The sequence below is a fragment of the Gymnogyps californianus genome, chromosome 11 (genome assembly GCF_018139145.2).
Source record: "Gymnogyps californianus isolate 813 chromosome 11, ASM1813914v2, whole genome shotgun sequence".
Classification (NCBI taxonomy): domain Eukaryota; kingdom Metazoa; phylum Chordata; class Aves; order Accipitriformes; family Cathartidae; genus Gymnogyps; species Gymnogyps californianus.
In genome coordinates this window covers 3,243,964-3,487,756 of record NC_059481.1, presented here as the reverse complement: position 1 = coordinate 3,487,756, position 243,793 = coordinate 3,243,964, and the positions used below count along the sequence as shown (strand labels likewise).

Genomic DNA, 243,793 nt, shown 5'->3' with positions numbered 1-243,793 from the left:
GGGGTTGAGTTTGGTTGTGTTGTTTTTTTTTTAAAGAGTATTTGTGAGCAGTGTGATTGTCATGCAGGAGCACAGCATTGCTCCGATGTATACAGTGTCATCTGTTCTATGCTAATAAATTAGCATCTGCAGCCACCATTGCTGCCTATCAAATCTGGGTACAAAATTGAGCTGTTTGATCTCGCTGCCACTGAAGTGTGTCTGCATGATCATGGAAGATGCATATTATCCCATCTGTTTTTCACAGACCCTCCATCAGGCTGTATGCTTCAAGGTAACGGATCAGACATAAAATGAATTCCACTGCAGACGACTGCCTTAGAGGCATCCTGCTTTGTCACAGCGTATAAAAATTTGACTTAAGACTCATTTTACTCCTTCACAGCAGGTCATTTAAGCCCTGTCCACAGTAGGAAAATTGCTAACTTTGGCTCAGCTCCTTTAGTGATAATGGTTACCCCAGTGCGGACATGCGTCTGTCTCTGTTTTCATTAATGTGTCAAGTCACTTCTCTCCAAGAAGGCCTTACAAGACACTGGTTCAATCAACAGCAGCTGCTGGTGGCCAGTTTATTTTTGGGCTGCCGCTGCCACTTGTCCAGATGGAGCCGAAGTAGTGCCAGCCATGGTGAGACTTCTGGGGAAAACACCAGAGGTGGGAGGTGGCACAATGTTCCAAGCACTGGCCATTCCTGCAGCTGGGATGCCCAGCCACTGTGGTGGCACGGCTGGAGGTGCTGAACATCAGTCTTGTCAACCGAAGTTTGCATCTGCCATGCTTGCACACTAGCTGCTGCTGCAAACCAGCCAGCTATTCTGGTATTAAAATCTTTTGCTGGACTCACCACATGCATTTTCCTCAGAAATACACATTTTCATCTAATTGCCTAGGAAGAGAGAAAAATGAGACAACTGCAAGTTTGATTTCGAGTGTAATAAAACTAGTTTATTTACACAGTAACATGAATGCCACAGAGTACACAGCAAAGTACCACAGCAAACCAGAGTGTAACTGCCCCTGATCACAAAGGCAGGCTTGAAGTTTATATACTTATTTATATAAAAATGTGTAAATATCAATTTGAAGCACCAGATAAAGCAATGCAACCAGGAATTCCAAATACAAATTACCCACAAGAATGGAGTTGAAAAAAAAAAAAAAAAAAAAAAAATCCCTTATTCAAGGGATTTAAAGAAATCCCATTTATAAAAGTCCATTGATTTTGGAATCCCTAATTTAAAAATAAAATTCCCCCTTTTATTAAAAACAAGAACATATTCTTAAATGCTCAGCATAATTAAGTTTTAAAAGAAAAAAACCCAAGGATTTCAACTGCAAAACCTTCTAATACCAACAAGCCAAAGGACAAAGAAACAGAAGTTTCGAGTCATTTTGAAGAGATGTTATTTATGAAATGACTATATTCAAATTTATACACTCTTAAATATATATTATATATACAATATATAATATATATATTTTCAAGCAAAAAGGGGCAAAGAATACTTTTGGGATACAAAAATTCATATACATACATATATATTAAAACATGCCCCCACGCACTCATATATATATATGTATGTATATGAATGAACAAATATTTCCTCCATATAAAAAAAGTTCCAACCTCTTCTAAATCCCTGAAATCTTCCCCTTGAATTTATGGGAAAAAAAAAAATCTTTATAGTCTGAAGTACAAACCAAATTCTCAAATTCTGTAGAGTGGTAAAATGCTTATGTACAGGTAGGTTGAGTATTTCATTTCTCACTGGCAACTCTGCTTGATCTGAAAGCATTCTGTGGTTTCCAACTAAATGCTGAGTGGAGCACCAATGCAAGGAGACTTACAGGAAATTATTTAAATTACATTCTACACCTATTCAAAATCACCATCCTTCTAATACTGCATCCAGGTGAATAATAAAATCCATACAAACGTCTACTAGAAATTCTCTGCAACACAGCAGTGGGAAAGACTTGCTCCTCCTTTTGGAGTTGAGGGTGACCTAAAGAAATTTCTCCTCAGTATTTCTTTTGAAAAGTATTTTTTGTGTATTCCTCCCTTGAAGTGTTTGGAATCCAGATGATTGTTTACAGAATATTTCCACAGGTGTATTTTTATAGAGGTATTTAGAATTCTGTTCTGCACTTCTTTGATGTTATCTTACTGCATAACTAAATCATCATCATATCTCTCTCTACACGGACTGAAGGGCTCTGATTGTGCTCTAGGTTTTACAGGAGTTTTAGCAGAACCAACACTACCTCTGCAAAATCAGAGTAAAACAGATGGCCTAGTCATGCAGGGAATAATGGTCATGTACTGTTTCTACAGAGAAACAGCTTAATTCCTATTTCGGGAACGGGGGAAAGGAAAGTGCATTAAAAGGTCTGATTCAGTTTCCATTGTATCCCTCAGAAAAGCTACAATTGATTTAAATAAACAGGACTATTTAATTTATATTTACATATGAATTTAATTACTATTACAAACAAAAAAAAATTAATTTAAGTGGGACATCTCAGCCAAGAATTGAGAAACAGATACATTTTATTTCAGCAGCAAATACTATTTTTATATGCTAAAGTTAAGGACCTACAGTGTGAAGCTGCTGAATAAATTCTCCACGTAGCTGAACCCTAACACACGTGACTTATATAAATAATATATCTTTCTGTCTAATATGTGGGAATTCCCCTGTGTTAAAATGTCAAGATGATCCATTCATACCTTGTGGGTGCTGCTGGGACATGTGGAGCATAAAAGATTTAAGGTGGAACATTTCTGTAAATGCTACATGCATTCTTGTCTGTGGGCCAGCAACATGATATCCTAGCTTGAGTTACTGATTTCATCATGTCTGAATATTGAAGTGAGACCAGGCTTCTATATTTGGACATTCCAGAGGCTCCAGAATAAAATTCTGGATTCCCTCATTCCTGAAAATTTGTAGGCAAGTTTTTACTAATAGATTCTCTTTATATTCACCTGGTTATGCATATTGACTGGATCAGATCTGAGGTTTGAAAGATAATTAGTGAATAAGTAATTCCCATTTAAGAAATACAAAACAAAACCATTTTCCATAACATCTCAGGAGTAGTTTTTTTAGAACTCCTGTTTTAACAGAGGTTTGCATTTCACACCACAGAGTATGGTGTGCAGCACATCCACTACCTACAGCAGGAGCAGCGCATCTTACCTTCACCGCTTCTTCCAGACTAATTAGATTCCCCATCTCCTAGAAGCTGAGTGTCTGCAGTAGATTGTCAAAGCAATAGGCTTCTTTTGATGCTGTGGTCAGTCTAGACCAATTGACTTGTTATCCACTATTATTCTCCCTGTGCAGATCCCAAATTTGAAAGCCCACAATTTTGTTACTTCAGGTTTATGCTGTCCTACAAGCAACTTAAAGGAACTCGTTCACGTAAACTCCAAAACCAAATCTCATTGAATAGATCAACTCAGTATCAAACAAAGTACAGCATTTAATTTTGTAAAGTCTTTTGTATCTTAATGTGGGCAGTATTATTTCTAGGGCTATTATGAAAAGAATAAGATTTCCACCAACTGGCCAGCTACATTTTAGTTTTCTGACAAGGCACTAAACATTGTGAATCCAATCACTGCGCGCTCTCTGTAACATTAGAGAGGTTTTTAATGGCTCTAATAGGATCAGAAACCACTCATCATAATTCTTCAAACAAGCATTTGATTTTTCCAGAAATTAGTTTCCACTGGAAAAATCTTTAGAGTTCATGTTAAAAATATTTGAATGACAGCTTTTATTAATAGAAAAATATATATTTACAGTCAATACTGTTATCTTAGATTTGCAGCTCTTCCTATTTCTTGAGCTCAACTGAAAGTGCGACATTGCTAAAAAAAAAAATTCAAGATCTGTGCACATATTCAAGTAAGTTATAACATGCACAGCCAGGGGTTTTGTTCCTGTCATACACAGGATCCCAGTTACAAACAGAGCGGGTTTTTTTCCTTTTGCTTAGCAATTATGCTGTAGCATTCTTAGGATTTGTTTACAATCAGTTTAATGCATACATTCTCGTGTATTTATGTGGCACAATCTGTTGCCAGGATGGAGAACCACCACAAACACAGTTACAATCATCAGTTATGGGCATATCTGCAAAGTCAGCCTCAAGTTCCCCAAGGAATAGCTCCGGCCAGATTGTGTTCAACTACTTTGACCATTCTTTCTTTTTTAAAGAAAAAAACCACACAACATTACAAATTGCTAAAGTTTACCCAGTGCTGCACAAGAAAGAGATTGGTAGTGAACATCTATCCATGCTTGATTATACTGCAGAGCTAAAATGAGTATTGGTTCATCACAAAAGATACAAACTGAAATTAGATAGCTAGAGATACAAAGGCTTCGGACCAGCTGCATTAAATACGTATGGTTGTAAAACATTCAAAATTCAACTTTGCATGTGCATATTGACATGAAAGTGACACTGAGAACATGTGTCCTTAAACACGGAAACACCTACCGGCTTCAAGGAATGAGCCCACTGCAATGGCAAGTGGTCCAAGAATTGCTCATACGGCCTGTATGAGTTAGGTGAGAAGTTATGTGCGCACACGCACTACGAAACAAACACAAAACCAGATCACAGGGAACAAGAAGCCCTACTTGTAGCTCATTGTGACTAATAGCTAGTAGATAGTATGCAAGTGACTTATGCTCGGTGTATTTAAGCTATGAGAGCATTGCCCTCCTGTGTCCAGATAAAGCAGGGCTGCATTGAACGTGTGTGTGATTCTTTGTAAAGGTTCTTCTACAAGCTGCTCAGCAGTAGCGTAGAAACTTTCTTTCCTGATGTAGTGGAAGTACCTCAACTACATACATTGCACTTGGGCTTTTAATGTACTGTCCTCTTTTTCTGCATCAATGCCGCCATCCTAACCTTTTTGCCAAAAAGAGAAAGAAAAAATATATATCACATTAAAATATATTATCCTTATCCTTGCCTGATCCTTCACTGATACAGGTGAATCAAACAAAAGAATAATAATCAGAAGTTTCAAAAAAAATCTTTAGAAAGGTCACGAAGACAGTCTATACTACGGCACAATTGATGTAGGCTTCCACACACTATTCAGCTTAGCTCTGATAGATGCCAGAGAAGAATAATATAGACATTTCAACCCCTCCAAATGTATGGTGTGGATCCAGAGCTAGTTTTGCTGACTTTAAGCCTGCAGGACTGTTTATTCAGTTTCCATGCATCTGGTCCAAGCATGCATATGCTGTATAAAGTGGCTGTTTGTTTCAAGGCTGAAGTGAATTGATTCCTCACAGTTTTAACAATTAAAATGAAACATCAATCCATAAAAAGAACACATGGATATCTGTGCATTTATGTGCCAGGAAAGTAAAGGAAAGGGCTGCAGATCTAGCATCAGGTAAAGGCTGGTGTGTAAAGTGAACACTGTAACGTACAGCTTTAAAAAATACATACAAGAATTGCACATAGATCCATAGGAGAGAAGCACAGGCTCATAACTAGGGCTGTCTGCTTTCCATCACCCGGGTCAGAATAGTCGGTATCACTTTTTCCCCTGCATCCAGATCAATTCTTCAGAGCGATTCAGGAAACAATTCAGAGCCTAGCAATGCTGAGCAAAGATACCGTCTGTACAACTGCAGAGGTTCCATAGGAAACAGCTGTTAGGTCAGGGAAGGAAGTCAGCAGTGGCCTCTAAAAGTGAAAAGCTCCTTCAGGTTGAGTTTTGAAAAATTCTGTCTCTTTAATCCTTACTAATTCCTGCTCTAGTCCAAAACTCTGTCTGCAGTGCTCTTTGAGCTATTCTGACAACATTCCATTTTTAGGGTGTTGTCCATAGCAACATTAGAAAACACTAGTTACAACAGACGAGATATGCAGCCAAACACCGCTGTGGAAAAATGGATCACAATACTGTTAGTTGTGGCTGCCAAACTTAACAGCTCCCTCAATAATTAAACAACAGTGTTTTTGCCCCCTTGTTTTTACCCTTCAGAGAACTGTGTCTGCAGTAAAAGTGTCTCCATGTGGCCTGTTAGCTACACACCGACAAGCTCTAAACATTTCTATCTCCTGCCAATGTACCAGCAGAGCCAATTTCAGTCCCACTTTGCAATATGGCACAAGTGACAAGAGCAGACCAAAATAAAACAGAAGAGGTGGCTGTTATTTTCATCCCCGATTCATAGCAGTGATTGTCAGAGAAGGTTATGTATGTCCTATCCATTTCAAGTCAGGCTTTAGTGCCTTTTGCGATGGAAGGGGAATTTCAATTGCCCACCATATGTTGTATTGTTCTTGTATAAACGTGGTTACAGCTACAATACATCAACAGTCCAGACTGGTGAATGTCATGTAGGAAATGGGATAGACAAAGTGTGCATATTCTGCTTTTTAATGCAGAGGTCTTAAGCTAAGGGTAATGGTCTGATTAAGGCAGCATTGTTGAAATCACGGATCCGTGGTTAGAAAGGATATGGGTAGGCAGTGAGTCAGAGGCAGAGAAGGAGGGAAGAGGACCGAACACAGATTCTTACTGCCTACTAACACCGCAGTCAGCAGGATAACCACATCTGGGGAAGAAAAAAAGAAGGCGTAAAGTGTAAGAGAAAGATCAGAATCTGTTTGGTTGAGACCAAAGGAAAGAGGAGTCCAGCCTGCTTGTGGGGGACTAAGCTGAGACAAAATTTTGCGCGGTATGTGGAATGGAAGCAAATGAGTGTTCTGTGGCATTGTGGATCATTCATCTCACATTTACAACTAATCCATCTCTGCTTATGGTCACTGCTATTTACTAACCAATGCTACATACAGAAATGACAGAAAGTACCCAGAAGAGGAGGGCAATTTGTTTACTGCAGTGGTAGAAATAGTGGTATCAAAGTTTGCTCTCCTTTTCAGCCAGATATTAATCAAGTTACATACTGTCTGATTCAAATGCAGTCATGTCTATATAATCAATCCCTAACAGGCCTGACAAAAAAAGTAAAGTTTCTGTTGTATTGGGTACAGGATGCAATTTCTCCAATTAGAACCTATTTGCTCAGAGTTGCTGGCTTTGATATCTAGGCTATTTTTTAACACTTGTACAAAGTGTGAGCCCTAGGGCAGGCTGGAGTGAGGGCTGGGGTGGAGGTGGGGGGTGCTTCATGAAAAGCAACAGGCTCTACAAACTAGTGCTGCTGCATGATTCTCACAATGCGATGAAGTGAGTCTATAGTGGCAAAAGCCAGATATTGACAACAAAGCCAGTCTTCCAGAATAACTCCACAGTCCCTGTCCAAGGACTTCTCTGCAAACTTGATCATCAGCAGCGTCCTTTTTATATCCAGCCAGTTCTGAAGTACAGCATCTCTTCGCGAGGGGTTGGAAGATGTACTTAGAGCATGGAACAAGTCCTCACGTGGACCCCATAGCAAACACTGAAGGATTCCCTTGGCTTCTGATATCAGGATCCTCTCTGAAGGGTTGGGATTCAGCAGGCAGCTGGCAAGTTGTTGCAGCCCTTGAGAGTAGAGGGAACGGCAAGGAATCTTGGGGAGATCAGCACGAGTATACTCCTTCTCCTTCAGCTCTGGATTCTCATCAAAGGGATTGGGTAAGTGCAGCATTTCGTAGATGAGGATGCCAGTCTGGAACTCATCACACTTTTTGTACTGTGTTGCAGTGATGATTTCTGGAGCCAGGCGGGACTGATCCCGTAGGACCTCAGGATCCACCATATGACTCTTCTGCTTGGCCTGGGAGAAATTGCTCACTATTAATCTGGCTGGGCAAGCAGTGTTGGGACTGGGTTCCATGGACTCAGGGCTCAGAGGGCTGCCTCCTGGTCTGGAATGAACCAGCAGCAGGTTCTCTAACCGCAGATCACAGTGTGTGATATGATAGGGTTTCAGGTGCTCCAGGCCCAAACACAGCTGTAAAAGGAGTAGACAGACCTGCCTCTCATATAAATCTGGGCTTTTTGCATGGCGGGGCGCAGATTCTCGCACAAAGTCGGCCACTGTTAAGTATGGGACCTCCCGCGTGATGACCACAACACGGCTGCGTGGCTTGCTGATGGTCCCCTGGTTGCTTGAGCTGTCTTTCTGTGAAGCCTCTGTATTGGAAGGAGTGTCTCTGTTCTTTTGCTCAGGCTCTTTCTCCTCCTCTTCCCGCTCTTCTTCTTCCACCTCCGGTGCATCGGCATCCTCCCATGGAAGGAGACGAACTGGCACTTCAGCAAGGAAATGGCCACAGTCCTGCTGGATGTTAAAGTTGATAGCCAGACTCTGCCGGATAGATAGGCTGTGATAATACTGCTGGGATTCCTTAGCTTTGCTCTTACAAATCTGGGGGAAGAAAATAAACAGAACAGACACAACATAACTCTTAAATTTGTAAATTCTATATCCTTTTTTTTTTTTTAAATATGTACTTTGTTGATAGGTATCCACAGTCTAGCCCTAAACACAAGCACTGAAAAATTTTTTACCGAACTGACCTTGGCAGACTATCTTAAGGCACATGAACAGTTTCCATTGGATAGTAAGCAACTGCAGACCAATATGTGCAGGCAGCATTCCCTGTGCATATATTATTCAATGGAAAATACAGTTCAGGCAGGTTGCACTTCTAGTCAGAATAGCAGCTGATATATGGTAAATGCACAGTGAAGCTTACTTTACAATTACTTCTTTATCCATATCATTTTATTTCGTGTTGTTCTCAGCTTTGTGTGAAGCTTGAATAAGATAAAAATAATCAATAGCAATAGGAGATACAAAGAAACTTGCATAGAGTATTTGAGGATATGATCAAACGATTGCACATGACTGCGTTAGCATGGCATAGCAAGTTACCACCTGTCAGCTGAGTTAAGGGACTGGATGCATGCTCCTTGCCTGCTGTAATTGGAAACTGAAATCTACTAGCTGCAGCTGTGTCAAGCTAACATCATGTCTGCAGTGAGGGGTGTATGTGTGCATGGCAGGGGCTGTTGGCAAGCATACTTGCTGTGGCTCAGGTGATGAATGGAAACTCATGAGAACATGGTACCTTAATTGCTTTCAATCATTTGTTAAGATCCTAAGTATATGTTTTTATTTTGCCATATATAGCTGTATTTAATTTCTGTCCAGAAATATCTTGTTGATACGTACATTATCACCATAATAATTACCCTTATTAATGGTTTGCACTGCCACAACAACTGGCAGCTCCAACCCCCTTACAACAGTCACTGGACAACCTCTATTAGGACCTCTGTTCTAAGGCATTTACTGATTAGAATTACAGCCCAACAAAGACTCAGGCATGTTGACCTTTGCATATTAACCTTAGTTCTACGGACTTCAGTGAGATCGTTCAAAGCGTGTAAGGTTAAGTGTATGTTTTAATCTTTACAAGGTTAGAGCCTAAGTATTCAGTTGGTATAATGCACCAACAGGTCTTAACTGCAAAGCTCAGAGGAAGAGAAAATAGGAAGACATCTCTCTTCAGATGAAGTTACAGCTTCCATTAGCTCATCTCTGAAAGCCAAGGAAAGCCAGATAACTAAGGTTAGTAAAAGTCAGCACTAGTTCTACACAGTCACAACAACCAAGGAGCCCAGATCTCATACTAGCCCTAAATATAAGCATAAGGTGACTTTTCTCCCCGTTTCTCATTTTTCCCCTTCTCAGGAACTTATGTAGGGTAAGTTACAAACGTACATTTCACTAAAAAAAAAAAAAGTTTTTCATCTTTTATGTGCTTATGTGGTTAAGAAACATATAGTTTAATGGGAGATTTAGTCTTTTATGCTTGTTGATCAGAAAAGTGCATTGTCAGATAATCATGAAAGTAGACAAGTAGTAACACTATTTTGATTATCCTCCTGTCATTGATACTGTGCATATTTCCATACTTCAAAAGCATTTAAATTTCCCTGTGTATTATATACACTATAGCTTAAACTGCCTGTTTATACCTGCCATGCAGAAACAAAGCAAATTTGAAAAATGCATTTTCTAGTCAATTTTATTTAAGAGAGGAAAGTCATTTTCTGGAAATGTTGATAGTTACCCTCTTTGTACAGTGGCTCTTGCCAATTTAAATTTTCAAATGTATTTTATACTGTTGAGGTGAAGTGAGTTATCAATGGAAGTCCCCCCTCCCTTCTCTCAAAGGTTACAAAAGTTTAAACAAATAGTAAAAACACAGCAGTAACCTTTGAATTACAGATGAAAAGAAAGTGTCAGCTGATTGTCTTGGAGACTGAAGTGCCCAGATTTATTAAATACTTAATACTGCACAGAAGAGAGAAGTAGAAAAGTGTTAGATAGACCCTACCAGCGTGTATCAAATCTGATTGGGAGAACAGCTATTAAGGAAAATGAGAATAGTTTTGTCTTCTATGCCCTTCAAATCCATGGCCTTTTTCTTGTACAGCCAGCCATGGGGATAATCAATTCCAACTGCAGAAAAGGTTTTGTGTGTTGTAATCCAGCCTTTAGTTTTTAAAAATACTTAACGGACTTAATCCAAAATATAAACTCATTCTGAAAGAGTTTAATTTTAAGGTCAAGCTTACTTGCTGATAAGAAAAGTGCAAAAAAGCACTTGTCCTTAGCTATTGTACTATATTTCATGTTACCCACATAGGATTTCTAAGGCCACCTGCCAGCTAAAAATGATATTCTATTTGGAATATGTAATCCACAGAGTATTTGCTCTGAAAACAATTAATACTTCTCAATTTGGTGAATACAAGGCCTTTTTAAAAGTTTATGAAACGGATTTCTCCTTGCTTATAGAAAAAGAAAAGCAAAGGACTCGAGACTTATTCCTAGTTTCTAATTTTAGTCCTAGGCAGGCTGTTTTTCCTACTTACTTCAGAAAAGGGCTCTCAAATTTATTACTGGAATTTCAGTTAAAATAATAGGAGAGAGGCTTTGCACCTCAAAATCAGCCTTGGTTCACTCATTTTAGAAAATATTGCCAATCCTAGAATTGTGATAGTACAAAAGCACACTTTCATAAGCCTCTGTGGATGTGGTAGTGCTTCCTTCTAATTTAGAAATGACTGGCCACGCACATCTGCACCAAAAGGCATTCAGCTATTAGGGCAGAGTACGCTGCCTTTGCACCCATTCCCTTTTCCTCTGAGCCAGCCGAATTGGCCTGCAAGGTGAATCTGATCTGTATGTTGCCAGCGGGATCATTCCTACGAAATGCCTTTCCGACCTACTAAAAACACCCCAAAAGCGAGTTGTCCTTCTCATCTTCTCCTTTCTCTTTCTTCCTGCTATTCAATCCGAAGTCTATTTTACTTCAAATTAAACTGATAGCCCTTCTCCTAGCTGATATTAAAAAATACTGATTCCCATCCTTTAACATTACACCTTTACATATGGGAAAACGTAACTTTTCCCCTCTTCATTGTTTTCTTTTCAAAAATAACCAGCCCTCGTTCCTCCTATCTTTATTCCTAACCCTCTGATTCTTGTTGCTCTTTTCTGGATTCTCCCCATTTATTACATCTTTCTGAAGAGTGGTACCCTGTAATGAATACAGTATTCCAGTTAAGACCTCTCCAGCATCAAGCAGAACAGAGCTTTATATATAATGATCCTTCCCAGGGTGAACAAGTCACATTATTAACACTGTTGTTACTGTGGTTCATGAAAACCTTCAGAGCAGTGTCGACTCTAAAGTCTGAATCCACAGCAGAGCCAAACTTCCCCCATGTCAGTTCTTAAATACGAGTTTGTTTCAGACTCCTCTCTTTATATCAAGAAAACAGAAATTAAAGACTAAATAGTATTACAATTAAAATCACTACTAAAATGACTGCATTCATGAAAACAGTTTTCCCCTCCTTATTCTGCTGTTAAAGAAGATAACCAATAAAGAAGAAAAAAATCTCTAATCCCACAAATGCCCAATAGTGATGGCTTTTGGGCACTTTTACTTCTCTTGTTTAATACAGGGAAGTATATGGGTACATGAACACGCATGCAGTATCTACAAAGACAAGAGAGCTGAGATCTGATTAGAGATGTATTTTCTACTTCTTGCTTTTTGTTTACAAACAACATGAAGTGAGAAGTGGAAGAGGCAGCTGGGTTAAGGCTGATTAAATTGCTGACTATACAAACACTAAAATTTGTACACTAGATACTTTGTAATTGACAAGGGGAATGGAAAGCTAGGCTGTCTAGAAGCAGCACCCCAAAACTGGAGTGTGATGACAAATCGGACACCTGTCTGAATTCATAAAACAGTTTCTAAAAGACAGACCTGCAGTAATCTGATGTTCCTGTAAGTGTCTGGCTACTCTTCAGACTTTTGCTGTGAAATACAGCTGCATGAGTCCAGATAAGTCCTGGGGTTTTAGATTGCAGAGTTCAGATTCTATTTAGCAATATCTTATTAGAATGGGGAAATGTACTGAAAGCAGTGGAGACAAACTAGGTTTTCTTATTGTTCTGTTCAAAGACAGTTTATAGAATGTAAATGTTATTTACTGACAAACTTCTTGTACTATTTTATCATTTTCTGAGTTGCAGCTTCTACTCAGAACTCTATTTTATATTACCATTTTGCAATAGAGTAGTGAATGCTAGTGTTTAATACCATTAATGGGTAATAATGCTCAGCCTAGCATTTTGTATTGGAATAACTCCACTATCACCTAAAACTATCATCTGAATGACCAAGATTTAAAATTTTCAAAATGGTTTGAGTTACAGTAAGTTATGCAACAAAAGATGCATACATTTGAAAATGCATACATTCCCTACATTTGAAAAGATTTAGGGAACAAATTGTGAAATTTGATGGCCTCATTAGCAAGTGTTTTAGACTGCTTGTGATGAATTGCTGAAGGAGTGGATACAGAGCTTCTTTTCTGTTTGTGACAGTTAATGCTATGTCAAAACTGTGAGTAAATATACAACCCAGTTTTCTTTGCATGATTTTTAAAGCTTTTGTCTGTTCCAGTCATCTACTCAAAAAAAAAAAAAAGGAAATCCTGTTGCCTTTTACATGTAGAGTATGTTGAATTCCTATTTTTGGGCACAGGAAAAGAAAAAGGTGAAAATACTTTGACTAAAACACCAACAGAAAGTAGGATCAATCAGTCATTTACCATTTGCTCTAATGAAATACAATCAGCTGAGCTATGAAGATACAGTATGTGATAATAGCTGAAAGAAAGGTGTTGATAAGGGCTTGGCACGCCTTATTTCTAAAGCTGATAAAGAGCTGGTTGTTCAACAGATGAAGCAATGTTGGTAAAAAGCCCTTCCATATGATGCAAGAAAGCAATGAGAAAAAAGGAGAGATATGAGCAGGAAGGAACAGAAATTTTCCATCTTCCTTTGCACTGGAATGTACTGTCATCATGTATCTTTTCTTCAGTGCATCCATATGAACTAAACTTCTGTCACGTTTATAGGGACAGGACAGGTTTCTTTATATTGTGCCATTCAGTTCCTCCCCCGCCCCAAGAAGCAAGATTTTAATGTTTCAGAGCTTCTAAAAACTGTTCTGCACTAGCTTTTATTTTTCCTTTATGAGTCCAGTAGCCTACTGTGCCATCAGCTGACTTCCACTTTACCAGCAGGGAATCTCATTTCCACTCTGTCCTATGCATTTTACAGGGCATCAGTGAACTTAAAGTACGATGAATATTGTGGGAAATGAATTTACAAGTGCTGAAAATGAGAAACACAGAAGATCACAAAGACTGCACCATCTGTGCCACTTTGTTGTATTGCACAGAGGGACAACTGCAAATGAAATTCTGTGTAGAATGAAAGCTTGCTAATCCCAAATTGATAGCTTGTTCCTGGCACAACCTTGTTTTCCAAGGAGGCCAGTTTGATCTCTGATTGACCTCATTTTCTTGATCTGGCCTTGGAATAGAGCTTTGACTTTTTAACTATGTGCCAAAATACAGAATTCTACACTGCTGTGACTGAACTCGGAATGGGCTAAAAGTTTAACGTACATAGCTTTATTTTGATCTGAAGCATGACATTCCGGGATGACCTTTAATAACACTTCTGCCAAGAAGCTCCACTAGGAAACTGAATTACCAAAAAACTACCTTAGCACACTGTGACAAACTAAACATAACTAGAAAATATTTATCAGCTGCAACTAGGAAACTGTCAGCCAAATTCAGCCCAATATTATTTACTTCTGCTTTATTTTATACTTGGGACAGGAACCTTAGCAGAAATCCTGAGATTTTACTGCTAGAAGTACTTCTGCTGCCCTGTAGCAATCAAAGCAATAAATTTTAACTGTTCCTTTTGAGCTGTTTGCGCCTCTGCAGTTCCTGTTATCCTACCTGAACTGCATTGCAACACGTGCCCATGGCCAGAACACACATTCTGCAGGCCATAACCCTGCTGGTTTTTTATGTCTGTGTTGTTCCATGTGGACTCTGAATCATGGTTTCTATCTGTCTATCATATTGTACAGTAATTTCCTTGAGAGTTTAATACTGAAAGTGGAAGTAGTTTACGTCACTGACACAGTAATTATCTTGTCTAACTATTATTCATTCTGAGTAATCTTTTTTTTTTTTAATAAAAAAGATCCCTGTCATATCATTGCCTTATTCAGTCTGTGTAGGGATACTAAGGTTTGAACTCGTCCAATCCACTTTGTACAAAAAGCTGGTGCTCTCTGCTGCTTTTACTTTAGTGTAACCTTTCCACTACATATTTGGAATTACTGATAAGACTGTGGTTTCAGAGGAATGTTTATCCATACTGTCCCAGATCTACCAACTACTTATAAGGTGGTACTGCACTTAGTGAAGGAAAAATACCTCAGGGACTGGAATTTGATGGAAACCTTTCTTGTAAGGGAACTTCTGTTTTTTCCATTTGGAAAAATAGTTTTCTGATCACGACTTATTTACTGTTTTTATTTATGATGTTTCAGTCAAAATAACTTCTACATGGCTTCCTGCAACTTTTTTGCACAGGATGTTTACTAGCAGGTTAGGTGAGAGTGAAGCAAAAAGCATAATACAATGCTTTGGAACAACACACCCCTATAAACAATGTTTCCTCTAATATCCACACAAACAGAACAAGTTGTGCTCGTTCTCCACCAAATTTATCAGAGCATCTTTTGCTGGTGATACCAGCAGAATGTAAAGGTGTACTGGTACATTCATCTGCACAAAAGGTTCATTCTTCTAAATTTAATTCAGCAGTAGTCAAATGGTTAAAGCTTAATTTTTAACAGTGCTTTTGTAATTCTACATTTGGAGATACAATATTAAAACATAATTTTTTTTAACTTATGCATTAAGACTCTTAACACCGTTTGGGGGTGAATCTCTTGTTTTCTACAAAGAGAATAATAATTTAAAAATCCCATTATCACATTTTTTCTCAAATCTAATATTAAAATCATAGAACTTAAGAAGTGTCTGAATTGTTAGCCAGTGTTGCTTGGGTAGTTCTACAAAACTCAAGAGAGCTACATAAATTTACACTGTCTGAAGATGTGGCTCCATATACACTTTCAAAGTGTATTTCTAAGACTTGATCAAAAATAACAGGAAGACTATATTTTGGATTCACTAGGCACACCAGTAATTTTAATCTCACTATTTTTGCCATCCTGTTTTGGGGACAAGGCATTTAAAATGACAGGAATACATAGCTTATTTGTTGGAAGTAGATGATTATGTAATTTGGCTCACACAAAAAATACCCATGATAGTAAAACTGGTATATTTGTTAAAGCTAAATTCCCCAAATCTCTGTGTAATGTAATAGCAATCTGTTGTTATGAGATTTTGTACAAATCTGATCCTGGACTGGTGACTTATAAGTCGAAGATCAACTTGGGGCAAATATTAAGACAAAGTTGAAATGTACTATAACTGATTTTAGGGGAAAAAAAATCCAGTAACCACAGTTTAAACAATGCTATATAATTCAATATATTAGCATAGAGAATGCAGTAATAAAAACATGTACCAAAGAAACACACAACTGAAGAGAACCCAACTTAGCTGAACGCATAATACTTAAGATATGTGAAAGAGAAAATGAAAAGACAGCAGTAGTCCCATAATGCTGGTCCTGTTTGGCTTATAAAGAAACCAGAGAACATTTGTAGTGAGAGTATCTTCCTATATCACATTAAGTGCTAGGGAGGGTATTTTCAAGAGTAACCTTTCCTCTCATTGTAACAGCACAAGAGCTCATGGTGACCTCCAGCTCAAGGATATTTTGTGGATACTTCACTCACTCTCAAGACCATCATACCTATTCTGCTGCAATAAATTTTGTTAGTCCAAGAACTATTTTAAGACATCTGAATTATGAGAGGAAAAAAAATACAGCACATATTTGACCATGCTACATTGCTGTTCTTTCTTCTCATGGGCTTTCTACAAGAGAAACTTATTTAGGAGGACATAGGTCTTGCCTGTCAGGGAACACTTTAAGGGCACATCCATACTGTGCCAAAGAGGAATCACATTAGTGATAACCCAAACCTGCCTATATAGAAAAATACCACTTTGGGTCCTAGAAGCAACCATTTTTGCATCATTGTATTAAAACCAAAAAACCCCAAACTGAGTAATGCCAGACTGTAGATTCTGCAACCAGAGTAGATTGCCAGATATATTCATGGTCTGGTTCTTGGCTGTTTTGTACCACTGGACGTGGCATCCACAAGACATCCATATTTCATTTCACATCTTTTCAAAAAGAGGTCCTCGATAACTAAAGAAATATAAATGGTTATGCCCACAAATCTACCTTAAAAAGATGCCTTTTCAAGCTTCAGAAGAACATATCAGTTGCACAAATCTTACCTTTTTTTTTTTTTAATATCTTTCTTGTAAACCATCATGCAGGAGTGGTAACAACATTTTGTTACTGTAAAGCACCACCCTTCTGAGAATGTCAACATACTCTATAAGGAATAATCGATTAGGCCTCACACACCTGTGTTGGGTAATAAATGTTTTATCTCAGTTTCAACAAGGAGGAGTCAGAAGTTCAATGATTTGCTCAAGGTCACACAGGAAGCCTGACAGAGCTATGAGTCTCAGCTGTCTTTCTCACTATCATCCTACCAAATAAGCATTGAGAACTGTAGAGATACAGTGCTCAGAAAGAATTACCTGTATAAAAGTCCATAAAGTAACAACACCTAGTGAGACAGCTGCCAACTATTCATTAATATACTAGCAGTAAATCTAGTAAATCTTATTTCTTTTATGTGTTAGCTGGAGAATAAATGTGGAGACACGAATCAATTGCTTGTTTAGTAAAAGGCCACAAAACTAACACTGACAAGTTCCACTTTTTTTTTAGTACAGGTTATAAGGCAACACTGATGGCTAGACAGAGCTTTTGAAAGGCTGGTAACGAATGCTGGTGAAAATATAAGACTTTGTAGGGGAACATAAAGATATATTAGCCTAGAATTTTCATTTGAAATTACATGGCTCTGACATGGAAAACTTTGAAATCTTTCCTAACTAAGAGTGAGGATTAGTATCAACTGCATGCAGATGAACCAAAGGATTTTGTTATTGCAAGTTTCCAAAAAACTGCTGACACACGTTAAAATAATACATCTTTTTCTTCAATATTTCATTAAACAATGACCATGGTAAAGATTGAGTTGTGTTGATTTTGTTTTAATAATTTTGGAGCTGCAATAAAACCAGATGAAACTTAAACAGCAGATACCAATGCCACACATGGTTCTCGATGGAAGAGCCTGTATCTTGGGAATCTTACTTTTCACGCAGTGCTGTTGCAAGCAGCACGCACTTATATTTGTAGGACCTATCACTACCATGTGTGTTGCAGATTATGGTTATTGTTGTTACATTTTGTCACTGATGTCTAGGGTTACCGTTTTTCAAACCCCTCTTACCTTGACTGCATAATTGTTGAGAGGATCTTTTGCATAAGAAGCTGGGTAGTAAACTGCGTCACCTGCCTCGCAGCATGGTTTGTCACTGGTTAGCCTGAAATCCGACCAGCTGTCCACTCCAAATCGCAACTGGTCTTTTTGTCCAGCCATGAACAAGTCTTCACATTTAAGTGCCAGCTTCTTCAGTGAATCAGAGTGAAGGCTTCGGATTTTACCTACCACCTCTTCTCGGTTTTCAATTCCTCGATAAAGTGCTTGCCTTTGCGGCTTCTGGACACCTTTGCCCTGCTTAGTCTGCGAGATGCGTCTCCCTGTTAGAGACTCCATGCTATTGGAACACCGGTCCTTAATACTGATAGTGGTTAGGCTGGAAACACTGTTAGTTGCTGAGGTGGTTGCCTTTAGTTTTTCTGTAGGCCTGTCCAAGGAATCTCCTGACTCATTGTCCAGTACCTTGAGCTCCAGGCTGACCGAAGAGCAGGCGCTGCTTGCTTCCCAGTTGGTGTCAATATCGTAGGTGGGATTGGCCACAATGCACAAGTTGTTCTCCAGAGCCTGCTTCTGGAGATCTCTGGGAGTCGGCTCTGTGTTAGCTCTCAAAATTGTTTTCTTTGGCAGTGGAGGTGGTGTCGGCTGTAAGTTGTTCATTGTCTCCTGGTCTACTAGTCCTCCAAAGGCAATGGCATCATCCAAAGCTCCCTTCGGTTGCCTCGGCTGTTTCGGAGGTATCATGGCTGCTCTGGACTGTCCTGTGTAATAAGAAGATAATAGTAATAGAAGATTAAAGTACTTTGCATCTGCTGCTCATATTTGTACTCTGCAAAGAAGTTTAAGGCAAAAAAAAAAAAGCTGACTGGGACCCCCCCAATATTTGAAGAAAACCTAAATACATATCTGAAAAGATGAGCTAATTAGAAAGCAAAATGACCAAATCAGCATCACACATACATCGTCACATACAGCCAGTCTTTATTTGACCTTGCCCTATATATTAAAATCAGTTTCAGTGCTAGCAATGCTGGCATTTTACATCACATGGGATTAATGACAAAAAGTGCCAGCAAAAACCAAATGTCAATTTTGGCACTCTGGCCAAATTCCAGTTTCAGTAATTATACCCAGCCTCCCATAATTCCTTCTGCAGTCAATTGACTATAATATTATGCCTTACTTCCTATTCAAATGTGCTAAAACTATGGGTGGATGCTGCTAAGTGGCTTTGTGTACTATTTCTTTGAGAGGTGCATTTCTCTGGCAGGTGAGATGATCTTTTTTTATACATCCTCATACTAGTCTGTAAAGCACTTGGGATCACTTGGATTTGAAATGTGCTAAAGAGGCTGAAAGCATTATTTCAGAATGGAAACCAGAAAACTTCAGATACAAATAATGTAATTTAGATACCTCAGCAGTCACATCGGAAAGTCAGGATTGCCCTAGCAGATTCATGAGGTGAAAAAAAGGAAGTTAAGCCTACTTTCACTCAAGTTGACAAGTGTCTTGCCACTGCTTTCAAGGAGAGTAAGATCATATTTTGATATTACAAAACCAGAAATCTTTTTGAACCTACAATTTAAAATCACACCCTCTCCCCCCTAACCATAACTTTCTCTAATACATTTCCCTTACTCACTTGCCATGGGTACCTTTGTTGGCAATATTATGTTCACAGATTGGATTCAGACAAGAGATTCCAAACGGCAGGTTACATACACGAAAGCACAGGATATCCACTGACAGATTGGTTTCAAACATTTGTGTGCTTCTAGGGAAGATAAACGTCCTGTCATGTGTTTTGGATGGCTTTTAGAGAGGACAATTATGTTTTATAACTGCCAGAGTCCTTGGAAATGAAGAATAAATAAATAAATGACAATAATATAAGAGAGAATAAAAACCAATAAACAGACTATACAAATGACCAACTCGCTGCTCTGGGACAATTAAACAGTTGTTACTTGTATCAAAATGAGATTTTTCCACTCTTAATAATCAACTGCTATTTTCAGAGAAATTATTTTATAAGTTTTCTACTACTCCTATGAGGTTCATTGACCAGCATGGTAAGGTAGGAAGACAATTTTTACAGTTGCAACACAGCAGACATGAAATGGATGCTCTGTATAATTGCAGCTGAGCATCTTTTCTAATAAGGAAACAGCAAGTAGAAAGACACTATGACTATTTGACTATTTATAATATGTGCTGAATCCTTGTAAAGAGAGGACTGAACTGGAATGCTGAACCAAACTGGGGGTATCTCAGATTCAGATTTGAATTACATCACTTTGGGTCCATAATTAATAATTAATGACTTTGCAGTCTATGAAAAGAAAAAAGATAGCTTCCTTTACACTTTAAGATATGTTGTTTCAGTTTTTATGAATACTACAGAATCTAAGATCTTCTTGGCCAGGATGCACAAAAACCTGTACCGCTGGGTTAGAATGCTGAAAAGGACTTCCTAATTTCAGAAGATCAGAGAGGACTGTATTTTTATGTGTATCCACAAACAGAATAGCCTTGGCTCTTGAATTCTTAACAATCATTCTCTTTTCAATCATTCCAAGGAGACGACATCACAAATGAAAGTTATATCTCTATCTTTTGTTTAAGCTCAAGAAACCCTCAGAAGAGCCTTATGGATTTTGTGATAAGCCTGGATATTCCAATGTTTAAAAAAACTGAATTTTGAGCAGGAAATTCTATTAGAATTAGTACATGCCTGATTGTCAGGGAAGATTGCATAGGACTACTCCCCTGGGTCATCACTTTTTAGCTACCAGAAAATAAAAACGTTCAAAGGCTAGAAATATTGGAGAATCCCTGCATCTCTCTCTCAAATAATTGTCAAGGTTGCTTAAAAAAATTTAACACTCAGGGGACCTTCTGCTGCTCCTTTGGTATTGCAGTGAGCGTGCTCTACAATAGCGGCTCTTCCTCTCACCATTTGATATGCTGCAGCATATAACACTGGTGCCAGTTGAGCAGTACAGGAACTCTGTCACATGCCTTTTGCAGAGACTAAGAGTGGCATGATTTAGTCAAAAGCAGAATTGATGTCTGCATGTGAGACACATCCAGATGCCAGTGTCTTTTGCATGATACTGAGACAAGTTCATTTCTACTTTGTATCCAATTTTCTTAGTCATCCAAACGTGTCATCTTCCACAATTGCTTAATCTTACAAAATCTGTGACCTATGTACTCCTCCCCCTGGCAACATTCTGTGTTAAAGATCAGTTGCCTATTTTCTCATTCTTACCCTCTTCCCCACTATGCTAAAATAACTTAACTGCTGGGGTTTGGAGAAAGGCTACTATTTCAGGAGGCAGTTTCCTAATATGCGTTGCTTGTGTGACTTGCTAATCCAAGGACTGCACAAATGCTACAGGGGAAACAGCAAGAAAACAAATTAGAGCAAGATGCACATCTCAAGCAGTAGCAGCAGAAGCTGTCTCCAAGAAAGGTAAGATTTATAACAGCGGTTCTTCTTGATTCTCTTATTTTCTGTCTGCTTTAATAGCCCTGTCCTCCAAAAGCCATTCATACAGAAGAGTGCTGTGACTGCAACCAGTGACTTTCACTAGTTGTTGCTTTTGCATAGCTATTGGAACTGTGACATCAAAACATAGTTGAAGAAGGTTTTCATAACCAGAAGTTGTCTTTGCAGATGTCTGGTGGGGGTGGGAGGATCCAGAGAACTGCATATACAAGTCATTATATAGTTACTTTTTCCAGTATTCTCAGCTGAGGAAAATGAGTTTGTAAAACACGTCATGTTACAGTATAGTTTCTCCCCACAAGAACAAATTTTCCATATTGAAATCTATCCATCTGTATTAGGTGTTTGAAAAGCTTCATATCTGGACTGTTTTTATGCTGAGTTCTTAACACTGTACATTTCTTTCATGCCCATTGGGCCAGTCTTTCCAGCTCAGCTTTCCCCAAGCATGGCGTGATACTGCATGTCCCACATTTTTTTAAATTCATTGTCTAGCAAGAAAAAAGTTGTCTAAAATTTTGTCCCTGTCAAAGGCACGAGAATGTTCTTTTGCATACAAGTACTGGAAGAGCATTTGCTTCTTTTTCTTGCCTATCATTTCCTTCTCCCCGTGCATGTTTAAACCCCATCATTTCCTTACCTACTGCACAGACTCTCCAACATTACAAGGTTCAGCCTGAGCTACCCTCTTGGGAGGCAAATGAAAAGGAGGAACAGGCACAATATGAGGCTACCACTTACAGAGAGATCTTTGAAGTGGCTTCCAGACTGTTCAAAGACAGAAAAAATTTAACTCTTTATAGACAGCCACTTTCTAGAGAGCTTTAAGTAATTCTACAGTTCAAAACCATCTTCCGTTATAGAATCTCACTACACTATTTAAATATTAATACTGAAGTCTCCAGACACCATGCAGAGGTCTGAAACTCTAAATCAGCCCTAAAAAAAAAAGCATCTAAATTTTATTTTTCCAGGTAAGTGATTTATCATCAGACTTTGCATTGCAACCTGTTTATGTTAGCTCATGAAACTATCAAAGCTGACACACTGAGCCCAGCTTTAATTCAAATCTATATTCCATAAGCATGTTTTTCTTAATGACATGCATAATTATTGTTTAGATTTCTTGATAGTCCATGTATCTTTCTTTTTTGCTTAGACCAGATCAGCAGTATACATTGTCAAGAAATTTCAGAACTGTGAAGGAAAATGCTTCTTTAATTCGGAAAACAACTAATGGTGAATTAGGCAAGCCAAGTGGGTGATGCTGCATGCTTCCATCCTTCCTTGAATAGAACTATTCCTGAGACATATATTGCTCTGCAATACATAACATATGTTAGTCCAATATACTGATGACAGCAGGCTTCTTCTGTACTTTCTCCAAACTCATTTTACTTTTGACATGGTAATCTATCCTACATTCTCCTTTATTCTTGAAAGCGTTTTTCTGATTATATGCCATTACCATCTCTCATCCAAGGATAACGTCCCTTATGGGAAGATGTGAATTAGAAAACAGAGCTGAAAACAATACTCTAGTATTCACAGTAGTAACTAGGCTATTGCCATGATCATTAACTCTGTTCTCAGTTTTAGTGACCATTATAGTACTCCTTAATCTCTAATCCCCTAGTGCAGGGATTTAGATGAATGAACAGGACCCAGAGGGCTAAAATGGCCAAAATGACTCTCACCTCTGCCATTCTCCAACTTATCACATCAGTTTGACAGAAATTCCACGTTTTGCATTGCCAAGAACAGCAAAAATTAATAATCATGCATGTACAACGTGGGTAACCAATCTTCCAAGACCACATCTATCAAAACCCCAACAGAACTAAAATCAGAACTGTGGACTCTTTACAGTGGAGACCAGCAGGAAAGAGGAATTTCGAGTGGCTCTTATGTGTCTGCAGGAAACCCACTGTAAGATAGGGCTGGGCTGATCACACAGCTGGATCTTGGAGCAGTCCAACAGCATTGGCTTTGGCAGCCTCTGCTGACCTGTTTCTCCCCACAGCCAGGAATAGTCTCAGATGTCCCAGTAATTCTCATGTCAGTACACCCCCATTTCATGTTACAAAGTCCAGTTATAAAGGCTGATTAAAGTATTCACTAAGTAAAATCCACAGGTTGGCCACCTCCACTGTACAAATTCCCTTTCTCTACCATTGTCCTAGTACTATTTTGCCCCCTTGTACTTGGATATTGATCATCCTTTGCAATCTGCATTTTTATTATAACCCAGAGCCTGGAAAAGATTTCTCTGTATAAGTAGCAGATCAATTACACTGATCTTGAACACCAGTACAAAATACATCACTCCTTAATAAACTCTTACCCTGACTGATAAAAATAACCAAACCATGAAAAAACCCACAAATGCGTAGAAGTATCTTCCAGCCACTGCAAAAGCAACCAGCATGCTTCACGGCCCCAATTCCAGCAAATGTAGTACATGTACAACACTATTCTCTAAAATTACTCAGTACACAGATTTACATGAATGTGATCGTTAATCCTGTAGTATACTCATTTGTTTACACATTTATCATTAGTTTAATAGATAAAAATCTTACCAGAATGATAATATATAGAAATGAAAGGAAAGCTAACATTTGTTAAGTAACATTCATGATGCACCTCCAGTTTCTCACCAATAGTTTGAGACTGTGCACAGAACTATAGTAAGATGGGCTGCTGGTACTAAATAAATAAAAACTTCAGATGCAACAGCCTGTCTGCCTTGGTGACTTGTCAGGTCTTGCTACCCATCCTCCATTACACCATGTTAAAGATCTTACCTGTACTAATTATATATTATACAAAATGCATGAGACTGATACTATAATTACTGTCTACTGTCAGTTTTAGTCAACAATAATTTCATTTTATTTATAGCCTGGCTAAAGCACACTGCCCTGGTCTAACTTACTGATGGAGGCAGTACTCCGTGGCAGATGCTGTGATTTGGGATTTTTTCCAATGCCAGCAATCATAAAACCTAGAAACTTAGCCTCCTTTTTTCACCTTTTCTTTGGGTGTAAGGAGAAAAATAGCTGATAATAAAATAACCTATTCTTTATTAAATGAGAGAAGTACTTTCCTGAGTATATTGAGACTATCTTAATCTACTTACAGCGATGCAAATTCAATCAAGTCAATTTCCCCAACAAATTCAGACAAAGATAGAAAAATTTAAAGATTTGTAAAGGAAAGGATTTTAATCATATAGTCTGTTGTCTTCCTTATTATAAGCTACAGGGCTTACCTGAATTAACTTCTGATAGAATAAGGGCACACCTTAAAAAAGAAACATCCAGGCCCTACCTTACACATTTGAGCATTTGTTTCTGCATCTAGATTCAACTGGTGGCCACTGGATTTTGTTAAATCTGTTGTTTGTTGATACCAAAGGTACCCCTCATCACAGTTCTGCTCACCACATGAGCATCCACACCATGATCAAGCCAAAGTCTGTTTCTTTGATAAGCTAAACAGATTCAGCTGCTTGAATTAGTCACTATGAAGTGCCTGTCACAATACTAGGCATTTTCAAAGCTTTTCTTTAGAGCCTGTACAATTTGGTTTTAAACATTCTTCTTAAACTGTGGTCACCAGGGCTTAACTATGGCCATGGCACTTGCACGGTGAAAATGAGATATACAAAACCTCTCTACTCCTGTTGAAGTTTCCTCCTGTTTATACACCCAGGACCATACTGGGCTCTTTTGGCCTGTCATCATGGTGCGACCTCAGGTTTCCTAAAAGCCCAGGTCTTTTATGTTGTATCTGATTCCCAGAGGAAAATCCTCTATCTTGTAAGGCTTGCCTGCATTTTTTTTTTTTTTTTCATTCCTAGATGTATGATTTTACATGTTAGATGAACTAACAAATACAGCCCATATTTTACACATGAGCTATTCTCAAATTTTGCATCTGCATTTTGGTTCCTGACAAATACTTGCTGGCACACTTGCAGTTTTTGTGGGCAGGACTGTAAACTGATGATGGGACAACTCCTGTGGGAGCAGGGGAAGGCCAAAACCAAATATATTTGAGGGCAGTACCTGATACAAACTACTACCTGACTGCAGATGAAAATTTACCAAAGCTTGCCATTATTTCTGTTCATAAAATTCCATGTGATGTGTCACAACTGAAGATTAGACATTTATCAAAGTAAGGACATAATATTATCTGCTTTTCAATAAAAAACATAGAATATATATTAGATTAGTATTTAAAAAGTCAATATTGTGCATTATGCTGCAAATGACAATGTTTACATGATATATTTTACAAACTGTCATATGTAGCTATAAAAACGTAACTGTAGATACAATTGCAGTTGAAGCAGGAGTCAAATGTGATGTAACTTAATTATATTACATAGTCTCATATTATCCTTTCTTTCAGTTACACACATCAGTATTTGTTAATTCTACAAAATACATGATTTTGCTGCTTAGGTGATGTAAGACGTGAAAACAAGTAGGAATTATTCTATATCCCTACCTAGTAATCTCTTGATAGTTATCTGAATTAGAAAGTGAGGTTGCTCAAATAAACCAGAAAAAAGTTTGAATGGCAGCCAGAGAACTCAGGGCCATTTAGGGTAGCATTGCCTTTAACAACAAGCAGCAAGCTTGCCAAGCCAGACCAAGTCAAGCCTAAAAGTAATTAAACTCTTTCATACCTAAAATTTACTTTGGTGACAGCTAATCTGAAAGTGACCCAAGGATGAGGGGAAGATTTGGAATAAAATGCTAAGGGGTTCAGTTTTATACAGTTTTACAAAGGAGCATTCACACACAAGAAACACTGACAAAAACGAGGACTGATGGAAGTGATCACAGAATCACCGAAGTGTTTAGGTTGGAAGGGACCTCCTGAGATGGTCAAGTCCAACCTTCCTTGCTCAGGCAGGGTCAGCTGGAGCAGGCTGGTTTTGTGGTCTCCACAACTTCTCTGGGCAACCTGTTCCAGTGCTTAATGGTATTTTATTACATTTCCCATGGGTTTACTACTCCCAGTTTGTGAGATGCTGTGGGAAGGACAGAGATCTATGGACAGAAGCACACCTAACTCTGTACGATGAAGCAGTTGCCATCAGGTTTAACATCTTGCATAAGAAAATTGAGCTAAATTGAGTAAAGATTTAAACAGAAGATTCACAATATCATTACTTTGGCTCTGAAATGCAAGTAACCCCTTGACTGTATGAGCACTCTGGCTAAAAAATAGCAATCTCACCATGAAGAATAAGTGATATTTCATCATTAAATGATATTTTAACTAGATCCCTTTATATGTCAGTCTGGTTAGGAACATGGGCTAACCATGCTATGAATAGTTTTGATGTAGCTAGATCTACTGCCTGGATTCTATCTGTAATGTAGCTATGTCCTAAATACAGAAAATATATAGATACAGATATATATACGTATATCTCAATGAACTGAAAATAATTCATTAGATCTTTGAATAATTCCACCATAAAAATATACATTTTAGTTTTAGTCTTCCTCCTTGAAGTTCAGTTTCTTGGTAGATGTTAGTATCACTCTTGGGCAGGATATTTTTCCTCTTTATGCTTTATAAACAATACCTAATTAATGTTTCATTAGCAGAACACACTAATAAGTTCGCCGCTAATTCACATTTAAGCAAAAAACCACTAAATGTCTAAGGAATGTATGCACCTGAGGGTTTAAAATTTAGTCCTTGATCCCTCAAACCTGTGTGGCCGTGCCAAACCCCTGTAACTTGCGAGCCATCTCAATGCAGTCAGTTTTGTCCAAATGCTTAATAAGTTGGTATGCTTACAGGATTGGAGCATTACTGAAAAGCATGTATTCAGATATTCTTGAACATAAATAAATGAGCAATTTTTGTTCTTTTAGAAAATCTGGCTGTAGGTATTCCTAAATTCACAGTACTTCAAATGAAAATGCTTTAGAAAATTAGGCTGATAATATTGATGCTATATATCAGGAGATGCTTATTTGTCTTGCTCACTTATCTTCCAGAGAAGCTGTGCATAGATATATCTCTTTAGTATGAGTCAGGAATTCAGTGTTAGTTGAATAGACTGAGCAGTATCTTCAGGACATTCATATCAAACTTTTCTGAAGGAGCAAAAGTAAATTCTCAGACTAGGATAAGAAAGGTTTTAGTCAAGAGAAGATGACTACACATATTTTAGCAATTATTGATGCTCTAAAATAAAAAGTCCTATCTTTTGTTGAAGTTTGGAAAAATACTGAAATCTACTTATTGTTTCTAAAAAAATTAGGTAACTTGCTCTGTATTTTAAACGTCTTTGATAAAAATTCCTCCAAACAGATAAAACAATGTGTCTTTTAAAAGCATTTGAGTTGTTTATCATTAAGGGCAATTAAAAGACAGTTTTAAAATCATAGGAAAGAAAACTTTTGAGTTTGTTGAATCTTCACTTTCTGGTTGTGTATCTCAGAAGGAGACAACATAATTTTATTTTCTGTAAGTTCATATTAAAAAGTTTCTCTTTAAAAACTAACCTTATGAAAGTGTATTGAGCTGTTCAGAAGACAAGGTCCTTCACAGCCTGGAAAGGTATCCAAAATCTGATCTAATTTAAATTTTCTTCTACGAGAATACACTTACCTAAATTGCTGTATGTAGCACTGCAAGGATTTAAGTCAGGAGAATTTGAAGCTTCTTCCTTTTCTTCCTCCCCTTGTGGGACACGGACAGATGATACTGGTATGACCGAGGCACTGCCGCCATTGTCCTGCTTCACAAACACGGCTCTAGGAACACGAGGGGACAAATCCTCCAGTGTCGTATCATCAGGCACTTGACTGAAACAAACAAAACAAAATCACCTGGAGACCAAAGCTGGGTACTAGATTCTACTGGCAAAATACCAGATTAGGCATTAAATATCTTCAGGAAAGGGAGTGAACTGGTAAAGAAATAAGCTCCTTTCACCCTCCTTTTTTTAAGAACAATCTTCTACAATATTTATTTTCCTTAATAAGAAGAAACAACTTTTGACTGAAATAGTAACATGTAGTAGTTCATGCCTTTCATACAAAAGGGATAATAAAATGTTTTACAGCTGACTGCAATCAACATATGTATGCATATATATGCAGGCATGATTCTGCATAAAATGAGTAGGACTCATAGGACAGCAGCAGAGTTTAAGGTGCTTTTTACCAATCTCAACAATTTTGCTTTAATCAAAGATACCAAAGTATAGCAAGGGGGCTGTTAAGTCTTAATAAATGCGTAAAACTTTAATGATACATTTTCATATAGTGGTAGGATTTTGGGAACTGACACTTTGGGAAACAGACCAGTAGCTCATCTAAGCCAGTAATCTATTTCCCATATAAAATTATCCAGGATTAAAATCCATCTGCAGTAGGCCAACTGCAAAAGGCCACGAAGACATTCCTCTGTGCTCGCTCTTAGCTATGAAGTTTTAATCAAACTGTGATGACTTATAGCACAAAACTGTGAAACTCACGGATTCAGTCATTTTCCATGGATATATTTATTGCAGTATGATTTTAAAATTATGCACTATATATATAAAAAAAATGTTCAGGTTTATTAACCCCCCCCAATCCTATTGAAAACATAGCAGCAATTATCAATAATATGCCACATAAAACATGTCAGAGCAAAAATATTTCTGTGCCTTTATGCTCTCTCACTCACAGAAACAAATACTCGTTATAGGCCAAATCTCAAGAGCATGTGTCCTATTCACTAGTTCTCATTATTACAGCCTGATCAAATAGAACAGCAAGAATTTTAAGTACTTGTGACTTCCATAAGGGATAGGAGTCATGCACTTCCTTCAAAAGATGATCACCACATCATATAGCTGTACAGCTGTAATTTTTGTTGTAAAGATTTAAAACTTAATATAACTTCTGATGAACAGAAAAATTGTGCACTTTTAAATAGGCGGAGCAGCTGAGTTTCCGTAATACAAATCCTTATAGTGCAAAGAGAGATTATATCCTTAAAGAGTTAACATAAATTATAGGCATATGTCTCTCTATGCCAAAGCCAAAATACTGAAAATCATGATACACAATCTTCTAGCAATCCCAGACTACAAAGATTAAAACATGCCAATACTTTGCATAACACAAGACCCCATATACGGTGCAGCACGCACATGCTGTTTCTACTCAGACTCATGAATTTTAACTGCAGGCTGATACAAACAAAACTCATTAGAACTTGTTAGTAAAAGGGAAAAAATGGCATAAGTTCAAAAAGATGTAATCTTTAATCAGCATAAAATTTTTTGTTCATTTTTAGTACCATGCATAGGAATGGTGTGAAGAACATTCCATGTGCCATAAATATATCCACATTAAAGAGTTAAACTAATATAATTTCAGAGTAAAGCATACATAAAATTAGAGCAGTAACAAGGCTCTCAAGATGATAAGAAATTAAACTAAAGACTTGTAGTTGCTGTAAATCATGTACATACCGGCATTCCTCAATAACAATGTTTTCTTTAAGAAATAGGTTCTAATAGCTTTACAGTTCTGTCATTGCCACAAACCAGGAATTATCATATCTCAAAGTAATTTTTTTAGTATCGATTGGTGAGGTACAGAACAGACTCATTCTCCAAACCAGACACATGCAAGCACATACACTAAACCTAAGCTCAGAAGCATTTTGCCAAAGTAAACCAACAGCTAGAAAGGAAGAAAGAAAAAAATACCAACTCACCCACTGTACTCACTCACACAATTCCCCATTAAAGGAAATTCTTTCAGGGCCTTCTTGAGTCTTTTAATCATGTCTTGAAACTCTGGCGAGCCATTGATTCCACAGTGTTCTGATGTGCTACAAGTTGTGCAAGCTGTAAGCAACAGGGCTGAACTCTGCACAGAGTGATACACCTACTGCACCTTAATGTTTACCTTAGGGGGTTGGTCCCAGGGACTTGCCAAAGCGCCCCAGGAAACCAGTTAGTTACAGCCCTGCCTTCTTAACTCTTCCACTGCCTTCGTGGATGAAAAACAGTTCACAGTCTACTACATCACTGTTTTGGTATGACAACTATGGTCTTAGTCATGTTAATTAGTTAAGGAAAAGCAGGTTCAAATTTCAAGAGGAGTTTTAAGAACTTAGACTAACCTACTGTTAAAAGTAAGTGAATATCTCAAATCTGTATTCCAACCAGTTTTAGTGTCTGAATCTGATACATTTTAAATCACAGCAATTCGATGTCAGGCCATGAAATCTGTGGGGAAATGCTTCCCTGTATCTTAACAGTAGAGGTGGAGAGATCAAGCATACATACGCAGTGCAGTGACTCAACGAGCAAAATGGAGCAAAATGCCAACCCGTAACCAGCGCTGACAGAACACAGAAGGAACAAAAGGGGAAAACATCCTCACTCAGTAAGCTACAAGAACCAAATCCCCAATTGCTTCTGCTTCATGAAATAGTCTAAACAGTTAAAACTACTAGTTTTCGAGAAAAGTAGAGCAGCTGATAAACAAGCCATTCTCTGAGATTAGAACCATTAAAGCCTGATAACTTTGTATCTGCTTGTTGACAGCAAGTGATACTTAAAGCTATCTCCTTATTTGGGATATTTATAGATATTTTGCCAGGATGGATTCTTTGATGCCTTGCATAAGAGCACATATTTAGCTTTTACCATAGTGGGCGCAGCCTCCTCTATCCAAGCTTTTCTCTTTTCCCCTTTTTATTTCAAAAACAAACTTCCTAGGAAATGAATTACCTTAGAGAACTCTGCTCCTTGGGCACATGTGGCTGAAACTAAACAACTATTCAGTTAATGGAGGGAGCAGCCCTCTGCACACAGAGAACACATTTGTTTTCCTAAGAAGCTGAGATTATGCAGCAAAAAAACTTGCCATAAAAATGACTGTCCTTCAGATAACATCCCACTGAATTCACATACTTGTCATTCACATGTGCACAAGCTCAAAATTGTTTTAAAAGTGTTTTTTCTGCAAGGACAAAAGCCCCTAACTCCTTCCCTCAGGCTCTCCTCCTTCACAGTTTTTGGAGGAGAGCCAAAAGATGATGTGGTCTAACTTGCCTCAGTCTTTTGGGAATAGTAAGAATCCAGAAAGCAGCCTGCATAGTGTGTTAATTTCTGTAAGGACAGTGGAATCACAGCTATTGTGTGACCTGTATTTTCCTCTATTCAGAGCACATCTTCTCAATTAGAGTGATTAATAAACAGCAATGAATATGAGGAAGATGAAGTGGAATACTTATAAGAAGTGATTCTGAGAGTGCATTCCAGAATTAGGGTCAGATCTAGAGGTCAAGCTGAGGGAGTACAGTTCTGTGTAAAACAGCACATAAATCCAAGTGGCGGAAATTAGTGACAGAAACAGAGAAAAGCTGATGTGGCCTTAGACCCAGTTGAGACTCTGATCTCCTCCCTGAGTGGACGTCAGCAAAGCAATAATCAATGGTAGTTGTACAGTCTGAGTTCAGAGAGCCCGACAAGGAAGATGATTTAGTTTTACACACACACACAAAAAAATCTGTGTAACTTGTAGATATATTTAGTTTCAAAGAGATCCCTTTGAGATCCCCTCAGGCCCTACACTTTTAAGCAAATAAAGCTAATATAAAGCCTAAATTGACTGAATAATGCTTGAGGAAAAATGCAGAGAGGTTAATGGCTTGAGGGCGGTCAAAGGCCACTTTACACAGGAACTTCCACTCAGAACACAGACCACTTTATTTCTGCAAAACACTGAGCAAAGATGATCAGTGCCCAGGTTTCAATCAGAGTACATTATGGGTACAGAAAACCCATTCCAGTGGCTCATGCAGTTCAGTTCCTCATCACTGCCATTAGCCAGAAATAGTCACTTAAGAAGAAAGTGAAAGAAACTTCTCAAATGACAATCTGAAATAACTAAGCCATAAAGTTTATTCCTAATTCTTATTATTTAGAAGTTGGCTTAGTCCTGAAGCGTGAGAATTTATATTCTTTTTTTTTTTTTTAAATCTTGTCTAATGCGATGTTTGCATGGATAAAGGGAATACATTTAACAATCCAGTCAAGACATCCTGCTAAGCTCTTTAGTGTCAGTGAAACTTAATGGCAATGAGTTCCACAGATTAACTGTGCATTATAAAAAAGACATTTTTCTTTATCCATTTAAAGTTCTCAATCTTTCCATTTTACAGACTGTATTAGAGGAGTTAAGAACAATAATACATGATTTACCATTTCTTAATCTAAATTTATAAAATAATAAATGGTAAAATCCCTTCTACTTGGTTCTTTAACAGCCCTCGGTGTTTACAAATCTTCACATAAAATGTTACCAAACTTCTCGCTTAATGAACATGCATAATTTCCAATTCTGCTGGCATAGAGATGTTCTAGAGAAAAATCTCACAAAAGTTTTTCATTGATGAAACAGGGTAAGATAGATGGTTAATGCTCTTAAAAGCACTTTTGAGCACTGCTGAGTAAGGTAAATAAACCTTGCTGATATCTAGAAAAAAGCAAATCAAGATAGATTTGGGGAGAAGGGGGAGTTGATAGTTCCACCTGAACTTTTCAGGTGAGAGTTTCTCCCATTTCAGTAGACTTGCTCAAGCAAGAATTTTCTTTTCAGCTATAACATCCTTGAATTCTCCTCACCAATTTATACAAGCTACACTTAAAAGGTTTTGGATTCAGGTGAGAACCTTACCTTAAGACTTATACAAGAGGTCCTCTAAACTGGGAAGGACTTTATTTTAAACAGAGCCCTACTGTGATTTAAAAGATTTTGTTCTCTTCTCAAGTAGTTTCTGAAGCAGCTGTGGAATCTGCAGGATTGGATCAATGACAATGAGAAAGTGGAATGTGGCAGTGGTGGTTATTCCTGCCTGTCTCTGGATGGGATCCTGATCTTAATGTATGACTACATTTTTGAAGAACAATCATTCCAGTTGTTTTTACTGAGTAATCTGTTACAACATTCATATTCCTGTAGACACACAGAGCACTCAGAGTAATTTCATGGCTCCTGTCCCACTGAATCAAGAGAGCCTACATGTAAGCTTCATTCCCTACACTGTTCAGGTTCTCAAGGTCCAGGCCACAGATGATGTGCACTGTAGCACACCCCTAGCCCCAGTCACCTATATTTTTTTCCTTAAATAACAGTTAGTGGCGTAACAGAAATTACTAACAACCTCACCGAAGAGATAACCCATTTGGGGCCTTTTAAGTCTTGGTGCTCTAAGTCACCTCACTGGAATTGTCTTTCTCCATTGCCTGTATATGGAAATTTGGTGCCTAACTCAGATTCTTTAAATCACATTTGGCTTACTTGTAATTTAAAGCAAACAGTGTGAACAGTTGTCAGCAACCTCAAGGCAATCAGCACAACAAAAAGCATTTGAGGATCACTTATACTACTGAAATGCTTCCATGGCAGGCAGGAACTGTGCAAGTTTTTCACCAGTTTTCTGAAAGATTCTCAGCTGTCACTGACATTTATGTTAATTTCAGGAGCAGCAATCTGGCTGGAAGTTACTCAAGGTGAACTATTTGTACTCTGAGTGTGGCACTGGGGTAAGATTTGAAGGATAACAAGACATTTCCAAAAGCTTTGATATCTATGTCCTCTGATAAGTATAGAGCCCATGAAAGTGTCCAGTGAAATGCCCAGGGGCTGTTTTAACAAAAAATAGCCATAAAAGAACGCAAATTGCTGATGTAGTGTAACTGCAATGGAGAAGCATGCATTTTAAGAAAAACGTTCAAAACAAATCTTTAAAATATGTATAAGCATTTCACTCCTTTTGGAAGCAAGATACAACAACAGGATAGTGATCTTCTGCAGCTATCAACAACAGAACTCATATCTATTGATTACGAGCCCAAATCCTTTTGACAAAGTTAACATCATTTTAGGTATTAGATTGGTAATCCCAAGTTTAGCTATGAAGAAATGCTTTCTTATCTAAACCAGAATGGAATGAATATACAGACCTCACTACTTGAAGGAAGTATTTCAGTAAACATACAGTTTTATCTTTAGTTCATCCAAGTCTAGCCCAGAGATCCTATAAAGGAAAGTTATGGCTGACTTGTAGCTATGAAAGGAAACTATTCAGTTTAATACATAACTGAAATGGAAACGGCTGTGCACAAATCAGTTGTACCTTGATTTACAAAGGCACTGCCGTCTAAAACAGTGCTGAATGAGGTTTTAGTTCAGCTCTGATGTGGTTTCTGAAGATAGGAAAGGAAGAATCAGAAGGCTGTGCTGCAGGGTTTTTTTAGGAAACATCTCAATCTAAAAAGCTGCTACTGGGTATAAAGCAGTGATCTCTCAATGAAAGAGAAGAGAAGCCTTTATCTTGTGAAACTCCAATAGCAACAGTGATCCACTAGAAAACAAAGCCTTTGAAGAATCTTTTTCTTAAACTTCTGTGTGGATTCCACACTGTGCTGTATCACCTTCATCAATTACAGTGACTTAGGCCAGAAATATCATCGTGTTATCTTTTCAGAGGTCAAGTTTAGGTTTTGCCTGAGAACAACTGCTGCATCATGAACTACAGGTGTTCTAAGAACACCTGATTTTCATTCCAATTAATGATAAAGCTGATGTGACTGCTGATTTTTAGCAAAAATTAAGCTATCTACAAATTTTTGGTAAATTTAATACATTAGTATTTGCTAGCTCCTTTTGAACTACCATATGTGCATCCTGTTATCAAATAGAAAGAAACAATCACATGGATAAAACAAAACCAAGTTCTTTTGTATAACAGAGAGAGAGTTTGCAGCTTTTCAAAGAACTGAGTATTTTGCAAGTGCTCTTCAAAGGGAAAAACTGACCTTTCTAGTGATAACTTTAAATACCTTCAGCCCTGTTTTGTGGTTATGTTATCAATCTTTAGCAGCTTTGTAATCCCTTGCAAAGTAAGGAAATATTGTATCTTCATTTAATTTGCTTTCAAGACCCCCCAGTAATCTGACATTTTTAAAGCTTATCTTATTTTCCAGGTCATCAGTTTGGTTTTTCAGTGAGTTTACTGTTGTTCGCATTCTGACTTAGAAAACGGTCATGTTCATTGATTGCTATCTTCATGTCTTCTGTTTTCCTGTAAGCCTCTGCAGGCTTAACTGAAGATTTTAAACATCTTTTCCATGCACATATTTTAGCCTGAATTAACACTAACCTCTTACTAATACCTGAAGAATTAACACAAAACAAGTATAGCATCTTGTCTGTTATGTCTCCTGCTTGTGCAAAAATGGAAGTTGACAATCCTGATTCTCACCTACTGGGATACTAAAAACAAAAGCCAAAATCCTTAAACAAAAAAAATTAACTTCATTTTTTGGCACTGTAAGGTTTCACTTGGTCTCTTTAACAATATTAAAAATTAAGTAAAAAGCCCAAATAACTTAAGGCATCAAATTGCATCAAGGTAACTGAATATAATAACTGAAGGATAAAGATATCCACTGTCCAGTGTTCCCACAACGTATTTCTCAGCACTTCAGTGTATTTTCTTTGAAATTTGTAGAAATCACAGAACAATATTGTTAGAAAGAAGAAATTCCAATTCTAACATTTGGAAAATTCCAATTTTCACCAGGAAAAATTGTAAGATATGATTTTAGCCAATATCATCATGACTTGCAGAAAAATAAAGAGTAAACATACTTTTTGGAATAAGTGAATGAGACAGGACAGAATGACCAATTGCTTTCAATAGTAAGGGCAGAAGGTATTCCAGTAATAGTGCAAAAATATAAAACATTATAAGAGCACCATCTCTGGGGCAGTCTAAGAACGAGTGCCAACCATGACCGCAGCCATTAACCTGTTACCCTTTTACCACCGAGATAAGCAGCTGCTCCTTCCTGACTGGTCCCCCTGTCAGATGAGCAAATTGATCTGGCTGAAAAATAACTGCAAAGTTATTTTTCACTTGGATCACTTCCCCAGTCTGGTTCACCACAGGTGACCACATGAACTGTCTTGCCAGCACAAGAGCGGGGCACTAAGGACATGGGAGCAAGTGAATCTCCTGACGACAATGTATTCGGTAACACTGCTAAAAAAATGTTGGTACAACCTCATTTTCTCTAGGTTCCCCTGGAGATAACAGAAAAAACAGGTTCCTGTAAAAGGCGGGTTGAGAGCACATACTTCTCTAATTCTTCAACTTGTTCTCTAAAGCTGCCTACTTCTCCCCATTTAATTTAGGGTAAGTCTAGAGAGACTAGACTCCTATCAAGGGTTGTTCTAGCCCTAGGTACGTTCTCTACTGTCTTCAGCCTTAAGCTGCAATATGCACTGTAAATACAGGGAACACCACCTTTTGTCATCGCCCACACCCCTGTATTATGGTGGTACTGTACATCTTGCAGAGATCCTGAATGCTTACAGTTCCTACTGACTTTAATAGTTTGTGAAAGTGCTTAATGTTTCTGAAACTCACACCCACAATTTGTACTGGGATATTTTTTAAACCGTATTTGTTAATTTTCATGTACTTTTTTTTTTTTTTTTAATAAAATTCTTGACCCTGAGATTGCAGTTCATCCAAGTCTGCAGAAACAGACAGTACACTAAGGTTTTGGAGACCATCCTATCTTGTATTTGGGGCAATTACTTCAAATTACTTCAAATGTAAATCTACAGAAACCAGCTTTACATCATACTATGATAAACCCTATCACTGCCTTATATTACAAAACCCAAAGCTGTCCACATCTGACAAAAGGCAAACAGTCTGAAAAGTAGTCCTGATCTTCATGAGAATGCTATATCAGTGTTTCCAAGATGTGATATAAAAGTGATTTAATTACACTTGGTGCAAATGGTCACTCTTGGTTAGTTTAAGACACCGTTATTTTGCTTTAAGACAAGCAGCAATCAGTTTATGGTAAACTCAAACTATGCTCACACAGAGATTTCTATTAGTTTAAGTCAACTTCAAAACCATTTTAACTACAAATCACTGCAACTTTCTCGTATACACAATGGAGAAAGAAAAATGAGGAACACTGCCATGATACATTTTCTGAGGCTCACACATGGCTCAAACTTTACAAAATTTTTGATTTCCTACCACTAGGTTATTGTTATAATGAATTAAATAATGCAATTTTGAAGCTATTTTGGAATTGGTTTGTGTAACATTGGAAGACATTCTAATACATCCACAGCTCTGGTCTGTACTCAGTGAAATGCATACTATGCCCACGTGACTGCAACAAATGTCTCCAGCCCTCTTAGGTTATGCACTGTCATGAGCTGTAGGAACTCAGTGGTATGTTGAAAACAATGCATATCTGGAAATAAACATGGTTCTTCGTGTTCACAGACAACCAAGAAAGCATGTGTACCCTTGATGAGACAAAAAACAGACCTTTAAACCAACAGACAGAGCTAAAACGTTTGACTACCATGAACTTATAGGAGTAAAATAAATATCTACTGGCCAATTACTTTCACAGAAATTGAAACAATGAATCATTTTAGTAAATTTTGATTAAAAAAATTAAAATGAAATCACTGAACAAAATTGTCAGGCAGAAACGGAGCAACGAGCTCTACTGAATCCAATACTGTTAGGGAACAAAGTATATTCATCGCTAAAGGCCTTGCAAAACAGAGATAGATTATTTTATAGATAATCTAATTCTATTATTTTTTTTTTTACATGGTTTATTTTGGGAGTGCTGCAGTGATGTTGCAGTGTAGCATCAAGTTAATTAGCATCTCTTGTATTCTTGGGTATGTGAGATAAAGTTAGCACACCACCTTTTATGAGTCACAGATCTTTTAATTTCTATTATACTTTTCAATAGTTGCCTTCTATTTCTGCAGAGAAATTCTTTAGTTTCCTGTAACATAAGAACACTTTCTTAAACTAGAAATTCTGGAAAATGTATCTGATTCAATGTAACATGGCTATTGTGACATATTAGTGAACCTGTAATACAAACTCCAAATATCAAGTACTGTTTCTAGTATTTTTTTTTTATCTTTTCTGATATCCAATGTAACACAAAGTTTTACAAAATATGCTTTAAGTTACCTAAAATAAATATACTTTGAAAAAATTACACTAAATGTAATAAAACTCCTTAATTTCTCCCCTTTTCAGCAGTATATACAGGACAGTTCACAACTGAATAAGTAACTAAAAAAGACGAGCAGATTACCTGGGGATTTTCTTGGGCATCTGAGGTGGTGATGAATGGCTTGCTATTTTCTGTTCCGAGCTCTCTGGAGACTTTTCCTGCGCTTCTCCTTTGTCTTTTGCTAGTGCATCTGCAATAGCAGACTCCACTCCACTCTTGTTTTGATGATCAGCCTTTGGTTCAGCTTGTGCCGGTTCACATCTATACATGAAAACAATCGACGGCTTCTCACTGGCGTCTGACTTTGCCTCACTGAACCAGTGATGACGTTGAACTGGAGGAGGGGGGAGCATATGTATAACAGTTCCATCAAGACCCACCAATTTTCCTTTCTCTCTTTCTTTGTCTTTGTCTTCCTCATCATCAGTTTTCCTGCGGCGGAAGAAGCTCTTAAACGATATCCAGCGTTTGGGTTTCGCATCAGCAGCTCGACGACCTTCTGAATGAAGGATTGACTCGGCCTCTGTCGATCTGGTGGGACTGTTTGGTTTGGTCCAATTGCTGAAATGTCTTTGCAACAAGTTACTTGCATGATAGGGTGAAGAAGTGGACCGTGGAGGTGGAAATGGCGGTGCTTGCTCTGTTTTGGGACTTGTGGTATTTGGGGTGGCTCTCACTGGCTTTGGAGAGTGAGTGGCAACTGGCTGTGAAAGTGAATCTTTCTGCATTTTAATGGCAGTGTTTTCCACTGTCTTGGATGACTCTATCTCAGACTGTGATGTAAACAGAGATTTGGGTCGTACCAGGGTGTTTTTAGTAGCATCTGCATCAGGGGGTAAGGAATACAGTTCTTCTACGCTACAAGACTTGGGTCCAGACTGAGGCGTTTCTGGAGGAGACTGCGGAGGCTGGATAGAAGCTACAATCTGTGAAAGCACCGTGCTTGCATTCTCTCTACCGCTGCTGCTGCCAACAGAAGCCTCTGGTGTTACGTCTGTTTTTGCTGCAGGCTCTTGTGTTGTCTTTTGAACTCTTGATGGGGAGCTGTGGTCAGAACTATGACTTCTCTGTGGTGATATCTGACTTTTACTGAGACAGCTATTAAACTCTTGGACCTTTTGAGCCACAGAACCCAGCCTGCATTCAGAGCTACTAGTCACCCCCTTCACTTGGGAAAATTCAGTGGGTTTACTTCCTATGGCTTCAGTCATTTTGCTTTCTGTTTCTATTTCTTCATATGTATGGCTTATTACACTAGTAGTTTTATCTTTGATGGATAGCTCTCCGCTGGTCCCTAGAAAACTTTTATAGATAGCCAGGTTATCGTATGCATTTGGATTGATTACAATAGGAACTTTAATAGCATTTTTTGAACTCTTAGCATAAGTGGGCTCATCATGAATGATAATAGGAAAAGGTGGCATGCCAGCATTATTGTAGCTGTTGAATTTTATCTCAGATAAATTGGGAGACTTAACCGGGATAGTTTTTGAAGATATGTTTGTAGCTGTAGGTGAAGTAGGAGCTGACTTGTGGCTTGTCTTCCTGGGAGGAACAGAAGGTCCTGAGCTGTTAGCAATTAACTCCACCTTAGGTATCTTCTGTCTTGGACTAGTACTAGAAGTCCACACTTCTTGATATCTGATTGCACTGGATTTTTTCAGATTAGCATTTACTCGTACAGGTGATGCTGCAGAGGATGTAATAGGTGTGCCTGGAGTTACTGGTGAGCTTGGGTTAGATGATGTATTTTTGGTTTCTGAGGTTTCAGTCTGATTCTCCTTACATTCATTGGTCATGGCAGCTGATACATCTACTATGGTATATGGCTTGCAAACTGGTTGTTCCATATTCACCACCCTGTAAGGTTTAGCTTGCTCTTCCACTGGCACCAAATTTATAGTTACAGCTTGACCAGCAACATCTGAAGAACTTTTATTCTCTTGCTTATCAGTCTGCACAGCAATTTTGCCATCCTTCTCTTCCAGTCGAAGTGCAAGGACTGCCTTGTGAGTTTCTAGACTTTTCGGAACATTTCTGGGAGCTGTTGACACATCTTTCACTTGTTGATTATCACAAAGACTTTCATATTCTGGTTCAATCAATTTGAGGTCCTGAGGAGTACTAGGAGATAACCCTCCATTACAGAGCTTCTGTGAAGAACTGCTGGTTGTTCCAGAACGAGACTCTTCTGTCAAAGAAGAATCAGGAGATGTAGAATCAGAAGATACCATGCTCTGCATACTCTCTTGCCCATAAAGAATCACAGTGTCTTCCCCATAACCATTTAAAATTTCATCATAACTGTCATCATAGTCTACTGCACAGATCCGCTGGAGAGACTTGTTTCTAAGGGGCACAGTATTCCATTTTTTGTCAACACAGAATGGAACAGGAGATAGGGTATTAGCTCTAAAATTAGCAAAACGAGGTTGGCCCCTCATACGAATTTCCATTGCTAGCAACTCTTCATCACTTTCATCCCAGCTCTCATGCTCTTCTTGCATGCTGCCAAAAAACGTGTCATCCTCACTCTCATCTCCGCTAGAGAACTCTGGATAACAGAAACGTCCACCTTCATTACTTATTACTTCAGTGCTTCCACTCAGAATAACGTGCTTACTGTGTGAATCCTTCATTCCACCCATCATGCAGCTTGGAGGGATCTTTCTTTCTAATGATCTTTTATAACAATTATTTATTCTTCCCAAGAAGGTTTCTCTTGAGTTCATTTCATTTCCAGTTAGCTGAGGTGTGGTATCCAAACCCGCAATCTCCTTCAAAACTTCTGTCAGTCCATTATTATTGTTATTTGGTATCTTACCTACACCATCATTGTTGCCATAAGGCCTATGAACGTGGCTATAACCTTCAATTTCATTTTCATTATTATTGTTCAGTGGTTTTTTGTTCAAGACAGCTTTGTTTCGGTTCCAACCTGCAGGCACTGATTTGTTCTCACAATGATCCGGTGTGCTGATTTCGCCACATACACCCTGCCCATCTACTACCATCATGGTGGGTTTCACAGCTATAGTGGGTTTCTTTGCCACAGGTGGTCGGAAATTTCCTGTATTTCTCCCACGATGGCTGTTACTTTGGTTTGCATTGGATTTCAGATTTCCATGTGAGAGGGTTTTTTTTTCAGATACTGGGGGTAACTGATGCAAGCTTTTGGGCTTGAAGCAGTTCTTACATTCACCAGGTTTCCAGACGTGTTCAGTGAAAGTGTTGCAAGCAGACATTTTCCCAGAGCTTTGCGCTTGATGCTGTGCTGTTCAGTGCATGGTAAGAATTTCATCCATATGTTTCCACTCTGTTCACTTTGTATGGCTACTGTTTTGAGCAGTGATCATTCTGAAACACAAAAGAGAATGAGGATAAGAACAGGGAAAAAACAGGTTGATCATTACTTACATTTTCTACACTATGAACAACTTGGAATAAGGAAATAGTCTTTTGCTGATGTCTTAGTTCTTTTTACCAAAATTTACAAAACTATGTAACTGAAATGCAAAAAAGTTGCAAATATCATTCTTCTCATACATAAAGAATTAAAACTTTGGCAGCTAAGCGCTGTATTAATGAAAGCAGAGAAAGAGAGAGAGAAATGGCAATGACTGAGAATTTAGAATAATTCTCTTGACTAGTTCAGGACCATTGACCTTTAATTTTGCCCCATAAAACAAATGCTAGGAAGAGGATATAAAACCAAAGATGAGTTCACATTGCTTTCAACATAACTACTTAAACACGAGACAGGAAAGGAAGAGTATGTTTACTTTCCTAAATGCAACTGAGATAATTTCTTTTAGCTTCGAATGTGAATGAGCTCAGCTTAAGTGACAAAATATGTTCAAGCAATTCCAAACTCTGCCATTTTAGCACTTTTTTCATCAGAGTCAAATTATAACTGGACAGGTCTTTTGGTTGAAGGGACAGGCTGGACTGCTATCCTGGAAAAGTCAGATAAAAATGCTGGGGAAACCTTTCTAGAAAGTCACTGTTTCGTCTCCTTTAGCTTATAATACTGGCAATAAACCATTCTTACATCCTCAAAACAAAGCTATGGATTTTTAGTCCCTGATTTGTTTCACATGTAGCTTTTCTACCTAACCCCTCCAGAAATAACAATTGAAAAAGAATTGAAAATATCTTTCAAAGTGAACCTTTTTATTTCCTGAAATGATCAGCCTTAAGTAAAAAACAAACACGAATTTGCTATGCTTCATAGTCATTGGAGTATCCACGATTTGAGAGTTTCATGAATTAATGCCTGAAGATTTTAAGCCTTCTAAGCCAAATCCACAAGTCTGGTCTCTTTGTCACTGTTGCGTAACTCAAATTATTGGAGACATTTTATTGAGGTGAAAGAATCTGTATGTCCACCACTACTTCTGTAAACACAGGCATTGAAAATCAATAATTTTATGTTCTTACAGGCTTCGGGTGAAAATATACTTGCTGATCACATAGGTACACTGAAAGGGTATTAATAAACCCATTCAGTTAAAGATGCAGCTCTCTATAGAGCCTGTGGTTAGTGAACTCAGCAGCAGGATGGCTATGCTGGAATTCACCACGGGCACAACTGGTTTTCATCAGTGTAGCAAACAATAGAACCATTAGTAAAACTGACACTTGTATGAATTTGTCAGTCTCCTCACATACTGCTCTGTGTTTTGGCAAAGGGCTGTCCTATGCTGGAAAACTCTAATATAGCAATCCTGTTCCGACACCAGATGGGGCTGAAGTCTAACTCTATTAGAGCATCTTCAGACACATTCATGGTACCAGGGCTATCATATTTCATACATTGACTAAATATGTTTCCAGACAAAGCTTTTTGCCAAAAAATCACTGCCAAAAGCTTCCTCTGTATGACCTAAGAGATAGAAAGTCTGCCAGATAGAGATCTGCCCAAACTTTCAGCCTTTGTTTTATATATACGGAGTAAAATGCCTTTGCATTTTTTTGATCTCTGCCAAGATCTGTTCCTTCAACACTTTGCAAGCCCATATATTGTAAGCAGAAAAATTACATTAAGAAATAATTCTCCTAAAATCAGAGAGAGAGAGAGAGCACGCACACGCACATAATAGAATTTTATACTCTGGTTAGCTCCTTCTTTTAATGTATTTAACAAATAAAAGGAGTAAAGTTACACTAATGGGAATCTAAACTAAATGTTTTCTTGAAAAATATATTTCTCCATTACATAAAACCTCTGAACAAACAATTTAAACAAAAGGGTTAGCGCATATGTGTGTGGTTTTTAAGATTTAACTGGGTGATATTATTTCTCCAAAATTGCATAAACTGCACTTGCTCTAGAATCCTATCACAAACCAGACAGCTTTATGGCCTTCCAGGCTAAGCGTTTGCTGCTAATAACGTTGGGGTAGAAATGAGAAAGCACTCTATTGCACACCTTCATATGAATACATTTTTATGTTTTACCGCTAGCTGTACTCACTCTCCTTTGCTCAGATACACTGATACTAATCAGTTTTCCTCTAACCCAAATGAGTGCTACATTCAACGTATGAATGCAAACTACAGGAAACTTAGCAGAACCACAACACAATGCTCCAGTCAGAGTAAAAACTACAGCATGGTCATAGCTGTGCAAACATACATCCCATGTCCCAGGAGTACCACCTGCAGCAATTCAGCTTAAAAATAAAATACATGTTGATGTGTCTGTGTAAATGCAGACATGTAACTTGTACACAGAAAATACATAAGACACGTATAGACATTTTAGATCTTTTGCTCTTCAACACCTAATGGAAATGGTTTAAACACAACCACGCTCTCTAACGTGATTTTTGACACAGTCTGTGAAACAGACACAGACACTGACTTCTCAGGTTTATAAACTACAGCTGGGTTTCCAATTGGCTTCGGCACATGCAGGATGAGCAGTTCCTGTATCATGCTTTGACACTGCCTGCAGCTGTAACAAAGAGGAAATATGCACCTTCAAACAAGAGGAAATGTATCTTAAGAAAACAACCAAAAGAATTCCAACGTTGTGCTACTTTCATACTTTGAAATCAGCAGCACTCCTATGCTATTACAAATTAAATTCATAGTGACCTTTATATGTCTAAACAAGTATTTGCATTCTAAAAAAAATTCAGGCAGTTTCTTCATTGCTATACAACTAAAAGCGATTTTTCCGATGTTTTCCTCTCCCTGTAAAGAAAATACATTTACTGTTTCAACCACAGATTCCCTATTATAAGTGATTATAATTATAGTGAGAGTGATTATGAGTGATAACAGAAATGAACTCTTCTTTCAGTATGAAAAAATGTAAAACATTCTCCACGTGTTCAGGCTATTGCTGCCATTGCTGTTAACAGCAGCTGCAACTTGGTAGGGGGCAGCAGAGTCCATTGAAGGTAATGAAAATGCACACAAATACAACAAGAAAAAAATATCCTGACATTGTTCATTTCTAGATTCTTACCCTACTCTCGAAAACAAAGGAGGTCAACAAGAGATCCAGGCAGTCACACATCAGCTCTCTCAAGCTGCTAGTCATTAGGTATCTTTTCTTCCATAATTTCCCTGCTTCCATGACAGCCCATGTAACTGCGAAGGAGCAGGAGGGAATGTGTAGAGCTCCCGGCTCTTCTGAAATGAGTAGTTCGGATGACAGAACTTACTTGAAGATACTCAATCTCCGCAAAATCAAGGCAATAACAACCTCAGATATTAAATACAAAACAGCATTAGGCTTCTAAAGAAAGCATTAACAGTAAATACGTACTATCAACATTGCGCATTTCATCCCTGTATCTCAAAGCCTTTTACATAAGTTGATAAACATAACTGTTCACAATTTATACACGGAAACACTGCAGTGCAGTGACGTTAAGTAACTAAAATTCACCAAGTGAGTCAGTGACAGGAACAAGTACAGACAGACAAGTTCTGCTCCTCACATGGTGCTGCAGCCAGCAGATCGTGATACTTCATTCACTAAATGGTTGAGTCCGCACAGATAGTTTATCAGCTTTAAAGGCCAAATCACTCTTTGTATAAATGACAATAATGCTCCTCATTTCAGCAGATACACAACTGAATGCAGGAGGGCTCAGTCTGGCCCTGTTAAGTTGATATCAAACAAACACACACAAAAGCGTATTTCACTTTCCAGGTCAGAGGGAGAAGGTGACAGATTCAGAGTTGCAGTGCAAAGACGAAGAAGTAATCAGCTGAGATATCTTCATGTCAGGAAACTGAACCTTGCATAGAAATGCAGAAGTATTTTTGTGGCTCTTATTTGTTGACATCATCTTTGTTGAGTGCACAAAGATAGTAATAAACATGCATTTCAGGCATCTTCCCTTTGTTCCAAGTAATTTCAGGCTGGCGGGTCTCCTTTAGATGCATGCTGGCTGAATCACAATGAAGGCCTTCTCCAGTAATACTTTATACTAACATAATCCAATTAAAAGGAACTTAATTGGTGTGCAACATTCCCTACAATTTCAACATTTTAAAAATGAATAGTCTCAGTAAGTACCAGATGGTGACACGCACTAATTAATCAGGCCTGCTCAATGAATGAGCATATTAAAATGAATGCACCTATTAGACATGTGTTTTCAATGCTGTAAGCTGCAAAAAAACTCCCCTTAAATGAATGCCTGCTATATTACTGAGCAATATGCACAAGTGTGCATTTCATCATTTGTAATTGTAACACTATCACTCTTTGATCTCTTCTTAGATCACTAGATACTTGGTACAGATTTCCTTTTGTTTGTCCTCCTCCAGGGAAAAGGCATTTAGCTTTAGCATTGCTACCCATGAAAATGGGCCTGCAATTTTTATGCTGCAGAATAAATTGCATTGATCAGCCTTCTTATCAGACAACAGTCCAATAAATTGCTACTGAACAACCCACAAACCTCTCACCATTGACAGGCATGTCCTCAGACTGAAAAAATCAGCAATGGGAATCCAACCTAGGTTGCCTATATAGGAGTGCCCAAACACCACAAAACCACTACGGCTTTGTGGTTTTTGTCTGAACCACTTACAGGGATCTGGACAGTCACTGATCATCATAAACAATAGTGTAAGTCTAACATAACAAGAATAAAGTGATGGTTATTCTTTGCCAGTATCTGATTTCTGTTTCTCTTAAACTTTAATATAATTGTAAACATTTTAAGACACCTTTTGGAAAAACTGAAATGCTCCAACTTCACACATACGGTCCTGCTTGGGTGGCAATGGGCTGTAGAAACACACCCATCTCCCAAAGAGTGTCGAGACTTACTGACTCAGGGCCACTGAACCACCTAGCACAGATAGCAGGGACCATAAACAAATGTGATGTGCCAATTAGGTTTTTTTTTTGTCCTTCATGCCATAAAAAGAAATTTCTTCTTAAATTTTGTATCATTCGTCCAACTTCAAAGGAAAGCAAAACCCCAAGTGAAGCTAACTGCAACATCTGTTAGATACATGAAATACAACGCAGAGACAAGAGCTTCACAGCTAGAGGAGTCATGGTCCCAATTGGAAGGCATGTTGAGAAACACACTTGTTTACATTCAGTACCTGGAAGCACTGTGCTTTGAATAATCTTGCAGCACTTATTAACGAAATGTAAATCAAGAAAAAAAAAAAAGAAAAGAAAAAAGAAAAAAAGATGCTATAGGGTACCAGAGCAGAGTTTGGAAATAAAAGCTAAAGTATCAATATTAAAAAATGTGAGTAGCGCACTCACAGATCTCACAGCACTTCACAAAGGTGAACGAGCATTTCATAATATAGATTTTTGTAGAGAGGAACAGTGACTCACAATCTGGTGAAAGATCAAGAAATAGACCTGACTCTTAAGTGTGATGCCCAGTTCAGTCACGGCACTTACTTCATACGAGGTATGCCAGGAAAAAATGTGAAACTAAATAATGGCAAACAGCATTATAGACTGCCACAATTTTATTCCCAAAGTGGACTAATACTCACTAAATATTGGATCATTGTTGTAACAAGCCAGAACTGTGACTATGGCAGATAGCACAGATGGAAATTTCCATAAATGCTAGGCATGATCGTTTCTGTTAAAAAAGAAAAGTCCTATCTGGTTGCAGATAGTTTTTTTTTTTTTTTTCCCCTTCCAGTCAGAACCGAGTGTCCTGGTAACTGTCCAAGGCCATAAAATGACAGTTCTGCAGAAAATGCAATGAATCTGCAGTGGATATAGAGGAGGCAATGACCTAGACTAAAAAGTTGCCAACTTACTTTAGAACCACTCTTTACCACCATGGTACTATGCTGCTGAGATATAAGGGGTATGATGGATGGAGAGGACAACAGAATCACTTCTACCTGAGGTACTGAAAAAAAAAAACCTAGTTGCAAACTTGCCGCAAGACAGTATGAAACAATCAGGAAAACAACTTCAAACTATTGCTGCTCTTAACCTCTCACGCTATATTTTCTCTCCTTTAAAGAGAGTTTAAATTACATAAATATTTCATAAAACTAAGTGAAGGAAACCCTTGAATATGTTTTTTCTACCTAAAACTTGTAAGAATAAAACATGATAGAAATAACCAATGAACTGGAGCAAAAACCTGCCTAGGGCTAGACAATCTGTAATGCTTCAGAAAAAAACCAGGCATTTCTTTACAATTTACCTAACCCAAACAGATAATGCCACAGAGCAGCGAAAAGGCAAAAAATATCCTCAGGATCTGCCCAGGTAATCTGATTAGATTCTGCATCATCACATTGAGAACACAAAAAACAATAATAAAGACAAGCTCTCACATTTGGTGTTGAGGCCCAATAGACCAGCCAAGGCATGCATTTGAATACGAACTCTTCTGAGTTCCAATAATAAGAAGAGATTCTTAACTGGAGAAAACTATTAAAAAAAATTTTTTTCCCCTTTTGGAAAAAATCATCATTTAGCATTAATAAAACTTAAATTTATAATGGCCATTCAGACATACATATATGAGATCATATTATAATGATCATTCAGACAATGTTGCACAGTATGTTCTTTAAGGATACTTTTTACTTGCACAGAAAATTAGTTTTCATTTATTACTTTCTTAAAAGAAAAACCCAGTAAGATAAGCCAGACTTATAAATAGTTTGTTTACCTTGCTTCCTAAAAAGGGCTGGGTACAGCATTACAAGATCTAGGAGCAAATTAAGGGTAAATGCATCAGCTGACAGGAACAAGCATGATCATGATAATTTAAAAAAAAAAAAAAAAAAAAAAAAGTCCTCAAGTTCAGTGCATTTAAGTTTGTCCCAGCTCTATTTAAGCAAAATTATGAGAATTAAGCCCTTCACAGCATATTAAAAATGGACTGGTATGACTATACCTTGACCAATCTAATTATCTTTGATTTACCTTTCCCGGGCTCACTTGAAATCCTGCCCTTTGATCTTTTTTGCCTATTGTTTAAGCACATGAAAACATCTAGAAGAATAAAGTTTACCAAACGTTTACTAAACCTTTCCAGAATGTATTCACAACAAAGAAAAAAGAAATACCTGAAAAACATTATACTGCTTCTATAGTTACAAAACCCAGTAATGGTTGTGGTTATTCTTCTGCTGAGCACAGCTTGAGAATGAAAACAGTGTATATCATCACTGTATTATTGAATCCATCAATTCTGCAACTTCAATTTACTTAAAACTCTCTGCCTTGGACTACTGCAACCTCCGGCTCCAAAGATCTTTACGCTGAAACCCTGATGCAGCAAAAACCACAATTGCCAAAAATATATCAATTTCAGTTTAGCAAAGTAACTTGTGGATAGCAAAATACAAAATAGTATTAGAAAGGATATGAAGGCTCTTACTAAAAAATAGCCAAAGACAAACAAAACACTGTAGTATCAGGAGCGGGTAACATATGAGAGAATTAGTGGATTGCAGCCAGTGTAAGAGGTCAGCTACAGTACAGAAGATAAAACACATCGCAGAGAAGCCAGATGAGTACTCTCCATCAGTCTCAACCCCCTCCACAAGATCCTTACGAGTTATTAGATAAAGACTTGAGAGAATTAAGTTTAAAAATAAAACACTATCAGCCATTATAAAAAATGAGATTTTAAAAATAACTGATAAATTAAGAGCAACAGCACAGTAGGGCTGGACTGTGTAAAGCCAAGAACTGTGGAGAAACTTGAGAACCAGGTGGCTGAGCTACACATGGAGTTATGTGGTCCCTCATCAGAACCGGGCATCAGTACAGCAAGGAGCTAAGCACAGTATGAATGGGACGTGTTTTTTATCATGACTTCTGTGAAGAAAACTTGCTCTTCTTCCTACCAAACAATGAAATAATGGGTGAAAGAGAAATGGCACAATTTTATTTTAAGTTTTTAAGAAGTTCTCGCAAATTACTAACTACAGGACATGCAAATGGTGCAACACAATACGCAAGGCAACCAGCAGATTACATGCTTTCAGTGTAAGAAAATCAATGACATGATTTACTGAATATTGCATTCAGTTCTATTTATGACATCTCAGGAAGAAATGCAGCATAAAACAACCACAAAAATATCTTAAGGGATGAAAAGCTTTCTGTATTAAGTGAAACAAAAAGATTAGGATAGTTTAGTTCAGAATTGAGACAAATAAAATAACATTATATTAAATGATCCATCACAAAGAAGATAGACACTAAATGGGAACACCCAGTCTATCTCAAAAAAAAGAGCAACAAACCCAATGCAGCATATTTAAATCAGTAAAAAGAAAATTATTCTACATAAAATGCTTCCTGAAACAAGGTGGCACTGAGATCGAGGTCAGCTGGATTCAGAAAAAAATGATTAAACATTTATACATAGGATGAGTCATTGACAGTTGTATTAGGTGGGGTAAACCCAAAGCTTCCAATTTCAGTGCTTAAACAAAGCATTAACTATTGGAGTTGGGAAGAAAATTTGCTCATTAGCAGATTATTCCTTTATTGTCCATTTAGGAAGTTTGGGCAGCGTGAAGGACAGGGCCACTGCTGGAGTCCGGGTGCCAGCACTGTGTCACTGCAGTACGCTTCCTGGCGCTACACTGCATGCAAGGTGCCTGGCTCGTGAAATCGTGCACCAGTTGTCAGTCTCTTCACGCTTGCAGATCCCGCTCTCCCGCTTCACCAGATCTGATGCACCAAAGAACCACAGAATACAAGAAGATGTTGTCTTAAAGATTCCTGGTCTATACTCTTCCATCCAACCTGCACTACATATCCCTTCCACCTCTGTATGGCATGTCCCTTTTGTTTAGGATTTTACTTATATAAGCCTTCCTTTGGCAAGGCCCTTCTCAAAAGTAATCTCTCTGATAACAACATGATTCTGTTTTTTCCTTTTTATCAGATCCTGCTCTTTACTTTCAGTGTTTTTAGTTTAATACAGCAAAATAACTAAATGGTGAAATAATACTAATATCCCATTATCTCCCAGTACTAAGGAGTAATCTCTTCTCCTCCCACACTTCGTTTTGTCACTCTTGTGCCAGGCTTATACCTCAGCCCTAGAAACATTCTTTGTGTTCATTTCTACTTTTTATGACTACATGATCATGTTTGACATTGGGCAACTGGGACCTCAGGCTATAAACTACTTGGGCCAAGTGACTGTGTGTTACACTAGCACGTCTTGCAATGATCCATACAAATCCGTAGCAATGTGTAAGAAAGATGGTCGTCATTACAAAGGTAAGGAAGCCAGATGGAAGTCTTATAAAAGATTAGTACTGTTTGAATACTGTCATACTACAAGAGAGAAAAATCAGGATAAGATAACAAAGGAATAATATGAAAGGGATTTTTCTCTACAACTAACCTAAACAATTTAACCTTTGAAGACACATACATTACTAGTTTATGGTGGAAAATATAAATAAAAGTAAGCCACATACTGATACCTTATTCACTACTTGGTGGAGCAAGTGCCTGGAAAGGGCTTGAATTTTTGTACCAACTCCTTCAGTTTCCCATTCCACAGCAACCATCTCCTCCCACTGCCTTCCACTTGGTGCAGTCATTTTGCCTTATTCCTTGCATCCACGATCAAACGCAGACATTCTAATTTGAGGATCTCTTTGATAGTCTTGAGAAACTAGCTACAGGTAATTTTTTGGCCATCAAAGCTAGTTCAAGCAGCTTATTCTCACTCAGGCTTCTCTTCTAATTAGTATGTCATTTATTCATCCCAATAAGCTACTTTACCAGGCATGATGAATGCAAGAAATTTTAATCTGCAGTCATAAGCCACAGCAATGAAATGAGTGGTGAGCTATAAGTCAGAAGGTTAAAGTTATTATTGTTTACTAGTGTTGAAGTTAAAAAGAAAACAACAATGCTTTACGACAGATGTTCTTAGGTACTCCTTATGCTTTGCCTAGAATCCATCCCCATAAAACAGGAAGCCACCACTGATGAGAATGCTATTAGGGATAAAAAGCACCATCATAGGTGAAATTCAGAAAAGGAATTAGCAGATACTGAAATGGTATGCTTTTAGCATTCATAATAAACAAGAATTGATTTTTTACTTATTCTGATGATTAAGTGTTGTGTCTGACTGTCTTTTAGGATAACACACCCCCAAACACCAGGATTGTGTTCCCTGTAGTTTATGCATTACCCTGCACAGATTTCCACTACACAATGCTGCTTGCAAAGCAGTATCAGTCAGAGGTAGGAAAAGATGCTATTCCGTAACTGTGCGTGCACAGGTTCTCACAGAGAACTCAGCTGTACAGACAAAACAAGGCTTCTGCTAATTTAGAGCCTCCTGCTTCTTTTTACCATTTGGTACCAAAGTGGATTTACCATAATGGTATCAAATACAACTACCTACATTATAAATGATTCACCAAGTATAGAATCCTAGTATGCTTGTAACAGCAGTGTGGAAACAGACCCAAAAGCCAAGAAAATCAATACCTTACTTCATTTAAAACATTGGGTTGTGGACCACTGAGAAGAACCCAGTGGTTTTCATGCTCTTTAGCCTGATTATCAAGGTAGCAATATCACAGCCCCTGGAAAATCTTGAAGTCCACAGCACACCCTGGGCGGGGCCCCGTGATGCAGCTGTATCCCTCCATGGTGACAGAAGAGGACTAACAGCAAAACAGAGGGCATCCAAAAAAGACATGATGTAGGGCAGGGGAAAAACAAAACAAAACAAAACCCAGTAATTTATTTTAGTCCACAAAATCTGATTGCATACTTAAAAATAATCCATACGTGGAAGAGCTATACAGTGAAGGCATCATTAAATATAATCAAGGACAGAATCAGAAAGGAAATGTAATAGCAATTCTGTATTAGTTTTTATCTTTACATTCAATGACTTTTTTGCAGCTAGGGAATTTGCTCAATTTACTTCATGAGAGAAGAAATAGCCTTAATTTTCAAAGATAGATGTTTAAACTTATGAAGTATGTAAACCACTATAACTTTTACCCAACACTGTAAGACGAGGAAAGGGAAAGAAGGAATCGCTTACTGCTTCTGAGAAGGCTGACTTCATGCAGGCAAAACCTGCCCTAAGAGCCAATCTGCTTTGTGGGCAACAGGAGCATCCAGCTGCATCCAGCCACTTAAAAACCAGAGGCGGCTTATCACAGAGCAACAGCATCCAGAGAGGAGCCTGGCACACCCCGCACCGCTCCCACAGCCCCTCCTGCTCCAAGTGTTCCTGCGAGGCCAGGGTGCCCACGAAGCCGTTCCTTCCACCTATGAACAGCCATGCTGTCAGAGCGCTTAGATACTAATTAAGAGGCTGCTGATCATACTTGACAATCACAAGCTTGAAACCTGGCCAGTGCTCATTCATGGGTCAGGACACAGTATGAAACAAACTGAAGCACCATAAACAAGCTCTAGCAAAGGAAAGAGAAAGAAAATCAACACGAACATTTGTTTGCAGAAATGGCACTCACATTCTTTTTCTTTAGTTCTTCTTTACAGATATAAATGTTTTCCTACAGGAGTTGATTGCCAAACATAAATTTTGCTACTTGTGCTTGACAGAATCCTAAAAATGCAAAGCTTTTTCTATCCAAAAAAACCACAATGTGAATTTTCTAGTCTTGTCCCGCTAAGATGACTCAATACTAATCTACAGGGATCTGAAGGTAAAAGCAGAATCACACTCATCTGAATTCTTTACCTTTCAAACAAGGTTTTTATGACAGTATACTTTATTAGCACACAGGACTGCTATGAGTCCACCACTGTGCAGGAATGGATTTCACAGAAACCACACCAAGCCCAGGGCAATTTACATTCTGTCACTGCCAACCCGAGTAAAATATGAAAGGCTACTATTACCTGCCCTCTTGGAGGGTCTTGAGGGAGGTTTTATTCCTGCCATATGCAACACTATGCCATTTTGAACTAAATTGGTAACAATACTAAGAACCAGTCTAAGAGAAACTGAGAGACCAAGACCTACTCCCCCGTCCACGTAAGCGGCATCAAGTTGCAAGGCAGTTGCAATCCTCTTCCCACTGCTCCCTGTTGATGTCCTGGGCTCAGTCTCTACAGACAGGTCAGGAGACAATATCAATACTCCATCAAATGAGGAAAATTGCTCAGGAATCTAAATCATGCTTCCCCAATACTACTTCATCAACACTATGCACAAGAAGGTGATAAGTATGCCAGGTCTCCCAAGTATGGTCCATAGAAGAGACTACACGCTCTCTGTAGTACTTAATCTTGCAATTTATACAGAAAAAAAAATCTGTACAGCAGATTTCAAGGTTATGGACTCAAACTGGGCTTAATAACACATGGTGGCATATGTTATCGTTATATAAACAGTATATGGGATCCCAACTGTTAGTCAAATGGTGAATTGCGATGGTAATTGCAACAGCTATGCGACACAGTGTTACTCATTTCTTTTGCCCCCATACTTAAGAAGTACTATTGGTTCTACTTTGCCTTTTTTTAATTAAAAAAATGAGCAAATTGAGCTCTCAAGTCTTCTCTGTAAAACAAGCTGCTCAAACCTTTAATCACTAGTGAATTTTGTGAATTGTTATTAGCACCCTTGGACTGTTGCTCTCCAAAAGACAACACAGCATTCCCGGAGCTTCATACCGGTGACAAACACAATGGAAACAAACCCTTCCTACTCTTGAAATAGATTCCTCCACATGTGGAGTCCAGGCACTGTCCTTTTAAGTCCAGACTGTTATCCGGAACTCACGATAACGGGGTGGTCATGACTTCCACAAGTTTTTGAGGATCTTCACTTCTCTCAGTGGAGTCAGGCAAGCCTGGCCTAAACTCTTTATTCCCAGTTTACAATTGCACATAATAAATATAAATTATTTGCTCAAGCCTTTTTTCCATGTAATCAGTGAGAATCTCTGCTTTCAAATTTCGTGCTCTCCCTATTTACATTTTCTTTCAGACTACTCACAAAAAAGCCTTGACTAATTTTAGGACAAAGATTAATATATAGCATCCCATGCCAACTCGGTAACAGCCTCCTACGTACAACGTTTCAGACCTATCACCTATAGCCAGGCCTAGTCCACATAATATATACTACATTTTCATCATTGTAGTTTCTTAATAACAACATCGCAAAATATGACATTAAAACATACTATATTTAAAAGTTAATTTAGCCTTTTGTATACTTGTTAATGAAGATGTCTATTCATAGCTCACTAAAATTCAGCATCTGGAAAGAAGACATACAGAGGCATGAGGAAGAGAGGACACGTGGTTCTGCAAATACAATGAATTTGTGTTTTATTTTAAAGCTATTTTAAAAAGCAAACCTTTTGGTTTGCAATAGTATCAGGCAGTTATTCAACAGGAAAAAAAGTCTGAGTAATTTGCATAAAGATTCAAGGTTTAATTTTTTTTATTTCCACAGAGATTTGCAGAAATATTTTTTGGCATAATCAGAAAATTAATCACTACTAACTTCACCTTCTATGGCTGTTTTAAGTACCCCCTACTCAAATAATTTCTCATTTAACAATCACTCAGAAAAGCGTTAGCTTTTTTAAGTCAGCTGTTTTAAAAAGCCTTTTGTTGCAACAAAGTATGTTAACAGTGATTAACAGCCTTAATTTTGATAGAAATTGCAATATGTCAAACGCAATAAAGGCAGCAGAACTATGTTTGGATGCCAGAATGCAGTATGTAAAAAAATTAAATTATGAAATTCAATAATAGGATATTTATCGGCTGCTTATCACGTCTGTATGCAGTTGCAGGACTTGGCCCCTGTGTTGCTTCATACAAGTACGCTGAGAAACTGAAGCAGATTTGCCCTGCACTGTGCAAGTCCTCAAAATACATATTAATACAAAAATTTTTGCTACATAAAAGTATTTTTTCTCCTTTTTTTCTGTAGAGAGCAAAATAATTCCCTTACTTTCATATGGTATTGCAGGGACAGGAAGACTAAAGAGAAAAGTGGAAAGACACAAAAAAAGCTAACAGCGTTTCTCAGAATACAGCAGTTATAAAGAGCAGCTTCATATAACCTCTCATTTACGTTCACCTCTAGTTCTGCCAAAGCAAGATATTGCCTTACAAAATACGGCAGTGTTCAGCAGACACCACTGCGATAGAGCCGACCTGCTCTGCTTTAACTCTCCGAGTTTCTCTCGGCTGGTGTCAGGAAGCAGGTGCACAGCCAGTTACACTCGCACCATTTTAGTGGTGCTTCTGCTTTGCTCCAGTTGACTGCTATTCTGCTGCCAACCCTGCTGCATTTTGCCAAATGCAATTCAGTAGCAACATACTGTACTTCTGTTCCAGCAGAGAATTCTTCCAAGTCTGATATAATTCAACATGATTAACAAAAGGACGGTTTCATAATGCTAATTAGCATTGTGTAGTCAGAAGATAGACTGGAGGCCTGTATCTCTAAAGTTCTATGTTAAATTTGTTCTCTAGACATAAAGGACTGGTACATTAACCACGTCTTATTTTCACATTTTTCTTTTCAGAGAAGCCTGGATGAATTGTAATGCACACAGATAGTCTGAAACACTCAGCAGATGATTTCGCTTAAATCTCAAGTAAGACAAATTAGACGAGATCTTCAATCACTGCCTTGGGATGTGTGGGCGCTGTATTACATTTTACAAGTAACAGCATTTGGAAAAATTCAGTTTTCACTCTTCAGCCGCTGTACTCTTTTAATTACATGCTAAAACCTGGAGAAATAAGAACTGGAAAGGAAAAGAGCAGAAGAGAGACTTCACAGAGATAATGAGATGGCTGCTTGCTGAAATTAGGCGACGTCATCTTTAATGTCCGCATTTTGAGCTAAAGAAGGAGAAAAGCAGATTCCTCTTACTGCCCAGTGCCTTCCCTTTTAGCAATGGAGTGTTCTGTAGTAACTAGTTTTAAGTAAGATATGAAGCTCTAGCAGCAAGTTCACTACTTGAGTGAGGGTTTTTATTTTATAGGGTGTGATGGAAGAACTAGTTTGAGGCTATGTAAAAGTAATAAAATAAATTCTGCCTCAAATCTCTGTGAACCTTTAATACGCCAGCATCCACAGACAAATGAAAGTCTCAAAAGGTCCCTGGAATCTTACTGCTTGGTATGCCTATTCATTTCCTGGGGCACACTTATTTTTACTCTCTAAAAATAAAGCTTAAAGAAAGAAATTAGGAAGAGCTGTCAAACTAGTTTTTTTAAAGTCCAATTTCCATCTTCCCTATGAAGAATGTGATTCAAAAACTCTTGTAGTTATTGTCCAAGGATTGTAGTTTTTTTGAAGTGGTTTGGATGGATTTGATAAGTTAACCCACAACAATGCGGACAATACCTTTTGTTTTCTTGTAGATGCAAACATTGGATTGTTATACCAAGATGCAGCATTACTACTACTGCTAAACATACTCAAACACATCTGAGGTGAGTACATACTTTTCTTACAGTGGTAACCAAGTTGTGAATCTTACATGTTCAAAGGTTATGCACCAGGTGGCTGGCTTAAAAGTTTTGCACAACTAAAGCACAACTGAGAGTATTATTTTCCTTCAATATTATTATAATATATGGGGATAAATGTAATACTGCAAGTATACGGCTTTAATTGAAATGTAAACTGCTTGTTGCTATTGTCTCTTTCAGTTCTCCTTTTCTAATCATGAAAGTGATTCTAAAAATTGCTGTGCCCAAAACATTTGGGAAAGAGATTGAAATCACTATCCGAAAGTTAAGTATAGTAGTAGTTTAGGGGTCCAAGTCACATAAATAGTGCCTTCTTTAAAAATACACCTGTATAGTTTGTATATTGTAGTAGCAGAGAATATACATTATACATATTTATAAACACACACACACACAAAAAGGAAGAAATTCACCAGTACGAAATATGTTGGTGTATTTCTGAGATCTTCAGATTGAGATCTACAGGAGACATACACATCACAGGCAAAAAGCTAAAATAAGTGTGACCAGAAAAAAGAGGACTTAAAACTGAGAAGATATGATAAAAAAAAAAAGAAAAACTATACTAGTAATGAATCCCAGGAAAAATTAATTTAGACAGCCAGCTTATCCCAGTGAAAGATGTAAACTTACTGAATGTTTAAAACATATCTCTACAGAAACCAGTCTATCGGAATATAGCTAGCAATGATATACTAAAACCCAGCTAGACACTTCCGGATACCTATTGTAGCTGACGCCACGTGAGATTAAACGGCTTTGCCCACAGCAATGGTTTTAGGAACGGTTCCCGCTGCTGCCTTTGCAGTGGGTCTGCTGTACCAACACTAACATCGGTAACGTTTCACCACCACACCATTTGAAATGTTCAAAGCAAAATTTTAGCCTGTAGTGAATGTAAGCAGCAATGGCTGTTTGCTGTAGCACTTTGGCTGGTACGGGTGGCTGAAGGAGGTTCTTTTTTGTGTAGCATTTACCGAAATACACGCATGCATTGATACAGACCTACACATTGTTTACAAAGTTCCAATAAATAACTTCCAATACAGAAAATACAATCCAGCTTTTAAATAAGCACTGTAAATCTTCAATTAATATAGTAACTTCGTGGACATGAGCACATGCAATTTATGGCAATTTCTTTATTTTAAAGAGGAGGAGGGGAGAGGTTATAATACATGATGTTATGAGCAAGGAACTTCCAAACCCAGTTCTAAAATTATCTTCAGCTTTGATAAATCAACAAACTCTATCCCCCTCTCCCTTTTGCCTATTTCTAAAGTCTTTCTTCTTTCTCCTCTCCTTAGACTGCTCATGTGCTTGATCTGATCAAAATTCTTTAAGGACGTCAAGGGGATAAATACTGCTATTAACAGCTACTACTTTCCATTTGCTTTTCAGAAATGGGTGCATTACACTTTGAGGAATTATATACACTATTAGGTATTCACTGGATGCACTATAACCCAGGGACAATACGCAGAGGAAGAAGTGGAGACTAAAACATTTTTTGCATTAACAGGAGGATCCTCCTGGTGGTTTGCAGAGTGTGCTCCAGGGCCATCCAATTGTTCTACAGTGTTAGCATTTCAAGCAAAAGACATTTAACTCTGTTTCTTCCAGGACCAAAGTATAAATGCAGGGAATCAGGTATTTATCCAATGCAGATAACAGATTTCTACCTAGCAATTTTCTGCAACTTAAATGTAAATGATGCATGAAAAATGTATTCTTATTAAATGTTAACCACAAGCGTTTTAACAGAAAAGTAGGGAACACAGCCAGGATCTTGTGTTTTGTCATCACCGACAACTGCAGCCCTACAGCCCCGAGGAGCCTACAGTTCCTACCAATCTGCGATCAAATTAATAAAGAGCAAGTGCAGCTTCAGAGAAATTATGGGTACTGTATTATGTGCATTCAGAAAGAGACAGCCATGAAGCATTGCCTTGCTAAATGTTACAAAAGTTCTTATAAATATTCATGTGCAGCATTTGTACTCTAAGCATTTAATCATTTCTTTACAAAAAAGGAATGGGGGAAGGGGAGAGGAAGAAATTACTGTTTCCTCAGTTCCAAGGAGTTCAAGGCAACAGAAAAGACAAACTTGTGCACAAATGCTCTATAAATGAGACAGCACCAAAACCAGAAACTTACAAACAAGAGAATTTTTTCAGGTTTTTTTTTTTTTTTAAATTACATCTGAAGTTTTAAAATAGTTTGCAGGTTCTAAACTGATGATTTTTTGATCGACGACATTTCTCTGTCATTAGCTTTGAAAAGCAAGATCAATCTGTTGCTTCTGACATTTGTATGAAGGCAGATTTAGTTGGCTGTACTTCTCTGCATTTTCAAAACTCCATTGTCAAAGATGAACCAAACGTCACAGCACCAGATAAATATGGCTGCTTTGCAATGGCGAGGCATTGTGCAACTCGGAAACTTGATCCATCGATACACAGCTGTTGTGAGCTAAAATAGCAAGACTGAAAATCCTGCCATCACCCCTTGAAAGCACTGCATTTCTAACTATATTCTATGGCATGCAGCCTCTTGATTAAGCCTCTCTGACTTAAAGTTTATCAATACTACTGTGAATTAATATAGATTACTGTAATACATGCTGACAATACAAAAGCCTGTTTACAAGTGCACAAAAGAGAAAAGATACTGCAAAACAGCTTTGACAAAAATATAAACCTCATATAAAAGCTAAAAGATGTAGAGTAATAACATCTGAACTCCTCAGCAATCGCACAAGCAGAGACAGCAGTGAGGGACCAGCTTAGACCTCCTGCCTTGCTGTGATCCTGCCTCCAAGCCACACCAAGATAACTGACTCTGCCTTTGACATTCTTTTACCTATGCTTTGGTACCAGGAACATCACTTCTTGTCCGAGAAACACGTTACACTATAGCTTTGGGTAGGACGACCTTTGCAGTATCTTTTCAGATACTACACTCTGGACACACCTCCCCATTCAAGATGCTATAGCTAGAGGGGAAAAAAAATAAATCTAAGGAGACGCTTATTAACGTAGACCCAACTCCTTCACACATACCTTAGTTAGCAAGTAGACCTAGTGTTGGCTGAACAGAGTGATAAAGCAACATTAATAGCGGAAGAGGATTATTGCTATGGTACTTTTGGTTCCCTCTTGTATCAGTCAAGTCAGATTGCTGTCAGATGTACCTGACTCTGCTCTCAGGTGTATCGGACAAGTCTCAGTGGAGTTATTCCAGGCACATACCATGTTTAGAAATACAAAGCAAAATGAGAAGTGGTGCTGCCTTTTACTTCCCTCAGGAAAACTGCCTCTTGCAAATGGTTTTATCATTTTCGTTATATCCTGTTTGATTTGCTTTACCATCTTGACTGGAACAATAGCTAAGACATAATAGAAAAAGATTTTTCCACAGGCTGGTTCTAATTACATTAAATCTCAAGTGAGATAGGACATTTAAATAAGAAACAACAACTGCAGAGTCTGAGATAATAACATACCAAGATACTAGGCTTTTTGAGAGTACCGTTAAAATGATGCATTAAACATTAGTGTACTCCAATCACGTTTCAACATGAAAGCCACTTCTTCTGTGGCACACTACTGCAGAAAGAGGTTAGCAGTTATTGCAGTCAATGTTCAACGCTGAACAATTACAAAACATTATCCCTCATGCTGGATGTTACATAGATCTTTGTAACGCGAACTGCGAGATACATGCGTAAACTTCTGCATGAGGTGAGGCAGTTGGGAATGCCGGGTCACTGTAGGATTAACCAGCTCATGAACCACAACAATGTAGAGTTGAGGAAGTTTTGAAGAGCTCCTGGATTTTGTTGCAAGTTGTACCTTTAACTTTTTGTCATGACAATTGAATTATCTTTTAATATGCTTGGAAAACATACTACCTTTAGATTGCTGAAAACCACTGAAATACAAACATGCTAAATGGAGACTGTGGCTATGTGGGCTATAAACAGTGAAACCTGTCATAGTCCCATAGTTTGTGTGTTTAATGTTGTAAGCCACCGCACAGCTGTGCCTCCAGTATTGGTGCTTATGGGACCCTGCAGCAAATTCCCCTGCTGGAAACCAAAACTGAAGGAAGGGAAGCTATGTGGGGAGGTGTCGTGGTTTAACCCCAGCCAGCAACTAAGCACCACGCAGCCGCTCGCTCACTTCCCCCCCACCCCTGGGATGGGGGAGGAATCAGGAAAAAAACCTCGTGAGTTGAGATGAAGACAGTTTAATAGGACAGAAAGGAATGAAAAACAATGATAATAATAATATGACAATAGTAATACTAAAAGAATTAAACTATACAAAGCAAGTGGTGCACAATGCAGTTGCTCACCACTCGTTGACCAATGCCCAGTTAGTTCCCAAGCAGCGATCTGCCCCTCCCAGCCAACTCCCCCAGTTTATATACTGGGCATGACATCATATGGTATGGAATAGCTCTTTGGCCAGTTTGGGTCAGCTGTCCTGGCTGTGTCCCCTCCCAGCTTCTTGTGCCCCTCCAGCCTTCTTGCTGGCTGGGCATGAGAAGCTGAAAAATCCTTGACTTAGTATAAACACTACTTAGCAACAACTAAAAACATCAGCGTGTTACCAGCATTATTTTCCTACTAAATCCAAAACACAGCACTATACCAGCTACTAGGAAGAAAATTAACTCTGTCCTAGCTGAAACCAGGACAGGAGGGAAGGAATTTAATTACTCCCCACTGCCTCCCTTTCCTTTGGCTAAGTGCTAGCCCAGGCTAAAGGGAAGGAGAAGGGTTGGCCTGTGGGAATGATCTGGACGAGGGGATCGAGTGCACCCTCAGTAAGTTTGCAGATGACACCGAGTTGGGTGGGAGCGTTGATCTGCTTGAGGGCAGGAAGGCTCTACAGAGGGATCTGGACAGGCTGGATCGATGGGCCTCATACAATTGTATGAGGTTCAACAAGGCTCAGTGCCGGGTCCTGCACTTGGGTCACAACAACCCCATGCAACGCTACAGGCTTGGGGAAGAGTGGCTGGAAAGCTGCCCGGCAGAAAAGGACCTGGGGGTGTTGGTCGATAGCTGGCTGAATATGAGCCAGCAGTGTGCCCAGGTGGCCAAGAAGGCCAAGAGCATCCTGGCTTGTGTCAGAAATAGCGTGGCCAGCAGGACTAGGGACATGATCGTCCCCCTGTACTCGGCACTGGTGAGGCCACACCTCAAATACTGTGCTCAGTTTTGGACCCCTCACTACAAGAGAGACATTGAGGTGCTGGAGCATGTCCAAAGAAGGGCAATGAAGCTGGTGAAGGGTCTAGAGAACAAGTCGTATGAGGAGCGGCTGAGGGAACTGGGGTTGTTTAGCCTGGAGAACAGGAGGCTGAGGGGAGACCTTCTTGCTCTCTACAACTACCTGAAAGGAGGTTGTAGTGAGGTGGGGGTCAGTCTCTTCTCCCAAGTAACAAGCAACAGGGCAAGAGGAAACAGCCTCAAGTTGTGCCGGGGAGGTTTAGATTGGATATTAGGAGAAATTTCTTCGCTGAAAGGGTTGTCAAGCACTGGAACAGGCTGCCCAGGGAAGTGGTTGAGTCACCATCCCGGGAGGTATTTAAAAGACGTGTAGATGTGGGGCTTAGGGACATGGTTTAGTGGTGGGCTAGGCAGTGCGAGGTTAATGGTTGGACTAGGTGATCTTAAAGGTCTTTTCCAACCTAAACGATTCTGTGATTCTATAATGGCGGGAAGACAGTTCATCAATTCCCTTTGCTCGCAGCTAGTTACTAGACTGACTTAACTAACATCAAACCACGTGTAAGTGATTTGCTGGTGTATGGCTAGAGGTGAAACAGTTATGTACAGACAGATTTGGATATCAGTTGCTTATCTGTTCAGCTGTTTTTCCACAGTCATCGTAGTAAAGTTTCAAGGAAATTATCTAGATACTGAGGATTACGAGACTTACTTTCAGTCAATAAACAGAATCTGTGATTCTAAATTCTATGCTTAGAGACTATAAACTTTCACAGCAGCAGTTCAGTAAGTAAAGCATTCTTGTCTAAATAGCAAAACATATATTAATTCTCTATTAATAATGTAATCAAGTACACAAAAGAAAATTGAAAAAGTTTATTTCAACACACAAAATAAAATTTATTTTCTTGTGCGTATATTCTACACTTCAGACCTGCACCACTAAAAGTGCTCTTATGCACTAATTACCTATGTTTGTCTAGTGAACAATGCCACAGCACTGAAGAATGATCGCTCACATGCAGAAAATTGAGTAATAACAGTTATATGACCACATTGCAAAAACATTTTCTAAATGCAGCTCAGAGATATCTGCACAGCCACTGCTGGAGATGCCTGTCTGAATAGATCTAAATCTGAAAAGGAAATACAGACAGATATGAAGGTAATCAGTAAAAGACACATGCAACTATTACTACCTATGAAAATATTTAATTTGCATTTAATAAAGAAGAAGGAATTTAACTTGTACATCTTTCTCCATCAACTATTGTTTTTGTTAACTTCCTTCAGGCCCTTATGCTTATAAGACATCTGTAAACTGAAATTAGTTGAAAATGCTCACCTTCATGTACCCTCACCACTTCTCTTGTACTGGCTCTGCTGTTCTCCTGACACCTCTGAACAGACTCAGCTTTCAAACTGCAGCAAATCAACCTGTGGATGGGGAGGAAGAGTCGTTTTCTGTCAGGTCAGCAAGTTGAATGGGCTCATGAAGATAAGCAATAAGCACCAAACATTTAGTCACAGAGGGGACAACACTGCATGGCTAGGAGCAGCAGTGAGGTAGCTGTTGTAGCTCTATTACCCTCTGCACCCCAAGAAGTAGTGGGCAGTAGAGATTTCAGCAGATGAAGAGCAGCAAGTTTTATGTAGGCACCATGGCCTATAGACAGATAGTGTCCTGAAGCTCTCGGGCTCACATTGACTGACTTACTGTCTGGCATAAAAACTTTCCCTTCTGCTCAAGTATACCTTTCACAAGAATTCTGCAGTCATTTAAGATTACCGGAGCAGTCTGTCACAACCTCTGCTGCAAGGGCCACATTAGCACCATTCTTCTGTCCAGCAGATTCCCTCGGGCCAAATGTTTTCCTTGTGGCTCAAGTAAATCACAAAAGACATGACCTTGTTTTACCTGTTCTCAAGATACAGACTAGGGTACTTCACATTGGGCTGTGGACTGCTATTACCTATTTACAGATGCATGCAAACTAAACAAAAGGCTATTTCTTCCCCAGAGAGAGTAATAATTTGAAAACTTGCTAGTCTTGATCATGAGTTGAAATAAAGGCTGATAACAACAGAGGCTGCACAGAGCCTCTGTGCATGAGGCCCGAGTACTGAAGAGAGAAAGCAAGACGAGGAGTGTTTCCTGAAGCTAGGCCATCCATAAAAGCGAATGCCAGTACCGCAGTGCTAGTAATTCAGCAGCATAAGGACAAAAAAAGGGAGACTTACTTCAACAAATTGGATGTGATATATCGCACTTTTAGTGCTGTATCCCATGGCTACTGAATTACTGCATCTTCATTGACTGTTTTATGTCACATGCACTCCTGATTTGCTATCCAAGTTTCTTCCTACACAGGCTGGTGGTCTCTCATTAAGACCAAGATTTACAGAGCACAGATTTCAGATTTTATAGAACCCACTGTGCTTTCTAAAGATCCACCTTTTCTCCTAATCAACTGAAAGAACACTTTTTGGCTATGACTCCTGGTGGTTTTTTTCCTGTTTTCTTTTCCTTTTTTTTTTTTTTTTTTTTTTTTTTGAAACTTGCAGTGCATATTTCTCAGTCAGACCTTTAAGGATGTTAATAAGATTTATCCACACAGTCTCTCTCACTGTTTGCCCCCCTTTAATTCTTTGACATACAAGTACTTCTATGTTACAGGAAACGAGGACAACAGAAAGCTGCAGATCCCATGAATGTAAAAATTGTCTTGAAGGCAGGGAACAATTCAGCCCTAATTACAGCCAGCTGGAGTCTGCTCTCTTTGCAGTGATACTTAGATAATTAACCAAATACTGACGGATGCAAGACTCAAGTATGTCACTACCACTCAGATATTCAAGGTTAATTTTTGTATCCATCACTGAAATCAAACTTAATGGATATTATCAGCTAAAGTCTTGAAAATCAGTAACACACAGTCATGCAGTTAGGCAAGGATTATTTTTCCTTCAGTGAGCTTGGTGCTATCTTTCTTCAGCTGCAGAAGAAATGTCTTTTCCATTAAAAAGGCAAACTCATAAATTTTGATTAATTTAATACCTGTAAATTCACTCAGTTTAAGCCCTAACGAATACACTGAAGCCACAGCACTGATGTAATAAAATAAAACCCAAAATGTTCTGATAGGCATTATCGTAGTAATACACGTTTATTTCTCACGGTATGCCATCTTGAAATTTGTGGGTTTGTGTTTCTTCCTAAGTAACCTTTATATGGATGTTGAAACCAAATAGTACTATGCCAAAAGTCAAATATACAGATTTGACTGCCAATGCATATACTCTGAAACTATTACAAAAGAGGATAGCCAGAGATAGCACTCAAGAAGTCTGAAACGTTTGGAAGGCAAAACTGCTAACACATCCCTTCTTCTGCTTGTAATGAAATACATTTTTAAATTGTTAGGTACCTGAATTGTATTTGCAGCAAAATACAAATCTGAAAGAGGAAGGCGGTACAAACAAGAGAAAGTTGTCTTCCCCAATTCTATTTTCAGCAGTCCTTTCCCTGAAAATATGAGTTTTTAAACAGATTCAATCCCTCTGACTGGTTAGACAGCTAGTTAGTGCTGCACCGATCAGGAGAAAAATTTTCTCACTGCTTTTTATCAAATGGTAGCTCCTGCAACTTTTGTTTCTAGTTACTAATTCAAGAAATCTAGTGTGAAAAATTTGAAATATTTTAATCTCGTAAAGATGTTTGTAAAAACAGCAATACACCACAGAAGTTGTTGGTAAAGACACAGTGCAATGAGAAACATAACTAATCAATAATTGTTAGATCTTAGATAGGGCTGTAAAGAAGAAAAACATCATGCATCTCAGTAGCATACTTGCAGTGTTCTTAAAAAATCTGGGTGGGGAGGCAAGAATCTAAAGAATCTGGAATGGGGATTCTTTTCATTTTGTATTTTATTTGTCCTCACACCTTCTTATCTAGTATTGAAAAATAAACAGTCCCAATCCTGTTTGCACACTGCCTAACATACTCCTTCAGTAGGAAAAATCTGAATTTTGTTAAGTATCTTTGGAATGCCACTGTAATGCAAATTGCAAAGCGTCACCACAACAGTGCAAGTTAAAGTGTAACCTGCAGTTTTTCTCTGGAGAATACACAGAATTTTTATTACCAGAAATGGAAAGTAATGGAATAAAAATAAAAGCTGAGCAAAAAACCAGGTTAAGTCATATAAAGAATGACATGTAAGACATGGCTGAAAAAGAAAGCAAGCCAGGTATTTTTTTTAATTATTTTGAAGTCTATTAAAACCCATACCTATTCACCTGTGAAGCATTTTTGCTTAAAATATATATATGCTAATGTTCATATTTAAGATAGTGATGATTGGGCTGAAAAAATCCTGCTTTGTAAGAACAACGGAAGAAAGACTATGCATCATCAGCAATTGTTTCTGAAAGCATTTTCAGAGAGTTATACTGAGGAAAGTTAAGGAAATTCATGTTTGAAAGGAAAAGTTGCATTCTGGATAAATTGCTAAGAAACCCTTTGAATCTGAGAAGCCTCCAATATTCCAATTATTTTGTGTTAAAAGGTGAGCTAAGAGATGTTGCTGAAGCAACCCACTGTATGAGGTGGAAGCTGTAGTGTACGGGGGGAATCTGGCTCTGCCCAGCACCTGGGGACAGTGGGACTCCCTGCTCTCCAGGAAACACTAGCAGCTTCCAGCGTTTCAAATACATACCTAGGTGACTGCACTAAGGAAATGGCTGCGCTGTAAGAAGTGAAGACACCCTCTCTTAACATAGCGTGCAGCGCTGCTATCTTAGTTCTGTTGCTCAGGTGTATTTTTAGATGTGGCTGCTTTCTGTTCTCTCTTTCCCTCACTCTGCTCTTAATATTAACAGACAGGCCACAAGTATGATATTTACATAATTGCCTATATGCCATTTCTTAATAGGGAGAGTATGGAGCTAATGTAACAACTTTGATTTACAAGTTGTAGCAAAAAAATAGCACCAATACTGTAGGCTATAACTCTTGAGTATCTGGACAGCACTTAAAAAAATCTTTTTATGGCAACTACATACGTAATCTTTTCCAACGCAATAAGAAAGTTATTCTTATTCATACAAAATGATTCTTGCTTGCAGCAGGTTCAAGTGTGTTGATTATCTTTTTCAACCCTAGAAGTTGATAATTTTCTTAATTAGCAGGATCTGAGATGTGTTCAGTTTGGGTTTTTTGTTTTTGTTTTGTTTTGTTTTTTTAAAGAATGGGAATGTGTTTCTTGCCAGGACCACGTCACATAATAAACAGGCTAGAGAAGAATGAAAGGACCCAGCATGAAAAATACAATCTCATTATCGCCAAGTGAACAGCTGATAAATGAAATGACAAAGTAAAATACACTAGTTTAACATGATGGAAATTAAGGGAGGGTGAATTTGTTACGAATATTGAACAAATGAAAATTGGAGACCTCACCACAAGCAAGGCCTCTTATCTCCCTGTCACTGAAAATTCACCGCTCCCGCAATAAGCGACCTACCATCCCATCACAGAAAGAGCTAGAAGATCCAATACCCAGCAGCAGGGTTGTTTTGATGTAAAATGCAGGAGCCTGTTGGTTTGGAGCTTTATAAATTTATGAGATGATTTTTCCATTTTGCCTGTCCTGCTTATTTGAAGTTTCCAGGGTCAGCCATCACACCAGCATGAATTTAACAAACGCAAGCATCAGTCTCCTTTTATCAGATGAACTGACAAGGACAATATTTTTAACATACCTGTGATGGGACAGATTTCATAGATAAGCATAAGTGAAAATGGAGACTAATGCAAGCTAGTGAAAAATCAGAATTGCCCTTTGGAAAGAATTGCATATAGGGATGTTTAATAAATATTTTTATGTTACTGTTGCTTACTCTGTCAATGTTTCCATTTTGAATCATCGCCTTCAGACATTTAAACCTCAACTGAAAAAGCCTGGTTGGACCCGAAAAGCTAGCAAGTCAGGTCTCAGGGGAAGAACAAAGTCTTTTCTTAACCCTCTCAACCCAAACACATCCTGAATTTAACATCTTTAGCTACATTTGAGATAGAGCTAAAAATCTTGGGTTTTGAATCTTTCTTTTGTCCATATGTAATTGAAATTAAAATGTTACCCTATCTTTTCCCTGGTTTAGCGATATAATTCTGCGATTCCTACAACACTGATGGGGAAGGCAGCGGGCCTGTCCTGGACAAGAAGCACACAGAACAGTGCCTGTGCTCCCAATGCTTTTTCAAACTGTAAGTACAAAGTAATTGATACAGCAGTTGAAGTTTGGCAAACTGTTCAGGAATGCACAAAGGAAATGCAGTATAGAAATGTAAAATCATTAAAGGAATATTTTTATGGTTATCTTAAAAATACATTTAAGCCCATAGCCCCTCCCTGTCTTCTGCAGGTACCTAGCTTTATCTACAGTATACATCAATCACACCAGACTCCGCTTCAGTGCCAGTATTTTATGTTCCTTCCTTGCTCTACGTGCCAAGCCAAAGCGAAGAAACAAAGGCTGGTGTTGTTCCTGGAAAAAAATGGGTTCTGCAGGAATTAGTGGGCCGTTTCCTTTCATGCACACATAGGCTTGCATTCTGTCGACGAGTTAACCTATGCAAACACGTTCGTAGTGTAATGTCTTTTCAATGGAAAGTGTCCCTACAGAAATGTATGTGGGTACTGCATGTGGGAGAGGAGGTTGATAATAGTTTCAGAAAAATTCTCTCCGATGGTAAATTACTGTGTGGCTGGAGAACTAGGCAGGCTGTTGAACAGAGGTGCGTTCAGCTGCCTACAACCTTCCATTGTTATTGAGAAGGTGGTGACTTCCTCTTCATTGAATCTTCCCTCTTATTTTGCTCTTCCTTCCTGATGATAAATGCACTTTTTATTATTCTAACCAATTCAACATTACTTTTAGAAATTTTATCACTCATTTAGATTTCACTCAGTGAGTCAAGCGGAAAAAATGTATTCTCAAGCTGAGAGAAAACCCTCCCATTTAAAATCCCTGAGCCAAGAGCACCTCCCATGCAACATCCTCCAGCTGTTCTCAGAGACAGAAAGGATCTGTTCACGTGGCATCCTCAATCAGTTCCCACATAGGCCACTCCGGAGCACCTCCAGCAGGAAGGAGATCTGCCCAGAACAGCAACGCCTGGCTCTTCCCAGGCCTCCTCCCGCTCGGCTCACCCAGCACTTCCCTGAACTACGCAAACCTCTTGATGTTCAGCCTATTACGATCTTCCTGTGCCAGCAGACAAATCTATCACATAGCATTGTTATTCCTGTTCCAGGAGCACTGATTGTCACTTTTATCTGCTAAATAATAGTAATTTGAATACAGCAACAATTATGGGAACCTGTTGCCTCAGCTGAAGCCATTATCCCAGCTAAATTTACAGTTAGTGCTGTTTTGACAAAGGCTGGATGCATAAAGAAAAAGTTGTTCTGCCAGGCAGCAATGTACAAGGTAACAAACATCACCTTCCAGTTTTCTAAGAATTTTTCTTCTAAAATGATGACAGTTGTAAACTATTTGTATCTTCTCCTAACCTGCTAAGACATGCCAAGGTGGTACATTTTCCTTAGCAAGAATGAGTAAGAGACTGTGATTAGTATTGGTTTTCAACTTGTGCTGCTAATATTTCTGGGCTCTGAAGTATCTTATAGAAATCTGGAAGCACACTAAAGTGCCCCAGCTCCACAGCTTTTGCAAAATAAAGACACGAGAACTGGAACTATCTTTTTCTCTTGTTCTCATTAGACACGCCAATGAATTAGAGATCTGTAAGTATATGTGCACACATTCAAAGAGCAAGGACCACAGAGGTAAGGAAAAGAACAGAGAAAAAACATTAAAAAGAGCACAGTAAATTTGAAAACTTGAAAGAAGAAAAACGTTTTTCTTATAAGTCCTTTTCAAGCTTCATTTGTCACCACTGCAGATGAATAGAATCTGCAAGCCTTCCCCCTTCTTGCCAATACAGTAGGAGAAATAAATACAATATACAAGCAACTCTGGCAACAAACCAGACAACTCGTAAAGATGGGAAATCAATTAGGGAAAAACCCCACCAGCCTATTGACCGACTGATGCATTAGTCAAGCTGTAAGTTTTTGGTTGGGAGGCTCCTAAGTGCTGGCCTGACTGTTCTCTCACAAGAGACACAAGGAACCTTAATACAGATTTCAGATAGGAACTGTTACATTAATGCTGAACATTTTCTAAAATCCTGCCTTTAACCCTCACAGAGATTAGGATAGAATTATTCTAGGGCACTAACAGTTCTCCCATTAAAGTTTTAACACAGCGTATGATACATGGGTGGAATAAATACCTTACCTGGACTGGTAAAGAAGAACAGCTATACTTGTAAGGTTTGGAAATGCAGTACTAATTTTTCTACCAAAAGTCACATAAAAATACTGTCAGACCTGTTCCCTCTCCCTCTCAAGAACAGAACCACTATAAATGTCCGAAACTCTGAATTCTTAACATTAACAGATTTCCTTTTTTTTATTCATGCCAAATAGAAGAAATGTGGACATATGTAATTTTTGATATATGCAGTTACATTACTGTTTTCCATCAGTGTAACCAAACTAAGGAAAATTCTATTGTACACAGGTTCAGTGAGGCTTTGCGAAGTGCATGAAGACCTTCTTTACTCTCTTCTCTCAAAAGAGATCAAAACATCTTGGACTACTAAAGGTGTGGTAATTCTCCCCCCCCTTCTTAAACCTTCTGGTTTTAGTGGTTGTTACACTTCACCCACTTTTACAAAGGGACAGAGCCTACAACTGGATAGCTAGGAGAAGCTAGGGTCTTTCTACTCCCACTTTAACTTTAACAAGTAGCACATTTTTGTATTCCTGACTAGTACATTGACCTAGTGAAGACATAGTACAGGTCTCAAGTATAAGATAAAAGTATTTTAGCTGTTTCATACCCCATTATAAATAGATGAAGGGCAGAGAACAGGATAAGCAAGTAAGAACAGCAAAGAAAAGAAGGAAAAAGAAGAGATTTTCGAGGAGGTGTTGATTGTTAGCAGATATGAGCAACCTTCATAGTGTACTATATAAGCGTGTCTTTTCATGTGTTTCAGAAGTCACACAAATTACTTACCATATAACTAAAAACAGGTACAGAGATGCTTCTATAACTTGTTCCGAATTGCAGTTTTGCTAGGCATTTGGTAGGAAGACAGGTACTAACAGAGGAACAGCAAAATCTAATTTTGTTTTTTGATGAGGAAGAGATGGGATGAACCCTCAGGAAGAAATTTCAGCTACCAAGTAAACCATCAGATACTAAAATTCCAACTTCTTGCTAATAAATGAAACTCACAAAATTACAGATTTGGCCAATGTTTGGCTCTTGTAAGATTACTCTATTTAAACTCTGGTAGTAGATAAAACAATATCCTCTATAATCCACACAAGTTATCTTATGCTACTGTATTAATGAAATAAAAAGATGCCAGAAAAATTAGTTACCGCTTAAGTTTGAGGCATTTCATCCATTCTAATGTCAATGGTTGGCTTTGCAAAACCTTCTGCAGCTACTGGCAATAAATCCTGCTGAAAATTTCAAAACTTCCTACTTCTCCAGACAAATTCGCTTCACCCTCTTCTCTTCATGACTACTGGTCAGGACAGCAACATTTTCTGTGAAAGACAAACAATGATGTTATTTCAAACAAATTTAAAATGTGTTTTATTGTTAGTTTTCCTTCTTTAGTGACCTCCTGATCTCTTAAAGGCTACAAGAGCCACATAAAGACACTTGAATTCTTTTCAGAATTCTGGTTGCATAGCTGGCACACCAGACTTTTATCCTCTGCCTTCGCATTCGAATTTCTTTTCTGAACCCCAGGAGTATAACTGCTGCAGTCGTCTCTTCATTTTATCTGCTATACAGCCACACTACTAGCTTTGCAATAAAAGCATGGGCTGAAGAACACACACTGAAGAGCGGCCTGTAGGAGCTAGCTGGTATAATTAAGGACTTTTCCTAGTAAAAGGAACAGGCAATCTTAGCAGTTTTCTTATTTTTAATTACAATTTCCAAACAAAATATGAAGAATGAGCTAGGAAAAAAAATGAAGAAAACTAGCTGCATATATTACATGTTTTAACAGAACAAAAGCACACAGGTTTATGCTACTTATATTTGCATATAAGCAGTTCACGGTGGTTAGACCTTCATTTCAGTAAGTTACTCAAGTAACCTTCACCTTAATCCAGCATAACTGAACAGAGACATTTGTAGGCATGTGCATCTCCTAATAGAGCAGCAGAGAAGCATTTGTTGGTTTTCTGACAGTGTCGAGGCTGTGCCTCTAACGCTCCCAGAGGTCTTTTGAGTTACTCAAGGAGACAGTACTGTCTAGTTCTTTTTGGTTTTTGTTTGCGGGTTGGGTTTTTTCCTCCTTCCCCCTGCACCCCCTCCCCCCGGTATTCTGCTTCTGTGACTTCAAGTATGAACACATCTGTGGATGACAAAGTTGGTGGAAAGAAAGCACACACAAATGCCCAAAATAATTATTTGTATTATGAAAGCCACAGATAACATGGAGGAAAGCGCTTTATAACTTCTGTGCGAAGAAATTACAGTCTGGTGAGCATACACAGACTCTACAGTGGCAAGACAGCACTGATGAGTGCGACAAACAAAACCATCAACTGCTGAGGAGCATAAGCAAAATGCCTTGAAAACTGTTATCACAACAAAAACATTTTTTTAGGACATTTGAAAAGAAGATACTGAAATAGCTTTGCAGATGAGCACCAACAGGTGAGATGAGTAAGAGCCATAACAGAAAACACATATTATGTGCTTAAAAATGTAATTAATGAGGAGGGTGAATACACTCCTACTGAAGACAGATAAAGGAATAGCCTTAATTTAGTCTTAAACTTCAACTTGTGGCTCATCATCTACATGGAGATATTAGAGATAAGTCAAGAGCTTACTCTGGATGGAGAAGATTTACTGTTCTCCCAACCTGTCTGAGAGTTACCAACCAATTCGCTTTTGCAGATGGGATCAGCCAGAAATGCGATGTAGGGGAAGAACAGAAGGGAGAACAGAGACCTGCAAAGCCTCCAGAAAGAGTGGTGAGAGAATACCACAGTCCTTAGTTGTCTGAGAACCTCACTCAGCAGCAAAAAATTTTGCATATTATAGAGTTTTTTGAATTGAGAAAAACAGCTCTGAAGAACAGAGAAATTGGCAAACGCTTCATGGCATGGAATGGCTGCACTGAACATATATTTAAAGTCTATCAATAAGGCAATGCGTTTGTGTAAAATTTTAACCCCTTCCAGAATATTTTTTTTCTGGCTAGAAGAGCAAGGGACTGGGAACTTTGTGGATTTAGGCAGCATGCTCAATTTAAAGAAGCTGGCTAGGGGAGGGGGCCGGATTTCTCCTTTAGCACTTGAGGTGGCCACAGCTCCACCAGCCTGCAGTACGTGTTCTCAAATTGTAGGCACCTTTGGGCACATCTCTACAGGAAACACCAAGACAGGAAAACATTGCCATAGCCATATCTGTGTCTAACTTAAAATAGATAGAACAACAGTAGAAATAGTACTTAATGTATGGCAATACTAAAATTCACCAAGGGCTAGCAAATAACGTACATAACATCCTCACAGTTCCCAAGTCTGTTATCCCAGGAACTTACCTAAACTAAAAACAAAACTAACAAAATCTTAACAAAACCAAATGCAGTTACATTTCTAACTGTGCTACGTCTTTAAATGTAGATAAGCTGGAATACTATAAGAAAATACCAACATTTACATCCATTTTCTAATTTCAGTTGCATGCAGCATTTTTACTTCTGTCCTGAAATTCTGCAGACTTTGCACAGCAGTAGCGAAGGGGTTTGCTTGCCATTTGCCTTTCCTTGCAGAATTGCACTCCAACAGCTCTGGCACAGCTGGAGATGGCACAGATTCACTACCACAGCTTTATATAAATCAGGTGTTCCTGTGGCTTGTGAGGAACATTTAGGTGTTTTTTAAAGCTGCCATTACATTATGTTTTATAGGTGTCACAGAAAGCATTTTATCTCCAACACAAGCATATTGCATATTAAAAGGTCGCTAAGTCAACAAGTGGTATGGAGATCATATATAAAATTGTTATTGTACTCACAAACAGCATGCTGACTTAAAAAATGCAATTTACCACTCAAAAGCAAAAGAATCAAGCCCTGGCACAGACCCTGACCACTCTATGTTTACTTATGCTTCAGTGCTCAGTACTATAGATTAATTTACAACGTTTTAAGTTAATTGATAAAGACAACACGAAATCCTTCCTTTTAGCTGCTGCTCTTATTAGACAGTTAACATGGATGGAGTAAATTAAGGTGTAGGTAAATCCCTCTCTCCATTTTTTCCCTTGGCTTTCCGCAGAGGCTGCAGGCAGTAGCAACTCAGTATGAAAAGAGCTGCCATGTGACTCAGTCCCATACAAGCTGTCCTCACAAAACAAAGAGCGAGGAATGCTAAACAAATGAATCACAAGCCATTTCTGCAAAACATCCCCTACTTTCTAGCAACTGCCAACGCTGGGAGCTATCTGTCCTGTCAATCTGAGTGACAGCCCACAAATAAAAGGGCATCTAATTACAAGATTAGTAACAGGAAGTCTGCATTTCAAAAACCACCATACAAGTTATGATTGCTGACTGGGTAAGGAGGCAAAAACTGAAGCAAGTCCACAAGGAAACAAAGCCATGATTTGGGAAATATTTTTCCTATTAATGTTGACTGCAAGTGAACTCTTCATGGGCTGTGAATGACTGGTGATACTTCAGCACTCTGTACATTGCCTGATTTTTATCATAAGAACTACTCTTCGCTTTCAGATGGCTATCAGATTTGCCAAGCTAGTAGGACTCTGGCAACATTTATGCTGTTTAATGTATCAGCATGTTGATATCTTGGACACAAAAACCCGTAAAAATACATAATTATAAATATGCATGATAGGTTATCCTTTTTGCATGATACAGTAAAGAGAGGGGAAACAGATTATTTCCAAACGGACTGTATCAGCAAAGCATAACACAATATCACAGGCTCAATATCAACAACCAAAGCATTTCATTAAACCATGGGATTTCCTTCAATGAAATTTCACAGGCCTCCCGCACACAATGGATGCGCGACGGCTTTGCCGAAGAGGCTGCAAGAATCACCTGGCACAGAAAAGACTGATCTGAAGCCAAGAATTTCCAGAGCTCCCTCTGAAGCGCGAGGGGATATTGCTGTTAGTTATTACTGTACACGTGGATAGGCTGCTCAGGTGACGGCATTTTAAAGTGGCATTACCTAACCGTTGATCAAGTAATAAAGAGGGATGCACTCTGTTTTCGGAGAGTAATAACTTCTTCACTTCAACACTGTCTCCTTGGGTGAAGAAATGCTATAGACAGACTACATCCACTCTTAAAGGAGATAAAGGGAATGGATCAGTACAGGGAATGTGCCTTCCTTTCCAGATACACTTAATGTTCTTAATACAAATTCATAGATGTACAGGAAAAGAGACCCAGAAAAAGGGAGTTTAAGTCAAAACTTTTTTTACTTTTTAAAATATTAAATATAACATGAATATACTGTTTAAATTAGAACTGATTCATGAAGAGAAAGCAAGTACTTATTGACTTGCTCATGCTTAAGGACTCTTAAAAACAAGTATCTGTTACTCATGCATTTGAAGGATTTGCTACTCCTCAACTACTGATTTGAAAAGCTTTTGACACCGCAAGATGAAGACACATCCCAAAGGGCTACCGTGTAGGTTGGAAGTCTGCGTGCACTCAGAACACTATTCCTTTCATTGAAGGAAGGAAAGATTAGCAAGAGGAGGAAAAAAATAAAGGCATTAATTGCTTTGGTTCTGGAAATGAGGTGACAATAAGGTTCTCTGCCCAGAAGAACCACCAGCTATCTTTCTTGTAGTCTGATCACCCAGGCACAGGTTCAAACCGAACTCTGAATATGAATCTACTTACCATTCTGTGACCACATCCAGCTGACCCTAAATGGAAGGGAAAATACTACATCTTGTAGCTGTAGTAGCCATCCTAAAAAGTTGGAAACAATTCACTGTAATCAAACTGACTTTCTAGAACACAAACCTGCCAATTGTACCTGGAAGTGACATCATCTTGGGTATATTCATTGGGAACACATTTTCTTTTACCAAATAAAATACCTTGCCACGAGCTACCACGATGAAAAACCAAGCTCAACATATTAAACATGGCACATCTGAATTGAAAGGGTTAAAACAAGAGACCAACTACCCTCATTTTCCCACCTAAGAAGCCCAAACAGTCATGTCAAGAACAACTAGTGATTGAATTCTGAGACCACCGGGGACTATCCAGGCCCTCAGCTGCATCTTTCCTGCTGCAAATTTTATTCATTAATTTTTGGCCTAATATTACAGACCTAATATTATTTAATAAGAGGAAAAAGTTAGTGGAAAGAAGACAGAAGGCACTACTAGTCATCCATCCTTACAAATGAATCATGTAGTAAAAACTTCTTATAGATTAAAGAAACACATGGTTTATTAAAGCTTGGAAGAGAGTTTCAAGCTTAGCCAAAAGGAACTTACTAAATTCACACAGAGCTGTACAGTCCTGTGAGGGAGGCTATGGGATAAGAGACAGGAACAGGAGCAGCACCTGTCAATAAAGCAACAGAAGTCAACTGCATCATTTGTACTGTTCTTTGCCGTAACAACAAGGAAAATTTCCTATCTCAACAGTTACTGAAAATCTAGGCTTTTACTGCTATTTCACATTCACAAAAATCCTATGAATATCTGAACGTGGCTTTCTAGAGGAGGACTCTTGGCACAGCAATACAAGCCTCAGGTAGCAATATGGACATAGGAATACAGGAAGAAGGAAAAATCAGCAGTACTATAGCAACAGGAAAAATTGAAAGCAACAATAAAACCCCCACCCAACCCCAAACCCTCAAATGGCTGTTTATGCAACGTTCTTTCACAAACTAAACCCAACACTTGCACTGGGATTACGATTTGAATTTCAATCCACTCCCCCACCCACCGCCACACTCCTTTGCTGTTTGCCGAGTTTTATTAGAACCATCTGTGAGATCCTCCCCTTCCAGTTTCTTATGTCTGTTAATCTGGCAGCTGCACTTTATCATCTATTTAAAAATCTTTGTTTCAAAGTTGTTGAGACAGAAGGTCTTTGACAGGCTAAAAATTATCCCTAAAATCAACAAAGAAACCACATCATATGCTGTGCTTTACAGATTAAAGGGGAAGAATATATATATATTTTTAATGGGAAGATAAATGAAGGTTTTTAGGGATCAAGAAAATTTTTACCAATGCTATTTATCTGACAAAAGCCACAATTTACTGAAGTACTGCAAGTTGCCACTGCAGAATAGTTTCAAGATCATCATTATCATGGATTGACAGAAGCAAAAGAAACACAGAGAAGTATTTCCTTACAGCATCTCATCGGCAAAAGATAAGCAAGGGGAGTGCTAAGAGAAGGAGGAATGTTGATGAAGTATAGTAGCAGAGTTTGAGTGATTTTCTTTATACATGATACAATTATTACAAGTTTTTGAATACAAGCGTCATGGACTCTAGACTTTCTTTTTATTAGAAGTACCTCAGAATCTAATTGTCAATGCAATATCCTGTACTCATCTCACCATAAATCCTGAACATTGTGTGTGTTTGTATACACATGTCTACACACAACATTGTTTCTCTCTACTACACCTTTTTAAAGTGGGTTAACATAGCAGTATTGTTTGTACACATACCAGTCATCCCAGGCAAGATCCATTCATCAGTTTAAAAAAAAAAAAAGTACAACATGCTTTGCAGTCCTCTCCTTAGCTTTATTAGCCTGTGCATGCTGCTGCTTCTTAAGCTTAAATCTTTCCATATAACCCTCCTAAAACGTATTTGTTCACTTATATGTACAGATATACATATCACCACCATGCACTTCATCATGACAGCATAACTTCTGCCGGTAGCATATGGCAAGGCACATCATCACTGATGAAAAATGGCAAAAATCCTTGTGGCTTTAATTTGTTCTGATATTTTTCTCCTCCAAAGTGTTTCTGCAGAAGCATTTGCCTACTTGCACAAGAATGGCGCAACCTTAACTTTTGTGGGATTAACAGAGAAAGACTTTTCTTCCAGGTTTCTCCAAATCATCTCATAAAACATTTTTTTAATAAAGAAAAATGCACTTCAAGTATGAACACAAAATACTCATGTTTTTAATATTTGAGGAACACTACTTTTTGATCTATAATATTATGAACATTTTCTTTGTTTTCCCCCTGCAAATAAATACTTCGCTCTTCCCATGTTGTTGCTATTTAAAAGGTAACAAACAAATATAGACAACAACATTAAACGGCCTTCAAATAATGTTCGTATGTGTGTAAATATGAAGAATCTGCAAAATTAACTGGACTTTTTAAAATTTCCTGAGAGTTACCTCAATACTGGAAATAACTTTCTCCACATATGCATATGAATTGCATTTACCTCTATAAATCATACCTGAGACATGCACCTTGTTGTCATCTCTCATGACCTTTCCGATTCTGTTTTATATAACTTAAAGCCCATGTCTTCCCTGAGCAAATTCTTAATTCCTTGTTTAAATAAACAAGATCATTTGAAGTTTCTCAAGTACTCCGACTTTGACAAGACTTCTGCAGCTTCATACACTGGGATTTGCCATTTTCTTCCCACCCTTTCCTTTCAATCATAATAGAACTTTTTTCGTTTTAAATGTGTTAAGCAGTATTTCAAAATTGTCATGAACAAATTGGCTTATCTTCTCCCTTGAACGTTACCATAAAAAGTAGACAAATTAAAGATATTTTAATTGCACAGGCTCTACAAAAAAGATGCATATGTAATAATTTGAGATAACGTATCATGCAAGACAGACTTTAAAGGTGGTTTCAGAAGCACTAGAAACAGTACTGTCATAATCTAACTTTATAAATTTTATATGCAAATAAAAATTTAAAAATCAAGTAGACCTGAAAAGATTTACATTAAAAGAAAATCCATATATACTTTCAAATAATAGTATAAAAAAGTAGATCTGCTCTTGAAAAGTGTCCTGGAATCTCTCAGGAGAATTAATGAAATAATCACAGAGCGTGTGCATGTGTGATCAACTAGGAGGAAAGATTTTTATTACAATACTTAACATTACTTTTGTTAGCACATACTTCACTCCACTGGCTTGTTAGCAATTCTGGAAAAAAATAAGATCTCTTGTGAAAGTAAGAACATTGAACAAAACCAAAGTTTGAGAGAACAAACTTAAAAATTCTCTTCCCCCCCCCCCGTTTGTATTTGAAAAAATATCATTTGGATGAAAAATCTTTTACAAACCCTCTTTTCAGGTCACCTTGGATCTTTACAGAATATATGCATTTATATAAGCTAGAAACAACAACAACAAAAGCAATTTAACCCCCCCCACCTCTATGTATACCCGTCTTTCAAGGTATCATGAATATATTAAGCCAAAATTGCAAACAAAAGAATGCTTGGGACCATAAAAATAAAATTACACCCTGCTGCAAATGCCATTTTTCTTGCTCTTGAATACATAACGTTGATTCCCTGGTTTCAATTCAACAAATAAAGATGTGAAATGGCAGTGTATTTCCTGAGGTAACTCCAGGGCTGCATCCCAAACAAGCCTACCATTAACATGCTGCCTCAGACTGTGGCTGTCAGCTTCAAATACCCTCCCCACAGGAACAAACACTCATGGGTGTACAACAAAGGTTCTCAGAAAATCTTACTGAATTGTGATATGAAGAGAAACTGGCAGATTGAATGCATGCATGGCACTCTCCTTATGAAATCTGTTCATATAAAATGAATGAATTTCCTGAGAGAAGAGGAAGAGAGTCTGTTTTAAGCCTGCTGAATAGGTTAATACCACATACAAAAGCAAATGAACAGTCCCCAACATCAGTGTACTTGAAAGAACTTTTGTACAGCCACACTTTGAGTACCAAAACAAACACAATACGAATCATAACACCTCCTTCTTGAGCATAGCACTTTCAAAAGGACAGCAGGTTAATGCAGCACTCTGCAACCCATTTAACTCGTAGGGATTGACTGTCAATTACGCTGTACGCATACATACTGTTGATTCATTATGCAGTTTGTTCTTTCCATTCACTAAGACAGAGAATCCATCTCTGTTGATCCTGTGTGTCCCTTGAACCAAATCGCAGACAAGCGAATACTTCACCAGCATTTAGGACGTGAAGTAATGTGGCAGGAAGCTGGTATATATTTTGACTGACCCTTAGCACAGACTTTACCAGAGCGTTCGCTAGTTAATTATTAAATTCCTGTAAAAATTCTGGTGGATGGCAATCAAAAAAAAATCAATAACAATTCATATGGTGGGAAAAACTGAAAAGCAAAAAAAAAAGAATTGAGATTGATATTGGATTGCAAATCGTACATGATCTGTTGTTAAACCAGAAAGTAAAAAAAAAAAAAAAAAAAAAAAAAAAAAGGAGCAATTCTGTATTTTTAGGAATGACCTTGAAGGCTCTGTCAGAATGGAATCTTGATTTTTCACTCCTGCCTTTCCCTGGCTTGTCAAACACACAGTTTCCTGATTCACTTACACTGAAACTACCCTTCTCAATGTGGGTTTCCACAGAAGTATTTAGCCCAGAAAACTGACTCAGCTTTAACACAAAACCTCACTTGAGCCCAGAAAGCCAGCATGCCCCGGGAGAGAGGGCTTGTGGCTGCAAGCGGAGTGCGAACAGCATCCCAGACAAAGCTGGAAAATTCCAGAGATGTGTTGCACTGAGCACCTCCCACAGCTATGGCCAGACAAAGAAAACTTAATTCAGCAGGAAGCTACAGAGAAATGCTTTAGCTGAATTTTTCTCATCACTAAAGTCAGAAATGCAATCTTTACTTAAATGTTAAGCCACATACATGGGCCATTAGTCAAAATTCCTTTTCTTTTTAATAGTTTTACCAGCTTTGACATTTCCTAACACTGTTATTTTAAGTCTGGTCTGGACAAGAATTCACACTGATCTTTAGGAAAATTATTTTCAAAAGACTACGCTAAAATATCTTCCAGGTATTGCTATCATTTGTCAAAGTTTTACTTAAAAGCAGGTATTAAGATAAATGAAATGGATGAAAAATGGAGTACTTCCAAGAACATAAATGATGGTTAAATTAAGTTTGTGACAAGAGCCAATCCACACATTTTGTCTTCTCAAAGAAATATCATTTGACATTGCAATGAGAAAGGCACTAATATAATATGTAAATCTAAAGCAAGAAACTACAGCAGAAAGCAAATTGAATTGGTCGGAATAGCCAGAAGACAAAGAAATGCAACAAATACTCCTGGCACTGAATTAATGAGATAATGTCAGAAGACGAACATAGCTCAGTTAAAATGACCAGAACTGTAGGGTCAGTCAACAAGTATAAGCAGAGCTTGCGGACAGGTCAAAATGTACAGGGCTCTGAATGTAAAATCTAACTGAACATTGACAAATTTAACAAAACTAGTAGTATTTGCTGAAAAGCCACCTTAAGGCAAACAGCACTTGGAGTGAGGGTAACACCCCACAGCAAAGGTCTGAGGGCATTAGAAAGAGGCTTTGCGATTTCTCGCCATGCTATTTCTCTCCCCCAAGTATTTCAAGGCACTTTTTCTTGTTCTGACTGCAGTTTAAAAATACTGATTGAAATAAACTAGAGTTGTAATAGGAAACTGCAAGTAGCACTTAATATTTCTGAAATATTAAGATACATACTAGGCATTTAAATGACAAAATTCAGCAGGTGTTCAATGGTTCAAGCTTTTTCCCCAAAGTTATCTGAAATTCTCTTGCCTGTGACCTGCTCTGTCCTGTCGTCTTATTTCTTCAGCGTGCGCAACATAGCATTGCACTGTTTAAAACCAAGTGTTTAACCACTTCACCACAGCACATGAATTGAACGCGCCAGGGAAATTTTGCATCATAATCCAAAGCATCTCCATCTTTCAAAACACTGAAGAAAAGGAAGATAATTTCTTTAAACTCTCTCTTACTAGAGGCAGGTTGGGCGTTAGGTGGTTTTGGCAGCTACATAGATTGAGCTGTATAAAATAGCTGCAAGCTGGAAACAATTGGTACTGTGCAATACGGAAACAGGCAAGGACAGTGGACAATACACAGCAAGTATTACTCTAGTTCTGGCTTGTCATTAGACTAACAATACAGCTTAGCTGCAGCATCACTTCATGCTTCTAAATAGGGCAAAGCATTTTCTCAAAAAACCCCCTGTATTAAAAGGATGATACTGAAGTTTAGTATCAAGCTTAACATAAGAGTTATACACTTGTGTTGATATAGGAACTCGTATGAAAAGGGAGAACCTGAGAAGCTTTAATTCTAAACTCTCTTGCCAGAGAAAAATATTTGAAACCTTCAGTTAAAGAAAAACGAGACCAAGTTAAAATAGGGTAGTAAAGTACTATCAAAACAGTAATGAGAAAGGAGTCACTTGATAACATGCATAGCTGAAACCCCATGCTTGAGAAACAGTTCACTGGGAATACACAGAAAGGAGGAAATAGGTAACAGCAATAAGGGGGGAATCCTGGATCAAAAATAAGAACTGCTGCTGGACAGGAGCAATTTGACAGGTTGGTGCAGACCACAGGGCCAAAGTAACATAGCTTAATTAGCTAAAGAAATTGTCCAGGGTTTAATGACCTCAATGAATGTTATACTTCAATAAAACAGTTACCAAAGCTACAGAGAAATCTGTTAAATGCTCCTCTAGAAAATAATTTTATTGTATGTTAGTTCAGTGTAAAACTCCAAATTGGAAAAGCTGAAGTAACAAGTTACTTTTTCAAACATTTTACTCCTAAATGCAAATTTATGGACAGAGGAGTTGACTGTCACAGAAAAGTAAGAGTGCCCCATCTGCGCAGGATAAATTATTAACTTACAGTAAGTATGAACTGACCATAATAGACTTCATCTAAGAAGGGATGATGCAATTCAGCTGATGACATTTGAAATAACAGAGGTAACAAACTGCAGATTAAGCAAAGTTGCCAAATATCAAAGATGTTGAAAAGACAATCAGAAGGATCATAAATACCCCAAGGAAAGCCCCAGGGAGGACAAAAACGGTTTACAAGATGACAGCAGCCTAGCAGATCAGACCAAAAGTCCAGCTCATCCATTAGTCTGCTTCTGGCAGCGGCCCAGAGCGTAAAGGCGTAAACAGCAACACTTTCTCCAAACCCTCTCCTGATCTCCAGCAATTTGCAGCTTAGAGGCTTCCTGTAACAGAATGGCATCTTTGTGCTTGGTAGTCTAGCATGGAATTTTCCTTCATAAATTTATCCAATTACCTTTTGAACCGATTTACAATTTCGTATCCACAACATCCTGTGGAAGGACATTCCACAGCTTAACAGCTTTGTCTGAAGTACCTTTGTGCATTTGTTTTGAGCTGCCAGGTTCTTGTTGGGGGGAAAAAATAAAAAAAGAACACAGATAAGAAACTTGTTCCTTTGTGTCACCTCTATTTACTTTTTCCTGTGCCGTTATGATTTGTGATTTCTTTTACAGGCCTCCCTCAACCTATCTTCCAGTTCGAAGTGTCCTGATGTATGTAATCATTCTGAGTGGATGCTGCTCCATACCTCCAACTCTCTGCCCTGCATTCCTCTTTTGCATTCTTTTCAAGTTAGACTGCATGTCATATTCAGATGCTTTTGAGAAGAGGGTGAAAGAATTCTAGAGTAGTGAGAACAGAGAGGCATGTTTAAAGGTAAGGAAAATTTTTCAGGGGAAAAACACATAGAAAATAAATGAAGGTTCACTGTGATGCTACATATTTGCAAGCAACAGAACTGTTCAAGCATTATTAAAAGAAGATTTAAAATAGGGAAAAAACCTTTAAGATTTGTAGTAGAAATCAAATTATTTTTCTGTGCCTTCACGCTTTACAGAGCTGAAATAATTTGTGCGTGCTCTGTTTCCCCCTCAAATGAGCACTTCACTGCATTTTGTAACTTTCTACCCCATCTATAAAGAGACAGCCATGCTAGAGGCAGCACACTAATGAGACTTTGTATTCTAGTTGTATATATATTTAGCAAGGAAAGAAAAGAAATAACGGCAGTGAAACAGATTGCAAATAAATGGACAGTGGGTGGTGGTAAAAGAGGGTGAAGAATGATTACTAGTAATCTTATACTTTTTAAGTTGTAAGTGTAATACCTGGAACTTACTATTATTTTCCAGTATTAAAAGCCAACTGGGATGTTTATTATTCACTTCCAAAAGCGCAAACTATTCACAAAACATTTGAGAATGCATTTTGATCTAGTACACTGGTCAGCCTCCGAAAAAAGGCTCCCCTCAGACTTGGGATGCCCGCAGGTCACTATTGCCCGCACTGGAACGCTATGGAGCAACCTGTTACAGGCAAAGTTGCTGTTCTCGGCTTACTACTACCTGATTGTACGCTAGTGGGACAGTGGGAAACAGCTTGTTGCAACTGTTCTTTACTAAAGGCGTATTTAATGAATTCCAGCTGAGGTTAGGTAAGGTCACTACAAGTACAGTTCCCCTGGGGTAAACATCTTGTATTAAGAAAATGCTTCAAAATATACCCACGGCAGGCTCCGCACACACGCATTCAGAGTTTTCCTCTCTTTTGTAAGCTTCTACACAAGGTCAAGTGTGAGGCTTGGTAGTTCTAGAGATTGATATTGTTCGTTTGCTGCTACAAAATGTATTCTATTAACGTTTTTGAGAAACTGCCCACTTCTAACCTCCAGTATCGCAAATACTGAAGAGTCTATTAAAAAAAGAAAAAGAAAAAGAAAAAAGAAAAATCCTACAGAAGACACACACAAAATGTATTCCACACAGAAATTTTAGGGTATATTTCTTCAGATCAAAAATGTGCTCATAAATACTGTAAGCTGCATTAAAAATATTCGTTTCCATTATTTAATAAAAACTACCTGCAGGTGTCATTCATGAGAATATTTTAATTTTTGTAGTCTGCCCAAGCAATCTCAACTTTTTGTTGTTATTAAGTTGCAGCAAGTATATTTCAGATTTTCCCAAGAGTAAGATAGAGGAGAAGAAAAAAAAAAAAAAAAGATTTTCCAGTGCTACCATATCACACCCAAGCTTTCCTGTTTAGGAATTCAATTTATAATTGAATTTTGGTGGCTGTAAAATTTTTGCCATCTTCATAAAAGCCCTCTAATTTGGCAGAGTTATGAGGGTTTGGGAAAAAAAAACCCAACCATTTTTGCATTTTCAGTAGACTTTATAAAGTGTTGATAAAAACCAATATTTACTAAACACATTTCAGGACTCTGGGAACTAAGGAAGGGGTATTTGCCCTAGAACAAAGCAGGGCAAGACTGGAAGAAACACTAGGTTTTCCACATATGACTGTACTTGAAAATATGCACATAAATGGGAGAAAACCCACTGATATTTGCACACTACATAACACTTCCAATATTTTAAAACTTTTCAGCATATGATTTCATAAATGTTATACTGCTACGAACAGCTACAGTACATTAGCAGTCTGTGGAAATAAAATGAGTGTACTATGCTGGTGCTTCGCAACGTTTGCAGTGGGGAATTCTTCACATCTCTCTGCTGCCCACTCTACATAAATACATCGAAGTCTGAGCTGCTGCTCTGCCACAATTTTCCCACTATAACCTGCTGCTATTATTCTCTCAAACCCCATCTGCAGGTCATTTTTCTAACAAATGAGCTGGTTAAAATTCCTTCTCCTTTTTTCTTTTAAACCTAGGGGAATTTAAAATAGTCCAGCTCTAACCAACAGGAATTCATTTTAACCATTTATTTAAAATACCAACAGTTTTGTATTGCTGCAGCTTAACAGCTCTGATTGGTTTCATCCAGTCTCCCTTCACTTCATCTTTTTCAGATACATACATTAGCTTGCTGGGTGCTGAGAAATATGGCTGAAAGAGTCATTTCCACTATTTCCTTTTAGGCTCAGACCTGTTTCCACACAGAATTTTGAGCATTACACAAAATTTATATAGACAGGAAAGCATGTACCATTGTGAAAATAGCTACTTAACAAGTAAAAATATTTAGAAATGTATACTAAGGTAACCATAAATCCTCTTTCCCTTTGTAATTTAAGAAATTTGGAGGTGATTTTCCTTATGTAAGGAAAGAAAACTGATTGTTCTCCCATCTTTGAGGAAGACAGTACTTAAGAGTTAAAAATTTGTGTATGCATATTGAACTGAAGTTCTTTTTCCTCTACAAGATATCACTCTGAATAAAAGCATGATACTTGTCAGCATTTTCCTCCCTCCATACCAGAGGGCCGAGAGGGAGCTTGACCTGGATAGGATTGTTTCCTAAACTTTATTTTTAAAATGATCTAAACAGACCACTTGGTTTCATGCAGACTGACTAATTTCACACAGACTGCCGCATATACTCCAACTTCGCGTTTAAAAAGAACCTGTTTAATATATTTTCGCTGACTACAGTTTGAGAACCTCTCTTGTAGGAAACCAACAGAACAAAAAACAATGGAAAATTGTTGGCTGTAACAGGGCTTGCAAGTAATGAAGTTTAATATAGCTTACATCTATGTGTTACAGAAGAAAGGCAGAAGACAGAAGCCACGATAGCTAATGCTATCACAACATGCTCCCCAGAAAAATACAACCTTAGCAGCACAGTGACAAACCTACCTAACCAGAAGTATCAGGTGTCTGTACTTCATCACACTTACTTGTGAGTTTCCAAAGTTATACTTAAACTAAAGGTTCATGCTTCACAGTAAAAATCAATTGCAAAAAGTATCAAGTACATGCATTAGGGTCCTTCCTCCTTTTAGCAAAAAGTCCTTCAGCTATTGTTTTATAAGCTAAAGGGAAAGTATTTTTTCCTCTTTGAATTATGAACTATGCACTAGCTTACAGTTGTGTTTCAGCTTGGCTATGCACCGTGTACTTTTTAGGTAAAAACTGACAAGGAAGAACAAGGGGGAGGAAGACACAAATTGGAATTATATTCTGATCATTTGAAATCAGAGCAGGAGCTCTTGGGGTAAGATCTGCGCCCTAATAACCTGGCTGTAAGCAAGGAGAGGCAGATGCATGGAGACCACTCCTGCAGCACGGAACAGCAAAAGATGCCAAACAACGGAGAAAGCTGTCGTGAATATTCTCTCATTTATTTTATAGAGATCTTAAACCTGAACCGGTTTCCTGATCTGGTTTACCACATGGCCAGAGCATCATCTGCTGTGCAGCAGTTTGGGCACAGGTCATTAAAGCCAACAGTGCCCTGAAAGAGCTGTGCGCCAAACAGCCCCTGCCACCCGGACAGGGGGAGCATGCTATCTAACCTCCCTCCTTCCAGAGGACAGACCTGTAACTCCGAAGCTGTCTTGCTCTCACTTCACAGCAGATGACAGTACCTATGAGGAGACTTCTTCCTCTCTTATACTAAAGCAGCCTACTGAACAGTGAATTGAATTATCTGACATGCAGAATGATGGTAAAAGAAACACTCTGTAATAACTACTTCTTCCTCTATCCAGTTATTCAACAAAAACTCAAATTGAGCATCCTTGTTTCGGGTTTCACTGGTTATCTGGACTTCATAGAGTTTGCCAACATAACAGTGTACATCTTGGCTTGCTGTCTCACTTCAGAAAAGTTGACTGCAACCTTAATTGGGTTCCTCCTTAGTGTAATATACTCTCTAATAACTTTTTCCTAATTCTTACTATTAATTATCATATAAAAATCACTTAATTCCAGTGGAATTTAGGACTGCTAACAGAATCATAAGCTTTCAGTATTATAGGTGACACAGCACAGAAGACAGCCTTTGCAACAAAAGGTCTATAGTTAGATACCTTACACATACACAGCGTTAATGGTATAAGCAATGCTCCTTCTCTGCGTTACCTGTATCATTAAGAGTGAAGTTACACAACGCTGTCGTTACAGATGAAAGACGAGGATTCACTCCTTTCCCTGCCTTTGCTGTCAGCCATGCAGCTCCTCTTCCTCTTCTGTACCCATCAACTCACTAGCACAGCAGAAAACTATCTACTTTTGCCAGGTTCACGTTCTGCCGAGTTAGTGAGTTAAATCAGCTGACAAAGATCTGAGGTGGTAGCACCAATGTGGGTGGGGAGGAAGGGGAAGGGCAGAGTGCTCAGGAACTTCCTCAGCAGCAGCAAGCTGCTAGATTGGATTATGTCCTTACAGATAACTTTGCTTTGAGAATACTTTCTGAATTGCTGTATCTGAAAAATAAGTGGAAAAACTGATAGTGAATACTTGATCCATAAGGAATCCTTCTCCTCCTCATTTGCCCTGATAGACCCAAAGCTGAGTCAAGGGAGCAGTGTGCTCATAAATACGAACATTGAAAACCTGCTGGTATGGTTCAGCTGGCTGACCCCAGTATACATGGGCTGCACAAAGTTCAGCCAGTGACTGACACACCTGCATTTCAAGTATCAACTTCTACAGTGTTCCTGAAAGAGGCTGCAACCTGCAAACCTACTGGCTTACAGAAATTGCATTGGAAAACCTTGTTGCAGTAAAGTAAACTTCAGCAATCAAGTAGTTTGCCTAAGCCGCATCAGCATCGCTCATATGGGTATGTTTTATTTACTCAAGAACACTTTATTGATTTAATTTAACTTATTAAGGAACTGACCAGGGCTAAATCAACACAAGGACTTGAAACAAACACAAGAATATGCACTAGTAAGTGGCAATCATTTTTAATTAAACCTTCTCATGGTTTGGTTTGCTTTTTTTTCCCCCTGAATTTACAGATCACTTATTTTTAGGCAAAACCTTAATTTTTAGGCTGTGGCTCCATTATAATTTTTTGCAGCAGAAGAGCAAACTTAAACAACTCCTACCTTTTCTCCCCCAGCTGTTTGTTCCTATGCCAGCCTAACCACACAAGACAACATTGCTTTATGCTGGCAGTTGGTCTTTTTTGGCAGGGTTTTCCTTCTCCAGTTGAATCACTTCCCTGATTCGGTTCACCACACGGCTGCGCACACACATGTGCTGGCACAACACAGGAGGCAGCGCAGAAGTGGAAATGAATGACCAGGAAAGGATGGGAAGTCGGGCTTTACTGGGCTGCAGTGCCACCATAGATGTAATCCTAGCTTTAAGTTGCTTTCTGTTCTCCACACAAGATAAGCTAAAGAAACATTAAGAGATGGGAAAGAGTGACATAAACCTGAAAACGAGGGAGGGATATGGCAATGATGAGTAGGGAGCAGACTGAGTGAAAGTATTTAAATGGTTAAATATTGAGATGATAGCTTTTAAAGACTCCACAAGTCACAAAAATTCTATGTTCCAGAGAACATTTAAACACATTTCACTTTGCCAATGCAGATATACTATTTGATATCAAAGTCTTTAGAACAGTGCCATGTAAAGTTGTCCAAACTAATGATTTACTACTCAATGCAGAGAAACATTTCTAGATTTTGTTGAATTCCAAGTTTGGCTACATTATCCTCTCAAACGTATAAAGAGAAAAATCTCTTTTGTGAATAATGCCATTCCTGAACTCAGAAAATTCATGAAAAGAAATATCAATTTGGTTAAACACCAGAGTTTAAGAAAATGTCTTAATTTAGACTAAGAGGTGTTTTTAGAAGAGGATGGGGATGGGTGTGGAATTCAGTATTTTGTTTCTGAAGACAATACGCTTTGGTGTTTGCAAGTATGCTCTCAAGGATGCCAAACTGCCTGCTTGATGAGTTACAGAAGAGCTAAGCAACATCCTGGCAGTTGTTACAGCAAGCAACGAACTTGTCATCTGATGCCATTACACACCAGCAGGCATCAAGTCCCATGAATGGAAGGTTTTTCCAAGTTTCCAACGACTGCTGCAGTCCACCGGGCAGGATGACGGGGACAGCTAGCTGCCTGGAAGCCAAGCTGTAAGAAAACCCTTCCCAATCCTCAAAAGCCAGTTCAGAAGGTCAAGTTGGCTCGGAAGACTAACACTTCCATAGATCCAGAGCTTTGCATGCTGATAGATAACAGACATGAGTTACTGGAGGCTTAGGAAATGATCTAGCAATACATATAGGCAGAAATCCTTTACAGTCTCATCTGAAGTTCAACGTTAAAATTACTCTGAGACATCCTGACATCATCAAAATCTTGTAGAAGCTTTGCAGAAGACTTCTGAGCTTCTCAATGATAAATATGGTTGACAAGGAAAACCAGAGAAAGACCAACCTCACATCTATTAGATATTTACTGCCACTTTGCTGCTTCTAAGCAGTATTTGTTTTCCTATGATTCTGTCACTAAATGTCAAAGCAGTCAAGACAAGCAATTGCAAAAATAAAGATTTAACTCCATTTTACAGTAAGTATTATTGCGCTATGGTAACTAAGAACGCTCATGTTTCAAACTGAAATAAAAAGGTCAGGATATACTTCAACAGTCAGCTAAAAAGCAGTTTGTTTCTCCAGATTCTAATTTTATTCTAACTGTAGCTGTGTCAGAGTTATGACTGATTCCACATACTTTTTTTTTTTTTTTAATCATTACACTCAGTTAAACCATCTGCAATTTCAGTGACCTCTGAACAGACCATTTACAATCCTCACTGTTTTAACCTGGCAGTTCCCTCTAGCCAGCACAGGTGGACTGCAAGTCCTGTACCCCAGCCAATGTTCTATTACAATTACTTCACTTTTTATTTGACATTTAATACAAATGCCTTGATACATTGTATCCTCCTCCCTTTCCTTTATCCGTCACTACATTGTGAATTTCCAAAGTAATATACACTTTTTTGTGTTTTGTGATGTGCCTAGCGTGTCACAGATGTTATGAGAAGTAAACAACAACATATAAAAACAATAAACATTTAACAAACATCAGCATTTAATTTAGCACATCATCTAAGCTATGTTGTTCAAAAAAGTGGTCATAAACTACAGAGTTTTATGACTAAACTGGTTCTTTTATTCCGACAAACTGCAAGTACAATGGACATAGTAGCTGATTACATGCTGGAAGCTACAGTTATTCTGTTAACTAATCCACAGGATTTCAGGAGTTCTAAGCATACAGTGGTGGAAGGTCCCATGCTTATGACTCATGCTACAGTTTTGCTCTCCTATTGTTTTGCAAATTCTCTGCTTAATCTAAAATCCATTTCAACTAGAAACTTCCAGGCTCAGCGGAAACTTGAAGATAATATATTCCAAATGAGTGATGTTTCAAAAGGGTGTGTATCTACAACATCTTAAATCAATCTAAATCTGAGCAGCACAGCCCTACCCTTGTCACTGGCTTCTGAGCTTCTGCCCCTTCCTGTGTACGTACCCGGATGCCCACATAATCCCACGGTGAGCCAGTTCAAGGAGCTGATTAAGCTGGAAACCGTGCGAGTGCCACCACGAGGAGCCAGAGGGAGTGGGCACGTGGTAGTGGGGTGGGAGTGATACAGGACATGTCACACGATAAGGCTGTGGCAATCCAGATTTAGATAGGCTTAAGTGGAGATATACCACCAAGAGTCATTAATTATCCTGAACAAGCTATGTCTTAAAGGAAATGGGCATTCTGAGGTTTGGGTTTCATTTTAAGGTATTGATTTATTTTCGTAAAACATTTTAAATCTGTACATTAGCAGAAAAGTTATCCTACATATACTAGTAAGATATTCTCTTAATGGGACACATAATAATGAAATTTTGTCTCAATAGATCTTTAAGAGCAAACTCAAACTTCAAGGATTATGAGTTCAGTCAGAATAATGCCTGCTTTCTCTGCCTTATGGCTGGCAATAATGCTTTGAAACTGGTTTTGATAATATCTAGGATACTACAGTAGCCATGCTGAAATCTAGGAGTCTTCTGCTTCATTGCTTTAGCTTTGCTTAACAGCCCATTTTTGTGTGGTAAAACAGTGATAGAAGCTACAATATATTGATGAAGATATGCTAAATAAAATTGTACTGCTCTTACAGGAATATGCTTCAGATTATATTAGAGTTATAATAAAAATCTCATGAGTCTCTAAGAACAGCAAGAGGGGTGCAAGACAAGATTCAATCTACTTCCCAGTGATAACTTTTCATGCTGGGTACCCCACGGCATGAGTCCAAACACACACATCTTCAGAAATAAATGCACAAAATGGCAAATTTTTTAACATCACCTTTCCCTGCCAAGTATTTCTATCAGCCTACCACCCTTTTTCAGACAGGGAAATTCCCACGAAGTCATCAATAATAAATACATTCAGCTATCAGTTCACCTACTAATGAGTAGCTTTTAGCATACAGGACCTATTCAGAGAAATCAGGTCTGGAAGATGAGAGCATAGTCCTTAATAATTTACAAGGCTCATTAATCTTATCCCAAAAGACAAACAAACAGAATTTGATATCTACTCAGATTTCCAAACCAAATCAAGATACAGCATTTCAGAAGCCATTAGGATCCATCAGTCAATAAATATTCTCGAAATGTTCTTCTGTGGAATAACTTGTCAGCTGAAGAATTATCCATCTTAAAAAGCCCATATTATTAGAGACAAACTATCAGGAACCTTAAGAAACTTGCACTGTTAAAAATTAGATCAAAAAGGGTTGAAAATTTTTCAATATGGCAGATGCTAAAGATCTTTAAAATTTGCTATTTTAAGTAGACAATACGTAGGTCTAGTCTGGTTGTGCATAGAATAAAATACCAGTACTCTCCAAATGTTAAGTATGCCCAGAGACAGAATTCACATTCAACATCAAATACTCACTTTGACAGTACAATATAGAGAACTAGGAGAGGGGGAAAGATAGCCTGTAGACTCATCTTGGGACTAAACACCCAAGTTCTGTACTTGACCATACCGGTGATCCATATTCCCACCAGGTATTAGTTACAAAGGGCAACACGGTAAGAGTATCTGGAAAAGAAGAACTATTAGGCAATAGCTAGGTCTACTTGTTATGGCCAGAACTGCAGCGTATGTCTAAAACCCAACAAAACCAACCCTAATACAAGTTGCTTAGTTTTCTTGGTGTCTCCTGCTATGAATATATGCCTTCTGTAAAACTGCTTTTCACTCTGCGCAAACACTCACTAGTAATGAGAGTTTGCCTACAGAGAAAAGTTATCTAGTTAGATCTCTACTTGTATCTGATCCCATACTTGTTTATGATATTCTTCTGTTTTGAAGTCCTCCTAAATGAGATAATCTAAATGCTAGAGTAGCTGGCTGGAACACCCAGTCATACTCTGTGGGAAAGGAGGGAGGTCCTGTGTTCTTCCACTAGCTTTGTTAAGCAGGCGTAGGAACAGGAGCTAGGGAGCTCTAGGTGCTCCACCTCGTTTCTCGCTCCATTTAGATTAATCATATGCTCCTAATTCCATGGGTCTTGGATGGGGATTTTTTCCAGCCGTTGTATATGAACTATTGTACCTTCCCTTCCTTATCTACATAACTAGTGAAGTCTCCCTTCCACCTGCAAAATCAATGGACAGAATTACTATATGATACAGGATAAAAATGCTTAAAACAGAGATGTGCCTTAGAGCCCATGCCTGTTATATTCCTACCAAAAGCAGGGCACAGAACACCATTTTACTGTAGATCATTCTGAAATGGTAGTAATTAAGGAACATGCTATTTCCTTAATTGCAATTTCCTTCTTATAAATACCCCTTTACTCACATCAGTTTATATTACCAGCAGTGAACCACAGCACTACACTGCCTTTTCAAACCTAAATGTGTATGACACTTGTTCTTTCTTGAAGTTCTCTTTTACTACACTAACGTTTACCTTCCACTTAAGGCTTTTAAACAGCATGTCATAACATAAGCAGTGTTCAACTGATCAGGCTATTTGATAACATTTTGGGGCTACAAGGAGAAAAAATGTCACTTAAAAATTATAAAACAGAAGAAACATGAAATAAAACAAGGAAGGCATAACTATAAATTCTTTAAAATAGTCAGTACTGATACAGATTATCAAAAGAATAATGGTTATCTTCCTGTAAACAGAGGTTTTGTATTGCATATTCTTTTGAAACAGGACACAGATTAATGAATAGGTAGTACCTTTTCAAATTTTCTTTTGCAACTAGAGTGTATCCACTTAAACCTAATTAAACTCAGACCAACTAATTCCAGGCACTTAAGAAAAACATCTTAGAAGAAACGTGATCTGATGGGGCAAAATGATTATTTCAGTGCATGATCTGGGACACGCTGAAGATTAAATATTAGCGGCATATGTTCATGGAAGGAAAATAAAAAGATGTCCTGTTAAGAAATACAGTTTTTCCTTCTGGCTTGTATGAGGTTACATCAAGTTCATTATGTATAAAACCTTAAATGCTTCAAAATAAAAATTTGTATATATTAATTTGTCAGTCCAACACAACTGAATGTCTCAGCCTATAAATATCACTCCCTGACCCACACAATTCTGGCTAATTAAACATTATTCCTATTTTTAAAAAGTTACTAACCTCCATTCCTCATTGTCTTTAAACTAGCAGCTACACTTAAATTTGTTCATCCAAAACGTTGCTTTTTAAATGCCCCCTGTCCCCTTATAGCTCTGGATGATTTGCAGTGTCTGAGACTCACGGCAACTGGAAGCCAGTCTCCTAACAGTACTTCCTACTGCTTAGCTGGGATAGTCACCCTGTTACTCCTCACGGATAGATGAACATACAAAATCAGGGTGTACAGTGGATGAAGTATAAATACTGTAAGAAAAGCAAGTATTGCCAGATTAACAAACCTTGGTTTTGTGAACACTAAGAAATCTTTAAGGTTACTTTTAATCAAAAGTAGTACACTGAAAACAGTAACTAGTGGAATTTATCTGGACATGTATTCAGCTCACACCATATTTCAGTTTCAACATACAAACCTTTTTTCCACAGAAAAGTGCTTTTCTAATATCCAGAAAAATTTTTGAAAGACCATTCTGTCTCCAAAGAGACCATTAGGATCAGTTTTCCATTCTAAACAGAAATTCCTATCTTCTCAAACAGCTCCAGCTCCTCCAAAATAACCAAACTATCCTGAGCTTTCTAGCATACTTACCTGCCAAAAGAAACACACGCTTCTAAAGGAGGAACAGTAGAAAACCGAGAAGTATTCTTTAATGGCTATGAAGTTTGAATGAGCAAAAGAAATTGTTGCTTTTCTTGTAATTACAACTATCAGACGTTTAGCCTAGAAATGCTCTTTTTAAATTAGGCTACTAAGATAAGCTGCCTTTACCCATTTGTTTTTTCCATAGATTGCTATCTTTAAAGATCTGCTATCTACAAGTTAGATATGATCTTTGTTAACACTTTACAGATTCATATTTGTGTATGTGAATGCTATCCTGAATTTTCTAAATCAATATTTCCCAAAGTTTTGGGGTTTTTTACCTCGAAGTCTCAGTCCTCAGTAATTTTTATTTGCACATCCCATTATAAAACTTTTGATTTAAAGTCTTAAAGACAACACAGTCCTGTCAGGCACTTCCTAACACACAGTAATGGGCCATATACACCAGCTATTTTGTGCTATATGTAGTCAAGAAATACACATACCATATAAACTTACATGGAACGGAGTATAAGTATGCACCAGAGTATCTAATGTTTCACCTTCCCAGCCTGCATATTACTCAGAAGGGATTTGTGCAGTTATGAACCTTATTTTTCACAGGTACTCCTCTCCTCATCTCAGACACTAAAAGTTTTAGAACAACTTTCTCATTCATAACAGGTCAGAACATTTTGACTACAGACCACACACAAAATGTACAACTTTACAGCTCAGGTATTTCAAAGGCTACTAAGATGCTGCTGTGTAAATTACAAAGGTCATGCTGCTTTCAGCTGCCATCTAGGAACTGCCAAGCTAAGAATGCCAGAAAGCCCCTCTTTCAGTTCAACTGCAGTGGAAAATAGGGTTCAGTATGCACATTTATTGTCTTGAAAGTTACAGCACAGAGACATTAAGTTACAAGGTGCATAGAGAACACAGGATATAAGTTATCCCTGAAGAGTCCCATGCTTTCTTGTAGACAGGTGAGAAAGATTACACATACAAATTACTTTTCCAACTGGCTTTTAGGCCAGTATTCTTAAATACTAACATTTCATTAGATATTTCCTTCATTAAGTTATTGACAATCTTTATTATTCTTTCCAAAACTGTGGGGATTTTTTGCGTTGTGGGTTTTTTTGGTTTGCTTGTTTTGGTTTTGTTTTGGTTTTTTTTTTTAAACAGGGGAAGGTACGTACTCCCTGAGGATCTTAAGTTACTTCATTGCTATAGATTAATTTTCTCTAGTTTTACTCCTTTATAACTCATTCCTCTGTTCAAAGAGATTTTTCTCCCCCAGTGAAAACCTAACATAACATGAAAGTTGTAATGCTCCACTTTTCTCAGTAGTAAGAGAAAGTGATACGTGAGATACTGGATCTTTTATACTGGAATTTTATATGGTATTTTGTGATATAATTTATGGCACAAAATCTTACAAAACTTTGACATTTTCTGTTTTTTATGATTTGCAGTTACTGTATACAGCAATAAAAGTAATTAAATATATACACCAGCTTTATGAAAAAAATCCAGTGTTAAGTTCTCAATTTTAAACATAACACATAATGTAAACTCTTCTGAAAATGCCAGAGTCTTTCTAGCTGTAGACACACACGAGCTCATCTTTGTACCACTACCTCCTTCCTCTGTTGAAGGAAGCATTGAAATCAAATAGGAAACACTGAGGCACAACTGTTGAGGTGTTCCTGAGGGACAGCTACAGTTTCACGACTTAATCACTCCAACTTTCTATTTTGTTAACAATGTAGCTAAATAAAAATGATCTAATACTACTTGTGCATTCATTTTAATGAGTCCCTGGAAAGAGATGCCTGGAGTGAAGCATGCCCAGATCTCCTGATGGGAAAATTTCTGCACAAAGATTAGAAACATCTTCAGTTTATATACACCAACATCATCTTTTTGATCCTGAATCCCTATTCTGCTCTCAAGAAAAAAAAAAAAAGAAAGTTTTGCAGAAAGTTTCTTAGTTATATATGAAAATCAGCGCTTGAGCTAACAAAATCCTCCAACCCCAGCTTCCCCTTCCAAGTCTTCGTATATTAATCTCCTTTCCTTTTAGCTGCTCCAGTTCTTGCATAACAATGCCATTTCCTGAACTCAAATCTCCACAAATAAACCTTAAAGCTGAATAATACTTTATTAAGCTCTATGAATATTCCCTTAAGCAGGACATCCTTTTAAAACTGGGGTACACTGTCACAATTCAGCATCATTTTCTTAGCACTTTCACAGTAAGAATCAGAAGCACTGCAGCAATCGACAATCTAAAGATCTTACTGAAACATAAAACTACTACCCTCTCCAGAGAAGATTTTTAACAAGCTACCAGTGTTTTGTTTAAATTCTCATCACTCTATGGAGCAGCCATTTATTTCTCTGTGGATATGTATTTGGGCAAGCTCACAGGGAAATCCTGTACAGGTTTTTTTAAGGAAGAAAAAGCACACTGCTAGCATCCTCCGTCTTTCTGTACAGCACGAAACCACATACCTTTCCCGAGTATTCAAACCATCAATGCTTAAACCTTAACATAAGTGGTTATTCCAGTAAAATATGAAAATTAAAAAAGTATTTGATCTACAAAAGATGCTCAGTTTTGACCTGCCTGCTAGGTAGTTCCTTTCATTACTGGTATTCCTAGTGAAAATGCTCACTAGAGGCTAAAAATAAATGTGTAATTACTGTGTTCAAGCTCCTACCTGAACACAGGCTGGAGTTTCTCTGTGTGTTGGATATTATCTAAAATGTGCTACCTGAAGTGTGACTTGTAGGATGAGGAGGACAGCAGTTGATGGCAATGAAGATTGTAGATGGACATGGTCCAGAGGAGACTTTTGACGAAAAGTGTATCACAAGCAAGGAAAAAATAAATCATCTTGAAGAGCAGCTACTATGGGGGAAAAATGTGTTGGACTTTAGAGAGCAAAGTTTATTTCACAATTAGGTTCATTAAAGCAAACTATTCACTATCACAGTTTTATCATCTACTCAAGACCCATAAGATATCTTTTCTCAAAGGAGTTGGAGAATAAAACCAGTATTACTAAGAAAAGATTAATTACCTGTTGTAGGTTTAACATTTTAAAAATGTCTTTGTAGTAATCCCCAGTGAAAAACACTGAATGACATTCAACAGGACAAGACAGTGTTTTGCACATTGAAACTATAAAAGTTTATTGCACAAGGAACAATAAGTAAGGACTTCAACAAGAAACAAAAGGACACAATCTTTCAATGTCCCTAGTCTACCTCAGTGGCAACTTAAACATTTTTTTAATCAGCCACACAGCAATATGCATACTGGTCTGCCCCAAAACATACTACTTGCTTGATGGAGCAAGTACTCAGTACCTTTATAATGTCAATTATTTAGCACAGCAAGCAAATGCTGAGACTAGAGTACACCATGGCAAGATGAAATGCCAAGTAGTGGCAACAGCTGAGCCAAAACCATACTGTGCCAATCCAGCCTAAGGAGTGCTTTCCTAAGGAATGAGGAACAGAAACCAATGCAATTTTAAAAAAACTGATCATGAAAATATACGAACCAGGAAACAGCCTTATAGCTCTTGGAGTGGTGCCACTATGATCAGCATATCATCACCTGCCTCCCCATGCCCTCTTTAAGATAAATCCTCTAAGATGAACCTGAAAAAATCAACTGAAATGGAAGTGAAGAACCTAGAATGACAGATTAGATCTTAAAGGTATAACTATCTAACTAAAAAAAAAAAAAAGGAAGGCTGAAAACAAAATTACAGTTTAATCCACCATATTTCAGCTCACTGTGTTATACTGACATCTTTAGTTCCTAGTATCTTAGAAGTCTGGACATCTGTATCAAACTTTTAATCTGAAGCTAAAAATTGGGTGAAATTTATGTAGTACGAATACAGCAGTGTGCAAAACATTATGACAGAGCCTTTTTTAGTTTGCAAAGGTACAAAACATGTTTACAGGGTTTTCTGCTCCAAAACATCTGAACTTATTCAGTAATAAATTTACTTTCAAAATGATCCATTACTACATACTCAAATATGTTTAAAGCAACATGCTTTTGGATCTTTGTTTTTCTCTTTGAACAGTATGCAAGCAGCTGAGCCTTTCTGAGCCCATCAGCATGTTAACAAAACATTTCTTAAGATGTAGATTTACAATCTGCGTAAGAAGATAAAAATCTGCACTTTTGGTTGAAGGGACCATCCCTCCACTTCTCTGGCCACATGTTCCCAGCTGTAGCTGATGAAAGTGCTTGTGGGTTGTGTAATCAGCTAGATAGATGTGGTTCCTAATCTGCCTGAAAACTAATCCCCCACACAAGAAAATTTCCAGCCAGATTAGGAACTTGATTCAGCTGGTCACATCTGCACAAGTGCTAATACTGCAGAGACCCCCTTTCTTTGGCAGTACTGCCTAAGATCAGCTTAACACAATCAAGAAATCACATCTGCTGAACCACAGTTACGTACCTCTGGGATGTTCACTTGTAAACAGCTTCATGCTTTTAATATTACTCCACTTCAAGATTATACGGAAGAGGCAACTCTAATTTCCTAGCATGTCATTTCATCTTTTTTGCAAGTTATTTCTGACCACAGAAACACATTTAGAGAAAACACTCTTCCAAATATTACAATAATTCTTAGGTAAAAACTTGAATTGGGCATGGTATAACAACATATTTTCAATAAATTCTAAGACTTACTCCACTGTACTCATTTCCTATAAACCACGTGTCCATATTGATATTCTAAGAAAATGAAATTTGTTGCTATGTGTCCTCCCTTAACAACTGCCAACCAAATAAAAGGAGAGTTAGGACTACAAATGCATCTTAAAATCTGCAAATTTTTTGCAAAAAGTACTGGCTAGTAAAGGCAGAAAGAACCAAGGTAGTGCGCTGCTGAGGAAGACTTGACAGACTTCAGTAATCAACTGGCCAGCCAAACAAGTCTTACATGTACAGCTCCAGCCTAGCGGCAACCCTGCTGTCTCATCCTTGGTAGAGGTGACAAAAAGGCCATGGTGGGATGCACTGGGTGTGACTGAAGGGGAGGGTGGCAGTGGGAACAGACTAGAACGGGGAAATGAGGAAAAGGGCAAATGTATTGGAAATTAAGCTCTCTCCTACACTCACAGAGATGGTTAAAAAAAAATCCCAGTTTTCCAAGAACTTGTTTTTTGCCCCAAACCGAGAGTAGTAAAAACTTCTTTTCAAAGAAATTAGATATTCCATAGCATTTTTCAGTTTTGTGCCTATGCCAAGCAATACCAACATGCTAAACAATTTAAAGTTAAAAGGTTCAACAAAATACATTTCAACTCTTTTGGGAAAAAAAAAAAAATGTGTAAAGTAGCTCAGGAAAATTAATGCACTTTTGTGAATCATTTTGGTCATAAACCTGACATTTTTCACTGCAAAAACTTCTATCCACCTTTTCCAAACATGAAAAAATAGACTTGTACTTCCACCCCAAGTCTTATCTTTCCACCCTAACATTTAAAATTTTCCAGTGACCTCAGGCGCTTCCATTTCCCTACAAGTCCCAAAAGGATAATCAACATCATAAAAACTCCATCTGAACAGATACCAGAACCATTACTGTATAATCTGTTGGATAACTGATCCATAACTACAAAATATTTATTTACATTTGGCATGCGGATATCAAACACCATCAAGTTCATTAAGCAGTTTGGTCCAAGGACACGTTTCTTGCAAGAATTATTCCAGGCTTTTGCAAGAAGTTGGTGTATGTTTGGAATCATCCCAGCTTATTCAGAATATAATTAATCTGTAGAATAATAATTGTTTAACTTACAGATCACATATTCAATAAATTCTCACAGAATCACCTCATTAATTCCCCCCCTCCCAGAGCAAAAGTCACAGGAAAGAAAATGCTCATACTGTTTTAAATTGGTCACTTCAGTTTTGCTTTGTGTCTTTTCATCCTGAATAGAAAAATGGAAGGCATTTTGTTACCCTGGTAACAGCTTGTCTCTTGAATACACATTAATAGTTGGCTTTCAGTTTTGAAGATCAGATTTGAGTAGTTCTCTGAACAAAATCCAAAAATCAGCAGCTAGTTCCTAAAAGAACTATTTTCTTTTGGGGAGAAATTTTGTACCTTTCTTCTTAGACTCTCACAAAAAGGATGTAGTCATTACAAGAGAGACAGAATTTCAGACTGGTCATTTTTTATGTGGCTCTGAGTGTTGACTGAGTCAATAGGATAACAAATTCACTAAGTCCATCTCCCGTATTAGCTAAGCTGAACTTGTGGGAAAATGGAAAATGACACTTAATTTACCATCTGGAGGGAGGTGGTAACTATATCAATATATAGATATAGGACAACCCATTTGTATTTTATGCACATGTAACAACCCAAGAAGGAATGAAAGAGAATTGAAAGTTACCAAAATACAACTGCTACAATGCATTAGGTCCACAGATATTTACTATCATAGCCAAATTTATTTGTTAATATGTAGTGAATATATTTGGCACATCAGAATGAAATCACTAAGTAATCCTTCCAAAATGTTTTTGAGACAAAACTCCTTCTATGAGAACCTGATGGTAAGCAGACAGGCTTTTTATTCTGATTTTCATTAATAATGCAAAACCAACAAGACTAACCATCAGCTGCAACAAGTTACAATCTTACTTGTGAAAAATGAACCATTCCAAATACTATAAAGATGATCAAAATTATCTGAAAGGGAACACAGCCTAGGAGAAAGACCGGTTTTGAAGATAGAGATTACAGTTCGATAAGTTCCCCTTTTGTTTATATGCATTAGAAGACCACAAGTGAGAAGGTAGTCCAACAAGCAGTTTTCTCAGCTTATAAAAAATAAACAAATATTTTCTGTTACATTCCTAATTCCATGAAGATGAAACTCCTAAAATTTTGAGTAGTGGGGAGCATTATTTTAAACCCCAAAAACCTAAACAAAAATGATTTTTCTAGAACTGCAACAGCACTTGTAATATACTTAGAAGACAAATTCTTCTCATGTTTTCCAGCATTAAAAAGCAGATGTTTTTTCTTCCATTAACACCACTTGATTATAAAATAAATTTAGCCTCTGTGCAAAGAGAGGAGTGAACATAATGGCTCCCTTAAGGCACAACTTCGAGGTATGAGGGATATTAGTTCAATTCCTTTTTCAAATGCTGTAGAGAAGGATGACAGAAAGAAACAGCTTCCAGTTGTCATGCTCCTAATCCATCTAGTCTATAGATGGCTTTGCTCCAGATTTCTCTAATAAGCTCTATTACAGCACAACTCTTCACTGTCCTTACAATATGCATACTGCAATCTGTGTGGTCTAGTTAAGACTAGTTCAGGGAAAGCGTTTTGGGTTTTGAATTAGTATTTTTTAAAAACCTGGGATAGCAAGAGAAGGTCATTTCATTTAAAGAACCCACAGGAAACTCATAATATTTCAAATATTTTTATTTGTGTGTGAAGATAGACATTTGCACGGGATGTGGTGGGGAAATTTTGGGTTTGTATATTAGTTTATTTTGGGCAAAGGAAGATTGCTAGTTTCCTAACAGTGTTTTTGCTAGATTGTTTTGCAAAACTGCCTATAGTATTGATTGCCTGTTAAAATATTTAACTTGTGGAATTCACGAAGCAGAAGTAAAACATCAACGTAATCGGTCAACAGCAAAAATTATCAAAAGGGGAAACAAATCTGTGTTGTTTGGGTGTGGGAGAATAATGAGTAAGTACCAATGGTACATTTAAATAGAAGAGCTACATTTAGGGAAATAGACTGCATTCAAATATATACGGAAGGAGGATGAAAAACAGGAAGAGGCATAAATAAAGGGCAGAGGAATGAACAGAATGAAGACCGATTGGGTAACAAAACCCATGCAAAGTGGACCATCTTGGAGAGATCTGATCTAGCATGCTATGAATTCTTTGGCAAAGGACAGATAACATTTACAACAGTATACAGGACTTAAAATTTACAGCGTGCTATTTCACTAAGCCCAAGTCCTGAAAATAACTTTATTTTAACCACATCCTAGATTTCGTCACAAATGCTACGTTTAGCCTATAAATGTTTCATTGCATTTTTAAACAACAAATTACTGACTATGCCTCCAACTTTTTCTTTTAATTCAAATAAAAGCATCAGAAATGTACACAAATAACCTGAGAGTATGAGTAAATATTTTCTTTTGTGACAAACTCAACTTGGAACATTGTCATCTCCCCACCCGGCTCTCCCAAATCCTGCTGCTACCATTCTGCAGATTTGCTGCTCCCTCGGGTCCACTGACACACTCCCCATCCCAGGTACTAAGCCCACAATGTTTCCATGGCCTGCTTTCCAGTGTAGCCCTATGAATCTGTTTTCAGCACAAATGAGGGGGCAACAAATCTGTGATAAGCAGATGGGAATGCCAATATGGCTAAGGAGATAAAAAAACCCAAACATATAACATCACTAATTCTCAGTGATGCTGACAACCTTCTGCACGGACACAGGTTGAACTGATTTGGGTAAACTAACTCAGCTAAATAAGCATCACTCATCTCATTTCCAGTTTTTCTGGGATCCATTTCTTGACACAGCTACACGAATACACGTACTAGCGTAGCACAAAACCAAGAGACAAGGGGCAGGAGGAGTAGGGCAGCTCTTTAAGATGGCTTATGCAATACGTCTGCCGAAACACTAACCAGAGACTGAGGGTGCAGATTGAGGTAGCAATTAAAGGATTACACGGCTAGTGACAGCCAGAACCAATAGTGCCATTTCCTTCTCTTCCGGGCCTGGAGCATGTTCTGTTACCTTCTCACATGCTTCAGTCCTATGTTCACCTGACTCAGATGAGCTCTTTCAGGGATGAAAAGCAACATAAATCTTTAACAAAAGTTACAGCTGAGCAGAATTAACAGCTTACTGTTATTTCATTATATTCAATATAGGGATATCACATAGGTCCCTCCCCTTACCATGTTCCTGGTGCCAGTCTGACTCCCTCCTTTGTGCTGGTTCTGATGTTTATGAGCCTCCTCACCGAGCCAATTTGAATTGCAAACCTATTGCTAATTGTCTTTTCTTCACTGGATTGATTTTCTGTTGCTTTAACAAGTTGAATCAAGTTCAGTGGAGGGCCCACAGGTGCTGGTGATAGGGGAAGAAGCAGCAGCATGCAGCTGGGGAGAGGAGGGAAGATGGAAGGAAGAACTACACTATTATTTTTGGATTAATTTAGGTGCTGTTTCATGCTACAGCTGAGAGAAGGAAAGGAAATAAGATCTATAAAGAGAAAAGTACTGCTGCAGGGTAATTAAGACCTAGGAGTAAACATGCCAAATGGTGTTTGCCACAAGACAACAAACAAATGTGAATCAGTACTTGAGCAGAGGAAGGAATGTTTTCTCCACTATTCAGGAAGCACTTCAATTGTTCGGAAAGGTGTGAGTCATTAACTCCCGCATGTACAAGTGAGACATCCAAAGCTATAAATACCTGACATACTTCAAGGGCTCTTTGGGATGGAAGAATGGAAATCTATATGTACTTTTTCAAAATTACAGAAGCATGAAGCCATGCATCATTTCACAGATTTTGATTTGTTGTGTTTAGGCTCTTCTGAATTGCATTACCCAAGCATGACGAGCTATAACCTTGAAAGGACCTGTTTTCTTGCTTCTGATGCACTGGATAGCTGAACAGCTATTTGGGATAAAAGATGAGAGGTGCACAGGACTTGACGGTATGCTATTTTAATGCAACATTTTTGTATGTCTGAATTTGTAGCTTATCATATCCATTAAGTAAAATTGCCTTTCTGATGGCAACCAAGAATCTCATTGGCAACAGTTGCGTGTCATAAAAATAATCCTCCTCCTCCTCCTCATTCTCTTTGATTTCATGTCTGCTTGTAGGAGCTTAGCATCAAGGCAGTAAGAAAGTTTTACTGCGATCTGCAACATCAATTTTTATGATAACTGTAGGATTCTTCAGGCTATAATACACTCAAGCTCCTCTTAATCTGTTTATAACTCCTAACATAATTTATTCCTTTTAAACACAGGTTAAAAGGCTGGTCGGACTTCAGAGGGGGTTTTCATTCTCAGGTGAAAACCACCACAGTATCATAGAACACCAGTGCATTAGGATTATCAAGCACTGGTGAAAGGCTTGGTTCCTAATCTATACTTAGCCAGTCTGGCTGCTTAAAGCCAAATATTACTATAATAAAAGTATAGATCCTGTTCCTTCAAATATGCAGCTTTAACATTTTTCCCTATTAAAGTCATCAAGTTGAGATGGTATTAAACTCCTGCACAATCCTTCTACAGAAAAGTATGTTTTCTCCATATGATGTGTTCTTCAAAATGATTCTTGCAATGCCTTCTATCTTGGATAAAAGAGATTCCAAAGAATACTGATGGACATGATCACGCTACAGGCGCCTTCCAGAACGGAATCATAAAATACCCGAGAGTTCTGGTTAATCCAGCTTCAGTGAGTAAATGCACATTACTCCGCTGTGACTGACAAACTCCTGGGAAAACTGATTGCACAACAGGAAGAGGGCAAAACAAGGCTTAAGAGCTTGGACACCCATGAGACTCATTCATTTACCTCGACCCCAAATTTCAGAATAGAAATACACAAGAGGAACACAAAAAATATGCTTGGCTTTGTGTGAGCACATGGAAAGTATGGTTTTACAGTATCATACATATTTATTTACAGTTTTATATCACTAATGATATCCTTTCTTAATTCAAATTCCTTTAAAAATTCATATTAAAAAACCTCTTTAGAACTATATTTCTATGTTCCTTAATTTAATAAAAAGACTTACGAAAGAAATATTTTTATGAAGAACTTATTCCCCCCCATCTGTTTACGTTATTTTGTCTTCAGAGATTGATCAGGTATCATTATAAGCCAAGGCTATACAAAGTGATCTGTAAAACCTTTAGTTCCTTTGCCGAAGAGTTTTTTGGAATGTAAAAGCCTGACTGCCCAGACTATTGTTGCATTTGAAACATTGCAGTGTGCGTTTAACTAGTGCTACATCACACACAATTTCATTACTGTTGGGAAACCAGCAGAATATAAGGTGATATCCCTTCCTTTGCTAGCAAGTTCCAAGTTTTGTTAAATTCTGTCACTCAGTGCAGGCTTTTAGCTGTTGCACACTCTTCATGTTACAGTCTTTTCAGAAAGTGAGCAACTCTCTACACATTCGATAAAAAAATAAGGCTGTTTTAAAAACCTAGAAGTCTGAAACAAATATTCACACTTATTGCTTCAGAGCAAGTAAATCAAGAAACACTGATGAGCTCATCATCAAAAGTTTCTGCATGCCAGAGCCGCCCAGACTGCAATGTGATAACACAGAGAACCTCGCAACTACAGCTGGATTATCCTATTGATGTATTTGTACATAGTCACCAGGGTAATGCTAACAATTTGTGTAATAAAAGACATTCAAAGAACATTTAATTAGCTTGTACTGTGCCATTTATGAATCTTCTCTCTCCTATCATCCCAGGAAGCAGAAGCAAACTGCTACTGTACTGAGACCTGATGCAGTTGCCTTTGTGTAAGTGTCTGAAGGACAGTAAGGCTTAAATAGCTGTTGCTGTGAAGTCATGAGCTAAATTTGCAGCAGCACATTTCATACAGTGGTTCTCTAACATGGCACCAATAAGAAAAACATTAGTTTGTCTCACTTTCAAGAAGTCTAAGGTAGTGGCAGGTCTTTTCAGACTGGAATCACAAATCACTTAACACTGTGCAATTTAAAAAGAATCTAGAGGATGCAGGTTTTCCACAGTAGGGCCCCATCAGGCTGCTGAGCCAGCTAGCAATCTTCCATGATCTCCTTGAACACACATTCTTGGACTAAAATGCACAAAGTGGAAAAAGCTGAATATGCAATGAAACAGACATACATGTATAAACCCATCTAAATGTTTAAGAGCAATATTTCTTAAAAAGTCTCATTCAAATGATGGCAACATACTAAAGTGATTCTTCTCAAAACAAACAAGTGTAGAAATGTACCACAGAAGCACATTTCTGGGTTTATGCAGTAGAAGTAGACTGTCAAACAGAGAAGGCACAGCCAGTTGCTGTTCACTCAGCCACACAAATTTTGTCTTAAAGAAGCAGGTTTATAGGTTTTCCTACTGCATCCACATATTGTTTTCTCACATTACCAGTCATCTGAAGAATGGAAAAAAATACATCATTCGAGAGTGGGCTGAAGGTATCAGTCAAGAAGTAAAAACTTGCTCTTGTCAGATGGAGTGATTTATCAAGCTACTATCTCTCAGTGAAAATATGGTGAATGACTGTGCAATCTCATTTCAGTGCAAAATTAGGTTTAAGATGTTTAAATTCCTAACAGTGATGTAAACTAATCTGCTTTGCTCTGTACTGAAATCAACTAAGAGGTATTGCAGCTCCATCCTGCAGTTGAGGGATGACTGAAAGGTAAGGTACAATATCCCCTTCATGGGTTCCAACTTGATCTAAAAAGAATTTATCAGTCTGTACCAACAGAAAGCAGAACTGAGTTGAGAGAATGTGGCTGGCAGGTGTAAGAACTTCATAAGTATCTGAATCAAAAATAAAAGTATAAATGTATTAAATATTCTGAAAAAATCTTTATTAACCAAATTTTATTTTTTGGTAGTAAATGGCCTCATTTCTAGAAATAGTAGCGGTAATGAGACACACATGATGGTCAGCAATAGTCATCCACAGGAAAGATTTTGGGAACACATCAGTGCTCCAGGCTCTCAGCTTTGCCCCATTCCATTTTCTCTTTGATGTCAGTAAGCTATTAATCTTATTAGTTCAAGCTTTATCTTTTGATCAAACTTTTGTAATATAGAATTTTGAAATTAGCTTCTTAGAGGGACAAAAGCTGTCAAATAGTAACCTGTATCAGATCAATCCCAACAAAGTGGTAACAGCTTAGGACAAGTCAGAGCCAAAGTTGGAATTTCAGAGCATACGTACAAATTATTTTTTAAAAACCACAGTGTTGACATTACAAGGGAAGAAAAGAGAGGAAAGATCATATCTTCTGAGCCCTTGATCAAATTACTTCATAATTCACCCACTAAACCTATCCCCTGGTTCCCATAAGAGACAGCAATCTGAGACAGAACAAGCTTGTGGATTTTAGAGCATTAAGGGAGAAAAGGGAACAAACTACAGTGTGGCAACTAAATCTCTAGAGGTTGTAGAAGCATTCACAGAGATACTTTAAATAACAAAGTAATTTTACACAATTTTTCAGATATAAAATAGGGGGTCAACTTGAAATTATCCACAATCTATGTGCAAGATATACAAATTAGGAGCACAGAACTATATAGTGTCTGCAATTTCCTATGGTTTCTCTCAGTGAACTTTTTTCAAAGTAATTGTCAAAGATACTAGATTCCAGTATTTTGAAGATGGTATCTGGGTAGCTCTTAATTTATCCTATCCTCTCAACTTTGAAGCAATTCCGTTTCTGTCTCAGTGCCTAATTTCCATTTTACACATCCTATGATTGTGTTTGTCCTTTTGTCCTTTAAAGTTGACTTCTAAAAGATTCCCATCATTAACACATCTACAAAGAACAAACAACTTGCTCCCTTTCTGGGTCCTTTGGTTGAGACATGATTATTAAAATTATAATTATTTTTCTTTACATATTTTAGAAAGTTGGAAATTGCTTTAAATTGCTCTTTTACAAAAGTTGTGGGCTTGGACATTTCTTTCTTCTGGAAGGGATATACTTTGCAGAGGTTTCAGATCCTGAACCTGTAAACTAACTCATCGCATGAGTTACCGTTCACTTCGTCTTCTATCAAGTCCTGGCTATTTTTGATCATATTTAAATTCTTACAGTTTCCCTTTGCGTATTTAGGAGCTACTCCTTCCAGCCCAGAAATCTTATGCAGGGTTTCTAGAATTCCTTACTAAGATTTTTAAACGTTTTACTTCAGCCCAGCTGCCTTCTCTCTCCTTTCTTAAATATACAGTGTTCTCTTCTTATTTTCTTAATGGGTAATGCACAACCTTTTTCTTTTTGGGATATGGACATGCTAACACTTCTTAACCTGTAAAACTAAAAGCTGACAAGTCCTCACCAAAATTAAAAAAACATGAAAAATAACTCACAACATTGAGATATGCCTATTTAATGATACGGACTTTTCTATATATGAAAGTATAAATAGTGTCCACAGCTGTGCAATTTATCCTTAGCCATTAAATATCTCCGCAATCTTACAATTTCTAGAAGGGTCTGCATTGCCTACAAATGAGCTGCATTAATATAAACAGCACACGAACAGCCAGAGAGCTTGTAAAACAAAAGCCCTAAGTACAGAACTCAACGTAAAAGTGTCACCTTCAGATTTAAAAAATAAGAGCTCATAACTATTTCACAGTTGATCAATTTGCCAAGAACACTTTCCAATGTTTTGATCCCACAATCTTGAATTCCTGGTTTATATGCCTTGAGGAAAAACGAGAGCTTGTTTGAAAAGCATACAGCCAACCACCTCCTCTGTACTCTGACTCGTCAGCATGCTTGTGTACTGGAGGTACTTTTCATCCTGCTGAAAGTTCGAGAATTGTCTAGTTTGACCAAAACACCCAACACCCTCCTGACAGAAGAGATGATGAAATAACCTGGAAAGATTGACAGATTAAAACAAAGGATCAGTCTAACAGCTAGGCACAGTAACACAACTAAACATGGGTTCATCATCTCAAGTCCGAAATAAACAAGTTCATCATATAGACTATACTATTAAAAAACCCAACACAGTTCACTTACAGCACTTTGCAGAGGAATAAGGGAGACTAAAATAAGCTGTACATTGTATCTTATCTCCATTTTAAGAATGAGCAAGTTTCTTAACTTCTTTGTCTCAGTTTCCAAGGCTACAAGTGAGGCATGACAAAGGCAGGAAGAAAACCCAGATATTTTTTGGCTCCCTTTTTTTTTTTTTCTTCTTTTTGCTGTTCAGCCATCTTATTTTCCTAAACTGTAGGCTTTAGTTACTTAAGCATACATATTATTCTATGTGCGGGCTCTTTTTCTGGTGATTCTAATCAGCTTTCTTTTTTGCAAATCTGCCCAATTGTTTGGTGATTAAATTTGACTGCTTCTTGCTTATATGCACTTGGAAATAATCAAAGAAACAATACCTCAACCAGTAGTAGCTGAGGAAAGGACACATTCCTATAAAATAAAGTTAAACCAAACTATTTTTAAAGGTATGCAAATGATGTGAGAGAAGACACGAAACCACATTTAAAGTGTAAATCAAACATATTGTTTTGTAAAATTTCTGGAAAAGCTTTGAAAAATGGCTTTTTCTACTTCTCTCCCCCAGAATTTCTTTGTTCGCTACAAAAGGAAAAACAAAGCAACACGAAAATGAAGTGATGTCCCTCCTCCGCAGAGAAGTAATGAAGTCTCCTCCCCCTTCCAAAGGGGATCACAGTTTGCCAGTTTTGGCAGCCACTGTAGTATTTAAAATAGAAATGAATCCCAAAATGTGATTTGGCAAACAACCGCTGAAATATTCAGTAAGTCTGTTTCCCCTCTTTTCCACTTCCTTTCTGCCATTCTAATAATATCTAGAGAAGCTTTCAAACACCTCAAAGATTAAACGCACGCGTAGCTAACATCTAGACAAAGAGCCCCATGAACTTTAACACACATGCAACACATGAATCAGACAGACCTATCTTTGTAAGGAGAGTGCTCCTTGTATAGCCAGTTCCCAGACTGCTGTGACATTTCAAACAGCTGTTCTTATTCTTACATACAGCTTGAGTTTTAAGGGAGGCACCCTATATGCCTTCCTAGACCTGAAAGCATCAGTTGATTTGTCATTAGTAAAAGCCAACACTATCAAATTTTGTAACGGATTCCATCAATTTTTCAGCACACATAGGTAGGACTAAGATTTCTACAACACAGTAAGTTTTCACCTACAATGAGATGAATCCTACAACCCAGAACGCACAATATTCTATAGATATTTTAGAGAGAGCATGCAATGCTGTGTTGAAAGAAAATATAAGGGCAAATGATGGTAGATGAATCAGAAAGATATGAACCCTTCACAGGGTTATCCAAATACACTGCCAGACTGAAGCACGCTAAGCTGGAGTCAGTATGCAAGAAACTCCTCCCAAAACAATTGTTTTTGAAAAAAATTATTTAATATGAAACACAACTTGGCACTGGGTGGGAACAATAAGCCAGTTGTCACAGATGTTTGAAGCAACAACAGAAAGCACGTTTTACTAATGTAGGTAAGAAACTAGATGTAAGGAAAACACCACGGTTCAGCTTTAAACAAATGTTTTCAACAAGAGGAGCAGATCATGTGGCAGGTATAACCACTATTTCATTGGACTTAAATCTTTAAAACCACTGACTTCTCACTAACTAAGAAGCATTGTATATAAATTAATCCATCTTATGCATTCACAGAATAAAAGCCACTAAGTATTTCTGAATCCACAAAATGTTAGTTTTAACATGCAACTAGCCAGCCAGCAGACTGCTTCGTATAGTAGTTTCAATTTCTAAGATGGGCAAAATGTCTTCAATGTATTTATGCAATATCATCACATTACCAAAACATTCCTGTTCAGCATCTTGCAACATACCTCCAGAAAATTCTCATTCAAAGAGTAGAGAAACTTTCCAAGTGGTTTTAACCAACATTTTGTCTTCTGTATGTTTTAAGTTTTAGAATTTTTATAATCCATTCCTGAGGCCTGACAGTCATTTCTACTTTGCCATTAATGAACTGTTCAAAGGCAGCAACAGGAAGACTCAAAGACTGATTTCACAGATCATTGGCCCAGGCAATGTTTGTAAACTGCTGACCCAAAACCATGGAGAATTGCTAGGGCCTTGTGGATGGAAGGGAGACTTACAGCTTGCTAGACAGTTTAAATTGATTTGAAACCCAAGGTTAGCCTGTCAGTTTTTCTTAAAAAAATTTTTAAGAGAGTTCATTCTAAATGAGTCATATTAGCCCACACAAGCAAATCAGCACATTGTTCTCATTTCCCCTCCCTCAAAATGCATCGTGTTCTCTCAGTACAATACTACTGCACAAATAATTCAGGACTTGCCAAAAGCTACCACCAAGCTCTAATTACAGCAGTCCTATTCTGTATATTCTTAAATCAAACAAAAACTAAATCAGCCTGCTAAAAAACAGCCAGTACTTCAAAATCTCCAATGCAGATTAAGAAATAAATCTCTGCAATAAAGCATTAGCCAGATCAGCCTGCTTCAGAACCTCAGTGCAGGAAGAGCCTCATTTTCTTGCTGCAAGATAAGACTGTGGTGCACACATGAAAACTGCTATGCAGAAGAAATGACAAAAAGCATCAATTAATTTCACCAAGTTATTTTAATGCAGATCATTGCTACTAAATGTTTCAGACAACTTAATGGTATTTCCACTTTGCCTTTTTGGCTGCTGTTTCCAACTGATTCAGCTCCATGAGCGAGAATGTTTGCATTGTCAAAGTTTTTGTCACACTCAGCATTCTGTTGAGAACACTATGCCCTATTTTAGATTTCAGTATATTTTACAGAGAAGTTAAAAAAATTATGGGTGCATGTCATTCTGCCAATCACTCTTATCTTATCAAGCTTTAGTCGTGACCTGACAATACCAAAAGACTTGAATGCATTTTACTGTTTTGCAGACAGCCTGTTTGATTCCTTGTCACAAATGATGGAAAAAGCGATCTTGAGGTCAACGATGAAACTTGTAAAAATTTGGCTTCCTTACTTAAAAAGTATTTATTCAGTCTCTGACTTGGAGTTTAAAGGCAGGATCTTCCACGCTCTAAAAATAGGAAAAACCTATTTACTCTAGGTGCTCTTCTCCTACCTTAAAATTGAAATTTCTGATTAAAACAATCTGAAAACTAAGCAACAAACTAAACATCATCCCAGTTTCCAAGTTTTTCTTGTTGCCGAACAATACAGAAATTACTTCCAAAGATCACTCCCAAATCACATGCTAACTTTTAAGTATTCAGCCATGAGAAAAGTAAATACCCATCAGCAAGTTTGACTGCAAGCTTCTGATATGCAGTGTAGCTCTTCCAACTCAGAGAGAAATATTTAACTAGCAAAATGTACGGTTGCTCTGAACAGACCATAACACATGACCCAGCATATGCTCTGACAGCAAGTTATACAAGAAAGATGACAATACAACAGAGTTACAAAACCAAAACATAACAGTGCCAGGATAAGCCTCTAGAAATACACTTTGTGATATAAAGCCATAAATCTTTACCATTTGAACTAAAGACTTAAAGCTCTTAGAAGCAGTAGCCTAACTCAGCCTAACTGTTGAGGTCAAAAGACATACCCATACTGTATTATGGCAACTAAATAAATATTTACCATAGCTGTGTTCAAAAGGCTGGGTTAGCAAAGTGAGTAAGACTATGAGAGTGTTCTGGGTGCTCTTTTAAATGCTGGAATAATTGACTTCAGGCAAGCTTTTAGTACTCTTATTTGTTAAATCAGCAAATTACTGAGTTTTGGGTTTTGATTGGAGATAACTGAAAAAGCCATTTCACTCTACTGCCTATCTGCTTCCACTGCACAGACAGCTGGGATGCTCATTAAATGTTTCCTGAACCAGCACTTTAAAGGAAAAAAATTTTAGCAAACCAAAGTCAGACAAAATTTCTGGAAAGAGATGGAAACTTTAGTCACACTCCCCAGACAGTGAAACGCTAGGTTCATATGCTGCTATGAGGAGTTTTTAAATCACTGTTACCTTCTACTGCACTACTCTACAGATAAAAATGGACTCTTCCCGAAATATGAATGTAACTGGAGATTTAACACTACTTCCTAAAACAGCATTAACAGCCGCTTCAACACAAATACGTCTGCAAGATATACATATATACGTTCAGACAAATTTGAGCTCAGACACAGTTCTCAGTATGAAAAGAATTAAAAAAAAGTCTCCTCTTTGGATGAAAGTTTGCACAACATATTTCTTCCCAATAACACTAAAAAGTTCAGTGGGATGGAGAGAAGGATTGGGGAAAAAAGTAAAACTCATGGGTTGAGATAAGAACAGTTTAATAACTAAAGTAAAATATAATACTAACAATAATAATGAAATATAATAATAATGATAGTAATTAAAAGGAATATAACAAAAAAAAAGAGAGAGAAATAAAACCCAAGAAAAGACAAGTGATGCATAATGCAATTGCTCACTACCCGCTGACCGATGCCCCAGCAGCGATTCGCCCCTCCGGCCAACTCCCCCCTGTTTATATACTGGGCATGACATTCCATGGTATGGAATAGCCCTTTGGCTAGCTCGGGTCAGCTGTCCTGGCCACGCTCCCTCCCAGCTTCTTGCACACCTGCTTGCTGGCAGAGCATGGGAAACTGAAAAATCCTTAACTTAGGATAAGCACTACTTAGCAACAACAAAAACATCAGTGTGTTATCAACAGTATTCTCACACTAAATCCAAAACACAGCACTGTATCAGCTACTAAGAAGAGAATTAACTCTATCCCAGCCAAAACCAAGACAGAGAGATAAATCTTTTCTTAACCTGTGGATTTCAGAGCAACATAGTGTAGAATGATCACGTCTGTCTAAAATCTTCATGGCCAAAGATATTTACAATAAGACAGTCCTCTTCAACTATCAACAGAAATTATATACCTTAGCCTTCACAAATACTAAAATGGATCTGTTAGTAATTGTTTTCTATAAAACTATAAATATATGAATACATGTAAGATATGAATGAGCAGAAGTTGGTGCATGAAAGTACCAGAACTGACTAGTTTGCAGAGCCAAACAAAATAAGCCACAGCTCCTAAAATTGTTTCTTCAGTTCAAGGACTTTTTATTTTTTCCCCAAAAAGGCATATTCTCTTTTCCAAGTCATTGCCTTTTTGCCAGGTTCCAAAGCAGGCCCTTCAGCCCCAAGTTTGCTTTGTCCACTAGCCTCTAACTATGAAGCAAAAGAAGAAATAAAGCAGAGAAAATGAGTAATTTGAACAAAAGTTCCAAAAATTAACAGCTTCCACAGTTTGTGCCAATATTTTCTCAGGAAGTTATAATTTTATACAGAGCAAATTCCAATGATTTTGAATTCTAAAAGTACTAAAGAAAATATTTTCTAGTCAAAAGACTGCACATGTAAGCCTCCCGTATGAACTGTGGGGGACTACAGGTCTTACAGAGCTAGAAGACAGGAAAACCTCTCAGGTTTTACAGGACCACAAGCAGCAAATATTTTACTAAAACCAAAATAAAAACCTGAGGTCATGCTCAGAACTTTAAAAACACAAATGTTATGTAATAAAAAGCACAAAGCTCAAGAGAGTTGCTCATCTGAAAAATATGCAAAAAACCTTTTAAAAAGACATATTTATTCCAACACATCTTGAAGAGGCAGAAGAGATTATGTTCTCTCTATTTTTACATTGTGTACAGCTTTTCCAAAAGGAAATGCTTATCACAGGTCCTAGCATACCCTGTAAAACAGTGTAAATGTGTTAGGGTTGCACCAATTAGCAAAGCAGCATTTAGAAAGATAGTTATCTTAATAATGACAAGTCTTCACTTTTCTCTCTCATGGAAAAAATACAGAAGGTGAACTTATATTTCAATATTCTTTTTTCCTTATACTAAAGGCTAGATTTCTGATTTTTCAGGTACTCCTCAATTAATTTCAAGAATCATATCCCTTTTGCTCTCTGCATATTTCCTGTTCTTAAACGACACTGTCATGTACACCCAAGGATATGAAAGTGATGAGTTAATGTGATGTATAGAGTGTGTTCCTTATCAGCCTGAGAAATGCAGCTTGTGAAGATATGATTGTCCGTTCTCCTTGTACTTTTTAAGCTCTCAGAATACAAATTGAGGTTTAGTTCATCTCTCAAACTAATGAACAGAGTTTCTTTTTTGTGGTGTGACAGCTCTCCCTTCTAAACTAGATCATAAAACCACTGCCAAGAAAAAAACAAGCATGTTCAAGAAAAACTGTTAGAGGTACAGATTGATGACTGCAAGTGCACCTATGAGACAGCAAGTCCCATACTGATTAGTCCTAGAAGGATACAGGAATTGCCCAGGCTTTTAACTGTCCACTGGAAATAATTTTTCAGAACTCTTAAGCAGATTATGCAGGCAGGGCAAACACTTTACCGTGCATCATCCAATGAACATACATATATCTAATACACATTTATCTTCCCTGCAGAACAATTACCCCTGAAACTTCTGGAAGAGCTCATGGAAAAACAGTGATGGAAAAGAAACCTTGAACCATGTGGCAAAATCAACTAAGTTAAAAGTAGCTGAGATCTACAGATTTAAAATACCTAAGTTACAGACATTTCGTAAACTGGCAGGAGAAAGCCAAATAAAAATTACAAGAAACCCTTTATTTCCTTGTGTTCACAAAAAGGAAAGAAATAAAGTTTTTAAATTATAGTCAAAACTGTTCCCATATTGCTTGAAATACAAGTTTGAACGGACAAGCATCTCGCTCATTATACAAGCAAGAGAAATCCAAGAAGCCATATCCATCTGCTGTAGAGAGACGGACTTTGATACAAGACTGTGCTGATGAATGCTCCTCTATACACTAAAGTATACACTAAAAACATAACAATACTATGATTTTTGGAAAAGCAGAGCATACATTTGTTTAGAACCTGATAATTGAAAATCAGTATTTCACTTGTTCAACAATTTTTTTTATCCACAGCTCAGCTATTTGCATCCAGCACAATCACTGCAACTATGAACCAATACTGGCTTCTTTTTCCAATATATTTTCAACCTTTTTATGTGATTGTTATTTGATGGAAAAAGTACACCAACTCTTTTAGCCAGCACAATATAAAAAAAAATTCAGTGTGTTATCCATATAATACAATTTCAGGGACTACTGGCTGAACTTATAACCCCCTCTCAGTAAGCAGTGCTTGCCACTGAAGACAACATTATTCATTATCTGGATTAATACTTCCTTCTGCGTTCTACAGATTTCATTTTGTTTGGATGTTTAACAACTTTTATATGAAGGCACCCAGAGTCAGCTTTCTATGTAGACAGACCATGACTTAATATGCAAAGAACTGCAGGTACTCAACTCCAGGGGGGGAAAAAAACCCCAATTATGTAACATTTGAAATCTTAAGAAATCTAATTCCCACTTATATTTAAATGCTGTAGCTTTGTTATTTCACCTGTTTACTGTTATTTCGCATAAGAATTATTAGTGCATGCATGAACCTTCCATCAAGTGCCCTGGCAGTTGCGTAGGAATGTTTTAGAAAATACTATTACACAGCCTTTTCCATAATCTCCTCTGTAGGGGGTTGAGCAGAACCCCCTGATAACTCGTGCTGGTTATCTTTTTCAACATGTTTCTGTACAACACTGTTTCTCAGTCTGCAAATTTAGCTTCAAAAGGTCTGTCCATTGCTATCTCCATTGTTCAGGAATAGCTGTTGATTTACACTGATAAACAAAGATAATGTACAACCATAAGCAATGAAGTCAATCTGCAAAGGACAGTAGGAAAAAAGCCTGCAATATTATCACCATTATGCACTACAAAGAAAAATTATAGCCTTGTCAAAAAAAAAAAAAAGGAGGGGGTAAGAACTGGGCTTTTTTTTTTTTTTAATGCACCACTTCTTGGTATTTACAATATTATGCAATCTAGTATGATTTGCAATACTGTATTTAAAGAATGTATTTACTGAATACCATACTGACACTGAGTGGCAATACCAATCAGAAGAGAACCTGATTCAGCTTCTCTCTTTGAAAGCAACTGCACAAACAAGCAAAACAATCAAACACTTCTCACATTCCAACAAGCAGAAAAACAGAGATAATTACACAGAACACAGGAGAACTCACCATGACTAAAGCTCCAGTGCAGCTGAGGAATCTCGTTTTAACCGCTTTGCAATCTCACCTTAAACCTGCAAAGCTGTCGCAGGAGGTTTTTCATGGCAACTGTTACTAACAGTATCTCTCTATCAACTGCTAAAAACAGGTACTTTGTATACCAGAGTGCAACTTTCCTTCTGATGTTCCAGTTTCTGAACAACTCTCCTAAAAGAACCACCTTTGGGAGAGATTCGCTCCCACTCTAAGAAGGTAACTGGGTTAACTTGCAAGGAACCATGAACCAGCACCCTACCTGCCAACAGGTTCCTGGAGCAAGATGACAATTACGATACCACAGCCAGAACCAACACAGATTACAGAGTAAATGAAATGTATGTCAAGCCCTGCTCGTACTGACATTTTCTCTAACAGGGATACTACCTTTGCTGTACAAGAAATACTTACTAGGCAAAATTCATAGGCACAGGAGCACTTCAAGCTTCAGCAAGCTTTCTCCTAACACGCCTTCATTTTCTGCACTTTCCAAGCAATCTTTTCTAGCCAGAGATAGTGACCTTTAAATATGAGTCTGCCTCATTTTAAGAAGGCCTACCATAATACTTCCAAAATGTTGTTGTTACAATCAAAAAATACATTACTGACAGCTTCGTTAGCAGCAGAGCAGGTCTGAGACTTTCTTGATAATAATCTGATATTCCATTCCTTCAAACAACCAAATTTAAAAAAAGTACCACAGTATGAAAATACAATTTCACAGATACAAAGCTCTAAAAGAGTCAATATTTATGCCTTGGATATATATTTAACACCAAGTTCAGTGAGTTGTTCCACCGACTACAACAGACTGCAAACTGTTGCACAATCAAAGCATATGTAACTGATCATATTGAGAGTTTTCACGTGCCCCACATTCTCTACATCTTTACTATGAGCTATCTCCCTGCTTCTAAAAACCGAGAATGTCTACAGTTTACAGTAGAAAAGTCATTAAATAAACTATCTTCTCCGAAGATCATTCCAAACAGTAGGAGTCACACTCCTTAACCATATAGTTAGAGACTTAAAGTCTGAGACTGGAGAATATTGTGCAACCTGTTTTTAAGCAAAACTACCCAGTCTAGATGAGAGAGGCAGAGAAAGACAATTAGCAAGGCTTAAAGCAAATGGAAAAACAATTACACAATATGACTTACTCCTCCATGGAAAACTCCTATACTAATATTTATTCTCTCTGAGCTTGTATATATTTGCATTAAACTTCAAAGTTTATTAAAGCAATATTGATGTAATTCTGAGCCTTTACAGAGGGAACCAGTGATTTTAATGGGGTTCCAAACAGGCTCAGGGGTTACTCTGCAGAAGACTATTAGGGGCTAATACAAGGTAGAGAGAAAGGCAAAACTTGCCTGAGGAAAAATGGTGCTGAAAGACTAACACTTACCCAAGGACTGTTTCAAATCAAGAGCTATAGGATTTTTAAGTGTCTCTATTACCTTCAGACATGCATGTTTCTGAATTTACTGGCCAGTTTGGGGGGGGAGATTATATATTTTTTAAACTATTCTTCCTTCGTCTTGCTGCATTAAAAAAACCCCACAGAAATGACACCAACAAGTATAAAAGCAAAACAATGATGCTCGCTAAGAGGCTATTTGGCAGCTGAGACAACAGCAAGAGCATCTGCGATATGTATAGAGACTGACAGTAAGAGGGAATATACATGAAGTCAATGTAGAAGGATGTCTATATTGGTTCATGTTTATAGCATACATTTACATGTACAGAGCAGAATACATACAAGCAGAATTTACATCTTTTGTATTACATACTGTCTTCCTCCTTTGGTGAGCTTTGCAGAGAGGCCTGTATAACCACAGGCATGCATCCAAGAAAGAACATTTTAGGATTGAGATCTGCACTTATTTAATGGTTTTATGAAAACACGTAAGGTCAAACTGTGAATGTATCACTAAATAGTTTCCTATAGAACCTCTATCAAATAATATAATAACCCAAATCTGCTAAAACACCAATAAGGTTGCATTTGGCAAATTATGTGCTAGTAGCAATATTTTCTGAAATAGCACTAGCTTTATGAAGTCAGTGATCTTACTTTCTAGCACCACACTGAACTGGTGTCTCAGACAAGATGTTACTAAAACAAGTATGGCTAGAAGCCTACAATGTTTAGCCTGGCATGATTTTTATCCATTTGTTTACTGTGATTTCAAAAACTTCGCTAAGAATGTCTCCTGTAGTCAACAGTGACTGCATTAAGATGGTCGAGCATTTTTCAGCATTTATGTTTAAGTGCATGCAAGGCTTTTTAACTGAAATATTACTCTTAATTAAAATGTGGGATAAAGCCTACAAATGGAAAGATTTAAAAATGTATTTTCCCAGGTAATATTTATAATTTTTTGCACTTTAAAAGGATAAAATTTATGGGGATATTAAATATCCCCTGCCCTAAAAGCTGGCAACTAAGAAAAAGACTCCTAAGCAAGAACCACCATGAATTCTGAAGGTATTTTGAGGTACAGATAACAAATTAATGCTGTTCAATAGTTTTTACACACCACATTTACACATCTTTTAAACATAAACATAACTATTTGGTGATCAAAGTGCAGATGCTCAATAAACATCATTGTAATCTTTGTTACTGCTACTATAATTCATACAAAAGCATCTCAGTTAAGGCCAGGCTCGTACACAGCAGGTATGGGTAACGAGCCTGACAAGGGACCTACTATTTGGAGATTTTTCCAAGTACTCACACAAAAAGGAAACTCATCAGGGTGACAATTTTCCCCAGAATCAAAGACTTAAAAAAAACCCCCAACAATCAGTTACAGATTGATTAAAAAATACTTCTAAGTGGTGTGGTTTAAAATGGATTTTGTACTCATACTGCACAGCAATATGTGATTACAGGGAGGAGAGAAATGGTGAACTAGGCTCCAGAGGGGTTCTGAAATTCTGTTGTTCCTGGTGTCATCTGAACAGACAAATCCAAAAACATTTGTGGTAAAGTCGCTTTGTAACTCCGTGAGTTAACATGGTAACTTTTGTAATAGAGGTCCCATAAGAAAATCAATTTAAAGAAAGTGACCTCAGAGCTACACCCACTGCGTAGTTTTCCTCTATCCACACTTTCAACAATCAGGCAATCTCAAATCAACTCAGTCCACTTAAAGAGATATGGGGAAAGAAATTGCTTTAGTGACTCAGCCACTTATCTATCTTAGGAAAAAGGAAGACTGAAAATTTCTCACATGGTTGATAATTTCTGCTTATGATTTGGAAAACCCAAAAGGAAACACAGAGCCTACAATACTAAACCACAATTTATTGAAATCACAGCTCAAATATTGGACAGCTAATTAGAATTGTTACCAAGTAAAAACAAGTCATTTATCCTTGTCACTAACACTGCAGAAATACTAAAGCTCTCATATTCTTCTCAGTGTATACTGTTTACTTGTTCCACTTCACCCTGCTTTAAAATAGCGAAAGTCAACTAGCAAGTCTTATTCCAGTTCGCAGTCTGTATTTTTCCACTCTAAATTTCAAACTGTATGGTAATGGAAATTCTACATTATTGTGCTGATACATATGAAACAATGAAAGTATTTCAGCCTTAGGCCAATGTAAATCCCAGTGCAATGCTTAGTCCTTACACAGTGGTCATGTGTGGGAGCACAGAAGGGTGGGAGAACTGGCAATACCAATAAAAACCCTACAGACAAGGTCTCTGTACCAGCCTATCACAGGTAATGCAATCACAGAAAGCGGCACCATGCTCCATCAACCCTTTCTGGTGTTAGCATGGAGAATGTGAAAGCCTCTCTCCCTTGGCTGTGGACTGGGCCCACGCATCTTCTCCTCAAAAATCCATGTTACTTCACATACATATAGAGTGGATTTTACCTCACTGGTGATTTTTGGCTGCCACTAACAGCCAGTAAACACTACATATAGCTTGCAAATAACTTGACGTTATTTCTTTGAACTTTGCTTCAACTAATAAACCAAAACACGTTTTACAGATTAAGATTTTTGTATTGTAAGTAGGTTAAAAACATCTGGAGTTACCACATACGAATAGCAGAAAGATAAGAAAGTTTTATTTTCAGTTTCCCCATGTCAAGTGTTTTCTTTACAATCTCTTTTCACGTCACATGTACTCCACAAAGTTCACAGTGCTTTTCACAAGCGCAACACTATCTCCTCATTATACCCATGCCATTTGCATTTCGATATTCTGCCCATATCCGAACGTCAGCTATGACACACTGACTACACGGGAGGGAGCAGCTCGGCAGGATTCCTCGGGAGCTGCAGCAGCACAGGAAGTGGGAACAGTGTGGAAGCTGGCAGGAGACAGACCTCATCTCTGATCCGTACCTAGCAATCCCCAGTTTAGAACTTTGGGGCTCTCTTTTCAAGGGCTGGGGAAAAGAGGGTCTTACAGCCATACATACAAAAAAGTGAAAAGACTATTGAATTAACAACATCTGAAATCCAATCTCATCAGAAAGCAACTAGAACAAGAAAAGCAGTGATATGGAGCAAAGCTGCAGATCCCTTCAGAGAAAAGGGGAAAGAAAACATGGGCAACTAGCGGGGATGGGAGGGTCTAACTCTAAACTAGGATGAGAGGCAGCTTGAGGAAAAAGGGAAACCTAAGAGCAAAGACTAAACAGGAAAAAGGAAAAGGAAGGTAGAGACATAGGAGTGTAAATTCAGGAACAAGGTAGAGAAAAGAAAACATGTTACAACTTGTTAACTTCTAGTAAGCTTTTCACATATGTATTTTTCCTAGCACAATACAGAAGGTTAACAGTGACTACCAATGTCTGTGACCCTAATCAATAACTTAGAATAGTTATCTTAATATTTTACTATCCTGTTTAGGCAAGAAAACATTTAGGAGCCATTTAGCCACAGAGCATTCCCCCCTTATTTTTCTTTAAATGATTGATTCCAACCAATTCCTTTATTTGGAAAGTAAATAGAAAAGAATACATATTTTGGTAAATATGTTTGCAAGTACATTTTCTAAAGAGCTGAAAAGTCAGAAACACAAATTACCTAAGAAGTTGAAAAGGTATCTCGCCTCTTTGCTCTCTCTTTCACTGAAGCAACCGTAAGACTTACCAATACATAAGGAATGTTGTTGTTTCAGAATAACTGCATATTTATTTACATGGTTAATGTATGTCCTAAAACAGAAGGAAACGCAAATGTTGCATCCAGAGTGAAGCTCACTCACTTATCAATTGCTCATTTCCACACACATGCAGCTGGGTGAAAGTGCCTACTAGCAGAAAGGCCAGGCAGGAAATTCTGCTGGCTCCTTGCTCTGCAGCTGGTACCTCCTGCCCAGGCTCAGGAATCACACCCTACCTGCCACTGCTGTTCAGGTGAGGAAGAGGCATTCGAGCCAAATGGAACAATTCAAGAAATTCATTTAGGAAGCCTGTGAATTAAGTTACCTACATGAGATATCCTAACAATAAGGTAAATCCATCATGAAATGCATACATAAGATTAATCATGGAAAGTTACTCACAGAAAAATTGGTAATTCATTTCTTGCATACTTCTACATTTTAGAGAGCAAAATGAGGTTTTCCTGAAAACACACTGGAGCAGTAGCTCTGCCAGGAAGATGCTTCATGTGGATAAAACATCTTAGCTCCTTTACAGACAAAACCTTTTAAGCCAGTGTGAAACTAGATTAAGAGCTGTAACTACTCAAAACGACCAAATACAATATCCACAAGTATTTCCTGCTCTGCTACACCACTGGAATCAAACTGTCTAGATGAGGTTTTAAGTCAAACAAAAGTCACATAGAATTAAATGCATCTAATCTGTAACAAAGGTAGGTGTTCAGCTGGCAATTTTATACAAGTTTAAGTAAACTTTCTAACTATAGAACCTAATTATTGCAATTCCATACAGTCTTGGCTCCTAAAACAACTGCGTGTTCTTTCCTTCCTGCCCATATATCTTGCGTATTATTTTTTTCCCCAAATATCCAAGAAGAAAGTGCTTTAGCAGACATTGGACAGCCTTTAAGCCACGACGAGTAAGGGGAAAAAACTTTGGAGCCCCTTATGAAGTGATTAAAGAAGAATGAAAGCCAAGCTCTACAAAATAAAACGGCAAAACCTAAAGTAAACAAAAGTTACATTCTCTGAGAAGGGTCCCCTATTAAATTCGAGGTCAGAGATCCACCAGGCAATGCTCCTCCTCCTCCTTGTGCTCACCTAAGAGCAGCCTAGCCATTCTGTGTTAGATGTCAGCTGCCTGAGAAGTTACTAACCACTGCAATATATTTATATCGTTTCACTTGCTGTCCCAATGTAAATCCCAGCCTTTCCAGTCTGGACCCAACTCCACTCACAATAAAGAGAGGCAAACAGACCGACCCACCTAAAAATCCAAGATAACCTTCAAGAGAAAAGGAAGCACTGAAAGCCTAAAAGGAGGATGGAATGTAGCTACACACATATACACTAACACGTAAAGCCTTTTATGTCAGGAATTCGCAGTAATAACAGAGTAAGGACAGAGCCCCGACAGGGACAGCATCCACCTGGCACCTACAGCGGCTTTACCGTCGTGAAATTCCTAGAAGGTGTCAGCTCGGAAGCCGCGCAGCGCTCCCCTGCAGGCTCAGGCACAGTATGTTTAGCGCAGGATCACGTCGCAAAACTTCTAGCCGAGGTGTAGGCAGAAGAAAGCGCCCTTTGCCGCCGCGGGCCCCAGGGGCTGTTGGTGGCGACCCGGGGGCCCAGCGCCGCGGCTGGGGGCGAGGGCGCCGCACAGCCCCGTGGGGGCCCGGGGCGGCTGCCGGCACCAACCGGAGCCCCCGGGCGCAGCAACGGCCAGCACCGCCCGTCGGGGCCGCGGCAGAGGTGGGGGGGGGGGAGGAGGCCGCCGGCGGGACCCCCTCAGGCGGAGCGGGCAGGCGGCGACTGCGCCCGGCCTCTCCCCTCACACCCCGCCGAGCCGCGCCGGGGCCCCTTCTCACTCCCCCCGCCCGGGGCCTCGCTGAGGAAACACGAGCCGCCGGCGCCGGCAGGACACGAGCCGGCGCGAGGCCGCCGCCGCCGCCCCCCAGCCTCCCCTCACAGCGAGAGGGACCGTCACCCCCCTCCCGCCCCTAGGCTCGGACCGGCCCCTCACCTGGCAGGGGCTCCCCGGCCCCGCGGCGTCTCCCGCGGGCAGGCGGCGAGGGGGAGGCGGCGGCTGTGCCGAGGAGGCGTCGTCAGGGCCGGCTCCCGCAGCCGCCGAGCCCCGGAGAGGAACCGACTCCCGGGACAGGGCTGCGACCGCCGCGCCCGCGCGCAACAACTAACTCCCGACGCCGCCGGCCGCGGCCCGGCCCCGCCCCCCGCGCGCGCCCCGCCCCCCGCGCGCGCACCAGAGGGGTGGGGGACCTCCCCCACCCCCTCGCCCGTCCGGCCGTGCAGCGAGACCGCCCATTGGCTGGGGAGCAGCGAGGGGGCGTGGCGCCGCCATGGGCGGCGCGAGGCCTGCTGGCGGCCGGAGGAGCCGCCGCGAGGCGGGCGGGGCTGGCACGGGAAGACTACAACTCGCAGCGTGCCTCGCGCTCGGCGCACCGCCCGGACCTTTAAAATTGGCCCGTGCATCTGCGCGCGCAGAGAGATAGTGTGCTTTCGCCTGCGGAGAGAAAGTAGTTCCGGTGTGTTGTTTGAACTCCCGCTCCGTGCCGGGCTGCTGAGTGAGGGGAGGCAGCGGGTGCTCCCGGCCCGGCTGGAGGTTCTCCCGAGGGGTTCCTGCAGGGGAGGCGAGAGGGCCGCGCTGAGGCGGGAGCGGAGAGATACGAGCGGGCTAGGGGAGCGGTAACGCGGCTCTACGCGTGAAGGAGGCGGCAGCGGCTGCGCGGGCTGAGGGGAGTGAGCTCCGCCAGGCGACCCCTCGGCCCTGCGGGAGAGCCGCCCTCCGGCAGGTCAGTAGGGAGGACCGCGGCAGCGGGCCCTTCTCTTCTCCTCTCCTCCTCGCCTTGCCCGAGGCGAGGGAAAGGGGTCGGCGGGCGCCCCGCTCCCGCCGCGGTGGGTAGCGGTGAGGCGGAGAGCGACCCCCCTCACGGCGCTGCTTGGAGGCCTGGGGCTGGCCTTCCCCAGCGGCCAGGCCTGGCAGGCTTCGCTGCGGGCCTCCCGCCCTCCCCGCGCCCCGAGCTTGCCGGCGGGTTGCCTGTTTGCTGTGGCCCGCCGGTGAGGGGGGCTGGGGAGATCCGCCAGAGCTCGCGTTGGGTGAGGGGGAAGAGCTGGGTGAGGGTCTAGGCACTTGGCTTTCTGTGTTCTTCCTTATAATCCTTATCTCTTCTCTCGGTTCCCGCAAAGCGCTAAGAGGTAATAATATTTGATGGTTCCTTAATTCTATTTATTTATTGTTTCATTATGTCCACTTAATGTTCTCTTGTCAAGCAGGTCATTTATCATAGAATGCTTTTCTGATACTTCTTTCCAGTAATAGGTTTTCACATTCAGTTGCCTGTTTCTGAGGAACTTAAGTTTCTTATCGTTGAGGTGGCAAAAAAAGGCCCAACCCTAGAACTGAAAACACTGGAGCCACGTGCCTTGTGAGGTGCCATTCATTCAAATGCTCTGACAGCACTAGAGTGAAACTGGCCTGATCCTCGCTTCCTGGAGCAAAGTGAAACTGATTAGTATTGTCGTGGTGTTGGACCTTTGAAGAGAGCTAGGAGTAGATGTGGAGCTGGCTGTTGGAGATCTTCTAAGGAAAGAACCCCCAAATCGTCTTGTGAGTGAAGAAGATTGGTGTAACTTGGTGTTAACTTACTGGCATCTAGGAAGATGAGGGAAGGCAGGACAAATATAAATACTCTTTTTTACTCAGTAGATAAAAGGAAAATCCTGTTCACAGAGAAAGGGAGCTTCTGTTTTCTGGAGAAGCGGCCTCCGATTTTTTTTTGGCTGTGTGTGCCTATCAGTAAAAAACTTTTTAGCATGCACCCCCAATATATGTATAGTTATTGATTTATCAATTATATACAGGTACTACTGTACTGATATATATGTTATAAAACATGCTCAGAAAAAGAAATTAAGAAAGGATGAGATAAAGATGAAATAAACACTATTTTAAAATATTATTTGTTAATGTTACAAAAAATGTTTTCTTCCCACGCCTCAGTGGATTGTCTTGCATGTGTGACCCACTTTAGAGACCACTGTTCTAGAGCACTTAGGTTTCAAAATTTGTTTAGGACTACTCTCTTCTAAGCAAATAGAAGCTGGGTGCCATGTCAGTGCTAGTGCCACTGAAGGGGAAACTTCTTCATTGGTTTACAGTTATGGCCTTTTTCAGCAGGTAAAGTCTTGTTAGATCTTTGAAAACATCATTCTCTTCTGTGGAAAGTAAGTTGTGTAGGTGGACTAAGCTTGGCTAAGGCCACGTAGTGACAGAACTGGGTACAATAATTTGGGGGAACTGTGCTCTAGCAAGTTTATGTAAGTTATTCTGAAGTGATCATTCTTAATTTCATAAGAATATAACCAGCTGTTGAAAACAAAGAATTTATTTTCATGACTTTTTTTTTTTTTAAACCAGGCCATATGTGTAGGGACACAAACTATCTGGTATTTGAAGATATTAGTGCAATGCCATTTTATCTTTTTTGTTTTCTTGCACACCTACTTTATACACTTGTTAGAATGGATGAGATACTCAGCATTTCTAGAACTATACCTGTCACTGGCAAATACTGTAACTTTAGAGTCCAGGAAATTGACGGAAAGTGACTGAATTTTTTTTCTGTCCTTAGAAATCTGGCATGTCTCAAAATAGAGGTTGAGATTACTAATTCTAAGGAGATCTAGGCTTAGAAATGGTGGCTAAAGCAGAGTATTCAAATTAGTCTTAAAATTCTTAAGTTAGGTTTTGTATAGGATACTAGCAGTTTTCAGAACAGAAGAACTGAAGATTGTGTGATCTGACCCCATAATCTTGATAGTAAATTGAATATTTTTTCCTTTGGTTGCTCATGGCATGGCACATAGACGGTAATGTGACAGGGGCACCTTCTATGGCTCAGAAAAGGGAGAAGAGAATCATGGGTTTACCTCGATGTTTCTTTAGCACCTGAGAATGAGGTTCAACTCTTCTATACATACCTGACTGTTAGGAGGTGACTACAACAACTTAGAGTACTTTGCAATAAAGCAACCAAGAGGAGAGGGATTCTTACTGTCTTCCATCTTCTGTTTTTGCAGGACATCTTCCCTTGACAAGCCCAGGCTTTCTGTGTCTGATGGCCAGGGACTGCGCAGAGAACTGAGAAGGCGTGCTCATTTCCCTGGTGCTGCTAGACTTCTGAATGAAAGCAGTGACTGTGAGCTGTGTTTTGCTTTGTACCCACATCACAAAGTTATTCTTAGTATCAGAGCACAGGAATTGAGAAAATTGTAAACTAATGTGTTAACTTTGTAAGCTTTGTTAGGCCATCTGTTCACAATGTATTTAAATAAAGGGTCACTTAGTATCAAGGTGTGCCCAATTAGCAAGGTATTACCTTCTCACCTGTCAAAGCAAGCGCAGCCTTCCATAGTAAGTGCTTCTCTTTGATTAAATAGGATTTGGTTTAGGCCCAGTTTTTGGATGAGATTTTTCTGAAGCTTGCCACTGACTGGGACGAAGGTTGCAGGCAAATTTAGAGCATGTTTACTAAAATAAGCTGATATAGGTTTCTGAATTCTTGCTGTACCTCCTGCCCTCTCCAGGCTGTGGTGGAAAAACTTAAGTACTCCCACTCACTGTTACTGAAGCGTGCACAGAGCTATGCTGATTTGTTTGAGTATTGTGAAATGTGCTGTGAGAAACTGCTAGATGTTAGAGCACAAGTGAAGAGGCTGAACCTATAATAATGGAGATACTCTTCTGATAGTTATCTGTGAGAGAGAAGTGTAACTCAAGGGAACATGCATGTACTATTTCGAGGACCGTAGGTGAATGAAGAAAGGTTGTCTTTTTTCTTTTTGCTAGTTGTTCATGTACCTTAATAAAATGCTCTTTCTATCTATAATTTGATAGGCTTTGGAGAGCTCACAAAACTAGGTTGCTTTCTGCATTCCTTTAAGCTTTTTTATTTTTTTACTTTCACGATTTCCCTTAGAGGGCGGGAATATTTCTTGCATTCATGGGAACTGTTAAACTTCAGGGTTTTTTTTAAGACATGAAGAGTGGTGGATAAAACCACTTTGACACTAAGTATTCACGAGGTATGAATTTACTAAGAACAGTTTGTTTTCAGAAACCATTATTATTTTCCCCAGTGGATTTGTTCATGAAAGCAGCTAAGGCTAGTTGGTGTCTATTTGAAATATACAGTGCAAGTGATAACTGAAATGTTTATTACTAATGTAGGTCAGCCTCCATTGGCAAGAGCTGCAATGCTGGCCATGTTGTATTGTTGTCTGAGTACGGAATTGGCTTGTTCCTGCTCCAGTGGCGTAGTTGCTCCAGTGGCATCAGTAGTGCAGCTGTTAACTCAGATGGCAGCCATTAGTTTTTACAACATGTAGTCTGATACTGGTCTTTGAGTTTTGAGGGCAAAACAACTGGATCTGAGTTTGTACATGCACTGCTAGTGTTACTCCCAGTGGGATAGGTCAGATAGTAAGCAATAAAACAGACTAGTCTTGTAATAATCTCTTCCATAATGGGTTTGTTCAGATGTATCTGTTAAACTTTTTTGTATGCAAGTTAATCCCACAGAGGGTTAATTCTTATTAAAGGAATAACTTGCATTGTTCATACCTATCTATTAGGGACAAACCCGAGACTGACATTCTATTTCTGAAGGGTACTTAATAACAGTTTGATAAGGACAGCTTTTGGTGAATTGCAGCTAGAGCTAGTTTTGAATGACTGTGTTTATTTGGGAGAAATCTTCATTCTGTGTTACAGGGGAACAAAACCAATTGTGGTGGAATAACTGAATACTTCTAAGTTCTAAATTTATTAGGAAATCTTCCTTGTTCCTTGACCTTACTCACAAATGCTGAATGCTCATGCACTTTGAAGAAAACTTGTCTTTCAGAAATGATATTAAGAACATTACTGACTAGATTTTTTTAATAGTAAATACGTTAAATGGAAGCTGTACTAAGTTGTCTTCAAAGAGGCTTTATTAATGATTTTGATCCTAGAAACAAATGATCCTACTCTCTCCATTGTAGGAGACTAGGGCAATAGCTGACTTTGGCTGATTTCAGTCTTTTGGACCATACATCTTACATGGCATGCAACGAATAACAAAATAAATCTTATACTTCACTGTTTCTGAAATTCTTTATGACTTGGATTGTTTGTACTGTTTCTTCAGGTAAAAGGGAATCTGAGACTTTGGAATGTGTCTCTTGGGCATTATGGCTGGGATAAGTAATGAGGTGAGCAGCTGACACCCTCAGCCTGTAGTTCAGAAAATTGCTATAGCATGAAAATGGGAAGAGTTGTTTTAGTCAAAAGACTGAGTGGCATAAAGTTTTGTTACTGATGATAAAAATGTGTGAAGTACATAAGAGAGTGAGGATAGTGAAAGTGTCAGTTATTAATTGAATTCAAGAGACTTAAGACTGAAGGAATTTATTTCTGAATTTTTTTTCTATCTTTTTCTCCCGCTAACTAATGCAGAACACAGAGGATTTCTTGGCAATGTAGTGAATTACCAGGGGAAAGTCTACTTTTATTTTATTGTTGTGTTCAAATATGAAAAGATAAATACATAGCTTTAATTTTACAGTGGTGTCTGAGGGATTGTTTGGAGCTAAAAAACTCTCAGCAAAATGTTCTTAATTACCCTTCAAAATATTTGTCATCTATAGAACTTGCTAGGACTTTAAGTGGCGGTATATATGATTTGTGCTTTCTGCTTGGGGGTGTAATTCTGAAGGAGCTTGAGCCAGTGAATCTTTGCTGCTCTTGCTGTCTGATGCAAGCACTCTTGCATGTTTTTGGCAAACTGTTTTGAAGAGCTTATGAGATGAAACTTTTTTATCTAATTGGTAAATTAGTTCAAGGACTTGAACAAGCTGAAAACCAAACAGTTTGCATGAACACTAGTGTATGTGCGGGGGAGGTGAGCGTGGCTGATTGTGAAGACAACTGGGAGTAATAAGATGGGGAACTGGTAAGGCCCATGGTTTAACTGTAACATAAAACTGTAATGATGTACGAAATCAAGGGGGTACTCAACCTTAGTTGCTCTGGATCCATACTGTTACAATAAACAGTTGCTGAAAGGCCCGTTCTGTTCCTTTTCTTTATCCTGATGCTTATCTGATTATGCAGCAGTTCAGGGAATGTTACTGTCAGGAAGGGGCATTGCTTTGCTTCCACTTTAGCCCCCTGAACCAGCTTGCTGCATTTGTGTGCACCACTTTTGGCTCAAGAGAAACAGACGTGTGGTTTGTGGGAGGAATAGGACAATCCCCTTAGGTGCCCCTAGCAGTGATGTTGAGTTAAACTGGACTGGGTAACTAGCTATTCAGATGGTGCAACTGTTACCTGGTTTGTCCCCTTGATGTGGTAGATGTCCCAGCAAGTGCAGGGAATGAGAGAGATTTGGGGATTTTTTTTAAAAAGCAAGCTTAATAGATGACTAAGGAATGTTTTTTATTATTGTGGTGGGACCTAAGTATCTACATAAGCCTGCAGTATGGTTGCTTGCTTTAGTTGGATGGGTTCTCAAGACAGTCTTAACCAAATGGTGGTTAAAGCAGGTCCGACTTAGCTGTGTCTGTTCTGTAGTTCCTTTTATTTCAGGTAAGTGGTATGACATGAATTAGTGTTTTTTGTGAATTTTTGTGTTTGTTACTGAAGAAGCAATTTGTTTTTCTTGGAATTCCCTTGGCTGCTGTTTCAAAGCCTTGGACATAAGATGATGTGTTGTTTTCTAACTCTTTGCTGAAAAGTAGTAATTGACAAAACATCAGTAATGCAAATTAATTTTTTTTTGGAAGAATGGACTGTCTTTGTCATTTGTGTAAGAATAGGCTAAGTAATAATCTCAGGCTTATGACCCTGGGGCCTTAATTATATGTTGATCGAAGGTTGAATTTCTGATGTAATGGAGTTAGTGTCCCATACTAGTGTTCAAAATATGCTGTGCCTGACAATATATGGAAAGAGAAAGTGTCAAGTCTCCGTAGCTGGAAAAGCAGTGGAGAGCTGTGGAAAAACAATTTCTGGTAATAGTACGAGACTATACGACAGAGAAAACAGATCAACACCGAGCAAAGTACTGGAAACAGTAAACTGTGGATCTTCTTTCACACTTTGAAATCTGGAGTTCGCTAACATCACATTTCTGCCAAGAAGACTGGGGGGTGGGGGGGAATGTTCCCAGTACAGGGTAAATTACACACAAAGGTAAGAGAAGAAAGCTTGGTGTACATTTTAGTTTTACGGGTTGTTTTTTTTTTTTTTACTGGCATTCTAAACCTTTGCCCTTGGTACAGTGCTCCTCTCATGTCCCACTTCTCCATAGCTTACTTTAAGAATAAGCATAATGTTCCTTGTTTCCATTTTCACTTATCCAGCACATTGACGAAGACATCTTCTGATACCTAAAGGACAAAAAATTTAAGACTTATTGAAGAAAGAAATTCCATTTAAAGCTACCATATCTTCAAATACACAAGCATCTTATTGGAATATCTCATTAATCACAAATTCTATAGGATTTCTAGAGCAGATGAGCAAATCTTCAGAGTCTCCAAAAGTCCTGAACTATATATAAGCATATTAGAATGCTCTTATTTCTCCTTCAGGATATATTTCTTAATGAGCAGGTTACATTAGTTCTTGCTGTTTGGATCTGAATGCTTGTGATTGTCTCAACAAAGGAGGGCTTTAAAACAGGAGCTGGAGGTTTGTGATTCAAAACACCGTACCAAAGCAGTGATAAACTGGGAGAAATTTGGAAAACTTAGTGGAGGCAGTGTAGCATTAAAAGATTCATGTTAAACTGTTGGAGTTTAAACTTAGCCAATGCAAAATTGAATAATAACCACAGGAAAAAGATGTTCTTCATGTGTGCCTGGTTAGCAGTGTAGTTATGTAAAAAACATGGCATAGCAGTTTTTTTCAGTCCTGACATCTAGTCAGTTACTGTCGTAGGTAACCATATTACAGTCTTTTGGAGCAGATTTCTGGCTCGGGGTGCATTTACTGCAGTATGCTTTAGCTGGTGTTGCACATGACTCATGCTACTGATGAAATGAAATAGCGATAACCAATATTTGACTGAATCCTCACGTTTCAATATGTGGGAAGCACGACACAATAGACTTCAACTACTTTTCTGCTGAGTTTAATTAAGATAAGAAAGTATATTTGCTGTAATTCATATAAGATATGACAAGTCAGTGTAATAAGTATCCCTTGTTAGAACAAATGAATCAGAATTTGTGGAATTCAAGTTCTTTTTCCAGACTTAAGGGAAAGAATCTCAGCTTTCATCAGGAGAATAAATGTTTAGCTTTAGATTGGAAAGAAAAAAAACCCTGAAAATATCAATTCAGTTTATGAGATAATCCTAATTTTTTCTGGTAATCATATTTTCTCCCATTTATGACTATTTTGGGGCCCTCAGTTACTGGAATAGTTTCAAACATTCCTTATTTCTGACACCACTAGAATTTTACTGAGAGTGCTGAATCTCAGGCTATAGGGTTATAGAAAAGTAAGTCACTAACTCTTGGCTGTGCTACTTGCATCCCTTTTTCTTCTGCCAGCTGCAATGCTTGTTGGATCCTTTGCTGAGCCATTTTACCCTTTAATCTGGCATAAACTAATTTAATAAACGAACTAAAAGCTATTCTGTTTCTTTAGCATGCTGAAACACATGACTTGTCCAGTGAACAGAGGTGCCAGGCTGAAGATGATGCTATATGAGTAGTTAAATAGGCTTAGGCTGGCATAAACTATAGCCTTAGGCAGTGGAGAGCTATTGTCTACACCTTCTAGCACTTGGCTTATCTTCATGCAGACAGATGACCTTTCTGAATGCTTCTCTTGATGTCATGTGAAAACTACAACCGACTACTAGCAGAACGAGTCCAAAAAGTTATCTTCAGTGATTGGAGGTGGCTCATGTAGCTTAATATGACTGTTTACCACGCGTGGAAGTGGGAGTTTCCATACGCATTTTTTTTTAATAAGCTCTGGTATTTATTTGAGCCCTCTGAGTCCTTTCAACTATGTATCTGAGCTGGTGGAAGATACCCAGCTTCCCCTCTTCCCTGCCGTTCTCCCAAAGGGAAGAGTTAGGGAGTTAGAGCAGCTCTGAAAAGTCCAGTAAGCTGTGGAGATTGCCATAACCAGGTGAGAAAGGAGAAGGGAGCACGACCTTCCCCTCTCTGCGGCAGCAAGCTACTACTCTGTAACCAATCCTTAAATCTACCTTGTATCAAGAATATGCAAAGTTTGAGAAAGAGGCCTGAAAATTGTATTCATCTAATGCTCAACTTATGCCACCAGTATTTTGCCAGTTTCCCATTCTGCTTCATCAGTTGACAGTAGTGTATAAATCATTGTGTGATGTTATCAGGATTCTGTAAACTGTTCATTAACACCAAACACTTAATTGAAACGTGGAAGCACAAATCATATTTTTTTTTTTAAGGTCTGAGTATAGGAAAAAGAAAGGCAGGAAAAAAAAGCTTCTGAATCATATTAGTTTGATCCCTGGCTTTTTAAATGTCAGTTTAAAGTCACAAATAGTGCCTGATTCATCCTGCTTTCTGAAATTTGATGTCTTTGAACAAAATGACATCTATTTAAAACTTCTTGGTTACTTGGGGAGAAGTAATGTGACAACTGTTTTTTCAATAGTTGTGATTTACTAACCTGGTTTAGCTTTTTGTTTTTAAAGACTGTACGCAAGCAAACCAGACTTTATATTTGGTCACATTGCCATTTCAACAAAGTGTTTCTCAAGGGAATTACAGAAAAAACATTTATCAGAAGGGTTTGCAAAGCATGCAGAAAATAACAGATTACAAGAAACTTTCCAGCATGTTCTTAAAGTTTATGTTCTTGCATTGCTGTTATGTGGAAGAGTATTGTAAGTATTGATATGCAAATAAGCACACACAAAGGGTTTAAATTTTTATAGTGATGAAGAGTGGGAAGACAGGAGGTTTCAAATGCATAGTAAAGGCTAGAAACTTCAAAAAAAAACCCTCTAACTTCAACTTTTATCTCAGTGTGTTTATATTATAGACTTCTGGGAATTATGTTTAGAAAAATGTTTTTTCTTTATTGATGCACAATTCTTTATTCTCAAGTCTGAGGTCAGTAATGTTTATCAGATAAGTGTGTATAATTGACTTTTTTGGAGACATTTAAATAATGCTATATAAATGTAGGACCTTACTGGTCTGTAGCTCTGTTGCATGGTTGGGTTTTTTCCTTCCAGCTTGCGTGAATGTGGATCAGTGACTGATCGATAGAAGACTCTGGGCAAGTGATGAGTCAGGATTGTGATAATGCAGCCTTGCAGTAATATATTAGCTGAAAGTTATCATGAAAAAGGTACACTAGTCTGTCATATACAGATAAATTTTACTCAAATGAGTTGTCAGTTTACAATAGGAAATGTATCTGTCATACCTCCATTTTTGAGACTTGTAAGTGTCTCTGGTTCTGAACTTGCTTGGTAGCATCTCACTACTGCGGATGTATTTGTATACCACTGTAATTAAAAATACAGAAATTTGAGCAATTGGAGGTTTTTGCAGATCAGAGAAACAAGTTTCCTGGCATTTGCTGTGACTTTCTACTGCTAAATAACTTAGTGCTGAGAAGGTAAATGAAATGCAAAGTAATCACCCCAAAGAAGCTAGACAGTACATGAGCAAAAGCTGACAAGGAATTAGAATGGCAATTTATTTGAAGGAATAGAGAAGAAATGACAAATCAGTGAAATAGTTGACAAATCAGTTGCTTTTTGGGTGTTGAACATACAGGAGGGGTTGCAAGTGTATTGTGTTAAATACTGCAGTGACAAACCATGATTTGTAACTGCCTTTGAGAAATTCAAAGACTATGGGAGGCTTGTTGAAACCCATAAGGAGATGGTGCCATGTGGGAAGAAGGTGATGGAGTTGAAAGAAATTGGATCGATGAGAGGAGGGGAGAGATTGATAAGGTCTAATTTTTAAAGCCATAGTGAGAAATTAAGGCATCAGGTGCCAGTTCTTGTAAAAATGAATTTTGTCTCTACAAAGTGAGACTCTAAAAAGTAATGTTGTCTCTACAATCACTAGCTGAAGCTAACATGCCTCTAGCCTTCATTTTAGAATTAAATGACCACTTTGAGGTTACAGTATGGTCAAGCAGCTGATTCTTGAAGGAATCAAGAGATCTGAATATTCCCTGGGTTCTTTCTTCCAGTGAGTTCTCTGGCAATTTTTTCACTTATTTCTGCCTCTGATTTTTGTGACCTTTCTCTCATACAGATAGACCCACCTTCAAACATAATAGCTCCCAGCCTCACTCGTGGCAGCAGTCACTCTTAGGTCTGAACTGCCGTACTTGTAGTAAGGAGGAAATACTTGGTTATTCAGGTAGGGCTTGCATATCACTGTGAAGATGGTTGCATGCTACTAGTGGCATGAGTGTTAGTTTGTGAACCTTAATCTAGCACTGGCACAGAATGTCTCTTCAATTTTTTTATATAGTGGAGACTCTATTTCTTTTCAGATTTAAACCCCTATTGTCATGCAAATAATAGTATATCCGCTGTGAGGCCAGAAATGAGAACTTATCTTTCGCTTATACACAATGAAGAGCTTGATGTTATAGTATCTTCTTGGTCCCTCAGTTGTCTGTCCCTATAATCTTGTGAAAGTGTTTGCAGTTCATTATGCTCTGTCCTCCACTTGAAGGACAGAATATATTGAACAAGTGGACTAATTAGTGGAGTGGCAAGCACAGCAGCCCCGAGCTAAGCTTTTCATTTGAAGAAAATAAAAAACCTACTTAAAACTGCTACTGAAACCTACTTGCAATCACTGAAAGTTGAGTTCTGTGTAGTGAGCCTAACACAACTCCTCTCTGAAATGACAACTTGCCATTGTTTTTTACAATTTGTTGAAATGGTTTGAATTGGGGTAAATACTGCTTGTTGTACTTGGAGTTGAGAGTAAATCTGAGCTTAATACAAAGGGTGAGGGAATCCTTGTGTAGGGGCAGTATAATATTGGAAGTCCAGCTCTAGCTTCAGTAATTGGAGAGAAGATCCTGGATTCCTTGCTAAGGTTGCCCTTGATGGATTTTTCTAGTTAATAAGTGAAGTGAAAACTTTCCATCTCTGCTCTAGTGGTAGACAGAAGAACTGTCTTTTTATTCTTCTGTCCCTCAAGCTTTGTCAGGACTGGGAGAAGTGTTGTCTGATACTCCTCTATTCCTGTGGCCACTGTAAGAAATTTTTTCAACTGCTTTTATGTCCTGTTTTCTATTCATCACTGTCTCTGTCCTGAGAATAAACAGTGCTTATTTCTTCAGCTGTTGGTAGCTGTCCTAACAACAACAACAAAAAAGCAGTGAGGGCATTTGCTGGTTTACTTCTGTGTTGACCAGAAGCTTTGAGCCAGACAGTCTACCATGGTAGTGTCTGCTATAAGGATGACCTTCATTTTGGTTTTGAGTAGATGTTGGGACCAGATGACCTCCAGCAGTCTCTTCTAGTCTAAAGCAGTCTTTGAGTCATTAAATGTGAATGATACAAGAGATGTATGTCTTGATTGATGGAAGTGGGATTAATACAGTATAGCAGAAAATGTGTACTTTTCTCACATTGTTTCCTTTTTCTTCCTCCACAACTGGGCAGGAACAGCCAACAAAGAAAATGCGGTGACTAGACATGTCTTGCTCATTAATGCTTTGCTGGGTGGATCTTAGTCAGCAAAACTAGTTGGAATCTGCAGATTTTTTGTATGTTTAGAAGATATGTATGTATAAAATGTGTGATTATCAGGTGATGTTAGAAAATGTTACTGAGAAAGGCATTTTAAATAGGAATACAAACAAGTTCATGGTGATTAAGACACGGATACTTGAGTAGAGGAAAATTTCAGTGTGAAGTGGATGAATGTTTCTACTTCTTGTTAATTAAACTGTTAGCGGTAAATGAAACATAGTTCAATTGTCCAAAAAATAAAATTTTTACAAGCTGAAATGTCGAACAGTCTTTCCTAATCAGCTTGATTACTTGATGTAGTTGCAAATAAGCTTCTCCTTTTATTTGTCTTTTACATGCTAAACTCCAAGACCTAGGCATATTATGCTGTGGATGGGAGATATTAAGTAGTGTCTGGTGCAGTAGTTCTCTGTGGTCTCTCAGGACTCTTTATTTACATGTTGCAACCTGCTCTTGGAGGTTTACTCGTTGCTGTTACTTATCCGGAAGCAATAGGAGAGGTGACTAGCCTGTTTTGAGAACTATGTACTCATTGCTGAAGAATCAGTGTGTGCTACTTATGGCACCCAGGTAAGGGTTACTTAAAGGTTTACTTACTTAAGGGTTACTGAAGAGTTTCTTCTGGAGTGGATGTTTTATCATGAAAAACAAAGGTCAGTTGAGATGTGAACTGAACCTGCTGGATTCTTTTTAGTGAGCTTACCACGGAGCTTTGGAATGCCGTGGGCATATTTTGTCTACAGTTATACATAGACAACCCTTTCTAGAGGTTAGGAAACAGTTTCAGGGTGGGAATTAGCTGTTTTGGGAGGCTGTTAAAGACCAGGAAAGCCAAGCTTCCATTGCTGCAATAAATATTTTATGTCAAGAAGTCTGTAAGCTCAAATATGATTGTTAAAGTTTTCATAAAAGCTGAATACTTTCTGCTTTTAAAAATGTGATGTTTAAAAGCAATGTCATGCTTGTTTGCCTTTGTTCTGGGAGATGTGGGGAGGAGCAAAGTACAGATGAGTGCTTTTTCAGAGGAGCCTTTTTTAAATGAAAAGAGTGCTGGTGACTGAAAAGACAGGTGTCTAACTGAGAAGCCCCTGAGCTAGTTTTTAGGATTAAATGTGGTAATGGATCCTCAGGTAATCCGTGTACTCACTTCTAACAGGCTGCAAAAAGCAACCGAAGAAAGTAAGTTTCCTGAATTTGCAGCACTGTGCTTGCACTTCTGTTGTAAAATATTTTGGCTCCACAAATCAAAAAAGACAGTGTTGCCTAAGCTCTTGTTTTCCCCCAGTTTTCTTTGTCTGTTTCTGATAAAGGCAATGAACTTTGGATTATGAGGTTATACTGAGGTGAAATCTATGTTGTAGCCCTTCTGAAAATACAAATATTTTTCCATTTTCCCACTATTTAATGCTGTGTAAACCAGAGTGTTACTGACCTTTTGTCAAGGATTATGCAGACTTTAGTTCTTATTTCTCTTTACAGTAAGAATTGCATAATGTGTATTGAAGTCAGATTCTCACAACGACTTCTAGATGTCTGAAACCAAACAATGACTAACAGTTAGCTGAGATGTCCAAAATAAAAGGGTTAATATTGGTAGCATTTTAAAGACTGTTTCTGAAGTTTGGTTGTATTCTTAGCTCTTAGAGATTTCCTATATGACCTTCTTTAAACCAGCTATACATCTTTACCCATATATAGCGGTGTTGGGATAATATTTATGCTTTAGGTCAGAAGAACTGTATTTACTTAACAAATATATATAGAAATGAAATCATCAAAAGGAAATGTAAAAGCAGTATAAATCTTTGCTGTTTGCTAAATACAGTAAATAATCAAACCTGAATGCCAAATATCTTTCAGAACATTTATAACCAAACACAAATTAGGAATCCTTTCAAACGTAAGTGCTTGGGACTTCATGTGTTACGTGCGAGACCTCCATCCTTGTGTCTGTTCAATCTTCAGCCTATTTGAAAAGATTTACGTTCTCTTCTAGGACTAAATTTATTGTGTACGTAGATCAACTCTATTTTGCAGAGCTTGTGCACGTTTCCCATCTGCAGTTCCTTGTTTCCAGCATCTGAGGAGCAGCTGTAGAAGAGGGAGGTTGGAAGAGCAGATTATTGTAGGTCTTAGCCACACTTTTCCCAGGTTCTTGTTTGCTATTTGGCTCCAAGCTCTAGGCAGTGATGCTCTGCTCTTAGTCACTATTTTCCCCTGGCTTCTTTTGACTTCTTGCCTATGGTACGACAGGATAGGCACAAAGAAGAGATTGCAGCATCAGTAAGGAAGACGGTGGGAAGAAGTTAGCCACTGTCCTCACAGTGATTTGTTTGGGCTACTGGAAGTGGTTTGGGGATCAGATGAAATATTGCAAATGTTTACCTGTTGTTTTGAGCACTCAGCCTAGGATATTTAGGCATGCTGCTGGCATGGCTTCTTTCTTTTCAATCCTCCTTCAGCTGCAAAATGAAGTATTTTCATTATGTATGCCACAGGTGTTCCAGAAATGTGCTCTCTGCCTGCCTCTTCCCAGACCTCACACACATCTCTGGTTGTCTGATTTACTGCTTAAAACGGGAGAGCAGTCAGACTACTCCAGTAGGCTTATGCCATTGTTATTTTTTCCCTTGTTTTCCATTCATAATGCTAAATAGCATAATTTCCTGTTGCCTTTGGAGGATGAAGATGAGGATAGGTAAAGCTTTATTCTAACTTGTGTACATTCTGCTGTTGATATAAGTTAATTCTTTTATGGAGCCATGGAAGTACCTGGGTTCTTGTATGATTTTAAAATTTCTGTGTGCTTTCCCTTTTGGTGGTGAGAGGGGAATCCTGGTATGTGCCTAGTAAGAGCATATAGTTTCAGTCTTTTCAAATTTCCCTAAAATTTTTTATTCGTGTTTTGGGTATAGTCTTTCCCTATAGTATTTATCTTTACACATTTCATCTGTGGCCTCGGACAACTTTAAAATCTTGTTAGCACTGGTCAAAGGAGCTGTCTGGCACACCAGGAGAGAGGATGCTTTTGCAGGATCGTGCTGTCTTTTCTGTTTCTTTTCTTTTCATGAATCCAGACAAGGTTTTGTAAGTGGTGTCCACTGATATCTTGATACTTGCTTGAACCTCATGTCTGTTCTTTTGTGCTTGTTTTCCTTATTTGTTTTTCCATCAGTCTGTTTCTGGGGTCCATACAATTTTTATCCTATGATGCCAATGTTGCGATGTGTGCGAAACAATCCCAAATTAAAGACTGTTAGAAGAGCCTTGGCTGAAAAGGGATTTTGGTGCACTTCATGCAATATACATCCAAACTTCCATTTCTAATATGTATTAATCTATTACGAGAGAGCTTTAAGAACAGATTAGAAACAAACAGTCCAATCCAGATCTTCAGTATTCTTGCTATTAGAAAGAATTTGCTAGTATCAGTTCTGTTGATCTTTTAGAGGGAAAGAAAGAGCAGATCAGAGTGAATGTTTATATATCTGTTATTTTGCACAACTAAGGCTATCTAAAAATTGTGATTTCTTCTAAATGACAGGTTTTTGATTGCTCAAACTCATTTGGTTTATGTTGGAATAATGCAAGGCAACAGCAAGAACATGAGAGCAAAAATGTATGGAAGCTGGCATGTCATGTTTTCTCTAAAGATGGGTGTTTTCTGAAAACAAGCAGAATTAGTTGCCTGTTTTGTGTGAGAATCACTGACTCTTCCCACACTTCATTTCCTCTAACCTTTGTCCTTGTACTCATATCAGTGCATTTAAAATACCCAGTTCCATGCTGTCTTTGTGGCTCTTGAGGTCAGAGTAGATGCTTTTGTGTTGGGTCATGAAGCCTGTGGTGAGTCATTCTTTTAAGTATATACTCAATCCCTTTTTCAGTATATTCTCACATCCAAAGTATTCAACCCCATATTCTGTAAAGTGGTCAGTAATGACTTGTTTTGGTGGGTATGTGCATGAGAAATTCCAATCTGTATTCCTTTATGGCAGCAGCTCGAGTTTCCTCTCCCAGAGTTTAAGTGAGCTAGGAGTATATGCTGTACTTCCCTGACAGCTTCTGTGATGAGTAAGGCTTTGAGAGAGGGCAAAAGTTCTAAAATAGCTTTAAAACAACTTTTCAATCTCAGCAGGTGTATCTACTCTTCAATTATTTTATTTTGAAATATGTAACTTTTCATTTCACTGGCCAGTCACAATCAGGATTCCCTGACATTCAGAGTTGTCTCTAGTTCAGAATACTTGTCTGGTATTTTAAACGAAAGTAGTCCTCAAGCATTAATTAATACTGTTTCTTGTTTCACTTGTGTGATGCTGGTAAATGTTAGAGCTGGGCAAACACCATGAAAACCTTCAGTCTGTTCATTTACATTTTTTAATAAACTGCTTTGCTCATGGCACTTTTATGTTTGCGTTCCACAAACAGTGAAATGATTCCATCTTACTGACATAAATGGTCTGAGGAACTGAACTTTAATTTTGAAAGAAAGTAACTGTTTACTTACTGATGGGGAAGCTAACAGGACCTGGTAAAGTCTTGGATGATTTATAATCACTGTGGTTTCAGAGAAGTGTCTGTTCCAGGCATGGTTTGTGTCCGTTACATAGTTGGTGGTTGTGGGTTTTTTATGGGGTATCCCTTTTGCCTTGTTAGTGTAAAAGTAGCTATTGGAAAACTTTGTCCTGTGAAATGAGGTCCTCAGATCCTAGAGAAATTTTCAAATGACAGAGCAGGCGAAGCGGTAGACTAAATTGCCTGTAGTAACTGGAAATTCAGAGGAGGTTTTTACAGACAAATTACAAAAGCCAGTGCCATCCCTGATAGTCAAATACTGGACTTACCTTAGGTGGAGTGATTAATTAAAATAAAAAATTCTCAAGATTTATTTTGATACTTATTTTTTGTGATCTGAATGATTTATATTTTCTCATTTGAGATCTGTAACACGAGGATTAAATTAATTTTGCAGAGTTGTATATGTTAGTGGTATTATTTTAAATGACAACTGATACTATCATTAAGAAAGTTAATTCAGAATAAAATGAGCTATCCTAATCCATAGATGCTTAATACCTGCAACGAAGGGCTGGATAACAAAGCCTTCCCTCTGGGTACCTGTGCCACAGTTACTAATTTTAGCTATCTAGGTGTGCTGGTTTGGGCTGGGATAGAGTTAATTTTCTTCACAGTAGCTAGTATAGGGCTATGTTTTGGATTTGTGCTGAAAACAGCGTTGATAATACAGGGATGTTTTCATTACTGCTGAGCAGTGCTTACACAGAGTCAAGGCCTTTTTCTGCTTCTCACACTGCCCCACCAGCGAGGAGGCTGGGGGTGCACAAGAAGTTGGGAGGGGACACAGCTGGGACAGCTGACCCCAAGTGCCTAAAGGGATATTCCATACGATATGATGTCATGCTCAGCATATAAAGCTGGGGGAAGAAGGAGGAAGGGGCGGGATGTTCGGAGTTGATGGCGTTTGTCTTCCCAAGTAACTGTTATGTGTGGTGGAGCCTTGCTTTCCTGGAGATGGCTGAACACCTGCCTGCTGATGGGAAGTAGTGAGTGAATTCCTTGTTTTGCTTTGTGTGCACGGCTTTTCCTTTACCTATTAAACTGTCTTTATCTCAACCCATGAGTTTCCTCACTTTTACCTTTCCGATTCTCTCCTCCATCCCACTGGGTGGGGAGAGTAAGCGAGTGGCTGTGTGGTGCTTAGTTGCCAGCTGGGGTTAAACCACGACAGTCCTTTTTGGCACCCAGCGTGGGGCTTGAAGGGTTCGAGATAATGACTGGTTTAATTGGAATCTGCTAGATCGAATTTATAGCTGTTACTGCTGTTTAGCTATTAATTGGCAGGCTCCTGTGCTTGCCATGGGGCTTGCTTGCCTCACTGTATCTTAGAGTCTAGTGCTTGTTAGTGGCTGCTTTTTGCTTTTGCTGCTTGCTGTACTGCTTATCATCCTACTCTGCTGGGCCTGTGAGCATTTTGATAACAGCAATGGCGATGCGCCTGGGCTGGCAGATGGCCAGGGCATCGCTGCTGTTTCTATGCTGCTCTACTGGACAGGCTGGAACTCCAGTGTGAACTAGAGTCGAAGGGACTGTGACCTGTGGATGAGTCCGCGCAGGACCAGGACACCCTGAAGTGTCTGTGGCCATTAATAAGTCCACACCAGAGCAGGTACATCTCGAAGCAGCTGTGGGCGTGGTTATGTCTGTGCCGCAGCAGGTATACCTCTGAAGGGATTGTGGCTCAAGGATAAGTCCACGCTGGAGAAGGTATACCTTGAAGCATCAGTGGCTGTGCATGAGGTCATGCTGGAGCACCTCAAAGCATGTGGCCGCGGATAAGCCCACGACAGAGCAGGTTCATCCCTGGAGTGACTGCAGCCATGGGTAAGGCCATGTTGGAGCAGGTTTACTTCTGAAGGGACTGTGGCTGTGAGTAAGGCCACACTGGAGTAGGTACATCTCTGAAGGCATTGTAGCCCATGGATAAGGCCACGCTGGAGCAGGTGCACCTCAAAGCGACTGTGGCTGTGGATAAGTCTATGCTGCAGCAGTTATATCCTTGAAGAGACTGTGGCTCATAGATAAGGCTCCACTTGGAGCAGGTACAGCCCTAAGGGACTGCAGTCTGTGGATAAGTCCAAGCTGGAGCAGGGGTGACGGGAGGAGTTCATTGCAGCGTTAAACCCGACGGTCTGGTCCAGAGGGACCAAGGGTGGAAATTGTAATGGAAATACCTTTAAATTATTGTAACCCAGGATTTGAGTTGCATGTTACAGGAATTACTATAGCAGGAACCACCTGAACCAATGAAGGACAAGCCTTACAAGAAGCAGTGCAAGTGCAGCAGTGACCTGACCTGAGCTGGCTTTGCCGCCCAGTAACTCCATACAACACACCACCTCTCCTGTCCTGAGTGACCACCATAACAGATAGAGCCCAAAGTCATGGGCTAAATGAACTCAATGGACATTTTGTGGACATTTATGGACATTTTACAGACATTTCACAGGAGTGGTCCATAGACTAAGGGAATGATATCTGTGTATTATATCAAAGGATGAGAAGGGTGGTGGTTGTTAATGAGGATATATTGGATAGTGTGAGACCTGAGCATGATGTAAGTGGTATGGAATAAGGGGTGGAGAATGTGCTGGTTTGGGCTGGGATAGAGTTAATTTTCTTCACAATAGCTAGTATGGGGCTATGTTTTGGATTTGTGCTGAAAACAGCGTTGATAATACAGGGATGTTTTCATTACTGCTGAGCAGTGCTTACACAGCGTCAAGGCCTTTTCTGCTTCTCACATCGCCCCACCAGCAAGGAGGCTGGGGGTGCACAAGAAGTTGGGAGGGGACACAGCTGGGACAGCTGACCCCAACTGACCAAAGGGATATTCCATACGATATGATGTCATGCTCAGCATATAAAGCTGGGGGAAGAAGGAGGAAGGGGCGGGATGTTCGGAGTTGATGGCGTTTGTCTTCCCAAGTAACTGTTATGCGTGATGGAGCCTTGCTTTCCTGGAGATGGCTGAACACCTGCCTGCTGATGGGAAGTAGTGAGTGAATTCCTTGTTTTGCTTTGCTTGTGCATGTGGCTTTTGCTTTACCTATTAAACTGTCTTTATCTCAACCCATGAGTTTTCTCACTTTTACCCTTCTGATTCCTCCATCCCACTGGGTGGGGAGAGTGAGCGAGTGGCTGTGTGGTGCTTAGTTGCCAGCTGGGGTTAAACCATGACACTAGGAGTGGATAGCACAACTAATTGTGCAGTCATCTCATTGTGGGGTTTTGTTTTCCCTTGAGTGATTGAAAAACCTTGTTTATTGCTGATGCAAAATTTCTTTCATGTATTTGAAGGGAGAGGGAATTCAGGGTGGAGCTGTTCTTGCTTTTGTAGGCAGAGTTGAGTATATACCTTTCCTGTGTGAATAAGGGCTTAAATTCCAGAAAACAGGAGGATTTTATATATATGAGATGTCTTGTATATGCCGCATCCTAATGCATTTGTATAAATAAGAGTAGAATATAGAATTGAACACTTGTGTTTTTTAAAAATACATTTTTGCAGATGTTTGGCAGCTGTTACTAAGATTTGAGTATGAATAGCTTTGTCAGCGTTTGCCACAAAGACCCAAATAAACTAAGCATAAAACTAAGCTTTACATCTTTCCCTTCTTTCCTTAAGCTGCTTGGAAACGCAGTGGAACTCTGGAATTTTTTCCTGCAAGTCTTTATTTTGCTCTCTAGTGTTGTTTTGTTTTTACTGGCAGGAAGTAAAAATAAAAGCAGTTGGCTGTTCTCTGGTATATACTTTCTGGTCTGAAAGAAAAACCTTCATCCCATTAGGTTTGGCTTGCAATTTTCCTAAAGTCACAAAGACTTCTGTCTAATGAGTTGCCTGTAGGGAAAAAGTAAAACCTGATTTTTGCAGTCAAGGATATTGGATAATATGCTTCTGCTCCAGCTTGGTGGAAGAAAATGCTGCTGTCAAGAGAGAATCTGAACTTCCTCTGACAGCTCCAGAAGCGTTGTGGTTTTAATTGGGGATGTACTTGCTTCAGTTTTCTTTCTGATGTTCTAGCTATATGTGGACAGACAGGAAGTGATGATCCTATGGGTTTTTCTCTCAATAAATCATCTGAGTTTGTTATTTACATTATGAAGTGCTTGGATTCTGATGCTTCGATAAGGAATACTGTGGTTCTCCTGTGAAGTAGCAGAAGATTATTTTCTTTTTAATCTGTTATCCTCTGAATGGTAAGGTTTGGAGCTATTTGTTCTGGCAAAGAAGGATGAGAGACTTCAGGAATAGGAAGTATGGGAGAAAAATCCTCCAATCAGCAGTAACATTTCTAAAACTAGAGCTGGTAATGAGGTAATTGGAACTCCTGCAGTGTTTTATAATCAGACTGTAAGTTGGATTTCTGATGCTGACTTCATATTTAAATATGCTTAGCTGTAATAAAAATGCATTCATAACCTTACCTTTTAGTTGGATAGCTAAAGTGTCATAATTCTTGGGGTTTTTTTTTTGGTTTTTTTTTTTGCTTAAGATCATCTCATACAAAGTAGTCATTGACAAGGCAACATTGCTAAGGACTCTTTTCACCCTTCTTTTCCAATGTTCAGGGCCATCTTAAGTCTCCATGTGGCCTTGGGATGAGTAAGAAGTCAGTCTGCATTTGATGGTGACTTATTGTATGACCAGACCTGTGCAGACACTGTAGAGTCCAGCCTCATTTCGCATATGTTGTCAATCACTTTACACAAGCAAAGCAAGTTACATTTTGTGGAAACAATGAACATTTTGTAAAGTGTACAGTAATTGCTTTGCTTCGGGTCTGGAAGAGACTGTTTCTTCATCTGGGGTGAGCCATGAGACAGCAGTGCATAGTGTTAGAGAAGAATGGCTGCTTGTAGCTTGCATTGTTTTTAACAGTCTGGCCGTGTGTTCTACTCTCACTCTAGTAATCTCCTTTGAAATATATATTTCTCCTTTGAAATAATAGCATCATTAACAATGCAACCATAGTAATGATGTTACGGAAAAGTCAGTCATTCTGTCTAGCCCCTATCATGGATTTGTTCTCACCCTGATTTTACAACTACCTTCTTTTAACTTTTCCTTTCTACTGTACAGATGTGACTAGAAATTAGATCACATGGTATCTTTCAGTCTACCCAAAATACAACTCAGCTACTTCATCTTTCCTACTAGAATAATGTTACAATTATAAGGCATGACCTACAAAAGTTAATGTGAGAAGAAATTAAGAAAGTTTATTTAAACTATACTTCTGTTTTTGAAAGGTATTTGATTACCTACTGTTGCATTCTTCCCTGTGTATTGAGGTGTGCAGTAGCACTTAGATCTTTATGCTGTGTAAGTTGTTCTTTGATTTCCCAAGTAATACTGCCAAACCATGTTGGTACACTCTGCAGTGTTGTCCTGGTTTCGGCTGGGACAGAGTTAACTTTCTTTTTAGTAGCTGGTACAGTGCTGTGTTTTGGATTTAGTGTGAGAATGATGTTGATAACACTCTGTTTTCGTTGTTGCTAAGTAGCGCTTATCTTAAGCCAAGGACTTTTCAGTTTCCCATGCTCTGCCAGCAAGCAGGTGTGCAAGAAGCTGGGAGAGAGCATAGCCGGGGCAGCTGACCTGAACTAGCCAAAGGGCTATTCCATACCATGGAACGTCATGCCCAGTATATAAACTGGTGGGAGTAGGCTGGGAGGGGTGGATCGTGGCTCGAGAACTAACTGGGCATTGGTCAGCGGGTGTTGGGCAATTGCGTTGTGCATCACTGGTTTTTTCCTTTCCCTCCCCTTCCTTTTTTTTTGTTATATTCCTTTTCATTACTATTATTATTATATTTCATTATTACTATTGTTAGTTTTATATTTTACTTTAGTTATTAAACTGTTCTTATCTCAACCCACGAGTTTTACTTTTTTTTTCTTTCCTTTCCTCCTCACCCCACTGGGAGGGGGGAGGGGGAAGCGGCTACGTGGTGCTTAGTTGCTGACTGGGGTTAAACGACGACAAGTGTTAAGTATGATGTCTCATTGCATGCAAGTGAAGTGTCCGGCTAGAAAATTTAAACTGAAAGGTACAGAATACTGTTGTAGATTTTCTGCACCATGAAGCCTTTGTTTTCCCTGAGAGATGAGGGAAGGGAGGGAAAGAAAAAGATAAATTAAGCCAGATTTTTGATGGCTTAGAATAATGTAGAATCTTCTCTAGGCTCATAAAGAGGTTTAACTAATGTTAGTATAGGTGACTAATGGATCTTTGGAAACCTTATCAATGTTTAAACATTGAGAGCATGGAATGGTAGGAAACTTGTTCTTCACTGGTATTTTTCTTGGTCTCATCTTGGATTTTTGCACACGTAATGCTGCTTTGTTCTCTGGAGCTCAAGCCTGCACTCTTCCTGCTTGATCCTTGCACTTGCTTTTTTTGCTTTTGGTTTTTTATCCTTTTTAAATATTGGTTTGTAGTGCACCCCAAACCAGACATCCAAAAACTCTTCCAGCCTGTGTAGGTCAGGTTGTTACTGCTGTTCCACAACTGACCACTGTTATACTGGATGTAGGAAATACAAGGAAAAAAATCCTAAATCTCAAGTTCCTATGGAGTCTGCACTTGGGAATAAAATCAGTGCACAGGAGAGCCTGGAGTGTTTGGAACTAAGGTAAAATCAGAAAAATTTATTGCTGACTGTATCGGCTTATCCATAGTAGAGTGAGACGTATATGTCTGCTGCTGGCATTCTGAGAACAGTGTTTCTGGTTGAGCAGTCTTGTGCTTAAAATGGAAGCAGAATCTCTGTGGAAACTCCAAGTGGTGGTAAGATTGAGCGTTACAGTTTTGGTTTGGCCGTAGTCTTTACTCCACCCTACAAAAGTTGTAAAGGAAATATAATTGAGTACATGCTGGATCTTCCAGAACTGATCTGTCCCAAAATAAATCACGATTCTTCAAGCACTTTATCAAACGATGCTGTTAAAAAACTAAGTGTACGTTGTTTCTTGTGCCTTGAATTTAGTCAAATGTGTCTTGGGCGCTTTAGCCAGAGTTTAAATTGACAAAGCTGCACAAATATTCAGAACAAATCTAGATGGGACTTGCCAACTGTCCTTTTCAAGTCCTGTGAATTCTGTAAAGGCTCAAGTTTGAGAAGCAGCAATTCCCTTCCTTCCCCATTACTGTTCTTTTCCTCAAGTTTTTGTTTTGCCCATTTTGTTACATCCCTGAAATGGACATGTAGCTCTGCAGTGGGGTTGATAGTGGCTTTGGAGCAAAGGTATGGGACAATTACCCATGAGAAATGTGACTAAAAGACTTGTGTAGGTTCCCATTCATTCTCAGTGAGCTTTTGGGGAACTGTCTTGGTTTCTTGCTTTCTGGAATAGATTAGAAGGTATTGTAAATTCACTGATGTTAAATTTTCTTTAGGACGTGGCTCAGTATCAACTGAAAGAGTTACTATCTAAAGCATATGGGTTAAATAAAAAAAATTACTGAATGAGGTGTGTGTTCTCCCAGCTTCCTGTGTTTGTGTTCTTTTTGTATGTTGTTAAGGTTGATGTCCAGCTGCCTCCCCACAGTTTGAAAGCAAGCCTAGACTTTGCTGCTGACTAGGTCCAGATGTGAACAGACATATTGAGACCTGGTGAGAAGGTCACAGTGGGCATGAGGGACAGAAGCACTTGGTAATGGTATGTTCAGATGCAGAGGATATGTATTCTTTTAAGGCATGTGTGGGAGTGCTAAGTGCCAGTAGATTGATGTGGTGAGGCTGAGAAGAGGTCCTTGACCCCAAGAAGGCTGCTGGAGGTGCCTGGACAACAAAGCAAGCTATTTTATTTTTTCAGACATGCATAAAGCTTTTCATATATATATATGAAAATAGATTTGCAGGGGTTTAGTCTAATTCCTTAAGCTTCCTTTTTTGAAGGTATTAATTTAGGACTTTTGACTGACAAAACTAAAGGATTGTGTAACATAAAGCAAAACTTTATTATTCTCTTACTTGACAACTGCATGAAGCAATTTATGTTGTATATTTAGTAGCTGCGCTTAAACAGCTTTCTGGGCATGAGTGAAGAGCTCATTCTTCAAATCAGTTGAATTTTCAGATTTTCGTGTAATACATGAAGCCCCAGCCTTGATGTAGAATCTTTTCTGTGTGAGGAAGTATTGTTTGCGCTTTCTTCTTTAAGAATTAAATTCCTATATGTTCCACCAGAGTATCTTGCCACTTTTCCTAAAAGCATTGTATTATTTGAGTTTTCTTCCTTTTTACATCAGAGATGCTAGTATTTGAAAGAAAGCATAATGTAGAGTTCTGGTTCAGAGAACTACAGGTTTTGCTTCGAAGGGGACATCTGGAGGTCATCTTAGTCCTGCCTCCCACTCAGAGCAGGACTATTGCCAAACGCTAGTTTAGGTCAGTACAGCTTTGTGTAACTGAGCATTTAAAATCTGCAAGGATAGACTCCACCACCACCTTTCTGGTAACCTGTTCAAGTGTTGCGCTACCCTCCTGGTGTCCAATCTGAACGTGCAAAGCCAATATAACTACTGAAAGTTTGGTTCTGTCGCCTCTGCTGCTTCCATCAGATAGCTTTAGGCACCTATTAGATTTGCCCTGAGCCTCCTCTGCCAGACTAAGCAAAACCAGTTTTCTCAACATCCGTTATCAGGTCAGGTGCTCTAGGCCCCTGACTATCTTGGCAGCCTTTGCTGCACAGTCTCCAGCTTTGCCACATCTCTGTTGAGGCTGAGTCCCCAAAACTGTATTCAGTTCATGGTTTATAATGGTAGAGCAGGAATTGGATTTCTTCATTCCTGGTTGAGTCTTTCCTATACATGAGTAAAGCATGTTTCTCTGCTAGAGGTCAATGTCTGTACTACCTAGAAGCAGTCTGCTTAGCTTTAATTATTTTCTAGATAAGGAATCAGCATGATGGGATTCCTCAGGATGATCTAAGGCTCTCAACAGCTGGAAAAGCAGAAGAGAAAAGGGTGAATGTCATATGAAAAATGAGAGAAGGTAACTACTTTCTTGCACTTTCTTCTGTATAGGAAGGGTAGTCTTTGGAAACTTAAATGAACATCATCGTGGAAATTAGATTGACACAATGCCTGTTTCATGGAGACTCTTGACTGATCTCCTGTGAGCATTAACTGAACATTTGCTTAACTGAACAAATTGGAGACTTACCAGAGATTCATTTATCAGCTAACATCTGTAGTACCTTATGAAGGTGTAGAGCTGTTGCTAAAGGGACTACGTATTCTTATGTTTCCAAAGGGAGGCATGAAATGAGTAGAGCAGAGCTCATGATCTCAAAACAGAATGTCAGATGTATGATTACACTGTTGGTTCCTGAGAATAGCCTTTTGAGTCCTTTGATCAATTTTAACCAAATATAGCTGTGGAATAAGTGTCTCTCACATCCAAAGTCCTTTGACTAGGAGCACAGTGCTCACCTGTTTGGATGGCCTGCTGTATTCACTGGTTTGGCACAAGTTTTGCGCCACATCAGATGTAGTACTTGTGATAGGGATCTGCAAGTGTTATAAGATGCAAGAAATGGTGTCGTTACTTCTGTTTGTAGAAAACCTTTACCTGTGGAACTGGGGTGGGGTGTGAGAAAACACATATAATATTAAAAACATGGAGCAGGGTTCTGTCTCTGATCACTTTGATTTCAATGCTGAGTGGAAAGCATAGCAATCCAGGAGAAAGCAGTGCAAGATTATAACTCACATCAGTCCCTCTAAGCTTAAAGCCCAAGTATACTAGCTGAAATGGATAGCAATACTCAAGTTGAATATCTGCTAGCTCATCAAAGATGACTTCTAAACTGAAGGAACAGAAAGTTAACTAGTATGGCCCTTTAAAATGGGCTGAAACTGCAACTCATAATCATAGAGTGAGTTTGTTAAGGCTTTTTGTCTTGGGATTTTTTTCCCTACAATACAACAGTTCTGTATTTTAGTAAGAAAGGGGATGAATAAATTTAATTATTCTTTGGGTTTCTTATCTCACATCAAATTCCCATGGCAGGCTACAAGGATAAAAAAAGAAACTAATTCTAACTTGGGAACAGTTCGTATTGAACGAGAAGTATGTTGTGCCTTAAACTGCTTGCTTCTGTAACTGTTCTATGGGAGTTGAAGTTTAAGATAATCTAGCTAACATTGCTGTGTTCTCTTACTTAGCAATAACACTCAGCTACGTGCACAGATATATTGTGAAAATGTGGACAAGGAATTATCAAATACAATCTTAATTTGAAACTTCAGAGGGGACTTAGTTTCAGTTTTCTTTTGGGGTCAACACAGAAACCTCTGTGGTGAGCGTGCACAGTTGAGGATGAATGGGAAGGTGGATTGGAAGAGTGGGATCTACATACTGATGTGCTGAGTATGATGAATGAAAATTTCTCTCAAGGGATAAAATAGAATGCTACAGTGTGATTTACAGCAACACTGTGCCATTGGCACAGGGCTCAGTTAAGAGGTAAACTCTGAATTGAGGAGTCATTTATGATCTTTCTTCTCTGACCTTAAACACAGCTGCCTGTAGGATCTGTCCTGAGGCCAACAGCTATGACTAACCAATTGGTTTATGGGGTTAATAATTGTGGTAGGTTGTGATGTTTAAACTGAAGTGCTACTGAAGGGAAACAATGAGATAATTAACTTACCTTTTTTGCCTTTTTTTTTTTTTTAACCAGAGGTATGGAGAATTTGGTGGCTGGCTCCAACCTTCCTCCACTTTTTACAGATGAAGATGGATCTAAGGAAGGTAGTGAAATTACTGTAACTGGGTAAGCAACTACTTCTTCTTAACCTTCAGCTGATAGATACTATCTCTAGACTTGCCAGAGAAACTGTTTCAGTGGGAAGAGGGCATTCTAAGTAATTTTAAAAACTGAACAAATAAAACCAACAAAAAAAAAAATCCTACGACACTCCCTTGGCCTTGATAGAACATCACAGGACCCTATTTAGGAGAAACCAGGACTCTTCTGAACTGATGGAATTGATCACAAACTTTTCTTTAACATCACTTATCTTTGAAAGTTTGCTTCCCTAGGATTTTAGTCTTTAAGATAGATTTAGACAGCATGATGGGGGCAGAGAGGGAGGGTGTATCTGTTGGCTACAGTGGTTCCTGCTAAATAAATTATTTCTATTAATGGTACACTATTCGTCACTGATCTCTGAAAATCACTGAGAAACTGATCTCTTTCATTTTTGTTAGACTGACTCTGCTTTTACAGACTGAAACAACGGCCTCTTAAAATCACAATGACAAAAGAAGTTGTCTTTTAGGAATACACAAAGAAGTTGTCTTTTAGGAATACACAAAGAAGTTGTCTTTTAGGAATACACAAAGAAGTTGTCTTTTAGGAATACACAAAGAAGTTGTCTTTTAGGAATACACAGGATTCTTGCTGTGTTTTGATACATGAAGTTTCTTTTCTGTTTTGTAAAGCACCAGGCAATAAAATTCAGACTTTGCAGGCAGGTAAAGCCCTGTAAAAATGAATATAGACACATTTACTTCAAGCATGTCTGAATATGGATTTACCTATCTGGGACTTGAAACTTGCTGGTGCCCAATGAGATACATGTTCAAATTAGGTTTGTGTTTAAGAGGTATTAATGTGTTGAATGAGCTTTCATCAGCTTTCACTGCAAAAGGCTACATCACGTTGAAGTTTTTCGTGTATGTGTTGTTTAGAAAGCTTCCCTGCTAAGGGGTAACGGATAGGAAAGATGAAATGTTCTTCAAACCGTAACAGTGATTCTAAGAAACTGTGTTGTTCCATTTTCTTTTTGACACGTACCAAATATAATTAACTTATAGGAGTGTGTACGCTTTGTTCCCTTTCTCCCTCTGTAATTGTTAGTAATATGAACTCAATCTGATATCTGAAAGTCAAGCATGGATCTCCAGCCCTTGTGTCTTTACCAGTAATTATGCCACAATTGCTGATTATAGTGAGTAATGAAAATATGCTGTTCTCTCTATTTAAAGACAAGTTTTCCTGTAGGCATTCAACTGACAATTCTGTTAATATATCTCAATTTTCTATAGCTGTATTGTACATTAACAGGAACAATTATTTTGAATATTTAAAATTTGGCATGCATGTAAGCAGCTGTATATCTGAGTAAATGAACAAAGTAGACTTGAAGCATATGCTGCTGTTATAGTAATTTTCATGAATGTAACTGGGCAAGGCCAAGTAATCTTTAGCCTGGCTCAAGAAGGGATTAGAATCTGAGATGAGTCCCAAAATCTTACATTAATTTGCCCACTGAGTGCAGTGGTGAGAATGACTATGGGGTTGTTGCCCCCAAATATGTGTTTATCTCTGTCTACCTACCTTCAGAAATATCTACCTGCTTGCCTTTTTTTTTTTTTTTTTTTTTTCTTCCCTCCAGGCAGCTTACCCTTTCTTGGGGTAAGGTTGATTGATACAGCTCTTGCAGCAAAATTAAGTAGTGGCCATTCAGGAGCCTGTTGGGAGCTAGTCATGTTTGTGCTTTAAATACCCACGTGTATCAACAGGAGATTATGTTGAATGAAGTTCAATCCAAAATCATACAAACCCACAAACCTTTAAGTGCATTTGTGGAGAAATATATTAAATGCATCCAGAAAGGTGTATATTGGTTGAAGATGAAACCATTCATTTCAAATTCCTTATGGTATTTTTGAAAAAGTGTAGATTCATGCTTTCCGATTTCTGATCCAAACGTTTACTTGCTTGGCGGTTGTTTGTATAATCAAAAGCTTCACTAAAAATGAAACAAAATAACACACTAAAAATCAAACTGTCTTTGAAAGTCCATAGTAACTATGGTAGTTATAGCAGTTGCTTGGATGGAAAAGCCAGTTCTTCAAAAATGACTCTTTAAAATCTTTTTTTTTCTTGCTAGTGTAAGAACTGAATATATTTGCAACATTTTTGCATGTTTTAGAAGATTAGGGAGGAAGTGATTTGGCAATATGATGATTAAATTTTTTCTTTTGCTATTATGTGCTTTTTCAGATTAGCTCATTCTGAGAGTTCATTCAGTGGTGGAACTTCACAGTCTGTGAATAACCCAGATCTGGTGGAGGATTTGTCACAGGTTCAGCAGCTGCAAAATGAGTCCTCTAATACTACTGAAAACACTGAGCAGAAGCCTGAGGAGGAGGTGAGATAAAATAATAGTGACTTCTCAATGAAGCAAAAGCATGGAGTTTTGTCATTATAGTTTTGTCTTATCTACTCAGATTTTTTTGGATAGGATCACAAATTTTCATTCATTTGCCATTTTCATCTTTTGATTCTCTCTAGTTTTCTTGTGTGTTGCACAACTGCACACAGATAGCCAAGGAAAGCTGGCAGTCATAATGTACAGAGAACAGCACGCGTGTCTCTAGCTTAGCCAGCAGGGTCCACAGACTGGTATTGCATTCAGTCTTTCTCTGAAGACTGAATGTTCAACTGCCACAATTTATTTTATCTCTTGTGAGTCAGGAAAGTGAGACCATTGTACTCTTCTGGGAGTAACTGATCTCTTTGAAAGCATTATGCTTACTGCTTTAGACTATACCTTGTATACCGTCCCGCACTGTTTTTTGGTGACTGAATCATGAAGGAACTGAAGTTTGACAAGAAAGTGGTTTTGGGGTTTTTTTGGTAGATGTATTTGATATTCCTCCTTGTAGTTTGTCTTTAGTTCTGAGGTCCTTGTTTAATTAAGAAAGTAGTAGAATTCCAGAAAGGAAACTAAAACTGACATGATGGCAGGAACATGTTGATCTGGGGAGAGATTAGAAGTACTGAAAGAGTTGTATGTACATAGCGTAAGAAAATACTGTTGTCCAGAGATTGCTGTAGTAGCAGTATGAAGCCAAGAGGATGAGCAGTAATTATGTTATTCCTGTGAGCTCACAGTGTGCCACAGGCAAATCTTACGATGTTCCCTCCTTTGGAGTTTATTCATCTCTCTATTGGAGGTGATTAGTGGGAAAGAAAGCCTATAGAATAGAGTAGAATAGAAAAGCCTATATACTGTCCTTTCACCCACATTTTTGCCACATAATGCGCGAAAGTGAAAGATTTGGAAGGGGCAAAATAACTATTAACAATTGTTAACTAATACACAAAATCTCTCCAAACATGATATTGAGGCAAATGACTGGGGGGGAGGGTATGTGAGGGTGAGAATAAATAAAAAAAACCCAAATAACCAAACAAACAGCTAACTAAAAAAAAAAAAATTATTTGCAGTTGCATTAGCTAGGATGATAATTTATTGGGTTATCAGTCCTCATGGTTTTACAATCAGAAGTTGATGCAAATGTTATTTTATTGTCCCTGTGGATCAGGAGATACTGCAAACAACTTTTCACAATGAGACTTCTTTGGCTTTGCTTAGAGAAAAGTCAGGATTGCTCTAAAGTAAGGTTTGAAACTTACATCCATGGAGAGGATGTATTGCAGCAACATACTCCTGATGAAAATGTTTGAGACATGAATATTTATTCCTTCCAGAGGTGGTAATTCTTTTCCTTCAACCTGAATTTTCTTCCATTTTCATTTTGCAGCAGCAAAGAACTAAACGAGGAGGCTGGGCCAAAGGGAGAAAGAGGAAGAAACCCCTTAGGGACACCAATGCCCCCAAATCCCCCCTCACAGGGTATGTGCGATTCATGAATGAGCGTAGGGAGCAGCTTCGAGCGAAGAGGCCTGAAGTCCCTTTCCCAGAGATCACCAGGATGCTGGGCAATGAATGGAGTAAACTGCCTCCTGAGGAGAAACGGGTACCATTAAACTCCCTTTTCCTTGTTGGATTATGATTACTGTTAAATGGGAATATTGTTGTTTAGTGAGGAAGTTAACACAGGCTTTTGATTAGAGTTGTGTTTAGGAATGTATTTCAAAATAGGGGGCACACGTCCTCCAGAGTTCAAATAATGAACCCTGGTAGGGCCGTAGCATCTCATGCAGGTGTGACTTGGAGAACTGTACCCTGTAGATAGTGCAAGAATATATTCAGAACAGGGAGGATTGCTCTAGTAAGACATCCCACGGTTTATGCGATTCATCTGGATGTAACTCTGTTGTATCTAACTCAGATACAGCTGAGACCTACCAGTTTCCAGGACCAAAGCCGTTAGAAGGATGGGGCAGGCATTTACTCACAGTGGCCGAGAACTCGGCAGGATTTCAGAGCTGCTTGAAGGATTTTGCAGTTCTGTTTATTTTACAAACTCACCAATGTATATAAACATCTGGTGTCTTAGAGTAAGACAAGCAGACCTGAAAGGACAGATTACTGAAGGAGATGGTTAACATGAATAAACTTTTAGACAGTGTTTTAAAGTATTGCTAGCCCTAGAAAGAAAGTTGAGATCTGTATGATGGATGGGACAGTGAGAGTTACATATCCTAGTTTTTACACACTCTACCACCTGCCCTTAACATATTCTTATCATGTCTGAGACAGATTTTTAACGTAGGAGAAAGGAGATTGAGTTCAAATCTCTATTCTATGTGCTGCTTTTTAAATCCCCAGGGAATCTGTCCTTTTTTGAGTAAAGCTGTGAGTCTCTAACCTATAGCGGGTCAGGGAAAGACTGCTGAGCACTTCCTTCCTTTCAGTTTCTCCTGGCCTTTTTCATTAAGGCAGTGAAGGCCACTGCTGCTTCAGAACTCACGTCTCTAATACGACAGCCCCAAATTCTTGTTGAAGCTGAGTAAGCTTGGTTTTGGTTAGCTAACAACTATGAAGTCATTCTCCTAAAGCAAGCAGTGGAGTCATAGTATACTACTGCTGTGTGGGTTAGCGTCCTGTAATCCAGGGGAAAAGCACGTCTGACATTCTGCTCTTGTGGCTGATCTCCAGCAATTAGCAAACTAGCTGTCTGATATAAAAGTTGAAGGGAAAGTCTCGTATTTCCCCTGTTCCAGCCCTGTAGTGTTGCTACTTCCCTTTGTGTTTGGCGAGCGTAAGGACAGGTCGGTTGAGCTGACTGGACTGACCAAATAGTGAGTCTCCCCCAGAAAAAGACTATAATAATGGTCATAAAGCAAACACCCTAATAATCATTCCTCTTGTTATTCCTCTGTATGGGGAAATATCTAATGAGATGTATAGATCTGCACCAGAAAACCTAGAATGTCTATGTACAGGTAGTACAGCAGAACTCATTCTTACTGATTCAAAACAATCCCTCCAAAACACAAGTTAAGGAGGAAAAACTTGTGTTGTTTTTAACTCAGTTACTGCACTTTTTCAGCAGCACATTGCTGGAGATGGAAAAGAAGAATTAATGTGTTATGGAAGACTACAATGTCCAAAAGCAATGCAAACCCAGCATCACTGAATTTGAACTCCAATCCAGAACACTAACAGTATCCTCAGCAGGGTCAAAACAATGTTGCAAATGCATGGAATTTGTAACTGTTATGTGTATTGTCATGATGACTTAATGAAAATAAAAGGCATACCAGGTGACTAAGGTTCACTCTGATCTAATACTTACTTCCATTGAATTTTAAACTCGTTGGGGGAAAAAATTGGGAAGGCAACTGTTTCCTTGAAAGGATCCCATTAGTAAGTGTTGCGACCACTCCTTAAATGGTTTTCAGTTCATCAGTTCCCCTAAAGAATTCTCCACTTAAGTTCATTCTGTTATGCAGATGTGCGAAATATCTTCGGGCTAGAAAAAAAAAAAGATTTCTTTTAACCTAAATGCAGATAGCTTAAACTGATATAACCTAGGCCCTTTTATCTTTATGCTAGTCTTTTCCAATAGCTGTGATGTTTTGTTCACCTCTCAGATGGGCAAAGTATGTGGTTATAGAACGGTAGTACTTTTTGTCTGTGGGGCATGAAAACAAGAGTGTATTGGAACTCCACTGTTAGAAATCTGAACCTTAAAGCATGATCTGTTGAGGCATTCTTCTTTGGTGGCATTTAATCCTGGCCACAGAAAGGCAATTCTTAAGTATTTGGTCTACAATGTGTAGGTAATATTCAGCTGAATTGAGTAGCTTAGTAGCAGGTTACTTGTAGGTCTAACAAAAAAGAGTTAACAGAATAGTGATTTGAATTTAAAAAAAAAAAAAAGAGAAAACAGGACACCAGAATACAGTAATTTTATCCAGAAATCTTATGTCTTTGCATCTCACATACATTCTCATTGTTTCTTCACTCCTTTCCTGTTTGCATAGGTGAAATGGATCAGCACTTCATCTGACAAGTTGTTTTTCTTCCCTTCCCCCTGAAGGGGAGGAAACTCCCTGAAACTCTTGGACTTTTTTGTTTCAGCGATACCTTGATGAAGCAGATAGAGATAAGGAGCGTTATATGCGGGAGCTGGAGCAGTATCAGAAGACTGAAGCCTACAAAGTCTTTAGCAGGAAAGCACAGGACAGACAAAAAGGCAAATCACACAGACAAGGTATTGAATGGGACAAAAATATGTGCCTAGCTAGAACAACAGAAGATTCCCAGCTAGTCTTGTAGCCTGACACTCATTTAAAGCCTTTGATTTAAAGGCTTGTTAAAAAGTGAATGTGTTCTTTCTATGGCATTTGCATCAGCTGTGCGTAAAGTGATTAGACTGATGTAAATTTAACTGTATCTAGATTGTATTGGAGGATGTGCATTAAAAGCATCAAAGTTAGACACAACTTCTATGCAACTTATTAGGAAAGCTGCACAAGTTTTTTGTCTATAACTGTTGTGTAATTATGGTTGTGTAACTGCTTTAATTCTTGTTTTCTCAAATCTTGTGTATTTTGGGGGATTTCTTGTTTGTTTTTTCTTTTTCAGATGGAGCAAGACAGCCAGCCCATGATCATGAGGTAAACCTCCATTCTACCCTTACATCAGTAGGTAGATTTTTCAGATGATGAAAGTTTCTAGTGAAGTCAATAAAAAAACAGTTTATGCCAGTTGAAGACCCTAATCAGAGGTTTGAAGTATGAATCCTTCCTCTTCCTGTGCAGTTTTTGATCAAAAGTTAGAAACAACTGAGTACTCTTATGCTCACATTAGTATGATGAAAACTAAATTTAGTAAGCCTTGGGCAGGTAAAAATGATCTAAGATAAAGTGGGAGTGTAGGGTACACTTAAAACAGATCTGTTTTGTAATGTTAAATAAATCAATGGGTGCAAGTCAGTATAATTGAGCCTTTAAGTATCTGGTGTGTTAGAGGTTCAACTTGCAAAATTTTTACTTTGAAATTTTTCAAAGCAGAGAATTTTAATTATTATTTGGTAGGTAAACATCGAGGTAAAACTTACAAATAGCTTGAGACCTAGATAAACCTTCCAAGTTAGCACCTTTAGGTTGCTGTTTTGAGGTACTGATTTTCTGCAGCAACATGAATGCTTGTGGCTTCCTTGAGAAGAAAATGGGTAAAGTAACCAAATCATTGGGAGATCTTTGGCTTAAACCTCCTCCTGCTCCCCCCCGCTTTGCATATGTAAATATCGGAAAAGAGTAATAATGTCTGGAGATAAGATGCCTGTGCTTTAGCTGATGAGACATATCACAAATCCTGTGCATCCTGGCTGACTATGGTATCTCTCCCCTTGAAGTGCTGAAACTTTCTCCAGTTGTATTACCTAGGGCCACAGAATTTCTTTCATGGTTACCAATAAATTGCAAACAAAAAGCAATGAAAAATCTTGTTTATACGCAGCCTCTTCACTTGTAAGCAATAGGCCTTTCTGAAAGATCTGTTTTTCTTTGTGAGGTTTTTTGCCTTGGGAAAGCAATCAAGTCGCTTTTTAATGTGTTCATTACAATAGTGACAAGGCTGTGCACTGCTGAGAGGCAGCTACTGGTCTTGTCTACTTTAAGGAAAATAAGTTTCACTTCCAGGAAAATGCTTTGGTAGCATGTTTTCGATATGCCTTTTTATTAACTCTTAAAGGAAGTACTTGCAGTGAGATTAATCTTTAGAAGTACATGGTCCCCAGGATTTCTGATTTGATAGTCTCTGAATCTAAGTTTGTCTTTAATTGTACAAAAACAGATTACTGAAGGCTTCAAGTTCTAGGTTGACTGTGACGTTTACATAACCTTTAAATTATACAGGTGTCAAACTACAAATTCAGAGTCTTACCTCTCATACTTCTAACTCAAGCTATCATTGCTGAAATCTCACATCATAAATGCAGTTAAAAAGGAGTCCTCCATACCCTGTGGGGCTTTTAAGCTTCATCAGATAGTTAATTACATAGTTGAGCTAGCAACATGTTAGGCAGGCATTCTCTTCTGAAAGCCTGTGCCTTTGACTGCTTAGCGTTTTTCACCTTTATATTATTGTCCTGGTTTCAGCTGGGACAGAGTTAACTCTCTTAGTAGCTGGTACAGTGCTGTGTTTTGGATTTAGTGTGAGAATGATGTTGATAACACATTGATGTTTTCGTTGTTGCTAAGTAGCGCTTATCTTAAGCCAAGGACTTTTCAGTTTCCCATGCTCTGCCAGCAAGCAGGTGTGCAAGAAGCTGGGAGGGAGTGTGCCAGGGGCAGCTGACCCGAACTAGCCAAAGGGGTATTCCATACCATGGAATGTCATGCCCAGTATATAAACAGGGGGGAGTTGGCTGGGAGGGGCGGATCGCTGCTGGGGCATCGGTCAGCAGTGGTGAGCAATTGCATTATGCATCACTTGTCTTTTCTTGGGTTTTATTTCTCTCTTCTTTGTTATATTTCTTTTCATTACAATTATTATTATTATATTATTATTAGTTAGTATAATATTTTATTTTACTTTAGTTATTAAACTGTTCTTATCTCAACCTGTGAGGTTTACTTTTTTTTTCCCTGATCCTCCTCCCCATCCCACTGGGAGGAGGAGGGGTGAGCAGCTGCGTGGTGCTTAGTTGCTGGCTGGGGTTAAATCACGACAAGCCCTCACATTAATGCATACCTGCCATAGCCAGGGTGAATGACTGCTTTCTAACAGCAAAATATGCCTATACATATTCACCTTTATCCTTCCAAGATACTACATATTCTCTAAGCAGGTTTTTCCCCTTAGACTCTTACAAATTGTGTTTATATACTTTCTTTTCAGTAGTGGCAGCATCCATCTAAATGTTTCAAAAAAGGTGTGGCTTGCTTGAAGCACTGTGCAGCTCCCATCTCTTTTGGAGCCAAAATGCAGATCTCTTCCAGTTTGGAACAGACACATGGAATTGGTACACTGTGGAAAAGTTGCTTATTTTTCCTTTAGCTGTTCTTTTCTCTGGCTGTTTTCTTTTTTGCTTTGTTAGTGAAAGACAAAGAACCATGAAACTTACTGTGCATTTTACTCGCTTCATCTTCTGTTTGTCGATATTCCTGTATAGACTATTTCAGAATGTGTCAGTTGGTTGATGGTGGAATGCTTTCCAGTGGAAAATATAATTGAGTTTAGATAGTTTTCAAACTGAATGATTCTGATGTGTAATGTCATTAGGGTGAAAGGGTATATTTTAGTATGTTATATGATATTTCTTGATAATGGTATTTGGCCTTTGTTAAACCTATGTCTTAAAAAGCTGAGACCTACTCTTTGGCCTTTCTTGGTAGGAGCTGGAAGTGTCTTCCATCCATCTGGCTCTTTGTCTGCCTCAGTTTTTGGTCTCCCTTCTCCTTCTGTTTTCTTGATCAAAACAATTTCATGAATTCCTGAAAATGAACAGTATTTAGCTATGTATTACTCTTTCTTTTGTAGAAAGAAGCAGATACAAAGGAGAGATCTGTTTTTGATATTCCAATCTTCACAGAAGAGTTCCTGAATCATAGTAAAGGTAAGTTAAAGTTTTGCAGGGCCCCCTCTTTTCTTTTCCAAAGTTTTTGCCAGGTGTTGTCCAGCTGAAGAGTCCTTGCACTCTCCCATCTCAGCTCAAGTAACAACTTGGGTATAGTTGATCAGTGTTTCTGATATTACCTTACCTCTGTACGAACACAATGGCTGCAGCAGCAGTTTTTCCTGGCTTTGTCTTCCAAAACTATCCTTTTTGGAGAAGGTTTCTGATGCTTAAGCTCTACTTGCTGTTATTCCAGCCAGTCCAAGCTGGATCTGCTGTTCTGTAGGATTAAGAAATACCTAAGATATAGCATGATGATGATTCAGGCTAGTTATCAGTATTTTATTTTACCCGCCCCCCGGATATGTGGAAGATTCCACTGATATATTTTCTGTTACTGTATTTGGTCTTCATAGATGCATGTCCCAAGAGTTTAGGATTTTTTGCCAGATTTCCTGGAGACTTTCTTGACTGAACAGACTTCAGATTCAGATACTTTTCCTGATGATCAATAGAAATGTATTTTTTGTAACTGGTATCTTGTCTGTAGGCCTCTTAACCACTGCTGCTAAGCTATGTCATACTGAATGCATTTGAAATCAGTTTTGCAGTCTTCCTTCCTAATCAATTCCCCTATTCATTTCCATTCTGATGCTTTGAATGTCTTCTAATTTGTCTGTCTCTCTAGAAATTAAGTCTATTTAAGGACTACTGTAGGCACTATCAGCGCTCCATGATATGATGCTTTTTCATCTATACACTGAAACTGCACCATTTGTAATCATCAGTTGAACACTCTAGAACATTCTGCTTCATTGCCAACCAATCATGGATACGGTTTTTTATAGTTTTTTGGCTACATGGGAATGGGTTGATATTCACAGCACGTGAAGCTGAGCTGCGGCAGCTGCGTAAATCCAACATGGAGTTTGAGGAGAGGAATGCTGCTCTGCAGAAACATGTTGAGAGTATGCGTACTGCGGTGGAGAAATTGGAGGTGGATGTGATACAAGAGCGGAGCCGCAACACAGTGCTGCAGCAGCATCTAGAGACCTTACGCCAAGCACTCACGACCAGCTTTGCTGGAGTCCCGCTACCAGGTAAGACATTTTCTTACTTATGACTGTCTGACATGTTAAACTTAACTACTAATGTTCGTACAATGTTGTGAATTTACAACACGTGGCCTGCTGTTGTAGTTCTATGGTCTTGGCTGCTTCTGAGCTTTTGTTGTATTAGATAATGAAATCTTAAAATACATGCAGGGGAAGGTTTAGTGTCAGTGCTTTATTTCAACTTGGCATTTTTTTTTCTCACTACTCTTATTCTTCCTAATAAAGTGAGACACATATTCAGTCCTTGCTCTCTTTCACTTGTTTTGTGAAAATGTTACTAAGTAGAACAGGCAGGACCTGCAAGTTCCTTGATTAAAAGAAAGGCTGCATCTGTATTGTCAGATGCCAGGGACTGCACTTAGATACTATAAATGCCCAGCTGAAAGAGTTTGTTATAATCAACTATGAGACCCAAATCAAAGAAAACCGTGCTTCATTAGTCCTGATATCCTTGGAACTCCTCACTGTCGAGTTAGGAGGACATAGTTTTACAGAATCTGTTGCAAGAGGTGGTGCGTGGCAAAATCACCTCCTATAGCAGTTTGCATGTTGGTACAAATTGCCCTTAGCATAGTCTTAACTTTTTGGGATTTCTGTGGTCATCTAAATATTCGGTGGCTCATTTTACTATGTTAACTATAGGTAGCGGGGAAACACCCACGATGGAAACTATTGATTCCTACATGAATAGGCTGCACAGTATTATTATGGCTAACCCACAGGAGAATGAGAACCTCATAGCCACAGTTCGAGATGTGGTAAACAGACTTGAACGCTAGTGACTGGGTAAGTGTTTGCTCTTAGGCTGCTTTTGTTTGGCATCTACTCTGTACCTCTGGCACTTGTTCTGACACTGATTCTTGCGCTGATCACCATATTGTACAATCAAAAAGTTTTCTTCCTCAAAGCCACAAGAGCAGGTTGACTTAATGAAAGTCAAGTGGGGTTGAAAACATCCAACAGCATTAAAGGGTTCTGAAATTCCCCTTAGCTCCAACTTCTTTTGTATAAAGACGTAAATAGCTGTTTGTTCTATTATTCATTGTATTTGTGTAAGGTGAATAAGAATACTGACAGAATGGTGTAAAAAAAGAAAGAAAAATATTGACATTTTAGTAACAGGGTGACTAATTTAGAACAAGATGCTTTCTTGAGTGAAATAAATATGAAAAATTCTGCATTAATTGTAGTATCTGATGGTGACAGAGAGATTTTATTTATCTCAAGAGGTTACAGGTGAACTCAATTCTGTTATAAACTGAAAATACCCCACAACTACCTGCTCTGTAGCACCTGTAGTCAAGCTCTTCTGGTTATGAAGGTTTACATGTAAATGAAGCACTGATGTGTGGTTCAGGCTATATGTAGCATTTGCTGAGACTCTAATGATCATGTGGCTTATGCATAGATTATTACTGAGCTCATGATTCTGTATTTTTGCTTCTGTTTAATAGCTTAGAAAACTAATAGGGAACCGAGTAGGAAAACAAATCAACGAAGAAATACCAGTCTTTCTGCTGTGCCTCTTTGCATTTCCCACACCACTTACTCCTCCACTTCCCCCATGATGCACAGCACTAGACAGCCATTAGGAGTTTGCCTACTTCTATTTTAACTAGGTACATACCTGCATTCTTTAGGCATTTATTATGTAGAGATCTACTGTACATGTCTTGAATGGTGTTTAGAAATGCAAATAAAGCTGCGTTGTGCCATCTGCAAATACGAAGACACGGCTTTTCATCCTTTCTGATTCTGACCTTTTGTGATACTGTGTAGAACAGTTAATTACATGTTTCCCTTTATAGTGTGGCTTAAGCTAAAAGATCATTGTCCTTCCAGAGGGTAGCCAGATGGAACGGACTATAGTTCTAAGAGATGACTGAGCTCCCAGCAGAATAAAGTGCCTTTACTGCTGCTATTTATGAACGGAACAGCTTGTCGATCCAAGTCTGGGATTTTTCAGTAGCTCATCAACCTCCTCATTTTCATATACTGTTTTCAATTAGCACTCAAGCTCAGAAGGAATCAGGGGATGGGGAGGTTTTACAGAATATATGAGGGAAAGCAGTTTCTCATCAATCAGTTATTAGAAGGGCGTGCCAGGCCCTGAAACAGATGTTTGTCCTTTAAGCACCTTGCCAGAAAAATCATATCTCAAGGCTGCCAAAATCTAGACTTTGGTTCTCATGTCAGGCAGATTCGTATTCCATAAATGATGGACAGTTTCTGTGTTCCTAAAAATGCAAATATCTTTTTCTTGGATAAACTGGATTCAGCTGTAATTGATTTGGAAAAAAATAATTCTTGGTTTAGAATTCTTCCTTCCACTTTAGAGTTGAAAATAGGACTCCATTCCCTTCTTCCCCCTCCCACCAATACCTTCCCTCTTTTTAGCAGCAAAACGGTGTGAGGCAATTAAAAATGTGATTAATAATCACCTAGTTTCATTATGTAAAAGACATGCATGTATCTGGATGTAATGATCAAGTAATTCATAGGGCTATTAATTACACTGATGTTCACTTGGTAATGATTATATTTTGTGACAAAATCTTAGAAGAGAGAAGGTTGGGCTTTATTGGATGCAAACCTAGAAAAAAGTGGAGCTTCCCTAGAAAAGAGGGAAGCTTTGGATGGAAAGGTTCAGCTGGCATCCGATAAACTGTGTCAGCAAACTGTCATCATCATTGTCCCTTTGTTAACATGCATATGAAGTATATTAATTCTCCTAAATGTAATCTCTGTCAACCAAGTGGACTGTTTGAGGTTGAGACACATTACAAATCAGTTTCGTAGAAAAATCTATTTATTATGATGCTCTTGAAAACCACTGTACTTCACAGAACTGAGGAGTGTTTTGGTGGCTTAGTACGTTGTATTTAGTGACTATTTGACTATACTAGTGAATGCTTTGCTTTTTCTGTACTGCATGGTAAAGAGAACTTTTTTGTGCAAACAGTGTATGGGGGAGAAGAGGAAGTTTTTTGTTATTTAGCACTGTTCTTTGGATGGAAACAAGAATTCAGTTACAGCTCTGTCTCTATAGGCTTCTTTGCTATACTTCTTAATATTGTGTTTTCTGATAAATCATGCAAAAAGTAATGTCACGGTGCCTGTTTAGTCCTGGCAGATTGTAGTCTTCTAACACTTATTTTTCTGTTTCGTCTGCAGGTCTCGTGACCCAGGGATGCTTTACAAAATTTTTTTGGCCAGTGTGGAATAAGAAGCCATGAGGGAAAGACTAGGGGTGGGAGGCAGAATTGCAGGTTTGTCCTGGTCCCTGCCTTTGTGGTTTGTCAGTGAGACAAACAGATCAATGCATTAAAAGGTCTTAAGAAGCCACAGACACCACCCACTAGACTTTTGGAACTGTCCTCTGTGTAAACATCTAAGAGCATGCAACTTTTGTGCAATCTTCAGTTTCTTACTAATTTTGCTGGGTGTGAGGGTGCATACGTTCCGTGGATTGGCTGACTATGGAGATGAAATCTTGCAGTTCGTGAAATGAAGTCAGCCTACGTGTTGTAGTAATAACTTTGATGTGTTATATTGCCTAATGTCTTCTAGTGTCTTTTATTTTGTTTTCATGTTTATCTTGTGGGATTACCTTCCTCCACTTTAGTTTTCTTCTTTTGAGCTTGTTATCTGATACTTGCAGTACTGGATAGCAGCGCTTGTGTTCTCTGCTATAACAGGCAGTCTTCCTTGGTGCACTGTCTTGTCCTACCTTGCCTGCTATGTTTATGTAAGCTTTTCTTAAGCAGAATCCTGTTTTTTTTGTGTTAGCCTGCAACTTCTACAATGTGAGTTTACTCCCTGATAGAGACTGGCTGTGGTTGATGCTTTGTGACACGATTCTACTATGAGACAGACTTCCTCTCTTCCCCCTCTCTTCAAGCACCTCTCTTGCACATAGCATCCTGCTCTTCTGTGAAGGTCTCCTGTTATCTCTTGAAAATGTTTGGTGGAGCATTTTACTACTGCAAAGATCAGTGGTAATCAAGATGGAAAGTGAAACGTTAGTTCTTCTCAGCAGAGAAAATAGGAATCTCCATTTTAGACTAAAACCACAAAGCTTGCCCTTCCTCTGATATGTTGCTCAGTCTAATTTAATGTTACTGCCTTCTTTTTGAGAGAATGATCTCACGGTGAGAGCGGTACTCCATAAAAAGAGAAATGGGCAGGGGGATTGCATTTTTCTCTGCCCCCCTGAAATCACAGTGCTGGGAAGCAATATGCCTGGAAGCAGCACATGTATTTTTGCATTACTTATTAGAGCAGAGAAGGTTATTAGCAGCTAGGTCCACATAGCAGCCGACAGAATTTTATGTTACAGCCTGTAAGTGCTTTCACCTTTTGTACAGTTAAAGTACAGCCTGTGGAGCCTATAGCATTCAGCATATTATGTTCCAGTGTGACCTAAATGGCCTTTCACTTACATCGGGTAGAACTCTGCATGCTAGAGTCTGTAATCTTGCTGAGCTACGCTGCACCTCCTGTCAAAGATGAAGGCACCTACTGTCTGCACTAGCTTATGCAAATCATTTGCTGCCCTTTGGTTCTTGTCAAATTGTTAATTCAGACTTTGGTTGAGCACTTGTTGGACATCTCTGGGCTTTATGGTAGTGGTTGAAATGCTCTTTCTTCCACACAACAATCTCCTTGCTCCTTCTTAAGGAATCTTTAAGATTTCCCTGTTATGAATTGGAGATCGCTTTCATTACTGGAGTGCATTGCAGTCAGCATCACTTTAATGTGTCTGTAATGCAAGTATTTGAAGATTAAAAAGCAGTTTCTTCTTTCCCACACTGTACATATGGACTTCATGCTTGCCTGAAGCTATCTCCAGGTCAACGCCTTGTATGTCAGGTCTCTGCTTACTCATGGGCTTATTGCTGTAGCCAAGCAGCAAGGATTTCCGTGTAAATTCAAGTCTTCCTTCAGGGAGGAAACTCCTTTCTCTTGTCTTCAGTCTCATTTTCAGGACTTCGCAAAAAGGAACCTCAATTTGTTACATTGACCTCCATTTTCCTCAGCATGGATGAGGCCAACTGATGTTGGCATGAACTTTTTCAGTGGATTCTATAACAAATATTGTGCGAGGAAAAAATCATAGAGGTTAATAATGTCTCCAGAAGAAGCATCGATACCTTCATCTCCTGTGTGTATCTTGTTTTTTAGAATTGGTGATATTTGACTTTTATTGAAGTGGCCAAAATGCACTGCATAGCCAAAAGTTGATTTACAAAATTCTGAAGTTCAGTCTGTGGCATTTTACCTAATACCAGGAGATGTATCCCATAAAGACTCCAGAAATTGCTATGTAATATGATAGTAGGATGCAATTCCAGACTGTGACATACACATACCGTAAATAAGGCATGGGTGGCTGCAGGCTGCCCCTGCTTACATAAATTCAATGCAGCTATCAGCTTGTGGCGTACTGCTAATACATCATCTTGTTGAGTAGCATGCAAGTGTTATGGGATAGGAAATTTAAGGTGATATTACTAGCTGGGGGCTGACAAATCTCTTGCTTTTTCCCATAAGGAAGGAGGGGAGGAGGTATACCCATCTTAAAGCATCTGGGGGAAGACTAAGTTCTTGCTCACCAATGATGTGACAGATGATGTTTTGTCTCATTAAGAAGCTTCTTATTTACATTTATTAACCCTATGAAAATGGATTTTGTCTTTCCAGTGTTTTCTGAGTGTCACTTCTGTTTACATTTTTCAGTGTTGGCTGATGATAAAAAAAGTAAAAAATGAAGTGGGTGTCAAGGAGAAGAGTAGGATAAAATGCTTTTGTCACTCAGAGAAATGTTAAGAAAAATATATGAAAACAGAATCCATTTGCTGGATTAATGTGTTTGGAATTGTTGAGATGCCAAGTTTTCTGTACAATGTTTTTGTAATTAAAATTTGGAGTTCCTTTGTTTTTAAGAAGTTGATGTGCTTGTTTGACGCTTGCTTCATTAAAATTGTTCAACATTGAATCCATTCTGATTCAATTTTAACTGCATTTTCATGAAAGGACTATTACTAGCATTGCTGTCTTGTCTGAGATATTTTGGCAACTCCACGTTAACCTTTGAAAGGAAATAATGTGCCCCCTTCCCCTCTCTATCCTAAGTGTATCTCCCTCTGGAAAAGCTAAAGGAAGCAGTTATTATTTATAGTGATGAAAACTTCACAGCTCTTTGGTTATAGCTAATTGTTATCAGGGCCCTTCCTGTCGTCTTTGTTCCCCAACTTGAGTAACTTTAAAAATGTCATTTATCTCCCTCAGCCCTTTTTTGACATCGTCTTCCTTTGTCCTCTCTAACTTCCCGCCACCATATTTATTTTCTCTTCCTGTAAGAACCTTCTATATCATACCTGTTGCCCCCTACTTGGTTTTCTTTTCCCCTACTAGATTTTTATCATGTATCTTCCCTTCTGCTTGCTGAGCGTGGAGCCAAACTGTAGCCTCATGAAATTTTGTACTTTGGGTGTAGATCCTCTGTGGAGGAGTTTGGATGATTTCTGCCTGCACTGGTGCTCTTTCTGAGGTCAGTGCTGTAAGCAACCATGTCTTTATGTTACTTTTGTGGTCACATCTCATTATTTTGATTGCCAGATTAGTGCCTGGTCTTTCTGTATACCAACAGGCTTGGTTCAGATACTATCTGCTGTCTGGGACAGACTGCACGTTTAGATTTGCAATGCTTTGGAGATTTTGTAGAACACCAATTATGAAATGATAAAGACAAAAAATAGAAGGAATATAGGGAAATCTCCTATAGGAGAATAGCTGCCATGTGACACTGGCTAGTCCAGAGTTGGAGAAGGTAGTAGCAAAACAGGTGCACACCTGGAGGAAAAAAATAAGAGCAAAGCAGCAATAAGTTCATTATAAGACAAAGATCTAGTTCCTTTCTAACCTATGGTCCTGTACATGGCATCAGGAGCAGATGGTGGTCAATCATGCTCAATTTAAGGCAATGTAGTGTAGCGTAGCGTAATATTTCTGCTGTTTTTTTCCTGTTTGTTACCCCCTGTTTACTTTGTTGCTGGTCAATTGGACCGATGATTAATAAATATTAATAAACATTTAGGGGAAGTTAGGGGGATTTGAGGGCTTTGAGTTCTAAAAGAGAACATTCTCTTTTAACATGATAAATAGTACAGTGGGATTCTGAAGGGGCCTGCTGGGGGCTCCAGCAGTTCATAATAGTAACATGGGACAAATTATTTTTGCAGTACTAAAAGGAAAGTTGTTTTACATTAGAGACTGTGGAAATACAAGGTTCTCCAAGAAAGTGTAGGTATCAGTACATTTTGCTAATTTGTTAGGCAGGTTGCTTGTGGCATGTGGAAGGGAAAGTTTTGATTACAGAGTTGAGAAGCTCTCTGGTTTTAATAAACAGAAAACCTTCATTCTCCTGCTGATAACTGGAAAAGATTCCAGCTGGTCACAATTGCTACTGTTTATAGAATATACGCTTTAGGAAAAGTAAGTAAAGGAAATTAGGAAGAACGTATGCAGGGTACTCTTCCAGACTTACTAACATGCATATGTTTAATTTGAATATCGTAAGCATAAATATTTAAGCAATTTGTTAGAATTCATTCCTTATGTGCTCAGGCCTGGCAACAGGGGTTCTGGTGCTGATTTACCCTGGCCCCACAGCTGTCCCTGCGCTTATGCTAGTACAGCGTGGGTGAAAAATTTGGTCTAGTTGGTATTAAATCATAATGGTGTATACATTATTGAATTGATGCAAGTTATTCTAAGATATAAGAGGATTCTAAGATTCTCTGCTTTCTTTTTTCCTGTTGATGAAATGGTTCATCTCCTAAAGTTGTTAAATACTACTGTTTACAGGTTTGTAGCTTTGATCACTCATGCTCTGGAAGGTGAAAGGCATTCTCACTTTTCCCTAGAAGTATGTCTGTGCATTGAAGTCATCTGATCTTTTTGTTTATAAATTTGGATTCTAAATACTTATGTATAAGGAGTTCTGCCTGTCCAAATCCTTGGCTGCTAGATATCTATCTGACTTCTTTGAATTGAGTAGAAGAATGATACTCACATCAACCAAATACCTGGCTGTCTGGGAATCAGAAAGAGGTCTAGTTTTTATTCTGGAGTAATAGTACCATCGGATTTCTCCTTCTATCTCATATTGGCAGTTTTAGTTTTATTAAATCTGTTCCAATGTTAGTCAAGAGAGAATTCCCTCATCTAATTTATTTGAAATAATACTGCTTAAGCCCAGGACACTTGCAGAGAAATCCCAAGCTGAAATTTTAGGCCTAAAACATGCTCTTTCAACCCCTCATCCTTCAAAATGGATGTTAACAACTGTATTAGTATTCTAATTCTTCTCAGAGGAAGTTTCTTTTCCTCAATGACACTTCAAATTCCTGCCCAAGTTGTTTTTGTTTCTTTAATAATGGAGGAAGAGAAGTAAACTGTTTGGACTGGGGGAAGAGATGCAGGAAGTTTATGAGAAGTGCAAGCCAGCAGGATGGCTGAGTCAAGGAGAGTGAAAAGCTCTGGAAAATTAATCTAATGCCTTTCCCAGAAAGGACTGTGGCTTTTTTAGGATTAATATTGTATATGTGCTGAAACAGCAGTACATGTGCTGTTTTCCTCATGTGTAAGTATGGATTATGGAGGGTGTTGACATGTCCTCAAAAGATTTCAGTTCTCTTAAAACACTTCTACAGAAGTAGAGCATCTGCTCCTTTAGAAGAGATGTAGCTGTATACCTGCATGTGGCTTTCAAGCATATGCTATGAACCTGATATGCAGGAGGCAAGGGTGTCATTTTTCTTCTACTTACTAGCATCAATGAGTGGCCCTGGCATGTGTAAATGCACAGAATCAAATTCTGTTTACAACCTATTTTTTTCCAAAAAAGGTGAGTAAGAATTACCTTCTACCCTCACCCCATTAAAAATCTGTTAAGGGACTTTGTAGGGTAAGGACAGCAGGAATAAGAGGATACAGGAACAGAATTTGCATTTATTCTTGAGGTTGATGTTCACCTACTGTCAGTGCAGAAATGGTTGAGTTTTTAGCCAGCAAATTCCATACATTCATGAAGTGCTTTTAAGCAGAAAAAGTAGCAAATGTGAAAATGGAATTCCAGCTGCACCCTAGTTTCAGGACTTCACAGTTATGTGGTAAATGTGCATTTCCAGATGTCTGAAATATCTATCCACATAAGGAAAAGAACCCATTTTCTACTGGGGGAAGCAGTGCCCTCTAATGATAAATCTTTGTATCTCAAAAGGAGAGTGAAAAAGCCTGTTAGTGGGAGCCAGAGCCAGAGAGCTTCTGCATGTGGAAACTTAAGTCAATTCCCTGGTTTTGTCCTAGGCAGATGGTAGTTTCTATGAGGTTTTGTGGTTTTTTTTTTTTTATTTATGTTATTTGTTTCATGCAGATACATTATCCTTTTCCTACTGTGCTTTGAGGGCTGGTCAGGGTGGTACAGCAAGCATCCTTGTGTTACAAGGAAATGCTGGTACGGCAAATAAAACATGAACTCAGTTTGCATGTCTTTGAAGTTGTCATTCTGACAGCAAGGAATGGCTGTGATAAAGGTTTCTACTTGGCTAAAGCTGATTCTGTGTGTTGGCTGATATGTAAAATCAGCGCAGCTGACTTCTCTAGCTTCCTAACTAGCAGGAGCTGTGAATACATAAATCCATGTAATGGAAGCTTTGCAACTGTTGGTATTTACATAGTATCGTGTCTTTGCAGAGCTGGTTTTCATTTTGGGAGCCTGCAAGAGCTTCACACTTAAACAGCACTGCCAGCTCTCTGGAGGTAGAGTACATACAGCATGGTAGTAGCTGCTTCACTATGATCTTACTCCAGCCAAGAGCATCCCTGCCCAACTCTGAGCTTCGCTAACTCATCAAAATAGTAGAAAACTACCCAGCTTTTTTCTTGCTGAAACTTTTCTGTATTTTGTGAAGTGGCTGAGCTCATGTAGAGGCCTGGCAAGCACTAGGTTTTGTGCAAAGTAAGCAGAGAATCAGAGGAGAGAAGGGAGAAGCAGGAACTCCTTTCTGGAGGTATCGTGCTTGCATTTTGGCTCACTATTTCTTGAAACTGTACACTGAAGTGATGTGGGAGCATACGCTATAGAGAACCATCCCCTTTTCAGCATCTAAAGTGGCCAGTAAATACATGACAGTCTAAATCTAACTTCTGACTTCGTGCTGTTGCCCTTATCTGTACGTTTTCCTGTCCTGCCTTTCTTTCCCTCTCTTGCCCTCTTCCTTTGTGCTAAGCTGTTTCAGCTTAAAACCAGCTAAAATCGAGGAAGTGCCTCTGCCAACAAAGATTTTTTTCCTATAGAGAAAGCTTTTTCTCGACGAGTGTCACTGGAGGAACAGTGAATTTGGAAGGGGCCCACACCTACTGCAATTGAAGTGTTTAGAAAAAGGAACACTATGGAAATAAGTGTTTTAAATTATCTTGTCTTCTGTGAAATGGGGGCAACAAATCAACCCAGCAACAGTGCCTTTCTCTCTGGTACCAGTTTCCAAGCCAGATACTGACAAAACAAACTGAAAGTATAAAATTAAGACTGCTTAATCTGGGGGGGAGGGGGGTGAGGGGCAAGATCATGTTACTGATAAGAGAAAATACACAAAATAACAAATTCCTGGCTTTCTCCCTTGGGGTATGCGTTCAACTTTAGAAAGAATGTTTATGGAAGAGTATGTTGTGCTGTTTAAGCATGCTTCAAAGAAAATATCCTTTCTTACCTTGTAGAAATTCCTCCTAATGGAATTCACTCCCAAGCATCTCAGGTTTTTTCTTTTCTTCTTTTTCTTTAAAGACCATAAGTCAGTAGAACTGATTTATATTACCCATGGGCCAGTTTGTACAGGGGTAGCTTAATCTGGGCACGTCCTTACCTTGAATTGAAAGTCTGTTGTATTTAATGGGGTGTTAACGCAGTTTATTCTCTGGGATTTGTGCAGTAATTTTATTGCCTGCAAAAGGAGCAATTTGAAGCCAGATGAAGTGTAGGTATACTCTAACATACCTGCTGAGCTTGGCAATGATGCCTGGACATGCTTGCCTTATTCTAGTGTTTATATTTTCTCATCACATCTCTTGCATCTCTTTCTGGTAGTCCTGCTTTGAGTTTGGGGGTTATCTCCCTTCTTTCAGGAAACAGATCTATAGGTACTGCATCTGATCTGTTTCCAGATCTAGTAGCCTATCTTGGACTAATGCAGCCCTTTGATTTCTGCAGGTTTTTGTGGGCATGACCACGGGCAGGATTTGGTCTCTACATCTTCCTCAATATATCCCAACTCTGACTTAATCTTTGTCCCTTCTCACCTTCAATCCTGGCCTCCCCTATGACTCTTCACTGCTGGAGTTTGCTCTTTGGCTTGCATGGAGTCATTCATTTGGTGCTTTCTCCATCTCTGAATCCTTTTGATGTTGTATAAACTTCCTTTTCTCATATAAGTGACTGCAGAAGGAATTCCAAGATCTTCTTTAGGAAGCGACTGTTATACAGATGCAATTTTTGCTTTGGTATCAACCAGCAACACTGAGTGTCACATGGTATTTCATGGACAATTGCTGTCCAGGCATTCAATTTTTAGTTAAACTATGCTGTAGACTACCATCTACCAAGGCTTATCACACTCTGTTTTTGTTTTTCCTACCTTGTTTTGTCCTGATTCAGTCCCATACAACAAGAAGCTGTGTCAAATGTTCTTGGCAGTGCAGACAAGCATAAGAATAACAGTGGATTCTGAAGTCAGTTTTACTAATAAGGCTATTTGGTAGTTGAGTTCAATGATGTTGTAGCAGAACCTACAGTGAATTACAGCCCAAGACAATGATAATGTTAAAGAAATGGGTTCCTCTAATGCTGAAGCACCAGCAGAACAAAGACAGAGGGGAAATCAAAGACAAAGAACAAAAATCAACTTCAAGTTGACTGACTGTGTGGTGTGACAGACTTTTATAAAGACTTTTCTCAGATGCAGCTGTTCTGTGAGGGAGAATGGCGTAGATCGGCATCCATGCCTTAGGACACGAAGCTGAATTGTTCAGTCCTCTTGCATAGGTGGTCTTACAACTTCCTCATGATAAGAGCACAGACAACAGTTTCATGAACATTAAAAACCATTTCGATGTTGCTACATTGCTAGGCAATATATGTTTAATGTGAATGAGCTGCACAATGTCACTTCTGTTGAACTAGCCTGACTACATTATGTGGTGTTTGTGCTAGTTATAGAGGACAGACAGCACTAACTTCGTCAGGAACTCTTCTGGAGCACACCTATGTCCTGAATTAATATGAAGTATCAGGTTTGTTTGTCTCAGTTCAGTTTGTCATGTGGTTTTGACGTTTTTGATCTAGTAGTAGATACTTCACAACTAGATCAACAGTTTTGTAGAGCCAAAGCTTCAGAGGAAAGTTTTGGCCCCCTTGAAATTAATGAAAATTTAGTCACTGAATTTGCTGGAGCCAGGATTTCATCTGCAATCTTCAGCAATTATATGTGGTTATGGATTATCAATCTGTAGGGAAGCTGAAACTGGCTGTGCAGCTTTTCCTAGACTCATCCAGTATCTCCAATCCTGCAATACAGCTTCACAGAGGAATCTGCATGGGGTTTCTCCTGAGAAAAATCAAAGAGGAACTCCTGCAATGCATTACAAGACTGAAAAAGCATACATTTCTTCAGCTAAAATAGCAATGCTCTTTCACATATAATGGGGTCACTCTTTCTCTGCTGAGTTTCTCATATTATTGATACTTACCAGCTGGGTTCCAATTTGATGATAAAATATCAGCACTTTAAAATCCTAGCAATGAGAGAGTTTTTCAAATCACAAAAATGTCAGTCCTGTCACTTAAAGGAACACTTTTGTTGCTTTCCGTCACTGCTGCTACTTTTTCTTAATGATAGGAAATTTCAATTCAATTCTGAAGTTCTCTACTAGTAAATTCCCTGAATCCAGTATTTCACTATCCAGGGCCAATGCTTTTTCACATCACAGGAGATCTGTTGAGAGGAAGGTGTCCTCAGGGTGAGGTGGGAGGACTGAGTCTGGATCCAGATAATCTGGGTTCAGTTTCCAGGCTCTGAGATAGACTTTCTGTGTGTGACAGATACTATTTCTGTCTTGTGGTCTGGTCAACATACTAGCAAAAGATACTCAGATACTTCAGTGATGAGGATGATAAAAGAAGTGATGTAGACAGAGTTCTTGGGCAGGTCATTTGTCTTTCTCTGCTTCAGTTCTTCGTTGTGCAAATGAAAAGAGTAAACATCATCCATTTAAACTGAGAGCTGCCTGAAAAAGGGGCTCTGTCTTAGCCTATGTGTCAGCAGTGTCCAGGAAATGTCACTGTGATCTGAATAGGAATCTAAAGGCATTGTTCTGTTAAATGATCTACCTCCAATGATAGTTTTGGATGCAGTTAAGAGGAGTAGGGATTGGAAATAGTAATTTATTGTTGGCTTTTTTTATTATTATTTAAGGTAGACTTGCAATATCTTTTTTCTGTTTGAGATGTGCTGCCTAAAATAGTACAAATATTGCAGTTGAATCTTACTTTCATTATTCTTTCTCAAGCTCTGATCTTTAAGAACGCAAGCAGAAATGATGTCTATACAAGGAGGTGGCAAAGGTCTTGTGTAGACTTCTGAAAACAGTCCTTTTTTGTTTGCATGGCATAGTAGTCAGAAAATGCTTCAGGAAGGTATAGTGGATAAAAGAGAATGAATGACATGACTGAGTGCAGGAGCCAGAAATAACCTTTTGACTGGGCTTGTTCATCTGTCAGAAATTATCAATATAATGAAAGTGTGATTTTTTTTTTAACCGTTTTTAAGCATAAAGATACAGTCTGCCTGGACATATATTTATGTCAAAATACTTAATTTTGGTGTGGATGCATTAATAAAATGAAATGATCCAATATTAAAATCAGTATCCATACGGTCTTACATAATCTAACTGTATCAGTTTAGAAACTGATTTTTAGATACCAATGAGCCCTGTCTGGGTTCATTGTCTACAGAGACTGCATAATAAATAATACCATTACAAAAAAATTTGTTTCTCGGGATCCTAAACTCACCACTCTCCACAATCTGTATCTTTTCTTCACTGGACTACTTAGTCTCTTCTGAATTTCAGTCTTGCTCCTCACTCAGGTCAGGATGAAGTGCGTTTCCACTGCTTTTTTGAAGATTTAGAACAAATGACAGGCTGCTACAAGGGATTTAAGTGGAGGGAGGGATGGGATGAATACTGAGTGCTGTTTCAGCTAAGGGAAGAGTGGCACTGCCAGGAAACTTGCATTGTGATTACGAGCTGGTCATCATGCTGGGAGGATGGAGCTGTGTGCAGCAGAAAACTAGTCAGTCAAAATGACCTTTTCCCAACTTTTCTCTTCTACATAAGGGGGAAGTCACAGGTGAGAAATCTTGTTTTATTAACCCGGTGTGAAGTTGAGAGAAGATGAGAGAACAGGATAAAACAGATCAGATTTAGGCTTCGCTGGTAGATCTAGAGCTGGCTCAGTTGCTGCCCATGAGGGAAAGGTTCCTGTCAGCTCCGGATCTCCCAAGAGACATTGTTTGCTGAGCTTCTGTGATGAGAAGATTCAGAACTAGTGTCAGTCTGGATGGTTCATTAGTTTAAATGTCTGGTTTTGGGAGGTATGTTCTCAAGCAAAGGCTTCTAAATATAAAATAGTCTTGTGAAGTTTCCATCTTATGAATATTCACTTGTTGAATTTACATTTTGTTTTTCATCTCTGAGCTTCTAGAACAGAGCCTTACACAGAGGACAGCCCTCCCATCTGTCTGAATAAACTCTCTGACGGAAAGATTTTGCAAAAACAGTACTTTGTTGTTTAATATGTCCATACCCTTCAATTAGTTTCTTTCAGAACACTTTGAAGACCCAGCCATTGTCATGTGCAAGCTCTAATAATCTAGGACTTCAGCAGAATTTTGATCTCCTGTGCACCCTTGAATGTGTTGAGTGAAGTGGTGGAGGTGCAGGTGGAACTGATAATACAATTTTGCCTTGAGAGACTAAGGTTATTTGGGTAGCCGTTCTCAGTACAGAATGTTCTTGATGAACTTGGGAGAGAGCAAACACATCTGTCACATGCTTGTTGGGCACCTGGAGTGGATGCTTTGGAACTACAGAGAGGACTGTCTGTTAGGATGGAGGGTTATCACTAAAGCTTGCAGAGATACCTGCCTTCTCTATCTAGACATGCTCACCGTGGCTCTTGACCTCTTCTGAGAGCATTAGCTATTGCTGTCAGTCCTGTGCTTTCATATACACTGCAATCATTTGAAAAAGAATGAAATACATAAGGGTATGCATTCTTCACAACCCCCCTCACAATACTCTTGGATGCTTCGTTGCTTCTAGGCTGAGGGTTTTGTTATACTGTTCTCATTTACTTTCTTTTTTCAGCTATGTATCAAGTTATTTCCTAATCCGGCCTCATGTGGTGGCTAATGGAACAGAATTGATGCAATTGCTCCAAAAAAAAGCTTTTAGCCAGTAGATTCTAATTAAAGCAACCCCCCCCCCTTTTTTTTTTCCAGAGGAGGGGGGAAAAAAAAAAAATCCTTCAAAGAGCCCACTTTCTTTGTATCAGGTGAATATATATATACAATAATTTGCCAGCCTGATGGAGACAGAAGTTGCAATATGCTTGGAGCAGTTATATTCAACCATGTGTAAGTGCTGGCACTACCTGTAGCTTATTTCTCCCACAAGGTGATATTTCTACCATGTACTCTTGCTGCTTCCTGCTGTAGGCAGTATTAGGGAGCATGTGTCAGAAAATTTGTCAAAATGGCTTTCTGTCAGAAGATTCCATTTTAGTTATGCCCATGGGAAAAAATGCATAGATTTAGTTGAAAAATCATAGTTCTCAGGTTTGACCAGCTTGAGTTTTAGGGGCAAGTCCATATGCCCAATTCCAGAAGCACTTGCATTTACAAATCCTACCCTCAGGTTCTCCAGGGAGACGGTTTCTTTGATCTTGCATACTTCTTCTGTGTGCTTAGTTGCTCAAGCAGAGATGGAGGAGAGCTAGTAGAGCTCTGTTTCCAGGAAAAAAAAACTACCACACCTATAAACATTCTTATTAAAACTAACCAATTAAATTTCATATGCGTGGTAGGTTCTCAGTGACCAGAGCTAGGTACAGCCGTGAAAACGGTGGGAGGGTGTCTAGGCTGCAGTTAAGGAGCTGTACTGCCATGATGTGACATGGACTGCTCATTGCCCCGGCTGGGTCTAATCTGGTGGTGGGGGAGGAATTACCTTATCTCTAAACCTCATCTCCCTTCCAAAACTGCCTGTAATGTCAGACTGAGAAATCAGTGCTTAGGAGAACAAACAGTCATCACAAATGCAGCTTCTGCTCCAAGTGCCAGGAGCATTTTTTTTTTTTTTTAAAAACTTCCTTCTGTATTAGTGAATCTACTTAACAAGCCTTACCAAGGTAACTCATTGCCTGACCCACAGCCATCCCCAGGAGGAGAAATGCAGCTAATACTTACTAGCCTCAAGACTTGGTGAAAAGACATGGTGGATAAGTGTGCAGGAGGCTCAGTACATGAGAATCTCTGATTTTCTTCCCTCTATAACTGTCCCTGTGCTTCAGAACAGCTCTTCATAATTTCTTTCCCTAGCTGTCCTAAAGACCAAACAGCCTCTTATACCCCAGTTGGAGCATTTAGGCTCTCTATTCATGGGGAACCACTCCCTATCTCTCCCTGCAGAGCCCAATAAGTTATAGCCCTGAAAAATCCTTCCTGTCCAACAGTCTGTGGTTTAAAAAAAAAAAAAAAAAAAAAAAATCCTTTCTCTGTCTCTCCCTTTCTCCTGTTCCCTTGCACCCAAGCTGGCTGTATCTCTGAAGCTCCAAAGCCTGTAAGTGATGCTGTTTGCCTCTGAGTCAGAGAAGCTTTTAAATCTGAGTGTAAAATGAGACTCCTACAGCAGTAAACAGAGCGATCATATACCTCCTTTGAAGTTACCATTTAAATAACCTCCAGGGCTTTACTAATGCGGGAAGTGAGCAAGAGGAAATAATTCCCTCCTTCTCCCCCCTCCCGCTCCCGTCTCCAAAGCAGGGAAAATGAAAATGAATTCCCTGGCAGAGGAGGGACACTGGTTTTCAGGGTATTGCAGAAGAGATGAACGGCTCTCACTTGCAGCTTAGTTAATGAGTCAGCACATACTCATTCATGGACACAATTTATTAACCCATAAACACTGCAGATGATGGTGTTATCACTGTGATAAAGTAATTTTAATTTGCTGTATAATTTATAAGGTAGCTGCTGCATCAGAGGGAAGCCTGTGTCTGCTCATGTTCCAGGTCCTGGCTTGGTGGTAGGGAGGGAAGAGAGGATCAGGGAAACAAAAAGGAGGGGTCCTAGCAGGACTACAGGAGCTGACCTGCTTGCAAACCATTTTTTGCTGGTTCCCCACCTCTGCGGGTTGTTCCTTGTGCTGCTAATTCATGAAAAGGTGGATGTGTGTTTTCAGGCCTCCAGCTCTACATCTGAATTGATGCTTGGATTTTTCCTGAAGGCAGACAGACACACAGCAAGAGCACAAGTGAGTGTGCGTGACATCTGACAGCACTGGAGGGGTGTTCAGTGATGTGCTGGAAAGGAGGTCATCCTGTGCTGAATGGGATGCTGTAATGTTGGATGGCAACATTATATGCTCTTGAGATTATAGTAGGGTCTTCTCTGTGGGCTGATGGCATATGGCTACCAAATATGAGCGTAGTATAGCCTTCTGAGACCTTTGTAGTTAGTGTGTGCTGCAGTGATATAATGGGACAGCTTTCTAGTGAGACAACAGGTTTACCCAGTACTGGAGGGATTGGGAACTGAGGAGCGTGGAGAAGTAAGAATAATTAATATCTTACTTGCCTGGATATTACTTGTTTGCCAGGTAGTTTAACTAGTCAATGCCTAAATGAGTTCACTCCTTTGTTAAGTGATTTATTAAATAGTAAAATTTATTCAAATAATTAAATAGACTTTATTAACGTAGGATATTAACTGGAGAATGCCCTAAAGACATCTTAACACAAGTCTGAAGCTTACCAAGCTGCCTGAGGTCAGTTTCTCCTGGGATCAAAGATGCAGTGCTCGCGGATTCCTGTGTTTTCAGACTGCTCTTAATCAAGTGTTTGGGGCTTATCTTTCATAAGGAGAAATACGTGCTTGCCTGGACACGTTAGTAGCCAGTCCTTGGCCTGACTGAAAATGTGGGGAGTTTCCAAGGCAATTATACCTGCGCTAATCATAATTTGCTCCTTAATCTAGGACTGTCTGCCTCTATGGCTGTGTCTTTGTTAGGTTGCTGAACAATTTGATTAGGTGCTTTGAATAAACTATGTAATTATGCCATAGATATTCCTGATGCATATGTTATTTTCTTTATCTAAGTTATCATTGCCCATTGTTGTAGTGCAATAACACTTACAGGCTCCTATTAGAACTGGAGCTCCGTTGTGCTAGATATTGTATAGACATACAGTAAGCTGCAATCTCTGTCCTGGAGAGGTTACAGCTTTACTGTACTGTTGTACAACAGCCCATTATAGCACCCTTGTAGACATTAGTGCCCAGAATAGTTCCATGGGTTCCATAGTGGAAATGGCCTAGCAGACCTTTTAACCTGTGAAGGCAGCGGTGTTCCTGAATTCACTTTTGTCCATATTCTTCCAGCATTATCAGTGCTAAGGCTTGTTAGACAGAATTTTAGGAATTTTAGTTTCAAGTGTGCTTGGAACTGGCCACTCTTGCTTTCTCAGTGAGTCCTCCTGAGGGTGGAAGATTAGAGCCAGGCCATCCTCTTTCATATCCACAGCATGGATTTCTGTTTTGTCAAATGCATTTTATTGCGAGCTGAATTCTTTCCCAGCTTTTTTGTACTTCGCCAGATTCCCTTGACCTTGCGCCAATCAATGATGAATTGTACAAGTCCCCATTGAAAACACTGCAGAAGCCAGAGGAATGCCAGCCTTACTGTGTAGTACATTAAGTCAAAATATTTTAAGCTTAAGACTGATGAGTATGATTCTTCTATTTCAATCTGCTCCTTCAGATTAAAAAGCTGCTAAAAGCTTTGGCTTGTTTTGATGCATCTGCTGCTTCATGACCAATGAATGGCATGTCCAGGACTGGAGGCTGTGAGTAGGAGGATGATATTTTGTGATAAATGTATCTGATGGTGTTTTATGTTCAGAAAGTTTTTTAAAAGCCTTCTACAGCAAATGATCAATCTGTTAGAGAGATTGCTGAAATAGCATCTGGTACTCCTCTGACTTTGAGGAACAAGTAAAGTCTAAAAAGACCATAGACCTCTAACATATGCAGAGTCACTTTGCTTATGCCTCTCTCTTGCCTTCCCCTCTGCTGTGCTGTTACTGTATTAAATTGGCTATGACTGCAGAATATCATTCTGTAATATGTTATGTATCAGATCTCTTATTAATTCTGTAACACTTTTTACAGTTTCATGGCTATATGATTAAATCTGCAAAGCATTTATATGAAAAACTATAAAATAACAGATTATTGTTATTTTTCACTTGCTCTGCTTTCAGTTTTCAGTGTCAAAGGTTCAATGAGCCAGATTCTGTGGTGATGGGAATCAATGGTGGTAGAGTTGATTGATTTGAATTTAATGGTATGAGAATATGAGGATTTCCCGAGTAAACTGGAAGGCTGGAAACATGCTCAAAGACATAGCTGGTAGAGCCAGTCTGTACAACCTTTGAAATCATGAAAAGGCATAAATATCAGGCTTCTTCCTGTCAGACTACTGTGATCTGTCACAGCACCAGTGGTAGAAGGAGGAGAGGTGCAGAGGCTACAAAAGGCAACTCATATTTCTGGAAACGGCTGGTGGGATTTAGAACGGGTTTTAGCTCGCATGAAACTTTGGGACTGAGGCCAAGCACTATTTCCAGAATTTGAGGTTGATACATGGCTACGATTAAGGGCTTGAATTTGATTTAGTTTAAATCTGAGGCTGAACTTAGTCAACATGTGTTGGCTGGGGTTCTAGGAAATCAAAGGAAGCTTCATTGACTGACCTGAAATTCAGTTTTCAAATACTGGTGAGAAATCAAACACGTTTGAGCCATGTTCCAACAACAAAACCAGAACCCAAAATGGTGACGCTTAGGTCTGGCCTCAACACCCTCATTTCTCCTGCGTTTTGGAACCTGGGGTGGGCAGAGAAGAGAAAAAGATGTCTGGCAAATAAAAAGTCAATTGGTTTAATATACAGACTATTTTGCTGCAGTCTACCTGGAGCCTCTTATTAAGAATCTGATGGCACTTCTAAACAGGGAGAGCTGCTCCCTTGGTGGGGGCAATCTCCAATCATACGCCAACATTGCTTTTGACATATTTATGACTCCAATAAAATCTCCCATCTGGTATATTTTAAAATAAAATTGAAAATTTATCACTTTCCTTTAGTTGGTTTGTCGTTCTCCCTGAGAGAAGATAGCCAGGCTGAGATTATTGCATCGGCAGCCTGTCAGCTGAGGTTAGGCTGAGGTGTGATTTAAATTTCAATACTTTCCACATTACAGCTGTCTGGAGCTGGGAAATTACAAGGAGAAAAGCAGAGAGTCTGTTATTTTTGTTTATTAGTCTCTCCTGATTTGTTTTGTTTTTCTTTTGGTTAGCTCTACTCACCACATAGGGCACCTGGGGAAAAAAGATACTCCCCATTTTTCTGGATTTCCACCACCTTTGCTTGGTCAGAGGCACTTGGGAGGGGATGAGGCAGAACCTGAGTGCTGTCTCCCCCTTCGCTCTACCATTAGGCTGGGCTGTGATAGCAGGAAGAGATCCTTCTCCATATGCGGTACCGTGCAAGTTTATAGCATTTATAGATCCTGTCTTAAAGAGACTGTGACTTTTGGCAGAGCAGAGCTAAGGGAGCAGTGTTGATTCCGATTTCCCTGACGAAGGACCAAGGGAGAGATGTGGATGGCATTTTGTGTCACTTAACTTGGACAGTTGTATCTAAGCAAGTCTAGATTTCATCACAGCGGAGGGAAATGCACATTTCTGGAAGCAGGAGCAAACATGCTGTGGATGTGCCTGGCTGTTTCTAAGCCTTTATGATGAGTTTAGGTCAGGCACTTTTAAGTGGTCTGCAATGGATGAAATGAATCACCTGCCACAGGATTTCTTTGCGTGTCCATAGCTGAAGTGGGTCTGGAATGTGAAGCAGCTGAAGCTGAGTCTAGTGCTCTAGCCGCAGGCCAGAATCTGGCCCCCAGTGGATCACTGGGATTTCACATTTAGCCTGTAGTGGACAGAAACTGTGGAATAGGGGTGACGTGAATAAGGTGCTTCCTCGCAAAATTGTATGCAAATCTTTCTGAAGTGGAAGACTGTCTCTAGGCCTTATGGGGCCCAGGTATGCAGCAGTGTATTCTGCCTCATGCTTTTGATTAATACTGAAGTCATGCCTGGCTGGCTGGTCTGGCATTGCCCACTGATGCATTTGATTAGGTGCATTTGTTTCTGTTTAGATACTCCATCATCTGACTGTAAAATTATCAGAGATCTTATCTGGGCAATATAGAGGAGTGAAATGCCTTTATTGTCCACCTCCTGCAGTTGCTTCATTGCTCAGATTGACTCGAGCTACAGTGGAACTTGTGACTGATGCCCTGCACTGTAGTTGTATAGGTAGTAAGGTGGGAGGGCACAGTGGTGATTAAGATGCCTGTGTGAAGGTTGCAGTAGTTTACCCCCCCGAAGCTCAAATCCTGGGTCCCCTAGTCAGGGGGAAAGAATGGGAGAATTGCAAATGAATCTCCAAATGGTCTCTTGGCTGGTGCAGCAGTATGGCAGTCCTGACACAGTAGCTTATATAGTTATAGGCTAGCTCTGGGGAATTACATCCAGCAATGCAGGTGCTTACTTGGGAGAACGTTAAATTCTACGCATTGTTTATGAACTATAGGTATTGAACCTATGTGGGGCCAGCTGCGACCTCAGACCCACTGTTGTGCTGTGGTGTGCTCTGAACTACAGGGTAAAATGCAACCCCCAGTGCATTAGGCTTATTAAATGCAGCCTTCATTTAAGACATATAAATTATTTTCTATGGAGCTCATATAAAACTTTTATGCATGAGTTGTGTATTTGGGTATTTGTGTAGTGTGTTTCTCATTTCTAAAGTGTGCATTTTAGGCTCCTTATTATGTGCAATGAGCTTTTGTTCTTCTGATATATATTTCTGCAGGTGAACATATGGTTAAGGATCTGCCTGTGTGCATTTGAGCATGACATTAGCGTACGGATAAGCCTTTTGGGAATACTGTGTTTGTTTATGGTGTTGTGCTTTCACCAGTGTACATTTTGTACACCTACAGTGCATATGTGTGTCTCATTTCATTTGATTGTTCTCTTTTCCTGTTTTCTGGACTGAACAATTAATTAAGGGTGTTTTTTGAGTGCATCGGATATATTATTTCCTTTCACAGCAATTGTACATTTGCTAATGTCAAATTTATTCTAAATGGATATACAGGTGCAATTCTTGGTTTGGTAGACCTAAATCTTTGTTACATAGAATGAATGGATGTTTTGTTTGCGTGCTCAATGTATGCATACTCCCTCAGTACACATGCTCTTGTTGTCTATAGAAACAAGAGGTGCTTTGCACTGAAAATAACCTGTGCCTTCCTTATGTGCTGTAAATGTGTGTGTGTGAAGGTGGGGATTATAGCATGTGTGCACAGTGTGTAGTGAAAGTGTATTTTATGTCTAAAAATCAGTGTGCTCAGTTTTATATTTGTGCAGTGTAAGCACATATTTTCCTGCATTTGCTGGCAGAGTTACAGAAGTGTTGAGTCTTCATATTGTTAAAATAACAGAAGAATTGTCCACATATTTTCTAATTTTTTAAAATGTCCTCCAGCTTCCATGGTTTAAATTGCTAAGTGTCTGTCCAAGTGATATATGTCAAAACATCAGGAAGGATATTTAAGCAGTTATGTCAGTGGAATGGAGCAAAGTCATGAGTTAATGCTTTTCTGATGCTATATAAAAGGGAAAATAGTGAAGAGCAGCCACAAGTAAAATACAAAATGAACAAGATCAACCAAGGTAAAGTCAGGAGGTTTGTTCGTAAATTGGAGACATCTACAGCAAAAGAATTCACATGACTATATTTCTATTTTATGCCATCCTATGATCATACCATCCTGTCCCAGATCTCACACCCTCTATGGTCAGTCCCCAGGAGCCAGGAAGTATGATGTAGCTGTCCTAACCTTGTTGCTTCCTCTTGGCTGTCCTGTCAGGTGCTTTGAAAGTGAGTCAAGGCCTTCATTATCCCACCATTTCTTTTCAATGACACTTTAAAATACCTGACACAGAGTAGGAATGATTGAAGCGCCTGCTGCTTTTCTCTGTAATTATCCAGTTTCCTTATTGGGACTGAAATTATTGCCCTGCAAGAGTGCAACGTCCCTATTACCATGTAAGAGCTAGCCAAACACAAACCTGCCTGGCTGCAACTAGTACCATTCCCCATATTCAGACATAAAAATGATTTTCCTTGGCTGCTGGGCTGTACGGTGGAGTACGTGACCCAGACTAGAGTGGTTGAGCGGGAGAGAAGGTGGTATGTGGCTGGAGAGGCAGTGTGCTTTGACAAGGCTGGGAAAAGCAGAGAGGAGCACAGTAAAAGGAGATGGGCAGAGAGTGGGGATGGCAGGAGGCAAGCAATGCCAAATGATAGGACAATGCCCTGAAGACAAGGATAGGAGGGACGCAGCACGGCTTTGGGAACAGGGAACTGTGAAGGACTTGGGAGGGCCGGTGCACTTGAGGGCTCTGTTGGGATGGCTGGAGCAGAGTGTCAGACCAGGCCTGGGGATGTCTCCAACCTGCAGGGTCAGTGCACCAATCTGAGCAACAGTGGAGCTCCATGCACAATCGGGGGGAGGTGGTGGCGTGCTAGTAGATTGCTAGGAGATGGTTACAAGTGGCTTATCTCCTTTTTTTCTGCGTGTCTGTCTTTTAATGTTAACAGGAGTACACTGAAACAAGGGGATATGGTCCCTGAACTGTAATTAGTCCTCAAACAGCCTTTGCTATGGAGTGCCTAACTGAAGGCCTTGCCTGTAGCCTGTGGTAGGAATAGGAGAACACAGCTAGGAGGACAAAGGAACAAATGTGGGAAAAATGAAGAATGGGTTGAAGTCAGAGGAATAACATGATGGTTAAGGAAAAGTCTCACTCAATTATGGAGTGCCTTCTGCAGCATTTGCTTTTTAGAAGGTGTTCAAGGAGTGTGTGCAGCTATTGCCAAGGGAAACTAGATCTGGAGATATGAGAAAACACAAAAACTGGGAACAGTTGAAGCTTTCTCAGCCTTTTAGCAAAAGGCAGGAGTGCGCCAGGGATGGTGTGAGACACCAGAGGGAGCTGACAGGGATTCCTGTAGGTATTCGTTGGCCAGCTGCTATTTTGTCTTCAAATCCTGAAGAGTCAACAAATAACTAGCCCTGATGCTCAGGGACTGTCCCTCTGCAGTCTGTCGAGTTTCCTGTCTTCACCTGAACTGTAAATTCACCTCCAGGATGGATGCTGGAGGGTTAGTGGATGTGCAAGGTGAGAGAAGGAGGGAAAGAATGGGAGGATTAGGCTGAAGGATCAATGCATTAAATGCCTTCCACGCTCAGAGAGCCTGCAAGCTCTCTGTAATAAGGAAGGAGGCAAAAAGAGATCCTGTGTAGCCTCTGAGGTGTGTGGATAAACCCTGTCTCAGCCTATGGGGTTTTCATGGAGCTTAGCTTGCACCCCAGCTGCCTGGCCCTCGCTTCCCGCTTCCCTTGGCAACACATGCTGCCTCTCTCCTGCCCCCTCTCCCTCCGATTCCCTGTGACAGGCTTACAAATCCCGGGACCCCTGATGCTGGAATGGCATTTTGGCCTAGCTAGAATTGTTTATAAGCACAGAGCTTTGATGCTGTCTCCAAAGCCTCTGGAGAGCTGAGAAGGGCTATGTTTCATGTGATGCTTTTGGAGAATGCTATGGGAAAAGGTCAAGGGACAGAGTGGGAACAAGTAGGTCACATACTCATTGGTTTAGGGCACCACGACAACATTGGTTCTTTAAGATCTCAGAGCCTGCTTTGTAAAAATAAGCACATCTCTCTGAGCTGCCTGGGAAAGAACAGGGGCACGCCTCCTGCAAGCGGATGTTTGCTGTGTTCCTCTGGGTTTGTTCTCTTGCCTTGGCAATCGCTGCATCTCAGCGTCCCTGTGAACTGGACAGATCCCTCAAACGGTGTGCCGCATTTTAAAAAGCCTCTTTGCCTACTGCTCTGACCTTTGTAATACAAGGAGAAATTCTGTAAGAGCAGGGGCTAGCCTTCTGCACCTGGCACAGATGGCTGTCTTTTAGTGGGGTCTGGGAGCAGCGCTGCAGGATTCCTTAGTCCATCCCTATGTCACCATGCTGGGTCTATGGGCAAAAAGAGCTCAGTCCTGAACAGCTATGTGACCTTTGTTTTTGCATGTTATCTTTGCCCATTTAAATTGGGGTGGGGGGAAGCAGTCTAACAAGGATTGTCCTTTTTCCTTTCTTCCTCCCTGATTCACACATATGACAGATATCAGCGGGAGTGTGGGGAGTGTGTGAAGGAATAGGAAGCAGGGGGTGAGGTGGCAAGTCATTTACATTGGAAATATGAGCTGAATGTGCATTTCCCTACTCTGCTGCCATCCGTCACTCAGATTTCCTGTATGCTATGGAATAGAGGAGTGGAGTTTGCTTGCTTCCCACTTCCCCCGGGAATGGAAACACTCATTTGTCTCACTGCCTAGAAATGCTGATCACTCAAAACATTTATTGTTTCAGAGACACATGCAGTTCCGAAGCTGAACTTTTCAGCTTCCTGTTATCTGGTCTTCAGAAATCTCTTCAGATGTTCTGCAGACCTGGAAAATTACTCTGCTGGTGCTCTACCTCTGTTAGAGATGTAAAGGTGCTGCTGCAGTAGTACAGAAAAGCCCATGGCCAGCTGAGCAGATGCTTCACTGCAGAGCACTGGCAAATACCCTCTGTTCCCCATCAAACGCGTTGCTTTAACTTGCTCATGTGATCTGGCATCTGATCCAGTGAGGTGAGGTTTTCAGAGGCCCAAGTCCTGCTTGTCATTAGAAACCTTCTAGTGACTATTTTATGGGGCTAACAAATCTGTTGAGAGAAAATTATAGTGGGGAATTACATGGAATAGACAGATCAGCATGTGTTCACTGTTTAGCTCTGTTGGAAGGGATGGGGACAGTAGTAGAAACAGAGTGTGGGTCTGGGAAAGGAATAGAAAAAGAAGAAAAACAGAAATAGAAGGAAGGAGTAGGACAAACAGGAAAGTGAATGAAAAGTCCATCTCCTTCTATAGCAAATAGCAGAAATGAAATAAGTATGGAAGAATTCAGATAGCCTTGCCTATTGAAGAGGTACAATAGAAAACGCCCAACTGTGTATTCATTCCCCTTGTGATAATGCTAAAGTCTGGCATACTTCTGCAGTTTTTAGATGGTATGTGGTCTCTGATTAAGAAACGTCTTCCTCTCATTTAACAATCTCTCATTAGCGAAATTCTTGCGCTGTAGAGAAAGTGCTGACTTAATTCCTACATGAGGGCACTCAGGCTATGGACAGTTTGGGACTCATGGATAACCAAAGGGATGGGGCACTGTAAAACTCTTGTATGACTTCAGCAGCCCTTGTTTGGTTATGGCATGGTGTCTCTGAAGCTTCTGTGGTATGGCTGGGACTGGGATGTTGTTAGTATTCAGTTCAGTTGCTGTAATAAAGAGGCTGATGAGGCACCGTGTCCTTGGAGCACGGTCGTGGCCAGGAAACTTTTCCTGGCTGTGGGGAACTGGAGCCCCGTTCCCTGGGGGTGTGAGCTCAGCCGCTTCTATGAGCTCAGCCACTGTGGGTCTGGGCAGTAACTCACAGGGGAGACCAGTTGGGAAAACCCAAGGGCTGGCAGGAAATGCTGCTGATGACTCAACAGGCAGATCTCTTCCCTCTGTTGATGTTGGAGCTGAGCCACACAGACACATCCCTCCATAATTACCTACTAGTTACTTATAGTTCATGTTTTGTTACCACTGGCATTCTCATTTGTTGTCCACGCATCCAGGTATGCGAGGCTGAAGTCCATACCATGAAATCTGGTATGGCACTGATGCTTGCAGCCTCCGAGAAGCAAGGATGTGTGTGCCTCTAGAATGAGGCATGTTTGGCCCACGTGTACACATCTCAGGCATGTACAGATGTCGTGACCATGCAGACAGATCATGGACAGTGTTCATTGCTGTGGCTCCGTCTGTGTTCTGCTAGCCCAGGAAAGGTTGCGTGTGGGATTGCATGCACATAAAAACCCAGAAAGATGTGTCATTAACCACTTGGTTCGAGACTGGTGAGAGGAGATGATGTGAGGTGTTAGTGGTTCGGTGTTCTGGGGAACTGTGGGACGGTTAGGTAGCATGGATGGGGGAAGGGATGAATTTGGATGACAAAACATCATGACGGAGAAAAATCTCTGCTGTGGCCCGTATTAAGCAAGAGAGACCCTTAGCGGTCACCCGGAGAAAAACAGTGGTGCTGAGTTAAGCGCTGTGTGAATGATGTGTTTTCTTTTCCATTTGCTCGTTTCAGACATGAAGTCATATAATAACTTTAACTCTAGAAATAAAAAAAGTTTCAGTTTCAAGTGTGTTAACTGCAGTGAATGGTTTCACTTTTTTTCCCTTAATGATCCACTTTGAAATGGGGAGGTGTTTTGTAAAACTGACACATTTTCAATCTGTATTGATTGCCACATGACATTGGTGTATTTCATTGCAATTGCTGCCTTATTCTGAGAAGTTACTACTTCAAATCTTCTCGTAAATCTATTTCACCTGCTCTTGTGCTTCCACCCAGCCACACTGGCCACCTCTTCTCCCTTGCTCCCCACCAGCCCAGTGTCTAAGTGTAACTGAATTTGGTGAGTACCTTGAGCTGACCTGATTCTGCAACACCCTCACCCACCTTGCTAGCAAATGCACAGATAATCTGCTTGCTTCCATAGGAGTTGTTTCTGTGTAATTAGTCTCCGTGCTGTGACTGGCAGTGGGATCAGCCCACCCATGCAGTGGATATGTTCCGGCTCTGCAGCAGCACTGCCTTCCTGTCACAGCAGGGATGCTGACACACATGGGCTGCCCTGTGCTTTTGCCTCTGACAGCTGTTTGTGAGAACAGCCTCTCTACAATTTACTCAGGTAGCAACCAGCAGCAGGAAAATTATCCCAGCTCCCGTGCTCTTCATGGGGTTTGGTCACTGTCATCTCAGTGGTCAGGGACTGCTGCCTTCCAGTGGATCTGTTGTTGTAGCTTGATGGATGACAAGCTGTGAATTGGAAAAGATGGGCTGGACATCTTGAGGGGTGGCTCATTTTTGGTAAGTCACTTCGGGTAAATCACATGGAGATGTGCAAAACAAGGATAATGGTCTGACTCACCTTTGCAAAGAGCTTAGAGAACTCAGCTGAAAAGTGTTTTGAAAGAGCTATGCTCTGTTACAGTGACACTGCCTTTTTCTGCTACTCCCCAGCTCCAACAAATTCAGATTCTCAAGGCCTCCCTCAGGACTCTGCCAGCAGGATTTCTACTGGTCTAGTAGGGAGCACAGCAATATATTGCAGGGTTCTTCCTTATTCTTCTGTCTCTTCCAGTGATGTTCAGCAGTGGTACACAAGTTACCACAAAATCATCATTGCCATCGTTAGGTTGCTGTGTGTAATCACCACTCAGTGTATTCACTGAGTCAGCTGTTTCCTGGCTTCCACAAGTACAGCTGACTGATCAAAACTAAAATGATCCTGCAAAAAATCTAGAAAGCTGAGATTTCTTTTCAGCCCAAATTCCCTTCTGCATTGTTTTTATTATTATCTATCAGTGCTGTAAGTAGCAAATTTTCTGAGGTCATGAGCTGTTACTGCATCAAGAAAAGCTGCAGATGATGCTGCTTACAAACAGGTGGTGGGCTTAGAAGAACCATGGGATCCCAAACAACTTCTCTGTAGCTGGATAAAGGATTCCAGTAGAGACCAGACCTTAAAGTTAGCGTCTTGATCACTGTTAGACCTCTTCACAGAACTTCTAGCTCTCGTGTCTGTAGGAGACAATGTGTGTAAAGCAAGTGGTGGTTGTTTCTTTAAGGCCCCCCTCCACTGCTCCTCTCTTGATACTCCTGCTGACACAGATTTTCCTCTTGCTCAATTTCAGTGCACCTGCTCATATAAACTAGGCTGTGCAGGGTTTACTCCAGCTGAGCTTGTATATGGTAACAGAAACAGCACCCAAAAGCATATTCGTAGGCTGAGAGGAGTCATTAGTATGCAAAGTGAAGCCTGACTTAAGCAGCTCCACAGGTGACCCACAGAAACTAGTCACTAAGTGAAAATGTGCCTTTAGTTAAAGGTCAAATTAACTGACATAGAAAACTGCAGGGATATTTTAGAGAGGTAGCAGCTGAACAGGAGGCTTTCCTATCAGATCTAGATATTCAGTCTGCCTATGTATCATTATTATTGTCTTATATACTCAGTATGAACCTACCTATCTACCTACATATGCTAAAGGCATTGCACTCAGATTCAATATCACAGAAGACAAGCTGACTTGAAATGTGAAGTATCATGTTGTGTTCTACTTGAGCCTCCAGGACAAGCTGCCTTGTCTTCACTCCTGCTTTAACCTGAGTTAACTAACTTGGGTTAGTCAGCCTACATTAAGAACATGTATTTTCTTTTTTTTTTTAAACCCATTTCTGTGTAACCAGAAGGACTTAAGGATGGGTAGGAAGGCCTTTGTGGTCAAGTTTCAGGAAACTGGAGTGTGCCAGGTGGGAACTGGTTAGAGGGAGCTGTGTAGGAAGCTGGCAAGTGGACGGAGAAGCCTGAGAATATTGGGGCAGCAATGTCCGCTGAGTCTGTGCATACTTCCAGCCTGTTGTAGCTGTGATGAAAAACATAGTCACGTAAAGTGTATCTGTGACAGCTTGTTATGCCATGCTGCATGCCTGGAGAAGGGAGTTACTTGGTCAGAAGCATAGGTACAGATAAATTTATATCTAACTTCTGAAACATAGATGTGATCCCTGGCAGGATCTTCTTCCTCCCAGCTTTCTGTGTGGGCAGACCTCCCAAAATGTACCTCCTGGCACATTACTAATACCATTCTGTGTTCTTGGCTGTTCCCCATGGTTTAGGGGCTGTAGCACAATCCCTAATCTTCCCCAGTGCGCTTATGCAGGCAGGGCTTAAGAGGCTTGGGCAAGGCCAATGTGATTCAAGGAAAAGCTGAAGTGCTCCCCGGGCCTTGTGAACTGACAAAGTAACTGTGGTGAGGTTCAAAGTTATATTGCAGGGAAGGCAGGATTCCTTGGAGTCTGGGTGGGGGCTAATCAATGTACATTCATCATTAATTTATGCATGTAAGGGGGTTTTGGAGTAGAGTTGTCATGCTGGTTTTGATAATGCTAACTCTATCCACCCTGCCAGCTGCCGCAATGTCGTGGTAGTTTGTGTTGCTGCATGCAGAATTATGGTGCTTTTGTGGGAATATTATGTTCCCTGAATAGAGCCCCACAGAGCAATTTGCTTCATCCTTACAAACCCATCCAAATAACTGGCAGTGCCTTACAAATACAAAACAATTGAGAAAATAAATGTATTATACTGTACATCTGTGACAAAACAATGCTTTCATGTGCAAAGAGAGAAATGTGTTTGTTTAACTTGCGGTCTCCCATTTGGAAATAAATGCATTCATTTAAATCAAAATGGGATGTTCTTCACTATTACAGTATTTTGCATGCCAGATGTAAAAAATATGCTGCTTGAAGAGCAGACTAAAAACTTGGAGTGGTTGATATTACCGAAAGCACGCATGTGCTGGCTTATGCTAGACACTGCCTCTATTCCTGCAGGGTGTCCTCTACACTGGGGTGGGAATCTCCTGGCTTTGCATGTGAGGGATCTACGTACTAAAAGGTTTGGGAGTGTGCTTCTCCCTTGTGTGGCAGTCTGGTGTCCTGTGCACACACAGGAAAGCCTACTTTTCACCTGGGTTGTGCTCAGAAGAGAGTGCAATCAGTTGCCATGCATCAGAACTTTGCATTGCCATGACCACAAGGCAGATGGATCCCCTGCAAGAGTTGCAGCAGTCCAAAAGATTTTTGATAATTTCCAGGTTTTGTGTTAAAGAAATGTTAGTTTCATTTATATGTAGCAGTAGAAGTGTTAGATGGGGAAAAAGTAATCAATAAAATATAGGTTGTGTTCCAGTATTTTTTTTTTTTTAAAAATGTGCCCCATCTTGTAATTTTCATCCTTTTAAATGGTTGAGCTCTTGTAATGAAAGTCTGCTGCATTTCAGTTTACACATAAGCTTAACATCATCAAGCCAAGTTTGTTCTGGGAGTTAACGTTTGCATTTTTGAAAGCAGCAGCCTTAATCCAGAGCAAAACCAGATGAGAATGTACTTTAATACAGCACATTACCAGCTGTCTGCTGGTAGGTGTGAGCATTCTCAAAAAAGTGCTAAAACTTGATTTGGGTAGTTTTCCAAGACTCTGCAAACTTAATTGAACAAAACTGAAGATCACTGCTACCAGTAGTAGGAGTTGTAAACTGGAATTCCACTGTGACATGATTATTAGAAGGAAAAATAGCAAGAAAAAAATATGTACAACTGAGCCTTTCTAACCTGATTTTTTAATAATAATAATAATCATGTTCAGACTATCTTCCAGGCTCATTATTCTTCCTTAATTGAAATAACTGCTCATATTATAGATGAGAAGGAAAGAGTTAGGAGCTTTAGCCCTATGCCAATGTTGGCTGACACACACTGTCATGTAATGGTATTTTTCATGTGTAGTATCAGGTCTGTGCAAGCATATGATTGTATTTGTGCTTTAGTAGCTGGAGGGCCACAAGTGATGAGAACCACAATTCAGCAAGTCTAGCATTAATAAATACTCTTCAGTTTGAAAGCATCATGGTCTGCATCTTCCCCATTTGAAGTGTTATATCCATCTTATTGTTATATCCATCCAGCCAGAGGACTTGTTATGTTATACCCAGCAGGAAACATGTCACATTTCTGAAAGCCAGCACCTATGTACTGACTGATTGACCAACAGGGTTGTGCAGCAAGGGTAGTTTGGCCTACCTCTGTTTTTCCTCTGGATTGATTAATCAAATACTTCAAATAATTGCTGTAGTTGTGATTAATATCAACTGCATAACTAATTACCCAGGAGATTAAAATGACTCTGTTTTAAAAAAAAAAAACAAAACTGTAAATGAGTTAATTATTTACTCTGCTCACCTCTCTAACCTTGTTATGCTTGTAAATGAATAGAAATATTGATCTTGGAACTGATTTTGGTGCTACCTATCTTGCATCAGTTTAATTAGGGGTTTCAGTGTAACCCTCTGTGCTCCTTTTGACTAAGCACACACTCTTTCTGCTTTGCTTTTGTATAAACTGTGAGACTGGAGCTGAGATGGACCATTGGGGTATAAATGACCTCCAGGATTTGTAGGACTTCCCTGCATTAGCACCATTACTACTCTACCTAAACCACTGCTGGCTCCTTGCAGCAGTGCCTTCTTGACCATATCTCTTGGTAGCAGACTCTACCACCCAGTGGCTGTTACTGTTAAAACAATCTTCTGTTTCCTCAGTGAGCTGTTTCCTTTCATTAGCTTCAAGTCACATCTTATTTTTCCATGTTCTCTGTCTGTGAGTACATTTTCCCACACACATGTACAAACTACATTTTAATTACATCCCTGGTTGCTGTAACAGGTTTCTCCACCATGATAGCGCAATGTCAGAAGGCTACAGATTTGCTAATAGAGATGCCTGCTCTATTCACCACCATGGGAGAGAGATCTGAATGCCTCCCTAAGTAGCTGGTTCAGCTGGGGCTTGTATGTCCCATCACTTTTCCCCTCCCAAACAGCAAGGCCGCGTGAGTTCCTAGCAAAATGTGGGATTCCTTGTCAAACTGGCAAAAGAATGCCAATTTTAGGAATATTATCAAGAATGTGCCACTTACTGAAGGGACAGCAACCTGGAAAGCTCCTCTGCTCTTACATTTGTGTAGATATAAGTAAAAGAAGCTTTAAGGCCAGCTGCTATTTGAGGTTGTGTCAACTCCCAGTGCTTTCATTTCCTTGCAATTTGGTTTCCAGAAACAGGTTGGGTGTCTCAGCTTCTGGAAAGGCTGTTTCAGACATTGCCAAGCTCAGGTCTTTGTCCAGCTCTAATAGACTCTGCCCTGTGTGTGGCCATCAGGATGCTTTGGTGGAGTTGTGTCTGTCTTGCTGGGAGACATTAATATCTCTTCCAGAGCTCTCCTAGAAACTGCTGCCATTTTGTGTTTATTTCACTACAGCCTGATGCAGAGGAGACAGCCACGGTGTTCCCTCTATGTCGGGGAGACTTTATGTAGCCCGCTGGTCTGTGTCTTAATTTTTTCCTTTCATAGAATTGTTTAGGTTGGAAAAGACCTTTAAGATCACCTAGTCCAACTGTTAACCTCGCACTGCCAAGTCCGCCACTAAACCGTGTCCCCAGGCACCACATCTACATGTCTTTTAAATACCTCCAGGGATGGTGACTCAACCACTTCCCTGGGCAGCCTGTTCCAGTGCTTGACAACCCTTTCAGTGAAGAAATTTCTCCTAATATCCAATCTAAACCTCCCCTGGCATAACTTGAGGCCGTTTCCTTTTGTCCTATTGCTTGTTACTTGGGAGAAGAGACCGACACCCACCTCGCTACAACCTCCTTTCAGGTAGTTGTAGAGAGCAAGAAGGTCTCCCCTCAGCCTCCTGTTCTCCAGGCTAAACAACCCCAGTTCCCTCAGCCGCTCCTCATACGACTTGTTTTCTAGACCCTTCACCAGCTTTGCCCTTCTTTGGACACGCTCCAGCACCTCAATATCTCTCTTGTAGTGAGGGGTCCAAAACTGAGCACAGTATTCGAGGTGTGGCCTCACCAGTGCCGAGTACAGGGGGACGATCACTTCCCTAGTCCTGCTGGCCACGCTATTTCTGACACAAGGCAGGATGCTCTTGGCCTTCTTGGCCACCTGGGCACACTGCTGGCTCATATTCAGCCAGCTATCGACCAACACCCCCAGGTCCTTTTCTGCCGGGCAGCTTTCCAGCCACTCTTCCCCAAGCCTGTAGCGTTGCATGGGGTTGTTGTGACCCAAGTGCAGGACCCGGCACTGAGCCTTGTTGAACCTCGTACAGTTGGCCTCGGCCCATCGATCCAGCCTGTCCAGATCCCTCTGTAGAGCCTTCCTACCCTCAAGCAGATCAACGCTCCCACCCAACTCGGTGTTGTCTGCAAACTTACTGAGGGTGCACTCGATCCCCTTGTCCAGATCATTGATAAAGATATTAAACAGAACTGGCCCCAATACTGAGCCCTGGGGAACACCACTTGTGACCGGCCGCCAACTGGATTTAACTCCCTTCACCACCACGCTTTGGGTGCAGCCAGCCAGCCAGTTTTTTACCCAGTGAAGAGTATGCCCATCCAAGCCATGAGCAGCCAGTTTCTCCAGGAGAATGCTGTGGGAAATGGTGTCAAAGGCTTTCCTAAAGTCTAGGTAGACAACATCCACAGCCTTTCCCTCATCCACTAAGCAGGTCATCTTGTCATAGAAGGAGATCAGGTTAGTCAAGCAGGACCTGCCTTTCATAAACCCATGCTGACTAGGCCTGATCACCTGGTTGTCCTGGATGTGCCGCTTAATGGCACTCAAGATGATCTGCTCCATAACCTTCCCCAGCACCGAGGTCAGACTGACGGGCCTGTAGTTCCCTGGATCCTCCTTCTGGCCCTTCTTGTAGATGGGCGTCACATTTGCTAACTTCCAGTCAGCTGGGACCTCCCCGGTTAGCCAGGACTGCTGATAAATGATTGAAAGTGGCTTGGTTAGCACTTCTGCCGGCTCCCTCAGTACCTGTGGGTGGATCCCACCTGGCCCCATAGACTTGTGTGTGTCTAAGTGCTGTAGCAGGTCGCTAACCATTTCCCCTTGGATTAAGGGGGCTTCACTCTGCTCCCCATCCCTGTCTTCCAGCTCAGGGGGCTGGGTACCCAGAGAACAACTGGTCTTACTATTAAAGACTGAGGCAAAGAAAGCATTAAGTACCTCACCCTTTTCCTCATCCTTTGTCACTATGTTTTCCCCACACATCCAATAAAGGATGGAGATTCTCCTTAGCCCTCCTTTTGTTGCTAATGTATTTGTAGAAACATTTTTTATTGTCTTTTACGGCAGTAGCCAGATTAAGTTCTAGCTGGGCTTTGGCCCTTCTCATTTTCTCCCTGCATAACCTCACAACATCTTTGTAGTCCTCCTGAGTTGCTGGCCCCTTCTTCCAAAGGTGATAAAATCTCCTTTTCTTCCTGAGTTCCAGCCAAAGCTCTCTGTTCAGCCAGGTTGGTCTTCTTCCCCACCGGCTCGTCTTTTGGCACATAGGGACGGCCTGCTCCTGCGCCTTTAAGATTTTCTTCCTGAAGAATGTCCAGCCTTCCTGGACTGCTTTGCCCTTCAGGACTGCCTCCCAAGAGACTCTGTCAACCAGGCTCCTGAACAGGCCAAGTCTGCCCTCCAGAAGTCCAAGGTAGCAATTCTGCTGACCCCCCTCCTTACTTCTCCAGGAATCGAAAACCCTGTCCTTTCATGATCGCTACACCCAAGACAGCCTCCAACCATCACATCACCCACAAGTCTTCTCTGGTCACAAACAACAGGTCCAGTGGGGAGCCTTCCCTAGTTGGCTCCCTCAGCAGCTGCGTCAGGACGTTCTCTTCCACGCACTCCAGGAACCCCCTAGACTGTTTCCTCTCTGCTGTATTGTATTTCCAGTGGACATCTGGTAAGTTGAAGTCCCCCATGAGAACAAGGGCTAGCGATTGTGAGACTTCTCCCAGCTGCTTATAGAATATTTCGTCTGCCTCTTCATCCTGGTTGGGTGGTCTATAACAGACTCCCACCGTGATATCTGCCTTGTTGGCCTTCCCCCTGATTCTTACCCATAAACACTCAACCCTATCTCAGCATCATTAAGCTCTAGACAATCAAAACACTCCCTAACATACAGGGCTACCCCACCGCATCTCCTTCCTTGCCTATCCCTTCTGAAGAGTTTATAGCCATCCATTGCAGCACTCCAGTTGTGCGAGTTGTCCCACCATGTTTCTGTGATGGCAACTATATCATAGTTTTCCTGCTGCACAATGGCTTCCAGCTCCTCCTGTTTGTTGCCCATGCTGCGTGCATTGATGTAGATGCACTTCAGTTGGGCTATTGATCCTGCCACCTTTTTGGGGGGGAGAAGCCCTTATTTCTATGTGACCATTCTCAGGTGCTTCTGTGGTTTCTAACACATCAATAACTCTTGCGTCTTTGCTGCCACATGGATCTCCATCCCTTACCTCCACCGAGACGGCAGACCGAAGGACCTCGCTAGCATACCGTCCCTCAAACGTTGGTGTGCTGTCCCCAGGCTTATCTCTAGCGAGCCTGGTTTTATCCCTTTACCCCTTCAAATCTAGTTTAAAGTTCTTTCAATGAGCCCTGCTAACTCCTGTGCAAAGATCCTTTTCCCCCTTTGAGACAGGTGTACCCCGTCTATTGCCAGCAGGCCTGGTGTCATGTAAACTGACACATAATCAAAAAACCCAAAATTCTGCCGATGACACTGGGCTTGGAGCCAGGTATTGATCTGTTGGCTCTTCCTGTTTCTTCCCTCTTCATTCCCTGCAACTGGAAGGACAGAGAACACTACTTGTGCTCCTGATCCCTTAACCAGTTGTCCCAAGGCCCTGAACTCTCACTTGATTGCCCTCGGACTTCCCATTGCAACTTCATCGCTGCCTACCAGAAAAGTCAATAATGGATAATAATCTGAGGGCCGTACCAGGGTAGGAAGCTTTCTCTTCACATCTTTATCCCAGGCCCGAGGGAGGCAGCAGAATTCCCTAAGAAGTGGGTCTGGTCTGCATATTGGGCCTGCTGTTCCCTTCAGAAGGGAGTCACCCATGACAATGACCTGTCTTTTTTTCTTTATGGAAGCAGTTTTGAAGCAGGGCATAGGCTGACTTAACCTCGGCGACACCTCCAAGCTAGATGAACCATCATCCTCGTTATTGTTTGGTTCCACTTGCAGAGCCTCATACCTATTATGCAAGGGCATCTGGGAAGGTGGGGTAGTCACAGAGGAGACGTGCCTGCTGCACCGGGCAGGAACTTGTCACCATTGCCCCCTATCCCTTAAGTCACTGTGTTCAGCCAGGCGGAGAGAGGATAGGGAATCCTCTGTATTTGTTTTCAGTCCAATGAGGATGTGAGTCAGACATGCTTCTCGGCTCTGGAGTCATACTGTTCATATCAAGCTGTAGAGACTCATGTTTGCCCTGCAAGCTGTCATGTGGCTCATGGAGAGCTAAAATGGTGGCTACCACATTTTCTTCTCTTGCTTTTCCCTTTGTTTCCTGAAACTGAGGTTTTGAAAGGAAAACACGACAATGTGGCCAGCAAACAGTATCTGTGCATCATGGGGCTTGTCTCAACTCTTTCTCTGTTATGCAAGCTGATGGCCTTTGAACAGGTTGGACAGTGACTGTCAGAAATAGCCTTTCAGAAATGCAATACCAGCCCTCAAATCCTAAACCATCTGTCATGGTCAAGTTAATGTAACCTTCTCCCTGCCATCAGTGAGAGCTGGGAGAGTGTAATAGCGGCCAGTGCTTGGTCCAGTAGGATTTGGTCTGTTCACATGGCTTTCTCACATACTTGGGTCTGTTCCACTGGCTGCTTTGTGGCAGGCTCCATTGTCAGTCCCTGCCCAGACAGAAATGGTCCAAGTTGGTGCTGAGAGATCCAAATTTTCTTTTTTTTCAGCAGGAGGCTCAGTTATATATGCAACCTCAGGGCTATATGGGCTTAGTACGGGCATGGCTGGTGCTACAAAGATCTGATGCAAGAAGCATTTTTGCTGCTGGACTCAGTGGCTTGTAGTACTCAGTGCCATGACTTTGTAAGTCATGTGCTGAGTGCCAGACTGGAGCCAGCAAAGTTTGCAATGCCTGTGAACATGACCGGTGCCAGGCTGGGTGTGCAAGACCTGTTGCTGGAAGGGCAAGTGGTTGTGCTTTGATGACCCAGTTCTGATGTGGTCAACGCCAGGTGCCATCATGGGAACCTGGCTGCAGCTGAGTTGCTTGAAAGTTGATATGTTTTCTTGTAGCTTTTGAATTCGGCTGTATTTTCTGGCAGCTGGAGAAAATAGGTTTGAAAAATAATACCAGCTTTTAAGTCAAATTGGTGTCAACATTGACTCCAGGCTACTAGAAGCTAATCAGTTTAAGTTCGTACTTGGCAAATGAAATTCCTGTCTTGCTGGTCTCTCTCTGTAGCCCAATTCTCCTAACTGTTACTTGTTTTTCACTCTCTTTCTTTCCTTCTAACGAGTCTGGTCAAAGAGATGTTTGGTTGCTGAGGTGTAGGATCTGGTGTGTTTTTGAAGGTACCCATGCTTGGGCCTCTCTCCTTTTTTATAGGATCTCTCTTGTAGGAGCAGAAGAGAAAAAAAGGCAAAAGTTGGTGAAGCTTTAGCACCTGCCTTGAGTACAGTTCAGCTGATGAAAACCACCAGTCACTGCTCTCAGCAAGGCATCTGATTCCAACCATCATGCTTGGACCAAGACAGGTGGGTAGTGAGGATCCATGGGGGAGCCATTACAGGCTATTCCAGGTGAACAGAAAAAGGAAAGAAGCAAAGCTGCTTGTGAATAGAGAGAATCAGGAGAGCAAGAGGTAGATGGGCTGATGAAATAATGCTGTCTTTAACTGTGAATAAGTAACAGCATCACAGGAGGCATTCAGGGCAGCAGTTTTGGGGGGTTAAAATGAAGGTTAAAGATTACATTTAGGATTAGGATTAGTAAAATCAGGACCCCTAAAGCATACTCAGTGAATGCTAGAGATAAAGGCATAGGCAAAACCAGATATGTCAGGAGTAATGTCTAGTAATTAGATACATGATGTATATATGTACGATACACTATATCATCTTTTGTGTTAACACCTATGTACATGATATCTATTACATGTACACGTATCATGTACATTATATATATTATTAGCAGATTAGATGTTACAATATATGCAGACTAATTCCTTGGATTTATGGAAGTATTAGAAGTTGCTGTGCCAAGAAAAAGGTTTCCTCTGGCAGCTCTTTACATCAGCTCCTGTGTGACAGCAGCTTACACATGAGGCTTTTCTGTTGCCCTGAGTGACTAGCTGTGAATGCAGCCTTTGCTGAGACCGTAGGATTGGCTGGAGCTCCTCCTGCCTTCCCTTGAATGTTCAGGATAGTGCAGACTGTGTTAGCACGCAATGCAGATGCTAGTGAATGAATAAAGTGGAAAAGGAAGAAAGAGCGAGCCTGTCTTTCTCATCCTTTTCAGAAAGCAGAGGAAGGCATTAGCAGCCTCCAGAGGGAGCTTCTCTTCTCAGCTGGTCTCTAGGCATGGGGAACTGATGCCTCAGGGAATCTCTTGACGTAGGAGCCTATTTTATTCGGTTCTGTCATGATCCTTCAGAGGGCATTTTGTTTCCTGTTTGGTTTTAAAAGATTGGGTTTACTGTATGCTAATTTTGTATGAGGACATCAGACTTCACAGAGGAACCAATGCACCAGAACAAACTCACTTCCAGCTCTGCTAGGAGTCTGTATAGCACTTTGCATACTAGCCCTGGGCTCTGCAATGTGGGGCTCAAGTAATGAACCTCCCCATCAGGTTTGAGACTGATCAGCTATAATTTCAGTGTGTGGTGTGGAGACCAAATAACACAGTCGTTCCTTCCTACTTCTAAAGCCGTATCAGGTCTGCTATGTAAGGGTTGACTGAGTTGTTTTGTAAATCTCAGCAATAAAAATGTGTCCACAATCACCCAAATAATGGAAGGAAAAGATGAGAGCATAAAATGATTATGCTGGTGAAAGAAAGGAAAACTAGTGGAGTCTGAAAGAGATGTGGGCAGGTGAGCAATGGGCCTTGTGAAGCAGAACGAAATGCATTATTATTTTTAATGGAAATTCAAAAAAGGCTTTGTAGATGCGCTGGGCAGACGACAAGTAGAGAAATTGCTAATTCTATTTCATAAAGATGGTGGGAGTGAAACTGGCTTTGTTCCACTGCTCAGGCAAATGGATGTGGCAGCTGGAAAGGACTATCTGGCAAGGAATGGGAAGAACCTCACATGGGGATTGCACTTCACACCTGCCAGTTTTTCTTCCTGTTTGTGCCACAGAAGTCCATTGTGCTGGTGTGAAGCTCTGGGTTCCCTGCAGAGGGAAGGAGATGTCTCAGAAATTTCAGTGAGGTGCTAATGCCAGGCTTCTTGCTGCCCCTCTGGCTTGAGTCTCAAACCTGGCCACACTGCATGTTTTCTCTGGCTTACTTAGTCCCTAAGCAACCTTTCTGGCCTAGGCCATCCTCCATCTAGCATCCTGCCAGTATGCTTGAGACTTTCTGCCCTCAGAAAACTTCCTACATGTGGGATTTCCAATAAAAATAATAGGATCTCTGGAAACCATGAGCTGACCCATTAATAACATTTGCTCTGAGAGCATTAAGGGAGGAATTGCTGCATAGCAGTTTTGCCATCAGACCCAAATCTGTATGGAGGCATTCTCCTACGTAAGTAGGTTAACTATTTCTTCCAAATTACAGGCAGCTAAAGCTACACTTTGCTTCATGCTCATGAGTTACAGGGAAGGATCTCTTTGTTGGTTCTGACACCAGCACCAGGGAGCAGAAGTCCTGAGACTTTCACAGACTCTGAGGTCCTCTCTCTCCTCCTTTCTTCTGGGTTGGGTGCCTAAAGCTCAGTTTGAAAAATGACAATAATCTGGCTAGGATATATGATGGTGGTGTCATACAGGACATTACCATTGTGTTCAGTGCTCCTTACAAAAATGGTCCCTATCTCCTATTCCAGAGGCTGCTAGAGAATGTGGCACAGATTTGGAAAAAAAAAAAAAAAAAAAAAAATTAGTCTGTGTCCATGGGGAGAGCATTCCCAAGAAAAGCATTTGCTGAGAAAGAGCATTTACTCTGCTTCAGGCAGAATCAGAAGTAATTAAACATCCTAGTGAAGCACTGAGAATGGGCACACTTTGGGGAAGAGGCTGATCTCTCAGGTAAGAAGAATCTCAAACCTGAGAATAAGCAGTTCCAAGAGACGTGGTTGGTGAGATTTTGCTATGGAGGTGAAGGCACTGGAAGTAGTTTTACCCTCTCACTGGCTTAAGGCAGGGGAGACGTGGAACTGGTGCTGCTGGTGGAGTGGATTCTTCCTGCCGAACCAAAGCACCTTCAAGCTTTTTCTGTAGATACAGAGATGAAAAGTAATTCAGCTCTTAGCAGCCTCGGTGGCAACCCAGCTACATATGGGTGGGATGACTCTGGGCCTTTGGCCAAATATGTTGTAGAAGGTTGAAGCACCAAGTATGAAGTCCTTTGACCCTGAGTCACTGAGCTCTTTCTCCAGGCCAGCTCAGCTCCATGCTCCATGATGGCTGGCCTACCTGGGACACTCTGAGAGCCCTGTGGGGACCTGGAGAGTGTGCTGTGATGTGCTGCAGCAATGCCCAATCATAGGGCATTGGATGGTTGTGCTGGGTGTGATGGGAGCTGTGCTAATCACCTCTTGGATTTGCAGGGAAGAAAGCTTGAACGTGGGATCCTCAAGGCAGTGAGTTATTCAGATGACCAGCAAAGAGTGAGTTAAGGAGTCACAGAAATACCAGACATCATCTGGAAAGAGGGTGATATTGGCAGGAAAGAGCTGCCCCAGCCTTTGGACATGTCCCCAGTTTGAACAGCAGTCTGGCTGGTTAAAGGAAGGTCAGTATCATGGGATGGGGGAAGGGGTGCGAGACTAAATATTTGGGAAGAGGGGGAAGGAGATGTAATGTCTATGGCCAGGGTTGGAGCAGGAATCCAGAGATTGGCCATGGCTGTGGGGTTTGAGCCTAGAAATACCAAGAGCTTTGACAGAAGGAGCAGATGGCTGAAGGTAGACGCTTAGAAGGAGCACAGCTGGACTGAGCCTGCAGTTCTGTGCATCGGATCTGGGGTCAAATGCAGCTCTTCGGTATGATCCAGTTCAGTTTCAGGAGCTAATGTGTGATTGTGAGAATGAGAGAGAGTGCAAATACAGACTTGAAAGACAAATCTAATGCCAATTTAGCTTTTATGCTGCAGTTTTTCTCTGTATCAGATACTCATTTACAAGGAAGGATGCATGCCTTTCTCCTGTCTTTTTGAAGGCCTTAGCCCTAGTGGTGGGGAGTTGGGGAGTGAGATTTTGAAGTGTGAATTCCATACAATAGCAAAGCACAGATTCTCCAGGGGCAGGCACAGCACCTGCCCGAGGCAGCTTCTAAGGTTGATGGTTGGCTAAGTGGATAATGTAGAGGGATTTAGGCGGTGATAATGGTCTGTGATGGTATTTAATAGAAAATGGTGGTGGGGTTGTTATTTCTGGGGGATTTAACCATCTTGGATGCACAACCTTGCACAGCACAAGCTTTCCTAGCATGAAGTTATGCTACATGTTGTGGAGATGCTGAGGACTCCTGAACCACTGCGTAACTTCCCTGTGCACAGCTGCCTGCCAGCCAGATGGTACAGGTGCAGGGTAGGACCACTCTCACCTGCTGAGAAACAGGTAACAAACAATATATCTCAGGGTGCACCTGCTTACTTGTGCCAAATCCTCTTTTACTGAGCGGTACTTGTGCCAGGATGGGCTGGACAGTCTATTGGGCTACATATTCTCATTCTGGCTCAGACAGATTTTCCCCATCCGTGCATGTGTAGCCTAAATACTGGGCATTCAGCCTGACCTTCGTCTGGCATTTCAAGGGACAGTCTGAGCCGTGCCAGGGTCTTCATGAGAGAAGCACTGTGCCCTGGTACAAAAATAGGACCTTTGCTTTTCATAGACAACTCAAGCTGAATCTTGAGATGGCAGGACCAAGCTCACCTCCCCTACAGCCCACCAACATTTAGCATTTGCTTTGTAGTAGTCAGTGCCCAAGGCCTGATTTCTCTACAGGGTCTGTAGGGAGGGGGAAGCAAGAACAAAAAGAGAAAGAGGTTTTAGGATTTGCTTTCTCAATGGCAGTTCATTCTGATCCTTTGTGTGTGTGCTTGTGGAGTGCAGGAATGGAGGGGATGCCACTGTTTCATTCAGTGCTCCAGAAGACTAATGGACCTTGACAACTGCAGCACAACATGGAAACTATTAAAAAGGGAGGACTGATTAAAGCCCCAACCATCCCAGCATTCCCCTGGGCTCTTAACCCCGTGTTGGAGCTGAGCAACCTAGCAATGCCTCCTCCCAGTCTGCACAATTAACATCTCTTGTCACTAATTGATTCCTGTGGTGCTCACAGGACAATTAGAATTTAAATTGCCTTTTACAAAGGTCATGAAAACATGATAAAAGACGAATCTATTAGGAAGGATCACTCAGGAGTCTCTCTCCTTTTCCGCAGCACTGGCTGTTGGTTATCATACAGACATGAGTGAGGGGAGCTAGGAGAGCGATTCATGCCTTGGGTTCATTTCTTCTTGATTGTAGTTCATGGCAGAGGCTCAGCTCTTTGTGACTTGTGAATATTCTTGCACTGAAGATGGCATTTAATTTTTTTACTGCCTCTTTTAGAAGGGTTTTGTGTCTGTATGTGCTATCCCTTGTCTGTCTTTTCTGATAAACGTTGAAATAGCTGGGTTTGCATTTGAATCTTGAATTTACTGCAGGGGGGGAACCTGTTTGCAATGGAGGCCGAAAGATTTGCCTTCACAGGGCAAAGCTGTCGTAGTACCAGGCTGTCTTTATTCCCAGAGGGTGGAGTAATGGATTAAAACCTGACATGACTCCCTGGAAAGCAAAGGCTGTGAGGGAAAGGGCAGCTGGAGCTCCGTCTGCACAAGGATGCATATGAGGATCTGAATACATGGTTCAGCAGTACTGTCACTCCAGCTTTCTGTAAAATAGTCCTCAATAAAGAGGTCCTAGAAGAGAATGCATGAATACAAGCGCATGAAAGCATCGCTTCTAAACCATGCTTGCAGCCTTCCCCATCTGCAGCGGATACTTTTAGGAATGGCATTATGACTTTAGAAACCTATGGAAATCATGCCATCACATCTGAGCTGGGTGCAAACCCTGGATACAGGTGCCTGTAGCATCATGGCTTGGCAAGCTGTCTGAGTTTTGCCTCCAAAGTAGAATATGGCAGTTTGGGGTGAACTTAGATGGGGAGTTGGTATTTTGCTGGCAAACAGGAACATTCAAAGTTGTTACAGTTATGGCAACACTCCCCTCTGTCACCCTCAAACCTCAACAGTGGGAAGAGATTTAAAGCCTTGTGTGTCAGGTTTAAGGCAATGTCTTGTAATTGCAGCAAATCAGCCTGGAATGGATCTTGGCAGGTTACCTAATTCATCTGCCTTCTCCAAGGCAGGATCAGCTCTACCTGTATCCCTAATCTGTTATCTGGGAAACCTCTCACACAGGTGCCTTTGCTGCAGTGAGAATTGGGATGGGTGGCAGATTACCCCTTGCAGGATTTAGCACATCTTCTTCTGATGCACCCGGTCCTGCCTCAGAGATGTCATTCTGGACTAGCTGGATTTCAGGTCTGGATGCAGTGAAAAGCAGTCTTAAATTGTGTAGTTTGGTTGTTTCTTTTCTGTCACGTATGCCCCAAGTGTGGGGTTTGACAGGGAAAACAAAGTTTGAGAGGCACTACTGTGGTCCAGAACCAGCCTCATGTAGCTACAGCAATATTTCATGCTGAGAGAGAAAATCCAGCCAGAATATCCAATTGCCCATCCCATCCTATCCCAGTGGCATCCCCATTATAAAGAAAGCTGGCTGGCTATTTGAGAAACTCATGTCCTTTCCAAGTCCTGCCTTTGACTTCTTGCTATTCTGGTTATTGAAATTGATTTTGCACTCCAGGCATGGGATTTTCCATTGCCAAGTTTAATGTCGGAGATAATAGAAATTATGTTTCCACTCACACATAAATCTCAGGGCTGTTTGTGCTCAGATGACTGGACAGTAAGTACAGGTGAAATTGCTCCTGTGATTGTTTCAGTAAAAGTGTATTATTGTTGTAAGGTTTTATAAAGTGTATTTAACTGGTTTACGCATATTTCTAGCAGTCACTGGGTAGGTTTGTTTTTTTTTTTAAATTAGAATAAATATAAACCTCTAAGCAAGGCATCTAATTTCTCTTCTTGACAGTGTGGTAAATCAGCTGGCTTTGGAAGTAGGCCAAAGAGTGAGCAGCAAGACCACCCAGCAGTTGTGCGGTACCCCTCCGCTGTGCTTGCCCTGCAGGTTTGCACTCAGAGAAGCCAACCTGTGCAAAAGATCACAAGGATCTCTCTGCTTTTGCACACCTCTTCATGTGGGGCAAGCATCAGGCTTTGTACTGACTGCAGCACAGTCTGGTCTGCACTAAATCTTGCGATCATTAGTCAGTGCACATAGGACCTGGCTTTGAAAAGCTTGGGAAAGAATAAGCAAAGGTGAATCTCTTGAGCTTTAAGGGCAAAACAGTCTGAGAAGGTTTCTTCAGCTCCCAAGAGCTAATGGAGATAACGGTGTTAGTGTCAGGCCCACAGGGATCAGTTACTGAATTGTGGCCTGAAGGCACTCTAGCCTTTGGGGTCCCCGTGTCCTAACCCGGCAGCTTTTTCTGCTCCCAGGAGGAAGAAGGACTTGTTGTTCCGTTTCAGAGTGTATGAGATAATCTCACACTCTACAAGGATAAAGGAGTGGGAGGAAGGACTCTGGAGTGATGGAGGGGCTAGAGCCTACATCCACTTCAGATACGGGCTCCTCTGGTTAGATATGAATCTGCTCAGCTCTGCAGTCCTCACCTGGGCGACATTCCCATGATCTGAAGGCCTTGATCAGCTTCCCAGATAGCTCTGTGTAACCCAGCCAGCTGGCTGCCACCCAGCCCTGCTGCCATCTGCTACCCTGCGCCTCTGTTGTGTCTGGGCCCTGGATGCCAAAGATGCTGCTGTAGTTCCTTCCTGAGGGAAGCCCAGACCTTGGTAATTCAGGTGTTCTTCACACAATATTCTTCCTGCAGTAAAGTGCCAGCCTCAAACAGCCAGGGCATGCTGCGTGGTGATTAGAGCACTGGCAATGAGTGGAATGTATGCGAGACATTTCTTATGTCGCTTCCTACCTGCCCTGACCGCATATTCTTTTATGCTTCGCACGTCTTGTGTCCTTGGCTCAAGGAATATCATTAGTGTGTGTCAGGTAGTGCCCAGCATGGTGAAGCCTCAGCTTGAGTTGGTGTTTTAGGTGTTGCTGAAAAGTTAAAAATCATGCACTTAGCTAATTTTTGCACTTGCATGCATTTGGCAATGTTGCTTTGCTGTATTACATTGCTTCCAGAGATCTTAACTTTGGCTGGGAACAAAGGGGCTCAATTTATCTCTTCCTTACCTCGCAGGGGTTTGGTGAAGCTCAGCTAGCAAAAACTTGTAAATTGCTTGGAGATCATTAGAGGAAAAGTGCTGTAGAAGAGCAAAGTATTATTTATTAATGTGCCTCTGTCTTACAGTGCCATAAATATCAAGGTTTTAATTGCACAGACTTGTAATCCGAGTAACTTCCTGGATCTCCCCCCCCCCCCCCCCCCCCTTTGATTGCCTTGGTAAATAATTTCATGGAGCAGTCACTGCACAAAGCGATGCAGGAGTGATGTTTAAAAGCCAGGTCTGTCAGGGGTAGAAGGCAATGGGATACCACAGTACGACTTTCAGCTTTCCTTTGGCTTTTCTAATCTCTACTGCCTCAGTCTTATCCTCTGCATCTAAACTTGCTTTTCCTCTGTCCTTGTTTAAAATCTCACCTCTGCTTGTGAGAGGAGTGCGTGAAAGAGTATTACAATGATGAACAGAGATCTTACATTGCAAGGGGCTCCGGATCACTTCATCAGCAGTATGCAGCCATTAATAAACTCTAGCCATGCCTGAAAATTTGCATTATACCCACTTTTGGGCAGGACATGAACAATGAGGCTGAAGGGCAGAGGAGGGAGAAAATCCTTGCCCTCATCCCACTAGCTTCAGCTGGCACGGGGAGGTGTGAGCTGGCAGCGGCTGTGGGGCAGCACAGCCTGCCTTGCTCTCCAGACCACGGCGGCAGCTGCCTCTGTTGCAGCCAGTTTGAAGCAGTGATGTTGGGTGTGAGCTGAGTGTAGTTACTCCAGGAGGAGTTTGACCAGTCAAGATGCAGTTAAATATCTCTTGTGAAAGTGCTGAAGTCAGTTTTTCTCTGCATCTGAGAGCTGTCTCCAGACGGGTGATATTAGGGGCATATCAGCTGCCATCTTGCCCATCCCACCGGCATTGGGCTGGGATCTTTCAGGTACTTATCTCTGACATTGTGAGAAGGCGGCAAGCCTGGTATTGCCACAGACTGATCCGCAGAGGGTGATGTCAGATGCTGTGCCTGGTAGGATGATATCAAGTGATCCACAAAGAATAACGTCAAACGCTGTGGTGTGTGCGCTTAAAACCGAACCCTTTGTGCAGTATTTCTAACATGCAATGAGGAAATTCTTTCCCTCTTTCTCTCTCTCAATCTCTCTCTCTCTCTGCCTGTTTTGTTTTTAATTGCCTCAAAAACATGGCAAGGCTCAGCCTGCTCCTGTTTTCCCAAGTGGATGGGCAGCCAGCTGCTTGCTCGTGCGTTTCTAAGCTCTGGGATAGGCTGTTTAATACATTGTTCATAGGCCTCTGAGATTACCCCATTTCATACAAAATTCAGCAGAAACAGCAGCAATTGTGTGTGTTTTTACTCCTTCCCAGCTCTGGCAGATCAACACCAGCTTTAAAATGTTTACATTGGCTGTCAGTGAAATATAGAACTGATCTGAAGACTTTCCTTTCTCCTTGGGTATGAGATATGAATAGCACAGTGCTCTCCTCTCCATGTGTCCCACACTGCTCATACTCTCTGCTCCTTCCCAAGCTTCCTATAGGATTCTGATGGCTGCAACATAACCATCTCATATCAAACTCAAGGGGATAAAATCCCATATACGTCAGCATTGCAAGGAAACCTTCAGGTAGGGTGATGAGCATGTCTCCAGTCAGTCCTAGGGTATTATACCTCAGATGTGGTGATCAGACAATTTCTCTGTGGTCATCGCAAAGGCATGGAGAAGGAGAGAATACCTACTGTTGTGACCTTCACACTGAGACTATCACTGAAATCCCTAGTCTCCAAGGGATGGGCTTTCAGTCGGCAGCAGAACTTAAAGCTACATCCAACTTATCCCTCAGTCGTAACCATCTGCCTTTTTTGCTGCCTCAGACAGTCTCACTTCCCATTCAATTAGCAACATTCCCCAAGGGACTCAATTACGCCACCTGAGAGAGAAGAAGGGGAACAAATGGTCCGTGCTTCAAGGGAGAAAAAGGAGTGTCAAGTCCTAATTCAAGCACGGTGGCAGACTGGCCTTTCCTCATGAGATAGCACTAACACTTTTTAAGAGAGGAAGTCACTAATATCTGCTGCTGCTGACAAGCGTGACTTCCAGAGGCTCCATGAGTAAACGTGAATGCATCTGCAAATGCTGAGGGCCATGAAATGTGCACCAGGGGAAGATCTCCGGTAATGATTGCCCATTACATGGGCAATATCAATCAGGACAAGTCCTAGTCCCTTTAGCTATGCCAACAATCTTCAGTGCTAGTGATTCATACGCTCTCTATTTTGTTTCAAATATGTAGTCGATATTGAAAAGATGCATTTTAAGCCTAAAAGGTCCTTAAAGAGCTGTGTTTATGCATACAGAAAGGAGATCCATGTTTCAAAGGTAGATGAAACGTCCAAGTGAAAAAGGGATAAAACAGCACATCTCTTGACTCTATGAAGATTTGAGAAGTATTTTGAAACCTGGAGAAACTCTTTGCAATGGGAAGTGTGTTTTCCTCATGCATTTTGGCTGAGACTTCCAAAGATTTTTGCAACATGACCACAAGCTGGAGCTTGGGGAGACAGTGGTGGTGGACTGTATGTGTAGGAGCAGCAGCAATTACAGTGCTGCTGTGTTCACTGGGCAAGCGTTGATGTTGCAAGAGAGAGCTGTAGCGTGGGGGTTACAGAGGAAGCTGGTATTCACAAGGATGCCCTCAGGAGCATCTGTAAAGGTAGGACAATGGCTGGACCTGGCCTGAGCTTTATTGACGGTGTGTCTAGAGTTCAAGAGTTGACTGAATTAATACATCAAACAAACCCTGATTAACACTTGAATTCTGTCTCAGCTCAAGATCCTCAGTCAAGGGAGTGATCTCTGTGCCTTACACATGTGTGATGGCTTCTGGCCTTGCCTTTGAGCCTGGTGCCAAAGAGGTGAAGATGGATCAGTGCAGTGGAGATGGACACTGGTTGTGATATATGCTAGGGCCTTGCTCATGCAAGGCTTGCTAAAGTCGCAGAGTTATTGCCTAGTAGGAGAGCTGGTGTAGACTGGTCAGCAGTGATACCGCCCTGTCCTGCCCAGCCCAGCTCTGAGCAGGCCTGGGATCTCAAAAACCTCTGTATGATCAAGCTGTAGTAACTTAAGACTCCTGCTTACTTGGCTTCTACTCCCTGCCCTTCAGCTGATGGTTGATAACTGATCCCCTTAGTGAAGGGCCTTTGAAGTTATTATGAGACTTTTTAGGGTAATTGGGTGAACTGCATGGCGAAGCCTACCAGGAGTGCTCATATGGCCATCTATGATCACAATTGGTGCATAGAAGCCAAGAGGCAGTAATTTTATCTGAGTTCTTGGTAAAAATATTGACACCCATGAGCACATTGTTGCGCTTGGCTATTGCTGTTGCTGGCAGAAGACCTGTGGGCAGGCTGAGGAGCCTAGTGATCAAAGCATGCTGTCTGGACTAAGGAGTCTACCAGCATTCAGACTGTGGCCGAACTTAATTCCAGCGCCTTGAGTATGGCTCAGCTTGGGACTTCGAGCCAGGTCAGTGCTGCAGGCATACTCATATTTATGGCTGGAATTAATTGCTTTTATGTCAAAGAGCAGATAGGATAAGGCAAGAAGGAGAAAGAGGAGGGACTGTGGTACAGATCTGGTTCTCTCAGCTTGAAGAGCTCTGTAAGCCCATGTGATTGCTGCTGCTGTGTTCAGCTGAATGCATGCTGCAGTGGAAGACAGCAGTGAAATGGTTAAGATGCATTGGCCAGGCTGCTTTAGAAATCCAGTATGGGAATAACAGGAGCTGTTAAGACTGGGACTAAATTGTAATGACAAGCTTATGTGGACAAAGCCAGTGGGCAGACTTTAATTTCACCAGTGCTCAGGAATGGAAAAGAAATGAAAGCTGGCACATGATTCTGTTTCCACTTATGAAGCACCCATCTGCCTTTTTAAAATTCAATTTATGGGAATAGTGAGTAAGGCTGGGCCAGTTCTTAGCTATTAGATCCATGCCATTAACATCCCAGCCGCTTCATTGTATCAGTAGCGTGCACTGAGCAAGGAACATCTCTCATGCAGGATTGGCAGAAATTGATATTAATAAATGGATCTAATATTCTTAAATTTGTATGCCTTCCCAAGACTCGCAGCGACCCCAAAGGGCAGAAGAAATAATAAGTAAAGGCCTAATTCATTATTTATAACCAGGCAAACCAGGGAAGAAACTCTGGGAGATTACCCAGATAATCCAGCATTAGCATCTTGTTTCAGAGATCTTTATTAGGACTCAGGAAAGGCTTCTAGGAGAGCAAAGATGGTACAGTACATTCATATGCTAGCCTTTGACCCTGCCTAGTGCCCTGGCCTTATAATTTACTTTGGGATGTGTGTGAGTTTAAGAGAAATATAAACACTGTTGGGTGAAGAGAGAGGAAAGGAAGCTGAAGAGGGGCAGTACCACTTTAAGCTGCTTGCAGTGGATTTCAGAGTTGTCAGCAAAGCTGCCTTTGCAGTCATGCACCACGAACAGTGTCCAGCTGCTGTCTCCTCTCTTGCCTGGTTTATGGGGCCAAATGAATTTTGGGAGGCACTCCTCAATCTTTTAGACTTTATTTTACAGAATGGAAAGAATAATATCACATTATCACAGAGATCAGGCTCATGAGGTTAATGTTTATGTGATGCTTTGAGGTTAAAACATATTAGTTCTTGTAGTCCAGTGTCTGTTATTCTTTCTCAATGCAGGGACAGCCTATAGGCCTTTTGAGAAATTATTATTTTACTGTCCTGTCCCTTGTTGCTTTTGTATATGGTATGTGGATGATTTTGCCGAAGGAGAGGACCAGTTGCTGAGCTGCAGGTTGAGAAATATTGTCCTCATTGGGTTTGTTTTTTTTTTTTTCCTGAAGAGGTTTAGAATGGTCTCAGGTTGCAGGAATGAAACCAGCTAAAAGGTCACAAATAAATTTTTGCAGGAAGATGTAGAAACAAGTACCATGGGACAGAGGGGGAGACCCTCCTTCTGAGATTCCTAGCTCAGTTTTGCAGATGTGAAATGTTTGAATAAGTTATGGGAAAAGAATTTAACGCATGTTTAGTCCTGATAATGCCTTCAGCTCTTTATGCTTTGCCAAGCAGTCCTTTATTGCATAAAGAGGTTTGCTTTTGTGTACTAGTAGCAAGGAGATGGGAGATACACTTCTTGGAAAATTCATGGGGACTCCCCTCTGGATGGCTTTTTGATTGGGACTGTTACTGATCTTAATTCTTTGTATTCATCGTTGGTTCAGATATGTGGGCAGACAGTTCAAACAGGAGCAGAGCAGGCCGTCAACAGTTAATAGAGTAGCAGTGCAACTACTTTGCATTTATATTGTACCTTCCCTCAGAGGATCTCAAAGTGTTTCCAAATATTAACTAATCCCCACTAGACACCTGCCAGGTAGGTACAGTCAATAATAAGCCCACTTTAGAGGAGGAAGGCTGAGGTGGAGCAGTTTAACGGTTCCATAACAGATCAGTGGCAGTACTGGGAATAAAGCCAGGACTCCCAGATGCCAGTCCCTGGCTCTGATACACTCTTCTTTGCTTCTTTTTCATCTGAATGGATTTGCCCATCCCTAATATAAAGCAGATCAGATCACCTACCATGTCTGCATACACAAATTTCCTTTAAACACTAGCTGTCAGTGGGCCTTTTCGTGAAATTACACGCAGAGGAAAGAGAGAATATTACCATCTGGGATATCATATCAGCACTTCTAGAGATATTTGGTACAGGATGTATCCAATTATAAATGAGCTAGAAGCCTACAGTCTAACAAAAGCAGGTGGAACCTTATCAGCAGCAATGAACAGTTTAGGAAAGGAGAGTTAGCAGGATTATTAACCCTCCTGAAATAGATTCTGTCTTGCAAAAGGGAAAATAATAATGTCCATAACTGAAATAATTAACAGAAAAACAATTTGCAACACTTAATTAAATGAATAAGAATATGCTAATGCAGAATTAAGACTGCACAAAGGCTTCTACTACATTGCGTGCTAAGTATGCAATTTTCATACACTCATAACTTTCTTAAATCAAAGTAAAACTTCTTCCAATTTGGGAAAGCGCAGACTCCTCATTGAGACTCCACGTGCCAGGTTTCAAGCACCAGCCATGCTTTCTGGCTAGAAGGCTTTTGGGTTTTGTTTTGGTTCTGCCCCCCCGCCCCCCCCCCCCCCCCCCCCCCCCCCCAAAGTATGCTTTTCATCATTCCATAACTCACAAGCAGCTGAAGTGATTTTTCTGAGATGATTCAAAACACTCTTCAGCTCTGGGAAAACATTAGATTGTGAAGTAGTTTTTCAAAAGTGTGTTGAAATGGCCTGGGAATGAGAAGCGTCTCCTAGCCCTACCTGCTGAAGGTGCTGGCAGCTCCGCCTGCAGTAAGTTTATCATTATGTGAATTGCATTACTACTACAAATTGTGCCTGGAAGCAATGGGCACTATACTCCTGCCAGAGCCGTACTGTGATTCCAGATATACCTGCTACCAGATGGTACCTAAATTACTAGGTCTTGATATTGTTATGGCACCAGTTCTGTGCCACTGTATCTGGCCCAGCTGTCCCACTTGCTGATGTGGCCTTGTCATTTAAGCTAAGGGCTGGCAGGAAAGAAAAACCCAGTCCTTTCCCTGAAAGGGCTTATGCGTGTGCTAAGAGGGGGGGGTGAAGTCTAAGACTGTTTTGGGGGGCCTCAAAGTGCTGCGTGGTCTGTGTGCTAGCTCTCTGCCTGGGATGTATCAAGGACTGCAAGCTGCAAGCAAGCTGATTCTGCCCTGTTCTGCTGGTGTGTGGCTGTGTGTCATGGATTCAACTCTGTCGTAGGAGAGTGGTAAATTAGGTGGCTTTAGGGATGTCCTGTAACACGTCTGTGCGATTCCTGAAATGGTGACAAAATTGGGGTGGGACTGAATCTGAAAGGTGCTACTGATCTCATGTGTGAGAAGAGCAGGAAGAGGTGCTGCTTGTCTCTCAGGATGAAGTCCTTCCTGCTCCAAAAGCTGACAAAAGGAAAAGAAATTAAAAGGAGAACATTTTAAAGCTGCTTTTGGTATCTTCTTTTCTGGGTTTCCTCCCCTGCCAACACAGGCACATTTCTGAAGGTGCTGGTAGTGGATGGCCTGTGTACATTTTCTGGTATCAACCTACAAACATTACCTAGTGACACATAAAACGTCCTAATAATCTTCATTGGGCAGTGTGCATTTTTTGGGACCTGCTTGCCTTGGGATGAGAACTCTTTGGGGTTTAGATTTGCTTTCTAGTGGAGAAGAGATGCCATTCACCACAGAGGCATTTCCAAACAGATAAGACCCCTGTTGCAGAAGTGAGCCCTATTCTGGGTTAATGATATTTTAAGTCGAATATGTCTTCTTACGTTTGCAGTGAATGCAGTATACTGGAGCTGACAAGCATACATGACAGCAACAGCATTTTCGTGGAAAATGCTATTAAATACAGCCGAGGAAACCATGTTCTGGACACATCAATATCTGCTTTGGGAGGTGGTTCAGGTCTTTTAAACTGATTCCTGATATTGCAGATTTCTCTGCTGAGAGTCCCAGTGGCATTCCTTACATCTACTACTCTTTTATGCCTGGAGTCAGCTGCTGAACAACTAGTTCTAGGGCTGGGATGTGGGAGTAGGGGGATTTGGTTAGGAAGAGTGGATTGGACTGAAGAGCACGAGTGGAGGGCTAGGGACTTTCCAGGATGAACATGAACCACTGCTCTTCCTCCTCTGCTGTTCACAACACCCAGGCTGACTTCAGCAGGTGGAGACTGTGGGAGAAAAATGACAAGAGTGTGGGAAGAGGAGTGTATGGTTCTTGTGCTTTCTTTGCTGAGCTCTGTGCTTACTTTTTCCTCCTTATGAGAAGGCTGGGAGAGAAATTCCTGCTAAAGTCCCAGACGCAGGGATTTTAAGGGAAGAGTACCCCAACAAGAGGGAGGAAAACACGTGAGAATGGGTTTTAGCAGCTTGTTTGAGTCACCGTGACCCAAAACAGAAGGCTCTGGCTCTAACACAGAATGACTTATTCCCATGCTGCCAAAATGCACACTTTTGCGTATGTTATCTACTGCTTCATGGCTCTTTTAAGGCTGAAATGATAGAGAATTCTCTCCCACCGTACATGATTGCTGGGATTGCAGGCTGTTTGGTAGGTCTAACACACCATAAGCGCAGGTGCTTAGGTAAATATTGCCTCTTCCTTGTCTGAATCAATACCCGTGCTGATCGCTTTGTAAATTGATGTGCTTTGATGAGAGAAGAGGGTGCAGTTTGCTATTTCACACTCATTCTGGAATATCTTTTTCTTCAGATTGTTTTGCTTTTATGGGACTCTGGCCCGTATTCTGCAAATAACCCTGAAATTTTAAATAGTTAAATATAGTTGGCCAAATTCTTCCCTTGGAGATACCCATGTAGTTCCCATGGCATTGCTGAGAACCCAGAACGCATTTCTGAGGACAAGCTTAAGCCCAACAGAGCCATTTCACTCCAGGCATAACACTGTTCAAAGTCAATGGAAGCATGATTTGAGCACATTGTGTTTATATTTTTACAAATGTTTTTCTTTATTCCTTTATTTCCAGGCTAGAATCCAACAATGCGAATGCCAGGCAGAAAATTGCTGTTTTCTTCTTAACCCTTGTTTTCAGTGAGCTGTGCATGTGCTTGGGGAGTATAGCGTGGTGACAGTGGGATGTCATGGTGGCAAGGTGGGGTTGTGTTCAGGACACTCAAACTGTAGAGAGCAAAAGGTAGGAAAATCAGCTTGGATTTTTGGAGATGTTAAGGTTGCCTTGATTTGCTCCCACTGAAGCTGGCTTATAATGTTGGCTTCCACAGTGGCAGAATGGAGCCGGAGTGGAGTGCCTTGGAAAAATCTCATTGCTCCCCCAAAAAGGTCAGTTTCTGACCAGTTAAAATCATTTTCCTCCCAGGTTAGCTGTCTGAGGTTAGCTCTAAGTGCTGGTAGCCCCATTCACTTGGCTTAAAGCACGAACTGCCATGCTTTCACCAGGTTTAACACATGATTAGCAAGATTGACTTGACATAGGTTAAAAATTCTCCAAGGGGAGACACAGGCTAGTGCTCGCAGTTGGCCTGGGCGGTACCCAGGCTGGTCAAGCTGTCTGTGGTAAGAGCCTCCACCCTGCAAATTCGACCTGCATCCCCAAGTCTTCCCTTTTTGGTCTCTCTTGCTGTGCATACTCAGGGCTTTTTGCATAGTTCTGTGTGCTGAGATGCTGTGGGAGCTCTTTGTGGCCAATTGTAGGACAATGTGTCTCTTAAGGGAAACTATGAAAAGGTTTTGGAAGGCTACCAAGATGGAAGCGATTTGGACTGCTGAGAGGAAGCAGTATATGGCATCTAATCTTTACTCACACCCACAACAAAAATGTGTCCAGACTTGGGCTGAGAGCTGTCTGTGTAGATGATGGGGCATTTTATGCTAAATCCTGGGCCGGAGGGGGTCCAGCGTGCACTGTGTGCATGCTTTAATTGCACAGCTCTCTTGACTCCACTTACATAGGTTTGGGCCTATCTTGGGAAATGACATAGCACCCGTGTGGTTCTGTTGTGAGAGCAGTTTAAGGTGGGCAAGTCCAAGGTAGTCAGTGCAGTTGGGCATGTACAAAGTGTCTGGGCATGTGCAGCAAATCCTGTTCTTGGACATTAAAAAAATACTCTTGGCAAATTCAGCTGTCTCCCCAGCAACTGGCAAGGTGACAGGAAAATTGGCCAGGCAGATTTCCAACTGGCTTGGTGGCAACCCTGATTTAAGATGAATATTCCCTGTCAGATTTATTTAGAAGCTAGAAATATCTACTTCCTGGTCTCTCCTCATCCGGTTCTCATTGTTTTGCTGCCTGCTTCTTGCCATCATATTTTCTGTTGATTTAAGGCAACCATTGGCTAGGGTGAGTGCAACCTGCAGTTACACAAGACACGTGAAAGCACCTTGCTCAGCGTTCTGTGCTCAGACCAGTTCCCATAGGAAAGGCTCATGCCTTGGGGATGCCCCTGCTTCCCTGTCCTATGGTACTTTTGGGGTGGGCTTGCTCTGGGTGGCTGAAGACTTGTCTACCTCTCAGTGTGCAGTTTTAGGGGGGACCTTGCTCTCTCCAGGACCCTCAGACTGGCAGCGCTGGTGGCTGGCAGGGCAGTGAGCGCCTGGGGACAGCTGCCCTCAGGAGTCAGCGCAGAGTGCTGCTGCGTTGTAGAGAGATGCTGTGGGTGCAAAGACCTGGGGTGCAGGCCCCTGGTAGTACTGTTTTGACAAGTCACTTAAGTGTGGGCATTTAAAGCCTGTGATAACTGTGTGTGGAGAGAGAGAAATTAAGCCAATTCTGCTGGAGAGAAGTGGCTGTGAAGCTCTCTTGGGTCCTTTAGATCCTCTTCCCGTCCAAGCTGTACTCTGGAAGAGCTCTTAAGGTAGAGAGGGCTTTGGTGCAGGCTGTGCCCCCAAACCAGGCTCCCCTTCTGCCTCTGGGCTGCAGCCACCGAGTGCCAAGGCAGGGAGAGGCAGCCCTGCGGGGAGCCCCAGCTGCCGGTTGCTGCGGGAGGGGAGCGGTAGTGCCTCCTGAGCAGCGGCAGCTCTGTGCCCCGGCTCTGTGCAGCCCTTTGCCACCCCCCTGCCCGGTGCTGGTGCAGAGAGAGCTCCTGGGATCCCAGAAATACCCCTGGCTGCTGGCGTGTGCCCCAAGCAGTCTGCAGGGCTGCTGGGGAGAACCCGCATGTGTCCTGACATGTCTAGTCCCCGCTGTCCTTAATCCATTGTGGGGTCACTCTGTGCTTTTACTTCATATTGCTACTGTACCCTAAGGAAGAGCTGCCCCCTTTGCCTTTGGGCAGCTGGAGAAACATAAGACAACTGTGAACTCAGGGCTTGATATTGCAGCTTCTTCTCTGGAGAGCTCAGGAGGTCTGTTGGTTTGTGCCAGGCCTTTCTCATGGACATTTGCTTGGGAGATCATTAGGGGCTGGGCATACTTGGATACTAACAAGGAAAATACGTTAAGCTGAAGTTTTGTAGCTCAGCTTTTGAAGGTGCAGCTTTGCAATAGCTAAACCTTGCTCTATGTGGCCCCATGGGTGTGTAGGTCTCACTGCATATCCAGGTGCGTGGGACAGAGGGCTAATGGCCTGTACTAATAATAGAGCTGATGCAGCAGGAGGATGCACTGAGGCTCTCTTCCTCCAAAATCTTCAAGTTTTTGATTTGTACACCTTGAGAGGTTTCCTAAGTGAGGTGCAGATTGCTGCAAAATGAGTTTCAGACTTCTGACAGTGGGCCTGCTAATCTGATTCAAAATTAGTCCCTGGGCTCCCAGGGACTTGAGGAGCATGGGCTGAACCCTACTTCTGTAAGCTGTTGTGGAGGGAGGCAGTGTCCTTTCGAAGCTATAAAGCTGCTGTGCTTGTCCCATGCAATTTCCTTATTGTTCAGCTTAAAGGCCTTCAGGAAAATGCTGGAGACACTCCACTGACCTCCTTGCAGTACATCCCAGAGCTCTACAATCTGATATTAATTACAGTGAGGCTCTATATTAAAGCAGAGATTTGCCAAGTTACCATAGGGCTTTCAATGCTTGATTCACATTAATTTAAAGTGGAACGAGATATTCCCTCAAGCAGCTTTGGAAATCTCATAAAAACAGAAAGACAGGAGTTTTGCTGAATATGCCCTGTTTAGCCAGGGAGCTATCTACTGGTCACCTGTGAGAACTACAAAGGGCTGTCCATATTGCTTATTGTTTACTCTGTCCCTTGTTTTCTCCCTTGTGTTCTCCACATTTGGGCCCAGCTCTATTGCCTTTAGCTCTATTGCTTTATAGAGACCCCAAAAAGTTGTGACACCTCCATAGGCAGAGCCTGATTCTCTCTCACTTGGCTTAGTCCAGTGGTTCGTGCTGCTGTCTTACACTGTCCTTTTGCACTTGGATCTCTAATGTAACTTCTTGGCTTTTGTAGCTTGGGAGGACCTGGCAGTCAGTCTCATGGGGCTGAATAACTGTATGACTAAGCAGTGATGTGGCTTTGTAGGGCTTCCACTGGGATAGAAACCGATCCTGGGATGCTTCTGCAAGGTAAATCCTTTTTCCAGAGAGAACCCAAAATGCACTCTAAGCATGTGCATCGGCAAATGAAGCGATGGTCTTTTGGGACATGGGAAAGTTGGTGTTGTTTTGAATGCTCCAGAAAAAAAAGGGCCATTTTTTTTCTAGTTTAGTGAAGCTAGCTGTCTAAAACAAGAAGATCTCCTTCAAAGTACCCTGGAAGTTGCTAGGAATAAACTTCAACTATCTGCAGCAAGAGGTGGTCATTGTAACAGAGCCTCTGCTCAGCATCCTTGTGTGAGCTGGGTCACCTCTGTAAACGTCCTGCAGCAAAATCTCTTCCTGGGATTCTCAGCAGAGGACATGTTGCCTTTGTGGTCCCAAGATAGATCCTCACACTATGCTGCCTGCTGAAAGTTGTCACTTCTCTTAATCCTACTACTGAAGCATGAAATGGGGTCAGTGGGTCACAGAGGTGCTGTGTGTGGTATGGGCTCCAGGCAGCTGCCTGTCCTGTTTGCACCAAAGAGGAAAGTTGCTTTCAAGTCATGGCAGTGCTGGCTAGTGATCTCAATGGGGCTTGGAGGAAGGGACTGGCATGAGGGACTCTGTTTCATGTGAGCAGGAAGGACTTCCTGCCTCTCTCCAGTGATTGTAATTTGTCTTCTGCCTTCTCTTTCTCTTAGTTTCCCTTTTCTTCCCTTCTGTCATCTTCTCTTCCTCCTTCAGCATCTGCCATCTCTTGCAGCTTCCTCATCTTCTTCAGCTCGATACTCTTTGACAGCTGCTCTGGAAGGAAGGAACAATCTCAAGCAGCCCTGTTCCCTTCAGAAAATTCTTCCTCATGAAAAGGGGCAACAGAGTTGGCCCCTAGAACGCAGCATTTCCCTGTCAGGGCAGTGAGTGCAGTAATAGGCTTTAATTGCCCTGACCACCCTCACCTGGGACCTCCATCCCCCCCCTGCCCATCAGTCCTGGAGCACCATTTAAGGCCTGGGCTTCAGTCCTTTCCTGAGCTCTGGTGTACCTGCTTCCAGCCCTTTCCTGAATTGAGGATTGTTTGGATTTCCTGGATTGACCTCAGACCTGGTTTGTTACCTTGCTTTTGCCTGATGATCTGTTAATAGGGCCCATTTTTGCCTGCCTGGCTCAGGTAATGTGGGACTACACCCTTTTGGTGAGGTTGTTGCCCAACCTGGCTCATGGCCACCCTCTGCTTCCAAGCTTGTCTGCATTTATGGCAGAGCTGGACCTTGCTGTTTCCTGATGTTCCTTTGAGAGCTTAAACTTGGAGTAATTCTGTCTCTCAAGTTAGATATAGACAAAAAGCACTGTAAAGCTTAGCCTTGCTCATGGACCGAGGGCCTGGTTTTGCTGTGTTGATGTTGTGTTATTGGCTTGGTGACTATGTGCTGCGTGGCCGGCATGTGAGTAGGCAAGAGTGTCCTGGAAGGTAGTGGCTGTTGCCTGTACTCCCAGGCTGTGCAGTGCTGGTGGCAATCCCAAGCAGTACTAAATTCCGTTTCACTTATATCTGCAAAAGCTGATGCAGTCAAATGAAGCTGTTTTGACAGCAGCATTTAATAGCCTTGCTGTCTGTAAAACCCTGGGTTCCTGTACTTGCTGACAATGAATGTGTGTTTTTAGAAAGCTGAATTTACTGTCTTAGAGCTAGATTTACAGTCTAACTGTCTACTGAGTACCTGTATACACAGGCTACTATACAGACAGTGAAGGGGAGGGGGGAGGTGTTGCATGTTCAAACAGACCAACAGGAAAAAAGGCAGCAGCTTTTGCGCATCTTGGCATTCTGAAGTCAGCATATAGTTAACTCCTCCATCCTGGGGGCAAGGAGGAAGGCAGTGAAGGGAGTCTAAGCCAGTGGCAGCTGGACATCTCTCCTCCCACAGTGCTTTTGTTTTCTGTGGTGTGAGAGGGAGATGTGATTGAGGGCGTGCTAGAAGTTGCAGTGCATGGAGCTATGCCTCATGCAAAGTCCAACAGGCTCTTCATCTTCCTAGTGCTTTGCTCTGTCCTTACAACATCCCAACCTCTACCACATTTATGCCAGTGAGGAAGGAGCAAATGGTCAGTAGTGGGGGTGTTTTCGAGATAGGATGTGAGCCTCTGAGGTGTCTTTAGCCCTTGGAGTCACTAATGAGGGTCACTGTGCATCAGGGCCAGCTGCAGGGTTAATAACAAGAGATCTGCTTCTGGTTTCTCCCCTAAGATTTTAGGAAAGTTGTGGCAGGGAGGAATTTTGGCGCTTTCTGCCTTGTTTCACTTCTGTCTTCTGTTTTGGCTGGTACAGCCACGCTCATTTCTGCCTTAATAGATTAGGTGCTGTCACTGCACACAGTTGCATCCCACCCTAGGGGTGGCTGCATTTTGGTGATTCATACTAGCCCAGAGGACTGCCTGCTTGTTATTCCATCAATTTGATGGAAAGAGGCAGTTGAACTTGTAGTTCATACAATTTCTAGAATGCCTGCATGGCAGAAAGCTGTATTTGTAATTAATATCTGTACCAATGGCCTAACAGTTAGTCATCTTTCATTACTATATGGGGATTCTCTCTTCTTCTGCAGCTTCGATGGCTGGGCCTTTCCTTGATGTTGTGGCTAACAGCCAGTCAGGGGCAGCCAACTGTCCTGATATCTTTTAGGCTCAAGCAGAAGTGGTTTAAGTGTGCTGTATGGCAAGGAAGGCATTGCAGTGTTCCTCTTGTTGCTTAATATCTAAATAAAACCGTCCAATTAACACCTCAGGTAGGATGTTAGAGACATGTTCTGGCTAGCCCAGCTAAAGCAAAGGATTTGTTCTAGTGTTTTTCCTAGGAGTATCTCCTATCCCTTTGGTGGGCAAAGCTGGCATGGTGAAGACACACATGCTTCTCCGGGCCATAATGCTCTTTCAGGACCGGGGTTTCCTGGCCCGTTTCAGGACCAAAGTTAGTGGTAGGTAACTCATCCTCATTGTAATATCAAGGAAAAGGAACTGATTTGCAGATCATTTTCCCGAGGACTTCATCAACCTCTTGCTTTCTTCTTGCTGGACTGCTTGCCCTGCATTGAGGTGCATCACTTGGCTCCTCTAATTTCTCCTGCAAGTCCACACTATCTCCTCCTCCTGCCTCTGCTTTCCCTTCTGCTCTACTTTCTCCTTTTGCTCATGGCTGTTTGTATGCAGGGTACTCCTGCTGTGCCAGGCTGCTGGGTTATCCCTGCATGAGTTTCTTACAGCTCTCCTAAGTGCTTGTGTGCCAGCACATCCACAAATTATGCGGATGTGTGGGTGAGAACTAGGAGGATTGAGCAGCCGCTGGCTCCCATAGTATCGCAGGCCCTCAGAGCTAACAAAGGGAAGGCAGGCCCCTTTTCCAGAGACCTCACAGTCTAATCAAGGGGCAAAGCTCCCTGAATCCTGGACAGCAGCCTGTCAGCTTGGCAGGGAAAAGGGAGGGTGGCAGTAGGTTGGGAAGGAGGACAGCCAGCGTTGGGCAGGCTGCTGAAAGTAGGGCTGGCGAACTGGCTTGCAGTGTCAGAAGGACAATGAAGGAAAGGGTATGAGGTGAGAAAATGCCTCCTTTTGAACACAGGAGTCTTGTCACATGGAGTCCTCAGCTGTTTTCCAGCTCAGTCGTGCTTTTCCCATGTATGATTGACTGCTGCGCATGGCTTGGGTGGGGGGACTATGTGCTGTTCTCTCAAAGAACTCTGTCCATAGGGTCAGAAGTGGAGAGACTCTCCTCAGTTGACTTCAGGCCTAGTAAGCAATGTGTCATCCCTTTCCCCTTCAGCACTCACCTCTGCCTTCTCAGCTGACTCTTCCTTTGAGAGGGCATCCCTTTTCCCAACCACTCCAGTGGCTGCTACAGAAATCGCATTTGCCCCTTACGCCAGGCTTCAGCTCAGGCTGAGGGAAGCACTTTCTGTGGGCCCCCAAAAAGCGTTTAGGTCATGCGCTATTCACTGGTCTGCTGGGATTTTAGGGGCGCTCAGCGAAAGTGGAGGCAGATGTGGGAGTGAAGCAACTAGATGAGAGGTGGGAAACTCTATAGTTGGGGAGTGGTGGAGGGGATGGAGACCTTGTATGGAGTTCTGGGGCAAATCCTCCATGGGAATAGCCTTGGGTGAAACAAAAAAACAAGCACAGCCCAACTTTCTCTAGGGCTGGGTGGCAATTTTGCAACAGGTGTGCAAGAAGCTTCATCTGGGAGGTCTCAGACATGCTGCCATTCTCACCCGGTCCCCTCGTGTTTGTTTTCCCATCTCCCCCTCCTCTCCATTTAGAGTGAGTGCTTTGGGACAGCAGCCTCATCTTCCTGGGTGTTTTGAAAACACTTAATACATACTTGGTGCTGAGTAAATTACTGCTGCTGTTGTTGTTGTTATTATTGCATTAACTAGCTCAGGGCCCCTTGCATGCACAAGACCAGATCATTATAGCAATTTGTTTATAGTGCTGTGGCATAACAATCTAGGGCTCTCAAGCAAAGCTCTGGGGCTGCTGTGCCAGAGGCTGTGGGCAAGCAGGAGGGGTATGGACTGAGGCTGGCTGGGAAAGGGCTGGCTGCAGCATGTCCTCCTGCCCCCTTGGCTGGTGCATGGTGGCTCATGCGTGGGAGCTCCCACTCTGCTTCAGCATACAATGAAACGGTCTGCCTCAATCACTGCAGAGCTGGGCAATCCTCCTCGAAGGACTCCTAGTTGGATGTGGCAGGTTTTCCACCTTCATTGCACATGGCAGTGGTGAACTAGACCAACGCAAAGCCAGCAGTGACCTGAAGTCCTTTGGTACTTTTCCTTTCTGCAGTGTTCCTTGATTTTCCCCCCCCACCCCCTTCCTCCACAGCTGGCTCAGCAGACAAGGTGTGCTAAGTGAATGCATTGTTTGGCCTAAAGGGTTGATGTGACTTGTCCAAGACAACACATTAGTCAGGAGTAAACCCAGGGATTTTTGCTGCCCAGTCGTGTGTTTTAACTGCTCCGTCTCACTCCCCAGGACACTTGAATCCTGTTGGAAGCACAGCAGATGGAGCCAGGCGGCAGGTCCAGCTCCAGCTGGCTGGCAGGGAAAGAGCGAAGCAGCAGCACCAGTGACCTTGCTGATTTATTCATTAGACAGTGCTTAGAAGAAGGGGAGGATTGATTTGTCTGTCAAATGCAACACCAAACCATGCGGCCTGCAAGGGGAGGACTAATTGTGCCGCTGACACAGAGGCCAGTACTGACTCACACAGTCAAGCACCTTTTTATTATATTTTCCTGCTAGTCAGCTCTTCTTTTCATCTATCCTATTATCTTGGGCAATTTATTGATGCAAAGCCAAATTTAAGTGGTTATTTTGCCTGTGAAAATGAGGAAAAAATGTCTAAACTGAATACAGTGAAGTGTTGGATCAGTCTCTGCGTTATGGTTATTTGGAACCAGTGTGAAGCCTGTTTGTACAGCCAGTTTGTGGCTGTACAAGCCACAGTAGCACCTCTATGACAGCAAAATGCCTTCAAGAGGCTGAGTCCCTTGTTCAGAAGCACTTTGTGGGCTCTCAAGAAAAGTGTCCCAAAGCATTCAGGATGTAGGTTTTTGATTCTTGAATCCAAGGGATTCTTGAAAGCACCAAACTTCCTGCCTGCCTTTGAAATCAGTGCCAGAGCTGCTTTTTGGTTTTTTGTTTGTTTTTTTAAGAACGAAAACTTTCTGTACGTACAATGTGATCACTCTGGGGCTGCCATTCTTGAAGACAGGCAAGGGCCACATTTAAATTGGCTGCTTCGCATGCAAGTAGTGGTACTGCTGGGGTAGCTCTCCACAGGCAGCACAAAAGTAGGCTCTGCCTGTTTTGTGAGCTGCTCAGGCATTGTCAAGTCTAAGTTATCATGGTGCTGAGCTAACATGTTCCTGGCTGGGTTGTGGCATGGGGCAAATGTGAGCTCATGGCCCATGATACATCATAACTGCCTCCACCACTGCTCCCCTGAACTGCCAAGCAAGTTGCTCTTCATCCTCATCTTTGCAAGAAAGATACGGCGTTATCCTTCCTAAAGACAAATGACCAGTCAGGCAATCAATGAGGTCAGCCTTCTTTTTTCAAACTGTTTTCTATCTTGTTTGGCAGCTTCACCTGCACTCCAGCAGAAGGCTTTGGCCTGTTCCCCACAGAGCTGAAGGCATTCCGGTTCCTGTGGGATACCTTCGGAGACTTCAGATCTTGTTCAGTCCTGGATGGCTCCTGCTAGTGGTTCCTAGTCCAGGCCTTGCTGGCAGCCTTTAAGGGTCAGTACAGTCATTTGGAAGACTTCCAATAACTGCAATGGGTGCTGAGTTGAGCCTGCACTGAGGGCACAGGGAAGAATTAATTGTCTTTACTAATTTGGTTCTCAGATTCTCCCCCACTGCTTTGCTAAATGGACCTCAACCCTGATCTTGAAGCAAACACTTTGCTGAAATTTACACCCCTACAGGAATCGAATAGCTCCTCCTTTTACTTCCAGCCTCTCCTTTCCTTGCAATTTCTGTTCCTCCTCCACAATTTTTGAAGGCCATTTATCCTCTACTTGCAAAGTGTGCCTCCCCCTCCCCTACTTTAGCTCCTTGCTGTAATCAGGCTGTTGAACACGATTCCATCCTGTGTTGCAAAAATAATCACTTCTTAATTATGTAAAGGAAAGGGGCTTGTAAAAGCCCTTCAAAGCCCAGTGTCTCTGAGTCCTGCTGCAAAGCAAAGGCAATGTGAGCCTGGCAGTTTGTTTATGAGTTCATAGCAAGCTGTTCCTTTAAGGCAGGTATTACATCCTCCACCAGTGTTCAGTCATGAACGAAATGCTAGCTGAGAGATTCCTGGGCTGTTTTGAAAGCAAAGAGGGGTTCATTTGAACAAGAACTGAATGCCTTCCTCCCAGCTCCTTTCATCCCTACGGAGATAAATTAGGGATACTCTCAGCATGAGAGAAACACAGTTGGAAAGCCAACTGTTCTACTGAGCGATTTCAGAAAATCTTGTGGATTTGGCAGAGAGGACATCAGTGAAAGTAGCCAGCTACCTCCCAAAGGGTAAACCCCCCCTGGATCAGGGAAATGCTGCTTGCAGTTTGATTTGGTGCTTTCTGTCTCGCTATGGTGCTTTTAGGACTTTACAGGCAGTAATGAATCAAGGGACTCAACTTACTCATTCTTAAGACTTCCTTTTTGCTGTGATGCCCCTGTGAAACAATAATAGCAAGGGCCTGTGAGAGATCCATTAATGTCTCTTATTCATACTGCCTGGTTTACAGATAGTCACTAAATAGAATGCTTGCTAATAGATGCCATCTTGTGCCTTTTTCTTTTAGCTGTGCCCTGCTGCTTCTCCCTTCATAGTTCCTACCCAAAGTGTCTATAAGAGAGTAATACTCTGCATTTGTATAGCACCTAGCAGTCGAAGAGAGGCTTTGAGAGCAGCAGTGTAGTCTGCCAAGGCACCCTGACCCTCTCCTGTGTCCCAGGATGAATGTTTCACTGGGCTGAGTTATTGAGTTACTGTACAGTTTTTCTCACCCTTCTAAAAAAAAAAATCTGCCTCTATCTGTGGGCCTGAGGTATGACCCCTTGGGATGTGCTGTAATGTAAGTAACAGATGGGAGTTTAAGGGGCAATTACTATGCATTTCTTATAGATGAGAGAACCTTGTTACCTGAGTCATTCAGATAATACAGGAGCAGATATAGCAGCAGATCTGGGGTCTCCAGTTGCTGGGTCACGTGCATTATACTAGATCACACTTTCTGTTGTGAGGTTGAGGAGGAGAAACTCCAGGCTTGGATACTTGCCTGGATTTCTGTGGGTGACTGCTCAAAGGGGAAATCCTGTGTGACTGTGTGTTGTCCTAATTCTCTGCACCTGAGCTGTGATGAAATTCAAAAAGCTACAGGAATACAACTTTCCAACCAGCATCTTGGTGAGGCTGGGGTGAGAAAGCCCAGGAATGGGTAAGCCTGAAGAACAGACAGGCCTGGCAAAAAACAAGCAGACTTGAGCTTTTGGCATGAAGGATTGCGGGAAAGGCAAAAGGGAGGTGGGATGGTGAGGAACAGGCAGGAGGAATCTGAAGATTTCTATCCTAGCTCTGTACCTACCTTGAAAGGCAAACTCAGATCAGTGTTTTCAACCTGCCTTGTCTCAGTTTCCTATTTGTAAGATACGGTGAGTGATTCTGAGCTATTGTATGGATGCAGCTATGCCTGGGAGGACTGGTATCTGCAGAGTGTTGTGATCCTTAGTGTGAAAGAAGGGCAAAGTCCTCTTTACTGATACTGCATTGTACCAGTCAGCAAACAGCTGTGTTCAACTTCGCAAGTCTTCCTACCCCAAGAGAGGCCCACGATTAAATCCTCATCCACCATCCTGAGGACAGGAGGACCCTGGATGCTAGGCAGTATCTTTCCCTGGCGGAGCTGCATGCTGTAAGCCTGTGTTAGCAGTTCATTTACATATTACATACTGCTGTAGGCCTTACTGCAAGCCTGAGAATCAGTCAGAGCAGTGATGCATTCAGCTGTTGCGCTGGGATTCAAATCCTTTACAAGTCAGATCATCTCTTGATCTTGAAAAGACGAAAGTAATGAACCTCTTGAAAGAAGGTTGCTGTTTGTCCTGTTGTACTACCACATTGTTTGGACACCAGTTAGAGGAGGCTAGAGTCAAAGCAAAAAACTGTTGAATGAATAAATCGGCTTAGAGAGCTTTGTAGCGATTTATTCTGCTCTTTGGTCCTCTGGGCTTGTGTGCAGCTCATAAATGAGCTTATTATTCTATCATGATTCATAGCTTTGTGGCGGAAGCAGAGGGTGTATGTGCCGCCAGGGAAGACAGAGGGGCTGGAGATGGAGTATTTGAAGTGGAGATCAGGCAGAGGTCACACTGGAACGTGGAAGAAGAGGGAGAAGCAGAGTCTGTCCCTACAGCCAGCCAGTGAACGACAGGGCTGATGGCTTGCTGCATGCACGACGCAGCTGGTGTGGGACATGACCTTCTGTGATCAAGGCTTAATTTTTGTCACTGCTCTTTGGCGTTCACTTTAGAGATTTCAGAGATCTAGTGACAGGAAAATGCTTTCTAGATCTCCTACTGATACGAAGCTTTGCAATGAGTTACATACAGGTTGTCTTGAGGGAGGCTTCAACCCTCCCATCTGTATCCTGGGACTTCTCTATTCTACTTCCCTCTTCACAACAGCAATTTCAGCCTTTCTTCACATCAGTGGCAGAGTTTCTTACTGGGATGTTCTGCCCTAGCATGCACCAAGGCACCTTGACTCCCTTGTGCTCCCCTTAGCATATATGACACGGTGTCCTACTTACAGTGCTGCGCAGCTGGTTTATGCATGTTGGGGGCCCCTCTGTCACTGGAGATTAATGCTGCAAACAGAAATCAGCAGGCGGCTTGAGATGGGGCTTCAAGATGTCCCAGCCCATCATCTGTGTGTCTGATCTAATCTGTCAGTCAGTCTCCTTGGCAAGAGAGCAACAGCATGAGCCAGGCTGCTTAGCCAGATGCTGTGGTATGTTTGGTGTTTCAGAGCTGTCAAGGAAAAAAGGAGAAGCTCGGGTCTTTGGCACTTCCCTTTGTTTTTCCAGTGTGAGGTTGAACTGTGTCTGAAGGGATGGTGCACAGCTCCGTGCACAGGGAACGAGCAGGTGGGCTTTATTCTCTGTACCCAGGTCAGAGGAGCCCAATACATGCTGCCGATACCTAGTCCCTGTGCTCAGTGATGCCTTCTATTTTCAGAGACCTCCTCAGCAAAGGCATCTCGGCAGAGCCTGACAGCTGCTGGTGCAGCTGTGGATGTGTTTTCTCCGCCATGACCTTGGGAGGCCTCCTTTGCACATCCTTCTATCTAGAATCACGGTGGGACTCTGGTCTTGTTTGCTTTTCCTTTGGCCGAATGCAGGGATTACTCTGCTGATGTTATTTGCCCACAGTGGCACAAGAGACAGGAGTATGAGAGAGCAGCCCTTCTTGTAGTGTTCATAGAGATGCTGTCCTGTAATTCCTCAATTACAGTCATGAAAGACTCTGACTCCAGCAGTGCATTAGTTCGTTGTACTGGGCAATGAGGTGCAGATTCTGTTCTCTACGTGTGTACGTTGTTGAAGTTTGGATTCATCCCATCCAAACTGAGGAATGCAAATAAACTGCAAGTGCAGTCATGTATGTTGGCGATGGTATTGCAGTCAGGTAGCACACAGTCACTGCACTCGGGGAGAGAAAGGAATCGGCTCATCTAAGGCCACTCGCCTTCTGGCCATGCCCTCCTCTCTTGCTGGTTATAAAATGAGCTTGGGATGACTATTCTCCTGTGCTCCCTTGGGTGTTTAAGGTAACAAAGGTAAATCTAGGTGTCTGACTCTAGATAGGAGCCCTTTCTGAATTGTATCAAGAGGCAAATCATTCATTGTGACACTGTGGCTCTTTGTTATAGCTTGTGGTGATGGGCAGACATGGTGGACAGACTTGTGAGGGTTTGTGCAAGTAGTTTAGAGATACAGGTGAATTTGAGAGTGCTTTGTTTGCCCTAGTGCAGTTGCTCTTGTGTAGGCTATGTGAGATCAAATGTCCATCCAGCCAAGTTTTCTTCTGCAGTGGTAAATAGTGGATACCTGAGGTGCATGTAGCGACACCTCCTTAATATACTCTTTCCACCTCCAGAGATTTATGACTTTCCTAGCCAAATGTAATTTCATTACATTCAGTAGCTCCAGATGGAGTTTTCTGCCTTGAATTTGTGCAGTCGCTTTTTCAACTTACGAGAATTTATAGCATCCAGCCCCCTGAAGCAAGGAGTTCCACTGCTCAAATCCTGTTGGTGTCCAAAACACAAGATTTTGTGTTGGCTTCACTAGTAAAGCAAACCTAATAACTCAAAGAGCTGGAGGTCCCTGGGCACATATCACTGATGCTTCTGAAAACTGAATGAGTTTCAGTGGAAGTGTGAGTCAGCACAGTGTTGCCTGTAGCTTAGAAATATTTTCAAGACTCCTGGCACAAATATTTCTTCTAAAAACCAGGCTCCAGTTTGTATCTGCCTGTGCTCCAGGACTCTGGGAGCTCCCTGAAGATGGATCTGCAGACAGGCGTTTCTTCAAATCAGCTGGGAAACAGTAAGGCTAGGAAAGACAGTGAGTTTCTCTTTCTCCTTCGCATTGAGTTACAGTTACATGCAATAGTGCAATCGCAGGTGCCTCCTACTTATGCAAGGTACAGGCTGTGTTCGACAGCCTCCACTACCTGTGTAGTGCTATAGCAATATTGGTGTAGAAAAGCCAGACATTGATTGTGTGTTTGACAGGCTCCCTTTGCCAGGTACTGAGGAGAGTATGACACTCTTTGCTGGGAAGGGACTCTGAATGGGAGAGCCTTGCAATGGGACAACAGCAAGGGAGAGCACAGAGTGGCAGAGTGATTTGGTGCTGGTGAGAAATGTAAATAAGTTCTGCTGATACCACAGGAGCACTCAGCGGTCTCATCAATCCCTCGGGCCCACAACCTAACACCCAAGCTGAAAAGAGTGCATTTACATTTCAAAGAGGGGTAGAAGGTGGATAGGATGAGGCAGCTTATTCATTTGGTGATCCTAGGAGTAGGTTAAAGAGGCAAGAACTGACTCCTTTTCTCCTGCGCTTCAGTCATATGTGCAAACCATGAGACTGTACTTTCAGAAATATTTGGGAGCAAGAGGTCTCCATCAGGGAGACAACTCCAATTCAGGGTGCACACAGATTGATGTCACTTTGTCAGAGCTGCACCTGCTTATGCCAGCTCTGAGGGTGGCTGAGGGCCAGACAGCACTTGGGTAATCAGATGGGAAATAGGGAAGTGACTTTAATCAAAGTTGAGAGACAACATGTGGGGGAACAGTGGGAGGAACCACTCTGAGCCAGTAGAAGGGAAATCTGCTGGAAAAAATGATGGGGAAGGATTTCTGTTGTTTGAATGGATGAAGTAATAAGAAAAGAAAGGCTCAGAGAAGGCTGTGGGTCTTTGGGAGATGTGATGGTTTGGGACAGCAGCAGGAGAACAGCCAAATTCTCCCATCATCACATTTCAGATCTGCTATGGGCAAGTGGCACAGCAGCTTTTGGAAAGAACGACAGAATACTAAAACCCGAAGACTTTTCCTAGCAGTGTGCTCCTCTGCTTAGGGGGACACGGAGAATAAACGAGGGGTCTGATCCTGGGATGTGCCGGCCACCTTCTGTTGTATGCCAAAGGTCCTCCTGAGCCAAGAGTTCAGGATTTGGCCCTATCCTGTATAGTGCATGCTGTGAAAAGCTTATGCTGGGTTATCACTGTGGCTGAGTCTCTGCTCCCTCTGGGATCCTGCAGGGAGTTGGCAGCTAGGGGACTCAAAGGGGACAGTGACATCGCGTGGGTGGTGGAGGCAGAGCTAATCAGGAACACTTCTATGGTGTCTGTGCAGCAGGTCAGGCTCTGGGATCATGAGATCTCCGAACCTGTGAATTTGTTCCACAAGCCTGCCTTACACCGTTTCAGGACATTGGCAGAGGGGTTGGTGTTTGTGTTGGTGTGTCTGTCAAAATACTGCAGGAGCATGCTCGTTGGCATGGCTGCTCTCCAGCAGCTCCAGAACTGCATGTACAGTTTGCATGATGTGAAGCTGGTGGGATCAGCAGAGCATGGTGGGCTTTGCTGCACCCCATCACCATTTTTCTCTTAGCTTTGCTGCATTGCTTCCTGAAAGGAAAATGTTTTGGTTTTTTTGGTGTTTTTTTTAAGAGCTTCTTGGCTATAAATTTGACCCCCAAAACAAGTGTGCTTGTTCTTTTAGTGAAGTATGTTCCCTCTGGTTGCTGAGATGTATATAAGATGGCAGATGAGCAGTGGGTGAAGGAGGAAACTCTGAATGAACAGAGAGAACAGTTACCTAATCTTCCTCTTGTCCTGAGGGTGTGACTTGTTAAAGCCATTAGATTTAGACAGGAGGAAAGAGGGTGTGTGTTGTGTGGAGCGGGGCGGGGCGGGGAAACACAAACTGCATTAGAGCTTTGAGCAAACCATTTGAGACCCGATATGATTGAGTCACTATGAAGGGAGGTAGAGTCTGTCACACATACCCACTATAATGAGTATGAACAAACCCAGAACAGCTGGCTGTAGCATATGGAGTATCCAGAAGGGAACAAAGCTGAAATAATTCCCTTTCCTCTGCTCTTTGCTTATCCTGGCCCTGATTCAGGAGCGCACTGGGGACCGTGCTCATCTTTAGGCCTGCACTTTAGGTCCCAACGATTTCCATGATAATGAGTTTCAATTTTACTATTGACTTAATGAGTTTTCTGTGCAGGTAAGCACCTGCCTGAGTGCAGTTGCGGTACAGCATCCCTTAAGCACAGACTCCATAAGGGCTCTGGCTCCCCAGTGACCAGCACTGGCTCCTCTGTGGAGCTCAGGTGGGAGTCCAGCATGCACCCTTCCTCCTGGATAGGAGCTGGGATGGTAGATGGGCCTTCATGAAGAAGGCAAGGAAGAATCGCAGGATGGAGTCACCTTGTCATTCACGGTTAGCTAATGGGCTGCTTTCTGGGCTATGGTGTTTTTACTTTTCCTTAGAGTTGTCCAGGTTTTTGATTTTGAAATCAAATAGTTTCCTTCATCTGCATGCTACACATGTGGGAATAGCTGCTCCAGGAAACTCAGAGGTGGCAGGTTTGCTTGAGCCTTCAGAGAGAATTTGGTAGAGCTTTTCTACTCTTTTCCACTTTTTTCCCATCTCTATCAGGAGACACAGGGACAGAAGGGCACAAGCAGATAATCATGCCCCATTGCCAGTATTTCTGTAGCAGAGCAGTGACAGAATAAATTGTGGCATAAGCAACATATATGCGTGTATGAAAAATGTGAATGTGGCATAAGCGATCTCACCCATCATTTCTGGCTTTAATACCCAAGAGAAGATAATTATCAGCTGCTCTTGCACAGGGATACAATGGTGGAATCAGGGTGAGTCTATCAGAAACCAGTAATAGGAGCAGAGGAAATCACAGGAAAGCTGCTTACTCCTTCTTAAAAATCCCTCTGTGTGTGTGTGCACATAAGCATGTGTGTGTATGGGTTTTGCACTTGCCTCGGTGTTTTGTGGTGGGCTGTGAAGCAAATGTTGTAAGCAGTCTGCACCTCCTGCTATGCAAAAGCTGGCCTGAATATTTGTTAGGTTAGTAAAATGCATCTTTGTGGTACCCTTTAAGCAACTGCCTCATTTTAGATAAAAATCTATTTGTGATTTTTAGGGCTCTTCCAATTTATTGGTTACTCTGATATCCTAAACCTTGTAGTTCTCAATCTATCCACAAAATCTTCCAGAGAAACAGGATTGACAAGACCTGAATGTCTAATTGGAAAAAAAAAAAAAAAAAAAATTAAAAAAAACAGAGCAGGAAGGAAAAAATCAAATTAAAATATCAACAAAACAAAACCCAGCCCAAAGGTTTCAGGCTCTACTTTGTATGTCGTAAGAAGGGGGTATAAAAGTACAGCTGTTTTCTTTGTTTTTTTCCTCTGTACCTCCCTTTTAAAGAGAGCATACCTAATCACTCAGGCTCCCAGTGGACGGACTGGGATTGTACCCTGTAAGCAGCTTGTGAGCCAACGGGGCAGCACTCACTGGAGAAGCAGCCTGAAGTGAGTCAGAGCAGCTGTATCGCATGGTCATTTATAGCTCGTAAGTGCTGCTGTTTGGGATCCTGTGGCCCCTAGCTCTTTTTGTGCTGTTGTTGAGCAAGGGCCAAAAGACATGAGAAGAAACAGAGAACCTGGAACAGGAAGGAATTTTTCAGCAAACCCCAGTGTTGACATTAGAACATATTTCCCAGCTCATAGGCAGAAGCAAAGCCTTGCTATTACCTGCTATTCTCAAAGGTGCATTTCATCTCTATTTAAATAGTCATTCTACACCAGTTTGTTTTTTTAATACAGTCTCCAGAAGACTTTAATGTTAACATTAAAAAGATAATGAAAACAGGCAAACAGACAAATCATGATGCCCAGTGCTCTGCTTCCTCATTGATAAAACATGAGAGCAGCTCCCCCCTGCAAGATTTTGACTTTCCAGACTGCTAGTCATTTATGTTTTTATTTATGAAAAGGAGAAAAAATGAGTTTCCATCACAGCACCTAAGCATAATAGAAAGGGAAAGCTTTCATGCGTTCTGCATGGGGCTGTGCTGTCAGGCTGTACAAGTGGGTAATAACGTGATTTCGTTCGTTACAGCCCAAAACCTGTCTTCCAGTTTGATCACAGAGCTCAAAAATATGTTTGCATTTGATAATATCCCTGTTCTGCTCGACCACAACTTTCTGCTTTGTACTTTTTTCCCTTTGCAGTGTTTTTGGGGGTAGTGCAGCCCTGTCCCTGTCAGTGCTGCTTGCATTGTTACTGTTAATAATTATCTGTATTACAGTAGTTATTAGAGGCCCCAACTGTTATAGGCTCAGTGCATGTAAGAGACAATCTCTGCCTGAGGAGCTTAAGGCCTAAATAGGCAAGGCAGATAGTGGAAGTGTTATCAGTCTTATTTTTACAGAGAGCTTAAATGACCTGCCGAAGGTCACACAGGGAGTCTGTGGTGGAATCATGACTGGAATACAGATTTCCCAGGCTTTATTTAAGCATCTAATCAGGTTCCTTGATAAAGAAGGCAGTTGTGAGAATGCTGCCTATGTATGTGTGAGTCTGGGTGCAATTCTGGGTCATGTGCTGGATTTGCATAGGCCCTCCTTGTCCAAGCATGTCTGTGAGGACCTTCGGGTGCCATAATAAATGCGCAGCTAGCAAATAGCAGCTACAAGATGCATACTCACCTGGATTGCACATCTCTAAGTAGTTCAAGGACAGAGCCTTCAACAAGGTGGCAGATGTTGTTAGTGTTCTTATTTAAGCCTTCACTATTTTTGACTATGTTACAAAAATATGTGCAATACTTGTGAAATATAAAGGATGGTGATCGGTCTAACTTTGGGCTGAGGAAGAGCACAGTCTTGTGGCTGGTGTGCCTAGTTCTATGGGCCTTGATGTTCAGGAGCAAGTAAGCTAAGAACCTCAAACTTTGCAAGAAAGCTAACGTTTTAAAGTGTTGTTACAACATTTTGAAGTGTTATGACAAAATACTTGCTTTTAAAAAAAAGACTGTGAGGTGTACAGGTTCACGTGTGATGGGAACCACCTCAGTGCTGAAAGTAGCATCCACCTAGAAAAGTAACTGTTCTACAGAGCTTCCTTCTGCCAGAATGATCTGTGAAGGACTGGAGAAAATGGTGATCCTTTCTCTAATTCCCTCTTGCCAGGTCAGGAAAGCTCCCTGGACTGTGCCTCTGCTGTATCTGAGGGTGTGGAAATGGCTTCTCCTGAGCTGAAAACCTGTGCTATGTAGAGGTCCTCTGTCTCTGTGTTTGGCTGAAGGAATGGCATACAATAGTTTTGACTATCATTTCTTGGAAACCAGATACAGGTGGGACTCTAATATCACAGAATTAGCACAACCACCTTTCTTAGCTAATTGTTTTAAATGACATTTTAAAGAACTACTATTTTCCTTAACATTTCTAGTCTATTTTTCCATTGCCTGCAAGTACAAAATTCAATTTTCTTAAGTGTCAATTTTTATCTAAAATATAGTACTTATTAGCAGTTTCAATGCATTTCAATGTATCTTTGGTTTTTTAAATTATTTCACAAAACTCTTTACATGTATAATTGAAATTGACTTTAATTTGAAACTCAGCCTTAATAGAGTCAATATTTCTGCAATCTGTCTTAGCTTGTTTCTCAAGGAAAATGTTATTTCTATTGCTGCAAAGGGAAGGAAGGGATGTGATGTATGCTACAAGAGTTAGGAGGATCAAGACCCAGAGTTTAAAGAACTCTGGCCAGTTGTGACTATAGGATTTCTGAAGCCTGTGCTCATGATATCGACTCTCTCAGTGTGTGCTGTGGTCAGGGTACAGGTCCACAAAGCTTTTTGAGAAATTTCAGCCTTTGAGTAATATTTGTGGCTTCCCAAGAAGTCAACAGATTTTTTTCAGTGGCTGAATTGGATTAAGGCAGTTTAGTTAATTGAAATGTGAAGGCAGACATCTGAGAGCTAATGCATATTGCTGAATGCAATTCCTTTCCGTTTTTTTTTCTGGATACAATGTGTTCTTAGATTAAAGTTGCGTTTATGGCCAAATAATTTCTCTTCAACTCCCTTTTGTAACTTACCTTTCAATTAATGTGTTTTGCCATTGTTTTAATTTTAAAACTCTATCATTAAAAAGCTTTTAGCACACCGTGAAAGGACCATAAGTGGCATGGAGTACTGGAAGTGCCTCCCTGCGTTTGTTAGCCTGAAAGAGCTTAAAAATTGCTACTGAACAATCCGATCCTCTTCCCCTGCACCAAAGTCACTTCCAGTAGCTTAAGAACATTAAAAAAAAATCTTTTCAAATGTAGCGTATAGAAATGCCTTGTGGGAACACCGGAACACTTTGGGAGATGAGTCAAAAAGATTTAAAACTTTGCAACGCAGCATCCTTGATCAAAGGATGATACATCCATAGTATACTTGCTATATGATATATTCTTATATTCCATTAGCCTTGGGAAATACAACTCCATATACAAATGAACATTACCAATTACAAGTGGAGATGCTTTGCCAATATTGAAATAATTTCATTACAGTAAATCTTTAACTTTTAAAAATATTCCAAATGAAATTTCAGTGCTGCTTTCAAAGTAATCAAGAAGACAATGGGTTGCTTCCTTTTCAGCTTTGTAGTTATAAATGATTACTGGAAGTGTTTTTATATTTCCAAAGGTTGTAGCATCAGGGACAGCAAATAGAGACATCCTGGAGAAGGACAATTTTATTTCCTGTACTGAAAAAGAAGTTAATATATTTTTGTCAATAAACAAAGATTTTGCCTTATGAAGATGCAGCATTTTAGCTACGGGTTAATCTTGTAGAAACAACGTTATTTAGTTTGCTGCTGCATTCAAGAGATCTGTGCAAACAACTAAATAGTGTTGTTGTGTGCCTTTGTGGTTTCACAGAAGCCACTCTGTTACTCTATTTCCAACCAATAACCCTTTTCAGAAATGTTGTTCTTCGAAGCTATTCTGTAGTAACCTTTACAATGTTTTGTTTGCATGCTGTCTTGCATCTGACAGTCCACCACGAGCAACCGAGAAACTTCTTCTGCAAAACCCATTGAGTCTTCTGACAATTATAGCTACCTTCAATGATTCATGCAAAATCATTTCTCCACTTATCTTGGAAAATACTTGATCTTCAGGAGATGTATCTTGATTTATTGCTATAGTGCTGCTATTGCCATTGAGGTTGTTACCTGATCAAGAAAAAATAAGTAAATAATTCTTAGACTAATTTTTTATTACAAATCGTTTTGGATCTTGTTTTGGATCTTGTTTTGGATCTTGTTTTGGATCTTGTTTTGGATCTTGTTTTGGATCTTGTTTTGGATCTTGTTTTGGATCTTGTTTTGGATCTTGTTTTGGATCTTTCTGCTTCGTGGGCCAGCAACCCTCCAGATCCTGGGACTCGGGATTTAGGCCATGATAAATATAGGGGAAAAAATAATCTTTAGAGATCAACAGGTTCAGAAAATAAGATAATCTGGGTGAAGTAGTCTGCCCACTTGCCTTTTGGATCCTAGTGACAGCTGAGACCATTTCTGTATGAAATTTGTAAAGACATTTAGGGTCCAGTGGTCTTGAAGATACTATACAAATATGAACTACTGCTGTTTGAGATTACTTACCCAACACTCTATCTTGTTATTTGAGATCATCTGGGGAAATGAAGCAGCCTTTGCAAGACAGCCTGAGTCACTCCAGACTGTCTCTGGGGGCGTGAGCATTTGAAGTACCTTTCTCAGTCAGTTCCAGTCCTTCGACTCATACTCATTGATTTTCTCCATTCTCAAGCTCTAACCTCGCTGAGGATTGGAGGGAGAGCCTGTGCTTGCTTCTGAGGAAATCTTCATCTCTCTTGTCCCCAAAAACTCTCGGCCGTTTCTTGTCCTGAGCTGCAAGGGAGCTCATTATTTCTGCTTTGTTGCTGGCAGCTCTCCTCCTGCATCTGGGAACAGGCAGGCATCCTGGCACAGGCAAGCCCTGAAGGGGATGGAGTTTCCCTCCATGCGTAGGGAGCTGAGACTAGGCAAATATTGTCACAGTGCTCTGGGGCAGCCTCCACTTAAAAAGTTTGAGGGCCCTACCACAAAGATCTGCTACCGTATTTCAAGCCCCTATTTTGCATGTGGTAGCACTAAATCTTTGCAATAA

The 243,793-nt window shown here is 40.4% G+C and overlaps 2 protein-coding genes across 7 annotated transcripts; one reads left to right on the top strand and one right to left on the bottom strand.

The window, feature by feature from the left end:
- Positions 1-1,202: 1,202 nt before the first annotated feature.
- Positions 1,203-126,362, bottom strand: PEAK1 (pseudopodium enriched atypical kinase 1). 3 transcript variants are annotated; one of them, XM_050902951.1, is made up of 9 exons: positions 88,905-88,976; positions 77,465-77,534; positions 72,313-72,483; positions 64,131-64,222; positions 38,661-41,936; positions 30,194-30,310; positions 28,088-28,284; positions 17,932-18,680; positions 1,203-8,363 (listed from the first exon to the last, which is right to left on the bottom strand). In XM_050902951.1, the coding sequence occupies exons 5-9, from the start codon at positions 41,822-41,824 to the stop codon at positions 7,206-7,208; spliced, it is 5,385 nt and encodes a 1,794-aa protein (XP_050758908.1). In that variant the 5' UTR covers positions 41,825-41,936; positions 64,131-64,222; positions 72,313-72,483; positions 77,465-77,534; positions 88,905-88,976; the 3' UTR covers positions 1,203-7,205. The 3 variants fall into 3 exon arrangements, 2 of the variants coding, with proteins under 2 accessions (XP_050758908.1, XP_050758909.1); XM_050902952.1 differs by lacking the exons at positions 30,194-30,310; positions 77,465-77,534; positions 88,905-88,976 and adding an exon at positions 126,299-126,362; XR_007767080.1 differs by lacking the exons at positions 1,203-8,363; positions 17,932-18,680; positions 28,088-28,284; ... (2 more) ...; positions 77,465-77,534; positions 88,905-88,976 and adding exons at positions 63,648-63,921; positions 126,299-126,362.
- Positions 126,363-126,750: 388 nt separating this feature from the next.
- HMG20A (high mobility group 20A) lies at positions 126,751-171,565 on the top strand. Of its 4 annotated transcripts, none has more exons than XM_050903431.1 (12): positions 126,751-126,818; positions 129,373-129,491; positions 152,566-152,668; positions 154,362-154,454; positions 156,693-156,840; positions 158,240-158,455; positions 160,969-161,101; positions 161,476-161,507; positions 164,377-164,452; positions 165,337-165,552; positions 166,210-166,353; positions 168,742-171,565. In XM_050903431.1, the coding sequence occupies exons 3-11, from the start codon at positions 152,652-152,654 to the stop codon at positions 166,344-166,346; spliced, it is 1,068 nt and encodes a 355-aa protein (XP_050759388.1). In that variant the 5' UTR covers positions 126,751-126,818; positions 129,373-129,491; positions 152,566-152,651; the 3' UTR covers positions 166,347-166,353; positions 168,742-171,565. The 4 variants fall into 4 exon arrangements, with proteins under 4 accessions (XP_050759388.1, XP_050759386.1, XP_050759389.1 ...); XM_050903429.1 differs by lacking the exon at positions 126,751-126,818 and adding an exon at positions 126,839-127,085; XM_050903430.1 differs by lacking the exon at positions 126,751-126,818 and adding an exon at positions 127,832-127,900.
- Positions 171,566-243,793: the final 72,228 nt, after the last annotated feature.

What these genes read in the sequence shown, in the direction of transcription:
- HMG20A (XM_050903431.1), top strand. An exon ending in AGTGAAATTACTGTAACTGG is followed by an intron (nt 154,455 to 156,692) that starts GTAAGCAACTAC and finishes GTGCTTTTTCAG; the next exon opens with ATTAGCTCATTCTGAGAGTT. An exon ending in AGCAGAAGCCTGAGGAGGAG is followed by an intron (nt 156,841 to 158,239) that starts GTGAGATAAAAT and finishes TTCATTTTGCAG; the next exon opens with CAGCAAAGAACTAAACGAGG.
- PEAK1 (XM_050902951.1), bottom strand. Translation starts at nt 41,824, where the DNA reads ATGTCTGCTTGCAACACTTTCACTGAACACGTCTGGAAACCTGGTGAA. An exon ending in ATGCCCAAGAAAATCCCCAG is followed by an intron (nt 30,311 to 38,660) that starts GTAATCTGCTCG and finishes CACAACTTGTAG; the next exon opens with CACATCAGAACACTGTGGAA. An exon ending in TCAACAATTATGCAGTCAAG is followed by an intron (nt 8,364 to 17,931) that starts GTAAGAGGGGTT and finishes TTCTTCCCCCAG; the next exon opens with ATTTGTAAGAGCAAAGCTAA.